The sequence below is a fragment of the Leptopilina heterotoma genome, unplaced genomic scaffold, assembly GCF_015476425.1.
Source record: "Leptopilina heterotoma isolate Lh14 unplaced genomic scaffold, ASM1547642v1 Lhet_123, whole genome shotgun sequence".
Classification (NCBI taxonomy): Eukaryota; Metazoa; Arthropoda; class Insecta; order Hymenoptera; family Figitidae; genus Leptopilina; species Leptopilina heterotoma.
The window spans coordinates 5532516-5779515 of record NW_025110842.1 but is presented as its reverse complement, the minus strand read 5'-3'; the positions used below and the strand labels follow the sequence as shown (position 1 = coordinate 5779515).

Below are 247000 nucleotides of genomic sequence, written 5' to 3'. Positions count from 1 at the left end.
AATTGTGTCTTTCAACCACTATATTAGATTCGCTATTTTGAATTTTAAAAAACTAATATTAAATTCAAAATCGTAATCAGTGACTCTAAAAAAACCCCGAGTAACAAGTTTCAGAACAATCCATTAACTTTTTAGAAAATCGTCCGCCATATTGCATCCGCCATTTTGAATTTCGAAAAACTAAGGCTAAATTCGTAATCAGCGATCCCAAAAACCCCCGAGTAACAGTTTTAAGGCGAATCTAATAACTTTTTGAAAAATCGTCCGCCATATTGGATCCGCCATTTTGAATTTCGGAAAACTGACCTCATATTCGTTATCAGCGACCCCAAAAACCCCCGAGTAACAGTTTTAAGGTGAATCTAATAAGTTTTTGAAAAATCGTCCGCCATATTGCATCCGCCATTTTGAATTTTGAAAAACTGACCTCATATTCGTGATCAGCGACCCCAAAAACCCCCGAGTAACAGTTTTTAGGTGAATCCAATGACTTAAAAAATCGTCCACCATATTGGATCCGCCATTTTGAATTTTGAAAAACTGATATCGGCTTCGATTTCAGTGATCCTTATTACCCCCAAGTAAACGCTTTTTTGAATTTTGGAAAAATAATAAAGAACTCAGATTCTGTGACTACAAAAACCCCTGTATAACAAGTTTTAGACGAATCCAGTAACTTTTGAAAAAATCGTCCGCCATATTTGATCCGTCATTTTGAATTTTGAAAAACTGACGTAGAATTCGAATTACAGATGATTTTTTCAAAAGTTACTGAATTCATCTGAATCTTGTTACTCGGGGGTTTTCGGGGTCGTAGATTACGAATCTGAGCTCTGTTTTTCGAAATTCAAAATGGCGAATCCAGTATGGCGGATGATTTTTCAAAAAGTTACTGGATTCACCTAAAAACTGCTATTTGGGGGTTTTTGGGGTCGCTGATCACGAATATGAGATCAGTTTTTTAAAATTCAAAATGGCGGATCTAATATGGCGGACGACTTTTCAAAAATTTAGCTAAATTGTTTGGAAATTTGTTACTCGGGGGTTTCTCCATATTGCATCCGCCATTTTGAATTTTGAAAAACTTACATTGAATTCGTAATTAGTGACTCCAGAAACTCCCTAGTGACGATTAAGAATCTCTAGTTAGATTTTTAGAATTCAAAATGGCGGATCCAATATGGCGGGTAAAAATTGCTAATTTAAGTATATTCAGGCTAATTGCATAAAAAATTGTTACTCGGGGGTTTTCGGGGTCGCTGATTATGAATCCAATGTTAGATTTTAAAAATTCAAAATGGCGGATCCAATATGGCGGATGACAATCGACATTTTCGGACTTTTTTTGTCTAATTCTATTAAAAAATTGTTACTTGGGGGTTTTCGGGGTCGCTGATTACGAATTCGATCTTAGATTTCCAAAATAGAAAATGGCGTATCCAATATGGCGACTAAAATCCTAAAAATGAAGTTTCTAACCAAAAAAACTAGGGAAACTTTTATAAAAATTTGCTATTGTTGTTAAGAGTCGCTGAAAAAAAATTTCGGATATTTTTTTAATTCTAAAAATTAAAAGTTTGGTTTTCAATATTTTTGTTTCGTTTGGTCTTAATATAAAAACATTGGTGTTCTTAATTATTAATTTTTATAAATACAAAAAGAAATATTTTTTTAAGTAAAAAATATTATCTAATTTAACTTGAACTATTTTTAAAATTAAATTCACTCTATCAAATTTTCTTAATGTGCTTGTTAACGTGTATATGTATATCGTATGAATATACATATGGCTCAGACTTTTTTTTTCCAAGTGTATATATATATGCAATTTAAAAGATGTTTGCGGCTAATGAAAAAAGGAATTGGTTCTGGGCAAAAAAATGGTCCGTTACCGCGAGAATGCGGGGGAGGGGAGGGAGTGTGTTAATGGTGGGGGAAGCGCGTCTCTGAATATATGCAAAGAATTGGCCGCCATTGATGATGGTGAGACTCATTTTCATAAATTATATTAATTCGCTACGCCAAGAGTAAAATGCCGCGGCCTCTGATTATGTGTGACATGCTCTTAAGTCTCTTACATTGACGTTGATCATTAAAAAAACAGAGGAATCTTTTTTACCAAACACTCTGTATTTCATACTCTCAAAATGTCGATAATATTAAAATCGATATTAATATTGATAACTTCTGTTAATTAATTCAAATCAATAATTAAAAATTGAAACAAAAGGTACATTTTTACAAACAAAAAATGGACATAAAGTTATTTTATTTTTAAAATTTAAATAATTCAGCAGTTAAGATTTTTACTTCTCTAATTATTTTACTTAAAAAAAATTGTTTTAATTTTAGTTTATCAACCTAGAATGAAAATATGATTTTTTACTCTCTAATAAAAAACCTTTCGGTTTTCAAAACTTTTATGTCTTTTCTGGTTTTCAAAGAAAACACTGTTTTCCTTACCTGTTTACTAAAGGTGGTCCAACCCTGACTATGTTCCCCCAATGAATTTTTGTCTTTTCTTGTTTTCAAAGAAACTTTTTTACTAAAGGTGGTCCAACCCTGACTATATTCCCCTATTAATTTTTGTCTTTTCTGATTTTCAACAAAAACACTGTTTTACTTACCTGTCTGCTAAAGGTGGTCCAACCCTGACTATGTTCCCCAATGAATTTTTGTCTTTTCTTGTTTTCAAAGAAACTTTTTTACTAAAGGTGGACCAACCCTGACTATGTTCCCCTATTAATTTTTGTTTTTTCTGGTTTTCAACGAAAACTCTGTTTTTCTTACCTGTTTACTAAAGGTGCTCCAACCCTGACTATGTTCATCTATTAATTTTTGTCTTTTCTTGTTTTCAAAGAAACTTTTTTACTAAAGGTGGTCCAACCCTGACTATGTTCCCCCAATGAATTTTTGTCTTTTCTTGTTTTCAAAGAAACTTTTTACTAAAGGTGGTCCAACCCTGACTATGTTCCCCTATTAATTTTTGTCTTTTCTGGTTTTCAACAAAAACACTGTTTTACTTACCTGTTTGCTAAAGGTGGTCCAACCTTGACTATGTCCCCTAATCTTTAGATTAAATAAGAATTTTCTTCTAAAAATTGACAACTGCTCGCACTCGTCACGAAATATACTATATTAATCTTTTTTTTCGAAAAAGAAACAAAAATTCAAACACATATTAATATGAACATAATTATTTTTTTCCGCTATTAAAAAAAGAGAAAAAAACCAAACACGAACAGAGAAATTTCATTTGGAAATTAAATGAAATTTCAGCATATCAATCTTATCGAATAACAAAGACCTGTCAATAATTAATGATGGAATTGGATTCTGACACATTTCAGAGAAATGGATATTTCTGTGAATATCGTATAACGTAATTTATTGAGGAGCGTGTGTGTATGTGTGTTTGATCAAAATAGAAATAAATTTATAATATACTGTATGAAAAAAAAATTTTAACAATTTATCCGAAAAAAAAATAATTTCAATATTCTCTTTATTTACGGGATGGGGGGAGATTCATAATTTTTATTTTTCATTCTTTTCTTCTGTTCCCTCTTTTTCTTTTTTGCAACCACCTCACATTGCTTTTAAAAAGTCGCGCGAGTTTCTTTAGTTCAAGTATATTTCTTCTTCTCTTGATTTACATTATTTACAAACTGGTTTCTCGCGATGTGAAATAAAAATCTGACCACCACCTTTTCGTAGAGTCTTTTAAGAAAGAAGGAAGGAAAGAAATAAATATGTAAAGAAAGAGAGAAAGAAAGAAGGAAAGGGAGAAAAAAAAGAAGAGAAAGAAAAAGATAGAGAGAGAGAGAGAAAAGGAAATAAAGAAAGAGAGAAAGAAGGAGAGAGAAGAAAAGAAAAGAGAGAATAAGAAAGAAAAATAAAGAGACAAAAAATAAGAGAAGGGGGTTAAAAAGATTCGTCGAAAGACTGAAAAATTGTAGAAAGATCGATACAATGTGTATGGATATAAAAGAGCTAAGTACTTCCCCGCGTCTTTCAATTCGTGCAAAAAATCAAAGGTTCCACCGAAAAGCTTTTTATGTGTAAAAAAAGGAAGAGAGGGGGGATTTATTTATGAAAAAGAAGTGCAATTTAAGAACAAGCAGGGATAAGGGACTTTTTGGATGGAAGACTGCTTTACAAACAGAGCCTACTTACGCATGATAACGTATTCAGCAGTCGTATATATATGTGTCTCCTTCTTTCAAAGCAAAAAGAAAGAAAAAAATAAATTTGACGCATAACAAAAATTCATAATTCAAAAATTCAATTTTTTTTCAAAAATTAAATTCATAACCTATTTTTTTATTAAATACGTAATATTTAGAACGTAAAAAAAGCATCTAGTTCTACTAAAAATATCTTCATTTTTCCATTTTCAATTTGCATTCTTCATTTTAAGACATTTCAAAAAAAAATTTTTACTATCCTACAGTTCTAAATTAATAATTTTGTTTACTGATATCAGATTCATAATCTAAGACCCTAAAAACCCCTAAGTAAGAAAATTTATGTAAATCTGAGTAATTTTAATTTTTTCGACCGCCATATTGGATCCGCCATTTTCTATTTTGTAAATCTAAGATCGGATTCGTAATCAGCGACCCAGAAAACCCCCGAGTAACAATTTTTGATACAATTAGCCAAAAAGGACCAAAAATTTCGATTTCCACCCGCCATATTGGGTCCGCCATTTTGAATTTTTAAAATCTAACCTCAGGTTCATAATCAGCGGCTCTGAAAACCCTTGAAAGACGATTTTTGTAAACTTTCCCCTTCATTTCAAAGTTAAAATCTGTATTTTTAAATTTTCACCACCATATTGGATCCGCCATTTTGAATTTTGGAAATCTAAGCTCAGTTTCATAATCATCGATTCCCAAAACCCCCCGAGTAACAATTGTTGATTCAATAAGACGAAATCGACAGAAAATGTCGATCAGTTCTTCTTACTATTTCTTCCACTATTTACATTTAGTCGCCATATTGAATCCGCCATTTTGATTTTTGTAAACAAAAACCCTATTCATTGGAAAAAAAAATTTTTTTATTTACTCTTCTCGACAGTAAATTCAGTCTTTTTTTCCTATTTGAATTTTTTTCTCTCATCTATAAAGATTTTCTTTTCCGATATACATTACGTTTTGCATGCGCTCAAAGAACGTTGAAAGTGAAAAGAAAGAAGAACAAAATATTCTCATAGAGAGTATAGAATGAGACAGTCTCGACACGATCGCGAGATTATAGCTACACCCACGCTAAGATAATAGATAGTAATTGCAGGGTTGTGTTCCTGGGACGGAATCGGTTCGACAGATCGATCGATTCGGACAAGAAGGAATGAAAAATCTTAAAGGATGAGCTCGAGATTGAGAGAGAGAGAGAGAAAAAAAGAGAAAGAAAGAGAGAGAAATTGAGAGAGAGAGAGAAGGGGGAAAGAGTGAAGAGGGGTCCAAAGGAAGATCGAGATAATGATGCACTCGAGAAGAAATCGTTCTCACATTATTTTCTCGCGATGGGCATCATTATATGCCCCGTGGTGAGTGGATCACCTCTGCGAATTCAAACGGATTTCACGTGGGGCAACATTTTCACATCACACTATTTACCCTTTCTTATTCGTCAAAAATCGATGGGAATGTCTAGAAATTTTTACATTAGGTGTTTTTTTATTACCGACGGTGGGAAAATGTTACAGAAATCTTTTATCGATACTTACCGACGTCTAGAAAAGTATTACAGAAATCTATTATCGACCTTTACCGGCGTTTATCGAACGAGTACATAAATTAATTATCGACGTCTAGCGAATGATTGCAGAAATCTACTATCGACACTTACCGACATCTAGAAAAGTATTACAGAAATCTATTATCAACACTTACCGACATCTAGAAAAGTATTACAGAAATCTATTATCAACACTTACCGACATCTAGAAAAGTATTACAGAAATCTATTACCGACACTTACCGATCTGTAGAAAATTATTACAGAAATCTATTATCGACATTTACCGACGTTTAGCGAATGATTGCAGAAATCTATTATCGACATTTACCGACGTTTAGTGAATGATTGCAGAAATCTATTATCGACACTTGCCGACATCTAGAAAAGTATTTCAGAAATTCATTATCGACATTTACCAAAGTTTAGCGAAATAGTACAGAAATTAATTATCGAACATTATTGATATCTAGCGAACAATTGGAGATATCTATCATCGACACTTACCGACATCTAGAAAAGTATTGCAGAAATCTATTACCGATACTTACCGACGACTAGAAAAGTATTACTGAAATCTATTACCGATACTTACCGGTGTCTAGAAAAGTATTACAGGAATCTATTATCGATACTTACCGGTGTCTAGAAAAGTATTACAGAAATCTATTATTGACACTTACCGACGTCTAGTGAGTTATTACAGAAATCAATTATCGACTCTTACCGACAGTGGGATAAACGGTTTTAAAAATAAAATTACTAACCATTACCGACAGTAGGAAAAGGGTACAACAAAAATTACAGGAATCAGTTAGCGACAGTTATCGACGATAAAATGAAATGATTACTGAAAGTACTAACAGACAATTAGGGACAATAGGAAAAGAAGGAAATAAAATTAAGTTATCGACTGTCGGATAAAACATTATAAGTGTCGATTATTGTCAGTTATCGACAGTAGTATTAGAAAACAACAAAAATCAATTATCGGCGGATAAACGATTACAGAATTCTAATACCGACACTTATCGACAGTAGAAAAAGAGGACAACAAAAATCAGTTATCGACGGATAAATTACAGTTTTTTGTTATCGACAGTTAAAAAGCAACCAAAATCCGTTATCGCCGGATAAAAAATTACAGTTTTTTGCTATCGACAATTATCGACATTTCTAAAAAAATCAACCAAATCCAATTATCGACGGAAAAGCGATCGACAGTTATCGACATGTAGAAAAAAACAACTAAAATCAGTTATAAACAGATAAAAATTACAGTTTTTTGTTACCGACAGTTATCGACATTACAAAAAAGCAATAAAAATCAAATTATCGACGGAAAAACAATGACAGGAAACAATTTCTCGACAATTATCGACACTTGTCAGACTTTATTATAATTTATCATTAATTTTTTTAACTTTCCTTTTCTCTATCTCGTTTTCTTTTTTTTGTTAAATTGAAATTTAACGACTCTCATTAAAAAAGTATAGAACGTAATAATTAATATTGAATAAACTGAAGTAAAATTCGTTTGTTAAAAATTGAGTTGCAATTAATAATGAATGAGTGAAGATGAGCTCGCGATGTATATTTGCTAATGCATTAATTAATTAGCGGTCTAATTAAAGTTAGAAAAGCGCTAATTTTCTATATTGCAATTAACAGTCGACGTTCCTACCAACTTTCTCCTTCGCTATCTTTCTGCGCGATTATTTTTGTTTTCATTATATATATTACATTATACATTCACAGTTTCTCTCTATATACACTTTCTCAAATATATAATAATAAAAAAATTTCTCGTTATTTTTCACCCTATTTTTCTTCTAAAAATATTCCCGCATCGGATTTTTATATTTATTATTTATTCATTTTAATTATAAACGGGATGTGCCCTTTATTCTAACAAAATATTTTTACGCAAATATTTACTTTTACAAAAATCACTTCTTCTTTTTGTCCAGAAGTGTTAAAAAATATTTTGATTTTAGAATACGGGAGCGATATGTGCGATGTGGTTATAAATTTTTTTTGTCTATATCAAGTAGTAAAAAAAGGACACATTTTTATTTTCAGAGATGCAACGCGCAAGTGATGAAACAAAAGGGCTCTTTTGATTTTTGTTCGCTAACGTCGTTTTTTTTAGTGAGTTTTCTCAATAGGGGGAAAAAATCGAAAAAATAAAAATACCCTTTTGAGAATTGCATCGTAAATGTCAGAGCAAAAAAATGGAATTTTGAATGTACGGATTTTAAAAAAAAAGTTTCGAGTGAAAAGTGACATTTTTTCTTTTTTGGTTAAGGGGAAAAATAATTTACTTGCATAATTTTTAATTCATTAAGCACAAGGAATGCAAAGTTTGATAAAAAAAATGTATTTTGTCACATTAATCTCGCTAAGTTGAAAGGGATAAAATGGATATGATAGTTAAAAATTAAAAAATTAATAATAAAAGTATTTAAAAAATGGGACATGAGCGAGGAAGGTTATCAATAATTTTAATTAGAAGCTTTTGCCAGCATCAAAGAGAAGAGCGAAAAGGGACGTTTAATCTATCTCTCTCTTTTTCTCTATTTCTCTCACTCTCTCTTTCCTTTTCTCATCCTCTCACACTCGTTCTCGCGCAACAATTCAAACTCATAACGTTAACAATGTATTCTCCTAACATTCTCTCTCTTTCTCTCTCGCTGTCTCTCTTCTTTATGTACATGAAGAACCTCTCTCGAGTACATGTGTGCGTTTTGCTATAATTACTCGGCCGGTAATACAGGGCGGCCCTTGAGTGGCAGCTCATATTACTCGCCTAACCCGCGTGAAAACTAACCCCTTGGGAGTCAAAGGGAAACGGAGAATAGGATTTGGTTCAAAAACAAAAAAAAAGAAGGGTTCACAAAAAAAGCGCCAAATTGCTTCACGGCAATGGCCTTCTTTGTGTTAATTAACAAAAAAAAAATATTGTCGTTTGCAATATTTAATTGACTATGCTCTAAAGTACTCTGAATACTACTAAAGTTGACCTACTAATTTTGTAGTAATTTTCATTCTTCATAACTATTTTTTCTTCAATTCTAATTTAATCTAATTGTTAAGGGAACATAGTTAAGGTTGAACCACCCCTATTGTAACAGGTAAGAAAAAAAGTTTTGTTAGAAAACCAGAAAAGACAAACTGACAAATTAATTTTCTAGTAATTCACATTCTTTTTAAATGTTTTTTCTTAAATTCTAATTTAATCTAATTGTCAAGGAAACATATGGTTAAGGTTGGACCAACCCTATTGTAACAGGTAAGAAAAAAAGTTTTGTTAGAAAACCAGAAAAGACAAACTGACAAATTAATTTTGCAGTAATTTTCATTCTTTTTAAATGTTTTTTCTTAAATTCTAATTTAATCTAATTGTCAAGGAAGCATATAGTTAAGGTTGGACCACCCCTATTGTAACAGGTAAGAAAAAAAGTTTTGTTAGAAAACCAGAAAAGACAAACTGACAAACTAATTCTAAAGAATTTTTTGTTCATAACATAGTCAGGGTTAAACCATATTTTGAACTATGTTTACAATTATTTAAAAAAAAATTAAATTAGGGAATTTGCAATTGGCTTTATTTTTGGAAAGATTAACGTTTGAAAAATAATATAAATAAATGATAAATAACATTTAAAATATTCAAAAATATAAAAAAATCTTATTCTTTATTCCTTTACTTATTTTACTAATTTTTAACGTTCCATATTGATTAAAAATTATAAAGCGTCATGACGCTAGTGTTTTTATTTAAATAATAGAGGGGTTCCAACCCTGATCACATGTACCCCTACGTCTTTTCTGATTTTCACCAAAAACTCTTTTTACTTACCTGTTATTAGAAAAAACATGTTCTCCAAGTACTTTCTACTTTTTTAAAAATATTGTCTTTTCTGGTTTTCAACAAATACCCTTTTACTTACCTGTTATTAAAAAAAAAGTTCTCCAAGTACTTTCTACTTTTTTAAAAATATTGTCTTTTCTGGTTTTTAACAAAAACACTTTTACTTACATCTTATTAGGAGAAAAATGTACCCGAAGTACTATCTACTTTTTTAAAAATATTGTCTTTTCTGGTTTTCAACAAAATCACTTTTTACTTACCTTTGATGAAAATTTGTTCCCCGCAACTTATCACACTGAAAAAAGTAAACTAAATTAAAAAACAATAATAGAACAAAAATAAAAATAATACAAAGAAGAAGAAAATATAAAAAAACAAAATAGTAAAAAATACAATAAAATAAAAAGTACAAAAAGCAAAAAAATTTAAGAAGCAAAGAATATAAAAAAAAATTTAAAAAGCAAAGATTATAAAAAAGCAAAAATTATTAAAAGCAAAAATTATTAAAAGCAAAAATTATTAAAAGCAAAAAAAATAAATAAAACAAAGCGAAAAACTTTTAAGTAATAAAAAAAAGAATTCGGTACTGTTAATTAATTGAAATTCAAGAAAAAAAAATTAATAAATTTCATTTCACACGTTTATACATACATAGATAGATAATGCGTGTGAATACATAAAATTGATGTTGAATCATTATAGAAAGGTGTGACTTTCCGCGTTTCTGAGAAGTTTTGCAGACTAAACAGGCACCTCGACGTCTTAAACGGGCTGTACCGACACGTCCAGCACGACAACTTCCTGAGATAAGACACAGACGATAGAGGCGTAAACCCCCACCCCTCCTCTTTCTCACTCTATCTCTCTCACTCCGTCTTCTATATCTTGTCTCTTCACAACTGTTTTCTTCACTCGCCTTGCTCTCCCCCTCCCTTTCTACTTCCTTCTTGGGTTCTAACAGATCATCTTTGTCTCCCTTCTCACACCCCTTCCTCTGTCCCTTGTTCCCCCAAGCAAAGAATCCTATCTTATCTACTACAAACAAGAATTACGTTTGCCGCGTAATCTTCACGCGAGTCACACGATTTATTATCTCTCTCTTTCTCTCTTTCCTCGTTTGAACCGTTTGAAACCATCTGGGCATCTAAAGAACTTGTTTCCTTTATTTTTCTTTACCGAGAATAGAGGGTTGTTTTTTAATTCTTTTTCGATACTCTTTGATCATCAGTGTTTAATTGCTTTTTTTTAATTTTATTCGCTTTTGTATTTTTCTTTTATTTTTGGGGGGTTTTTTTTTATATTTTTATTGTTTTCTTTTAATTTTTGTTTTCCATTCCTTTTTTCTGTTTTTCAATTTTTTGCTTTATTTCTGTTTTCTATTTTTGTTTTATTTTTCTATTTTACTACTATTTTATTTTATTTTTATTCTTTTATTTTATTTATACTATTTTATTACTATAGTAACTAATTTACTAGCAAAATTTTTCATTATCGTTACATTATTATTATAAAAAAAGAAACACACAAAAATAAACAACATTTTTCAAAAATTTGGAAATAGCAATTCATTTATTATTTTGGTACAGAATTTATATTTGGGAAAAGAGGGAAAAACAAATATTTTTTAGAGGGGAAATATAGGTATTTTTTGAAGGAAAACTAAATCTTCTTTTTGGGGGTAAGAGAGAAAAAACAAATTTTATTTCTGTTCCTAAGAAGAAAAAACGAAATTATCTTTTTTTGGGGGGGAAGAGACAGAAGACAAATATTTTTAGAGGGGTGAGGAAAAAAACAAATATTTTTAGGGGGAAGGGGGAAAAATAGATAATTTTTTGTGGGGGTAAGGAAAAGTTAAATCTTCTTTTTGGGGCAGAAGGGAAGAGAAAAATTTTCTTTTTAGCGAGAGAAAAAGAATATTTTTTTTAGGGGGAGAAGAGGGAGAGAAATAAAAAATATTTTTAGGGGGGCGAAGAAAAAAAACTATTTTTTAGGTGGAAATCTGAAAAAATAAAAGTTTTCAATCCGGGGAAAATAGGAAAAAAGAACAATTTTGTTGAGTGTTTACGGACAATAAAACAGGTTGACAAATAGAGGCAAAGAGATAGAGAGAGAGAGAGAAAAAAAGAGTGAGAATGTTTTTGTTTGAACGTGTAGCCGCACTATTCTATTGTACATATATACAAAAACGTCCCGTTTGGAGGAGGATTCTATATCGCGATAAACAACCGGAAAACCCTAACCGCTACGATGACACGAGGTGCGTTCGTGCGGCTTACCTCTCTTTCCGCGTCTCTGACCACACACATGTGGACAACTAATTTTGTTGTACCTACCCCCCCCCCCACCCAGTACCCTTGATAACATAAATGACTTTTACCTTTCACTTATTTGCTATTATACACGTGTATGATACATTTGTGTATACAATTTTCGTAAGTTCCAAAAAAAAACTGTAACTTATTGGAATATTTATTTACTTGTAATTAATTTTTGTCTTTTCTTGTTTTCAAAAAATAACTTGTATACTTACCTTTTAGTAGAAAAAAAAGTGTTTTCGAATTCGTAATTTTTCGAAAATATTATGTCTTTTCTGGTTTTCAACAAAAACACTATTTTACTTATATTTTTATTATAAAGATGGTCTAACTTTGACTATATTCCTTATTAATTTTTGTCTTTTCTGGTTTTCAACAAAAACACTGTTTTACTTAACTGTTTATTAAACGTGGTCCAACCCTGACTATGTTTCCCTATTAATTTTTGTCTTTTCTGGTTTTCAAGAAAAACACTGTTTTACTTAACTGTTTCGTAAAGGCGGTCCATTCCTGACTATGTTCCCTTATTAATTTTGGGGAAAAAATATTTTCGAATTTGTCGGTTTTCGAAAATGTTGTCTTTTCTGGTTTTCAACAAAAACACTATTTTACTTATATTTTTACTATAAAGATGGTCCAACTCTGACTATATTCCTTATTAATTTTTGTCTTTTCTGGTTTTCAACAAAAACACTATTTTACTTACCTGTTTGCTAAAGGTGGTCCAACCCTGACTATGTTCCCCAATGAATTTTTGTCTTTTCTTGTTTTCAAAGAAACTTTTTTACTAAAGGTGGTCCAACCCTGTAATGCTCCCCTATTAATTTTTGTCTTTTCTGGTTTTCAATAAAAACACTGTTTTACTTACCTGTTTCGTAAAAGTGGTCCCCATTCCTGACTATGTTCCCTTATTAATTTTGGGGAAAAAACATTTTCGAATTTGTCGGTTTTCGAAAATGTTGTCTTTTCTGGTTTTTAACAAAAACACTTTATACTTACCTATTACTAAAACTACAAACAAATGCTTCCAACTTGAATTGTACTTTTTGGAAAATATTGTCTTTTCTTGTTTTCAACAAAATACCCTTGTATACTAACTTATTATAAGAAGAAAGTGCTTTCGAATTTATAGTATTTCGAAAATGTTATGTCTTTTCAGGTTTTCAATAAAACAACTTTATATACTTACCTTCTGTTGTTTTCTGCAACTTATCAGCCTGAAAAAAGAAACATATGTTAAAAAGAAATAGGTGAAAATGTAGTTTTAATTTAAAGTATTTTCTTTCAAAAATAGTAAAAAAAATTAATGTCTTTTCTAGTTTTCAAAGAATAACTTTGATTTTTTTAGCATAAAATTGCTTTGAATATTATTGACATAGCCAACTCTGAGATTGTCGTTACTATTGTATAGTAATTTTTAGAGGTTATAGTATTTGTAATCTAGGTTTTTATAGTTTAAAGTTTTACGAATTTAGTGAAACATTATTGTCTTTTCTAGTATTCAAAGAATAACTTTTCTATACTTACCTATTATTTAAAAATCTTCCCTTCTTCCTTAATTAAAAGAAATCTTATTTTTCCCCGTTAGATTTTCTTATCCTCGCGAGAATGCATATAAATGCATTATTGAAGAACTTGTCATCCTGAAAGCGCTGGAGATACCTGTTGACAGAGATTTACATGGGAATTATTCTCTATCTCTCTTTTTCACTTTTATATGTATTTGTCCCTTCCTCCCTCCCTGTTTCCCCCCTCTCTCACTCTCTCTTCTTTTCTCTCTCTCACTCTCTCAAATATTTAATATTATCATAAATAAATAATATTAAATTTTTATATTTAATATTACTATAAATAAATAATATTTTTTTTCAGAGAGAGAAAATATATACTTAGAGAAAGAGAGAGAACTGAAATAAAAGAGAGAAAAACCTTATGATGCTCTCCTTTTCCATTTCCCCGTTTATCGTGCGCGTTGTCTCTTAACATCCAAAGTCGCTAATCTCTCTCTCTCTCTCTCTCTCTCTTTCACTCTCTTCCATCAAGATTATTTTTTTCGAGACACGGTCTCTCTGTCCATTAACGCCTCCACCTCCCTGGTTCCAAGTAGTATTATCATTGTAATTTCCTCTCGTTCTCTTTTACTAAGTTAATCCTCTTACAGTGGCCGCCGAAATTCTACTTGACAGGTGTGTGTCAAACCGAAACATTAATGATCTTCAATGTATTCTCATAAACACCGTGGAACTGAAATTAATACCAAAAAGAAAGAAATTAAGATACTTCGTTGCAAGTAAAATTACAAAAAAACCCATGAAATTTATTGGATCCAATTTTGAGGTTATGAATTTCAAGGTTAAATTTTGATCAGATCTGCTATCAAATCGATTTGATAGAAGATCGGATCAAAATTGGGTCAAAAGCAACTCTTAAAAGTAGGGTAACATTTTTTTTTGCAAAACTAACCTCAAAATGGACGAACTAAAAATAAACTGCATTTAAATTGTCAGTTGTCGGGTAAACACTATTTTTGCCAAATGAACGAACTAAAAATAAATTAAAAACCTCGTAACCTCGTATAACATTTGTTTCTGTCTTAACAAACTTTAATGAATCGTTTAATCAGCTTTCGCAAGTACTTCTCTCTCTCTCTAATTTTTTTTGACAAATAGAAGAAAATTATTATTTATAAGAGTTAAATATCATCATAGGGAGTTGTGTGATTCAGACTCACGGTGCACATGGAGAGGAACAGTTCCACATTCCGAGTTCACAACGGGTGGTCCATTTCTTAACTATCGTTCTTCCCCCACCACCTTTTTTCTCCCTCTCTCTTTCTCATTATCTCTCTCTTATTAACTCGTGATAGTTCCGTTGTTGGTTTTTGTGATTGATCACGTGACCTCGTCATCCGGTATAATAAGATTGGTTTTAATCTACTTGTATAGTAGATGGACTGGGATAGATCTGAGGAAAAAAAATTCCAAGCATAACTTTCTCAAGTACTGACATATACAAAACACGATCGAATAAGATATAGGTGAGGTGAAACAATGTTTCTTTTCTTCTTCTCAATTATTTTTTGGCGTGTGAATATTTTTAATTAGGGTATAATGTTATCTGAAAGTTATTTTTAAATATTTTTTTGGTATTTTTAAAAATTATTAATATTTGAAAATAGTAAAATATTAATTTTGTCATTATATTTATTAATACTCTTACTTTCGCAATTATAACTTTTCTGTATGCGAACTTTTTCGGAATATACCGGAATCATAAAAGGTAAATTTTTCGGAACTACCGAAATCATAAAAGATAAATTTTTAGGTTATGATTATTTATTTACTTAAATTTTAAGTCAAATTCTGCTCCAGAGACTTGTGCGCAACCTACGAATGTGCAGAGATACTCTGCGCAGCCTTTGGATGCGTCATGGTCTTGTGCGCAACTTGCGAATGCGCAGTAGTCTTATGCGCACTGTACAGATGCGCAACGGTCTTGTGCGCAATTATCGAATGCGCAGTGGCATTCTGCGCAATGCATATATGCGCAACAGTCTTGTGCGCATCCTACGAATGCGCAGTGACAGTCTGCGCAATCTTTAGCACTTTTTGCAATTTTTGAGGTTATGTTTGCTTAAGAATTAAATTATACTTACTTTTACCGTTCGCCTATGAATTCTAATAAAAATTGTAAGGCTACGTTCACTGTAAAACTTGAAAAAAATTTAGAACGTAAACTATAGAGATAAATGAGGTATGGATAGGAATTTGATTATTATTCAAAAAACGAGGTTAGAATTTCGATAAAATGTATACATGGGGGCATTCAATAACTGTCGAATGTAATATGCTTTCTCTTTCTCTCTCACTCGATATCCCGCTGCCACGAAAACATCGTCCACTTATGGTAAGCTGAAAACTTTAAATTAAGGGTGGGACCCTTAATTTTCTTAAAATATTAAATCATCGTTCTTGTGTCACAGCGGGCTATCCAAATAAGAGAGGAAGCAAGACAGAAGAAAGAGAGAGAGAGAGAAAGAGCGAAGGGTCCACCTTCCTATATTGCGGGGACTCACGAGGAGAATGGTCCCAGGAGAATGGAATTAAAATTCATTGGTCCCAGAAACCCATGTCACTGGTCAAGTGCCATCGTAAATACCTGCAAAAGAGAGAGAGAAAGAGAGAACTTCTTTTTTTGCTCTATACACACAGAGAAACCTTCTCCATAAAAATTATATTCCTGGCCTCGTCGTTAATATCCCTTTTCAAGATTCTCCATTCAGGATAAACGCGAGCGTTTTTTTAACCCCCCCCCCCCCTCCCTTCCCTTTTTCTTTCTTTTTACTTTTATGTATCAAAAATCAGATCGTAGAATTTGATAAATTTCTATTAATTACCGGAATAGATTTCAAATTCCATTGTCTTAAAATTGGGTTTAATCGTAATTTTAGAATAGTATTAGATACCAGTGCGCATTCGTAGGTTGCGTACGAGACATTTGCGCATCTATACATTGCGCAGAGTACTACTGCGCATTCGTAGGTTGCGCACAAGATTGTCGCGCATCGAAAGGTTGCGCAGAGTATCACTGCTCAGTCATAGGCTGCGCACAAGACCGCTGCGCATCCAGAGGTTGCGCAGAATTCTTCTGCGCGTCCGGAGATTGCGCACAAAGTCAATACGCAACTAAAGATTGCGCAAAATACAATTGCGCACCATTGGAATTTAAAAAGAACACAAAATTAAACAGATTACTTGGAAATATCTATTTATTTGTTAGAAAAGTATTTAGGGTACCTACTTTTTAATATTAATTAATAATTCCTTTTCAATAATTAAGAAATGCAAAAGTATTTCTCAATTTTCCTGTTTCTTAAATTCTATAATAAAATGGAGTAAAATTTACCACAGTGTATTAATAGCTAGCGAAAAATTTTTTTATGTCCCAGTTTCCGACTATGTAGAGTCATTATTTCACTAAACGGTGGGAGTAAAAAGTGAGATTGAAATTCAGTGGTTTTTCGTCGTTAAAGGGTAAATTCTTGGTAAAATGAAATAAGAAGAAGAAGAAGAAGATGAAGCACGCTGAACATGAAGAAAAGACGCTTCACGGTGCGTTGATGGCCAAACCTAATGTAATTGAAACATTACGCCATTGTTAAGGCACAATTGAGTGACTTGAACCTTTGCCGTACCGTTCGAGTCCAATTCACTGGTTTGACGAAAAAAAAAAGAAGAACAAGAAACTATTAAGATGCCTTTTACATCTATAAAAAAAAGTTGAAATTTTTTCTTGTCAACCACATTAAAAATATCTTTTCTAAATGAAAATAAATTATTTTAAAATTAAACTACTTTATAAACATAAAAATATAAAATTTGTTTTCTTATTTAAAAAATGGTTTTATTATTTACAAAACTAAAATTCCGTTTATAAATAAAGAATAATTTTCTTATATTTAAAATAAATTTTTACAAAGCAATAAAAATAAATTTTAACTTGAAATTTTAATTATTATAGAAAATTAATTATAAAAATTATTAAGTCATAAAATGTATGTATATACATATACTAAACGATTTTGCCAAGCCCTGCGTGCTTTCTCACGTTTTCTATGAATTATAATAATTATTTTTAGCCATATCGTTTGGAATAGTCATCAAACACACTCGAATAGACACTTCTTTCATTGTACAACTGTTTGTAATTATCGCGCGTCCCACGCAATATTTTATAAGCCAATGGGATGAATATCTCTCTTGTGTTCCCTCTCGGCGTTTATTTTATTTCTGATCGTAATCGATTTTATTATCAAAAAAAATAATAAAAAGGAAAAATTCTATTTGCTATTATAATGTTATTTAATATTCGCTTCTAAAATAATAACACTGGGTTTATTCAATTAAGTAATAATTTTCAATTTTTTTTATGATTTAATCATTATTATTTTTTCCACTAGCGGTTTGCCTTTTTTATTTTTCTTCTGTGTTCTTAAGTTTTTGAAAATTTTCTAATAACAGGTAAGTAAAAGTGTTTTTGTTGAAAACCAGAAAAGACATAATATTTTAAAAAATCAAAAAATTCGAAAGTATTTTTTTTTCAATAATAGGTATGTATACAAGTGTTTTTGTAGAAAACAAGAAAAGACAAAAATTAATAGTGGAACATAGTTAAGGTTGGTCCACCTTTTAAACTATGTTTATAAGTTAAAAAACCCAAATTCAGATAATTGAGTTACATTGTTGAATATCTATATAAAGGAGAAACAGTTTTAATCAACGTCGTAAATTAATTGGTCCAAAATTAAACAAGTTATAAACATTTCAAAAAGTTGTAGTTTAGGTTGGACCTTATAGTCAGGGTTGGACCAGTATGTTTAGAAATCGAAGCAGGAGTCCAACCCTGACTATGTTTTTCTATAATTATAAATAACAGATTTTATTTTTTAAATTTAATTTTATAATTATAAAAATAATTGACTTCTTTTTATAATATTACAATTTTTTGGGTATTTTTGCTCAATTCGCATGCGTAGTAATGTAGTACAGCTTTTAGACATGCGCAGTAGTGGTTTTCGATGTCTACACATGCGCACAAGCGTCAGGTGACTTGCAGACTTGCGCATTAGCGTTAAATGACTTCTAGACATGCGCATTAGCGTTATAAGACTTCTAGACTTGCGCATTAGCGTTATACGACTTCTATACTTGCGCATTAGCGTTATACGACTTCTAGACATGCGCAGTAGTGTAATTCGAACCCTAATCATGCGCAATAGTGTTTTACCGTATCTATACTAGATTTAAAAAATAGGTTAGGGAAACATAGTCAGGGTTGGACCACCTTTTAAACTTGTATAACTTTTTTAAACAAATAAATTTAGGCACTTGAGTTATATTGTTGAAAAGATCTAAAACAAAGGAACACTTTTTTAATATCGTAAACTAATTGGTCTAAAATTAAAAAAATATTATAGACTTTAAAAAATTAAAAGTAAATAGTATATTAAATAATATATTAAATTAATATTAATATATTTAATTCATAGTTAAAGGGGGTCTAACCTTGACTACTTAAAGTGTCCCATACTTTAATCCCACTTTAAGGACACAAGTGGCGATAGTGTTCTTAATTTAAAAATAGCAAAGGTCCAACCCTGACTATGTTGGCCCCCTATTATGTCTTTTCTGGTTTTCAAACAAAAACCCTTTTACTCACCTGTTTTTAGAAGAAAAACGTTCCCGAAGTACTTTTTTAAAAATATTGTCTTTTCTGGTTTTCAACAAAAACACTTTATACTTACCTTTGATGGAAATTTGATCCCTGCCCACTTATCGGACTGAAAAATAAAATTAACTTATTAGAAATCAAAAATTGACAAAGAAAGGCAGAAAAGCAAGAAGGACAGAGCATAAAAATTTTCTTCGTTTTTATATTATATAATAATTTTACAAAAAAAAATTTTAAGAGAAAATTTTTTTCAAAGATAAAGAAAAAATTGAAATTTATGGCTTTCGATTTTGACGCAGTGTGGGAGAATGCTGCACGCAAATGAAGAATTGTCAGCCAAATACTGTTGGGGTACCCCTGGGTTGTAGGAGGGGGGAAAGGGTGGGGGAGGGGAGAGGGTTAGTTGGTTTGGAGAACGGGGCTGATTGTGACAGAGAGAGTGAGGAGGGAGGGAGGTGAGTTGCCAGCATAGAGATGAATGGAGTGTAATGCCGAGTCTATCCTTGATTGTTGCCACCCCCCACCACCCTCTTCATCCTCCTTCTGTACCACCCCCCCCCCTCCTCGATCTCTCGAACCTATCGGAATTTCTAGTACGAATTTCCGCTTGTGCTTGCGATGTCACTTCCGGTTTAAAGACAAGTACCTTCGTCACTTTTGACAATTTCGTCTTCTTTACTATTTTTTTTTGTAAACTTATTGTTTAATTTTTTTTTTTATTTTGAAAATGTAAAAAGGAGAAAATGAAATTTTTTTGAAAACTTTGATTCGTACCTAAAAATCGAAACGAGAAATTTTTTTAATCTAATTTTATTAGATTGTTCACCTGTTATATTGGCTCCACCATTTTGAATTTTGAAAAACTAGCATCGAATTCAAATTCAGTGAGTCTAATAATCCCCTATAGGAAACGCCTTTTTAATATTTAGAAAACAAATGCCGGATTCAAAATCAGCGACCCCAAAAACCCCCGAGTACCAAGTTTTAGACGAATCCAGTGACTTTTCAAAAAAATGGTCCGCCATATTTGATCCGCCATTTTGAATTTTGAAAAACTGATACAGAATTCGATTTATAAATGTTTTTTTCAAAAGATACTGAATTTAGATGAATTTTGTTACTCGGGGGTTTTCGGGGTCGTAGATTACGAATCTGAGCTCAGTTTTTTGACATTAAAAATGGCGGATCCAATATGGCGGACGACTTTTTTAAAAATCGATCCAATTTACCTGAAATTTGTTACTCACGGGTTTTTGGGGTCGCTGATCACGAATATGAGGTCAGTTTTTCAAAATTCTAAATGGCGGATCCAATATGGCGGACGATTTTTCAAAAAGTTATTAGATTCACCTAAAAACTGTTACTCAGGGGTTTTTGGGGTCACTGATCACGAATTTGAGGTCAGTTTTTCAAAATTCAAAATGGCGGATCCAAAATGGCGGACGAATTTTTAAAAATTTACTGAATTCACATGAAAATCGTTACTCGGGGGTTTGTGGGGTCGCTGATCACGAATATGAGGTCAGTTTTTCAAAATTCAAAATGGCGGATCCAATATGGCGGACGAATTTGTAAAAATTTACTGAATTCGTTTGAAAATCGTTACTCGGGGGTTTTTGACGTCACTAAAGACGAATTTAATAATAATTTTTCAAAATTTAATATAGAAATACAGATAGAGCGGATATTACTCCTTTAAAACGAGTATTTTTCTCTTCCTTTATTGACAAGGAGTAAATTATTAATCTCTGGTATTTTAATCTTCTTTTTCTCTTTTTCCATAAACTTCAAGTATGTATATACATATATACAGACATTTTGATATAAAAAAAAGAAAAATTATCGTATTTTGTGTGCATTCTACCTTTTCGTCTTCTAAATAATAAAACCTAAAAGGTAAATATAATTACCTTTGCCAAGCATGTTCGTCTGCGACTTGTATATCACACATACACAAGTAAACAACAATTATATATATAAAACTACTGAAAACGGTTCTTTTCAAAAGAACCCCCCCCCCCAAAGCACCCCTCGAACACTATATATTTATACCAGCCAGATGAATTAATGTTTTAGTAGCTCTTTTCGTAATATTGCTGCCCAATTTAATCTGATGCTAGAGAAAGAAGTCAATGCGCACACATCTCTCTGTACGAGAACATGTATTGTACATGTGAATATTGTTCCCCTTTCTTCCCCTCTCTTTCTCTCTCTCTCTGACTTGTGCTATACTAAAATCAATGTTTTCCACCATATAAAAAGTCACTTTCTTTCCTTTTCAATATATAATAAATATCTCTATATGTATATATACATATATTTGATTGCCAGATTTTTAATTAATTTCAAAATCATTGATCGTATATCAACGAACGAGAAATGGATGCGTTTGTATTTTATATTTGTGTGCGTATGTACATACGCCGCCCTCTCAAGCGAATCAGTATAGAAATTTTCGTAAATGAAGGCAAACGAATTCTATACTAATTAATGTTGGACAAAAAAATAATGCTAATAATAATAATAATAATAATAATAATAATAATAATGATAAAAAGCACAAAGTCATATGTGAAACATATAACGATCTGCTATATGGAAAGCGTATAAACTATGCTTGATATTATATCCTCTCCAAGAGTTTTGCCTTCATTAATTAAATCTTCGCGGCATTAAAAAGAAAAGGAAAAAGAAAATAAAACTCCTATTTATTCATTTGAATGCAGGTATATATAGGTATATATATGTATATATTTCCCTGGTTGTATATTTACAGTGATTGATATTTTTTTTAATTTTACCCAAATTTTTAGTTTTTTCTTTGTTTATATAAAAATAAATATTTAAAAAAAAACTATATTTTCAATTGAAAATTGCATCAGAAAAAATTTAAAATGCCAAAATATTATTTAACACTATTATTTAGTAAAAAAAAATTTTTGAATTATTATGTAATATTATAAACAATTTTATAAGCAAATTATAAATTGACAACAAATGAATTTAAAAATTCCACCAAATTCCTTAAGTTCCTTCTTCCACCAAATTATTTACTATTTTCTTAATGAATTTTTGAGATAAAATATATTTGATTACTTATTATTTAACAATTATAGAAAAAATTTCTATAAACAAATTTCGAATTAGCAACAAATGAAAATTGTTTTTCAAATTTTTAAATTTCTATACGATTAATGAAAACTCAAACTTAAATTCAACTATTAATATTTTTCAATTAAGTTTTAAACAATTGTTGTAAATAAATTACAATATTAACAACAATTTAATATGAGAAAGATCATTTTTCCAACTACTTTTCTTTTTTTTTATAAGAGTATAATAAATCTAGGTGCTTAAATTTATTTCTTAATATTTTTCAACAAAATTAAAAACAATTCTTATAAACAAATTAACAAAATTTTTTTAATAATTTTTATAAACAAATTATCATTTGAAAGACACAAATATTGTCGAAAAGGTCATTGTTTTATATATCTTATATTTGTATTGTTGCAATGAATGTTTAAGATAAAAATTGTATAATATTATTATTTAACAATGTTATATAAACAATTTTATAAACAAATTAAGAATTGACGACAAATGAAGGTGAAAGAAAATAATTCCTTTTTCCACCGAATTTTTTACTGTTTTCTTAATGAATCCTAAAGATAAAAATTATTAATCACAATTATTTAACAATTATATAAACAATTTTTATAAACAAATTCCGAATTTGCAACAAGTGAAAGTGAAAAGATATCATTTTTTCTTCCACTATTCTTTTAATATTGGATTGAGGAATTTTGATGCATTTACGCATTAATATTTTTCAATAAAGTTCTAAACAATTGTTGTAAACAAATTAAATATTATGAACAATGAAATATGATTTTTTCTGTAGAAATAATTAATCTTGAAACTTAAATTTCTACCCATTAATATTTTTCAATAGAATTTTAAACGGAAAAGTAACAATTTTTTCAGCGTTATTTGTTGACAATTTTTAAATTGTTTATAAAATTGTTTATAACATTGTTAAATAATAATATTAAACAAATTTCTATCTTCGAAAATTCGTTGCAAGTATAAGACGAAGAGCTTTATAAAAAAAATGTATAGTGGAAGAAAAAACGATATCTTTTCACCTGCATTTGTTGCTAACTCGGAATTTGTTTATAGAAATTGTTTATAAAATTGTTAAATAAATGTGATCAATAATTTATATCTCAAAAATTCATTAAGTGAACAGCAAAAAAAGTCGATGTAAGAAGGAACAATTTTCTTTCTGCTTCAATTGTTGTAAATTTTTAATTTGTTTATAAAATTGTTTATAAAATTAATAAATAAAAAATTAAAAAAATTTTTTTCATTAACATTCATTTTTCAACTATAAAAATAGAAGTTATATGAAAAAATAGTTTTTCGACCATATTCGTGTCTCTCAAATCATAATTTGTTTATAAAAATTGTTTCAAAATATTGTTATATTGTTTACAAAAATTGTTTATAACTTTGTTGAAAAATATTAAGAATTAAATTTAAGCATCTAGATCTATTTCTCTTATAGAAAAAAAGAATAGTGTAAGAAAAAACGATTTTGTTTATATTTAATTGTTGTTAATATGTAAATTGTTTACAACAATTGTTTAAAACTTCATTGATAAATATTAGTAGGTGAATTTAAGTTTCATTTTTCATTAATTCTATAAAAAAAAATACTGGATGAAAAAATCTTTTTAAATAATAAGAAAAATCTTTTCACCTTCATTTGTTGCTAAATCAGAATTTGTTTATAGAAATTGTTTATTAAATTTTTAAATAATTATGACCAATAATTTTTATTTCAAAGATTCATTAGGAAAACTGTAAAAAATTCAGTGGATAAAGGAACTATTTTCTTTCAAATTCTTTTGTTGCTTATAATTTAAATAAATAAATTCCTAATTTTTTTTCTAAAATTGTTTATAACATTGTTTATAACATTAAATAATAACTTTAAACAATTTTTATCTTTAACATTTATTGCAACTATAAAAATAAGAGCTTTATAATAAAAAAAATGTTTTTCTACAATGTTGGTTGTCTTTCAAATTATAATTTGTTTATAAAAATTGTTTAAAATTATTGTTAAATATTATTCAGTGGTAAAATTTTTTCAAATATGTTGATTTCCTACTGACTTTAGTCACATGTGATGAAAAAATAATTGTGTCCGTAATTTTTTTATTCTGCCTATTTCAATTGAGATATATTATGTCCGCCATATTTGTGCCGCCATTTTGAATTTCAATAAAATAAAAATTTTCAAAAAATTTCTAAACGATAAGTCATACATTTTGATTTTTAAAATTTTTTTTAAAGAGATTTCCAATCAAAAATAAAGTGAAAGAAAACCTCAAAAAATTTTGACTTTATTATTTTTTAATCAATCATAACTTTTTTATCCTGAAGTCAAAATTTTAATTTTTTTGAATAGATATCGTTTTTTTACAGCTAATAATAAATAGTAAATAAAAATTATTTTTCCAAGAAGTGAAAAATAGAATAATTAAATACAAGTATAAAATTAAAAAAAAAATAAAAATAATGTCCGTGAAAATTGGAAATTTCCAAACAGGTATAAATGATTATTATTCTCTCTCTCTCTCTCTCTCTCTCTCTCTCTCTCTCTCTCTCTCTTTCTCTCTTTTTGTTGAGAAAAATTCCGAGTATAAATTTTAGGGGAAAAAAGGCAAAAAAAAAACATTAAAAATGAAAGAAATTTAATCTTGATGGTTTCCCAGGTGATTTGGTTTATATGATATAGCATCTCATTATAATGACTTTGGTTTGTGCTCGCATCCATCCGTCCGTCTGCTGGACCACTCTCGCATCGTCTTCTGAATCTTGATATATATATAGATATATAGGAATGAATAAAAGAGTGGGGATCAGATGAAAGAGTGTAAAATGTCGGACACCTGGGCAGTGGAGTTTAGTTGGGCATTGTAAGGAGACAAATATGAGTTAATACGTCATCCGGGTTTCTATTCAACATTTGCAGCACTGACGTGAATGCGGCGATCACGAATTAGTCAGCGTATAAATGCCTTTTAATTGGTTTCACACTGACATTAATAAAATGATTTTTCCTTTTTTTCTAATTAGAAACCAAAAGAAGTGATTTTTTTTTTTAAAAAAAGAGAAATATCATTTTTGTTTCTTTTTCTATTTAAAAATCAAAAAAAGTTATTTTTTCTATTTAAAGTCAGAAAAAATTTAATTTTTCTTAAAAAAGTAAAAAATGATTGTTTCCTACTTTGAAAAAATTGTTTATTTTTTATTTGGATTTGAAAAAAAAATTTCTAGTAAAAAAATGGCGGAATTTTTTTTATTATATTTCCGGGTAAAATGAGTGATTTTTTTTTTTGAGAATTAGAAAGATTTTTGCTTAATTATCTCACGCGAAAAATATATAAAGATGACGATCGTAAAAAAGTAAAAAAAAATTCACAGATACACAGGCCACGTTTTCTAATTTGCGATCCATTCGTTATTACATTCGCCTACGCATCGATTCTTGTTTCACAAGCTTTTGTGTTTCGATTTCAGTCAAACGATGATAATAACATCTAAGTTACGACCTTCCGAATCATAAAAAAAAATAAAATAATATGGAATATTTAAATTCTTTTTCTAATTACGTTATAATTTATGAATATTATCCTCCTCTGTTGTAAAATATTATATTTTATGTTACGGAAAAAAAATTAATTATCGTATTTTTAAATTATTTTCTCCATAAACTAATAAGTCAAAAAAGTATTTCGTTTTCAATAATTTTTTTGTGGTAAAATCTTTTTTAAAATTACGTTTAGATTTTTAAAAACAAGTTTATAAACGTATAGTTAAAAAGGTGGTCCAACCCTGACTATGTTGCCCTATATATATATTTCGCGCTTGAATTTAGTTTTTTACAACAAGTTATAAACGCGTAGCTCGAAGGAAGGTCCAACCCTGACTGTGTATACAGTCGAACCTGGATAAGCGAGAGTTCAAGGGACCGGCAATTTTCTCTCCGCTTATAGAGGTTTCTAGCTTATAACTCTCAAAAAAAAATTAATTCAGACGTAAATTTTAAAAATAACAAATTTGATGAGAAAAAAACACTTTATTTTTTAATTTTAGTTACTAGTCCCATTGGAAGAAAAGAAATTTTAAAAAATTTGTCTAGAACACAGAGGGAACTGTGTTGCAGAGTACTCAAAGTCAAACAACTTAAAAGAATCTTGATGGCGTTTCGTGCAAACAAAACCGGCGCGCACTAATTGCTTACGTCATTCCGCGAGTCAATGGACTTTCATCACCATATATATGTGTATATTTAAGAATCTGAGTCATTTGAAGTTTTGCCATGGAGCACACGAGGGATCACGACGAAACAAAAGTGTCGAGTGTCTCTAGATTCTATTATACAAATCATGTTCCACAAATATACTTAAAGAGTTCAACAGTATTTCAACATTTTTTCTTCAGTAACTTCATTATGAACTTTAATATTTTTTCAATTATTTCAATCAAAATATTGACGACTGTTGGGATTGTAAACTTTATTTTTTTAGTATTTCGCTTTTGCAAATATCGTATTGTTGTACCTGGGGGTGCCTAGGATTAGCATTATAATACCTGTCTATGTTCCTGTTCCTGACTATGTTCCTTATAAATTTCCGTCTCTTCTGGTTTTCAAAAAAGAACTGTTTTACTTACCTACTTATTAAAGGTGGTCCTACCCTGACTATGTTCCCCTATTAATTTTTGTCTTTTCTGGTTTTCAAAAAAGAACTGTTTTACTTACCTGTTTGTTAAAGGTGGTCCAACCCTGACTATGTTCCCTATTAATTTTTGTCTTTTCCTTTTTTCAAAAAAACCAGTTTTACTTAACTGTTTACTAAATGTGGTCCATCCCTGACTATGTTCCCTATTAATATTTGTCTTTTCTGGTTCTAAAAAAAACACTGTTTGAGTTATATCTCTACTAAAGCTGGTCCAACCCTGACTACGTCCCCATGTCAATTTTTGTCTTTTCTGGTTTTCAAAAACTGTTTTATTTACTCTTTACTAAAGGTGGTCCAACCCTGACTATGTTTCCCTACGAATTTTTGTCTTTTCTTGTTTTCAAAGAAACATTTTTACCCATTTTTACTAAATGTGGTCCAACCCTGACTATGTTCCTTAAAAATTTGTGTCTTTTCTGGTTTTCAAAAAAAACTGTTTTAATTTTTGTCCTTTCTGGTTTTTAAGAAACTTTTTTTTTTATAAACTTGTTTTTAAAAAAACCTGTTTTACTTACCTGTTTACTAAATGTGGTCCAACCCTGACAATGTTCCTCATTAATTTTAGTCTTTTCTGGTTTTCAAATAAACACGTGTATACTTACCTATTATTAAAATAAATACATTCGATTTTGTCGATTTTCGAAAATATTATATGTCTTTTCTGGTTTAAAAAAAATGTTTTACTTACCTACTTATTAAAAGTGGTCCAACCCTAACTATATTCCCCTATTAATTTTTGTCTTTTCTTGTTTTCAAAAAAAACCTGTTTTACTTAACTGTTTACTAAAGGTGGTCCAACCTTAACTATGTTTCCCTATTACATTTTTGTCTTTTCTGGTTTTCTACAAAAACACTGTTTTACTTACCTATTTACTAAAGATGGTCCAACCCTGACTATGTTCCCGATTTATTTTCGAATTTTTTGATTTTTGAAAATATTGTCTTATTTCTGGTTTTCAACAAAAACACTATATTTTACTTACGTTTCTACTACACTTTGTCATTTTTAAGAAGAATAAAAATTCTCAACCGGTTTTTGGTTGAAAAATGTTTCTTAAATAGTTTCTCGAACCAGTACAATACTGCCTTAAGGAGTAGCGGTGGAGAGGGAGGAAGGGAGGGGGGGGGTTTCTTAATTGGTGCAAGTTAGTTTCGCAGAATTGGTCCCTTAATCGCGTTTTTCCTTCTCGTATTCATTTTGTCCTCAGAAGAAAGAAACTTACCTCTAAATCCTCCCCCCACCTTCCAGACAATCGAATTTTGAAAAAATGTTAGAAGAGGGGGTAAATTTTTTAAATAAATTCATTATCATTATTATTATATTTACTACTTTTATTGTTGATACTATTTTTTTGTTTTTGTTTCCAGTATTATTATTATTATTATTACTATTTTCATAATAATTATTTTTACCGCTAAGAAATTTTATTATAACTATTATTATTATACATTATCATTATTATTTATTATTATTATTATTATTTATGATTATTATTTATTATTATTATTTTTTATTATAATTATTACTGTTGTTGTTGTTATTGTTCCTGTTGTTGTTACCAATGTCATAATAAATTTTCTACGTAATGCAAAAAGCAAAATAAAAAAACGAATCTCTTGAAAGAATCGAACCCCGGCCGGAGAGTTAGAGCGACCAGTACTTTACCACGAAGCTACTGCACACATTTAAACTTCTAATCGCTATTTAATCTGCGCGCACGTAAAAACGAGTTATATTATTGTATATTAATTATTATAAACACTTCTATACGGATTACCATACTTTTAAGAAAAAAATATTATTTTTTAAATATTTTTTAAATATTTTTTTAAATATTTTTTTTACATTTATTTTATTTTTTAAGTATACTTTAAACTGAATCGTTCTTAACACAATGGAAATATTATTATTATCATATAATTATTAGATTACTATATTATTATTTTGGCTTTTGTGTGTTATTGAATTGGTGTGACCTAATGGACATGCAGGGTGGACAGACCAGTTTTTGAAACTTAGTGCGCGCTACTGCAGGAGCTAAAGAAGGGCGGGGCTGGACGTCAAGCAAATGAAAAGCATCCCTAATTTGAAACTGAGAGGTGAAAGGTAAACAAGTGCCAAAACCTGGACTCTGAATCCTTTTCTTATATGTATATATATACATATACGATATTCACCTTCTCATCCCAGCCCTCCAATTACGGTCCATTTACCTAGGACGCAGCGGGTGTCCCCCATAGATCTCTTTTCAATATTAGACTCTTTAAAAGCATCCTCTCATATCTTGGCTCAAATTTATTCAAAACAAAAAAAAAAAGAAAGAAGAAGAAGAAGAATCCTCTTAAATCTTTCTCTTCTCTAATTAAACACTTATTCTTTGTCATTTACTGCTGATCTTCAAATAAATTATAATTTCTTTCCCCCATCTGATTTTTTTTTAAATTTTTGTCACTCTTCTTTACGTTTTTCCATTTTTTTGATACTCATTTTTAATTTTTGATAAAACAAATTTAAAAACTAAATTTTAAAAATATTTTTTAAAATTAATAAAAGGGACATTAAAAAAAAAGTTTTCTTTTAAAAATTTTAACTTCCCTCTCTAAGGAGGATCCCTGTTACGTATTGTTTGAACTACCCCCCTCCCCCTGAAAAATATGAACAAAGAAAAAAAAATAAAATACAAAAAGGACAAAAAAATAAAAAACTGAAAATAATAATTATATAATTAATAATAATAAAATAATAATTTACAACAATATAATTCGATACAAAGAAGTTTTTTTTTAAATTTGGATTTGCAAAAAGTAGTGAGTAAATTTACTTAGATGGACCTCTCTCTCTCTGTGTGATTTATTTATTTTTTTCTGATGTTTACAAAGGCGCGCATGTACTTTGATAAAAGCATAAGTATAAATATATATATAGAGTAGATTTACGTACTTGACCAACAAATGCGCACGCAAATCAACTTAGGTGCTTGCATATGCGTTCCAATACGTCTGAGTACTTGGACTGGAGTCGAGTACGCTTCAGTATTTCCGTATGGGCACGTAGAAAAATATTCCACATACTGCCAGGGTAACCGGATAATTGGCTCACTTGATCGTCGAGTTCGTTTTCCCATATGTACATTTATATATATATATGTATATAGACATATATGAGAACCCCAAGATCCGATATATACTTGTTCCCATTTGACTCATTCGGTTTTTCAAAATGCTCCCTTAAATAGATCATTATATATTTTCTCAAAAGTTATAATATGAAATAGAAAAAAAAAAGAATTCTCAAATCCAATTTTCTATTCATATAAATATATTGCTTTATTTGTGTGTATAGTAATGAAAATGATAATAAAAATAGTAATGAAAATAATAATAAACATAAAAAAATAATAATAATAAACGTAACAAAAATAATAATAATACTTAGAATAATAATAATCTTCCTTAATTATAAAAAACCACCGGGTATTCAGCTCCATCATAAAAGCTGTTACTTTACGTCAAAATTTAGGTCAAATTTGACCTATATTATAATCTAAAGGTCAAAAAAGGTTCTATAAGGTCTTAAATTTACTTTTTTATTAGAAGAGATAAACATAGTTCAAAAGGTGGACCAACCCTAACTATGTTCCCCTATTAATTTTTGTCTTTTCTGGTTTTCAAAGAAAAACAATTTTACTTACCTATTTACTACAGGTGGTCCAACCCTGACTATGTTCCTTTATAAATTTTGGTCTTTTCTGGTTTTCAAGAATAACTGTTTTACTTACATGTTTACTAAAGGTGTTCCAACCCTGACTATATGTTCCCAAATTAATTTTTGTCTTCTCTGGTTTTTAAAAAACTGTTTTACTTACCTGTTTCACTTACCTGTTTACTTGACTATGTTTCACTATTAATTTCTATCTTTTCTGGTTTTCAAAGAAAAACAATTTTACTTACCTATTTACTAAAGGTGGTCCAACCCTGACTATGTTCCCATATGAATTTTTGTCTTTTCTGGTTTTCAAAAAACTGTTTTACTTACCTGTTTGTTAAAGGTGGTCCAACCTTGACTATGTTCTACTATTAATTTCTATCTTTTCTGGTTTTCTACACAAACACTGTTTTACTTACTGTTTACTAAAGGTGGTCCAACCCTGACTATGTTCCCCTATGAATTTTTGTCTTTTCTAGTTTTCAAAGAAACTTTTTTTACTAAAGGTGGTCCAACCCTGACTATGTTCCCCTATGAATTTTTGTCTTTTCTGGTTTTCAAAAAAACTGTTTTACTTACTTTGATTACTGAAGGTGCTCCAACCCTGACTATGTTCCCCTATAAAATTTTGTCTTTTCTTGTTTTTATATAAACTGTTTTACTTAACTGATGTTTATTAAAAATGGTCCAACCCTGCCTATGTTCTTCTATTAATTTTTGTCTTTTCTTGTTTTCAAAGAAACTTTTTTTCTAAAGGTGATCCAACCCTGACTATATTCCCCTATGAATTTTTGTCTTTTCTGGTTTTTAAAAAAACTGTTTTACTTACCTGCTTACTAAAGGTGGTCCAAACGAACCAATGTTGTTTAATGTTCCCCTATTAATTTTTGTCATTTCTGGTTTTTAAAAAATACTGATGTACTTACCTCTTAACTAAAGGTAGTCCTACAGTGACTATGTGCTCCTATTAATTTTTGTCTTTTCTGGTTTTCAAAGAGTGACTGTTTTACTTACCTGTTTATTAAAGGTGGTCCAACCCTAACTATATTCCCCTAATAATTTTTGTCTTTTTTGGTTTTCAAAAAAACTGTTTTACTTACCTGCTTACAAAAGGTGGTCTAAACTGATCTTTGTTCCCCTATTAATTTTTGTCTTTTCTGGTTTTCAAAAAAACTGTTTTACTTACCTGTTTATTAAAGGTGGTCCAACCCTGAGTATATTTATTTTTTGTCTTTTCTTGTTTTCTACAAAAACACTTGTATACTTGCCAATTATTAAAAAAAACAATTTCGATTTTGTCGGTTTTCGAAAATATTTTGTCTTTTCAGGTTTTCAAAGAAACATCTTCGTACTTACCTGGTTACTATATAGGTGGTACAACGTACACTAACTATGTTCCCCTAATATTTAGATTAAATTAGAATTAAATACTGCAGTAATATTAAAAATATTCTCGGGCATCAATATTAAAGTTGATGCACGAGCAAGTGTTTACAGCAACAAGTTGATTTTATTTTTTTTTTGTTCGAGAAACTGAAAATCTTGATTAAATTTTTATACTTATATATGTATAGGTGCATGTAGAGTGAAAAGTATTGTTACAATATATATATACCTATAGGGATTTAGATATTCGAGGCGTGAAGATCTTTATCGATGATTTTGGTTCGCGGAATGGGGAGAACGAAAAATTACATATAAATTCTGATGGGGATATCGCTAAACGCTCGAATTCCGTATTCCTAAAACGCTATAGGATAGTCAGATTCTGACAATACTGGCCAAATGACGTCGACCTCTATATATATACATACATATATACATGCACAAAGTGTATAGTATTTATACTTCACTAGAATCTAGGAAATACCCCTCTGACCCTATATACCATATGCAATAGCAATGTATTCAAACTACCATCATTTTTTCTATATATATTCCTGTATTAACGATCCAAAAAATAGAGATTTTTTTCGAAAAAAAATTTTTTTTTCACTTCCCTTGCAGGGGGAATTTTAAATAGAAATTCATTTTTCTTTAAATTATTAATGTTCGTTAACAATATTTAAAAAGTTGAGAATTAGAAACTTTTTTTAATTTTCAGTGGGTACTTTTGATTCTGAAAAAATGTAATGGCACAAAAGGTTAGGTGTCACCAAGCAGGGGTCCAACCTTAACTGTGGTCCAACCCTGACTATGTTTCCCTAAATTAATTACTATTTAACATTATTCTTGTTCAAATAAACTTGAAATAAACACTAAAATTAAAAGGAATAAGATGTCAACTTTGTTTTTAAAAATATTCCAAAAGTTATGGCACTTCTACAATAAAAAATACATTCTATTCAAAAAAGTTCATTAAACACTATTAAAAATTTATTTTCAAAGTAATTATTGAATTAGAAAAGAAAAAAGATGTCAACTTTATTTTAAAAAATAGTTTAAAAGTTATGGTACTTCCACAATGAAAAATAGACAGACAGAAAGAGAGTTTTTCAAAAGATAATTGCATAGTGGATGTGCGCGTTCAAAAAAGGTGCCGCTGGACCAGAAACTGGTATCCCTGTCACTTGTCATTAGAATATCCATAGCAAAAAAAAAAGTCGGACCGAAAAAGAGAGCTTGTCAGGTTTTTCGGATTGTTTTCCACCTAATATAATCAGAAGTCGGTATCTTTAAAGTTTCTTTCTAAACTTTTCTTTCCTAATGAGAGAAACCAGAAGAGGGTGTCTCCGTGAGGTCTAAAAAAGCTATAGACGAGAATATACATTAGTGACTTGTTTTTCCTCCGGAAATTAATTAATTCATTCGTTTGGTTATAATTAATAATGTTGTTTTTGCATAATTTTGACCTTAATTAAAAAAATAAGAATTAAAAATATCAAAATTATTTTAAAAATTCTTAAATTTTACTAAAAATTAGGTACCGAGATTTAAAAAAAACCTAAAATACTTAACTTATTATTTCAAAACTACTCAAAATTTTTAAAAATTGTTAAACTATTAAAAAATACTTCGGCGTAATTAAAAGTAGAATATTTTGAAAAGCTTCAATATTTTATATTATCGTATAAATTTTGCAGTTATAAAAAATAACCAACATGTGAGGCATAATTCAAAAAAATTATTCGCAATATTACGCGGATAGTTTTATTTATTTGATGTATGCGAACAAATGTTTAAAATCGCGAATATTAATTAAATAAATGTTTACAAAAAAAAAAATTAGGGAGGAAGGCGCATATACATTATTGCCTTATTCATTATTTATTATTGTCATTGGTGACCACCCGTTCACAGCTTCAGAAGATTTACTTTTACGTTCAACTATTTTGCTTTCCTGATAAGATCTTAGATTCCGTGAAAGGTGCGGTTTTGCGTCGTGGCTAATAAATTTCCGACTCTCCGGGAATAAAATATTTTTATAGTCGCAACTTGGAAATATGCAAAAGAAGTATATATATCTGCTTATATATATATGTATATATATAAGCCGCACACGTTACTTGAAAAAAAAGAAATAATATTCTGCGTGGGAAATGCGAGTCGATTACTTGTGTCGCGCGCCATTATATTCCCAAAAATGATTAACAATCTGGAATATATATGGAAATTTTTATTTTGTTATGAAGGTGTTTCTCGAGGGTAGAGGTTCTTTGCTTTGCAAAATATTGTAAATATAATGAAAATAATTTTGATAAAAACAAAAGGTAGAGTAACAATCCACTGTATTTTCAAAAATTACGGATGTAACTTTTAGTAGCCGCAACAAATTCAGTAGCATAGGAAAGTTAGGGTTAAAGATTATAGATTGCAAACGTAGATAAATAATTCAATTGCTTGAATTTAGTTTTTTAATTTTATTCATAAACACAGTTCAAAAGGTGGTCCAACCCTGACTATGTTACCCTTTTAATTTTTGTCTTTTCTTGTTTTCAACAAAAACTTTCTATTATTGGAAAAAAATGTTTTCGAATTTGTTGGTTTTAGAAAATGTTATGTCTTTTCTGGTTTTCAACAAAAACACTACTGTTTTACTTACCTGTTTACAAAAGATGGTCCAACCCTGACTTATGCTACTATTTGGGTACTTTTTTTAGATTTCAGCCACTAAAAGCTACTATTTCTGTTTTTTAGAATTTCTACTACTTTAAATTTGCTATTACATACGTACTAGAAATATTCTTTGTAAAATTTAATTATTTTTAAAAACTTTTCGCAATTCAATGATTTTCAATATCTACTATTCCGATAAAATTTTCTAACAGAATTCAATCATTTAAAACATTTTTTATAAAAATCTTCGCTTAAGAATTCAATTTTTTTCTTGAATAATACTTAGGAATTCAATTATTTAAATTAAAATTGGCTTAAAAGTAGTCGAAAGAAGTCAATTATTTAAAAATTTTTCTAAATTCACAGCACGAATTCAATTATTTTTATAAATATTTTAATTCTTTCATGACTCTTGTGGACAAATTTTTTCTTACACGTTTTAACGAATTTTGATAAAATTTTGTAGGTGTATTACGGTCACGAATATCTAAAATCAGACAGAAGGATTTTCAAAAATATCTAAAAACAAATTTTTTTTAGCATTTTTTTAATTTTTAAGAAAAATTTATTTTCGTATATTTTTTTAAATAACTTTTTTCTCAATTAAAAATTTCATTAATTATTGGTAAAATTGTATTCCTGTCATATGAAAACGAATCGATTCATGCATATATAAAGTATATATTTTATTAATATTTATAAAATTAATCAATATTTTTATTTTTTACAAAAAATTGAAATTTTGTATTTTTTGAAACTTTATCTTAACACTTTAAAATAATTATTCTATAATAAAAAATTACACAATTGGTATATATTATATAAGTAAGCTAAATGATTATGAAATGAACAACATATGATTAAAATTAATTATATCGTGTGCAAAGTCTGCTATTAATTTTTGTCCTTTCTTGTTTTCAAAAGAAACTTCTTTACTTACCTATTTACTATACAGATGGTCCAACCCTGACTATGTTCCTATATTAATTTTTGTCTTTTCTGGTTTTCAAAGAATAACTGTTTTACTTACCTGTTTTACTTACTATGTTCCCTATAAATTTTTGTCTTTTCTGGTTTTCAAAAAACTGCTTAACTTACTTCTTTTTTTCTGGTTTTCAAAGAAAAACTATTTTACTTACCTGTTTACTAAAGATGGTCCAACCCTGACTATGTTCCTCTATTAATATTTGTCTTTTCTGGTTTTCAAAAATAACTGTTTTTACTTGCCTGTTTACTAAAGGTGGTCCAACCCTGACTATGTTCCCCTATTAATTTTTGTCTTTTCTGGTTTTCAAAGAATAACTGTTTTACTTACTTCTTTTTTGCTGGTTTTCAAAGAAAAACTATTTTACTTACCTGTTTACTAAAGGTGGTCCAACCCTGTCTATGTTCCTTTATAAATTTTTGTTTTTTCTGGTTTTCGAAGAAAAACTGTTTTACTTACCTGTTTACTAAAGGTGGTCCAACCCTGTCTATGTTCCTTTATAAATTTTTGTTTTTTCTGGTTTTCAAAGAAACACCTGTATACTTACCAATTATTAAAAAGAAAAAAAAATACTTTCGATAGTAGTGCAGAAGGAAATAATTTGGCAATTGTGCAGAAAACCTTTCTTAAGCCAAAATAAAAAATTTCCGGAATCGAAAATATTTTAAGACGCTATAATGTACTTACTCGTATTGTATAACAATGGCGACACAAAGGCGCAATAAAAAAGTACATAATATTCGCGGCTTTTGAACGTAAAGTCCCGCACGCGTGTAATAATAAAGGGACGTCGTTGCTAAAGGAGGAATGTCTCTCTCTCTCTCTATTTCTCCTTTTCTATACCATGCATAGGAGAAGGAGAAATAGAGGGAGAGGGAGAGATATTAATATAGAGAAGGAGAAAGAGAGAGAGAAACATATAATATTTGTCTGATGGAAAATAGCATTTGGTGTTGTGCATCCATCGCAATACGTGACCATTTCGCCAAAAGGGAATGATATGTCTGTCTCTGAGAACAATGCGGAAATATGCGCGACATTGTATAACACATATAATAATATTGCGTGCGGTGATATGATGATGATATATGAAATATTGTTTCTACGCCTATCATTATATGTTCTTTGCTTGTAACAAATTATATTACACCCATCATATCGAGAGACGATAGTAAACATAAATGTTTACTATATTACAGATGTAAAGTGTGCGCGACAAAAGAAAAAATTTCTTTTTCTTTCTTTTCTCTTTTATACATGCGCAAATGGCATACTTTCGGTATTTTTATACTCTTATTTTTCTCTTCTCTTTATATATTTCGAAAATCGTGCTAATAATAATATTTTGCATTTACAGACTGTAAATATTTTTTTCTTTTTCTTTCTTTTTTGAGGTAATTATTGGACTATGAGGTATATGTATATAATTGGACTAAAATATTATTTTTGTTTCAACTATTTTTATTGTTACTACTTTTTTTTGTTTTTATTACTGTTACTATTACTGCTGCTTTTATTATTTTTAGTATTTGACACTAATTTTAATTTTCATTATTATTATTAATTTTATTATTAATTTTATTATTATTTTTACTATTTTTATTGTTACTACTATTTTTTGTGTATTAGTACTACTGCTAATTATTTTTAATTTTAGAATTTGCTAGTAATTTTATTATTATTACAATTATTATTATTTTTACTGTTACCACTGTTTTTAGTTTTTATTTGTTATTATTGTCATTTTTATTATTTTTATTTGCTCCTAATTTTTGTTTTTTTATTATTATTTCTACTATTATTATATGTTTACTATTCATATTGTTACTACTATTTTCATTATTTTTACTGCTTGTAAACATTTTTTTATTATTATATTATTATTACCATTTTTCTAATTATTATTATTATTTTTAATGTCATAATATTATTATCATCATCATATTAATTTTCCTTCGAGTTGCGAAAAGAAAATTTAAAATATAAAACAATCCCCCGGGAAGAATCGAACCCTAACCGGACAGTTAGAGAGACCACTTCGTTACCACTAAGCTACAGCACAAATTTAAATTTATAATCGCTTTTTAATTTCCACGCCTGCAAAAAAAAGTTATTTCGCTTTATTTTTACTACTATAAAAATACCTGAATAATAAATTAATGTAAGGAACAGTAAATAAGCGTGTGATAGCGTAAATAAAAAAGTAAACAGTAACTAATAATTAATAAAACAAAATAAATATAGAATTAAAAATAACGTAAGAAATAAAAAAAATAAAATAAACAAAAAAACAAATATAAGAAATAAAAAAATATAAAAAAATAATAAAAGATAAATATAAGTATAAATAAAAATAACAATACAAAAATAAAAAAAAAATAAATATCAAACAAAAAGAATAATCGATAATAATATGTAAAGGTTGAAAAGAATCCGCAAAATTTACAAGCATGGCGAGAGGAGAGCGATGGAAAAAAAGCGGGAGAAACGAGGGCAGAAATACGTATATATACATATATTGTATAATGAAAAATATTTAATTAACAGAAATTAATTAAATCCGAAACATAATTAATCAGAGATATAGGTTCATTTGAAAAAAAATAAAAAATTTCATTAAAAAAAGTACATGAGTAAAAAAATGGGGGTTTTTCATAATTTTTTAATAATATCGAAAGCTAGAGAGAGAGAGAGAGAGAGAGAGATCGACTCTCGATCATAATGGACGTCACGGGTCATGCGAGGGGTGGTGGGGGGATAGAAGGATGGAAGGGAGGGCGGAGCGTAATAAAAATAAGTAATTACTTCAAGTAACTTCCCACCCTCCTCCTCCCCCCCTTTTCACGACCATAACACACCAGTCGCGCGAGTCGTTCAATTAACGGAATACTGTTGTCTTCTCTCCCCTTCTCTCTCTCACTCTTGTTCCTTCGTTTCCTCTCTTTCCTTCGCTCACTGGTTTTCTCTCTCTCTCCTTCGCTCTTTGATTTTTTCTCTCTCTCCTTCACTCTGTTTTCTCTCTCTTTATTTCGTTCCCTCTTTTTCTCTCTCTCTCTTTCTGTTTCGTTGATTCTCTCTCTCTCTCTCTCTTTCGCTGTGTTCTCTCTCCCTCTCTCTCTTTTCTATCCCCGCTCCCCCCTCCTCAACTATCCCACCTCATGGAACCCGCGAAATGTTTCACTTGTGAGCGTACGAGGAATATTGGTGTAGGAGAGCAAGAGAGAGAGAGAGAGAGAGAACTAGTGGTGGGGGGGTAACGACAGAGCGAGTGAGAGGGGAGGACACGTGGAGAAAGAGAGAGGGAGAGAGACGCCCCTCCTTTACTCACGCCCCTCACGTCCGTCTAGTATCCCGAACCATCTCTCTCTCTCTCGCCCCCCCCCCCCCTCCTCACTCTATTTCCCTTTGCGCGCTTCTCCCCTCCCTCTCTCCATCTCACTCGCTCCCACAGCGCGAGAACTCAACTACAGAGCAAGTAAAACTCTCCCCGCCACTAACGAATTCCCCCCCACCGCTTCCCCACTCGCCGAGAGCGTGAGAGTAGGGGAAGTCTCTCCCAGAGCCACACTCGCTCGTCCGCCGTCGTGCTGAGTAGGTTTCAAATCGTTATATTTGCTATATAAAAGAAGTAAAACGAGAAAAAAAAAATAATTACACAAAAAAACAATTATTTTACTCGTGCTTTCGTGTATACTCGTGTAACCTCTCTTGTTTCCCCAAATATATCAATATTTGCAAAAATATAAAGTGTCTCCCTATTTATATTGTGTCAGTGATTAAAGTGACAAATTCTTTATTTTTCTGCGCGAGTATTTTCAAATTAATGTTTTGATCAGGTCATTGAATTATTTCAAGAAAGAATTTTTAATCGAATAAATCAGCAATATAGACACCAAAGGGACTGTGTTTATTTTTTTTTTATTGTTGTGTGTAACGAGAAAAATTGTGTGATTCATTGGATAGCAAAGAAATAAAAAATTTGCTCTCATAATAATAATCCGTGAAACGTGTGCGGCAATTGAAAATTCAGAGAAAATTTCTCGTAATAAATATTAATTGCCTGGAGAAATATATTTTCGAGTGTTTTTGGTTCTTTTGTGGTGTTTGTTGTTGTTGTTGTTTTTAAACAACACAAGTGAAAAGAAGTGTTTTTGTTTAAATTCCAGATATTTCTATTTTTTTGTGTGTGAAGGGTTTTATTTTCATCAAGCCTACGCATGTTTCCAGGACCGACAAAGGTTTGTTCCAAAAATTTTTCTGTACTTTTCGAAAAAAAGTAATTCTGCAAAAAAATGAATCACAAAAAGAGGATAAAAAAAGAATTAAATTTAGAATTTAAAAGGAATTGTAGTAGAAATTCAGAAAATTAGGAAAGTAAACAAGAGTGAATTAAGGAATTAAAATAGTGGAAAAAAAGTGTAAATTAAAGGAATTAGAATTAAAATAGCGCTAGAGTAATAGAATTAGAGGAAACTAGAAGAAATTTTGGTAATAAACTTTCGAATTAGGATTATAAATTCAAATAGTCGTAAATTTTAGATTACACTCCGAATTTGCATGTAACTTACTGAAAGCAAATTCCTTGAATAGTGAATGCAATAACTTGAGGATAGTAATTTAATGAATCAGGATAGTAAATTTTAAAAATTAGGATATTTAGTAAAAAAAATATGAATACTAAATTCTAAAAAGTAGGATAGTAAGTAAAAACAATAAGGATAGTAGATAAAAAATAAGGATAGTAAATAAAGAGATAAGAATAAAATTTAATTGAAATAGAATTAAAATTAACGTAATCAAAATAGTAAATAATGGAATTAGAATAAATTAAATTATAGATTTAAGATAGTAAACAATGGAATTAAAACAGTGAATAGAGGAATAAGAATAGTAAAAAAAGAGTCAAAATAGTAAAAAAATTAACGAAATTAAAATTTTCATTAAAGGAATTACAATAGTAAATAACGAAATTAAAATATTATTTACAGTAAATCGAATATTAAATAGAGGAATTAGATTGATAAGAATATAGTTAAAATTGTAAATAATTAAATTTGAATAGTAATTAAAGAAATTGGATAGTAATTTATGGAATTAGAATGCTAAATAGTGGAATTAGAGAGGTAAATAAAAGGGTTTAGACAAGAAATAATTGAATTTGAATAGAATTTAAAGGAATTAGAATAGTAACTAAAGAAAGTAGAATTTAAAATTAAAAGGATTAGAATAGTGAATATAGGAATTAGAATAGTAGATAATGGATTTAGGATAGTAAAAAACGGAATTAAAGTAGAATTAGGATAGTAATTTTCGGAATTAGAATAGTAAATAAATAGTTGTGATTGTAAAAAATGGAATTAGAATCGAACTTTAAATAGTCAAGATAGTAAATAATGGAATTTGAAAGTAATTAATGGAATTAGAATTAAAACTAAAGAGATTAGAATAGTGACTACAGGAATTAGAATAGTAAATAATGAAGTTATGATAGTAAAAAACGGAATTAAACAGAATTTTGAAAGTTATTTATGGAATTAGAATTGTAAATTACGGAAATAAGACAGTAAATAAAGGAGTTAAAATAGTAAATATGGGAATTAGATTAGTGAATAGTGAAATTAGAATAATAAATAAATAGTTGAGATAGTAAAAAACGGAATTAGAATCCAAATTAAAATAGTCAAGATAGTAAATAATGGAATTTGAATCTAATTAAAGGAATTAGAATTACACCAAGAATTAAATTATAAATTAAATTAAACGAATTGAAAGAACAATAAAGTAAATAACGAAGTTAAGATAGTAGAAAATGGAATTAGAATAGTAATTTAACGAATTAGAATTATAAATACTAGATTAGAGTAAATAAATGAGTTAAGATAGCGAATTAAATAAATAAATTATGTGGTTTGATTAGTAATTAATCGAATTAGAATAGTAAATATTGGAATAAGGATAGTAAATATTGGATTTAGAGTAGTAAATAATGGAATTAGGATGGTAAAAAGTGGAACCAGAATAGTAAATAATGAAAAACGATAGTAATTAATGGAATTTGAATAATAAATAATGGAATTGGGACAGTAAATAGTGGAACCAGGATAATAAATAAAAAAATAACAATAGTAATTCATGGAATTAGAATAGTAAATAAGGAAATAACGATAGTATATCATGGAATCAGAACAGCATATTTAAACGAATTTTTGAAAATGTAAAGGAATTAGAATTGTATATAATAATAGAACAATTATTATGAAAGAAATTTGAAAAATTAAATACAGGAATTAGGATCGAAAAAGTAGAATAAAGATATAGTAACAGTGGAATTAGAATATAAATAAAGAGAAGAACTCGAGAAAAATACGAATTTCAAGCTATTTTCAGTCCAAATTAAATTATTGGAATTAGGAGGAATTGGAATTGATTAAAATTGAAGAATTAGAACGAATTCGAATTATAAACATTTGGAATCTTGACGATTATTAAATTTTAATCAAACTTAAATCGAATTTAAGTTAAAATAGAACTTAATGTACTTCGAACATAATTTAAATAAAAAACCTATCAACTTAAATCAAACACTTGAATTCTATTTTCATTGAAATCTAATTTAATTTTCTTGAATTTCAATTTTGTTTTTGAAAATAATTTGAAAATTGTTATTATTGTTAAAACTGTTTGGAAACGTTTCAATTATTGTTATACCGAAAAATGTTTTTTTTTATAATACAATTTCATGCTCCGAAAAAGAAATATTTAAATTCCCCAGTTACGATATATTGTTGAATGGCATTTAAAGACTTCTGGCTGTAAACACGATCAGTGCAATATTTTTAATCTCGAAATACAATTCTCGTTAAATTATTCAACTATTATAGATATAAGGAAACGTAAAGAAATCGGATTTAGCAAATTCTATTTAGAATTCGTTGATTTTTATATGTTTTCAATGAAATCTTTAGTTATTGTCATTATTTGTAATTTTTTCCTTTTGTTATTGGTAAAACAATAGTCAACAGGTAAAAATTTATTTTTTTCATAAAACCTAATTAGAAGTTTAAAACTTTGCTATACAGTGAAAAGTATTATTTTGTTTTGATTTTTGTTTCAAATTTTGATTTGGTTCTATTTTAATACCGAAATCAGCTCTAATTTAGCAATTTTCTTTTTGAGTGATAGACTTCAATAATATGTTGTTAAAATCTAGTTACAGATTAAAACTTTTATTGTTAAAACCTAGTTACAGGTTAAAACTTTTCGCATTGTTAGAACCTATTTACAAATTAAAACCATATTTATTGTTATAACTCACAATCAGTTACAAGTTAAGACATTACTTATTACTTATTGTTATAACTTAGTTACAAGTTTTGTCTTTACTTATTATCATAACTTAGATAAAAATTAAACTAAAGCTAAAAATTCCCTTAGTTGCAACTTTCTTCGAAGTTGAAACATATTCATTATTCTCATAAATAGACATTCCTAATTTTAAAATTTTACTAAACTGCGAAAACATTACTGCAGCTAAAAATATATTTGAATTATGATATCAAAGAGGAATTATTAATTTTGATGAAAAAAAAAACTGGACAGAAATCTAGAGATAGGACAGTGTAAGGGAATTTACGCAGGCGCTCGAAAACCACGTGGTTGTCGGCTGATCGTGTCGCTATGTTAAGAGAGTAGAACATGGTGGGGTAAGGGGCACGTTTGAAGATTTTGGAAAATGTTGTTTGGAAGCAAAAACGAAAGAGAGCGAGCGAGAGAGAAAGAGAGAGAGAGAAGAAATACATCGAGTACGAAACAAATAGACTAGACACGTTAGAGTTTTGGCACAATGCCAAAAGGCACTTGCAATATCGAGGAGAGACGAAGCTCAAAAGTAGGATGAACTGTTTACATTTATACAACATCTCTTGAAAATTTTTCCACCAAGCTATATACACGTAAATATTTTTGTCCTGTAATTTTTTTTCTGCATTCTTCCTTCTCCCCTTGATTCCCCACCCTTCCTTTATTCTCTACCCTTACCCCTACCCTCTCATTTTCTTCCCCCTTTAATCAAAAAAATTAGTTTCTAATTCATTCTATTCTAATTCAGATGGTACAGTGAAATTTATTGCTATTCTTCTCACAAATTCCGTATTCTTTGTTGACATCTTTTTAAATGTCCCTTTTTTCCCCATAATGTCGAGAGAAACGGAATTTTTTTTAGGAAAAGTTGGCAGACATGAGAATTTGGCGGGGTCATGTCGTTATTCTTTTCGGAGGTCAAGAATCTTTTTATTAGGCACCATGTGTCTTTTGTTGATTGCTTTTTAGAACTGTTTTTTTATATTAAAATATGTCGCGAATATTTTATGCTGTATTACTAAAAGTCTGCTGTTTGGTTCGCATTTCGAATCTGTAGTTGTTGATAGAATGGTACTGTACCCAATTTTTGACAAAGTAGTTTTGCCTCTAAAGTTGTTTATCGACCAAAAAAGTTTTTATAAGCTTTTCTACTCTTTTCTGCCCCTGCCAAATTACCCCTTTTCAGTCTACTTGATACAATTGATTTGCATCAAAATCGCAAATTTGATCTGCGGTTGTTAACCGACCTTCCTGCATATCCTACTAAAGATCCAACCCTAACTATTTTCCGATATTAAATTTTGTCTTTTCTGGTCTTCAAAAACACTGTTTTACTTATATTTCTACTAAAGGTGGTCCAACCCTGACTATGTTTCCCTACGAATTTTTGTCTTTTCTTGTTTTCAAAGAAACATTTTTACCCATTTTTACTAAGTCCAACCCTGACTATGTTCTTCTATGAATTTTTGTCTTTTCTGGTTTTCAAAAACATTGTTTTAATTATATTTCTGCTAAGGGTGGTCCAACCCTGACTATGTTTCCCTACGAATTTTTGTCTTTTCTTGTTTTCAAAGAAACATTTTTACTCATTTTTACTAAAGGTGGTCCAACCCTAACTATGTTCCTTTATAAATTTTTGTCTTTTCTGGTTTTCAACAAAAACACTGTTTTACTTACCTGTATAGTAAAGGTGGTCCATCGCTGACTATGTTCATCTATTAATTTTTGTCTTTTCTGGTTTTCAAAAAACTGTTTTACTTACCTGTTTGTTAAAGGTGGTCCAACCCTGACTATGTTCTCCTATGAATTTTTGTCTTTTCTTGTTTTTAAAGAAACTGCGTTTTACTTACCGGTTTACAAAAGGTGGTCCATCGCTGACTATGTTCCTCTATTAATTTTTGTCTTTTCTGGTTTTCAAAAAACTGTTTTACTTACCTGTTTGTTAAAGGTGGTCCAACCCTGACTATGTTCCCCTATTAATATTTGTCTTTTCTGGTTTTCAAGAATAACTGTTTTACTTACGTGTTTACTGAAGGTGGTCCAACCCTTACTATGTTTCCCTATGAATTTTTGTCTTTTCTTGTTTTCAAAGAAACTTTTTTACTAAAGGTGGTCCAACCCTGATTATGTTCTTCTATGAATTTTTGTCTTTTGTTGTTTTCAAAAAACTGTTTTACTTACCTGTTTGTTAAAGGTGGTCCAACCTTGACTATGTTCCACTATTAATTTCTATCTTTTCTGGTTTCCTACAAAAACACTGTTTTACTTACTGTTTACTAAAGGTGGTCCAACCCTGACTATGTTCCCCTATGAATTTTTGTCTTTTCTAGTTTTCAAAGAAACTTTTTTTACTAAAGGTGGTCCAACCCTGACTATTTTCACCTATTAATTTTTGTCTTTTCCGGTTTTCAAAGAAACTTCTTTACTTACCTGTTTACTGAAGGTGGTCCAACCCTGGCTATGTTTCCCTATTAATTTTTGTCTTTTCTCGTTTTCAACAAAAACACTTTATACTTACCCTCGATAGATATCGAATTCTGTCAAATTATCCAATTTTTCTACAGTTACCAAAGTGTATTTTGCTGCATTCCTCGGTAATTGAAATTTGCCTCAAATGTTGTTTATTGCTTTAAAAGTGTTTGCAATATTTTTCTATTCGGTTTTACAGTTACTGAAGGACCTCTAACTTTTCTTGTTGCCATTATACCTTTGAATTTAAGATCCACAGTTTGTGGACGACTTTTCTTATGCTGCTAAAGTTGCATTCTCGAAAGATGTGTTAGGCCTACAACGCACCCGCAGAGTCGCATCCAAATTTCCAAGGACTGGTTGTTGTCAAAATACCTTCAAAGTGTTTGAAGTGTGAAAATATTTCGAAATTTAATCCCCCTCTTTTTCTTCCTCTCTCCCTTTCTCTCTCTCTCTTTGATATCATACACATTCATCCAAAGCAGAGATACAAAACTATGGACATTTTATCATCATCTTTTTTTTCCCTTCATCTCTCTTTTATTTTTTGTTTTGTTTCTGTTATATGCGCGACCATATCGCTTGAATCGTCCCGTCCAATTAGTTTAAGCTGCATAACGCGGTGAGTGCAGTTCTGATAAGATCTTTCACGTACATAATTAGGCCCTTATCGAGTCTCGCACACGATTCCTTGAGCGGCATGTGGTAACCGTCGGTACCACACACCGCGCGCGATTCAATCGAAACGATCAAGTTACAGAAAATAAGAGAGGAGAAGAGAGACAGAGAGAGAGATGATGTCCTTGGCCATAAGATATACGTATTGTTCTGAAAAAAATAAGAATAAAAAACGAAAAGATTCACCTTCCCTATATGCTTTCAATTCTATATACCATTTGCGTATATGTATACTTATAAATCTTCTGCACTTCAAATCTTTGAAATCTCTAAGTTTCACCCTTTACTCAATTTATTTTTCTCTTTTTGCTGCTTTTCAAAATATTTACCTTAATGCTCGTCTGCTTTTGAGGTTAAATTATAGATATACTTCGGTAAAAGCCAAAAAAAAAGAAAAAATAATATTTTCGCCTTTAGAAATTACGAATTTTTACCAATGGGAAGGTGAGAAACAAGGGGGTGGAGTAGTATTAGGGGGGAGGGGATGAAAGGCGGAGGTAGAGACCAACTGCGCAGGAAAAAATAGCAAACGGGATTACTGCGCAGCGTATAAGAATTTTTACAATACAGGTGCGCAGTACTTTCTATAACAGTTTTTGCCTGCGCAGTTCATGCTAATCGATCCATTAGAATGTTTTTGACTAAAACACTTTACACTTAAACCATTTGTAACTGAATTACAATACTTGAGGATACGATTTTTAAACTTAAAATTGATTAAGTCTGGTTTTTAACTTAAAAATAGTGTAAAAATCATTTTAATTTCAAGATATAAACGGTTTAATACATTTTTTTTCCATTTTCCATGTATTTTTGCTTATATTTCTGTTTACACACATTTTTTCGAACCAACTCGATGTTTTTGTTTATCAAATGAGATTTTCCTCGTTTGTGTAAACCTAAGGAAAAAAATACTGAAGGTATTATAACTACAGGTTGTATTAACTATTTTTATGTTATCTCTCTAAGGAACTTTATTACTCTACATAGCAATAAACTGTTCTTTTTTACAAGATAGGAGTATTTGTGTATGCATACATATACAGAAAAGAAGTGTGTGCATACATATATAGAAAATAAGTGTATATGTACAGAAAAGAAGAGTATATACATAGAAAAGAAGAGTACATACATAGAAAAGAAATATATACATAAAAGAAGTGTATATGTATAGACGCAAGTGGCTTTGAGTGTAATATTTCATTCTCACGAATATTACGTCATGGGGCAATAATGCGACAGTCAGTTATTATGAAATTATATATATTTTATATATATACATATCTATGCACGCAGCACATGTGTCGAGAGAGAGAGAGAGAGACGACGATGATGACAATGATTATATTCATTTTAATTAAAAATAGCAGGATACTGATAAACATCGTTATAACATTGCGTGCGTGTGCACCTTGGATATATTTTTTGTCGTATTAAATAATAAACACCTGATCTATAATCGTCATTTTTTATCGACAGATTTTTATATACACATAATGTGACACGTGAATAATTTTTGTTTTTTGGAAATTTTATATATTTTCTCTAAGCCAACGCTTATTTTACAAAAGAAAATATTTTACTCTCAACTTTTTGCTTTTCTACGACTAAAAATTGCAAACAAAAAAATTAGAAACGTAATTTTTATACTTAATTTTAGCATTGTGAGTATTATTTTAGCTCCTTTTAAATTTTGAAGTAAAATATTTTTAAATTTAACTCCTTTTAAATTTTGAATTAAAAATTTTTAAATTTAAAAAGATAAAGATTTTTAAAATAAGACTAATTTTAAATGATTTTGCGCTTTTATGTATAAGATATAAATAGTTTCAGAATTTTTTTTTGCACCCCAAACATTAACTTCAAAAGTCTCCTAAAACCCTGACCCCCTAAAATCCTGAAAATACCCCCCCCCCCCCCCTCTAATCAAATCTTAGTGAAATTAAACTGATTTTCATGATATTTTTTACCATTTTAATTCAATTCTAGTGAATCTCATTCTTCACTATAAAAAAAGTTTTGTTTCAAGACTGATTTTTAAAAGAACTAGTCCAAATATCTAAATTTCCATTTAGGAAACAGATTTTAAGACCTAAAATTGCCTTATTTTTATTTTAAGCCCAAAAATGAGTTGAATTTAAGAAAAAAGGGGTTTGAGTTCACTTTAAATAGTAAGGCCTCTTTTTAAGCCTGATTTTGTCTCAAAAAACTTATATTAGTCCAAATGTTTAAATTTTCAATATTAGGAAACTGATTTTAAGACAAAAAAATCTTCTTATTTTCTATTTAAGCCCAAAAATAAGTTGAATTTTTGAATAAAAGTATTTTAATTTAATTTAAAACGGAAGTCTTGTTTTAAGCCTAATTTCGACTAAAACAACTTACATTAGTTCAAATATTGACTAAATTTCTGAATAGGAAATTGATTTTAACACTTAAAATTGTCTTATTTTCATTTTAAGCCCAAAATTGAGTTGAATTTAAAAAAATATATTTTTCAATCAAATTTTAAAAAGTAAGACTTGTTTTAAGCCCAATTTTGACCAAAACAACTTTCATTAGTCCAAATCTTGTCTAAATTTCCAATTAGAAAATTGATTTTAAGATATAAAAATGCCTTATTTTTATTTTGAATCCAAAATTGAGTTACTTTCAAGACTTTGATTTTAAAATGTTGTAAATATTTTGAAGACTTTGTATTTCAATCGAAAAATTTAATTAAATTTTAATTTCAATCGAATTTTAAACTAAAAAATAAGTTAAAAATGACTGAATTTTAATAATTGTGAGTAATCATCCTGCAAAAAATATTTAAATTTCAGGCAGAAGAAAATAAAGTCCGAAGCGGTTTACATTTTAAAATTGTAAAATTATTGAAAAGTAACCTTTTTTTGACGATAAAAAAGATTAAGAAAATTATGACTTAAAAAAATACTTTAAAAGCTCTAAAGGATTTTAGTCAAAAATGGTCCGAAAGAAGTTACAATTTTTTTTTAGTATTGAAATTTAAATTTAACTTGTAAACTAAATTTAAAAGCAACAGCAACAATTTTGTAAACATTTTCCCTTAAATTTCAGTCCTATTTTATACTTAAAAACCATAAGTTATTTCTATAAATATGCGTCGACGCGAAGAAACAAAAAAAATCCGTTTTTTCCCTAAAACTAAAAAAATTGAAAAATATTTGAGAAAAATTTATGATTAAAATTGTGTAGTATCAAATTTTAATATTCAAAGTGAATAGAAAGGAATTTAAGAAGTCAGGATAGAAAATTATGGAATTAGGAGAGTAATAAATTATAATTAAAATATTTAGTGGAATTAGAAATGAAAAAAATGAAAATTGGATATTGAAAATTAGAATTAGGATAGAAAATAAATAGAAATATCGATAGTAAATAATAGAATTAGAATAGTAAATAATATAAATAGGATAATAATTAATGGGTTTAGAATTGTAAATTACAGAATTAGAATTTTAAATTCTGGAATTAGGATAGTAATCAATAGAATTAGGATAGTAATCAATAGAATTAGGATAGTAATCAATAGAATTAAGATTGTAAGTTATAGAATTAGGATAGTAACTAATGGAATTAGGATTGTAAATTATTGAATTAGGATAGTACTTAATCGAATTAGAATTGTAAATTATAGAATTAGGATAGTAATTTATGAAATAAGGATAGAAAGTAAAGAAAATGATAGTTAATAATGGAATTTGGATTGTATTTTCTACTTTTTCAAAAATATTGTCTTTTCTGGTTTTCAAAAAAATCCTTTTATACTTTACCTCTGACTCGATCTTTAGGATACTAAGTAATGGAATTAGGATTGTAAATTAAAAAATTTTGATTTAAATTAATGGAATCAGGATAGTAAATTGTATAATTAGGATAGTATGTAATGGAATTAGGGTAGTAATTCATATAACTAGGATAGTATAATTCATAGAATTAGGATAGCAATTCATAGAATTAGGATAGTAATTCATAGAATTAAGATAGTAAAAAAGTAACAGGGGTCCAACCCTGACTATGTTCCCCAATGTCTTTTCAGGTTTTCAACAAATACCCTTTTACTGACCTCGTATTCGAAGAAAAATGTTCCCCAATGTCTTTTCAGGTTTTCAACAAAAACCCTTTTACTTACCACTTATTATATAGAAGAAAAATTCGCCCCAAAGTATTTTCTACTTTTTCAAAAAATATTGTCTTTTCAGTTTTTCAACAAATCCCCTTATACTTACCTTTCATAGAAGTTTTGATTTCTTTTACGAGTTTTGATGACTTTCGATAGTTTCCCTTCACCTGAAAAAAGTAAAACTTATTAGAAAGTAAAAAGAGACCAAAAAAAAAATTTAAAAACGTCTCGTCTTCTACTAATACAACATAAACAAAAGAGTATACCAGAGAATTCTCCTTCTTTAATTTTCAATCTTTAAAGAACAAGAAAAATCCCCGAATCCGCTTGCACAACAAATCACTTCCGAAAAAGTAATAACTTGAAGCCTTAATTTCAAGCAGGTGGAGGAGTCAATAAAGAGAAAAAGATGAAAGAAAAAGATGATTTTTTTTGCGCAGAAGAAGGAGAGAGAGAGAGAGAGATAGAGAAAGAGAAGGGAGAAGAGAGATACCCCTGAGGGGTGACCCTAAGGGGTGGTTTTTATTGCCGGTTTTTATTAGCCGCGTAGGTATAGTAGAGTAACTTCCTCCCTCTCCACCCCCCTCTCTCTTTCTCTCTCTCCATCCTTTTTCCGTACGAGTTTCCTCTCTTTTACCGCACGTACTCCCTCTGTTCGCTTCTGCGGCAGGACGTCAAGAATGGAGTGGGGGGGATAAAGGGAAGTGTGGGAGGGGGAGAAGGGGGGGAGGGTGGATGGTTAGAGCGGTATAGGAAGGCAGCAGCTAGAGAGAGGAGGGTTGATTAAAACTAACGTTGCGCCAAGAATTACCCCGTGAGATTGAAAATTAAATTAATATACAAAACCCCGCCCCCTCTCCAAAGCCTGGACTAATTAGCTATATAATATTAATTAAAAGTTAAGTGCCGTGCGCCGTTTTCAACTTGGAGACATCGTTAAAACAGTACGCTTATCCAAAGAAGAAAGTCAAGGCAAAACGATCTTATCGAGCGTTACCATTTTTATGATACTTTTTCTTTTTTTTTTTGCTTTATTCCGCACGCTTCTTTTTTTTTCATTATTTCAAGAGAAAACCCTTTTCATTGTGCGGGTAAATTTATCGTTGATCGTAGTGTTCTTGACAGAACTTGTAATACACTTATCGGGTACTCTTGAAAACTGATATACGACTTCCGTAGCAAATAATTATGTCTGCGTATATGGGCCGCGATATAGTCGAAGCGAGGCGCATTTATTCAGTAATTTGTTGGCGATAACGATAGTGCAAACATCGGTTCACGATAACAAGTTTTTCGTTTCTTTTCTTTTTTTTTTTGCCTGTCTGCCTGGTTCTTTGTTATGTTCGTTTTTTATTATTCATCACCTTGTAAATTTATAAGCTTCTTCAAGGACGATAAAAGGCGTTAAGAGTCGAAAAAATTTTTTTTTACCCGTCTGGAGTCAATTTGAGTCAAAAGTCAAAACGTATAGAAGTTATTTCGAATTTTAGACCCTTGAGATCGTTCAGACAACAATAGTTATAGTTTCTCCTTGTAATTAGTGCCAATTTGGATCGATTAGCACGAACTGCGCAGAAAAATCTAGTTGTAGAAAATACTGCGCACCTGTATTGTAAAAATTCCTATACGCTGCGCAGTAACCCCTTGTGCTATTTTTCCCTGCGCAGTTGGTCTCTACCTCTTCTTTTTATCCCCTTTTCCCTAAAAATACCCCACCCCCTTGTTTTTTACTAACCCATTAGCGAAATTTCTAATTTATAACATCAAAACCGTGTTTTTTTCACTATTTCCCTCTTCTCTCGAAGTATATTTATAATTTAACCTCAAAAAAAAAAGAAGACGAGCATTGGTAAATATTTTAAAAGCCAGCAAATTCAATACATTCTATATAGAAGTGGAAGAAAAAGAAAAAGTAAAAAAGAAGTATATATGTACATTTGAAAAAAGGGGTAGTAAATGACGAGTCGAGGGTGTGAGAGAAAGCTCTAAAACGAGGAGTTGAAGAAAGAGGATGAGACTATGGTGTGTGTATAAGGTATAAGGTAGTCCATTAGCGTTAATATTATAAACGCTAGCTGGCCTCTGGCCATCCTCCTATTCACATATATACACACACTTAAATCACAAGCATACATACTAGTTTATACTTCCTCTTTCGCCTAAGTACACGAATATAAACACATCCCTTTCATGTGAATAAGAACTTTTCCTCTATACGTATATATGTATATAGATGCGAAAGTGTATTTGTGTGTGTGTGTGTCTATATGTCTGCGCGTTGCTTTCGTTGCACATACTTCAGTGTCCAGTTACCATATACTATATACGTAATCCTATAGTTGCACTCCAGATGACCCGATTGAGATTTGATATCATTTGCCGTCTGTAAAATTGATACTCAATTTAATGACTTTCAAAAAGCAAAATTTAATTAATTCTTTTTCAATTTTCTCAAAAAGAAATTCACTGTTGTTAACAAAATGTCCTGAAATGAATTTTCGATAATAGGTATAAGGATCTAACTATAGAACCTAATTTTAAAGCTTTGACCTAATTAATATTTAGGTCCGAACCTAATTCACATTTTGATCGAAACCTGGTTGATAATTAGGTCTAAATCTAGTTAAAAAGTAGGTCCGAACCTAGTTCGCAATTAGGTACCAACGAAGATTACAATTACGTCCGAACCTAGTTCAATTTTAGGTGCGCAAATGTAGTTTACTATTAGGTACAAACCTAATTAACAATTGGGTTTAATAACGTAGTTATAGATTAGGTCACAACAATTTTAAAAATAAGGTCCGAACCTAGTTCAAAATTAGGCGCAAATGTAGTTTATTATTAGGTCCCAATTGATAGTTAGGACCTAATTTTGATCGAAACCTGGTTGATAATTAGGTCTAAAACTAGTTAAAAAATAGGTTCGAACCTAGTTCGCAATTAGGAACCAACGTAGATTACAATTAGGTCCGAACCTAGTTAACAATTAGGTCCAATACCTTAGTTATAGATTAGGTCATAAACTTTTTAAAAATTAGGTCCGAGCCTGGTTCAAAATTAGGTGCAAACGTAGTTTACTATTAGGTGCTAACGTATTTTACAATTAGGTCTAAATCTAATTAAAAAATTAGGTTCAATTTCGAAGTTATAGATTATGTCAAATTATTTTTTAAAATTAGGTCCGAACCTAGTTGAATTTTAGGTGCAAACATAGTTTACAGTTAGGTCCTAATTAAAACTAATTAAAATTAATTAAAATTTAATTAAAATTAAATCCTAATTAAAACCTAATTACAAATTAGGTTCAGAAACGTACTTACAGATTAGGTCAAAATATTTTTTAAAATTAGGTCCGAATCTAGTTTAAAATTATATGCAAACGTAGTTTACAATTAGGTCCAAACCTAAGCAATAGTTAGGTTCAATAACGTAGTTCTAGATTAGGTCAAATTTTTTTAAAAATTAGGTACAAACCTAAAAAATAATTAGGCATAAACTAGTTATCAACGACCTATTAATCGATCAGGTCAAAATCGACTTGATATTAGCTCTAAATCTTATTAATTATTAGGTACAAATCTAATACAAAATTAGGTACAATATAACTTCGTTTTCGATTAGGGCAAAATCGAGTTAATCTTTAGGTGCAAACCTAGTTCACAATTATGTCCAAATCTAGTTAATAATTAGGTCCAAAAACTTAGTTTTCGATTAGGTCAAAATCTAATTAACAGTCAGGTACAAAACTAGTTCAAAATTAGGTCCAATAACCTAGTTATCGATTAGATCAAACGATAACTAAATTTAGGTCAAAATTTTGGGTCATTTTAGGCCCTAAATTTAGATAAAAATTGGTATGGGTATATAAAGGTTGAAATATAATTCTCTACAAAATTTAAAAGCAGAAATTACACAAGTATTTTATAAATAAAAATTATGAATTTTTTCAAAGTAATTGACCTTGAAACCCAAATTTTTTTGGTCAAAACGTAACAATAAAATCTTAATTTAGGTCAAAATTAGTATAAAATCAATATATACTCTTCAAAATAAAAGAAGTAAAAATTACGAATTGTATTTCATAAGGAAAAACAAAAAACAAATATTTCTTGAAAATTGATCATTAAATTTTGAATTTAGGTCAAGGTGTGATTCTAAATTATAATTTCAGGTCTAAATGTGTATATCAGTGAAAATATGAGACACTACAATACTAAAAAGTAAACATTACAAAAGTATTAATAAGTACCAAAAATATTTTGGAAATAATTCATCCTGAAACACTAAATTTTAGGTCAAAACGATCTTTTAACTTAAAAAGTTTAAGTCAAATCGCTATTCCAACGTCTAAATTTAGGTCAAAATTAATATAATATCAAAATATACTCTAAAATATTATTAAAAATTAAATTTTTTTAGAAAAAAAAATGAAATTATTTCTGGAAAAAAATATTTCTGGTCCAAAAACTTTGAACTCTAACAATTCTAACCTAAAAGTTTAGGTCTTAATTAGTTTATCAGTTAAAATATGGAATTCTGTAAAAATGAAAAGAAAAATTTACAAAAGTATTTCTTAAATGAAAAATAAATTTAGGAATTATTTCAGGTCAATTTGCTTTAAAAATCTTAATTTTAGGTACAAAGCGAGATTGTAATTTTTACGTTTAGGTTAAAAATAAGTTTATGTACCAAAAGTATTTCTCTTAAAAATTAAGGGTAAAAAATTGTTAAAGTATTTTATATGTAATAAATATTAAGAATTATTTCGGGACAATGAATGAAAAAAATTACCTAAATTTAGGTCAAAGCGCAATCCTAACCTTCAATTTTAGGTCAAAATCTGATTCTCACCTCTAAATGTAGGTTAAAATTAATATATGGACTAAATATACTAGACTATGTAATAAATTAAGGAGCATAAGTATTTCAGGGCAATTCTTGAATTTTAGGTCAAAACGCTATTTTAACCTCTAAATTTAGGTCAAAAAGTCGTTTATAAATAAAAATATACTTTACATATAAAAAGGATAAAAATGGTCAAAAGTATTTTATAAAAAAAGAATTTTTAGCTTTTCGGGGACAATTGATTCAAAAACCTTGAATTTTAGGTCTAATCGCTATTTTAACTTCTTTTAGGTCAAAATTAGTATATAGACTAAATATTCCTTACTATATACGAATTTAAGGAGCTAAAATTGTGAAAGTATATTATAAATAAAAAACATCAAACTTTTAGGGACATTTGACCTTAAAACCATGAATTTTAGGTCGAAACGCTATTCTGTCCTTTAAATTTAGGTCAAAAAATGTTATATAAACAAAAATGTATACTTTATGAATGAAATGTACAAAAGTGTCTAAAAATATTTTATAAATAAACAATTATCATTTTTTAGGTGACAATTGGACCCAAAACATCGAATTTTAGGTCAAATCGATATTCTAACCTCGTAAATTTAGGTAAAAAAAATTGTATACAAACAAAAATGTACTTAACAAATAAAATAGAAAAAAATGTCTAAATGTATTTTATAAATAAAAAATATCAACTACTTTCGGATAATTATGTCCTAAAACCCTCAATTTTAGGTCAAATCACAATTCTAACCTCGAAAAATAAATCTCAGAATTAATACAAGTAGATAAAATAATCGCTATTTTACAGAATTAAAGAGCAATATTATTATCAGAAAATTTTGTTTTATTCTCTCTCTCTGCGAATATTCGATGGTTAGAAATGATAATTCATATTATTATGTAATAAAAACAGAGGAGAGGAAATGATGATTTGAAATAATGATAGTGTGTTGTACATTGTATAGCGCGTAGTTATTTCAGAGAAAGATAATGTTTATATACATTTTTCATTTATATACATACATATAGAAAGAGGGTAATAATGAATGAATGAAGAAGAAGATATTTTATAAGACTTAATAAAACTTTACTCATATATATGTATAATAATACTGTTTCCTTTTCGACAGATTTTTCGATTTTTTCCGATCAAGCTTTTTTTTATTGATATATTAAGAGAACATTCTGCTTTTTAATATACACGTTTCGTTATCATTAACGCAGTTTTTTTAGTTCGGTAATAAAATATATACGTTCGTATATTGTCATCTTGATATATTTTTTTTTGCGTTCAATATAAAATCGCAAGTATTTTTCATTCTTGTTCGTCTTTTTCTTTTTTTTTTGAATTTATGGATGTGAAAAGGGATTATTTCGAATATTTTAACTACGTGTAGATGGTTTATCTCTTGTTTTTTGTTCTATAAGGTTTTTTTCTTTCTGTCGTTTTATTTCCCCTACACCTTCTTCTCTTCATTTCTTTCCCCTCCTCTTTTTATCAAAATCTCTTTTTTTTCTTGTTTGTCTCCCATTTATTGGCTATATTTTGAAATTAAATAAATATTTAAAAATTTATTCTATATTTTGAATTTTTAATTGACCTAAATTTGACCTAAAATACTTTAAACTAAACTTACCCAATAGAATGCTTATTCGACCTTAAAAAATTTGACCTAAACTTACCCCCTTAGAATATTAATTTGACCTTAAAAAGTTTGACCTAAACTTACCCCCTAAGAATATTAATTTGACCTAAAATACTTTGACCTGAACTTACCCTCTTAGAATATTAATTTGACCTAAAATACATTGACCTAAACTTACCCCACTAGAATGCTTATTCGACCTTAAAATTTGACCTAAACTTACCCCTTAAGAATATTATTTTGACCTAAAATACTTTGACCTAAACTTATCCCCTTATAATATTAATTTGACCTAAAATACTTTGACCTGAACTTACCCCTTTAGAATACTTATTTGACCTAAACTATTTGGATTTTGAAAATAAGTTTACCAAAAATATCATGTTTGGAATACTTATTTGACTTTAAATGCTTTGACCTAAACTTATCTCTTTAGAATATTAATTTGTCCTAAACTTACCCCTTTAGAATACTTATTTCACCTAAACATTACAATTTAATATACTTATTTGACGTAAACTTTACAATTTAATATACTTATTTGACCTAACCTATTTTCAAACCTTCAAAAAAAACATTTAACTTAAACTGTCCAGTTTAGAATTAATATTTGACAAAGAATACTTTAATATAAACTTACCTGTTTGGAATACTTATTTGACCAACAATACTTGGACCAAAAATTCTATATTAATTAGCACTGTATATTTATTTGACCTAAAAAAACGGTATATAATATACTAACTTGACCTAATGTATTCCTTAGTAAATATATTTGACTTAATCTATTTAGATTTAGAATACTTATTTGACCTAAACTATTAGGTTTAGAAAATTTATTTAACCTTACTTATCTGTAGTAAAAAATATATATTAGACCTTCATTTTCCAATTTAGAATATTTATTTAAAAGGATTTATCAAGAAGAGGATATTTATTTGACCTAAATTGAGTGGATTTGAATAAATAACTATTTAACATTTAGTTTAGGTATAAGATATATATTTTGCTTAAAATTTTATGTTTCGAAATCTACAGTTCACCTAAATTAATATTAGAATATTAATTTGACATCAATTACGCAATTTATGACATATATTTGACCTAAAGTATCTCGTTTAGAATATACATTTAACCTGAAGTATATAGTTATTTTTAATTATTTGACCTAAACTATTTCGACCTAAACTTAGCCGTTTAGAATACTTTATTTGTCATAATTTATTCTTAACTTATTCGTTTAGAATCCTTATTTGACCTAAAATTCTTTGACCTATTCGTAAAGGTCAGAATACTCATTTGACAAAAATTATCTGGGTGAAATTATAAATATTTGACCTAAGCTTGATCGTTGAAAATCCTCATTTGTCCTTAATTATTTAGTTTAGAATATTTCTTTGACCTAAAATATCGTGTTTAGAATATAAATTTGACCTGAACTATCTAGTTTTTATTATTTATTTGAAATAAAATAGTTTGACCTAAAATTCATTGATCTAAACCTTATGATTTATGTTTACGACCTAAAGTATTCGATTTATATTTTTGACCTAATTAGGTTGACATTATTTGACCTGATCTATATTTTTAGACGCAAAGTTTAGGTCATAGTATTAGTTTCATTATCAATTGGACCCAAAAATTCGTCGATTAAATATTTACGATTTAGAATATTTATTTGACCTAAACTATCTCGATTTTATTACTATTTATTTGACCTAAAATATCACGTTTAGAATATTCTTTTGACCTGAACTATCTAGTTTTTATCATTTATTTGCCATAAAAATACTTTGACCCAAAATTCATTGACCGAAATAATTCAGTTAAAAATCTTCTTTTGACCTAAATTATCTGGTTTTACTTTTTTTTTTACTTGATCTGAACTATATTTTTAATCGCAAAGTTTAGGTCACAAAGTATTACAGTTTTTTTTTTATTTTTAATTTCATCTGTAATACATTGACCTAAACTTTTTGTTTTAAAATATTTCTCAAACAAAAAAAATTCTTCGGTATATTTATTATTTGACCTAAAATTTTCAATTTAGAATACTTATTGAATAATAAAAAAAAAGAAAGAAAGTAATTAAATAATTGTTTACTTTAGAGAGTTAAATTAAAAGTAAATGTAGAATTTAATGGCATATTTATTTCTATAGCTATACTGGAATTTTGTAATATAGAAAAGTTTGTATAACTTGCAGTGATTACAGGAGCAGGCGCGCGCTCAACTCATTGTGATTGAGCTTATAGCAATTAATGTTATTGCTTGGGGTTGCAAAAGCCCCCTCGTTTCCTCAAATTCCCCTCTCCCACCCCGCCCCTCACAATCTCTCTCTCTCACTCTTGTTTTCATTGATTCTACGAGAATTCTGTCTCACTTTCTCGGATAGTACATAGTAGCTTCCCAGACCATCGAAGAAGGATATAGGAACCAGGAGTGTTGAAGATAGGGGCTTGTGTATACACTGGTTCTCTTGTCGTCCTTGTATATTGTGTTCGATAAGAGAGAAGGTGGGATGAAATGATACAAGGGAGAGAGAGATATCTCTCTCTCTCTCTCTTTTTTTCTCTTTCTACAAGGAGAGAGGGAGATATAGAGACAAAAAGAGAGAGAAGAATAGATATTTTAATATATAGTCAAGGTTGGACCCCCTTTGAATTTTGTTTATAATTTTTTTTCTTTTTAATGAATAACGACTTCACAGTAAATCGTGAGGTATTAAAAAGTTTTGCAGATTAAATTAACACCAAAAAAGATTAAAATAATTAATTTTGGTATTATTTTTTGCAATGACTCAGAGTGATCGATTTCTTCATGTTTTATAATAATTAAAGATGACCAACTAATAAAATCATTATTTTATATTATAAGAATATTATACTTCTTCCAAATTATTTTCATTACTTCAATTTAATTATTATTTTCAAAAAAAAATTTTTTTTTTTTCTAATTAATTTCAAAATTCAATTATTTCTAAAAAAAAATTCACGCAATATTGCTTTTAATATTCAATTATAATCTAAAATTTTAACTGAAATTCATTTTTTATGAAATGAATGAAAATCAATTTTTATTAGAAAATTCTACTTGAATTTAATTATTTAAATGCAAAAGTAAATAATTTATTAAATAATTGAATGTTTCTCAAAATTCAATTCTCATAAAGAATTTTATTAAAAAATTTTTAAATAATTGAATTCTTTTGTCGTGGTTTATTAAAACTTGCATGAACATAATTACTTTTTTTTTAAAAAGAAATTCAATTATAATTGTATGAAAAATAATTGAAACGCTGCGATGAGTTTTATTATTAGTAAAAATAATTGAATTCTTAAGAAGAATTTTATTACTCTTGAAAATATGTGAATTTCTGCAATAATTTCTAACTTCTCTTAAATTAAATTTTTTTTTCTAGTGTTTTTAACTAAAATTCTTCAATAAATCCATTATTTTTAATTAATTTTCAAGAATTTTCAAATTCATTAGTTTACAATTCAATTTTACAACATTTCAATTATTCGGAAATTCTGCAATTAAATATATATTGAAAAATAAAAACTTGAAATAATTTTCAATAAAAATTCTATTAAACTTTCAAAAAGAATTAATTCTATATAGAATTGTTTGTCAAAAATATGAAAAATTAGGAAATTTCAATGATTTTAATTTGAAACTTTTTCAAAATTTAATTATTTCTAAAAAAAATCCACGTTTTAAAACAATTTTTATTAGTAAATTCTACGAGAATTCAATTATTTTAAATAGAAAAATAAATTATTTATTAATTTCATGTTTCTTGAAATTAAGTTTTTTCATCAAAAATGTTATCAACAAATTTTTTAAATAATTAAATCCTCTTGACAAATTTTAATAAAAATTTTAAGAATAAGTTCCTTTTTCGGAAATTTGATTAAAATTTTAATTAAAAATAATTTAATTTCACCAAAGAATTTTTTATAAGGGTTTTTGAAAATAATTGAAAAAATTTTGACAAGAATTTTATTAAATGTTTAGAAAATAATTAATTTTTGGAGAAAAATTTTTAAAGATTATTCAAATTTTGACGAAAATTTTTTGTAAATTTTTTAACACAATTAAATTTCTGCGAAGAATTATATTAAATTTTTGAAAATAATTGAATTCTTGAGACGAATTTTATTAAAATGTCTTTTTAAATAATTGAATTCTTTTGTGAAATTTTATTGAAATAGTAGACATTGAAAATAATTTAATTTATTGCCAAAATTTTTGAAATCATTAAAATTTCTACGAAGAATTTTATTAAAATTATTTTGAAAAAAAATTGAATTATTACAAAGAATTTCATTAAAATTTTTTGAATAAATTTCATTAAAACTTTATAGAAAATAATACTTAAATTCTAATAAATAAATTTTAGCAAAGATTTTTGAAAATAATATTGAATTTCTTTGAGGAATTTTAATAAAATTTTTAAGAATAATTACATTTTTCGAGGAATTCGATTAAAATTGCATTAAAAATAATTGAAATTATGCAACGAGTTTTATTATTTATTAAAATAATTGAATGTTTGCGTAGCATTTTATTTAAAATTTTTTTTTCTAATCATGGAATTCTATTGGAAAATTTTATTGACACAGTAGATATATTGAAAATCATTGAATTTTAGAAAAATTTTGAAAATAATTGAAATTTTGACAAGAATTTTAAAAAAATTTTTTAACACAATTGAATTTAGTAACTATGTTACTAAGTTAGTTAGTAAGTTAGTAACTAACTTACTTACTTACTATTCTCCCCGGAGAAGCTAAATTCGTTGATTTTTTTTACAAATCGTTGACTTTGGTGTTTTATTTAAAGTAAAATAAAATTTCATTCACAGGTAAAAATAACACCAAAATAGATTATTTTAATTCTTTCTGGTGTTAATTTAATCATAGAGGGATAAAACTGTTGCAGATTATTTTAATCCATTTTAGCGTTATTTTAACACCTCACGTTTTACTCTCTGTTCTGGACAAATTGATTCGAAAGTATTTTTTTTTTCTAATAAACAGATAATTTAAAGGTTTTTTTTTTTGTTGAAAAAAAGAAAAGACGATATATTCGAAATTATGAAAATCAATGGAGGAACATAGTCAAGGTTGGACCACCTTTTTTGACCTTTGTTTATAACATTTTTTAAATTGGACCTTATTATAGTCAAGGTTGGACCATGTCTGCAAATCGAAGAGTCAAACAAATTCGATCAATAGGAAGGTATAAAACATGAGTAATTTTTAACCATAGTTAAATTTTTCAATTAATAAAGAAAGCAAAAGAGAGGGAGAGAGAGAGAGAACAACACTAAAATTCTATGGAGCTGAAGAAAATTGCTTCGCCAGTAAAGAAGAGAGTAACTTTGTGTACAATATATGTCGACGATGGCGGGAAAGCTGGCAATTGTTCCGTTGAACGTTATACACCAAAGAGCGTATACACTTTCACAGTGTTTTATCTATATATATATATATATATACAAATATGCCTACTCTACGCTCAAGCATGGTTTTCCATAGAGCAAGCAAGAGAGTCAGTGAGTGAGTGAGTGAAGGCAGACCCCGGCTAATTAAAACCGCGAATAGTAATTAATTAAGCGGACGTCAGGGAAAGCCTAGGATTCTATGTACACGAACAGAGGTTCTCAAAATAATTTTCACTTAGATTGCAAAAGAAAAAAAAAAAGAAAATTCTTCTCGTTCCTAACAAGGAGCAAAATTGGAGTATTTTTTTTTTCTTCTTTAATTGAAAACAGTACAACTCCGAATGTCTTTTTTTAACTATATGAAAGTACTACTTTGAATTCTTTTTTAATTATTCTTTTTTAATTTTTTTTTTTAAATTTATTTTTGTTTTAAGTACTACTCCGAATGTTTTCTTTTTAAATTGGGAATCATAAGTAATAAAACAAAAATGAATTTACTAAAAAAACGAAAAAAAAAATTTTGAAAATTTGAAAAAGCCCGCGTTAGGATTAATTGCCAGAGGGCGCCAGTGACTTTCTCGCAAGTGGTAATATTTTTGCGTCGAGCGTCGACTTATGGTAAAAATGAGAAAAGCTACTATATAGATAATAAATAATATGAATAAAAATAATAATAACAATATTAATAATAATTAGTAACAAAATAATAAAATTATTTAGAAACTATTTTCATAAATTATTATTCATAATTCATAATTTATTTATTTTGTCCCAGGCAAGCCACAAGAACAATAATTAAAATACAATGTTCAGCAAAAATAAAAAATTCAAAATATTCATAAATTCTATTTTTTACAGGGATTCAATTATTTATATAATAAATTTAATTAATTAAATAAATTAATAATTAATAAATTAAGTAATTTAATTTATATAATTTGAATTTCTATGCTGAATTTTAATAAAATTTTTTAAAAAATTGAATTTCTTTACTGACTTTTAAAAAAATTTTTCAATAATATTTACATTTTTCGAGGAATTTAATTGAAATTTTATTAAAAATTAAAAATAATTTAAGGTATGCGATGAGCTTTATTATATATATACTGTAAATACATAATAAAACTCATCGCATACTTTAAATTATTTTTAATTTTTAATACAATTTTAATTAAATTCCTCGAAAAATGTAATTATTATTAAAAAATTAAATTAAAATTGAGCAAAGAAATTCAATTATTTTAAAAATTTTATTAAAATTCCTCAAAGAAATTCAATTACTTTCAAAAATCTTTGCTAAAATTTATTTATTAGAATTTAAGTATTATTTTCTATAAAGTTTTAATTAAATTTATTCAAAAAATTAAATTATTTTCAAAAATTTTAATGAAATTCTTTGTAATAATTCAATTTTTTTTTCAAAATAATTTTAATAAAATTCTTCGTTGAAATTTCAATAATTTAAAAAATTTGTCAAAATTCAATTATTTTCAAAGTCTATAATACTATTTTCAATAAAATTTCACGAAAGAATTGAATTATTTAAAAAGAAATTTTTAATAAAATTCGTCTCAAGAACTTAATTATTTTCAAAAATATTATATAATTCTTCGCAAAAATCCAATTATGTTCAAAAATTTACAAAAAATTCTCATCAAAATTTCAATTATCTTTATAAAAAAATAAAATTCCTCTCCGATATTCAATTATATTCAAAAAATTTTAATATAATTTTCATCAAAGTTTTCGTAAAATTAAATTATTCTTAAATTTTTTTTTTAAATTTGTTAAGAGAATTAAATTATTTAAAAATTTTTTTATTAAAATTCTTTATGAAAATTCAATTTTAAAAAAAACATTTAATTATTTAATAAAATATTTATTTTTGTTGGTAAATAATTGAATTCTCGTAGAATTTTCTAAGAAATATTGATTTAAAAATGAATTTAAGTTTAATTTAATTAATTAATTAATTATTTTAATTTTTTAATTTAAGTTTTAGATTATAATTGAATATTGACAGCATTATTGCGTGGATTTTTTTTTAGAAATAATTGAATTTTCAAGAGGTTTCAATTTAAAATCTTTGAAAATTTGAACTTTTCATATTTTTAATTAAAAATTCTGTAGAATTAATTTTTTTTCTCTTTTCGTTTAAAGGAATTTATTTTTATTTATTTAAAGTTTTTAATTTCTAATATATTTAATTGAGGAATGTTAGAATAATCAAAATTTCATAAAAATTAAATTCTAAACAAAAGAATTTGAAAATTGTCAAAGAACTTTTTCAAAAATTATTTTTAAAAAAATTGACCTAAAGAAGAATTTTAGTTAATTCTAGAAATGAATAATCGTAATGATGAATTTACTCTAAATGCGAAAGAATACAAGTTAAAAATTTGAAAATTCCCGCATTATAAACGTTTGCCAGAGGGCGAAATGGTCTTTCTCACAAGTGGTAATATTTTTTGCCTAAAAATTCATTTTTTAACCTCTTTTGTTCTTCTATTCTTTTTCTAAAAATTGACCCCCCATCATTATGTTTATTTAGACACTATATATTTATATTTCACTTGTCAGTCAGTGTTCGCCGCGTCTTTACATTTGAAAATCGATTCTCCGTGTGTCTATATATTTTATGCGCTTCTTCAGCGCGTGTATATCGTTAAGCATTGGCGACTTGCCATGATTAAAGGACTGTTATAACCGAGGAAAATTGGAATTCTCGCAGGGAATACCCCCCATTCTCCCCTCCCCCCCCTTCCCCGAAAAACTTGTCTCTCGATTGCTTACATAAATAAAAATTTTATTCTGAGTTTGTGTCAATAACAATAAACAAGAAAAAAGTCGACAATTGTGCCAATTTGTTATAAATGGTTTATTGTGATTACATCTAAAATATTATACGGTATAAATTCATTGTACTTCGAATTCTTTTGAGTTCATATATTAATAGGAAATATAAAATTTCGTCGCAAAGAAAAATTTTCAATTTTATTTTTTTTTAGGATCATTTTCGCTTATACGACTGTGGGAAAAAGAACCTTAAAAAATTCGGCTCTTTTAGGGTTAATTAACCTTATTTTTTTATTTATAATTATTATTATTAACTTTAAAGTATTAATTTCTTGTTAGGTCGACTTTTGCTTATAAAATTACAGGAAAAGCAACCTTACAGCCTTTAGTTCCGTTAAGGTTCATTTTCGGCTGTAAAGCTATGGGAAAATGATCCTAAAGGTATAAATTTTGCTTTTAGGTTAATTTTAGCTCGTAAGTTTACGTAAAAAGCAACTATCGAATGGAAAAGTGACTTACTTGTATTAAATACGTTGCAAGTGTTCAAGTTTGTTCTTTTTTAATAAAATATGTTTACGTGACGAAATTATGAAGAAGTAACAAAAATCCAAGATTTATCATTTCGTTATTATTTTTTTTTTTTAAATCAAATCGTTATCTTGATTCTGACACAAAGTTTGATATTGATTAAATATATAGTGAATTCACTAATCAGCTAATTGGACGAAGGGACCTCATCTCCACCATCAAACTCATCAACTTTACTAACAAATGAAATTGCTTTGCCAATCAGTTGAGTGATGTTAATAGACCAAGGTCCACGACAAACTTGTGTCACTTAATAAATTTTCTTCTTCTATTTGTATAATATTTTGCATTACACACGCATTTATGAAAATGAAAGATGAGAGTTATTTTCGACAAGTTTTCAAGATGCATTTTCTCTCTCTCTCTCTCTCTCTCTCTCTCTCTCTCTCTCTTCTCTTATTTATCACATGCAAAAATATAACAAAATATTTTTAATGTTGTATCACTTAAAATATTTGGTTTGTTTCTATTCCAAAAATTTCGCATTGACCTGAATTTTGACATTTTTATTTGCATTTTGTCAATGATAAAAAAAATATTTAAAACTTATTATTTTAATATTTAAAATTCTCAAAATTTCTATACTTTTTTACCATTGGCAAACATCTAGTAAATCTTATGGTCAACGACAAAAATTTACGGTTTCTTTTTAGAGAAAAAAAAATCCAGGGATAAAAATTCTGAAAATCCCTGAAAAATTGGAAATGTCAGGGAATTTTATAAACCTTGAAAAAACCTGGAAAAGTCAGGGAATTTTGATCGAAATCCTGGAAAATTGTTATTTTCTAAAGTTTATTCTCGAAATCTAATTTTACATAAATATTTCAAAATTAATTAAATTTTTGACGATTTTTGAAAAAAGTTGCGTTTACAATTTTCATGAGTACGCAGATGAATTTCAAAAGATTTTAATTTGAAATTTTGTAAAATTTCAATTTTGAATGAGAATTTAATTAGAAATCGTCTTAACGTAGATTTTTGATGAGAAATTTTAATTATTCCACTTCTTCTGAAATTATTAAAATTTTTTAATATATATTTTTAATTGAATATTAAAAATAATGGAATTATAGAAGAATTTTAATTAAAAACACTAAAAGAAATTGAATTTTGAAGCAATTACGAATAATTGCAGAAATTCCATTATTTTCAAAAGTAAGTAAAATTCTTCTTTAAAATTCAATTATTTCCTTAAATTTTAATAAAATTAATGGCAAAATTTCAATTATTTTCAAAAACTTTTATCAATTCAAACGATTTTTAATAAATCTACTACTTTGATAAAATAAAATTAATTAAATTCCAAAAGAATTTAATTGTTTCAAAAAAATTTTATTAAAATTTTACGTTAAGGGCATTTGAACCTTGATGACGTTACACTTTGTGCAAAGCATGTGTGACGTCATCAAGGTTCAAATGCCCTTAACATTTCATTATTTTCATAAATAATAAAACTCATCGCAGACTTTCCATTATTTTAAATACAATTTTAATGGAATTCCTCGAAAAATGAAATTATTCTTAAAAATTTTATTAAAATTCCTCAAAGAAATTCAATTATTTTAAAAATCTTTGCTACAATTTATTTATTAGAATTTAAGTATTATTTTCTAAAAAGGTTTAATTAAATTTATTCAAAAAATTAAATTATTTTCAAAAATTTTAATGAAATTCTTTGTAATAATTCAATTTTTTTTCAAACTACTTTTAATAAAATACTTCGTAGAAATTTTAATAATTTCAAAAATTTTGTCAATAAATTAAATTAGTTTCAATGTCTACTATTTCAATAAAATTTCATAAAAGAATTCAATTATTTAAAAAGAATTTTAATAAAATTCGTCTCAAGAATTCAATTATTTTCAAAAATTATTATAATTCTTCGCAGATATTTAATTGTGTTCAACAATTTGCAAAAATTATCGTCAAAATTTTTTCTTTATAAATTTTTCTCCAAAATTTAATTATTTTCTAAAATTTTAATAAAATTCTTATCAAAATTTCAAGTTATTTTTAAAAACTCTTATAAAATTCTTTGGAGAAATTTAATTATTTTTAATTAAAATTTTTATCAAATTTCCGAAAAATGATTTTATTCTGAAAATTTTTATTAAAAGTTGTCAAGAGAATTCAATTATTTAAAAATTTGTTTATAAAAATTCTTTATGAAAATTCAATTTCAAGAAACATTCAATTATTTAATAAAATATTTGCATTTTATTTGTATTTAAATAATTGAATTCTCATGGATTTTTTTTTTAGTAAATATTGATTTAAAAATGAATTTCAGTTAAAATTTTAGATTATTATTGAATATTGAAAGCAATATAGCGTCAATTTTTAGAAATAATTGAATTTTAAAAAGGTTTCAAATTAAAATCTTGGATAATTTGATCTTTTCATACTTTTAACTAATTCTGTAGAATTAATTTTTTTAAAAAAGTTTATTTGAATTTTTCTTTAATTCTTCAATGTTTTTATTTTCTAATATTTATTTAATTGAAGAATGTATCAGAATAATCGAAATTACGTAAAAATTAATATTGAAAATAATTGAATATTTACGAAGAATTTTATCATTTTTCAAAATAATTGAATTCTTGCATGTGAATTTTATCAATTTTGAAAATAATTGAATTCTTGCATGAGAATTTTGTCAATTTTAGAAAATAATTGAATTATTTCGAAGAATTTTATTCAAATTTTTTGAGAATAATTGAATTCCTGCGAATAATTTTACTATAAAAATAATTAAATTCTTGACAAGATTTTTAAGAAAATTTAGCATTAATTTTTTTCAGAAAGTTTAATGGACTTTTTTTAAATTATTTGAAGTTTTTAATTTCTAATTTTTTTCATTGAAGAATGTCAGAATAATCAAATAATTTTAGGTAAAATTGAATTGTAAACAAATGGATTTAAAAATACCCAAAGAAGAACTTTTTCAATTATTAAAAATAATTGATTTGAAGAAGAATTTTAGTTAAAAATTCTGGAAATGAATAATTGAATTGAAATTAAAATATAAATTGACTAGAAGGCTGGTAACCTTGCAGCAACCTTGTGACAAGCTTGCCGCAAGTTTGCTGCAAGATTACGAGCTATATGGAGAGTATATATATGGACAAGAGGCAAAAAAAGTAGTTTAAAAAACAAAACAAGGGGGATTCAATTAAAAAGTATAAAGGTGTTAAAGGTGTCTCGGGAAGGTTATTTGTACTATAAGGCAAATATACTTGTTACAAGTCGTATCTGTGCTGCTACTCATGTCGACGTGAGTATATATATTTAGTTGCAGTGTGAGATAATGTGAGAGCACTTAAGATGGCAAAAAACGAATCGCCGTAAATCTTGTGCGCGAAGGGTGGCGGCGATGGTGGTGATGATGTTGAAAAGGCAATGGGGTGGGGGGTGGGTTGAATGTTCATTGAGAGGGAGAGAAGTTGAGGTCATTTAGGGCACCGAGGCCGATTCTCTTCGGCTGTAAACGACTCGCAAACCCTGCAGCCTCTCGTAAAAACACGAACGGACCTCTCTCTCTCTCTCTCTCTCTCTTTCTCTCTTTCTTTCTTACCTTCTCTGTCTTTCTCTCTCTTTTTCTCTTACTCTCTCTGTCTTTCTCTCTTTTTCTCTCACTGTCTCTGTCTTTCTCTCTCTCTCTCTTTTTCTCTCACTCTGTCTGTCTTTCTTTCTCTATCTCTCTTTTTTCTTACCTTCTCTCTCTCTCTCTCTTTCTCTTAATTCCTCTTTTTATCTTTCTCTCTCTTTTTCTCTCTTTTTCTTAATAAGAAGAATTCACTCTTTAGTTAAAGAAAGAAGAAAAGAGAGAGAGAGAGAGAGAGAGTTCTTCTGCTAATTGACAGCGAACACATTGTCTCTCTTTTTCTATTCTTTGTTTTCATCTCAGTGTCCTTGCTGCAATTTCTTTCTCTTTGTCTTCTCCTTCATTATCCTTTTTCTCTCTTTTGTTTCCCCGTCTCATTTCTATGTATTCGTCTTCATTCTTCTTTTTTCGTCTCTTTTTCTTTTCCTTTTTGTTTTTATTCTCTTCTTTTCTAGTTCCATTATCACTTTCTCTCTCATTTGCTTCTTCATGTAATCTCAAACCTAAATTATTAACCTAAAAATTCTTCTTATTCAAATTTATAACCTCTTATATTAATTGATAATGAAGATAAATAGGTCGAAAAATGGAGCAAATTTGAACTTAACTTTGACGTAACGTAACGGCCCCTAGAGAGGGGGCCGTTAGCTTGAATGACCTTAAGAAACTTTCTGAATCAGCGGGAATAACAATAATAATAATAGTAAAAAAAAGTAATACCTAAATAATTAACAAAACTAAAATAACTTACGAAAAACGAAAAAACAAATTTTAATATTTGAAAAAGCCCGCGCTCTAATTGATTTGCCAGAGGGCGCCATTGACTCTCTCGCAAGCGGTAATGTTTTTTGCATCAAATTATAGTAATAAGAAGAAAATTATTTTTATTATTAGATAATGTTATTATCACTATTATTATTATCATTAAACACGATTATGATATTGAAAAAGTTAAAAAAAATTAACTTAAGAGTAAGACACAATATAGTTAAATAGTTTCAATTTCGAGGAATATAAAGTATATAAGTGTCGCGCTTTTCTGGCAATCGATTCAAAACCATCCCTATATATAGGTACATGCGTATATATATATGGAAAGTGACTATACTCGCCTCTTATAGATATATATAGTGTAAAATTGAAATCAACCTTTTATATTGAGAAAGCTTCACTACTTTTTATACAATATAAAACACTGATAAAAAATAAGACCAATGGCTATATAAATTTTGTTCCAAAACGAAAGCAAGGCGCTCTTTTGGATTATAATATAGAAAAAAAAGTGGTGCGCGTAAAAGAAGATGCCAAAAATTTAATTAGCAAAGCTGCCCGAGAATTAATTGCGAGGGCCATCTTATTGTCTGGCAATAATAAATAATATATATATATATATATATATAAATCAGCTATATGTGTATGTGTATACAACGAGGAATGTAATATTCACAACAGCCTATACCCTACCGTTATACATAGAGATATGAACGTATATCTATATACACATATATATTATATATACACATACATATTATACACACATATGTATATATATATATACACATATACATATACATATTATATATATTATATATATGTATATATGTTAATATATATAAAAGTATGGGTCTATATGTATATAACATATAAATGTATGTATATATAAGAGTGAGTGAGAGAAAGATAGAGAGAGAAAGAGAGAAGTATGTGTGTAAATATATATATATATATATATATATATAAATATAAGTGTGTGTATGTGTGTACATGTTGAGTGTAATGCTAAGGGCGATGTACCGAAGAACGACAGAGAGGCAAGGGTGGATGGGGTGGGGATGGGGGAATTATATATATAGGGGGTGTAGAGGGTGGCTTGATTGGAAGGGGTTGTAGAAAGACCGAAAGGGTGAAGAGGACCAGGGAGAGGGAACGCAATATGACATTATTAATTGCTTCACAATGCCGCCCTCGATCGGTGGTTTTCCTTCGAAGCGGACCAATTGGAGTCCTTCCTCTCTCACTCACTCTCGTGCCGGGTCCAACGGAATTTTCATTAAGTGAATTCTTATAGGCGCGGTTTCAAGATTAACAATATAATATACGCGCGCGGGTATTAGTTGCCCCCTCTCGTCGTATACCTATACTCTAATAAATTCGTGTAAATTAATAAATATAAATTTAAAAAAAGGAAGAATTATTATTTATAATATAGTGTAGTTTAAAATAATATGGTAATAAAATAACAAGTGCAATAAATATTAATTAATTTAATATTAATTTTTTTATATTTAGGTCCCTGAAGTTAGCGTCGATGCTAATTTCAGGACCTTGTATATAATATATGTATAATTTTACCCCCTATACCCCCTTTAACCCCTTATATATATATATATAATTTTACCCCTATGTCCCCCCTTTAACCCTTTACATGTATAATTTTACCCCTTATACCCCCTTTTAACCCCTTATAATTATATATATAATATATAAGGATTGAAAGGGGCTATAAAGGTTAACAAGAGAATATATATACAACCGATCTTTTTTTAAAGATAAATAAATATATATACATATATATAGGCAAAGGCTAATGAAAAGATGAATGTGGGGGTTCCATTAAGCAAAAACACAAGCTACATCCGAGTTGAATGTAATGCTATATGATATAATTATATACTTTCGGATGTAGCTAATGGAAAATGTAACCAAATATTCGCCAGACTTTCTTATAATTCTTCTTTTTTTAAGTTCTAGACCAGAATTTATAACCGAACAACATATAAAGTATGTTGATATTAATATATAATTATAAAAGTTACAATTATTTTTCGAATATTTTGAATAACTTTTATAACTTTTTTATAAACATAATTTTAGACAATTGAATTATATTGTTGTCAAACCTGACTATACAAGTACCATTTTCGAATTGTAACCTATCGTCCTCGAGTTTGGTAGTTTTAGTGTACTTTTCTTGAAAAATAACTTCAGGGTCCAACCCTGACTATGTTCTCCAATATAATGTCTTTTTAGGTTTTCAACAAAAACACTTTTACTTACCTCTTATTATAAAAAAAAGTACCCAAAGTATTTTCTACTTTTTCAAAAATATTATTGTCTTTTCTGGTTTTCAAAAAAATCCGTCTTTACTTACCCTTGGACTTGGTACCTATTTGTAATTGCAATCTATAATTAACCCAACTTTCTTATGCAACTAAAGTTGTTTCAATTTTTGAAAATATTTTTTTGAATTAGGATTTTAAATTATAGAATTATGATAGTAATTAATGGAATTAGGATTGTAAATTATAGAATTTGAATGTTAGTAATTAATGTAATTAGGATGGTAAAAAAATAACGGAGGGTCCAACCCTGACTATGTTTCCCAATGTCTTTTCAGATTTTCAACAAAAACACTTTTACTCACCTCTTGTTATAGAAGAAAAATTTTCTACTTTTTTAAAAATATTGTCTTTTCTGGTTTTCAACAAAAACACTTTTACTTACCACTTATTATATAGAAGAAAAATGTTACCCAAAGTATTTTCTACTTTTTTAAAAATACTGTCTTTTTAGGTTTTCAACAAAAACACTTTTACTTACCTCTTATAAGAAGAAAAATGTTTCCCAAATTATTTTCTACTTAAAAAATATTGTCTTTTCTGGTTTTCAACAAAAACACTTTTACTTACCTCTTATTAACGTAGAAAAAAAATGTTCCCTAAAGTATTTTCTTCTTTTTAAAAAATATTGTCTTTTCTGGTTTTCAAAAAATCCCTTTATACTTATCTTTTGATAGAAATCGAATTCTTGCAAATTATATCCGACTGTAAAAAAATAACTTATTAGAAAGCAAAAATAGACAAAAAATTAAACAAATATTTTAGGACCTGGCAAAGATGGCAATTTAGGACCTAATTAATAAAAGGGCAAATGAGATATTAGGACCTGGGTAGGACCGATTTTCAATTTCTGAAGATAAATCAGGACGATTCATTTATTTATACTATATACGTATATAGAATGCTATAGCTATACATGCTTCTATATAATAGATTCTATAGCGTAATAGTGGTATTTATGGAATGGCTAATCGATCCACTGAGAATAATATGGCTAAACGAATTGCAAACAGCTTCAAATCGAATTATCACTTTATTCAGTGTTTTATTACTTTAACTGAGGACAATAAAGAAAAAGTCGGAAAAATATAAGAAACAGAAAAAGAAGAATGGGGAGAATTAGAAGCAAAATAGAAAGGCGAAAATTGAGAAAAAGAGAGGAAAAACTAGAAGGAGAATAAGAAGAGGAGAAGAAAGAAGAAGGAGAAGGAGAAAAAGAAAAAGAAGATGAAAAAAAAAATAAGAAGCACAATAAGAAACTCGAAGGAGAATAGAAAAAAGAACAAGAAATTAAAAAATTCACCTCATCCGATTGACGGCATCCGACTGACAAAAAGCCTATCCTCTTCTCATCCTGCTACACTCTCGCTTTCGATACACACAATGCAAATCGACCTGTCATTTATTATTGTCGACACTCCTGTTATGGCTCGTTATTAAATCTTATATTAGCGATATCTTAATTGAGGCCACCTATCACCCGCATGTTGCACGAATACCAAAACGGCAACAATTACACATATGATCGTGTATTCAAACTCCTAGATGATATATACGCGTGTATACACGCTGAATGAGTGGACCTATATATATATAGCATGTACGTATATACAGAGGAGTCAGTTGGCCGGTACACCAGCAAAAGCAAGTTTCGTGATTACGCGATACACGCACGCTTGATACGGATCCCATATCAGGCGCCCTCATATTATACTCCTGAGTGTATATCGACTCATTCCAATACAATAACAATAGATTTATCACTTTTTTGCTACCTTGGTCCCTATTTCTTTGGAGAAATTTAAATAAACTATGTATGGCGCGTATGTGACAGAATTTAGTTTTAAAAGCTGTTAACTCCTATGCACCTACTTCTTACCTTCTTCAAACTTGTTTTATTCCTTCCTTGCAGCTTCTTTATATTTTCCCTCTTATACAATTACTTCTCAAATTTTTTTGATTACTAAAATTAACAATAAAAACAATAACAGTAATAATAGTAATAATAGTAACAATAGCACTAACAATAGCAATAACAATAGCAATGATAATACCAATAATAACAATAAACAACAACAATACTCATAATATTAATAACAATAGCAATAACAACAATAGTAATAATAATAATATCATTAAAAATAGTAATTGTAACAACAACAATAGTAACAATAATAATATCATTAGTAACAATTGTAACAATAATAATACTAATAATAGGAAAAAGAACAGTAATAACAATAGTAACAATTATAATAATAATAACAACAATAATAGTAATAATAACCTCAACAATAATAATAGTAACAACAGCAATAATAACAATAATAATACCAATAATAACAATAAATAACAACAATAAATAACAACAACAATACTAATAATATCAATAAAAATAGCAATAAGAACAATAGTAATAATAATATAATTAACAATAGTGGTTGTAACAACAATAATAATAACAATAACAATATCATTAACAATAGCAGTTGTAACAACAACAATAGTAACAATTATAATAATAAAAATAACAACAATAATAGTAATAATAACCTCAACAATAATAATAGTAACAATACTAATAATATCAATAAAAGTAAGAACAATAGTAATAATAATATCATTAATAATAGCGGTTGTAACAACAACAATAATAACAATAACAATATCATTAGTAACAATTGTAACAATAATAATACTAATAATAGGAAAAACAACAATAATAACAGTAGTAACAATTATAACAATAAAAATAACAATAATAATAGTAATAATAACCTCAACAATAACGACAACAATAATATTACTAATAATAGCAATTATAACATTAGCATTGGTAACAATTAGAACAGTAATATTAATAACAATAACAATAAAAATAGCAATAATAAGATAATAATAATAAAATACACAAATAACTTAGGATCATTTTTGTTATTACTATATATTATTATTCTATATTAGTTTATAATGCACAATAATTCCTGACAGCATGCTTAAAATTATAATTATATAAATAAACTTTCTCAATTCCGTTGATGCATAATTAAATTCTTCTCTATTTGATTTTAGTTTTTATATTTTTATTCAAATTTATAATTAAACTTCTTTATACACTGTGGTGGTAATTATTTTTTCCCATTTTTTCATATATTCTCTAGTTCATTTTATAATTATATTTAGTTATTTTAATCATCTTCTTTATACATATATATTTATAAATAGTTATTGTAATTAAATTCTTTAGTTTTATTCGGAATAATATATATTCTCGATTTACTGTAATTTCATTCCTCGCAGTTATATTGTAAATAAATATTCTCTAGTAATTTTAGTTTATATTCTTTTATAATTATTATAGCTATAAATTCTTCCTTATAGTTATTATGAGGATGTTAGCTTCAAATATATATATATATATATATATATATATATATATATATATATATATATATATATATATATATATATATATATATATATATTATCCTCTTGTTTCCTATCAACATCTATTGTTCATCTTTCCTGTTTGCGCCAAATAGTGTATAGAAGTTGCTTAATTGCAAAAAGATTATCAGATTCTTTGAAAATGCTCTCTCTTTGTATATAAATTTATATATATATATATATATATATATATATATATATATAGCTTATTGGTTCGTCTGCTCGCTCTCTTCAGCAGGTAAATGGAAGTATAAATAGATGCGAACGAGATGCATGCGAAAACCGGATCGAGCATATAATATAGGTTTCAAATATATATATATATATATATATTTTTTTTTTTTTCATTTCCCTAACAAAAATTTTTTCTAATATTTAAAAAAACTAACCATTTATTAGTAAAATGCTACTGTCTGACTTTTTGGTCAGACATTGCGGTTTCAACATTAGGTGACGACTTTCTCTCTAAATTTTAATTCGTTAGAAGAAAATCATTTGACAGTAAAACGTGTCATTACTGATTTAAATATTAATACATTTTACTAATCAAATAATTAATAATTACTAACTATGTTAATTAAAACCCTTTTTATACAGATGACCCCATATAAGAGCACAACATTATGGCAGCATTAAATTTTCTATATACTTAGAATTTATTAGTATTTTGAACCAATTTGTGCCAACTTAACGTTAAATTAGCATCAACCTCCCCCCCCCTCTTTAAAAAAAAAAATACAGGGCGGTAAATTTTTTTGTTTGGTCGGTAATTAGTACAAATTAAGTCTTAAACTTAAAACTTTAGTTTCAAGTAATTTTAGTACTTTTTTGGCAACATTTAATTATTTTAGGGAATTTTATTAAAATTCGTTGCAAAATTCAATTATTTTCATGAATTTTAATAAAATTTTTAAGTCTAAAATCCATTCTTTAGGAATTTTTAAAAAATTTATTGCAAAATTCAATTATTTTCATGAATTTTAATAAAATTTAAGTCTAAAATCCATTCTTTAGGAATTTTTAAAAAATTTATTGCAAAATTCAATTATTTTCATGAATTTTAATAAAATTTTTGTCCAAATTCAATTTTCAAGAATTTTTAAAAAATTTATTCAAAAATTCAATTTTTTTCATGAATTTTAATAAAACTTTTTGCAAAATTCAATTATTTTTATGAATTTTAGTAAAACTCTTCGCAAAATTAAATTATTTTCAGAAATTTTAATATAATTTTTGTCTAAATTCAATTTATTCAGGAATTTTATTAAAATTTTTTGCAAAATTCAATTATTTTCATGAATTTTAATAAAAATTTCTGTTTAAATTGAATTTTCAGGAATTTTAATAAAAATTTTAACTAAATTCAATTTTCAGGAATTTAAAAATTTTTTTTTGCAAAATTCAATTATTTTCAGGAATTTTAATAAAAATTTTAACTAAATTCAATGTTTAGGAATTTTTAAAAAATTTATTGAAAAATTCAATTCTTTTCATGAATTTTAATAAAACTCTTAGCAAAATTTAATTTTCTTCTGGAATTTTATTAAAATTCTAATTTATCTATAATTTTAATTAAACTCGTTGTCAAATTCAATTATTATCAGAAATTTTAATAAAATTTTTTGTCTACATTCAATTTTCAGGAATTTTATTAAAATTCGTTGCAAAATTGAATTATTTTCATGAATTTTAATAAAATTTTTGTCTAAATTTCATTTTTAGGAATTTTTAAAAAAAATTTTTGCAAAATTCAATTATATTCAGGAACTTTAATTCAAATTTTTGTCTGAATTCAATTTTCATGATTTTTTTTAAAAATCCATTGAGAAATTCAATTATTTTCATGAATCTCAATAAAACTCTTTGTAAAATTCAATTATTTTCTGGAATTTTATTAATATTTTTGTCCAAGTTCAATTTTCAGGAATTTAATTAAAATTCATTGCAAAATTCAATTATTTTCATGAATTTTAATAAAACTTTTGTATAAATTTAATTTTTAGATAATTTTAAGTATTGCAAAATTCAATTATTTTCAGGAATTTTAATTAAAAATTTTGTCTAAATTCAATTTTCAGGAATTTTTGAAAAATTTATTGAAAAATTCAATTATTTTCATAAATTTTAATGAAACTCTTTGCAAAATTCAATTTTTTTTCTGGAATTTTATTTAAAATTCTAATTCATCTATAATTTTAATAAAACTTTTTTGCAAAATTCAATTATTTTCAGAAATTTTTTTAAAACTTTTGCCAAATTTAATTATTTTAAGGAATTTAATGAAAATTCATTGAAAATTTTTATTATTTTTCAAATATTTTACTAAATTTAAATTATTTTTTAAAAAGATTTTACCAAATTTCAATTTTTAAAAAAAAAATTTTAATTGTTATGTAATTTTAAAACTATATTGCGTCTTTTAAAAATTATTTAGAAATATTTTTAAAATGTAAATTTTATGAATTTATTTATTAAAATTTTTTTAATATATTCTACCTTAATATCTTTAAAAAGAAAAATGAACGGTTTCAATTATTATAAAAAATTGAATTTTTGTATTTAAATAATTTCGAATTCTTGAAGAACTTGAGGAAAAATATTAAAAAGTAATATTGATAATTGATTTTGAAATGAAGTTTAGTTAAAAATTGTAGAAAATAATTGAATTTTTCTAAGGGTTATAGTTTTTAATTTTTAGAAATTATTAAATTTCAGAATTTGAAATTTTTTAAATTTTATTTCCTGGTGAAACAAGAAATAAGAAGTATTTAAATATTTTATTTAGCAAAATTATACAAGTTTTGATTAATTGATTTTAGAAATCAGTGAAAATAGAAAAATTAAAAATTGAACATTGAAAATAAAATATTTGTGATAACACTAAATTAAATAAACGACTTTTTCGACTTTTTTTCTATTTTTAATCGACTAAAGCAACTTTTTTTATTCGTTAAAGTCGATCCGAGACCTATTTTAGACTTTCTTTTTCACACGTGAATCTATACAGACAGCTATTAATTAAGTTAAATTAACAAGAAAACATCAGTAATTTGCGCTTATTGAGCAAATTGTATATAAGAAGATAGAAAAAAATAAGTAAGATCACTGTTAAAAAGAGGTGAAAAAAAAGTATATAGAGATGTTTAAGAGAAAGAATAAGGCAATGGAGAATTTGGAGTGAGTGGAGAAAGAGGAGGAAAGCGGTGAAATGGACGAGTCTTGTTGGGTGGATGGGTGTAAAAGAGAGAAGGAGGTTGAAAGGGTCGAGCAAGAGGGTAAATCTTAAATAAAGTGATATGGAGTGCTTTCGGTATAAAAGCTCCCGTTTCGACGGATGGAGCCCCGCAACTATAGCAGGCGTTTATATTCTTAAAAACATCAAAATGAACTCTTGTGAATTTGTAAATTCCTTTTTTTTTGTATTCGTTTACCCCTTCTTTGTACATTATGTTCTAATTTGTTTCTTAGGGAGCTTCTTTGCAGCTTGTTTCTAACTTTTTTCTTGTAACTTTATTTGTTTCATTTATATCAGAATTTTTATACCTTTTTTAAAACTTGTTTATACCTTTTCTCTATACTATGTTTGTACCTTCTTTAAACCTTTTTTGAACTAGTTTCGAACCTACTTTGCACTACTTTCGAATCTTCTTTGAACTACTTTTGAATCTCCTTTTAACCTTTTTTGATAGTATCATGATAGTATCATGATGGTAGCATAATAGCATAATGATAGTATCATGATGGTAGCATGATGGTAGCATGATGGTAGCATGATAGCATCATTGTAGTATCATGATGGTAGCATGATAGCATCTACATAGTATCATGATGGTATCATGATAGCAGCATGTTACTATCATGATACTATCATGCTGCTATCATAATATCATCATGGTACTATCATGCTGCTATCATGCTACCTTTATGGTACTATCATGCTGCTATCATGCTACCATAATGGTACTATCATGCTGCTATCATAATACCATCATGATACTATCATGCTGCTATCATGCTACCATAATGGTACTATCATGCTGCTATCATGCTACCTATCATGCTATCATGATGGTATCATGATAGCAGCATGATAGTATCATCCTACCATCATGATCGTATCATAATCAAGAAGAATTTGCACAAATAAACAAGCAGCAATCAAGTATCTTCTACATTCAATATTCCTCTCCAATATATAAATACCCATCCGTAGAGACTTACAAGCAACCCACCGCATCTTCTCCACGAGACTGACAGTTACTTACACACACACCACATATACGTCTCCCAATGTCAAACGATAATCTCTAATCATTCCTTAGAAGATTGACATACAACAGTAGTATTCCTGCTCCCTTATTATATTGAGATCATTCATTCTCGAAAGCAGACTGTCCTGATTGTCATGATATATCAAAAGTTGCGTACAAAATTAATGACTCCATTTAATCCACATGCGACTGCCTATACTTTCAATGGCGTAATTTTCCCTGTGCAAGACTCTCTCTGTTCGCCGTTCAGATTTGCAATCTCATTTTGTAATTCAAGATGGATGTTATATTGAAAAGAGAAGGACGTGCAGATTACATGGGACACAAGAGGCGTGGTGCGTGGTTGTCATGGCGACTCTTGTGTATATTTTTTTTTACTTCTTCAAGACTTACTTATAAACTTTTTTTACTTCCTCTGTATCTGTAACTTTCGTTTCTGTATTCTGTATACATTATTTCTGTATTGTTGTATTCTTTGTAGTGCTGCAAATACATATTTGTATATTTAACAGCAAATATACGTATTTGTATTTTCTGCGCAAAAGTTACATTTGTCAAAAGATGCATTTTTTTGGTTACTAAACAAAAATATATTTTTTTCTTTTTGCAAAAATGTATTTGTGACTTTTTGCAAAGATGTATTTGTGTCTTCTTGCAAAGATGTATTTTTGTCTTCTTGCAAAGATGTATTTGTACTTTGCAAAGATGTATTTGCAGCATATATGAATGTGTATTTGCTGCAAGTATGTATATTTATATTTGCAGCAATGTGTAAACTGTTTTTCTCTCTCTCTCTCTCTCTCACACACTGCAACAAGTATAATACACACGATCGTAAATGTCGTTTGCTCGAAACGTCGGTTTCTTAAATGACAACGTGGAATTTATGTCCTTGTTGCTTTTATCTCTGGTCGCCATTATTATCACCAGTACTTCTGGCATTGAAACGAAGCAGCGATTGGGTAACCCTCGGGGTCACTCGTTAACAAGTCAGACACACCAAGTAGGCGCGCACCAACCTTTTTTTTCAACAACTTTTTTTTCTACCCTTCTGGTAATTGATATTATCCTCTCAGCCCCCGCCCCCTTAAAAAAAGAATTCTCACAATTTCAATGTTTCTTCAACTTTTACATCATAATTCATATTCAATTTGAAGTAAAAATTGATCCAAAATCAAAATTCAGGCAAATTTTTTTATTTGATCCAAATTCAAAATTCTCAAATAGTTTTGAACTACTGGGTCTTTAAACTACTAGTTATTTGAATTACTAGTGCTTTTCACTTCTAGTTAATTGAATTAATGCTTCTTTGAACTACTAGTTATTTGAATTACTAGTTCCTAGAACTATTGGTTCATTGAACTACTACTTTTTGAACTAATAGGTATTTGAACTATTAGGTATTTAAACTACTAGGAATATAAACTACTAGGTATTTAAACCACTAATGCTTTTCACTACTAGTTCCTTGAACTACTAGTGCTTTGAACTAGTAGTTTCTTTGAAAAGTGAATTATCCTTGAACTACCAGTACTTTGAACTTCTAGTGTTTTCACTTAAAATTTACCAAAAATCAAAATTGATGCAAATTTGGACAGATGATCAAAATTTAAAATTGTTATAATTAGTTTTGAAATATTAATACTCATTTTGACTGCTAGTATTTTTGAACTACTAGTGCTTTGAACTGAGAGTTTTTCTGTAAATCTAGTATTTTTCCCAAAACTCTTCCAAAATAAAAATTTAAATAAATGTATTCAGTTTATTCCAAATTCAAGATTGTTGTACATAGTTTTGAACTGCTAGTACTTTGAAATATTAGTATTGTAGACTACTAGTATTATCAATTATTAGTATTTTTAGCTAAAATTGATCCAAAATCTAAAATCATGCAACTTCGAAGTTAATCCAAATTCAAAATTGTTCTTAATAGTTTTGAAATACTAGTGCTTTAAACTACTAGTTTCTTAAACAACTAGTATTTTATATAAAATTGTTCCAAAATCAATATTCATGCAAATTAGGAATTGATTTATAATTAAGTTTCTTATAATTACTTTTGAACTATTAATACTACTTTCTACTACTAGTATTTTTGAACTACTAGTGCTTTGAAGTGTATTTCTTTTTAATTCTAGTATTTTTATCCGAAATTGTTCCAAAATCAAAATGTACATAAAATCAATGATTTAATCCAAATTCAAAATTGTTATAAATTGTTTTGAACTGGTAGTGCTTCGAAATACTAGTATTACGAACTACTAAAATTTAACAATTCTAGTGTTTTTAACTGAAATTGATCAAAAATTATAAATCATGCAAATTCGGAGTTGATCCAAATTTAAAATTGTTCTAATTAGTTTTAAGTTATTAATATTACTTTGCATTACTAGTAATTTTGAACTATCATGCTTTAAACTACTAGTGTTTTGAACTACTAGTATTTTAACTTCAAATTGATCCAAAATCTAAATTCAGGAAAATACGAAGTTTATGTAAATCCAAAACTTTTTAAAACATAGTTTTGAACTGATTTTACTTTGAACTACTAGTATTTTTTACCTACTTTTACTTTGTCCTACTAGTGTAGTTGAATTCTCGTATTTTTACCTAAAATTGATCCAAAATCATAAATCCTGCAAATTCGGAGTTAATAAAATTTAAAAATTGTTCTGATAAAGATTTGAACAATTAATACTACATTGGACTACTAGTATTTGGCACTACTAAGGCTTTTAATTAAGAGTTTTTTAAATTCTCGTGTTTTAATGTGAACTTGATCCAAAGTCAAGATTTACGTAAATTAATTGATATAATCTAAATTTAAAATTATTATAAATAGTTTTGAACTACTGGTATTTTGAAAAACTAGTGCTTTGAACTACTAGTATTTTTAGCTAAAATTGATCGAAAATTAAAATTCATGCGAATTTGGAGATGACAAAAATGAAAAATTTTTCTAATTTGTTTTGGAACAATTTCTACTTTGGACTACTAGTAATTTTGAACTATTAGTTATTTTTAACTACTAGTGTTATACACTTCAAGTATTTTTAACTAAAATTGATCTGAAATCATAAGATATGGAAATTAATTGAGTTAATACAAATTCTACTAGTACTAGTACTAGAACTACTAGTACTTTGAAATACTAGTATTTTAGAACTACTAGTGTTTTACACTTCTAGTGTTTTTACCTAGAATTGATCCAAAATAAAAATTCTTTTGCAAATTCATTGAGCTTATCCAAATCAATATTTAATATTGTTATTAAAAGTTTTAAACTACTAATATATTTAAACTACTAGTATTTCTAAATTACTAGTATTTTAAATTCATAATGTTTTGAATTTCTAGTGCTTTTACCTAAAATTTATTCAAATTTAAAATGCACGAAAATACGAAGTTGATAAAATTTCAAAATTGTTCTTAACAATTTTGAACTACTAGTATTTTGAAAAATTAGTTCTTTGATCTACTAGTGTTTTTAGCTAAAAATGAGTGCAACTAAGTGCAACTAACTGTTATTGCGAATAGCATAGTAATCAAAAATGAAAGTTTACTTTCACGTTTGTTTAGTGAAATGAATTTAAAAAGAATTTTAATGTCTGACCAAATCATGTTTTTACTACTAATACTAGATTTTCTATTTTTTTTTTTTTAGTAATAATTCTAAATAATAAATTTGTATTTCTTTTTGTTTCAGGTGAGTGTCAATACTATTGAACATGTTTCCTATCGAGTTTTTTTCGTAAGTTATCATGTAATATATTATATATTATAATTAAATATATATTATAAGGAAAATATAATCATCAACACTGAAAAAACTTAGACTCAAATTGAGTGTAGAGCTCTCTCATTTTGAGGTGCAACAAAAATGAGACTGGGTTTTTGTATGAAAGGAATAATTTAAAAAGAAATTCAAAATTGTTTTTAACAATTTTGAACTAATTTCTACTTTAACTAGTAGTATTTTGAACTACTAGTGCCTTAAACTACTAGTGTCTCTAGCTAAAAGTAATCAAATCATAAATCATGCAAATTCGAATTTGATCCAAATTTAAATTTGTTCTAAATAGTTTTGAACTATTAATACTACTTTGGAGTACTAGTATTTTAAACTACTAGTACTTTGAACTAAGATTTTTTTGTAATTCTTGTGTTTTTACCTAAAATTGATCCAAAATAAAAATTCATATGCAAATTCATTAAATTGATCCAAATTCAATATAGATAGTTTTAAAATACTAGTATTTTCGAACTACTAGTAATTCTAAACTACTCGTATTTTAAAATCATAATGCCTTAAATTTCTAGTATTTTTACCTAAAATTAATCCAAAATCAAAACTCGTAAAAATTTATTGAGTTGATGAAAATTTATAGGTGTTCTAAAAATATTATGAACTACCTGTATTTTTTAACAACTAGTAATTTAAACTACTAGTGTTTTTACTTAAAATTAATCAAAAATAAAAGTTCATGCAAATTCGAAGTTGATAAAAATTCAAAATTTTTCTTATAAATTTCGAACAAATTTTACTTTAGACTACTAGTATTTATGAACAACTAGTGTTTTACACTTCTAGTGTTTTTACCTTAATTTGATCCAAAATCAAAATTCACATAAAAATTCATTGTGTTGATCCAAATTTAAAATTGTTCTAATTAGTTTTGTATTATTTATACTATTTTGGACTACTAGTATATTTGAACTACTAGTGTTTTGTAATTCTAGTGATTTTATCCAAAAATTGATCCAAATTAAAAATCCATGTAGATTGAGATTAGTTTCGTAATCAAATTGATCTAAATATATAGTTTTAACTATTACTTCTATTTACTACTAGTATTTTCGAACTACTAGTGCTTTGAACTAAAAGTTCTTTGTAATTCTAGTGTGTTCATCCAAATTTGATCCAGAATTGAAATTTATGGATTTATTGAAATTCTAAAATAGTTTTGAACTATGTCTACCTTAACTACTAGTATTTTAAACTACTAGTGCTGTAAAACAATTGTATTTTTAACTCATAGTCTTTTTTAACTGAAACTGATCCAAAATTGAAAATTGAAGTAAATACGAAGTTGATCCAAGTTCAAAATTGTTCTAAACAGTTTGGAATTAATTCTACTTTAAAGAACTAATATTTTTAAACTACTAGTGTCTTATATTTCTACTAGTATTTTTACTTAAAATTGTTCCAAAATCAAAAATCATGCAAATTCGAAGATAATCCCAATTTTAAATTTTTATAACTAGTTTTAAACTATTAATTACTACTTTTTACAACTAGTATTTTTGAACTACTAGTGCTTTGAACGAAGATTTTTTTGTAATTCTAGTAATTTTACCCAATATATTTGTCCAAAATGAAAATTTATGTAAATTCATTCAGTTAATAAAAATTCAAGATTCTTCTGAATAGTTTTAAACTACTAGTACTTTGCAATACTAGTATTTTGGTCTACTAGTATTTTACAATGTACTAGTGTTTTTACCTAAAATTGATCAAAAATCATAAATCATGCAAATTCGAAGTTGATTAAAATTCAAAATTGTTCGAATTAGTTTTAAACTATTAATACTACTTTGGACTGCTAGTATTTTAAAATTTAAACTACTAGTGCTTTAAACTATGAGCTTTTGTAATTCTATTTTTCTTACCCAAACTTGATCCAAAATCAATATTTATGTAAATTCATTGACTTAGTCAAAATTCAAAATTGTTATAAATAGTTTTCAACTACTAGTATTTTGAAAAACTAGTTCTTTGAACTATTAGTGATTTTAGCTAAACTTGATCCAAAATTCGAATGCAAATTTGATTGAATTGATTTAAATTTCAAAAATTGTTCTAATTGATTTTGAACAAATTCTATTTTGTAGGTACTAGTAGGATTTTTGAACCACTAGTATTTGTAACTACCAGTGCGTTGAACGTCTAGTACTTTGAACCTCTAGTATTTTCACTAAAGTATTTTTACTAGTAGTATTAGTAGCCATATAAAAATTGCGGTTTAAAAATAAAGAAGATTAAAAATCTATATTTATCAAACATACTTTGAATAAAATTTTTTCCAAAAATTATACACCTACTGCAATATGGGTACAATTCCGATTGTTTATTTTCCCGAAAATAATAACTTTAAATTCACTATATATAAAATATAATAATAATAATAATAATAATACATCGATTCTATAAAACATACGTATATGCCTTGTTTATTGAGAATATATAAATGTTAATAATCAAAATCATTTTCATTATAATGAGAAAATTGATGCATGTTTAATCATCGCAACATTATTAGAATGACCCAATACTTGTTTATATGTATCTATATATTCATAAAGTAAATTATTAAACCCCTTGCTCATTTTACGATATGGTTATTAATTTTCACAAAACAAAACCGCCATTTGTCATATATATGTGCGCTTATATACTGTAAATGTTGTTGTAAATTTTCTTTAATATTTCGCATTCGCTAAATAGATATGGTATAGAGGTAATAATTAAATTTATATAGAATTATAAAATTACAAGACAATATAAATTCGGTATAGTATATATATATAACTATTGTATTAAATATTATTTAGCATGAATTTTTTTTTTTTTTTTTTTTTTTTTTTTTTTTTTTTTTTTTAGTATATATATATAAAACTATTGTATTTATTATTTAGCATGAAAATTTTGCGCTCACAACTATATAGGATGCACGCAGAATGTGCGTAAGGAACGCAATTTCGTTAAGACCGGAAGTGGCCGCGGTAAATCAGTGCACTTAATGAATTCACCCCGCAAAACAGCCCGAAAAGCAATGTCGGAAAATTAAGGGTGAGAGGGGGGGAGAGGGAAGACACGCGGTGTATTCGCTATGGTTATCTTTACGAGTTAAAGAGATAGCTTCCCCTTTAGATATGATGAAGGGGTGCGGGCTCTGAATCAACAAGATTCACGAGGGAACCATAGAGGAAGTGGATTCTAAATCTTCTCTGCGATATGGAAAATGATAAACACTTTCCAGTGGGTTTTCCTCATCCACTTCTCTCTATACATATATATATATATATAGAAACAAAATAAATGTATTGAAATCGAAAGAAATTGAAAAAAAATTTCATTTTATTTTTCCCTCATTTCCAAACGGAACTTTGACTACACAGGCACACAAAAAAAAAAAGTGTCGTGGCCGAGACACTACAGTAGTATATTCCCATGTATTTTTGGCCGCTGAATCCGAATCTGAAGTTCGAATGCTCAAATTGGTTCTTTTTTTGAGTTATACTCAAAAAACGACTCAAAACACGAATTTGAACCAAAAAAATTAAAAATTTTTTTTGTGACATGACAATAGCATATTTCCATGTATTTTTTCCCCCTGAATCCGGATTCGAAGTCAGAATTGACAGATGTGCTCAAAATTATGAGCTAAACTCAAAAAACGACTCAAAAAACCGAATTAAAATGACGAAAATGAAAATTTTTTTCTGTGACATTGCAAAAGTATATTCCTATGTATTTTTGCATGCTGAATCCGAATTCGAAGTCAAAATTGACAGATTTGCTCAAAATTTTGAGATAAACTCAAAAAACCACTCAAAAAAAGACTCAAAAAACCGAATTAAGATGAAAAAAATTTTTTATGACACTACACTACTATATTCCCATGTACTTTTTCCCGCTGAATTCGAATTCGCAGTCAGAATTGACAGATTTGCTCAAAATTTTGAGATAAGCTCAAAGAACTGAAAAAAAATGTGATTTAAAATAAAGAAATGGAAATTTTTTGCTATGACACTACATTACAGTATTTTCATATCGGATCTCGAATTTAAAGTCAGAATTGACAGATTTCTGACTGATTTGCTCAAAATTTTGAGATATACTCAAAAAACTGATAAAAATGTAATTTAATATGAATAAAGGAAATTTTTTGCTATGACACTACACTAGTGTATTCCCATGTATTTTTTCACTGTGATTCCAAAGTCAGAATTTTCAAAGTGGCTCAAAATTTTGGATTTCATTAAAAGTGCTCAAAAACATGCATGCTTGTACCTGTAACCAGGGTTTGAGTTCTAAAAAATTTTATGTCATTCTGTTAATTCTAACTTCGAATTTGTATTCAGCGTATATAAAATTCATGAGAATACACTACCGAATCCCAAAAAAATGAACTCTTTTGCATTAAATTAAATTTTGAGCATTTTTGGATTTAACTTAAAATTTTGAGCCAATTTAATAATTTTAACTTTGAATTTAGAAGCAGATGTAAAAACATGAGAATATACTAATGTAGTGTACTAGCAAGAAAAGTAGAGTTTCTTGACTTTAATTTTTGTAACTTAACAGATTTTCTTGTGTGTCTCAAAATTTTGAGCCATTAGAATAATTCTGACTTCAAATGCGAGATCCGAGTGTAAAAATATATGAAAATACTGTAAAGTAGTGTCATAGCAAAAAATTGCCATTTCTTTATTTTAAATCGCTTTTTTTATCAGTTCTTTGAGCTTATCTCAAAATTTTGAACAAATCTGTCAATTCTGACTGCGAATACGGATTCAGCGGGAAAAAGTACATGGGAATATTACTATATTACACTACTGTGTAGTGTCATAAAAAATTTTTTCATCTTAATTCGGATTTTTGAGTCTTTTTCTGAGTGGTTTTTTGAGTTTAGCTCATAATTTTGAGCACATCTGTCAATTCTGACTTCGAATCCGGATTCAGCGGGAAAAAATACATGGAAATATGCTATTGTCATGTCACAAAAAAAATTTTTAATTTTTTTGGTTCAAATTCGTGTTTTGAGTCGTTTTTTGAGTATAACTCAAAAAAAAGAACCAATTTGAGCATTCGGACTTCAGATTCGGATTCAGCGGACAAAAATACATGGGAATATACTACTGTAGTGTCTCGGCCACGACACTTTTTTTTTTGTGTGCCTGTGCCTATAAAATTCTATTTAAAATAATTGATTTCTTTCGAACAATTTTCTTAAAATATTTGAAAATAATTAAATTCGAGTAAAAAATTCTAATATTTTTTATAAATAATTGAATTCCTCTAAAGAATTTAAAAAAAGAAATTTTTAAATAATTGATTTTTTCGAGGAATTGAAATTTCAAGAAATTCGATTAAAATATTGTATTAAAAATAATTGAAATCCTGCGATGAATTTCATTATTTATGACAATAATTGAATAGTTACAATGAATTTTTTATTAAAATTTTTAAAAATAATTAAATTGCTAAGAAGAATTTTACTATTCGTGAAAATAATTTAATTAGTCCAAAAAAATTTTTTTTTTAAATGTTTAAAAAGAATTGAATTTTTGTGAAAAATTTTGTTATTTTTGAAAATAATTGAAAATTATTTCAATTTATATTTCAATTCACTATACTAAAAATAATTACATACACAACAAAATGTTCGAAATAAATTTATTTTTTAATATCTTTAATTTCAAAAATTATTCCAAACATCAATATTTTTTACATAAATATTTAATTATTATCAGGTATTTAACGACAGGAATTAAGATTTTAAAAAATTTCAAATTTCTCATCTCTGTATTTTTTAGTTCAAATGAAAAAAAATTCAAATTACTTGAAATTGAATAATTTATAAAAATTGCTACTGTTAATTATCTAAAGTTATTCTCAAGATTTCAATTCAATTATTTTCTGCGGAATTTTTAATTAAAATTCTTCTCTAATTTAATTATTTTTTAAAAATTTTTTAGAAAGTACTTTGCTAATTCAATTTTTTATTTAAAAAATTATAAAAAATTACAAAAAAAAAATGTTTAACTATTCTAAAATCCACTTGATTACAATTCAATTTCATGAAATATCCATAAATTGAAAATTCTTGAATTTAACATATTGAAAATAAAGATTTTTTTTTAAAATTCATATATCATTTTTGTTATAATACATTCAAATTTTTACTAATTCAAATTTAGAGAATAAGTTTGGTGATAATATTATTAGAAAAAATTATTTAAAATTTAATTTTTTCCATTTTATAAGATAAAATTTTCAATAAATTTTTATATCTATCTTTATATTACTTTTAATAATTTTATTAATTAAATTTAAATAAAATATAAAAACATGAAAGAAAAATAAAAAATACATTTTAATTTTTTTAATATTTATTTTATTTTATTATTTTTCATAATTTTGAATCTGAAATGATTTAATTTTTACATAAAATTTAAAAAAAAATTTTGTAAATAATTTAATTGTTTTAAAAAATGTTATAAAATATTTGTGAAAAATAATTAAATTTTTTTGAGGAATTCAATAAAAATTTGTGTTAAGAATAATTGAATTCTTATAAAGAATTATATGAAATATATTCAAAATCATTGAATTCTTTCGAGAAATTTTATTAAAACTGTATTGAAAATAATTGGATTCCTGCGAAGAATTTTATCATAAGTATTAAAATAATTGAATTCTAACAAATTTTTTCGCCGATTTGAAAATAATTCAATTCTTATAGACAATTAAAAATAATTGCATTCTTTTGATCAATTTAATTAAAAATAATTTAATTGTTTTGTGAAGAATTTTATAGAAATGGTTGTGAATATAATTAAATTCTTTTGAGGAATTCAATTAAAATTTGTCTTAAAAATAATTATCCTCAAATTTATTAAATTTTTTAATTAAATTTTTATAAAGAAATTATAAACATTTTTTAAAATAATTCAATTCTTATTCGTTCAGACATTTATTGAAAGTAATTAAAAATTTGTTAAAATAATTGAATTTTTATTTAGACTTTTATTAAAATTAATTAAAAATTTTTTAAAAAATGAATTCTTATTTATAATTTTATCAAAATTATTTGAAAACTTTTAAATAATTGAATTCTTATTTATAACTTTATCAAAATTAATTAAAAATTTAAAAATAATTGAATTCTTTCGAGAAATTTTATTAAAATTGTATTGAAAATAATTGAATTGTTCGGAATAAACTTTTAGAAATTTTGTAAAAACAATTAAATTCTTTTAAGAAATGTAATTAAAAATTTGTTTTAAAAATTAATTTTATTATAAAGAATTTTACTAAAATTTATTAAAAATAATTGAATTCTTTCGACGAATTTTATTATAATAAAAATAATTGAATTCCTACAAATTTTTTTGACAAAATTTAATTAAAATCGAATACAAAATAATTTAATTTTTACATAGAATTTTACTGAAATTTATTAATAATAATTAAATTCTTTCGAAAGATTTTATTGAAAATAATTGAATTGTTTTGAAGAATATTATTAAAATTTTTGTGAAAATTATAAATTCTTTTGATGAATTCAATTATTAAAATTTATATTGCAAATAAATTGAATTCTTATAAAGAATTTAAAAAAAATTTTTTTTTGTTAAATAAATAAATTAATTATTTTGAGAAATTGAACACGAATTTACATACAAAATTTTTGTCTTTATCAAAAATTAAAAAATTAATTTCAATGAAAGTATACAAAAAAAAAAATTTGTGAGAGGAAAATCTCTTCGCGAAATCTGAAAAATATTTATATGTAAAAATAGCTGGTAGGGAAGATTGCGTGATTTCTTGAACGAGAAAAGGGTTATAATGAGAAGATAGATTCATGGGATATGAAACCAGGTTTCGTCTCCCAAGGACACCAGACTGATCCAAATTGAAATGTAATGTACATTGTAGAAACACCCCTCTCACTCTCTGCAACATCGCAGCAGCAGAAAATGGCTCGAGGGTCGAGGTTCACGAGAGATTGGGGGTTGGTTGGAGTCTCGGAGAGTTTCGTGTGGTAGGGGTAAGTGTAGGTAATTTACTGCTTGGGGCTTAATGGAGGCTGTTTACTGCTAATTAAAACCAAACTCCATTTATACAAGATATCTCGCTTCGAAACCGAACAAACTCATCGCTTTACTCGGTCAATCGATTATTATTATTCTCCACAAATCAAAAATGGGCCAAAAAAGAAAGAGGAGACAGAAGAAACAAAAAAGGGGAAGGAAAATTAAAAATTACCGAAATGGAAAATAAAGGATTTTTTCCGTTTTTGATTACGATTTTTTCCATCATTTTCACAAGTGGAATGTTACCAAGCTTGGAAAGTAAAATTGCCTCAAGCTTGGTGTAAGTTTAGGGTAAAATATTTTCAAGTCAGCAGTTCAAATTTAACGCTGGTTTTCAGTATTTCCAAGCTTGACGCTGGTTTACTGTATTTCTAAGCTTGGAACACGAGCTTGACGCTAACTTATTGTATTTCCAAGCTTGTAACGCAAGCAAGACGCTGGCTTCCTGAATTTCCAAGCTTCCAACGAAAGATTGATTCTAGCTTACAAAAAATTAAAGTTTGGTATTTCCAAGCTTAGAGCACAAACTCGACGAAGGCATACTTCGGTACCTCCAAGCTTGAAGTGTAAGCCTGAATATAACTTACTGTATTTCCAAGCTTAAAGTGCAAACTTGATGCTGGCTTGTATTATTTCCAAGCTTGGAGCACAAACTTGACACTAACTTATTGTATTTCCAAGCATGCAGCGTAAGATTGACTCTCACTTACTGTATTTCCAAGCTTAAAGTGCAAACAAGATGTTGGTTTAATGTAAAATTACCGTTCAGTATTTCCAAGCTTGTTATGCAAGCTTGACGATAACTTAGTATATTTCCAAGCTTGCAGTTCAAGCCTAAATCTATCTTCCTGTATTTCCAAGCTTCGAGCGCAAGCTTAACACTAACTTACTCTATTTCCAAGATTGTAGCTTAAGCTTGACGCTAACTTACTGTATTTTCAAGCTTGCAGTTCAAGCCTCAATCTATCTTCCTGTATTTCCAAGCTTCGAGCGCAAGCTTAACACTAACTTACTCTATTTCCAAGATTGTAGCTTAAGCTTGACGCTAACTTACTGTATTTTCAAGCTTGCAGTTCAAGCCTCAATCTATCTTCCTGTATTTCCAAGCTTCTAGCGCAAGCTTAACACTAACTTACTCTATTTCCAAGATTGTAGCTTAAGCTTGACGCTAACTTAGTATCTTTCCAAGCTTCGAGCGCAAGCTTAACACTAACTTACTCTATTTCCAAGATTGTAGCTTAAGCTTGACGCTAACTTACTGTATTTTCAAGCTTCCATAACAAGCTAGACTCTAGCTTATAAAAAATTACCGTTCTTATAAAAAAATGTACCGCAAGCTTGGAAATACTAGTATACAGCTAGCTTATTATATTTCCAAACAATGCAAGCTTGACATTTACTTCCTGAATTTCCAAGTTGGCAGAATAAGATGGGCGTAATTTACTGTATTTCCGACCTTGAATTACAAGCTTGACGCTGGTTTACATTATTTTCAAGCTTGAAGCTCAAACTTTACACTACTTTGCAGTATTTCCAGGCTTGGAGCACAAACTTGACACTAACTTATTATATTTACAAGCATGCAGCGTAAGATTGACTCTCACTTACTGTATTTCCAAGCTTAAAGTGCAAACAAGTTGTTGGTTTAATGTAAAATTACCGTTCAGTATTTCCAAGCTTGTTATGCAAGCTTGACGATAACTTATTATATTTCCAAGCTTGCAGTTCAAGCCTAAATCTATCTTCCTGTATTTCCAAGCTTCGAGCGCAAGCTTAACACTAACTTACTCTATTTCCAAGATTGTAGCTTAAGCTTGACGCTAACTTAGTATCTTTCCAAGCTTGCAGTTCAAGCCTAAATCTATCTTCCAAGCTTCGAGCGCAAGCTTAACACTAACTTAATCTATTTCCAAGATTGTAGCTTAAGCTTGACGCTAACTTACTGTATTTTCAAGCTTCCATAATAAGCTAGACTCTAGCTTTTAAAAATTACCGTTCTTATAAAAAAAAGTACCACAAGCTTGGAAATACTAGTATACAGCTAGCTTATTATATTTCCAAACAATGCAAGCTTGACATTTACTTCCTGAATTTTCAAGTTAGCAGAATAAGATAAGCGTAATTTACTGTATTTCCGACCTTGAATTACAAGCTTGACGCTGGCTTACATTATTTCCAAGCTTGTTATAGCTTAATTCTATCTTACTGTATTTCCAAGCTTGGAGCGAAAGCTTAACTGTAACTTATGAAAAATTACTGTTCGCAATTTCCAGGCTTGGAATGCATGCTTGACACTAACTTTCTGTGCTTCCAAGCTTGCAGAGTGAGATTGACGTAATTTACTGTATTTCCAAGCTTAAATTGCAAGCTTGACTCTAGCTATATTTCAAAGTTTTAATAACAAGCTTGACTTTGACATATTGTATTTCCAAGCTTCAAGTGCTAACTAGACGTTGGCTTACTGTAAAATTATTTTTCGGTATTTCCAATCTTCCTATGCAAGCTTGACACTGACTCACTGTATTTCCAAGCTTGGAGAGTAAAATTGACGTAATTTAGTGTATTTCCAGGCTTGCAATGCAAGCTTGTCACTAACTTTCTGTATTTCCAAGCTTGCAGAGTAAAATTGACGTAATTTACTGTATATCCAAGCTTGAAGAGTAAGATTGACGTAATTTACTGTATATCCAAGCTTACAATACAAGCTTGACGCTCGTTTACTGTATTTACAAGCTTGGAGCACAAACTTAGCGCTAGTTTCCTGTATTTCCAAGCTTGGATCTCAAACTTAATGCTGGCTTACTGTAAAATAACCGTAAATTGTTCCCAAGCTTGCAATGTAAGCTGGACGCTTACTCTGCAAAATTACCAAGCTTGGAAAGCAAAATTGCCGCTAGTTTGCCCTGCAGTATTACCAACTTTATAAGGTGAAATTCTCGCTAGCTTGCAGCAAGCTTGTCATGCAGTATAACTACAAGCTTGGAACTGTGCAGCATTGCCAAGCTTGAAGCTGCAAAGCTTCAAGCTTGACAATGTTGCACGGTTTCACATTGAGCTTATTTAACTTAAAAAATAGAAAGAAGGGGAACACTATTTCTTTTTCTCTAGAAATTTGTTTTTCTTCTTAACATATATAGTAAGAATAAATGTATCAAAAGAAATTATTACGTACACAATAAAAATATTGAATTGAATTTTAAAAACTAACTTTTAAAAGTCTTAACACACAGACACGCACACATAACACATACACACACAACTTGGAAATATAAGTTGTTGAAGAGGGGGTCAGGGGTCGAATGCTTCGTCAAGTTGCAAGAACTCGTCGATCCAGTTCAGACCACACTTGAAATCACGGCACCAGCGTTTTCACCTCGAAACCCTTGAACTCGACCTAAAGAGAACTCTCCAAGATCACGATTCGTATAACAACAAAAAGAGAAAATTCAATTTTTTTTACCTTCCCCCTCCCCCCTCTAGGCCATTCTCTTCTTTTTCTCATCACATTCCGCACCCCCTCAATTCAGAGATTCTTTTCGCTTATTTCATTTTCTAATTAAATTTTTACTTATACAATATTTATAACAAAACATTTCTTGCTATTAGAAATTGTTGAAGAAATTTTATTAATTGTTGTCATTTTTGTTACTATTGTTATTTTTACTATTCTTACTATTATTATTACTTATTACTATTTACTATTTACTATCATTGCTATTTTTTTTTTTTTTTTTTTTTTTTTTTTTTTTTTTTTTTTAATAGTGAAAGTAATATTAATAATAATGATTCGTTAATTCAGAATTAATTACGCGACAATTTATTTTCGCACTATTTACTATTATTCTTTTTACTATTCTTACTATTATTATTACTATTTACTATCATTGCTATTTTTTTCATTAGTGAAAGTAATATTAATGATAATAATTCGTTAATTTAGAATTAATTACGCGACAATTTATTTTCGCACTATTTACTATTATTCTTTTTACTATTCTTACTATTATTATTACTATTTACTATCATTGCTATTTTTTTTTTTTTTTTTTTTTTTTTTTTTAATAGTGAAAGTAATATTAATAATAATAATTCGTTAATTTAGAATTAATTACGCGACAATTTATTTTCGAACTATTTACTATTATTCTTTTTACTATTCTTACTATTATTATTACCTATTACTATTTACTGTAATTGTTATTACTTTTGTTTTGTTTTTTTAAATATTGAAAGTAATATTAATGATTGTAATAATTCGTTAATTTAGAATTAATTACGCAAAAATTTTCGAATTAAATTAATTAAGTGCTATTTACTATTATTATTTTCACTATTCTTACTATTATTACTTATTACTATTTACTATCATTGCTATTTTTTTCATTAGTGAAAGTAATATTAATGATAATAATTTGTTAATTTAGAATTAATTACGCGACAGTTTGTTTTCGAATTAAATTAATTAAATACTATTTACTATTATTCTTTTTACTATTCTTACTATTATTATTACTTATTACTATTTACTATCATTGCTATTTTTTTTTTTTTTTTTAATAGTGAAAGTAAAATAAATGATAATAATTCGTTAATTTAGAATTAATTTCGTGACAATTTATTTTCAAATTAAATTAATTAAATACTATTTACTATTATTACTATTATTTTTTTTAAATACTTAGTAGAATAGAAATAGAATAGAAAAAATAATAGAAATATAAAAATAGTAGAAATAATGATAATGATAATGATTCGTTGCTTTAGAATTAATGTCGTGACAATTTAATAAATTTTAAATTAATATAATTAAATACTTTTTTCTATGAGTACAATAATTAAAAAAAAAATTTTTTTAATACTAGAAGTAATAATAACGATAATAATTCGTTAATTTAGAATTAATTTCGCGACAATTTAATTTCAAATTGATATAGCAATTAATTACTACGTATATACGAATTAATTAATATTTGATTAATGAAAAACGTACAAAATTGAAAATGATGACAAATTCTTGTATATATATATATATAATTTATAATGACGCTCTGTATTTTCATTTCGTTAAAGTATCAAAGAGTCCTTTAGCTGGCGTTTCAAATATCTCCCTCCCTCCCACTTCCCCCCACTCGCCGTCCCTTTTTAGTGCCCCGCTCCCTCATATGTTTTCTCTGTTTCACTTCTTCTCAAGAAGAAGAAGAAGAAGGAGAAGAAGAAGAAGAAGAAGAAGAAGAAGAAGTTAAAGGGTTCTTGAGATCCACCATATAAACCGGTCGGTCTGGTCTTTCCTTTTTCCCCTCCACGTCGACCACCTGCTCTCTCGACGATGAGAGAAAAGAAGTGAAAGAGAGAGACAGAGGCCCTTTGGCCCACAAGAGACGGGACTTCGCCATTAAATTTATACGGATCGTGTTTATATCCCAAATTCGCGCCTACATATTTACCTAAAAGAAAAAAAAGAAACGAAAAAGGGAAATAAAAAAGTAGAATTGAAATCTTTAAGTGAACTTGTTTTTTAATTCGAAAATTGCGAGAAATCAAGAAAAATATTGTTTACAGATGATTAAAAAATATTTGTTATAAAAATATTTTTAATTCTTTTAAAATCACTATATAACCGAAAAGTGATAAAGAGTAGTTCATTCATTTTTTTGTTTTGTATAAACTATCGACAAACATTTAAAAAAAAAAAAAAAACTATCAACAATATTAAAAAAAAAAAAAAAAAAAAAAAAAAAAACTATCAATAATTAAATAAGTTAATAAAATTAATAAACTATAGCTAACTTCTTACTTTTTTTTAATAATGAAATTAACAATTTTAAAAATAATAGTACGTAAAAAATTTCTATTTAAATTTCTCCTTTTTGGAAAAATAAAATATTAATTTGAATATAGTTTTAATACTATTATTATAACTATACATTAATCAATATATTTCGACACATATAGAATTGAGGGAAAATTCAGGAATTTTTATTAAAAATACTGCAAAAGATTAAATTTTTCAAATTCAAAATTAAATAATGAATTTAGAGAAGAAGTTTGAAAAACAACAAAAATCAAAATTTCAATTATTTTTAGATATAATTAAATTCTTCTCCGAAATTCAATTATTTTCAAAAAAAAAATGTATTCTCAATTCAATGATTTTCAATAATTTTCAAAAAATTATCCAAAAGAATTCAATTATTTGAAAAAAAAAATTTCATAAAATTCTATACAAACTTTTAATTATTTTCAAAAAATAATAAAAATTTCACAGCAATTACATTATTTACAAATTTCTTTTATAAATTTCTTCGCAATCATTCAATTATTTTCGTAAATAATAAAATTATTTTCAGGAATTCAATTATTTTCATAAATAATAGAATTATTTTTAGGAATTCAATTATTTTCTTAAATAATAAATTTTTTTTAGTAATTCAATTATTTTCATGAATAATAAAACTCATCGTGGAATTTCAATTATTTACAATACAATTTTAAACGACATCCTGGAAAATTGTGATTATTCTTAAAAATTTTATTAAAATTCGTCAATAAAATTCAATTATTTTTAAAAATTTGAATTAAATTTATTTGAAAAATTTCAATTATTTTCAAAAATCTTTCTTAATTCAATGATTTTCAATATTTACTATTTTAATGAAACTTTCCAAAAGAATTCAATTGTTTAAAAAAAATTCTGATAATATTCTTCGTAAAAATTCAATTATTTTGAAAAGTAATGAAATTTTTTGCTGAAATTCAATTGTGTTCAAAAATTGAAGAAAATACTCTCGTCAAAAATTTCAATTATCTTTGTAAATAATAAAATTATTCTTTAAAATATTCAATTATTTTCAAAAATTTGAATAAATTTTTTTGCAAAATTTCAATTATTTTCAAAATTAATAAAATTCTTCTGAGTAATTGAATTATTTAAAAAAAAAACAAAATACTCTCGTCAAAAATTCAATTATCTTTGTAAATATTAAAATTCTTCTTTAGAATTCAATTATTTTCAAAAATTTGAGTAAAATTTTTTGCAAAATTTCAATTATTATCAAAAATTTTTCTCAATTTAATTATTTTCACAAATAATAAAACTCATCGTCGAATTTCAATTATTATTAATAAAATTTTAAACGAAATAATTGAATATTGTAATTGCTCTTAAAAATTTTATTAAAATTCGTCAAAAGAATTCAATTATTTTCAAGAATTTTAATTAAATTCGTGGGAAAATTTTAATTATTTTTATAATTTTTTTTCCATTCAATGATTTTCAATATTTACTATTTTAATAAAAACTTTTCAAATGAATTCAATTATTTAGAAAAATTTGATAATATATTCATCGTAAAAATTCAATTATTTTTTAAAAATAAGAAAAATTTCACAGGAATTCAATTATTTTAAAATTTGTTCAATAAAATTCTTCATAAGAATTCAATTTTAAGAAATATTTAATAAAATTATTTATTTTTACATTCAAATAATTGAATTCTCGCGTAGAATTTTCAAATAAAAATTGAATAATAAAAATGAATTTTAGTTTAAATTTTAGATAACAATTGAATATTGAAAGCATCATAGGGTGATTTTTTGAAATAATTGAATTTCAAAAAAGTATCAAATTAAAATTTTTGAATAATTTGAATTTTTCATACTATTTACTGACAATTCTTATCTGTAGAATTAATTTTTTTGAAAAAATAAAAATAAAAAAAAAATAAATAAAAAAAATAAAAATAAAAAAAAATAAATAAATAAATAAATAAAAAATAATAATAAATAATAATAATAAATAATAATAATAATAAAAAAAATATATTTAATTTTTTGAAATTATTTAAAGTTTTTATTTTTCAAATATATATTTAATTGAAGATTTCCCGAATAATAGAAATTCCACGTAAAATTGAATTGTAAATTAAAATTGTAATTGTAAAAATTTTCTTTGACAATTATCAAAATGAACTTTTTTTAAAAATTATTAAAATAGTTGATTTAGAGGTAAGAATTTTAATTAAAAATTATAAATTTCAAAAAGGTTTGAATTTTAAAAATTTTTGATAATCTTCCTAATTCCTATGGAAAAATAACAATAATTAAATATTTATTTAAAAAACTAAGTTACTGATGTTTTCGAATAATTTTACAATTCTATAATTTTAAAAGCATTTCTTAAAAAAAGAAAAAAGTAAATTAATAAGTGGCATAATAAATAAAAATATTGAAAAATAAATAAATTTTTAAAAATTGACAATTTACAAAAAAAAAAAAAAGAAAAGAATTAAGAAACAACAAGGGCGACAATATTAAAGTCAATAATTCAAAAGGAGACAAAGAAGAAAGGGCGGGAAAAAAGTAAAAGGGGGACACAATTGCAGAGCAATATTTGTGTATAAAATTTGGGTAGTAAATTTTTGCTGACTAATGAAATTTGTCTTAAAGCTATACAGTGATTGTCTTGGTTGACGCTTATGGGCTACGAAAAGCTGTTGCACACAATAAAGAGAGCGCGCGCGCGCGCTCTTAAAAGGTGTTGTTGGAGCTCTGCCTCTTCATGTAAGACACTCCTCGACCAGCACACCTCGTTTAATTAAAGTCATAAATCAATGTCAATTAGTCCCCCCTCATATACACACACTAAAAGCGACCAAGCATGATAATTAATTTAAATTACCCAAAAAGAAAAAAATCATAATTTATATTAATATAAACGGAATTAATAACGGAAATTATTAAAACTGGAATTAAGAAAATAATAAAGTAAATGAAACTGGAAGAAATTAAACGAAACTAAAGAAAAACAAAACAAAATGAATTTAAGTGAAATTAAACTGAACTATGAACGAAACTAAACGAGACTAAACGAGACTAAACGAAACTAGACGAAATTAAACGAAACGATTCAATTATTTTCAAAAAATATTCGAAATTCAATTATTTTCAATATCTAGTATTTTCATAAAATTTCGCAAAAGAATTCAATTATTTAAAAAAAATTGACATAATTCATCACAAATTCAATTATTAAAAAAAAATTGACATAATTCATCCAAAATTCAATTATTTTCATAAATAATAAAACTCATCGAAGAATTTCAATTATTCTTAAATACTATTTTAAATTAATTAATCGAAAAATTCAATTATTTTTACAAATGAAGTTTTCCCAAGGAATTCAATTATTAAAAAAAAAAAAATGTTCATAATATTTATTATATTTCGAAAAAATTAATTAGTTAACACAATGTTTATAAAACTCTTGTAAAGAATTCAATTATTTTCAAAAATAAGAACAAAATTTTTCACAGAAATTTAATTCTTTTTAAATATTTTAAAAAAGATTTTTCGCAATAATTCAATTATTTTCATGAATAATAAAATAATCTTTAGAAATTCAATTAATTTTTGAAAATTTTTAATAAAATTCTTAGTAACTATTCAATTATTTTCGCATAAATAATAAAATTATCATTGCAGCATTTCAATTATTTTTAATATAATTTTACAAGAATTGCTTTAAAAAAATGTAATTATTCTTAAAAATTGAATTTCAATTCCTCGAAAAAATGAATTATTTAAAAACATTATCTTTTTTAATTCTTTTGATAAATTTTATGGAAAAATATTGGAATTTTTCACATGAATTCAATTATTTTCAATTATTTTAATTCAATTATTTTGTCATGAATAATACAAAATTTGTCTGGAATTCAATTATTTAAATTAGAATTTGCATAAAATTAGTCAAAAGAAATCAATTATTTAAAAAATTTTACCTAATAAAATTCTTCGCAATAATAATTGAACTATTTTCATAAATAATAAAATTCTTCTCAGGAATTCAATTATTTTTAAAAATTTTAATAAAATTCTTAGCAACTATATTCAATTATTTTCATAAATAATAACATTCTTCTAAGGAATTTAATTATTTTTTTGAAAATTTTAATAGAATTCTTTTGCTATTATTCAATTAGTTTTGCATAAATAATAAAATTCTTCGCAGGAATTCAATTATGGATATTTAATGAAATTGAATTGTAATCCAGTGGATTTTAGAATAGTTAAACATTTTTTTTGTCATTTTTTATAAATTTCTATAATTTTTTAAATAAATAATTGAATTTGCAAAGTACTTTCTAAAAAATTATTAAAAATAATTAAATTAGAGAAGAATCTTAATTAAAAATTCCGCAGAGAATAATTGAATTGAAATCTTGAGAATAACTTTAGATAAGTAACAGTAGCAATTTTTATAAATTATTCAATTTCAAGTAATTTGAATTTTTTTCATTTGAACCAAAAAATACAGCTATATGAGAAATTTGAAATTTTTTAAAATCTTAATTCCTGTCGTTAAATACCTGATAATAATTAAATATTTATGTAAAAAATATTGATGTTTGGAATAATTTTTGAAATTAAAGATATTAAAAAATAAATTTATTTCGAACATTTTGTTGTGTATGTAATTATTTTTAGTATAGTGAATTGAAATATAAATTGAAATAATTTTCAATTATTTTCAAAAATAACAAAATTTTTCACAAAAATTCAATTCTTTTTAAACATTTAAAAAAAATTTTTTGGAGTAATTAAATTATTTTCATGAATAGTAAAATTCTTCTTAGCAATTTAATTATTTTTAAAAATTTTAATAAAATTCATTGTAACTATTCAATTATTTTCATAAATAATGAAATTCATCGCAGGATTTCAATTATTTTTAATACAATTTTAATTGAATTTCTTGAAAAATGTAATTATTCTTAAAAATTTAATTTCAATTCCTCGAATAAATCAATTATTTAAAAATTTATTTTTTTAAATTCTTTATAGGAATTCAATTATTTATAAAAAATATTAGAATTTTTCCCAGGAACTTAATTATTTTCAAATATTTTAATAAAATTGTTAGAAAGAAATCAATTATTTTAAATTTTTTTGAATTAATTTAATTATTTTTATAGATTTTAATTAAATTCTTCCCAAGAATTCAATATTATTTACATAAATAATTCTTCGAAAAAATTTAATTATTAAAGATAAATAACAAAATTATTCCCGAAAATTCAATTATTTTGAAGCCTTTTAATAAATTTTTTAGCAAAAATTAAATTATTTTCATAAATAACAATATTCAACACAAGAATTCAATTATTTTTAAAAGTAATAAATTTATTCTTGGAAATTCAATTATTTAAAAAAATTCTAATAAAATTGTTCACAAGAATTCAATTATTTTTATAAATAATTAAATACTTTTCAGTAATTCAATTATTATCAAAAAAAAAAAAATGTAATAAAATACCACACAGAAATCAATTATTTAAATTTTTTTTATAAAATTCAATGAAATTATTTTTATAAATATTTAAATTCTTTCATGAATAACAAGATTTTTTGCAGGAATTCAATTTATTCTCGAATTTATTAGCAGGATAAGAAGCAAGTAAATATTTTCGTGTGTGAAGTCTGAATACCTTTAGTTTTAAAAATACTATTATTTAAAACACTATTAGTTTTAATTACTTTTATTTAAAACAGTATTAGTTTTAATTATACTATTAGTTCTAAAAATACTATTATAGTTATAATTACTATTAGTTTTAATTACTAGTAGTTTTAATTATTAGTAGTTTTAATTTCTAGTAGTTTTAATTACTAAGAATTTTAATTTCTAGTTGTTTTAATTACTATTACTTTTAATTACTAGTATTTCAATCACTAGTATTTTTAATTACTAGTATTTTTAGTTACTAGTAGTTTTAATTACTAGTATTTCAATCACTAGTAGTTTTAATTACTAGTAGTTTTAATTACTAGTATTTCAATCACTAGTAGTAGAAAATTTGAACTTTTCATACTTTTAACTAACAATTATGTAAAATTAATTTTTTTAAAAAAGTTTAATTGAATTATTCTTTAATTCTTTAAGTTTTTATTTTCTAATATATATTTAATTGAAGAATGTCAGAATAATCGAAATTACGTAAAAATTAATATTGAAAATAATTGAATATATTTACGAAGAATTTATCATTTTTGAAAATAATTGAATTCTTGCTGAGAATTTTTTCAATTCTGAAAATAATTGAATTCTTGCGAAGAATTTTGTCAATTTAAAAAAATAATTGAATTATTTCGAAGAATTTTATTCAAATTTTTTGAGAATAATACTGTTATTTAAAACACTATTAGTTTTAATTACTATTATTTAAAACAGTATTAGTTTCAATTAGACTATTTACTCTTAGTTCTAAAAATACTATTATAGTTATAATTACTATTAGTTTTAATTTCTAGTAGTTGTAATTACTAAGAATTTTAATTTCTAGTAGTTGTAATTACTAAGAATTTTAATTACTAGTAGTTTTAATTTCTAGTAGTTTTAATTACTATTACTTTTAATTACTAGTATTTCAATCACTAGTATTTTTAATTACTAGTATTTCAATCACTAGTAGTTTTAATTACTAGTAGTTTTAATTACTAGTAGTTTTAATTACTAGTAGTTTTAATTACTAGTATTTCAATCACTAGTAGTTTTAATTACTAGTAGTTTTAATTACTAGTATTTCAATCACTAGTTGTTTTAATTACTAGTAGTTTTAATTACTAGTAGTTTTAATTACTAGTAGTTTTAATTACTATTTTTTTTAATTACTAGTATTTCAATCACTAGTAGTTTTAATCACTAGTAGTTTTAATTACTAGTAGTTTTAAAATTTCGAGGTTTAAATAGCTCGATGTTAAAAGTATTAGCTATTAGTTCAAAAATACTATTTGTTAAAACACCAGTCGTTCAAAAATGTACAAAATTCGAAATACAATCCCCTAAAAGTACTATTACTTGAAAAATACTATTAGTCAAAAACACTAGTAGTTAAAAATACTCCAAAATCATGACACCATCACTTCAAAAACACCATAATATTACAGCTGAAAAACTACATCATTAACATTACAACTTCATCATCATCATCATAATCATCAACAATACCCATTAATTGAATATATCAATAATACTCACACTTACACAATACTTTGTTCACACTTTGTTTGTGAAACGCTTTAATTTCAATTAAGCGTGAAAAATATAGATTGATAATCATATTTGAAAATGAACTATTGATCATTTTTTCAGGTAGTATAGTAGTAGTAGTAGAAGTAGTAAAAAAAAGTGGTTTCTTATACATCTGATCAATGCTTCTAAACGAGGCTTTGTCCTCTCGTGACAAGTAAAAAAAAGGGTCTTTTTTATATAGTATACTCGCCATTGAAGAAAATCTATTGTTTGTTTATATTCCCTCTGGGATTTATACCGTCTTTTAGTGAATTTTAAAGATCCATTCACACCTAAAGTGTATTTCACATTATTATGGTCGCTTCTAGGGAGAGAGAGAGAGAGAGAGAGAGAGAGAGAGAGAAATATCTTCAAGTGCGCATGAAATCATAAATGTCTCATCATCATCATAATCATTTTTTGCGCTGGGGAAAAAAATGTGTTTTTTTTATTATTGTTTTGCCGTGTGGCGAATCACGGGAGGACAACAGTTTTTTTTACAAAAGGGAAGTATAGGTAATATATAATATAATTATATAGGTATATTATTATCGTTGTTGGAGATTTTCTTAAAGGGGTTTGTTTCCTGAACCGATAATCTCCGGGGGATGTTTTTCTTTTCTCAAACCCCACTTTTCTCTCTTTTCTCTCTCTCTCTCTCTCTCTCTGAGATATCCCACTTACTCTGGTGTAGTGCCACCGCACCCCCCTTGGAACTCAACCCATTCGCTTGCGACCCGGTTTTATCGGGTATCGCCGCGGGTTATCACCGTGTCTGCCACCACACTAAGAGAGAAAGAGAGAGAGAGAGAAAGGAGAGTGAAAGGGGATGAGAGAGAAAAAGAAAGAAAGAGATTCTGAAAATGTGTAAGTGTGCTGCCACCTGTTGGCAGGACAACGTCTTAACCCTCGTTTTCTCCCACTCATCATCACCGAATTATTCTCTCTTTAATTTTTCTTAATTCTTTTTTCGTTTCTTTATAGTATTTATAGTTTTTATTTATAAATAAAAGTTCTTTTTGTTGTTATAATTGAATTGTCATAATTTAATTGTTTCATTATTTAAGAGGCCTTGTACGGTTAACGTAAACGGTTTACGGTTGTAAACCGTACAAGGTCTCTTAAATAATTAAACAATTAAATTATGACGGTTCAATAATTATAACAACAATATTAACATATGGCCTAAAATTTACGAACATCTTATTTAATAATAATTGAGAAACGGGAAACAATGAGAGAAATTTTACATTTACATATGAATTTATGTTTAAAAAAAAAAAAAAAACCGTACAAGGCCTCTTAAATAATTAAACAATTAAATTATGACGGTTCAATTATAACAACAATATTAACATATGGCCTAAAATTTACGAACATCTTATTTAATAATAATTGAGAAACGGGAAACAATGAGAGAAATTTTACATTTACATATATATGAATTTATGTTTAAAAAAAAAAAAAAAAAAAAAAAAAAAAAAAAAAACCGTACAAGGCCTCTTAAATAATTAAACAAAAGTTCTTTTTATTTATTTTCTTTTTTAAATATAGTTTCATAAAGTTTTTTACTTTATATTTTTATAAAAATTTTTACTTTATAGTTTTATAAACTTTTTACTTTATAGTCAGAGTTGCGACAAAAACCTGGAAATGTCAGGGAATTTTATAAACCTTGAAAAAAACCTGGAAAAGTCAGGGAATTTTGATCGAAATCCTGGAAAATTGTTATTTTCTAAAGTTTATTATTGAAATCTAATTTTACATAAATATTACAAAATTAATTAAATTTTTGACGATTTTTGAAAAAAGTTGCGTTTACAATTTTCATGAGTACGCAGATGGATTTCAAAAGATTTTAATTTGAAATTTTGTAAAATTTCAAATTTGAATGAGAATTTAATTAGAAATCGTCTTAACGTAAATTTTTGATGAGAAATTTTAATTATTCCACTTCTTCTAAAAGTAGTTAAATTTTTTAATATATATTTTTAATTGATTATTAAAAATAATGGAATTATATAGAAGAATTTTAATTAAAAACACTAAAAGAAATTGAATTTTGAAGCAATTACGAATAATTGCAGAAATTCCATTATTTTCAAAAGTTTGTAAAATTCTTCTGAGAAATTCAATTATTTCCTTAAATTTTAATAAAATTCTTGGCAAAATTTTAATTATTTTCAAAAACTTTTATCAATTTAAACGATTTTTAATAAATGTACTACTTTAATGAAATTAAATTGATTAAATTCGAAAAGAATTTAATTATTTAAAAAAAATTTTTAATAAAATTTTACATTAACATTTCATTATTTTTATAAATAATAAAACCCATCGCAGACTTTCAATTATTTTTAATACATAATTTTAATGGAATTCCTCGAAAAATGAAATTATTCTTAAAAATTTTATTAAAATTCCTCAAAGAAATTTAATTATTTCAAAAACCTTTGTTACAATTTATTTATTAGAATTTAAGTATTATTTTCTATAAAGTTTTAATTAAATTTATTCAAAAAATTCAATTATTTTCAAAAAATTTCAATGAAATTCTTTGTAATAATTGAATTTTTTTTCAAAATAATTTTGATAAAATTCTTTATAGGAATTTTAATAATTTCAAAAATTTGTCAAAATTAAATTATTTTCAATGTCTATACTATTTCAATAAAATTTCATAAAAGAATTCAATTATTTAAAAAAAACATTTTCATAAAATTCGTCTCAAGAATTCAATTATTTTCAAAAATTAATATAATTCTTCGCTGAAATTTAATTGTGTTCAACAATTTACAGAAATTCTCGTCAAAATTTCAATAATCTTTATAAATTTTTCTTTAAAATTTAATTATTTTCTAAAATTTTAATAAAATTCTTGGCAAAATTTCAAATTATTTTCAAAAACTTTCCTCAATTCAATGATTTTCAATATTTACTATTTTAATAAAACTTTCCAAAAGAATTCAATCATTTAAAACAAATTTTGATAAAATTCTTCTCAAAAATTTAATTATTTTGAAATATAATAAAAATTTCACAGGATTTAAATTATTTATAAATTTTTTTTATAAATTTCTTCGGAATAATTCAAATATTGTCTTAAATAATAACATTTTTTTGAGGAATTCAATTATTTTCATAAATAATAAAACTCATTGTAGAATTTCAATTATTATTTTTAATACAATTTTAAACGAAATCCTCGAAAATTGTAATTATTCTTAAACATTTTATTAAAATTCGTCAAAAGAATTTAATTTTTTTTAAATTTGTTAATAAAATTCTTTATAAGAATTAATTTTTAAGAATTTAGTATTAATTTTTCTTAAAAAGTTTAATGGAATTTTTTTTAATTATTTGAAGTTTTTAATTTCTAATTTTTTTTCATTGAAGAATGTCAGAATAATCGAATATTTTTTGGGTAAAATTGAATTGTAAACAAATGGATTTAAAAATTCCCAAAGAAGAACTTTTTCAAAAATTATTAAAAATAATTGATTTAAAGAAGAATTTTAGTATTGATTTAGTATTTCGTATTGATATAAATAATTAAAAAGAAGATTAATAATATTTATGTGAATAATCGTAAGACTGTTAATTAGCAGCGAAAACAAAATTTATAAGCAATTTACCAAGGATTTAAATCAAGTACGTGTTTACAATTTTTCAAAGAATAGAATACAGATCCATTATACATATATATATGTATATAGTGTCGTTAAAGGCAAACAACTGCGAGTCGATGGAAAACGATGTCGTTACCCTAGTAGAAATTTGTCGTGGCATGACTAGATTTATTCAAGTTACTGTACAGTTTTAGTCATGGAAGTTTAATCTAGCTTAACTGGCGAATTACTAGACAGCTACTGCATAACACTGTTAAAGAAAATATAAAGTTGAACTTGATTATTACTGCATAGAAGTCCTGTACAGTTATTTTCATGGCACTGTCGAGGCGTTCCGAGAAATGATGTTCCAAAGTTTGTCGTGGCGTTAGCGCTACCGCCAGTTTCAGTAACTAAACAGTTGTGTATTGACATTTTCGAAATATTTTCTATAAAATAAATCTTTTGGTTTTACACTTTATAGTTTTTATAATTTTAATTTTGTTCTTTTATTTTACTGTTGACAACTAAATAACAAATTTTTTAAATTATTTAATATTAAAATTTTGATTTAATAATAAAAATTTCTTTTCAATCAAAATTTATTTTTAATGAAAATTCCTTTAGAAAAAAAAAATTTTTTTAAAATTCGCTTCAATTAATTGAGTTAATTAAAATAACTAATTTTTTAAATTCAGAAGACAATTTCTTTTCAAGATTATATACTCTTATTATATGTATAAATATTAATTTAACAAACCTGTTACATACAAAAAGTTAGAATTGGTCCAATAAAGTGAGGTTATGTTTTACATTGATGAATTGACGTTGACATATGTATAGCTCTCCGATCTGAATAACAGAACTGTCTATAATTAATGACAGTAGACAGTAACAATTTATTACTAATTCCTTACGGAAAAAATAGACATAATTCTAGTTACACCCGCGAATTATTTCTTTCAGTGTATACTCTGATGTATTTATGGAAAATGTCTACACAACACTGTTCAGTTGCTGGACTGACGGTAGCGCTAACGCCACGACAAACTTTGAAACATAATTTCACGGAACGCCTAGACAGTACCATGAGAATAACTGGACAGACAGAACTTCTATACAGTAATAATCAATAAGTTCAACTTTAGAGTGTTATGCAGTAGCTGTCCAGTAATTCGCCAGTTGAGCTAGAAAAGATGAAAAAGGGAACTGCTTTACCTGCCGGTAGAGTATGGTTCTTATTTTTCCGGAATCGTCCATCGACTAGAACGGCCGTGATGCGTAAAGCGTGCGTTTAGGTATTTCGTCCCAGTGTGACCCGAGTTCGCTCCCCGAAACCGCTAGATATTTTTCGTTTGAACTGAATTAATTCTTCATATTAGGGTTTACTTATAAGTTTGTAGTGTGATAAAATAATAATATTTATTTCAGTGTTGTGCTTAATTAAAGGAAAAAGTGAATGTTGTTTAATGTAAAAAAATGACATGTGTTCAAGAATCAGTAATTTTTATATTTTTTTTTAATTATGTAGTTATTTAAAAATAATTTTACAGATAATTTATTATAAATCATTTATTATACGGAACAATAGATACACCAACAGTAAAAATATAGTTTCGTAAAATTTTAATTTATTTAATTTGTTGACAAAAAAATTTAACGTTATATTTTCAAATTTGTACGTGTTTAATACGTAACGTCAATATAAAGAAAGTTTTGACATTTCCAAGTGAATTATTTTGTATAGTTTTTCTACAGGACTGATGATCAGAAACTGTAAAATTTGACTGGACAATAACTTGAAGAAATTAGCGTGACATCACTTTATAGTTTTTAGCCAGTTTAACTGTAAAGTGCCTCGAAATTTTCCAGTGGAACTGTCCAGTGCCCTTAAAGATACTATGACAAATTTCTACTAGGGTAAAACATCCAAAGTGGCCCATCATATACTTTATATACAGTTTCCAAAGTTGTATTTCTCAAACAAGATCTTCACACGTGTGTAAAAAATCATTAATTCACCTGTGGAAGCTTAAATATTTATTTTTTTTCCCTATTTTTATCAGAGACATAATTTTAATATTGCCAACTTGCTATTCAATAGTGGGGGGAACCCGCTAAAAAAACAATTTTATTATTAATTTTTCTCATTATTACTATGAATTTTTGACGCAAATACATTACCACTAGCGAGAAAGTCTATAATTTGACCTGAAATATTACCACTTGTGAGAAAGTTTATAATTTGAGGGAAAAACATTACCACTAGTGAGAAAGTCTATTATTTTACCTAAAGTATCACTACTAGTGAGAAAGTTTATAATTTGAGACGAAAATATTACCACTTGTGAGAAAGTTTATAATTTGAGGCAAAAACATTACCACTAGTGAGAAAGTCTATTTAAAAACTTACCACTAGCGAGAAAGTTTATAATTTGACCTAAAATATTACCACTTGCGAGAAAGTCTATAATTTGACCTAAAATATTACCACTTGTGAGAAAGTTTATAATTTGAGGCAAAAACATTACCACTAGTGAGAAAGTCTATTTAAAAAATTATCACTAGCGAGAAAGTTTATAATTTGACGAAAAAATATTACCACTTGCGAGAAAGACAATGGCGCTCTCCTCTTTCTATTATCTATCCTTCTTTCTATCCTTTTTTACTTTCTTTATTTTCTTTTCTTATTTTCTTTCTTCATTTTTTTTACCTTATATTTTTATTTAATCTTTTTTATGTTTTTTTTTTTGTTTTTTTCTTCTTTTTTATGTTTATAGTCTTTTATTAATATTTTCTTTCACTTATTATTTATTCCTTTTATTTCTCCACTTCCTTCTCTCTCTCTCTCTCTCTCTCTCTCTCTCTCTCTCTCTCTCTCTCTCTCTCTCTCTCTCTCTCTCTCTCTCTCTCTCTCTCTCTCTCTCTCTCTCTCTCTCTCTCTCTCTCTCTCTCTCTCTCTCTCTCTCTCTCTCTCTCTCTCTCTCTCTCTCTCTCTCTCTCTCTCTCCTCTCTCTCTCTCTCTCTCTCTCTCTCTCTCCTCTCCTCTCTCTCTCTCCTCTCTCTCTCTCTCTCTCTCTCTCTCTCTCTCCTCTCTCTCTCTCCTCTCTCTCTCTCTCTCTCTCTCTCTCTCTCTCTCTCTCTCTCTCTCTCTCTCTCTCTCTCTCTCTCTCTCTCTCTCCTCTCTCTCTCTCTCTCTCTCTCTCTCTCTCTCTCTCTCTCTCTCTCTCTCTCTCTCTCTCTCTCTCTCTCTCTCTCTCTCTCTCTCTCTCTCTCTCTCTCTCTCTCTCTCTCTCTCTCTCTCTCTCTCTCTATCCTCTCTCTCTCTCTCTCTCTCTCTCATACTTAAAAATCAAATTTCTCGTTAGGAATTTATTTACGAAATAAAGTGGCACTTAAATTATTTTTATTTTCTGTTTTCAACACAACTACATATAACTATATAAAAACTAAAAACGAACAGTTGTGTCTATGTTAATGGACGCCCATTAATTTTCCATTTTCCTTTTCTCTTGATTGATTTCTGTACATGTATATATAAATAAGTCCCCCTCCCTTTCTATGAATATTAATTAGAAGGCAATTAACAGACTTAAGGAATATTATCTCATCAAACAGATGTCTGAGACCATAAGGCACATTTCACACACACACACACACACACACAGAGGTAGTAAATGGGGCAAAATAAATTATATTATATATATTTGTTGCCTACTATATATAGAGTAGTATATATTCTAGACAAAGATACGAATCTGCCTTTCCACATATGAATGTCCAATTCCTGCAATTTGAGTCTAATTTAATTTTTACCCCAACTCGCAATCATACATGCATGACCGAACCAGATTATCCCGCACTCTATTAATTCTCCCTTGAACTAATTTAAATCCTTAATTGAACGCGTAATCACCAAGTTGGTTCTGTTAATATATACACACAAATATATATATATGTATACATATATAAATACATAAAATCGAGCGAGAATGATAATTTCATTTGAAAATTAATTATTCACTCAAATTATCCAATTTGTCCATTTTCATTTTTTTAATAATAATAACAATAATAATAATAATCACAACAACAATAATGATAATACTAACAATGGTAATAATAGTAATAATAATAAAGATAATAATAGAAATAATTATAATAATAATAATAATTATAATAATAATAATAATAATAATAATAAAAAATAATGATAATAATAATGATACTAATAATGATAACAGAAATAAGAGTGATAATAATAATAATAGTAATAAAAAATAATAATTATCATAATAATAATAATAATAATAATAATAATAATAATAATAATAATAAAAAAGGCAATAATAATATTCTGCCCTGTCGTCATATATCTGCTTTTCCATAAAATTCAAGCAGATGCGTTTGTCATTAAATTACAATAAATGAATAATTAACTGTCAATGACTCAAAATTGCGAAATAATGCAGTACAATAATAATTAATCTGGTAATTTTCATTAAAATTTAAAAATAAATTAATAATTTAACCTTTTAATTGAAAAAAAAGTATTTAAAAAAAAATTTTTTTTAACAAAACGGTTTTTTTTAATAATATTTAAAAATATTTAAAGAAGAGAAATTAAAAATTTTTAAATTTTAAGAAAAAACGCTTTTAATTTAAAACATTTTCTCGTAAAAAACTTGCCGTGGCTTTAAATAATAAAAAAATCGTTGTTTTTTTTTAAGGAAATTTTTCAGAGAACATTTTAATTGTCTACAAATTTTAATACTGTATTGAACCATCTTTACAAAAAGGCAACTTTTTTTATTATTAGGAAAAAAATAAGTAACAATAAATTAAAATAATTGACTAAAAACGAAAAAAAATTACTTTCTCACAAGTGGTAATGTTTTTGCGGTCAAATTCAAAATTAACCCCTCCTCTTTCCCCACCACCAGGAATTAAATTCTTATTATTACAATTTATTCTTATTATTATAATTTGACGAAAAAATATTACCACTTGCGAGAAAGTCAATGGCGCCCTCTGGGAAACAATTTAACGCGGGCTTTTTCAAATTTTAAAAGTATTTTTTCGTTTTTTGACAATTAATTTAATTTTGTATGTATTTTAACTTTATTGTTACTTATTTATGAATTAAATATTCATTTTTTTGGTTTGAGTCAATTACAAAAAAAAAATAAATAAATAATATTTTTTTTCATTATTTACTTTAAATACCGGAATATTTATTATTAATGACAATTACTGTAATTTGCCGCAAATACATTAACGAAAAAGTCTATAATTTGACCTAAAATTTTACCACTTGCGAGAAAGTGCTTAATGAAAGGTAAAAACTTTATCACTAGTGAGAAAGTCTATTTAAATAATTACCACTAGCGAGAATGTCTATGATTTGACATGAAAATTTTACCACTTGCGAGAAAGTCAATGGCGCCCTCTGGGAAACAATTTAACGCGGGCTTTTTCAAATTTTAAAAGTATTTTTTCGTTTTTTGACAATTAATTTAATTTTGTATGTATTTTAACTTTATTGTTACTTATTTATGAATTAAATATTCATTTTTTTGGTTTGAGTCAATTACAAAAAAAAAATAAATAAATAATATTTTTTTTCATTATTTACTTTAAATACCGGAATATTTATTATTAATGACAATTACTGTAATTTGCCGCAAATACATTAACGAAAAAGTCTATAATTTGACCTAAAATTTTACCACTTGCGAGAAAGTGCTTAATGAAAGGTAAAAACTTTATCACTAGTGAGAAAGTCTATTTAAATAATTACCACTAGCGAGAATGTCTATGATTTGACATGAAAATTTTACCACTTGCGAGAAAGTCAATGGCGCCCTCTGGGAAACAATTTAACGCGGGCTTTTTCAAATTTTAAAAGTATTTTTTCGTTTTTTGACAATTAATTTAATTTTGTATGTATTTTAACTTTATTGTTACTTATTTATGAATTAAATATTCATTTTTTTGGTTTGAGTCAATTACAAAAAAAAAAATAAATAATATTTTTTTTCCATTATTTACTTTAAATACTGGAATATTTATTATTAATGACAATTACTGTAATTTGACGCAAATACATTCACGAAAAAGTCTATAATTTGACAGAAAATATTACCACTTGCGAGAAAATTTACAATTTGAGGCAAAAAGTCTATTTAAATAATTACCACTAGCGAGAAAGTCTGTAATTTGACGGAAAAATATTACCACTTGCGAGAAAGTTTATAATTTGAGGGAAAAACATTACCACTAATGAGAAAGTCTATTTAAAAAATTACCACTAGCGAGAAAGTCTATAATTTGACGGAAAAATATTACCACTTGCGAGAAAGTCAATGGCGCCCCCTGGCAATCAATTTTACGCGGGTTTTTTTTTAAAACTTAAAAGTATTTTCCTTATTTTTCGTCAATTAGTTCAATTTCTTTAGATTTCTATATTATTATTGTCACCTATTTATAAAATTGATATTCATTTTTACTTTTGTTTATGTCAATTACATGGTAATTAATACACTGAACAAAAATTTATTTGATTCAAACATCCGATTATTTGACTATATTATCAATTGAATATTTAATTGAATCGAATAATATTTATTGGAGTCAATTAAATGGTTCAGTTCATATTTGCTGCAAATACTGAAATTATTGGTCCAAATACCATTCAATTGACTCCAATAAATATTATTTGATTCAAGTAAATATTTAATTGATAATAGTGAATTAAACGGTTATTTGAATCAAATAAATTTTTATTCAGTGTATTATCAATAACAATTACTATTACAATTACTATTACTATTATAATTACTATTACTGTAATTTGACACAAATACATTACCACTAGTGATAAAGTCTATAATTTTACCTAAAATTTTACCACTTGCGAGAAAGTTCTTAATTAAAGGTAAAAACTTTACCACTAGTGAGAAAGTCTATTTAAATAATTACCACTAGCGAGAAAGTTTATAATTTGACCCGAAAATATTACCACTTGCGAGAAAGTCAATGGTGCCCTCTTGCAACCAATTTAACGCGGGCATTTTCAAATTTCATAAATAAATTTTACTTCTTTCTAGTCAATTTAATTTCTTTCGTCAATTTTTATTTTAGTTTTCTATTTATATTTGCAAAAAAGAAAATTAAAAATTTCAATCCCACTATTTTTCAAAAATTAACAAATATTTTTCCCCCAAAAATTTACACAAATACGACAACAAAAATATCTCGATTTAAAGAAGATTTTATTCATCTCATTGTTCCCTTGAGGTTTAAACATGTCCAAGAAGATAAAAAAAGGAGGTAAAAAATATATTTTCGCTTGTATTAATAAAAATACCATACCTGCGAGCACGTAAACACATTCGAGTGATGTATACAGTAGGTGTGTGTAGGTGCATTGACAGTGGGTTCCCTTCCATTGTATGTATATACATACATACATATATATATATATATATATATATGTATAATACTTTTTATATATATGTATATGAAAATAAAGTAAAAGAGAGAAATGGAGAGGACCTCATTGTATATATGAGGCGAGGGGGAATTGGTTTTGTTGGTTTTTCACTTGGAGCCCGCAAGAGAAAAAGAAGGGACTCAAAGGGCCCTCTCTTCAGCAGGTCATTCAAAAGCAGCTGAGTGGAAGTCCTGTTTCTTGTATTTATCCCCCCCCCTCTCTTACTCTTCATCACCACACATATACACCTTTTATTATATACGAATTTTTTTTTTATTTTCTAATTTCAAACCGAAATATTCTCTCTCTTGAAAAAACAATAATAATACAACTATTTTCACGTGGGTTGTTTTTTGTAAGAAAAATAAATTGCAGTTTAAAAATAGTCACTGATTTTGGTATTAAGGTAACTCTAGAGTCCTTAGAGTACTCTCATACAGTAGACTCTCGATAAATTGAACTTTGAACGGACTGCAAAAGTAATTTAAATTACCAAGATTTTTATTTATATGCCATAATAATATTTTGACAATATTAAATGAAATTATTTTCAAAAAATATTCCAATTTCAATTATTTTCAATATCTAGTATTTTCAATAAAATTTCTCAAAAAGATTTCAATTATTTGAAAAAAATGGTTAAAATTTTTCCAAAATTTAATTATTTTCATAAATAATAAAATTTCCACAAGAATTTAATTAATTTGGAATAACATTTTCACAAGAATTTCGAAAAAATCAATTATTTAACAAAATTTTTATAAAATTTTTCACAATAATTTAATTACTATCACTAATAATAACATTTTTCATGGAAATTCAAATTTTTAAAAAAATTTTTTGATTAAATTCTAAGCAAGAATTCAATTATTTTCATAAATAATAAAACTCATTGAATAATTTCAATTATTTTTTAAACAATTTTAAATTAATTATTTAAAAAAAAATTCCATTAAATTCACAAATAGAGTTATAAATAGAGTTATAATTATATTATATATAATACCGTTTAGGAATTGCAGTCGTTCAAAATATAGGTGTCCACCTTGGGGCACCTTATCCTACGAGAAGGATTGAAAAGTTAATATAGTTCTTGAAAATCGGCTATTTTTTTATTACTCTGTTTGTTGTCTTTTGTAAAAGTAAATTTTTTTGTCTTATTACATTTTGAGGTTAATTATCATTGAGATGTTAAATTTCACATTTGTTTGAGAATTGGAGGGAAGAAAAGTTGGTCAATAATACCCTTTTACTTGTTTGTCGAGAGAGCGATATGGGAAAGTTTGCGTTTACAGAAAACTTGTAAGTAGAGAGAAAGGGAGAGAGAGAAAAAGAGAGAAAAAGCTAAAAAGAGAGAAGGAGAGAGAGAATATTAGTTTTGAAAAAGAAGCCACAAAGTACCGCACTGATAGTGACCCAAGTGCCTAATGTATGTATATCTAAGTAGTGATGAATATCTACTTCTTTAGCTAAATATAGTAGCAATTACTATATTTATACACTATCTGGAACTAGTAGTAGTGGTAGTAGTACTATTAGTAGTACTAATAGTACTACTACTAGCAGTACTTATAGTATTTAATAGTAGTACTACTAGTAGTAGCTCTAGTAATATTAGTAGTAGCACTAGTAGTATTAGTAGTAATATTAGTAGTATTACTAGTATTATTACTAGTAGTATTACTAGTAGTATTACTAGTAGTATTAGTAATAGTAGTAATACTAGTATTATTACTAGTAGTATTAGTAATAGTAGTAATACTAGTATTATTACTAGTAGTATTAGTAATAGTAGTAATACTAGTAGTATTATTAGTATTATTAGTAATACTACTAATGCTAGTAGTATTACTAGTAGTAATATGAGTAACACTAGTAGTAATACTAGTAATAGTAATACTAGTAATAGTAGTATTAGTAGTATTAGTAATATTAGTAATATTAGTATTAGTAGTAGTATTAGTAATAGTAGTATTAGTAGTAAAAGTAGTAGTATTAGTAGTAATAGTAGTAGTATTAGTAGTAATACTAGTAGTATTAGTAGTAATACTAGTAGTATTAGTAGTATTAGTAGTAATAGTAGTAGTATTAGTAGTAATACTACTAGTATTAGTAGTAATACTACTAGTATTAGTAGTAATACTAGTAGTATTAGTAGTAATACTAGTAGTATTATTAGTATTATTAGTAATAGTAGTAATACCAGTAGTAATACTAATAGTAATACTAGTAAGACTAGTATTACTAGTAGTATTAGTAGTAATACTAGAATTAGTAGTAGTAATACTAGTATAATACTAGTATTATTAGTAGTAATACTGGTAGTATATGTAGTAATACTAGTAGTATTATTAGTAATACTAGTAGTATTATTAGTAATACTACTACTACTACTACTACTACTACTAGTAGTAGTAGTACTGTATACATATTGCACTTATTTATATATATTAAACTAATTATAAAAGTAGTGATGTATAAATGAATGTACCTAAGTAGTGATGTATATATCTAAGACACTTAACCCCCATTGCACTGTATAATGCGTGATTATCAATTACGACATCATATCTTGAACACGTATAGATTAATCGACATGATGCCGTGCCAATATTTCTATTGCACGTCCACTAAACAGCATTCCACTAAACTGCCGGAACTTTATAATTATATTATTAAATTTGAACATGGATATTATTTTCACCCGTATGGGAGAATAATATAATATATACGAGAGAGAGAGATAGAGAGAGAAGTAAATGAGAGATGCACTCGAGAAGGGATAGTTGTGGATAAAGGTTTACATGTTGCTGCTAAAATATTTACAAGATTCGGTGGGGGGAAATTGAGAAAGATTTTAAATACTTTATATATCAGGTGAAGTATGTACATATACTATAAATGCTATAAAAGTTGAAGGCAGAGTTTAATATTTAAAGATGGGACTAATGCTCTATGTTCTATTAATGATGATGCTTCTAATGCTAATGCTATCAAATTCCATTGTTATCTAATGCTAATGCTACCAAATGCCATTCTTATCTAATGCTAATGCTATATCTAATAGTAAGGCTTGGACCTTAGTTAAGGTGCCCTGTTATTTTTCAGAAATTAAAGGTGGTCCAACCCTGACTAGTTTTTCTTTTGTTTACGAAATTATTGTAAATAATAAATAATGACTAATAAAGTAATTTTAATTCCATGTTATGAAGCTACTAAAGAAGTAAAATATTCAAACATATTTAAAAAAAAAAAATAAGAAAATTAAGATTGGTGCTATAAAGGAGACAAAATACAAGGCAAACTATTTGAATGCATCCAAAGATATAAATTTTATCTCTTATATTCTATATGTATACTTGTATATAACTCCTCAGAAATCCCATATAAGAATGCAAAGTGAATGATTTTGGCAATCCCGAACAAAGTCGTTTATCAACATTAGTCCCTTCATTCGGAATAAGGCAATTTTCCGCGCGATTTCCTTATCAATTCACAGTGATCGAATGTATTAAAGTATAAAATGACCTGCGTGTAATATAAATTTGTAAATTTTATACAATTTATCGCAAAATTATCATTAAAATTATCTTTCAAATTTGTCATTGCAATAATAATTGTATTCCTAATTAATGTTAATTATTTTTACAATTATTAATTAATAGTATAGTTATAATTGTAAATATAGTATTATAAATATTATAATTAGCATCATAAATATAATTATTATTTTAATTAATATCATAAATGAGGCTCCGGATCTTAAAAGGGCACTTTCAGCATTTAAAATCAATGCTGAAAGTGTCCTTTTAATCCTCTTTTACCCTTTTGTTCCGGAGCCTCAAATATTATTTATGTATTAATTAATTAATTATAATATTAATGTATTAATTATAATATTAATATTAATTAATTATTTCTATTGTTATAATTATAATTAAGATTCCAATTATGCGGTTCGAATTTACTTTTCTAATAAAGAAATTTTTTAAAAGAAGAAAAAAAGTAATTTAAAACAATATTCAGTTACGTTTTACTTTTAATTGAAGGAAAAGAAATTTCGTTTTTTTTATAGTATAATTATTGTCGCACGCGATATGATAATAATTTCGAGAAATATTCTGTGTACAAGCAGAGCCCCTCCATATATATATAGTATATATAGATGAATTGCTGTTCAATCTGTCTGCCAGCGTAACAATTTAATGACTCGCTACATAATGCGGGTATAATAAGTTCCACCTCCTATAGCAATCAATATCTGATCGGTATGCAATCAATTTTCATCTTGTGCGCCCAACACACATATACACTTATAATATAGCTTTGATGGTAACTCTCTTAATAACTTGAAATGATTTGACGACCCTTTTCAGTATATATATATATATATATATAGTTGTATATTTTTTACTCAATAGAAATTAAAACATCATCCCTTGACTAATTATTCCGATTCTACATTTCTTTTTCATTAATTTGCCAATTTTCCTTTTTTTAATATTTTATTGTAATTTTAAAATTTTAATAGTAAAATTAATATAATATAAATTATAATTATTATAATTATAATACAAACAAATAATAATATAAAATTTTTTTTTTGCAATTAGAATACGTTAACACGTGCATGGTAACTCAACCGGTTAAACTAATGTATACCTCCAACATTATTTTAGAGAGAAAGAGAGAACTTTAAAAATATACAATATATCTGCGTATAAATTGAAATAGCTAAAGATTGATACACTTTAATTGATTAACAAACACGTTGAACCGGTTAAAATCTGGAGCATTAGTTTCCGCAATGAAAATTTCAGACGGCAAAACATTTTATCATGTTAATGATATGGAGAAAATATTTTGTTACATATCCATAATTATTATTCACGCAGATATCTTTAGAAAAATTACTCAGCTTTACTTTCGAATAATAATTTGATTTTCATTTTCACACTTTATAAACTATAATTATATATTAATATTTAGCATAATAGTAATTTGACCGGAAAATATTACCACTTGCGAGAAAGTCAATGGCGCCCTCTGGCAACTAAATTTAAGGCGGGATTTTTTAAATATTAGAAGTAATTTTTTTTTATTTTAACAAATTCATTTAATTTCGTTGGTATTTTAACATTATTTTTACCTATTTATTAAATAAATATTACCACTAGCGAGAAAGTCTATAAATTGCCCTAAAATATTACCACTTGTGAGAAAGTTTATAATTTGAGGCAAAAACATTTCCACTAGTGAGAAAGTCTATTTAAAAAATTATCACCAGCGAGAAAGTCTATAATTGGACCTAAAATTTTACAACTAGCGAGAAAATATATAATTTGACAATAAAATATTACCACTTGCGAGAAAGTTTATAATTGGAGGGAAAAACAATACCACTAGTGATAAAGTCTATTTAAAAAATTATCACTAGCAAGAAAGTTTATAATTTGACCTAAAATATTACCACTTGCGAGAAAGTCTATAATTTGAGGCAAAAACAATACCACTAGTGATAAAGTCTATTTAAAAAATTACCACTAGTGAGAAAGTCTATAATTTGACGCAAAAATATTACCACTTGCGAGAAAGTCAATGACGCCCTCTGGCAATTAATTCAAGGGCGGGCTTTTTTAAATCTTAGAATTTATTTTTTATTTATTTATGATTATATTTCTTTAATGATCATATTATACCAATATTAATAATAATACTAATAATACTAATAATACTAATAATACTAATAATACTAATAATACTAATAATACTAATAATACTAATAATAATAATAATAAAAAAAAGTAAAAATAATAATATATATTTATAAATATATTTATATATATTTATATAATATATATATTTATATGTAGAGATATAAATAAATAGATTTATAAATACGATTTCTCGACGCTCAGCGACTAAAGTATGGTTAAGGAATTTTTGTGACAAGGAGATTAATGTCCTCGAAGGATATCCGGTAGAAACTCATTGATTTCTCTCGTTGTGCTGACCGATCCTCGAGTTTATACACAACGACCTCCTCTCGACATATATAAACACATGCATTTTACGCGCGTATCCTCTTTCACCGTACCAGAATGCAGTCATGTGCCTTACGGGACTTCAGTCTTTTACTCCAAATTCAACAACTACCTTTACCTAATATAAATAAATATAAATAAACAATTATAAAATTACATAAATGATACAAAATACTATTTTTTTAAAAAAATTATTTTGTTCAAATAAACTTGTCCTCTATTAATTATAAGCAAAAATTGTGCCAAAATTGTTTGTTTATATAGTTTAAATTGTTATTTTTTTATTTGGAAATAAATATTTTTTTTAAGTCAATTAAATGTTAATTACTTTAAATACTACAATTATTATCACTTTCTCGCAAGTGGTAATATTTTAGGTCAAATTATACACTTTACCACTAGCAAAAAAGTCTATAATTTGACCTAAAATATTATTACTTGCGAGAAAGTTTATAATTTGAGGCAAAAACATTACCACTAGTGAGAAAGTCTATTTAAAAAATTACCACTTGCGAGAAAGTCTAAAATTTTACCGAAAAAGTTACCATTTGCGAGAAAGTCAATGGCGCCCTCTGATAATTGTTTTTGACGCGGGTTTCTTGAATTTCTTTAAATTTTGTTCTTTCGTTTTTAGTAAATTAATTTTGTTTTTATAAATAATGTAACAATAATAATAGAAAACGAACGAAATTAAATTAGTTTATTAAAGACGAAAGAATAGGTTTTAGTTTTTAAAAAATCCCGCGTTAAAATTGACTGCCAGAGGGCACTATTGACTTTCTCGCAAGTGGTAATATTTTTTCGTCAAATTTTAGACTTTCTCGCTAGTGGTAGTTTTTTTAATAAACTTTCTCGCAAGTGCTAATGTTTCTACCTCAAATTATAAACATTCTCGCAAGTGGTAATATTTTAGCTCAAATTATAGACTTTCTCGCAAGTGGTAATAATTTTTCGTCAAATTATAAATTACACTCGTTGGATTATTTTTTATTTATTTAATATAACGTTTTTATAACATTATAATTATTTGTTAAATAAAAAAAATTAACTAATACTTAATACAATTAAATAAATACTTAAAAATCCAAAATTATGAAGCAATTAATTTCAAATATTTATATAGACCGGAAAATATTATAAAATTTAATAAACTCTATTTCCAAAATAATTCTTTTTTTATAACTTTACGACTCGATGACGCAGTGTTCATTCATCGACCATATTATATATACATATACACACATCTAGAGATAATATTTAAGAGAATAAAAATCTTTTTTTTACACTCAAAAAACTTTGGAGCATCTTGTTCAACGTGAGTCTCTCATGATTTTATGATTTTATCGCCTCTCTTTTGTTTGCATAACTCTCCCCAAAAGACCTGTTTTCTATTTATCCAAGCGCAGAGAATGAGAGGAAAGAATTTTCAACTTTAAATTGGTATATATATATACACATATACATACATATATATATGCAGAAAACTAATCTCAAGATTCGATATTTCTTTGAGAGGGCATTATCATCACACACAGTGCAAATATCTTTCAAGATAGAGAATGAAGCTGTAAAAAATATTTTAGAGCTATCGTAAAACTGTCAATTTATGTAGTGTCTTCGATGAATGGCGCAAAATTCACCATAAAATTTGCTGTTTAACTGTCCAATCGTCGATCGTAAATTTTTCCATGATTATCAATATAACTATTTATTTTTCCAAGTGTACGTGTATATGTGAGTGTTTTTTTTTATTTTGTTTTTGAATCAGTTGTTTATTATTTCTTAGAATATATTTATATAATTAAAGGGGGTCCAACCCATACTATGTTCGCCCCTAGTTACAGTAATTTTAATTATGATTATTTTAATTATAATTATGGTAATTATAATTGTAACTTAAAGGGGGTCCAACCTTGACTGTGTTCCCCTAGTTACAGTAATTACAATTATTATTATAATTATAATTATAGTAAATAATTAAATATAATTGTAACTTAAAGGGGGTCCAACCTTGGCAACCCAAAGGGTCCAACCTTGACTGTGTTCCCCTAGTTACAGTAATTATAATTATAGTAATTATAATAATGATAATTATAATTGTAGTAATTACCATTATAATAAATATAGTAATTATAACTTTAGTTATTATGATATAAATTATATTATAATTATAATACCTAAAATTATAATTGTAAAATTATTAAATGTAATAAAAATTAATAAATTAACAATATTTATAAAATTAAAGGTATAAATTAAAATAATTAAAATAATAATTTACTAAAATTATTGCTATCTAGTAGGTAGTTATAATATAATTTAATAATTTATTAAAATATAAAACAAACCCACCTATAGATATTAAATTTAATGTAATTATGTACTTATGTTCCTATAAATTAAGAACATTGAAAATACTGTACTCTCAAGAATAGTCTCACTAATAGAAATATTATTTCAGTTTCAGGTGAGTTGGCATAAAATTTTTTTGAACAAGGCCGCTTATTAATGCGTGAGTATAATAAATTTTCCATGTCTAATAAAATTGTTAATCGCTCTTTTTGAAAAACGACGACTCAATCGTCGTCATGCACATGAATGTATAGACACAACGTCAGTAAATCTATAGTCGAATATTTAAAAATTTGCATTCTGCTTTATTGGCGAATGTTTAATATTCATTTAATTATGTATTAATTATTATTATGTTAAATATTTTATTGATTATGCTAAATTTTAGTATAAGGTTAAATATCATAGTCAAATGACACTATTTGGTTAAATATTGACGTGAAATATTATTTTTAGGTTAAATATTATAGTTAAATATAATTATTAGGTTAAATATTATCTCGATATTATCGTCAAATATTATAATTAGGTTCAATATTATAGTCAAATAATATTTGTCAATAATATTTAAGGTAATAATAATATTTAACATATTGTTTAACATCATATAAGACAATAATATGTCGCATACTATTTAACAGAACAATATTTAACCTAATAATATTATTTAACCTAACAATATTTGACGATAGTATTTAAATAAATAATAATACCTGTATATGACTATAATATTTAACTTAATAATAATATATGACTATAATATTTAACCTAAAAAAATATTCGACCATGATATTCAATTGAACCTAATAATAATATTTGGCGACAATATTTAACTTAATAATAATTTATATGACTATAATAATTTATTTAACCTTCTATAATAGTATTTAAAGACAATATTGAACTTAATAACAATATTTGACTATAATATTTGACCTCATGATAATATTTGACAATAATATTTAGCCTAATAATATTATTTTTATGTTAAATATTGTTATTACGCTAAATATTACTGTCGAATATTATTATTCTGCTAAAAATTATGATAAACATTATTTACGTTCAAATTTTCTGTTAAATATCATTATCAAATATTATGTTAAATATTATATTAAATATTATATTAAATATTATATTAAATATTAGGTCACATATTTGGTTAAATATTAGGTTAAATATTGTTTTGAGAATCAGGTTAAATATTAGGTTAAATATTGTATTGAGAATCAGGTTAAATATTAGGTTAAATATTTGGATAAATGTTATATTAAATATTAGGTTAAACATTGTTAAGTATTATACTTGAATATAAATATTAATTTAAGAATTAGTAAATATTAGTTTAGGTTAAATATTAGTTTAATATTAAGTTAAATATTAGGATAAATGTTATATTGAATATTAGGTTAAATTCTGTTAAGTATTATACTGAATATTAGGTTAAACATGGTTGAATATTGTATTGAATATCAGGTTCAATATTTGTTTAAATATTAGGTTCAATATTAGGTTCAATATTAGGTTAAATATTAGGTTAAATATTAGGTTAAATATTATGTTACATATTGTATTGAATATCAGATTAAATATTTGTTTATATATTAGTTTAATATTAGGTTAAATATAAGGACAAATATTATATTGAATATTAGGTTAAAGATTGAAAACAATCTCCCAAGAAATTTAGAGAGTAAGAAGAAAAAGATAGAATTTTCCATTTACGAAAGTACTGATACCATACAAAAACTAAACATGATGTACAACTATAAGATTTTATTGGTATTCCAATATATAATATATAAGCATTTATATATATTTATATGAATAGAATTTTTGCCGAGTTGTCTCCTTTTTTTCTTCTTTGCCCTCGCACCGCTTAAATAACAGTTCAATTCAGGGTTGAATTGCAGCTGTCGTTTGAAGCGTTCTACTAATACGCTATTATTTCTCGTTTCGCAAAGCCCCAAATACAACTATATATCTATATATACGTACGTATGTTGCATATGCAACTCTTGTCCCGCAACGGAATATAAACGCGCACGCGTCTTTAATGTGTACTTAACCAATATTCAACATATGGATGACCCAGTGGCGTAGGCTAATCCCTAATCAAAATTAATCCCTTCAATTTTTTTTTCTTGTAATTTGATTGTTATTTGTTGAATAATATAATTGAGAGTTTCTCGTGATCATTATATTTAACCTAAAATTTAACTTATTATTTAACCTAATATTTAACCCAAAATTAAACCTAATATTTAACCTAATATTAAACTAATATTTAACCAAATATTAGTCCTGATATCCAATACAATATGTAACATAATATTTAACAATATTTAAGATAGTATTCAGTATAACATTTAACAATATTTAACCTTATATTAATTATATTATATTATAATATAAATTAAATTAAATTAAATTAAATTAAATTAAATTATATTAATATTAAACTAATATTTAACCAAATATTATTCCTGATTTTGCAATACAATATTTAACATAATATTTAACCTTATTTTTAACCAAATATGTGATCTAATATTCAATATAATATTTAACAATATTTAAGATAATATTTAGTATAGCATTTAACAATATTTAACCTTATATTTATTATAATTTTTAACCTAATATTTATCCAAATATTTAACATGATATTCAATACAATATTTAACAATATTTAAGATAACATTCAGTATAACATTTAACAATATTTAACCTTATATTTATTATAATATTTAACATGATATTCAATATAATATTTAACAATATTTAACCTAATATTCAGTATAATATTTAACATAGTATTTGACAAAGATATTTAACAGAAAATTCGACAATAATATTTAAGGTAATAATATGTGAAAAAATTGAACGTAAATAATGTTTATCATAATTTTTATCAAAATAATAATATTCGACAGTAATATTTAACGTAATAACAATATTAACCATAAAAATAATACTATTACGTTAAATTTTGTTGTCAAATATTATTATTGGGTCAAATATTGTTATTAGGTTCAATATTGTCTTCAAATATAATTATTAGGTTAATATTTAACTATTATAGTCATATTTATTATTATTAAGTTAAATATTATCGTCAAATATTCTTATGTTAAATAGTATGCGAAATATTATTGTCCAATAATATGTTAAATATTATTATTACCTTAAATATTATATTGACAAATATTATTGGACTATAATATTTTGAACCTAATTATAATATTTGACGATAATATCCAGATAATATTTAACCTAATAATATTTGTCGATAATATTGAACCTAAAAATAATATTTGACGTCAATATTTAACAAAATAGTGAAATTTGACTATAATATTTAACCTTTTACTAAAATTTAGCATAATCATTATAATATTTAACATAATAATTAACACATAATTAAATAAAAAATAAAAAATAATATTTATTATAAAAGTAAAACTTTTTGGAAAAATTTCTCCTAATAGATTCAATTTATTGTGAAGTATCTCCGCATTTCTTTTTTTTTTAGGGGGGGAAATAAAGAAAAATGCATAAAACTATAATAAATAAACTATTAAATGTAGAGAACAATAAAATTTCGAGCCAATAATAACAAAAGGAATATTACCGAGCAAAAATAGAGGAAAAGGGTGAAGGTGGGTGAGGGGGAAGGGAGTGGGGGTGGGGGGGGGGGTAAATACAGAGAAACTTGGTTATTCACTTTCACCAATTTTTCCTCCTGATGAAATCGTCAAATGTAGCATATAATACAACTGACCTCAACTGAGTTTGTTATCTCATAAAACTTGAAGAATTTCACAAGAAGTGATTTCTTCATTTATTTTATACGAGAGTCAGAAAATTTCGAGAAAAGAAGTGAAAGACAGTGAGAGGAGAGAAGAGAGAGAGAAAGAGAAAGAGAGAAATAGTAGTTGAGGGTCGGTAATAAAAATCCTTTTTCCACGAAACTAATCTCCTTAACCAATGTTTTTATAAAAATCTATATATATATAGCTCATTTTATAATTTAAAGCAAAAGAGAAGAGAGAGAGAAAGAGATAGAGGATATAAAAGGATTTGCAAAAACCTATTTAAAAACATAGTAAAATATTGTAAAATTTACCATAAATTCAATTTGAGAACGTGACTTGTCACTTGAAAGTAAGATATAATATTTTCAATAAAGGGAATTATCTACCTGCGGCAAAAACATTTGTAACCATTATTTTTCGAAAATTTAACCCTCTTAAGTTTAGGGACAAAAGAATTCGTTAAAAGGTTTATCCTTCTTCTTCTTCTTCTTAGTCTTGTCTATGGCAATTATTTTTGCAAGACAGCGAGAATTTTTTTATATTTATTTTCTTTTTAATTAAGAATCAATTGTAGAATTAATTTTCAGAATTATGTAAAGAAACGTATTAGTTAGGGTGGACCCCCCCCCTTTTATTATTATTATTATTTTTATTATTATTATCATTTTTAACATTTTTCTATCACTTTTAGTGTTATTATTTTAATTTTATTATAATTACTATAATTTGATGCGAAAACATTACCACTTGTGAGAAAATCAGTGGCGCCCTCCAGCAATTAATTCTAACGCGGGCTTTTTCAAAAATTCAAAAATTTATTTTTCGTTATTAGTAAATTCATTTAATTTTCATAAATACTATGACAATAATAACAGTTTACTTAAAACTATAAATTAAATTTTCCATAACTATAAAACATGAAGAAATCGATGACTCCGAGTCGAAGACTCGGAATTATCGATATCTTCATGTTTTATAATAATTAAATATGATTCAAGCATTTTTAACTAATATTCTTCATTAAATCGATTATTTTTAATAATTTTCGGAAAAGTTCTTTGACAATTTTCAAATCCATTTGTTTACAATATTCAATTTTACGAAATTTCAATTATTCGTAATTTCTTCAATTACATAAATATTAGAAACTAAAAACTTTAAAAAAAATATTTAAAAAATTCAATTAAACTTTTTCCAAAAAATTAGTTTCAAAACTCAATTATTTTTAAAAATTCACCCTATATTGCTTTTAATATTGAATTATTATCTAAAATTTTAACTGAAATTAATTTTTAAATCAATTTTTATTAGAAAATTCTACTACAATTCAATTATTAAACTACAAATAAAATGCAAATAAATAATTTATTAAATAATTGAATGTTTCTTAAAATTCAATTCATATAAAGAATCGTTATCAACAAATTTTCAAATAATTGAATTCCATCAACGATTTTTAATAAAATTTTTAAGAATAATTTTATTTTTCAAGAAATTCAATTAAAATTATATTAAAAATAATTGAAATTTTGCAATGATTTTCTATATTTATGAAAATAATTTAATTCTTGTGAAGAATTTTATTAAAATTTTCAAAAGTATTTAAATTCTTGTAAAAAAAAATTAACGGCAATTCGACTATTTTTAAAAATTTTAATAAAATTCTTGTCAAAAATTAAAAATAACAAAATTCTTAGCAGATCTTCAATTACTTTTAGAAATTTTAATAAAATTTTTCGCTAGAATTAAAATATTTTCTTGAAATAATTAAAAATCTTTGCAGAAATTCAATTATTTTTCAAAACTTTTAATAAAATTTTTCGCAAGAATTCAATTATTTTCAAAAAAATATCAAAATTTTAGCAGAAATTCAAATATATTTAAAAGTTTTGATAAATCTTTTTTTTGGAAGAAATTCAATTATTTTTAAAACAATTTTAAAACAATTTTAAAACAAATGTCTTGATAAAATTCAATTATTTTTAAAATTTGAATGAAATTCTTCGAAACAATTCAATTATCAAAAAATAATTTACGGAAATAATTGAATCCCCTTAAAAATGTTATTATTTATGAAAATAATTGAATGATTGAGAAGAAATTTATAAAAAAAAAATTTATAAATAATTGAATTCCTGTGGAATTTTTATTACTTTATGAAAATAATTGAAATTTTGCAAAGAATTTCATTAAAATTTTTTGAAAATAATTGAATTTTGGAGAAGAATTTAATTATTTCTAAAGACAATTAAATTTTTGATGAAAATTTTAAAAAATTTTTGAACATAATTGAATTTCTGCGAAAAATATTTTTAATTACTTTTAAAAATAATTGAATTGTTTTTTTTAAATTTTATGGAAATTTATAAAAATAATTGAATTCTTGTGAAGAATATTTTTTAAAAATATTATTCAAAAGAATTTAGTAAATCTGAAGAATTTTGCTATTTATGGAAATAATTGAATTCTTGAGAAGATTTTTTCTTCAGTTTTGAGAAATAATTGAATTCTTTCGACGAATTTTTATAAAATTTTTAAGAATAATTACATTTTTCGAGGTATTTGATTAAAATTTTATTAAAAAATAATTGAAATTCTTTGATGATTTTTATTATTTACGAAAATAATTGAATTCATAAAAAAGAATTTTATGATTTACGAAAATAATTGAATCCTCGTAAAAATTTTATTATTTTATTTCATTCGAGGAATGAAAATAATTGAATGATTGTGAAGAAATTTATTAAAAAAATTTATAAATAATTGAATTCCCGTGGAATTTTTATTATTTTATGAAAATAATTGAAATTTTGACAAGAATTTTATTAAAATATTTGAAAATAATTGAATTTTTGGAGAAGAATTTAATTGTTTCTAAAGATAATTGAATTTTTGATGAGGATTTTAAAAAAATTTTGAACATAATTGAATTTCTGCGAAGAATTTTATTACTTTTGATAATAATTATTGAAATGTAAAAAATTTTATTCAAATTTTTGAAAATAATTGAATTGTTTTTTTTAAATTTTATGGAAATTTATAAAAATAATTGAATTCTTGTGAAGAATATTTTTTAAAAATAATATTCAAAAGAATTTAGTATATCTGGAGAATTTTGTTGTTTATGGAAATAATTGAATTCTTGAGAAGATTTTTTTTTCAGTTTTTAGAAATAATTTAATTCTTTCGACGAATTTTAATAAATTTTTTAAGAATAATTACATTTTTCGAGGAATTTGATTAAAATTTGATTAAAATTTGATTAAAATCTGATTAAAAATAATTGAATCTCTGTAATCTCTGTAACTTGTATTTTATTAAATTGAATTAAAACCTAATTTACAATTTATTATTATTTATTTTAGAAAAAATTGAATTTATATTGAATTTAAATTTTAAAAACCGTTTTTTAAATTAATTTTTAAATAAAATGGCCTAAATGTATATAATTATATATATATGTAGGGGTGATTTTATAAATTAGTATGTAAATTTCTCCAGCCACGTGAGGGGAAGAATATAAAAATAAAAAGAAAGAAAAAAGAAGAAAAAAATAACAGGAAATGTGTAACGCGCGCTCTCCGAGTGAAGTTGTAAAGTTTTGAATAAGTACGAATTTCCCGGGGATTATATGGGAGGAGGAAATGTCATAGTTAAATGGTGATGCAGTGCGGGACGGTGCTCTGCTCGCGGTGCAAAAAAAAAGCTAATAGAAACGCTCTCTCGTGCAACAAGTGCACCGAGAGTCGATTTAACCCCGAGATTCCTTTGACCTCGAACCACCGAGAATTACGCTTACGCTTCGGTTAATCCACCCGAATACTGCTAGTTAACTGAAAAGAAATATCCATTATCCACCCCCTTCTTTTTTCTCTCTCTCTCACTCTCTCTCCATCTCTCTCTTATAAATGCTTTTTCTCTTCTTTTCTCCCTATTGTTCTTTCTGTTATTGTCATTTCCAATCGCGACAGATTTATCATGTATCTATGCACGGAAAATTTAGTTTTTATAGATTGATTAATAAAAAATATAATAATCTCTCCGAAATTTAATTATTTTCAAAAATTTTAGTAAATAAAATAATTGTTGGTAAAATTTTAATTATTTTCAAAAAATTTCTTCTTTTCAATGATTTTCAATATTTACCATTTTAATAAAATTTTCCAAAAGAATTCAATTATTTAAAAAAAAAAATTTTTTTTAATTCTACGCAAACGTTTTATAATTGTTATCATCAAATAATAAAAATTTCACAGGAATTCAATTATTTACAAATTTTTTTTATAAAATTCTTCTCATCAATTCAATTATTTTCATAAATAATAAAATTTTTACAGGGATTCAATTATTTTCGTAAATAATTAAATTCTTTTCAGGAATTCAATTATTTTCATAAACAATAAAATATTTACAGCGATTCAATTATTTTTTTAAATAATAAAATTTTTATGAGGATTCAATTATTTTTCTAAATAATAAAATTCTTTTTAGGAATTCAATTATTTCCATAAATAATAAAACATTGCTCATTGCTGAATTTCAATTACTTTTAATAAAATTTGAATCGAATTCCTAGTAGAAAAATTATTCTAAATTATTTTTAAAAATTTTATTAAACTGCGTCAAGGTAATTCAATTATTATTTAAAATTATTTTTTTCTCTATTAAAATAATTGAATTCTCATAGAATTTTTTATTAAAAATATGATTTAAAAATGAATTTCAGTTGAAATTTTATATTATTTTTAATACAATTTTAAACAAATTCCTCGAAAAATGTAATTATTCTTAAAAATGTTATTAGAATTCGTCGAAAGAATTCAATTATTTCCATAAATAATAGCAAAATTATTCAGTTTTACTAAATTCTTTTGAATATTATTTTTAAAAAATATTCTTCACAAGAATTCAATTATTTTTAAAAAACCATAAAATTCTAAAAAACAATTCAAATTTTTTTCAAAAGTAATAAAATTCTTCGCAAAAATTCAATTATGTTCAAAATTTTTTTTAAAAATTCTCATCAAAATTTCAATTATCTTTAGAAATAATTAAATTCTTCTCTAAAATTCAATTATTTTCAAAAATTTTAATAAAATTCTTGGCAAATTTTAAAAATAATTTAATTTTATCGAGACATTTGTTTTAAAAATTGTTTTAAAAATAATTGAATTTCTTCCAAAAAAAAAAGTTTTATCAAAATTTTTAAAAATAGTTGAATTGCTGTTAATTTTTTACAAGAATTTAATTATTTTTGAAATTTTTAATAAAATTCTTCACAAGAATTCAATTATTTTCATAAATATAGAAAATCATTGCAAAATTTCAATTATTTTTAATATAATTTTAATTGAATTTCTTGAAAAATAAAATTATTCATAACAATTTTATTAAAAATCGTTGATAGAATTCAATTATTTGAAAATTTGTTAATAACGATTCTTGATATGAATTTAATTTTAAGAAACATTCAATTATTTAATAAATTATTTATTTTCATTTTATTTGTAGTTTAATAATTGAATTCAAGTTGAATTTTCTAATAAAAATTGATTTTCATTTCATAAAAATGAATTTCAGTTAAAATTTTAGATAATAATTGAATATTAAAAGCAATATAGCGTAAACTTTTATAAACAATTGAATTTTGAAATTAATTTTTTTGAAATGGTTTAATTGCATTTTTTTAATATTATTTGAAATTTTTATTTTCTAATATATATTTAATTGAAGAATTTACGAATAATTGGAATTTTGTAAAATGGAATATTGTAATGAAATTAATTTGAAAATTGTCAAAGAACTTTTAAACTTTATATTTGAATAAGGCTGCGTTAGAATTCATTGACAGAGGGCGCCACTGACTTTCTCGCAAGTGGTAACATTTTAGCTCAAATTACATACTTTCTCGCTAGTGGTAATTTTTTAAATAGACCTTCTCACTAGTGCTAATATTTTTTCCTCAAATTATAAACTTTCTCGCAAGTGGTAATTTTTTAAATAGACCTTCTCACTAGTAATAATGGTTTTTCCTCAAATTATAAACTTTCTCGCAAGTGGTAATATTTTATTGTCAAATTATAAACTTTCTCGCAAGTGGTAACGTTTTTTTCGTCAAATTACACTAAATATTAAGAAAAAAAAATAATTTTCTACTATAATTTCTTCATAGTACCTTCAAAAATATTAATTTAAATTATTTTTAAATTCTAGAAAGAAAAGGAGTAAAAAATATATATTAATCGAGAGAAAAGGGGTAATAAAAAAAATTGTTGTATTATAATACACCAATTTTTTTTTCATTACCTCTTTTTCTCCCGATTAATGAACTTTTGAAATGTAGTTTGGTTGTAGCTTTCTATAGCCGATTAATTTGCGATGTGTAACGACAAAGGACCTTATTTCGAGATCCTTAAGAACTTAGAATGCAATTCAGGTTGTACCCACACCCCTTATTCCTCCCTTTTCTCTTTCTCATTCAAGGAATTATTCCCCCCCCCTGCTCGGCTTCTCGTTTCTCTCTCTCTTTCTCCCTCTTGTCATCGCTCTAATGAGAGCAGACGCGGCCTTTTCACCAAGTGCAATCCACCGTAACGTGCTTCTTATTCCATCGCGGTTCCAACATTTGTCGGTTCTCAGCTTACTACGTATTTACCCGACACATTTTCAACGTTCTCACTACTACCCCCCCCCTCCCCCCTTCATCTCTATTGCATTCGATATATAATATATATATATATATATACCAACAAGAGGAATATTAACTTAAATTTAAATGCTGTATGAAAAGAAATATTTTTTCAAATCGAGGAAAAAAATTTTATTTTCCTGACAATTTATATAATTTTTTCAATATAAATCTGTTTACTTTTGCTTCCTTATGGAAATTTTTTTTTATTCACTCGACCTCTAAATTTTGTGATTTAAATTAGGGTAGAGGGCTCCAAATGTGTCCGCCCTTAGGAAATTTTTGTGAATTTTGTAAAATTTCAATTTTGAATGAGAATTTAATTAGAAAACGTCTTAAAGAACGTGGATTTTTGAGAAATTTTAATTATTCCAATTCTTTTGAAATTAGTTAAATTTTTTAATATATGTTTTTAATTGATTATCAAAAATAATGGAATTATAGAAGAATTTTAATTAAAAACAGTAGAAGAAATTGAATTTTAAAGCAATTACGAATAAATGCAGAAATTCAATTATTTTCAAAAGTTAGTAAAATTCTTCTTTAAAATTCAGTTATTTCCTTAAATTTTAATAAAATTCCTGGCAAAATTTCAATTATTTTCAAAAACTTTTATCAATTCAAACGATTTTTAATAAATCTACTACTTTAATAAAATTAAATTAATTAAATTCCAAAAGAATTTAATTATTTAAAAAAAATTTTAATAAAATTTTACGTTAACATTTTATTATTTTCATAAGTAATAAAACTCATCGCAGACTTCCAATTATTTTTAATACATAATTATAATAGAATTCCTCGAGAAATGAAATTATTCTTAAAAATCTTATTAAAATTCCTCAAAGAAATTTAATTATTTCAAAAACCTTTGTTACAATTTATTTATTAGAATTTAAGTTTATTATTTTCTATAAAGTTTTAATTAAATTTATTCAAAACATTTTATTATTTTCAAAAATTTTAATGAAATTCCTTGTAATAATTAAATTTTGTTTCAAAATAATTTTAATAAAATTCTTCGTAGAAATTTTAATAATTTCAAAAATTTGTCAAAATTAAATTATTTTCAATGTCAACTATTTCAATAAAATTTCATAAAAGAATTCAATTATTTAAAAAGACATTTTAATAAAATTCGTCTCAAGAATTCAATTATTTTCAAAAATTATTATAATTCTTCGCAGAATAATTTAATTGTGTTCAACAATTTACAAAAATTCACGTCAAAATTTCCATAATCTTTATAAATTTTTTCTCCAAAATTTAATTATTTTCTAAAATTTTAATAAAATTCTTGGCAAAATTTCAAATTATTTGCAAAAAAAACTCTTATAAAATTCTTTGGAGAAATGAAATTATTTTTAATTAAAATTTTAATCAAATTTCCGAAAAATGATCTTATTCTTAAAATTTTTATTTAAATTTGTCAAAAGAATTCAATTATTTAGAAATTTGTTTATAAAATTCTTTATGAAAATTCAATTTCAAGAAACAATCAATTATTTAATAAAATATTTATTTGCATTTTATTTGTATTTAAATAATTGAATTCTCATGGATTTTTTTGTAGTAAATATTGATTTAAAAATAAATTTCAGTTAAAATTTTAGATTATTATTGAATATTGAAAGCAATATAGCGTAAATTTTTAGAAATAATTGAATTTTGAAAAGGTTTCAAATTAAAATCTTTGAAAACTTGAACTTTTCATACTTTTAACTAACAATTCTGTAGAATTAATTTTTGTAAAAAAGTTTAATTGGATTTTTCTTTAATTCTTCAAGTTTTTATTTCCTAATATATATTTAATTGAAGAATGTCAGAATAATCGAAACTACGTAAAAATTAATATTGAAAATAATTGAATATTTACGAAGAATTTTATCATTTTTCAAAATAATTGAATTCTTGCTGAGAATTTTAATCAATTTTGAAAATAATTGAATTCTTGCGAATAATTTTGTCAATTTTAGAAAATAATTGAATTATTACGAAGAATGTTATTCAAATTTTTTGAGAATAATTGAATTCCTGCGAATAACTTTATTATCTATAAAAATAATTAATTTCTTGACAAGATTTTTAAGGAAATTTAGTATTAATTTTTCTCAAAAAGTTTAATGGAATTTTTTTTTAATTATTTGAAGTTTTTAATTTCTAATTTTTTTTCATTGAAGAATGTCAGAATAATCGAATAATTTTAAGTAAAATAATTGAATTGTAAACAAATGGATTTAAAAATTCCCAAAGAAGAACTTTTTCAAAAATTATTAAAAATAATTGATTTAAAGAAGAATTTTAGTTAAAAATTCTAGAAATGAATAATTGAATTGAAATGAAAATAATTTTGAAGAAATTACAGTAGTAATAAAATTTCAGCTGTTTTTCCAAAGTCGCCTAAGTTTTATTTTCCATAGTAAAATAAAAAAAAAATTTTTGCTAAAATGTTAGCTAAGGAGATATAGTTTCAGGGCATATATTATTAATTAAATAATACCGTTTAGGAATTACAGTCGTTCAAAAGATGGCTGGCCACCTTGGGGCACCTTACCCTATATTTATTGTTTTGGGTCGAAATAATTTTTTTGCCCGCACCTTTACCAAAAGGAAAAATAAATCTTAGAATAGAGAGAGAGAGAGAGAGAAAGTGTCAAAAATGCAGAAGAAGAAAAAATGACGCCGACCATTATTCGTTTTTTTGAAAAAATAAAGAAAAAGGCGCGCAAATGTAATCTGCAATAAATCTCGACATGTCATGCCAAAAAATGTATATCTACAGATATATAAGAGTCAACGAAATGTCGTGTGGAATATGTTTTTCGGTAGAATTATACGTTGCAATAACCGCGAATAAAAATTTCCATAAACCCATAAAGAGAAGGAGGTGTTTTATTTCTTTCTTTTTTTCTTCTTCTTTTATATATCTAAGGTTATGAAAAATTGAATCGCAATCGTATATGTTTTAGGAAAAATTGTCGATGACGTTTATGGCGAATTGCTAAATTTTTTTTACTCTATATAGATTCTTCTCTCTTTCCCAAACCCCCAATATCTTTATCCGCCGATTTAAGATTCATCTTTCCGATTATTTTTTTTTTCGAATATCTTCCATTAGATTTTTATATGGATTTATTCCTATTTCTAATAAATCGATTTTATTTCTTCTTTTGAAAGAATTTAAAATATTTTCGGAGCGATGGCGATAATAAATTTTAACCCCCTCCCTCCTCCCTGGATCGTAAGAAATTTCATATATATTAGAGTCATTTTTTAAATTTTTCTATTGGTAAGAAATAGGTGGACCTAGGGTACCCCTTAAAGCCTTTTGTAATTTATGGACAATCCCTATAAGTGCGGGGGTAAAGTGTGTCATTTTTTTATATCCGGAAGTTGAAAAAAAATATGATTCAATATAAAGGCATCATTATTATATAACCTTAAGAGTTATAATGGACTATATGTAATGGAATATAGAAAATAAAAAATTAGCAACGGAAATGATTGTTCCACGTCTGTGAAACCACAAGAGAGGTTCACTGCTTCTTTTTGCATAGGTTTCTATATATATATATTCATAACGAGGAAAGAGGAAAGGACGAGCATCGTTATCTCGAAAAACTCGAAAAAGTCCTCGAAAAACTCAGTGTGTTAATCTGACCGGAAACATACTTGGTTCTACTATATGGACTTTCGTTGGAATTCCTTCCCCCTATATAATTATCCTCACACAATTATTTTTACAAATATCAGACAAAATATTAATTATTTTTTGTATCCTTTTCTATATTTTAAAAAAATAGGTGATTATTAAGTGTAGGGAAACATAGTCAGGGTAGAACCCCCGCTATGATTATAATTTTATTATACATATCCTTTATATTACAATAATTTGGCCAAAAAGATTACCACTTGCGAGAAAGTCAATAGCGCCCTCTGGCAACTATTATTATTTATTTTTTCCAACCGTTCACGAATGATTCTATCTCAGGCCGTCATTTTACATGAATTTTTAAAGGATACGCTTAAAAATTCCAAATTTTTAAAATGCGCATTCGGGCCCCCCTCCAAAAAGTCGATAAAAGATTTTTACTTTATTTTTTCCAACCGTTCACGAATGATTTCATCTCAGGGCGTTAATTTACATCAATTTTCAAAGGATTCGTTCAAAACGTTCAAATTTAAAAAATGCGCCTACGGGCCCCGCACCAAAAAGTCGATAAATGTTGATAAAAGATTTCTGCATTATTTTTTCCAACCGTTCACAAATGATTCTATCTGAGGCCGTCATTTTACATGAATTTTTAAAGGATACGCTTAAAAATTCCAAATTTTAAAAATGCGCATTCGGGCCCCCCTCCAAAAAGTCGATAAAAGATTTTTGCTTTATTTTTTCCAACCGTTCACGAATGATTTCATCTCAGGGCGTTAATTTACATCAATTTTCAAAGGATTCGTTCAAAACGTTCAAATTTAAAAAATGCGCCTACGGGCCCCGCACCAAAAAGTCGATAAATGTTGATAAAAGATTTCTGCATTATTTTTTCCAACCGTTCACAAATGATTCTATCTGAGGCCGTCATTTTACATGAATTTTTAAAGGATACGCTTAAAAATTCCAAATTTTAAAAATGCGCATTCGGGCCCCCCTCCAAAAAGTCGATAAAAGATTTCTGCATTATTTTTTCTAACCGTTCACAAATGATTGTATTTTAGACCGTTATTTTACATCAATTTTCAAAGAATACGTTCAAAACGTCCAAATTTAAAAAATGTGCCTTCGGGCCCCGCTCCAAAAAGTCGATAAAAGATTTCTGCATTATTTTTTCCAACCAAATTTTTGCAATTATTATTATATTTTTATTAATTATATGATATAATTTTGTCGCACTTAATCAGTTTTTAAGGAGGAATTCCAAAATAATATTATTAGATCTAATATAGTTGATGCGGCTTCTGTGAGAGATAAGGGAGACCCTTTTATAAAAATGAAATATCGACAATGAATGTTTCGCACTTTTTTTGGGACAAGTTCTCTTATTCTATTATAATATATATTTCTTTTTTTTTTTTGGAGGGAGAGGTTAGGGTGACCCCAATAGCAGGAGAGAACTCGTCACATCCCATAAAACCGCTTGCTTTTCATTCGATGACAAATCCGAACAATTAACAGTTCCCGTATGTACAATATGTGCGTTTTTATTCAATGAAAGATGAGGAATCTCAAGTTTTCCCTTATGCGAACTACGTAAATACATACAGACACTGGCACAATTATATATTTTTTTTATCTGTATCTGTTTCCAGTATATGTGAATATGTTTTGGGTACATGTGCATGTGTTTTGTTTATATGTGAATTTGTTTTGCGTACATGTGACTGTATTTTGGGTACATGTGCATTTCTTCTGAGTACATGTGCAAGTATAAATATTCATTTTCCGACATATTTTAAGAAACAAATGGTTTCACTCTTTTTTTTAATTCGACTATTATATAAATAAATGTATTTGTATGTATGTATGCAAAATAAGAAAAAAAAGAGAAATTTGCATTTATAAGAGTCAAGTGCAATATTATAATGATTGAAAAAGAAATCTTTGCAATCGCGTCCAGGAGAGTGAGAGACAAAGTATATAACGTGCGCATACAATTATAAATAATTGTGTACATCCAACATTGAAAAGACGCCTTTGGTTACAAGTAATTAATCCCGAGTGTGTGCATTATTCAATCGAAAGTTGCATCACCACGACCATGTCCATTAATTAATTGCCATTGTGACTAAGTTACAGCGAGTGATGAAGAGAAAGGTGGGTGGGAGATGGAAAGGGAGGGGGAAGTAGAGTAAAAAGAGAGGGGGTGTCTCTCTCTCTCTAACCTCTTCCCGTTATACATATGTACATACTACATAGCTAAATTTTTAATTTGTTTACTAGAACCACAACCCCCCTCTACTCTTTTAATCTCCACCCAATGCAAAAGCTTCATTCTATTCTATTTTATATTTATATAGTGTTGGTCTCTCTATTTATCTCTCTCCTCTTCCCCCCTCTCTCTAAATATTCCCCTCTATCCCTCTTTCCATCCAAGCACATATAAATATACACTTACACATTTACACATATACTCAAAATACATGCACATGTACCCAAAACATTCACATATACAAAAAATACATGCACATGTACGTAAGAAACATTCACATGTACATAAAATACATGCACATGTACATAAAACAGATTCACATATACACAAAATACATGCACATGTACCCAAAACATTCACATATACAAAAAATACATGCACATGTACGTAAGAAACATTCACATGTACATAAAATACATGCACATGTACCCAAAACATATTCACATGTACAAAAAATACATGCACATGTACATAAAACAGATTCACATATACACAAAATACATGCACATGTACCCAAAACATTCACATATACAAAAAATACATGCACATGTACGTAAGAAACATTCACATGTACATAAAATACATGCACATGTACCCAAAACATATTCACATGTACAAAAAATACATGCACATGTACATAAAACAGATTCACATATACACAAAATACATGCACATGTACCCAAAACATTCACATACACAAAAAATACTTGCACATGTACGTAAAACACATTCACATGTACATAAAATACATGCACATGCACCCAAAACTTTCACATATACAAAAAATACTTGCACATGTACGTAAAACACATTCACATGTACATAAAATACATGCACATATATTCAAAACACATTCACATATACAAAAAATACATGCACATGTACATAAAACAGATTCACATGTACACAAAATACATGCACATATACTTAAAAACAAATTAACATATAATCAAAACACATGTATACAAATATACACATATTTAAAGAGAGGGGGGAGAGAGTGAGACAGAGGGAAGAATAGTGAGAGAGATCGCTATCTGTCTATATATCTCTCTTGTTCATTAGAATATTAATGCGAATTGATGCACACGTGTCATTACCGTAATGAGTCGTTGGACCTGCCCGCGAACGTATAGATACTAAAATTGTATATATGTGTATATATGTACATTAAGAGCAATCACGAAATGGCTCATTGTCTCTCTCACTCTATCTCTCCTTCACTCGGCGAAATTTTAAGTACCCGCCTCGAAAAACACTATACTGCTAATGTTAATTTTACTCCTTCTTGAAAAAAGCAGGAAAGAAAGAAAAAAAACGGAGGGACGAGAAGTTAATTACTTAAACACTGTTTTAATTAAGGAAAAAATGGTCGAGAAACATGTGTTTTTCTTTAAAACAAGCAGAAAAGAAAGAATATATTATCAACTCCCTTAATATTCACTTCGCCCGGGTATGTATATTGAAATAATTAATCCCAGATTCTTAATTAGGGTAAAATTTCAATTTCTGATTTTTTTAATTTAATTTTTGTTAATCTAGTTCTTAAAGGTCTATACATTTTTAATTTTTTATATTTTTATATATTTACATTTGATTTTTTATTTGTTTTATAATCAATCCTGTTTTAATTAAATATTGTTTCAGTCTAATTTTCTTTTAATTCCATTTTTTAAAATTTCTGCCATCCTTTTTTTTATTTATTTTTATATTTTTTATTTGCTTTTAATCTAATTTCTTTAGTCTAATTTTCTTTTAATTTAATTTCAAGACTGTAATCTAATTTTCTTCACTCTTCTTTAATTGCAAGTAGTTTTGTATTTTTAATTTAGTTGTTTCAATTTAATTTCAGTTTGAATCTAATTTTAGTTCTTTTTTTTTTGTTTTCTTTTGGAATTTAATTTAATTTTATAATAAATTATTCAATACTGAATATTTCATTGATTTTGCGCAAATTGAAACAATATAAAATACATCAGGAATAATACTACTTTAATGTGCTTAATGTAATGCAACTGCTCCCAATTACCTACTTTAAATTGCATAATTAACTATTACAATTGAAATCTATTGTTCAATTGATGCAATTTAGTCGTAAATGGTTTGGCTGTCGTAGATCATCCGTTACTATATAATTAGCTTGTTACAAAATTATTTACCACAATAATAATTCATTATAGAAATGAGTGTAATAATTATTTTTATGAACACGAGTATTCGATTACATTATTTCTCGTACTAGCTTTGGTATATTGTACTGTTTACTACACTGTCTCAGACTTTTTAATTTAAATTAGTTTCCATATTATTGTAATTAAATCATAGAAATTCAAATGGGGTACCTAATCACCCCAATTTTCCCCTCTAGGGTTAAATCTGTTTCAGGGTTTAAAATAATATCCTTAAAATTAAAATTCGATAAATGTTAGTCTAACCTAAGCGGATTTTGTCAAATGTGAACTGAAAGTAAAACTAAATTTTTAGTGTCGAAATAAAGAAAAAAATATCTTAAGTCTGATAATAAATTAAGAATTAAAATTAAGGAGAGTAAAAATGTAATAAAGACGTATATTTGCGCGCGGAGATACAATGAGTGTTTATATTTATATATATTAGGCACGAGGGGAATCTCATTTTGAAACGTTATTAAACAAAGTTGCCAAGGCGCAATAATCGGCGCTCGCAGACTCGGGCACGTAAAACGCATGTCATTGTGCGTAACGACCGATTACGCATAGTAGTTGTAGTGAGCGTCATCGTCAGCAAAGAGAATGGTGACGTGGCAATGTTACGCCTAACCGCGGCGGCGGATCGTTATTAAATTATACGTGAGCCCATAACCGAATAATCATTACGTCCTGCTAACGAGGCGCAAGCGTTTAAACGGACCCGTGTGTCCATACCCTCTGCACACACGTGTGCATGTAAACAAACATGTGTTTACAAGCACATGTAAATATATATACAAAACTTAATTATAAAAAAGGTGTTTGATAAAAAATCACCGCTCACTGAAACACCGCTTACAATTTTTAAGGGGAACAATAGCGAAAAATAGTTAAATAGTTTAAGAAAGTTAAATAGTAACCTTAGTAGCTTAATTGATGATATTTTTAGTCCCCAATGTCCAAGTATACAAAGGTACCATTTTGGTAATGAATTTATTATTAAATGTCTTTTTCAAGTTCTCAAAATAATTTTTCCCTGATAGTAGTATTTTTGGCCCCCAATGTTCAGCTTTCTTTTGAAAATAAAATCCGTTTGGATTTTGAAAATTGTTACGTCCAGTTTAAACAAGCCTTTTTTTGGTCAAGTTTCTCTTCAACTTTGAAAAATTTTTCTCTTCTGTTAAAAAAGTTGAATAGTAACCTTAGTAGCTTAATTGTCGACAAAAATGACAAAAAATGAATTATTTTTGCAAAAGAAAAATAAGGACAGAAGAATTGTTGGGGTCTGCTGAAATGACCTTCGATTGTGTCATTGAGTGAATAAAAAGTCTTCGGCAGAGCGAAGGTTAAATTGAAAGAAAAAGTGTCTCGATCGATTATTAAGAAAACAGTTCACCTGCGAGACGATAAATAAATAAAAATTATGACCTATTGACGGAAATTTGATTTTGGAAGTTGTGCAAAAAAGAAAAATATTAGAAAAAGAAAGGGAAAAGAAAATTTGAAATTTTTGAAAATGAAAGAAAAGAAACACGCGTTCGTCGAAGGAATATGGGAAATATCAGAACGCGAGAATGAAATTGGATTTGATCTGAGTGTCGCGTGAAGGTCGAAATAAATCTGAAAAATATGTGTTTGACAGATATTGGCCAGGCTGGTCTCTTTGGAACCCCCCACCTCTCCCTCTTTTTTTCTCTCTCACTCACTACTCTTTCTTTCTGTCTTCTTTTCTCTCTTTCTTACTATTCCCCTCTCTCTTCTTTTCTCTCTCACCTCCCTCTCTCTCTCTCTCTTTCCTAGTTTCTAGAATCATTCCTTCCTTTTCCACTAAAATCAGAATCCCCCCTCTCTTTTTCCCTATATATATTCGCTTCTTCTTTTCTTCACTCACACGAACGTTGATTTTCACTCGATCCTCTCTCTCTGTTTAAAATTACCATACCGCGAGGCAACAGCTGTTTCCAGGACCCCTTCAGCATCTGATAAACTGATAGTAGTGACACACACAGTAGGGCCACCCCCTTTTGTTCCTTGCACAAACATACATACCCATACATACTGTGGGCGAAAACGCGCCACTGGGATATTGCGAATTCTATGGTTTTCGTATTACGTCTCCCCTTCCCTTCCTCCCCTCTCTCCCTCTTCACTTGCCAACCAGGAGCCACCCACGGTTCAGCGACTTCAATTTCGTACACGCGGATACGTTTCCCGTATATATATAGTGAATGTTTGTGGGGAAAGTAGTGTTTTCTGGACTCATAAATTTGGATTTCTTCAAAGGGATGAGGGGAGAGAGAGAAGGGAAGTGGGGGACGAAATATTCAAAAAAAATGTGGGGCAAAATATACATACACACAACCTATGTGAAAATATTTTTAAAAATATCGAATTTTCTTTAACGTATGGAAGGAAATTTATAATTTATTTTAATCTCACTAACACCTTTTACTATAGGGAAAGAATTGTTTCATTTAAGCTACCTAACCCTGGTAATATAACTATTCCTTTATTACTAAAGGTACAAGTTATACATTACTGGTGGAATTTTTACTAGAGTTTCAAGCTACCTGTCCCTGGTGGAATTATCACTAGGGGTTATGGTTTAAGCTACCCATCCCTGGCGGAACTATTACTTGGGGTACCTATTCCTGGTGAAATGATAACTAAAAGTGGAACTCCTCGTGGTACTATTACTAGAGTAAGCTACCTGTCCCTGGTGAAGATACTTCTAGAGCTTTTTAGTACTTCCGCTAGAGGAATTATTATTACTGTACTAACCTACCCATCCCTGGTGGAAATATTACTAGAGGAACAAGCTGCCTACCCCTGGGGGGTCATAATTACAGTTTTCAACTACCAATCCCTGGTGGAACTATTTACTAATCTTTCAAGCTACCTGTCCCTGGCAGTACTATTACTAGAGTTTCAAACTACCTGTCCCTGGTTCCACCAGGGAATTATCCCTAGAATTATTGGTTCAAACTATCCATCCCTGGTAGAACTATTGCTGAAGACAAAAGTTGCTTATCCCTAGGGGAATTATTACTACAGTTTTAAGCTACCTATCCCTGGTGCAACTATTACTAGAAGAAGAAGAAGTTGCCTATCCCTGAGGCAGTTAATACTAGACTTTCAACTACCTGTCCCTGGTGAAATTATAACTAATAGTGGAACCCCTAGTGGAATTATTACTAGAGTTTCGAGCTACTAACTCCTTGTAAAATAATTACTAGATAAACAAATTAACGATCCAGTCCCTTAAATTACGATTACAACAGTTCTAGCTATACAACCCTGGTGGACAGTTTTCTTTAATATATAAGAAGGGGAATTTAGAATTCTTTTTAATCTCAATGCTAGCTTATACTACGAAATGTTCAGCTTTCTTCAGAAAATAAAATCCGTTCGTATTTTGAAAATTGTTACGTCCAGTTTAAACAAGCCTTTTTGTGGTCTAAGTTTCCCTTCAGATTTGAAGAAATTTTTCTTACCGTCTTAGGAAAATCTTTTGAACCGAAAATCAATTTTGCTTTTTGGGAAAATTTCCCCTCTGCTTCAAGTGAACAATTTACAACTAAAATCTATTATTTTAAACTTATGTCGACTTATACGAACTGTTTAGGATATTAAATTGGCCTTATAGGAAACTGTTCTTTCCACTTTCACAGACCGTCTGCAACTGAAATCCGTCCGATTTGAAGAAATTGTTAAGTTTACCAAACAATAGCGAGAGTGACAGTCGGTGACACTTAATAAAAAGCAGGAGGGGAAGATTCTTTTAATTTAAAACTAAAAAAAGTTCCCAACAATAAAATTTCCAGCAGCCAATAAGCAAAATCATAAGTTCTTTAATTTTGAGTAATAAATAATAAAGTATATGAGACGACGACACGCGGGCTAGAAAGAAGAATACAAGAGAATGTGGAAAGGGAAATAGAGAGGGAGAGAGAGAAAGAGGAGGGTGGGGGGCACTTTACTGCGCAAATTAAGGCAAAGTGGCAGTCAGTAATTTTATGTGCCTATCTTCCAGCTACTGATATTGAATTTCCTTAGTCGCTTAATCCAAATTCCCCCCCTAACAAAGAGTGAGGGGTGGTTGAATATCGCATAGGATGAAGGAGAGACACTAAGACGCCCACTACTATTGAAGGCCACGACGATCTCGCGAAATTGGAATCATTATTTTATGACCGTTCGCGAAATTGAAAGGGACTCGTTTAATTTTCGAAAATTCCTCCCTCTCATTCCCTCTCTCTCTCTCTCTCTCTCTTGTGGAATCGCGCAGCATTCGCGAGACGATATATAGAGAACGCGAGTACAGCGCGGCTTTTAATACGCTCGTAAAACACGTGTCGCTTTTATTTATTTATGTTCCATTTGCAATATTCGCGAAATTTACGATTTCGGTTACCCTTCTGAAATATAGATATATACAGTCTGGTGGTCGTGAAGGGACTAGAATTTGTCTTAGGAAATTTTCAATTCATTTCATTTTATTTAGAGAAAAAAAATTTGCTCCACTTTAGCGAAATTAATTTTCGTTGGTAAATTGTTAAGAATGTCGGTAAGTGTAGGTAAGTGGTTCCTACAATCGAAGTAGGTAACTGTCGATAAATAGTCACTATAATTGTTTTTTAAAGCGTCGGTAACGGTCGATACACAATCCCTGTAATTCTTTGTCCAACCGTTGGTACCTGTCGGTAAGTAATTCCTACAAGTTGGTAACGGTCGATAAACGGTCTCTGCAATTTATTGACCAACCGTCGGTAACTGTGGGTAAGTGAACTTACAATCGCAGTTGGTAACAGACAACAAATAGTTCCTACAATTTTTTTCAAAGTGTCGGTAACTGTTGGTAAAAGATCCCTATAATAGTTTTTGCAGCGTCGATAACTGTCGATAAACGATTCCAGTAATTGTCCACTTGTTTGCACCTGTCGGTAATTAATTCCTACAATCTAAGTCGGTAACTGTCGATAAATATTTTTTATCACTGTTTCTCAAATCGTCGGTAACTACCGATAAACGGTTCCTGCAATCGTTTTTCCAACCGTCGGTAACTGCTGATAAGTTCTTTCTACAATAGTAGGAAGAATCTTCGATAAATCGTTCTCACAATTGTTTTCAAAGCGTCGGTAACTGTCGATAAATAATCCCTATAATTGTTCGACTAACCGTCGGTAACTGATTCCGACAAACGAAATTGGTAACACTCGCTAAAAGGTTCCTAGAGTCCTTTATTGCATGGTCGGTAACTGTCGGTAATAGGTCCCTGCAATCATTTCTCTAGCTGTCGGTAAACGATTCCTACCCTAATCGAACCCTTTTTATTCTCTTTTGCACCAGATATATATTTAAACGTCTTTTTCAAGTTTTTATACATTTTTTTCTAGAGTATAAAACAAAAAATTTTCTAGACAAACGACTTTTAAAATTTCACACTTATGCCCTGTTATTATTAAAAATCCCCAGGCCATTGCGGAAACCAACATCAAATAGTGTCAAAAGCAAGCAATTTTGGAGAATTACAACCCAAAATCCTGAAGGACAGTGAGAATGGAACAAAATTCTTATTAGGAGAGGTCTAGGAAGTTTCTAGAATGGTTTTGAAGGGTAAGGAGAGTAGTTCGGAGAGGGAACTAAAGAGCCTCAGGACAGTTCGTTAATTTCGTCGTTCTAGTGTGTCCGCAGTGCAGAGTATATGTATATACACACACAGTGCAAGAATTTCGAGCGTCGCGTCTATCGGTCAAGGTAAATGCGGACGCGCATTAGGCGGCAGACTGCTAAGAGGAATCGAGGAGTAAAGGGAAGGTGCCCTCTAATTGGTCGAAATTAGCAAGTTTAGTCATTAAGGGAGTTTCCCAGGACGATGTGGTGCAGGGTCCACTTGACTCCACTTCCTAGGGAAGAGGAACACACACACACACTCTAACAATGTGTTGAGTCTCTTGTCTGTGGTACCAATACCAATGCAGAAAGCGCAACGTTCGTTTATATATGTAGAGAGAGAGACCTGTTTCAAGACTTGCAATCTCGTGAGTCGGTAATGTAGAAACGCCTTCATGCACGGCGCCCCCAAGACCGCAAATAACTGTTTCCGCTCGCATCCTGCGGTTTACACCTTACTATTGCCAAGATATCAACACCTCCGTAACTCGTATAGTTAATCTTTCCGAAAATCATAAGGAAATAAGATAACAAGAAATGTATAGCGGTTTGTAAATTCAAATAACACCTCGCGACTATAATCATCCAATTGAAGTATTATCCCCGATCCATCTCCGGGAAGGTGGTTTAACAATTGAAATTTAACCAGCAAAAACAAGGGGACTCCAAGATCTGAAGAAACTTTAGTTGAAAATTGAACATTGGCTAAATTTACTTAGTGATGGTAATTTAAATAAAAATAATTAGTAATCTATGTCTAAAGTAATTAAAAAAGATCGAGGGTATAGGAATTGCTTTTTATTTCTAGTTCATTCGACTGTTGGTGGCTTATTGTTAGCTTACGGCACGCGATTGTTAAAGACCGATCGGTATGTGTGTAGTGGGTTAAAAAATTTATTGTATATCGATGCAGTAGATTCGTGGCGTGGTTCTAGAAAAAAAACGAAGAAGTTGGGGGAGTTTGTTTAGCGCTCCTGGTTTCCGCATTCATATCGCACGCGAGAATCGCTAAATCGATTTTTTCATCAACTTTTTTTTTGACAACCCTATTACTTAAACTGACCCTTTCTCTACAGTTACAATTTGTATCGCGTTTTCTTCAAATACTTTTTTGCTCCCTCTACTTTCTCCACGAGTACCATTAGGGGGGAAAAGTAAATATTTATTTGTAAATTGTAAATAATTTTTGTTCCTGGTAGACGTAGGGGTTTTTCAAGCTACCTAGGTATTTTATTTATTTCTCTATTACTGGAGGTGTAACTTACCTATTGCTGGTGGGATTTTTAGTGGAGTTTCAAGCTACCTGTCCCTGGTGGAATTGTCACTGGGGGTACTGGGATAGGCTACCCATCCCTGGCGGAATTATTACTAGGGGTATGAGTTACCCATCCCTGGTGAAATTATAGCAAAAGCTGGAAACACTGGTGAAACTATTACTAGAGAATTAAGCAACCCGTCCCTGGTGGAACTATCACTAGGGGTAATGGTTTAGGCTACCCATCCCTGGCGGAACTACTACTAGGGGTTACCTATCCCCAAAATACAATTTTGGCAGTGAATTTATATTTAAATGTCTTTTTCAAGTTCTCAAGATAATTTTTTCCTTGGTAGCAGGATCCTGAAAAGAAATTTTAATTAATATATCATTGTAAGAACTATTCTACCAGTTGAAAATACTAAATGCTTAGTAACCCTCTTCCAAATTGTTATAAATATTAGTGAACATGAATAATATTTAGAGCTGGAAAATCTTAACCACGAGGGTTTTTTAAAAATTAAGTTCCCCTAAGATAATGTTTGAGATCGTTAGGTCAAAATTGAAAATACTAATTTTCGACCCCCTGAAGAATACTTTTACAGCCACACGGTTCTCTCGCACTGGGTAAAATTGTTGTGCTGCAATTTTCTTTCGACGCGCGTCTCTCTTTCTCTTTTTCTCCCTTGGGAGGTAAGCGCGGCCGCATGATTGGTCGTAAACACCAAAAATATGCACCGATTGGTCGGGATGGTTGGACTTTATGGGTGAGTCTCGGTATGCCGGCCTGGTTTTATGGTTAATTTTTGCAATTTTGTAATTGCACCGCACACGCTTTTTCTCCACTGAATGATCCCACGCCTGTTCTCCTTCGCCCTTCACTGATCTATATCTGTGTATATACACTTTTAAACAATAAATTCACCTGTGTGAGCACTCCTGACGTTCACGATTTTTAACCAGACGACAATTGCTTAAAAAGCCAATTTTTACTCTAAAATAATCAAAAGGTTATAAGAGGAAATTTTTGTTGTTATAAAAAAATTATTTCCCAACAAATTATAATGCGAGGTGTCTATTTTTAATTCAAAATCCGCACTTACTTGAAAGGTATTGTTCATAATGGGTGTAATTTAACTACTGTATATATATAGTTGAACATGTCACTGCTACTAAAATTCCAGCTTTCAGTTGGCTTTAGGTAGCATTGCAATTTAATTACACAACCCTTGACCTCAACCGACAACACCAGTTGTAGATTAACTCTGACAGAAATTCTTGCCGATATCCAAAGTTCTCTCTCTTTCTCTCTTTCCTCCCTCTAGCGGCATAATTCCACCTTGATTTTACACGCCTATGCTTTTATAAGCTTTTACATTTGCGAGTTCATAACCATTACGTATATATTCTCATGAGCGAGAAATGTTTAAAAGTGAAAAATACCTGATTATATCACGATTCATTTTCTTTATCACTATTAGTCCCGGGAGAGGATAATATTCCATAATTAAATGTCAGAATTCAATTTCTAATTCTCGGTATTATCCATTCAATATATATTACCTAATATTTATCTTGACTAATCGTTATTTTAAAGAGGGGATATGATCGTAAATTTAGAAGGCAGAAAAATTACCGACCTCAATTAAAGCAGTTGGAAATTGTATTACGTTGACGACCCAGCCCTGTTTTGGTCTACTTGGTAACTACTCAACTGCCCTAATGGTCAAATTTACATTTTTGTATTCATTTACATTTTTTTAACTCTTCTAGATGAAATTTTGTTGTATACTTTGACCTGCAGGATTGGGTAGTTGATAATGACAGTCGAAAATTTTCTCTTTCAGGGTTGGGCAGTTGCCATAAGTGACATTAATTCACGCCCTATTTTTTATTCGAAGCTATGCTTACTGTCGATAAGTGTTTTCTATCATTGTTTCTCTATTCATCGGTAATTGTCGGTAAATGGTCCCTGTAATTGTTTGTCCAACCGTCGGTAACTGATTCCTACAATTAAAATTGGTATCAGTCGATAAATAGTCCGTACAACCATTTTTATTGTCGGTAACTGTCGGTAAAAGTTCCCTGTAATCGTTTCTTTAACTATCGGTTACTGTCGGTAAGTAATTTCTACAATCCAAATTAGTAACAAATTAAATAATCCTATAATTGTTTTTCGAAGCGTCGGTAACTGTCGATAAATAATCCCTGTAATTGTTTGACCAACCGTCGGTAATGATCGGTAAGTAATTCCTACAATCGTAGTTGGTAACTGACGATAACTAAATTTCTATAATTGTTCTTCAAAGCGTCGGTAACTGTCGATAAAGGGTCCCTGTAATTTAATTTCAAATCGTCGGTAACTGTCGATAAATGGTCCCTGTAATTATTTCTTGCATTATCGGTAATTGTCGATAACTGGTCTCTGTAATTGTCTTTCAAATCAACGGTTACTGTCGATAAATTGGCATATAATTGTTTTTTTACAGAGACGGTAACTGTCGATAAATGATTCCTGTAATTTTTGCAGCGTCGGTAACTGTCGATAAAAGGTCCCTGTAATTGTTTGTGCAACCGTCGGTATTTGCTAGTAATTGATTTCTGTAATCGAAGACGAAATCGTCGATAATTAGTTTTTATAACAGTTTTTGGAAGCGTTGGTTATTGTCGACAAATGATCCTTGTAATTTGTCCAACCGTCGGTAACTGTCGGTAACTGATGCCTACAATCGAAGTTGGTTTTCAGTCGAAAATATTTGAGTAACAAGTCTAGCAGAGTTGGGAAACCACAAGTTAAAACCGTATATCATAGCTTTTAGTAGAAAATCTTTCAGTTAATTGTCTAGCAGGGTTGGGAAACATCAGTTTGAAGGTAGAATCAAATGATATTTATAAATATGATTTCTGATATTGATAAGTATAAAAAATTTTATTAAGTCAATTTAAAAAAGAAGAAGAGCTTTTATACAAATTTTTAACAACCAAAATGAATTGGAATTTAATCGAGATTAAGAAACATAATGTCTCGTTCGTTTAACACGATTTATGGAGCAATTGTGGAAGGGCTTTTACACAAGAATGCAAATTTGGATGATCAGCTTTAAACGGTAGAGTCATAAAAAACAGAAAACAGCTGTTTCTTCCAGTGCTCCGCCTCCCCCTTTATTTTTCGCCACTAAAAGTCAGTAGATAGGAGAAATTGTTAGAGAGTGGGGGGAGGAGGAGGAGTGTAAAGTAGTACCTGCAACAAAATGCTCGGTATGTACTTGAGTAAAGAGTATAACCTGAACGATCAAGAGTCAAATTCGCATCCCTCTCTCTCTCTCTTGCTCTCTCTCTTCCAGTATAATATTCCAAAAGAGAATGGTTCCGACATTCCAGGCGCAACTGGCCAGCAACAATAAAATAAACCATTGTAATAACGCCTCTCTACCTCTCGCCGGACACTAGCCCTCCGCGGGAAGATTTGCTTTTCGTAATAAACGCTCAGACAAATAAGTATAAACACTGCTGTACAATCTCACCCCATAAATACAAAAAAAAAAAAAATTTCTACTTCTTTCTAAAAAGAATTAAAATTCTTTTGTCTTATTCCTTCACTGTTGTGGTCTCTAAAAAGAAAAAATTAAAACCAATAATTATCCAAGGGATTTTATTTACGATTTTTAGGGGGTTTTACAAGAGAAAAAAATGACCCACCAATTGAAACAAATTAATTTTCGAAATAATTTGAGGTTTTGTGTTTGCGCGTTCATTATTTGATTGTTGTGCGAAATAATCTTGGGGAAAAAGAGAGGTGGGGGGACACGAAGCGAGAAAATACGATGTTTGATGATGGCTACGGGATGCAACAGTGAGATAAAAAAAAGAGTAAGAAAAAACTTCAAAATTTTTTTTTTTTGCTAGAAACGACGTGCGCCCCCTTTGGGTAATGATAACTTTGCTTCGAAAGATAATGACGCGTTTCTAAAGAAACAGTATATATGTGTACGAAACCCAAAGTTTCTTTTGTGTTATATGTGAAGAAGAAAGACAAAAACACAAGTCTGGAATAATCTAATTATTGGTGAAAACGATTATAGTAATTATTCCAAAAGAGAGAGGGAGAAAGAGAGGAACCCTGTTTGTTGCGGCAGAGCACCTATTAGCGGTATATGCGAATATAGGGATCCCTCAAATGAAAAGGCGTACACTCCTACGGAAAGGAGTGGATTGAACGAGAGGTGAGGAGAAGAAGGAGGGGGGAAGGGAAGCCTTCGCGGAATCACAACGAAATCGAACTTCAAAGGATATCATCATTCCTCCAGGAATCGAAAAAAATTTCACGAGAAATCTCCTTTAGAACAATCTTTTATATTGGCTATTTGGGAATTATTAATTTTTTTCTGATAATAAAGGGATGGATATAGTTATATAATAGATTTGTATATTATTATCGTTTTACAATTTTGTATGGTGTGTTATTATTTTTTGTTTTGTCTTTCTAGGGTAGAAAAGTGTTTAATTAAATTTTTAGATTAGTTTTGATGATTTTTTTTAAGTTGAAGGAGGAATTATTACTAGAGGTAGAGGTTGACTGTCCTGGAGGAATTTTTAGTAGAATTTCAAGCTACCTGTCTCTGGTGGACCTACCTGACCCTGGTGTAACTGTTACTAAAGTTTTAAGCTACCTGTCCCTGGCAATACTATTACTAAAGTTTCAATCTACCTGCCCCCCTGGTGGAACTATTACAACTGTTTTAAGCTACCCACCCCTGGTAGAACTACTACTAGAGGTGCAAGTTACCCATCCCTGGGGGTCAGTACTAGAATTTAAAGATACTAATTCCTGTTAGAATTATTACCAGGTTATCAAACCCTGGGGCTAATCCCTTAAATAACTATTACAAAAATTTTAGCTACACTACCCTGGTGGACGAATTTGTTATCTAAGAAGATAGGCCCCCAATATATCTGAGTACATAAAAGTACCATTTTGGAAGCGGATTTATATTTAAATGTCTTTTTCAAGTTCTCAAGATAAATTTTCCCTAATAGCCGCAGCCGACCTGGTGGAAATATTACTAGAGGTGCAAGTCACCTATCCCTAGATGAATTTTGGAAGCGGATTTATATTTAAATGTCTTTTTCAAGTTCTCAAGATAATTTTTCCCTTGATAGCAGTAGCCGATCTGAAAAAAAGAATAAAATTTTAATTCACCTATCAATGAAAGAAGGGGACAAATAAGAAAAATACAATACACTGAAGAATTGTTACCAGAAAATCGTCATTAATCCCATTGGATTACTAGAACCATTCTGTTGTCGAATACATCACGGGGATGGGTCGTTAAAGAAAACAGTTGAGACGAATGAAATAGGGTCAGGTTACAAAGGTTGATATAAATACCTCGTTTTTTCGACAAGAATGTTGCGGTTTGAAATTGCCGTGTATCATTGTGTTAAAAAGTTGAAAGTGTAAAATTGTTATTTGCGTATGGCTGACGAAGCGCGGCTTATATGTATACATGTATACGAATACGCGTGCGACTCGTATATATATGTATATAGTATAAGCGCGAGAGAGACTCGACCCTTGACGGCCCCCATAAATATCCCGACTCTGGCAGCTTGTTACTCCGCACCATACGAACTTCAAACCGACCACAACACTCAATATCCCCTGACTACTCATCGCGCGATCCTCCGCCACTCGATTACCATTCGTTGTCGAAAACTCCCCCTATTTCATCCACTTGTCACTTTCCTACGAGCATCTTCTCTACTCATATCTTATTGCAAACGTGCCTTTAAATAAAGAAAAAAAAAGATTCATAATTAGTAGGGCAGTAACCCACTTGGGAGAGGAAAAGTGTTTTCTAACCTGAATAAATTACTTTCACGTACTTTATTTAAAAGTTAAAAAAAATGTTTTTAAATATAACTTTTTAAAACATTTTTCGTTAGTAAAATATAGTATAGTTTACAAAATATTATTGTAAATTCTGTAAACAACACCCACGGTAGTAAGTGTCGGTAAGTGATTCTTACTGCCATAGTTGGTAACTGACGATAAACAGTTCCTAGTATTGTTTCTTAGAATGTCGGTAACTGTCGATAAAAGGTCCCTGTAATTGTTATACGCATCGTCGGACAACTTGTTTCTACAATCGAAGCTGGTAGTAGTCGGTAAACGGTCCCTACAATTTTTATCCGAATTATCGGTAACTGTCGGTAAAAGGTCCCTGTAATCGTTTCTCTAAATGTCGATAAGTGATTACTACAACCAAAGTTGGTAACTGACAATCAAACAGTTCCTAGTACTATTTTTCAAAATGTCGATAACTGTCGATAAAAGGTCCCTGTAATTGTTATTCACATCGTCGGTAATTGTCGATAAATGGCCTCTGTACCTTTTTTTCGCAGTGTCTGTAATTACCGATAAAAGGTCGCTGCAATCGTTCCTCTAACTCTTGGTAACTGTCTGTAATCAATTTCTACAATCGCAGTCGGTAATTGTCGACAAAAGTCCCTGTAATTGTTTGTCCAACCGTCGGTAACTGATTTTTGCAATAGATAAATGGTCTCAACAATCATTTTTTATTGTCGGTAACTGTCGGTAAAAGATTCCTGTAATATTTTCTCTTACTGTCGGTAACTTTCGGCAAGCGATTTTTGTCCAACCGTCGGTAACTGTCTGTAAGTGTTTTCTATAATCGAAGTTAGTAGTAGTGGATAAATGGTCCCTGCAATTATTTTTCAAAATCGTCGGTAGCTGTCGGTAAAAGGTCCCTGTAATAGTTGCAGTTACTATCTTTAAACGATTTCTACAATCGAAGTTAGCAATAGACTATAAATAGTTCATATAACTGTTTTCAAAGTGTCGGTAACTGTGGATAAAAGGTCCCTGTAATTAATTCTCGCAACGTCGGTAATTGGCAATAAATGGTCCCTGTAATTGTCTTTCAAATCGTCGGTAACTGTCGATAAGGGATACTACAATTATTTTTCATAGAGTCGGTAACTGTAGATAAAGGGTCCCTGTAATTATTTTAGTGTCGGTAACTGTAGGTAAAGGGTCCCTGTAATTATTTTTAGTGTCGGTTACTGTCGATAAAAGGTCCCTGTAATTAATTCTCGCAACGTCGGTAATTGGCAATAAATAGTCCCTGTAATTGTCTTTCAAATCGTCGGTAACTGTCGATAAGGGATACTACAATTATTTTTCATAGAGTCGGTAACTGTAGATAAAGGGTCCCTGTAATTATTTTAGTGTCGGTAACTGTAGGTAAAGGGTCCCTGTAATTATTTTTAGTGTCGGTTACTGTCGATAAAAGGTCCCTGTAATTAATTCTCGCAACGTCGGTAATTGGCAATAAATGGTCCCTGTAATTGTCTTTCAAATCGTCGGTAACTGTCGATAAGGGATACTACAATTATTTTTCATAGAGTCGGTAACTGTAGATAAAGGGTCCCTGTAATTATTTTTAGTGTCGGTAACTGTCGATAAAAGGTCCCTGTAATTAATTTTCGCAACGTCGGTAATTGGCAATAAATGGTTCCTGTAATTGTCTTTCAAATCGTCGGTAACTGTCGATAACAGGTCCCTGTAAATGTTTTATCAACCGTCGGTAACTGTCGGTAAGTGATTATAAAATTGTTCGAAGTAAAAAAAATATGTTTGGAGTAGAAAAAAATGTTGGTAGTAGAAAAAATACGTTCAATGTAGAAAAAAATACGTTCGATGCAGGCAAAAAGGTTTTGAAGTAAACAAAAAATATTTCAAATTGAGTAGAAATGAATAGAACAAAAAAAAAATTTATATAGTAAGAAAATGGTTGTGACGGTTTAAAAAAAATTGATTCCCATAAATATACGGAGGGGTTAGAAATATAAATGCAGAGTGTTAAAAAAAAATTCTTAATGGAGGTGAAATTGTGTCATGGTTGATAGCGATTGTCGTAAATATATTGGTGTGAAGTGAGTTATAGTTTCACGAGGCATATACACCAAGGGCGAAACTTAAACTTCCACATCGATATATGTATGTGTAGTAGAGCTTTGCAGGTGTGTTGGAAGACATACCACCACAATTTGCGAGGGCACCCGCAAATCGGAACATCGGAATACACTCAGAGCCTTAATACGTATTTAATTAAGTACGTCGGGATACGATGAGTTGTACCTATGGAGGAAGGCACAAACAAAGAGAGTGAGAGAGAGAGATGGCAGAGAATATATTACAAATTTTTAAAATCTTCCACTAAAATCGGATCCCTAGGTAATGTACCAATAGTATAATTATTATTTTATTTTTTTTTAAAACTTATGGGGTCCGAATTTTTAAAATTTGACTTTTGATTCAATTTTGACATTGACTTTAACTTTCATTTTCACTTTGACTTTGTCTTTGATTTCGTTTTCACTCTAACTTTGTCTTTGACTTTAACTTTTATTTTCACTTATAATTTCTCTCTGACTTGGACATTCATTTTCACTCTGACTTTATCTTCGACTCTAATTTTGAATTTCACCTTGAAAGTCAAAGTGAAAGTCACTTTTATGTTAAATTTGACCTTGAAAGTCACTCTAATTTTATATTTGACCTTGAAAGTCAAAGTTAAAGTCACTTTAATGTTAAATTTGACCATGAAAGTCTCTCTAAAGTCTTTGACCTCTAAAATCAAAGTGAAAATCATTTTAATGTTAAATTTGACCTTGAAAGTCAAAGTGAAAGTCACTTTGGTGTTAAATTTGACCTTGAAAACTAAAGTGAAAGTCACTCTTATTTTGAATTTGACCTTGAAAGTCAAAGTGAACATACGAGTTAAAATACAAAATCAAAGTCAAAATAAAAATAAAAGTCAAATTTAAAAAAAAATTCATTTCGTTCTTTAAAAAAAATTTCACCTTCGGATTAAAACATTCATGGCACGCGATACTACTTGTGGAGAAATGCGTACATTCATTGGGTCTGATAGAGGACACGATAAGAAGATGATAACGTGAGAATAAACTGGTAATTACTAGAATGATAATAATGACAAGAAACAGTGAAATCTATGTATATATGTATATGCAGAGACACCAAAACTAAGGACGAAGCGATCTGGAACGATAGCGATAATTAATGATCACAATCGTATATATATATATATATATATACGAAAATGAGGACCGTCGACGATTATACGATAACGAGCGGTCCAGCGATCTTATTAGCGATAAGTTTTGTGATAACGAGAATACGCTTTGATATTGACGATAATGATTATACCCCAAGATCGTAAGTGTGTTTAACGAACGACTTATATATATATGTATATACACAATTTATTGATTTTACACTTGCGTACAAACAAAATATTATTTATCATCATAAATATAAGTTCTCTTGACATCTTCCTGTAGGAGTATATTTATAATTGAATCTTAATAATACTTTTCCTATAAGTATAACGTTCGTCAAATTTTAATATCTTTCTTTAAATTAACCTATATGTATTATTTTAATTGTTATTAATTATTTTAAAGTTTATTAAATATTTTATAATGTTTATCAAATATTTTATAATGTTTATCAAATATTTTATAATGCTTATCAAATATTTTATAAACGCTTATAAATTATTTTAGAGTTTAGGGGTAATTCATAAATTACGTGACATCTTTTGTGAAATTTTTACCCCCCCCCCCCTCCTAAATGTTTTACACGTAATTTATGGACGATACAATTATCAATTATTTTATAAAATGTTTATCGACTATTTTAGTGCTTATCAATTATTTTAACGTTTAGCTATTATTTTAATGAATATCGCAATATTTTCCTTTTTTTCATTAAACGGTTTTATACTAAATAATTTAACATTTTGAATGACACGTTACATTCGATCCCTGGGAGATTATTACTAAAATTTCAAGCTACTAATTTCTGATAGAATTATTACTGGATTACAAAAACTAACGAACCAATCCTTTAAATAACTGTAACTCAAAATTTAGCTACCCGCAACCCTGAACGTATTTTTTCTTAAGGGGACAAAATTAACGGACAACCTTAAACTAATAGGTATATTTAGGCGGTTTAGAGGTATTATTTAGTCCCACAATATCATGGTACATAAAAGTAGGATTTTGTCAGGGAATTTATAATTAAATGTCTTTTTCAAGTTCTCAAAAATCATTTTTCCTTGAATGCAGCAGCCGACCTGAAAAAAGAAAGAAATTTAAATTAATATATCAAATAATAAGAGTTAAATTAAAACACACTTACAAGAAATAAATGTTTTATAAGTGAAAAAATACCTTTTAAGTAGAAAATACTAGGGGACATATAGTCAGGACATAGTCATGTATTTTCATAGTAACCTTATAGTCAAGGTTGGACCCCTGCTATTTTTTTTACATAAAAACGCACTGACATCACATAAAATTCATAAAATTATTATTGGTGAGAAAAGTAGTTATTAAATATATCTGTTAGTGGTAGGAGGAGGGGGGGAGAATCTATTAAAAATTAATAAATTGTACTTATTAATAATAAATGTCTATGATAAATAATTTATTTTACTATAAACTGTCAGGAATATGTAATTTTGTATAAAAGACTGGTTTTCTATTTACTTTTTAAATAAATACTCAATCACTGATATTTAGTTTCATAGAAATTTGTAATAGAAAAAATATTCTACTATATATATATACAATAAAAAGCGATGAAAAAAAACTATCTCCAATAGACCAATAATATAGACACCGCAGAGTTTCATCGTATTTTATAGGATTTTCGGCCGACTGAAACCAATAATTAATTAAAAACTATACCTATATCTATATGTAATTTAGAATTTAATTGACTTCTGATAAAAATGGTATAATTAATTAACTTCCGACTGAGAGAGGGATTATTAATGACTTTCTGATGATTTCGTCATTGATAATCTTATACATTATAAGGGACTTTATCTTCGGGACTATGTGTGTATACATGTATTTTCTATGTGTATATGTGCGTATAGTTTATATGTGCACATGTGCGTGTATTTTATAAGTGTAAATGTGAATATATTTTATATGTGCATATAAGTATATTTTATATGTGTACATGCGCGTGTATTTTCTATTGTATGTATATGTGAATTTATTTTATATGTGTATAGGTGCATATATTTTATATGCATATATGTGTATATGTGCACATGTGAATATATTTTATATGTGTATATACGTATATTTTATTGTAAATTTTATATGTGTACATGCGCAAGAATTTCACATGTGTATATGTGAATTTATTTTATATGTGCATATATTTTAAATGTGTCTATTATATATTATATATGTGAATATATTTTTTATGCGTATATGTGCACATGTGAATAGATTTTGTATGTGTATATGAGTATATGTGCACATGTGAATATATTTGATGTGTGTATATATATGCATATAATTTATGTGTGCATATGTGCATATATTTTATATGAGTATATTACATGTATATTATATTATTATATATTATATATAATTTTATATGTGTAAATGTGCATGTATTTTATATGTGTATAGATACGTATATTTTATATATGTATATGTGCGTGTACTTTATATATGTATGTGCGCATATGATTTATATACGTGTATATATGAATATATCTTATATGTGTATATGTGAATGTATTTCATATGTGTACATAAGCGTGTATTTTATCTGTGTATATGCGGATATAGTTTATATGTGTACATGTGAACATATTTTATATGAGCATATGTGTATATATTTTATATGTGTATATATTTTATATGTGTATATGTGCATATGTAATATATTTTAAATGTGTACATGTGCGTATATTTTATATGTGTACATGGGGGTATATCTTATATGTGTACATGTGCAGATATTTTATATGTGAATATGTGCTTATACTTTATATGTACATGTGCAGATGTTTTATATGTGTATATGTGCATGCATTATAAATACGTCCATATAGTTGAACATATGCTTGTCTATTTAAAATATGGTAAACAGTTCCAGGTATAAAAAGGCAATCTTGTCACTCAATTATAGTGAGAAAATTGAAAATAATTAAAAACCAAATGTGAAAAAAGGATTAGGTTGACAAAAATTCAGAGAGAAAGTTTTTTTTTTCTTCTTCTTCTTTCTCTCTACTCAATTTTTATTCTCCTGCTTCTTTTACTTATAATTCAGTTAATTTAAACGTAAATTAGCTTCGTAGGAGCACATTTGCTTAATGTAGAAACGCGTAGTAATGATTTCACAAATTTCAATTAAAGTTTAATTAATGAACTGACATTCGAGCAGGCACGCTAGACCAAGAGAGAGAGAGAGAGAGAGGCCCCTTCAATATTAGACTCGAGTGGATTAATATCTTTAAGCGTATCAGCAATCAGACTATACACCACGTACCACTAAACGAGTCTCACGAACCTGTTAAAGCTCAAAACTTTCCAACCCAGTTTCACCAAGTTGAGTTTAAATAATTTTAATTCTAAACATTTTCATTACATAACTCTCTGTCTTTCCCTCTCTCTTTCTCTCTTTTTCGCTCATTTCTCTCTCTCTCTCTCCCATTTTCTCCGTCTCCCTAGCAAAAAAGTTTAATTGACAAAATAAAAAAGTCAATTTGACTTTCGATAATATAAAAGTCAGGATTGAATTCATAATACGAGGAAATTATTAAACTTTTAAACTTCATTTATTTTTTTGTATGCCTTATTCTGCATTTCGTACTGTGTATATGTATATGTGAAGTAAATTTCTATATATTTTCCTCCATATTGAAACAAAGGGGAAAAAATCGTTTTCAAGATAATATTTTGTATTTTTTTTTTTAATCAAGAATTTAGAAATTTAAATTAACATATTGTTTTCTTTTAATTCTATCTTCTCTTATTACAATATAAACGGAGAATTAATTCTTTAATTCGAAGAGAAGCGTGTCACGGATATTTCCTTATTCGCGAGTTAATTAACGATAAACAATTAACGGTGAAATTAGCAAATAACGCCTCGAGGTTTAATTGAAAGCGGCAGGTGGGTACATTTCTTGTACAATCGATACTTCCACCACTACTACTGCTACTCCTACTACTACTACTACTACTACTACTACTGCTAGTACAATCACCAATTTAAAGAATTAAGACACTTTTATCCCTTACAAGATATAAGAATTACAATTTCGTTATCAAAAATAATTAATTTGAATTAGTGACTTAATTTTTTCTGTTAAATTAGTAAATTTTACCTGATAAATAGTAATTTTTACAAATAAATAGTAATTTCTACTAATAAATAGTAATTTCTAATAACAAATTGTAATTTCTGCTAATAAATAGTAATTTCTACTAATAAATAGTAATTTCTAATAAAAAATTGTAATTTCTGCTAATAAATAGTAATTTCTACTAATAAATAGTAATTTCTAATAAAAAATTGTAATTTCTGCTAATAAATAGTAATTTCTACTAATAAATAGTAATTTCGACTAATAAATAGTAATTTCTAATAAAAAATTGTAATTTCTGCTAATAAATAGTAATTTCTACTAATAAATAGTAATTTCTAATAAAAAATTGTAATTTCTGCTAATAAATAGTAATTTCTACTAATAAATAGTAATTTCTAATAAAAAATTGTAATTTCTGCTAATAAATAGTAATTTCGACTAATAAATAGTAATTTCTACTAAATTTATTAGTAAAATTTACTAATTCAATAGCAAAAAGTCATTCACTCATTTAAATTAGTAATCATTTTGTATAATGCTCTTTAAATTTAAATTAGAAAAAATGTTTACTAATTTGAGTTTTTGTGACTGACTTTTTAGTTTTGAATTAGTAAATTTTACAAATAAGTTAATAGAAATTACTATTTATTAGTAAATTTACTAATTCAAAAACAAAATTATTGAATTAGTAAAATTTACTAATAAATTAGTGGAAATTGGTAGTTCTTAGTAAAATTTAGTAAATTCAAAAGCAAATTTTTTGAATTAATAAATTTTACTAATAAATTAGAGAAAATTAATAAATTAAATAATAAATTAAATTAATAAATTAATAAATTAGTGGAAATTACTAATAAATTAGTAAAAATTGATGGAAATTACTATTTATTAGTCAAATTTACTAATTCAGAAGCAAAATTTTTGAATTAGTAAAATTTACTAATAAATTTGTGGAAAATACTATTTATTAATAAACTTTACTACCACAAAAAAAAATATTTGAATTAGTAAAATTTACTAACAAATTAGTGGAAATTACAAATAAATTAGTGAAAATTACTAACAAATTAGTGGAATTTACAAATAAATTAGTGAAAATTACTATTTAGTGCACATTAGAGGAAATTAATATTTACTAGTTATAAATTAGTTAAAATTACTGTTTATTAGAAGTAAATTAATGGAAATTACTATTATTTATCAGTAAAGAGTTGGTTGAAATTTGACTAATACATTTTTGAAAATTACAATTAATTAGTAATAAATTAGTAGAAACTGCTATTTATTAGTAATAAATTATTATTTCTTTTAAATTAATAAAACTAATAATAAATTTGTGAAAATTACTATTTATTAGTAAATAGTTAATGAAAATGTTACTAATAAATTAGTGAAAATTTCAATTAATTAGTAAAGATTAGTGTAAATTACTAGTTGCTAGTAACAAATTAGTGAAAATTACTATTTATTAGTATCAAATTAGTAGAAATTAATAATTATTAGTAAATTTTACTAATAAATTAGTGGAAATTAGTATTTATTAGTAAAATTTAATAAATTAAAAATCAAATTTTTTGTATTAGTGAAAATTACTAATAAATTAGTAAAAATTACTAAAAACTTAGTGGAAAAAACTAATAAATTAGTGAAAATGACTAGTTAATAGTAACAAATTAGTAGAAATTAATAATTATTAGTAAAATTTCTGCATTCAAAAGCAAAATTATTGAATTACTAAAATTAATTAATAAATTAGTGGAAATTAGTATTTATTAGTAAAATTTAATAAACCTAAAATTAAAAATTTCTATTTAGTGAAGTTTACTAATAAGTTAGTGGAAATTACTATTTATTTGTAAAATTTTATAATTCAAATGCAAAATTTGTGAGTAAGTAAATTTTTTCTAGTAAATTAGTAGAAATTACTATTTTTTTCTTAGTAATAAATTACTGGAAATTACTAATAAATTAGTAAAAAATTACTATTTATTAGTAATAAATTAGTGAAATCTACTATTTTGTTGTAATAAGTTAGTGGTAATTACTATCTATCTATTTGTAAAATTTTCTAATTCAAAATCAAAATTTTTGAAGTAGTAAATTTTAATAATAAATTAGTGAAAATTAGTATTAGTAAATTTTACTAATTTAAATAGCAAAATTTTTGAATCTGTAAACTTTGCAAAATAAATTGGTAAAATTTACTCAAAATTGATGGAAATTACTATTTATTAGTAATAAATTAGTTAAAATTACTGTTTATTAGTAATAAATCAGTTAAACTCACTGTTTATCAGTAACATTTACTATTTCAAAAGCAAAATTATTTAATTAGTAAAATTTACTAAGAATTTAGTGAAAATCAGTATTTAAATTGTAAAATTTAGGTACTAATTCAATAGCAATATTTTTGATTTTGTAAATTTTACTAATAGATTAGTTGAAGTTACTAATAATTTACCTATAGTTGAAAATACGCATTATGTATTAGTAAAAAATAAGTAGAAATTACTATTTATTTGTAAAATTTTCTAATTCCAAAGAAAACTTTTTGAGTTTGTAAATTTGACTAATAAATTAGTGGAAATTACTATTTATTAGTAAAATTGATTAATTCAGAAGCAAAAAGTCAGTGATTATTTCAAATTAGTAAACAATTTTCCAAACTCAAATTTAGAGTGTAATTCAAATGTAGAGAGTTTATTTTAAAAAAAAAATTTTTTTTCTTTTTCCGTTAAGAGTTAATTTTAAAAAAAAATCTTTAAACTCTCCATAGTTGTGAAACACGTGTTTTCAAATTGAGGATGAGAGAACTACTTAAAAAATTTTTTTTTTTCTTGACACTTGAGAATTATAATTTTTACCTGCTCCCTTTTTGGGGGTGGAGTAAAATATACAACTTGTCTCTCTCACTTTCTTTCATTCATCCTTAGAAATTTTGACTCCCTTTGGATTTTATGGTTTTAAACTGTTGAAGTAGGGTCACAAACCCATATAATACAAAATCCATGAAAATTTTTCTCTCGTTTCCCCTCAAAAACCCCAGGCATGGACAACAAAACTTGAGATTTTCAATTGAAATTTGACAACAAAAAGTTTTATAACTCTTAAAAATGAGGGGTAGGGGGGGGACACATCATTACAATAGATAAAAATATTTTCTTCACACAAATAATTCCAGAGTATATTTTATAACGGCAATTAGCATTATTTCAGCATGGGGAAAATTTCTTATATTACAGATGTTCGGTTTTTGTCAGTTAAAGTATAATTTGCATATTTTCTTCCTAATGGATTTATAATTTTATTTTCAAAATAGAATTTTCTTTTCTCTCTGGGTTCTGAATTTGAATTTTGGAAAATTGAGTCACTTATGAAAAAAACAGTTTTGTAGGAAGAGTTTAAAACCTACAAAATTTGTGAATATTCCTACTGCTTACTAAGTAAGGGTTTTTACTGTTTTTCTTTAACATTTTTTTTTCTTTACTAGAAAATAATGAAAAATGAAATTATTCTTAAAAATTTTATTAAAATTCCTCAAAGAAATTCAATTATTTTCAAAAACCTTTGCTACAATTTATTTATTAGAATTTAAGTATTATTTTCTATAAAGTTTTAATTAAATTTATTTAAAAAATTAAATTATTTTCAAAAAATTTTAAGGAAATTCATTGTAAGAATTCAATTTTTTTGTCAAAATAATTTTAATAAAATTCTTCGTAGAAATTTTAATAATTTCAAAACTTTTTTAAAATTAAATTATTTTCAATGTCTATACTATTTCAATAAAATTTCATAAAATAATTCAATTATTTAAAAAGACATTTTAATAAAATTCATCTCAAGAATTCAATTATTTTCAAAAATTAATATAATCGCTGAAATTCGCTGAAAAATTGTGTTCAACAATTTACAAAAATTCTCGTCAAAATTTCAATAATCTTTATAAATTTTTATTTAAAATTTAATTATTTTCTAAAATATTAATAAAATTCTTGCCAAAATTTCAATTATTTTCAAAAAAACTCTTATAAAAATTCTTTGGAGAAATTAAATTATTTTTAATTGAAATTTTAATCAAATCTCCGAAAAATGATCTTATTCTTAAAATTTTTATTTAAATTTGTCAAGAGAATTCAATTATTTAAAAATTTGTTTATAAAAATTCTTTATGAAAATTCAATTTCAAGAAACATTCAATTATTTAATAAAATATTTATTTACATTTTATTTATTTTTCAATAATTGAATTCTCATGGATTTTTTTTTAGTAAATATTGATTTAAAAATGAATTTCAGTTAAAATTTTAGATTATTATTGAATATTGAAAGCAATATTAGCGTAAATTTTTAGAAATAATTTATTTTTGAATAGGTTTTGAAATTAAAATCTTGGAAAATTTGAACTTTTCATACTTTTAACTAATTCTGTAGAGTTAATTTTTTTAAAAAAGTTTAATTGAATTTTTCTTCAATTCTTCAAGTTTTTATTTTCTAATATATATTTAATTGAAAAATGTATCAGAATAATCGAAATTACGTAAAAATTAATATTGAAAATAATTGAATATTTACGAAGAATTTTATCATTTTTGAAAATAATTGATTTCTTGCTGAGAATATTATCAATTTTGAAAATAATTAAATTCTTGCGAACAAATTTTGTCAATTTTAAAAATAATTGAATTATTTCGAAGAATGTTATTCAAATTTTTTGAGAATAATTAAATTCCTGCAAATAATTTTACTATAAAAATAATTAAATTCTTGACAAGATTTTTAAGAAAATTTAGTATTAATTTTTCTCAAAAAGTTTAATGGACTTTTTTTTTAATTATTTGAAGTTTTTAATTTCTAATTTTTTTCATTGAAGAATGTCAGAATAATCAAATAATTTTAGGTAAAATTGAATTGTAAACAAATGGATTTAAAAATTCCCAAAGAAGAACTTTTTCAAAAATTATTAAAAATAATTGATTTGAAGAAGAATTTTAGTTAAAAATTCTAGAAATGAATAATTGAATTGAAATGAAAATAATTTTGAAGAAATTACGGTAATAATATATTTATAGTATAAAATAATGATAGTATCAAGTTCTAATTATTATATGTTATTGAATTTAAATTTTTTGAAAATCTTAATTTCTGTAAAAAAATAATGATTAAGTTATTTAAAAATGAAGTTATTGATGTTTTCCAATAATTTTGTCTGGAAATCAGGGAGTTTGGTAAAATTAAAAATAAAATTAAAAATTAAACTAAAATTAAAAATAAAATTTGGTAAAATATAAATGTAGTTTTAAAAACCTGGAAAAATTAATAATGTAATATATTAAAAAAAAATTTGCAAAAAAAATATAAAAATACAGAAAGTGAGAAAAATGAAGAAATAGAGACAGAAGGAGAGAGAAAATAGAGAAATAGAAACAGAAAGAGAGAGAGGAATAGAGAAAGAAAGAGAGAAAGACAGAAATAAGAGAGAGAGAGAGAGGAAGTTGTAGAGAATAATCTAGCCTCGAAGGGGGGGGGTGAAAAGGGGGTAAAAGTAAAGGAAGGAGTGATGATGGTGGTCGAAGAGTGGTGGCGGAGGGTAGTTGAAGCGGTAGCGAGTTAATGAGATTACTTTCCAGAGGGCCCAGGGAAATGAGGAAATCTGATTGGACGCCGGAAAAGATCATAAAGGCAAGTAATTAGAACAAGCTTTGTTCGCTCCGCTACACAATGGCACTGGTCGTTTCCGCCAAAGCTTTTGTATATATACACAACTCAAATCGATCACTCTAATCGACCTATAACCAAAAAAAAAGAAATTTAAAAAACCCTCCTTCTAAAACAAATTTTTTCTTAATAGATCTCTCTTTCTTCTTATAGAGTAGATAAAATAATAGACCCTCATTATACTATTATTCGAATTCAGTTCTTTGGAAGCTGACGTCTAAAGTTACTATAATGTGACTGTCCATGACAAAACACGGCTTAGGTCCAAAAAATCAATTTGAGTTTTTTATGGTAATCGACAGATTTTATGTTGCTTTTTCAAATGCAAAAGTCAAAAGTTAAAAATATCAATTACTTTCGACAATATATCGTTTTAAAGATGGGCAACTTTTTGATTCGTTTTTAGTCTCAATTTTGATATCATTAGAAAAATAGTGTCTTTATTTGTAGAAATTATATATTGTTAATTTTTTACTGCTTAGGCTTAACGTTAAAGTTTAACGTTTAGACTCAACGGTAACTGTTAACGTTTTGGCTTAACGTTTAAACTTAACGTTTACTATTAATATTTAGGCATAACATTCACTGAAAACATTTAAGCTTAACATTTACTGTTAGCATTTAAGCTTAACATTTACTGTATTAACATTTAAACTTAATGTTTACTGTTAACGTTCAGGATAAAAGTTTACTGTAAATGTTAAGTTTTTATGTTAACTGCTAACGTTCAGGTTTAATGTTTACTGTTAACGTTAAGGTTTAACGTTAATGGTTAACGTTCAGGATTAATGTTTACTGTTAGCGTTCAAGTTTAATGTTTACTGTTAACGTTCAGGTTTAATGTTTACTGTTAACGTTAACTGTTAACGATAAGGTTTAATGTATACCGATAACTATAATGTTTAACGTTAACTGTTAACGTTAAGGTTTACGTTAACTGTTAACGTTCAGGTTTAACGTTAACTGTTAACGTTAAGGTTTAACGTTAACTGTTACCGTTCAAGTTAAATGTTTACTGTTAATGTTTACTGTTAACGTTTAGGTTTAATGTTTACTGTTAACGTTAACTGTTAACGTTCAGCTTTAATATTTACTGTTAACGATCAGGTTTAACGTTTACTGTAAATGTTAAGTTTTTATGTTAACTGTTAACGTTCAGGTTTAATGTTTACTGTTAACGATAGGGTTTAATGTTTACTGTTAACGTTAAGGTTTAACGTTAACTGTTAACGTTCAAGTTAAATGTTTACTGTTAATTTTGACTGTTAACGTTAAGGTTTAATGTTTACTGTTAACGTTCAGGTTTTTATGTTTACTCTTAACGTTAACTGTTAACGTTCAGCTTTAATATTTACTGTTAACGTTCAGGTTTAATGTTTACTGTTAACGTTTAGGTTTATCATTAAAGCTTAACGTTCAGGTTTAATGTTTACTGTTAACGTTAAGGTTTAACGTTAACTGTTAACGTTCAGGCTTAACGTTAACTGTTAACGTTTAGGTTTATCATTAAGGCTTAACATTTACTGTTAACTTTAAAGCTTAAAGTTTAAGGTTAACGTTTACTGTTAAATTTGAGGCTTAACGTTTAAAGTTGACATTCACTTTTAACAATTAGTATCAACTTTTCCTATAACAATTAAAAAGTCTCTTCTTCCTAATAAATCCCAAAAGACTCGACTTCCCCCCCCCCCCCCCCTTTCACTATGTCCAAAAAAACAGTAGATAAATCTAAATAAAATATTCCCCTCCTTTTTTTACCCCCAAGAAGTCAATTTACAACCTCTGCAAATTTCTTGTCTGTGGTGAACGAAGAGACTTTTATTTGTGGAAAATTCTGGAAGGACATGACAAGAAGTGAAAAAGGAGTAAAAAAAAAGAAGGGTAAGATGTGGGGGGTGGTGCGGGCGAAATGGTTGGTTTGAAGACAGTGCTTGTAGAATAATTCGCTAAGGAATAGGTGGAAGGGGGTGAGGGGGGGTAGAGAAGAAGAGTTTTTTTACGATCAAACCGAGGCAATTCGCGAAAGAGTTCGTCAGCCAAAGAAATATTTAAATTCAATCCGGATGCGAGGGCAGTAAAGCAGGACGAATCGTTGGGAGACGAAAGAAGGCAGTGAATATATATATATATAGAGAGAGAGAGAAAGAGAGGCAACAGTTCCAACACGACAAAACTGGAAATAAAGGGAGAGGGGGAATGAAAGACAAGACAAGCGAAAACCGAAAGAGTGAAAGAAATAGAAAACGTAAGAGAAAGAGAGAAGGAAAGAGTTTTTTGTCTTTCTCTCCCCCCCCCTCATCCCTCTCTACAGTCTCTTTAGAGGGTGGAAGTAGAGGAGGGGGGAGTGAAGGGAAACTTAACTGGGACTTTCTGTCCCGAACCCTCCTTCCGGTTCTACAGTCGAACAAAACGGATACGGGGGAGTATATATGTGTATATATAGTGTTCAAAAACCCGGAGAGAGAAAGAGAGAGAGAAACGAGGGAGGCTCACCCATAGTAAAACCAGCGTTTTATGAGTATTGCATTCTGCTACTTTACTTCTGGCTAGCCCTTCTTCTTCTTCTTCGTTATCCGCTTTAATTAAGCATTCTATCGTTTTAATTATATTCCGAGACGCGTACCGCCTCCCTCCATCCTAAAGATAAGACGCATTTTGTCAAAAAAAAACGGAACTTTTTCCCTCTGATTCTAAAAATAGAAATAATTCCAAAAATTAAAAAAATAAAAGTCTTTTGAACTGCTAAAAATCGTACTTCAAGATTACACCTCATAAATATTTCGTTATAGATTAAAAAATCAATTTTTTATACAGTAAAAAACTCCAAAAACACATTTACTCGTTCTTTACCCCCACTATTCTCAAAATTCCGACATGCTAGACAATTTTCGAACTTTGCATCGTGTTCGGAGGGCAAAAATACATTGAAAACCACTCCCATATCAAAAGTAGCTACAAACATAATTTTTTTGAAATATTTACCCCCACTTTTTTCAAAATTCTTCAATTTTTTGGAGCACATTGCAAATTTTTTTGGAAAAATTTACACCAGAAAGGATTAAAACTCGAAAGATGGAAAAATATCCGAGTCCGTTGAACACGATCCTGTGTCTCAAAAGAACTTAGCACTTCAGGATTTTGAGAAAAGAGCCAAAAATCCAAAATTAGGGACTTTATTCGATCTTTTCTCAAAATTCTAACGTGATAGGCAATTTTGGCACCTGGGATCTTGTTCAAAGGACATGAATACATTGGAAACAACTCCCATGTTGAAAATAAGGGAAAAATTTAATTTTTTTGGTCTTTACCCCCACTTTTTTCAAAAATCTGACATGATTAAATCTCTAAAAAGTATTTTTCTTTTCGTTAATTTTGATATGGGAGTGATTTCCAATGTATTTTTGTGCGCTGAAGTCGATCCCGTTTTCCAAAATTGCCTATCATTTCAAAATTTTGAGAAAAGACCCAAAAAACGTGGATTTGGACCCAAAATTTGGGTCTTTACTGAAATTTTTCTCAAAATCCTGACGTGATAAACAATTTTGGCACCCGGGATCGTGTTTAGAGGACAAACATACTTTGGAAACTACTCCCATGTCAAAAATAAGGGAACAAATTTATTTTTTGGATCTTTACCCCACTTTTTTCAAAATTCTGCCGTGTTAAATAATTTTGAAACACGGAATCGTGTTCAGAGGATAAAAATGCATTGAAAACCACTCCCATATTAAATATAATTTTAAAAAAATCTTTTCTTACATAGTTACTCCCACTTTTTTCAAAATTCTTTATTTTTTCGGAGCGCGTTAAATTTTTTTTTTTTTAAATAGATGCCGCAAAGGGTTATAACTACCTACAATTATTGAAAAATAGACGGTTTTTAAGCTTAAAACCAGATATTTAGTTGACCCTTTGGTGCCCCCCCGGGAAACCTAGATAGTTGATTTTGTTGAAACTTTATTCCACGAGGATTTTCGGGTTCGCTGATTACGAATCTAGAGTCAGATTTACAAAATTCAAAATGGCGGATCCAATATGGAGGACGAGAAAATTAAAAATTCATCGAATTCGCTTGAAAATTGTTACTCGGGGGTTTTAAGGGTCGCTGATTACGAATCCGGCGTTAGTTTTTCAAAATGGCGGATTCAATATGGCGGCTATTTTTTTCAAAATTGCTCAAATTTGCATAAAATCTCGTTACTCAGGGGTTTTCGGTATCGCTGATTACGAATCTGAAGTCAGATTTTCAAAATTCAAAATATCGGCCTCGAAAATTTTTTAAAAAAATGTCCGTCATTTTGAATTTAGAAATTTTTTAAAATTTATATTTCGATTTGTAATCAGTGACCTCGAAAATAATTCTACACGTTCTTCATGTAAAGAATTTTAGTCAAAAGTGGTCACAAATTTAGAAAGGGGGGGGGGGGTTAAAATCCCCAAAAATGGTTACTTATTTTAAGAATAACCAATAATTAATTAATTTAACACTTTTAAAATGAATAAAGTAAATAAATAATGGATTTTTTTGTTGGGGGAAGGAAAGTGGTGGGGGAATGGGGGAGGGGAATGGGGGAGGGGGTAAAATACCCAAAAAAGGTTACGTATTTCAATAATAATCCCTAATTAATTAATTTAAAACTTTCAAAATAAATAAAAGCAAATAAATAATGAATTTTTTGTTGTTGAAGGCAGGACAGGGGGAGGGTTAAAATTTTCCAAAAAGGGTTACGTATTTTAAAAATAACCCCTCATTAATAAATTTTTATTAATTAATTAATTTATAAAGCAAATAAATAATGAATTTTTTATTTTGTTGTGGGAAGGAAGGCTTCAGGTAGGAGGGGGGATTAAAACTTTTTAAAAAAGGGTTGAAATTTCCCAAAAAAGGTTACGTATTTTAAAAATAACCCCTATTTGATGAATTTTAATTAATTAATGAATGAATATAGAAAATAAATCATGAATTTTTTTTGTTGGATGAAAGGACGTGGTAGGAGGTTAATATTTCCTAAAAAGGGTTATCTGTTTTAAGAATAGGAGGGGTTAAATTTTCCCAAAAAGGGTTAGAAAATACGCAACATTCTTAAAATTAAGATTGACCCCTAATTACTTAATTTAATACTTTTAAAATGAAAGAAAGCAAGTAAATAATGAATTTTTTTTTGTTAGAGAGGGAAGGGGGGGGTTAAATTTCCCAAAAAGGGTTATTTATTTTAAGAATAGGTGGGGTTTTAATTTCATAAAAAGAGAGGGGTTAAGAATTCAGAATAGGAGGGGTTAAAATTTCCCAAAAAAGGGTTACAAAATTCGTAAAATTCTTATAAAATTAAGATTGACCCCTAATTGAGATAATTTAACACTTTTAAAAATGATTGTAAAAACAAATGAATAATAAATTTTCTTTTTCTTCTGATTCCAGTTACAGTGGAGGTGCTGCACGAGCAGGAGGTGTCGGAATCAGACGTTCGGGCAGTAGAGTCCTGAACTTTTGTTTTATTTGAATTATCTGAGAGGTGGGCTCTTGAGGCCCACCCTTGAATCATTCAAGCTGGCGAGCGCATTGGCCGCTGGTATGAACCCGTACACCCACCATCCATCACTTGCTGGGAGTCCTCATCATTCGCAAGGTGGACCCCATCATGGCTATTCAACGGGGGGAGGAGGAGGCGGTGGTGGTGGTGGTGGCGGTGGCGGAGGTAATGGCACTACCACTACACCGGACCCAAGTCCACATTCACCTCCATATGGAGCGCAATCCGATTCAAACACGCCTTATTCACAATTACAAAGTGGACAGGGCCTAAATAGTAATGGACATCATCATGGCCCTGGAAATATGCTGGGTGATCAGCCGCATCATCAGAGTCACTCACATCCTCACCTGTCGGGACATCTGCCCTATCCTCCAGTTAATCACAACAACAATTGTACTTTAAAGGTATTTATATATATATATATTTTTTTTTTCTTTCTTTCTCATTTGGAAAATATTTTTGAAAATAAAAGAAATAACCCTCGTGTGATTATTCACCTGTTATTTTATATCTCTACTGGGTATAGCAGCTGTTGGATAATTTGGAAAAATTATTATATATAGAAATCATGAAGGGGAGATAGATTTATGGGTTTTTTAATTTTCAATTTTAAAAAGTCTTTAGTGTTTGTGGCGCTCTGATTGTTCAGACCTGTCGTATGGACCGATTTTAAAATGAGATTCTTTTCCGTAGTATTTCATCATATTTAATTAAATTTTGACTATAGTATTCTACTTTTAGGGTATAGACATAAATCACTTTTAAGTTCTAATTTATAGAAAACTGGGGTCAAGTTAACTCAATATATTTAACTTCATTAAAGTTACTGTTTAACATTTGTTACTGCAATGAACTTAATTGAATTTATTTAGGTTACAACTAAACTTACTTGAATTTACTTAAGTTACAACTCAACATACTTTAACTTACTTCTTAATTACCTTCATTTAACTAGCAAATTTACACAAATTTAATTAAGTTAATACTTAACTTACTCTAAGTTACTACTTAAGTTAAGTCACTACTAACATTACTACTTAAGTTAAGTCACTACATAAATTGAGTCACTGCTAAAGTTACCACTTAAGTTAAGTAACTACCTAAATTACTACATGAGTTAAGTCACTACTAAAGTTACTACTTAAGTTAAGTCACTACTTAAATTACTGCATAAGTTAAGTCACTATTAAAGTTACTACTTAAGTTAAGTCACTACTTAAGTAAATTCACTACTAAAGTTACTAAAGTTAAGTCACTATTAATGTTAATACTTAAGTTACAACTTGAGTTAATACTTAAGTTAATACTTGAGTTATAACTTAAGTTAATACTTAAGTTACAACTTAAGTTAATACTTAATTTAATACTTAAGTTATGTCACTACTAAAATTACTACTTAAATAAGGTCACTACTAAAGTTACAACTTAAGTTACTACTTAAGTCACTACTAAAGCTACAACTTAAGTTATATCACTACTAAAGTTACTACTTAAGTTAAGCTTATAGTTATAAGTTAAGCTTATAAACTATAACTATAACTATTTAACTTATACTAAGTTACTACTTAACTTACACTAACTTAAGGTACTACTTACGTTAAGTCACTACTAAAGTTACTACTAAAATTAAGTCACTAGTTAAGTTAAGTTACAACTCAAGTCACTACTTAGGTTGAGTCACTACTTAAGTCATTACTTAAGTTAAGTTACAACTTAAGTCACTACTTAAGTTAAGTTACTACTTAAGTTACTGCTATTGCTACTTTAACAGTCGAGTTACTACTTAACAGTTATGTTACTCCTTAAAACTAAAATTGCTACTTAACAATAAAATTATAAATTAACACTCGAGTTACTATTTAATTTATCCAAAGTTACTACTTAACATTTGAGTCATTACTTAACACTTAGAAGTAGTAATTGAAGTAAAGTTAATAGTAACTTAAGTAGAAACTAAGGTAAAATTAGTAGTAACTCAAGTAGTAATTCAAGTAAAAGTAGTAGTAACTAAAGTAATGTTAGTAGTAACTTGAGTTAAGCAGTAACTAAAGTAAAATTAGTAAAAACTAAAGTAGTACCTGAAGTGAAATAAGTAGGTATATCAACTAAAGAAAGACTAGTAGTAACAGAAGTATAATTAGTAGTAATTTAAATAAAATTAGTAGTAAGTCAAGTAGAAATTCAAGTAATTATAGTAGTAACTTAAGTAGTATCTAAAGTAAAATTAATAGAAACTTATGTAAAATATAAAGTGAAGTAAAATTAGTTGTAACTCAAGTAGTATTTGAAGTAAAAGTAGTAGTAACTAAAATAATATTAGTAGTAACTTGAGGTAAGCAGTAACTAAAGTAAAGTTAGTAGGAACTTAAGTTGTAACTGAAGTTAGATAATTATCGAATTTACATTGTAGTTTACTGACGTTACTACTTAATTTACTCTAAGTTACTACTTAACTTACACTAACTTACTACTTAACTTATACTAAGTTACTACTAAACAAATGTTACTACTAAACTTACACTAAGTTACTACTTAATTTATACTAAGTTACTACTTAACTTATACAAAGATACTACTTAACTTACACTAAGTTACTACTTAACCCATACTAAGTTACTACTTAATTTATACTAAGTTACTACTCAACATACACTAAGTTACTACTTAACTTAAAGTTACTTAAGCAAACTGACAACTTGAATGTTAAGTAGTAACTTTAGTGAGTTAAGTAGTAACCCAAATATTAAGTATCACCTTTAATATTAGAAATACTTAATATTTCATGTAATACTTAAAAATTGAGTTGATACATAACATTTGAGTTACCACTTAAAATTTAAGCAGTTTTGTTTTGAGTTAGTACATAACATTTAGGTTACTACTTAAAATTTAAGTTAGCAACTAAGCAACTTAAATTTTAAGAATGAACTCAAATGTTTAAGTTTAATTATTAAGTTACTACAGCAACATAAATTTTAAGTAGCAACTCAAATTTTAAAGACCAACTTAACTTAATGTCTAAGTAAAAAAACTCGCATTTTCAGAAAATTTAAATGAAATTTTGACCAATTATGGCCTAATATATATTTAGACGATTCTTATAATAATTTTACAGCTGGACTGAGCAATATATATATATTGTTCTGCGACCACAAAATATATATAAATATATGTATATGTATATACATATAGGAAACATACGCGAACGTATAAAATAGACAGTATATAATTTTAAAACTATTTGTTCGCCACAATACTAGAATAATATTCCATGAACTATTCAACTTCGCGGCGGCAATATACTTCCGGTTTGAAACTTTCTCTCACGGTCATTCTCGCGGGACGAGTTATAGAAAGTAGTAAAGCACATCACACGATTTATCTACTCCAATCTAAGTGAAAAAGAATATTTATATATATTATATTAAACAGAATATATTAGGAAAATTTTCTCTTTAATTTCAAATGGAAAATTTACAGATATTATCAAAAACTATTATTCATTTGTTTTATATTTGTTTTATACGTTTTATATGTTTTATATGTTTTATATATTAATATATGGTAATAATATAACAATATATTATATTATTATTTTATTATTATATATTACTATGAATTTTTTCACGCATAGTGCTGATTTTATAATATAATTTTTATTTTTAAAATTCGTGCTAAATTCATTTTTAGAAACAGCAGCGCCTCCAGAATTGTACTACACATAATGAATATATTTCAATGTCAGGGTTGGACCACCTTTTTTGAACTTTTTTTAAAAAATAAATTTATGAAATTGAACCCTGACTATACATTCCCCTAACAATAAAAATTAAAAAAGTTAAATTGATTTACTAAAATCAAAGAAATATTTTTGAAAATTTGAAAAAGGCCGCGCTTGAATTAATTGACAGAGGGCGCCATTGACTTTCTCGCAAGTGGTAATGTTTTCGCGTCAAATTATAGTAATAATAATAAAAAATAAAAGATTAGTAGTAAAAGCGTTAGAAATAGTAAAAATGATAATAACAATAATAATAATACTAAAAATAATAATAATAAAAATATATAATAATACTAAAAAAATAATAATATTATTATTAATAATAATAATAGTAATAATGATTTTTCGAATTTGTAAGAACATTCAGAGAAAATAATAATATTAATATCCAACAATTTATTTTGCAATTATTTGTAAATTAATGATTCGTTTGATTATTATTTATTTTCACTGTAATTATAATTACGATTATATACATATAGTGTGAAATTGAATTTTACTTTTCACACGCGCACACGAACTTATATGTATATGTATAGAACTTAATGACATTTTGTAGCTACATAGCGGTGAGGCGCGCGGGATATTTAACGAAAACATTGTATTATATATATATATATACGTGTTTTCCCTGTGTGTATCCATTTGGAAATGTAATTTACATGAATGCAAATCGCAAGCAAAAGAGTTACGATCATTCGAACTGTTTAAACGGCATATGTCATGGCGTATATAGCTAATGCTAATGAGCTATAGTATATATATATATATGTACAAAATGTTTACGTAACCTTTATGGTGGTCCCGTGACATCAAATTTATTCTTTGCAACTAATACTTTTCTTTCTTTTTTCACATGTGAATTTCTATACTTGAGAAATAATGAAATAATAGTAATTACTCTGACTATATAGTTTTCAATTTACTGCTTAAATGTATAAGAGTTGTTGTGGGTCATGGAGGCGCTGTTGTTGCTAAAAACTACAAATTTGGGGCGAATTTTGAAAAATAGAATTAAAATTACGTTTTAAAAGAAACCGAAGTTAATACTTAAGATGCAACTAATTTTACTACTTAAGTTACTATTAAAGTAGCTACTTCCGTTACTACTAAAGTTACACTTAAGTACCTACTGAAGTTACGCTTAAGTACCTACTAAAGTTACGCTTAAGTACCTACTAAAGTTACGCTTAAGTACCTACTAAAGTTACAACTTAAGTTACTACTAATTATACTTCAGTTACAACTTAGATTACTACTAATTTTACTTCAGTTACTATTACTTGAATTATTAATTTTACCGTAGTTATACTAATAATTTTTCTTTCATTACTACTCGAGGGTTACTACTAATTTTACTTACTACTTGAGCTACTACTAATTTCACCTATATAATTTTAGCTACTTCCCTTAAATTACTACTTAACATAAGTTACTGGTTCTAAAGTTACTACTTTACTTAATTTATTATTTAAATTACTATTGAAACCAAGTTACTACTTAATATACGTTACTACTAAATTTAAGTTACTATGAACTTGACTTTAGTTACTACTTAAGTTACTATTAATTTTATCTGTTACTACTAATTTTACTTTAATTGTTACTTAAGTTTCTACTAAGTTTACCTCTGTTACTACTAAACTTACTTCGATTAAAAACTTGAGTTACTACTATTTTTACTGAAGGTACTACTATTTTTACAACCTGGAAATATTAGACGACCTGGGAAAAAAAAGAAATTTTAATAGAAAATTTACTATTTAACATTTGGGTTACTATATAACGTAGGAAATTTACAATTAAACATTTAATTTACTAGTTAACATTAGATAAACTAGATAAAAATTAAATTTTTCATTAATTCACTGCTATTGTTACTTTAAATTTATGTTGCTACTTAAACAGTCGATTTACTGCTTAACATTTAAATTGCTGGTTAACAGCCGAGTTACTACTTGACACTAAAGTTGCTAGTTAACAGTAGATTTATTACTTAACACTAATGTTACTACATAAAAGTCGAGTTACTATTTAACATTAAAGTTGCTGTTTAGCAATAAAATTATCAATGAACACTTAAGTTACTACTTAAGATGTAAGTCGCCACTTAACACTTTAATTAGTATTTAATTTACCCAAAGTCACTACTTAACATTCGAGATACTACTTAACACTTGGAATTAGAAATTGAAGTAAAATAATAGTAACATAAGTAGTAACTAAAGTATAATTAGTAGAGACTTATGTAAAGTTTATAATGAAGTAAAATTAGTAGTAGTAGTAATTGAAGTAAAAGTAGTAGTATTTGAAGTAATGTTAATAGTAACTTGAGGTAAGCAGGAACTATTAAAGTAAAATTAGTAGGAACTTAAGTAGTATATCTTAACTATACTTAACTACTTATTAAAGTGCAATAAGTATCAATTAAAGTAAAACTAGTAGTAACAGAGGAAAAACTGTCAGTAACTGAAGTAAAATTAGTATAGGAAATGCAGTAGTAACTTAGGTGAAACTAGTAGTAAATATTATTTAAATAAGAAGCAACTTAAACAATAGGGAGTAACTTAACGTAAATAGTAACTTAAGTTAATTAGTAACTTAAGCTGAATAATAATTTAAGTTAAATAGTAGCTTAAAAAAATAGTATAGTGACTCAAGTATAGTAATGAAAGTAAACTTGGTAGTAATTTAAGTAAAGTAGTAGTTTACATCTAATTTACTTAAATTTCTACATAGTTCTTTAAAAGTTTCTACATCACTTATGTTACTTCTTAAATATTTTAAATTATTACACAACGTATACTTATTTTACTCAACGTATACTTAAAGTAAAAACTAATTTTCTTAACTCACTACTTAATTTAATCAAAAGTTGTACTTAACTTAGATTAACAACTATTGTTTTTAACTTTAATTTTCTAAAGTTGCTATCTAATTTACAAAGATAACTACCCAATTTACTGAGCGAACTACTTAATTTTCTAATTTACTAGTTAACAGTAGAGTTACTACTTAAAACTAACGTTACTACATAGCAGTTGAGTTACTACTTAACACATAAGTTACTACATAGCAGGGGAGTACTACTTGGCATTAAATTTACTACTTAACAGTGGAGTTACTACATGACTCTAAAGATACTACTTGAAAGTCAAGTTACTACTTAACACTAAAGTTACTACTAAAAACTTAAATTACTACTTAATAGTCGAGTTACCACTTAACACTAAATTTACTACTCAACACTAAAGTTACTACTTAACACTGAAGTTACTACTCAACACTAAAGTTACTACTTAACAGTCGAGTTACTACTTAACACTAAAGTTACTACTTAACAGTCGAGTTACTATTTAAAACTAAAGTTACTACTTAACAGACGAATTACTACTTAAGACTAAAGTTACTACTTAGCAGTCAAGTTACTACTTAACACTAAAGTTACTACTTAGCAGTCGAGTTACTACTTAACACTAAAGTTACTACTTAACAGTCGAGTTAATACTTAACAGACGAGTTACTACTTATCACTAAAGTTACTACTTAACAGTCGAGTTACTACTGAATACTAAAATTACTACTTAAAACTTAAGTTATTATTTAAATGTCGAGTTACTACTTAACACTAGAGTTACTACTTAACAGTCGAGTTATAACTTAAGTTAAGACTTAAGTTGCTACTTAACAATAAAATTATTAATTAAAACTACTTACCGCATTTGAGTTACTACTTAACACTGGGAAGGAACTCGTATGTATTAAATTAGAGCATGTGCATCACTTCTTCGAAATTGAAACCTCAACATTCGCCAAGCATGGGGAACACGAATCTCAAGGAGCTTGGAAAATCGGCGAAGAATCAGAAATTTAAAAGCAAGGTTAAAAGTTCTTTTGGGGGTTTTTTGTCATCAGAGGGTTTAAGAAGAAGTGGAAAAAAGGGGAAGCGAAAGGGACCGGTTGTAGTAAGCCCAAGGAATATTCAAGAGTGAGGGAGGTAAATGCTCTCTCTGTCTCTCTCTCTCTAGGGATATATAGATAGAGATAAAGCGAGAGAGAAAGAGAGAGATATTTAAAAAAAGCGAGAAAGAAAAAGATTCAGAGAGAGAGAGAGAGAGAGAGAGAGAGATCTATGTTTCTCCTTCTCTCTCTTTCTCTGAATTAACCAACTGTATAGGTGACCCTCACTTAGCTGAACCATTGACAAACGTAACAATATGGGCATTTACCGTGGAGAAATATAATTGAATAGGGGCGGAGAGGCAGAGAAGGGGGACACAAGAGAGACACTCACACATTTATAAAGAATTCTCCCCCCTCACCCCTCCACCCCCTCCTCAATTCCCTTCAACGTTAGGGCCTTTCTAGACTTGCCTTTTTTACCCCCACTACTCAACTCTACTCGCCTGAGAGAGGCCCCGAAGCAAAGCACAGTCAGCAAAACCAGGCACGCCGCCAGTTCAATCCTGACTCTTGTCGGGATAACTTCGCTTCTTTTCTCCTCTTCTCGGAAATGTAACACGTTTTTCCCCCTTACCTTCAGTTTATTCCTTTGGTTTTGTTCATTAATTTAAAAACAAACCAATCAAGTGTAAAATTTGTGTTTCAAACCAAAAAAAAAAGGAACAAGTTTTCTAAATCGAAGTGAATAGGAAATTGAAAGCAAAAGTCGATTAATGTTTGGTTATTTATTTTTTTTTTTCGAGTGAGAGAGACGAATCGAGAGTGAAGTTCTAAAGTGAAGTGTGGTTTTCTGCTCTCTGTGAAAAGTGAGAGAGTGAGAGAGAGAGAGAGACGGTATAGAGCGTGTTTCGGCTCGAGTGCACCGACCTTGAGATCTTAAGACGGGAATAATAACGGGTCTGAGATCTCGGGATCAACAAGTGGACTAAGCGAGTGGAATACCAAGGTCCTCAGTTTGTGCCTCGCTTCTTTTTTTTCTCTCCTCTTCCATTTTTCTTCTATGATATACAAATTTATTTTTTGTTGCTATTTTTCCGCGATTGAGTGTTTACTGAATTTAGTGTGTTTACCTATTCAACTGAAAACGAAGTGAATTTTCGTTGAAACTACTCAATTTTTTCCCTATTCACTCAAAGTTGTGAATTTTTTCACTATTCACTCAAAATTGTGATTATTTTTATCTATTCACTCAAAAGTGTGATTTTTTTTCCCTATTCACTCAAAATTGTGATTATTTTTTCCCTATTCACTCAGAATTGTGATTATTTTTGCCTATGCCCTCAAAATTGTAATTATTTTTACCTATTCTTTGAAAAACGAAGTGATTTTTTCGTTACATATTCCCTCAAAACGAAATAGTTGGACCTACTCTCTAAAAACAACGTGGTTTTTACCTATTCTTTTAAAAACGACGTGTTTTACCTATTCTCTCTAAAAAAAACGACGTAAATTTTGTGTTACCTACTGTCTCAAAGTGACGTGAATTTTTACCTATTCTGTAAAAACAACGTGATTTTACCTATTCTGAAAAAAACGTGTTTTTACCTATTCTGTTAAAACGAAGTGGTTTTCTTTACCTATTCTTTGAAAACGACGTGATTTTTCGCCTATTCTTGCAAAACGACCTAATTTTAACCTATTCACTCAAAAAGACGTCATTTTTTGCCTATTCTTCAGAAAACTACGAAGTTTTTCTCCTATTCCCAAAAAAACGAAGTGAATTTTTCTCCTATTCCCAAAAAACGAAGTGAATTTTCCCACCTATTCTCTAAAAACGAAGTGAATTTTATTCACCTATCGTTCTGCGAAAAGTGCAAGAGATTTTGGAAAAAAATAGTGAAAAAAAAATGAAACAAGAATAGAATAACAAGAGCGAGAAAGGAAACGAAAAAAAAAATGAAGAAATAGGAAAAAAAGGAGATCCGCGTGGGTTGTTTAAAGTGTCCGCGACAGTGAACCTAACCTTAACCGGTGTCTTTGTCAAGAACGAGTGATACGACTAAAACTCTCCTTTTTCTTATATATATAAGAGAGCGAGATTTTAGTCGCAATTTTTACTATAAAATAAAAATAAAAAGTTTTTTTTTTGAATAAAGGAGAGAAAAATAATATTATTTTCAAAAGGAAAAAAATTGTGTTTGTGTGTGAGTGTGTGTTGGCGTAAGCTGCTGGGACAAGGAAAATGGAGCTTCACACTCATCACTACAGCACTATCACGTCGCGTATGCATCAAATGAAGTGCTTCCCCGGCGACAGGATTGTAAGGATCCCATTAGTGCCACGATTAAACTTAGATTACCTAATGGTTTCAATTAAGTGCATCTCTCTCTCTATCTTTTAACCATGCTGAGCCTTTTCTTAAATTTTTTTCTTTTTGCTTTTTTTATTTATATATTCCCGGTTAAAGTAACTCTATACACGGGATGTTCTTTAATCAGGTTTTCATTTTAAACAGAGAAAATTGTGCTTGAAAAAGTGATGATTCTTTTTTGCTGTTACTTAAATAGTAACTTGAGTTAAAATAGTAACTTTACTTAAAAAGTAACTTAAGTAACATTTTAATTTACGTACTGACTGAAGAAAAATAAGTAACTTAAGTTAAATAGTAACTTGAATAAAAATAGTAGTAACAAAGATAACATTAATAGTAACTCAAGTAGTATAACTGAAGTAAAATTAGTAGTAACTAAAGAAGTAACATGAGTAAAATCAGTAGAAACTAAAATAGTATCTGAAGTTAAGCACCAACTTTCTATAAACAGGAATTAAAATAAATTTAGTAGGAAATTAGGTAGTAACAGATGTAAAATTATTAACAACTGAAGTAAAATTAGTAGAAAATGCAGTAGTAACTGAGGTGAAACTAAGTAAATTATGTTAACTAGTAACAAAAGTAAAATTAGTAGGAAATTAAGCAGGAATTGTAGTAAAATTAGTAGTAACTTAAGCTAGGTAGTAACAGAGGTAAAATTATTAGTAACAACTGAAATAAAATCAGTAGGAAATGCAGTAGTAACTTAGGTAAAACTAGTAGTGAATAATTGATTTTTATTAATTTTTTAATTATTTTTACTAGTAGTAAAATATACGTAGTAACTAGTAGTAACTTAAACTAAGTAGTAACAGAGGTAAAATTGGTAGTAACTAAAGTGAAGTTTGTAGGAAATTCAGTAGTAACTAAGGTGAAACTAGTAGTAACTTAAGTTAATCAGTAACTCAAGTAAAATTAGTAGGAAATTAAGTAGTAAGTAAAAGAAAATTAGTAATAATGGAAGTGAAATTAGGAGTAATTTAAGTTAAACAGTGGCTAGAGTAAAATTAGTAGGAAATTAAGTAGTGTAACTAAATTAAAATAAGTAGTAACTAATGCTAAGTAGTGACAGAGGTCAAATAAGTAAGATCTGAAGTAAAATTAGTAGGAAATTCAGTAGTAACTAAGGTGAATCTAGTAGTAACAAAAGTGAAAGAAGTAGTAACTGAAGTAAAATTAGTGGTAACTTAAATGTCAATTAAAATAAAATTAATGGTAACTTAAATGTCGATTAAAATAAAATTAATGGTAACTTAAATGATAATTAAAATAAAATTATTAGTAACTTATATTCAGCAGTATCTAAAGTAAAATTTGTTAGAAATTAAGTAAAAGCTAATGTAAAATTAATAGTCACTTAAGTAAAATTAGTGGAGACTTAAATAACAATTAAAGTAAAATTAGTAGTAACTTAAGTTAAGCAGTAACTAAAATAAAATTGGTAGGAAATTAAGAAGTAATTGAAGTGAAATAAGTAGTAACTTAAGTCGTATCAAAATTAAAATTAGTAGGAAATTAAGAAGCAATTAAAGTGAAATAAGTATGTAGTAACTTAAGTAGTAAAAAAGTTAAAATTAGTAGTAAAGAAGTAATCGAAGCAAAATTAGTAGTAACTCACGATGAAATAAAAGTAAAATTAGTAGTAACTACGGTAAAATTAATACTATTTTAAGTAGTAACTGAAGTCAAGTTCTTAGTAACTTAAATTAAGTAGTAACGTATAGTTAGTAGTAACTTTGTTGGAATAATAACTTAAGTAATAACTTAAATAAGTTGGAACTTTGGAACAATTTACAGTAACTTAAGTTAAATAGTAACTTGAATAAAACTAGTAGTGACAGACGAACAATTTATGCGAACGTAAATAGTTAAATAATTACTGAAATAAATTTAGTAGTAACTTAAGTTAAATATTAACTAAAGTAAAATTAGTAGGATATTAAGAAGTAACGGAAGTGAAATGAGTAGTAACTTAAGTAAAATTATTAGCAATTTAATATAAGTAGTAACAAAGGTAAAATTAGTAGTAAATCAAGTACTAATTGAAGTAAAATTAGTAGTAAATCTAGCAGTAGTTGAAGTAAAATTAGTAGTAACTTAAGTAGTTGAGTTACTACTCAACACTCAAATTACTACTTAACAATCGAGTTATTTCTTGACATTAAAGTTACTACTTAATAAACAAGTTACTTCTTGACACTAAAGTTACTACTTAATAATCAAGTTACTTCTTGACACTAAAGTTACTATACTTAACAATCGAGTTACTTTTAAACACTAAAGTTGCTACTTAACAAGAAAATTATCAATTAACACTTAGGTTACTATTAACACTTAGGTTATTATTAACACTTAGGTTACTATTAACACTTGTGTTACTATTTAAGTTTTACATTTCCACTTAACACTCGAGTTACTATTTAATTTACCTAAACTCACTGCTTAACATTTGTGTTACTACTTAACACTTGGATGTAGTAATTGAATAAAAATTAATAGTAACTTAAGTAGTAACTAAAGTTAAATTAGTAGAAACTTATGTAAAATGTAAACTGAAGTTAAATTAGTTGCAACTTAAGTAGTAATTAAAGTAAAAGTAGTAGTAAGTAATGTTAGTAGGAACTTTAGGTAAGCAGTAACGAAAGGAAAATTAGTAGGAACTTAAGTAGTAACTGAAATGAAATAAGTGTCAACTAAAGTCAAATTAGTCGTAACAGAGGTAAAATTAGTAGTAACTGATGTAAAATTAGTAGGAAATTCAGTGGATTTAGTAGTAACTAGAGTAATAATTAAAGTAGAATTAGTAATAATTGATCTAGAAATTGAAGAATAATCAGGAGTAACTTAAGTTAAATAGTAACTAAAGTAAAAATAGTAGTAACAGAGGTTAAATTAGTAGTAAAGCAAGTAGTAACTGATGAAAAATTAGTAGTAATTTAGTAAAAATAGTAGTAACAGAGGTTAAATTAGTAATAAAGCAAGAAGTAACTGAAGAAAAATTAGTAGTAATTTATGTAAAGTATTAACTGAAGTAAAATTAGTAGTAACTCAAGTAGTAAATAAAGTAAAATTACTAGTAAATTAAGTAGTAGGTTACTATCTAATTTACTTAAATTTCTACTTAGTTTTAAAAAAGTTTCTAGTTTTAACATAACCTATATGTTACTACCTAAATATTTAAAAATAACTACTCAACGTTTACTTAAGTAAGTAACTAATTTTCTTAAGTCACTACTTAATTTAATCAAAGTTGTACTGAATTTAGATTAATAACTATTATTTTTAACTTTCTATTTTGTTAAAATTTCTCTCTATTTTTTTAAGTTACTATACCTAATTTACTAAAGTTACTACTTACTTTTTTAAAGTTACTTTCTAATTTGCTAAGGTTACTACCCAATTTTATGAAGTTACTCTCTAATTTGCTAAGGTTACTACCCAATTTTCTAAAGTTACTCTCGAATTTACTAAAGTTACTACTTACTTTTTTAAAGTTACTTTCTAATTTGCTAAGGTTACTACCCAATTTTCTAAAGTTACTCTCGAATTTTCTAAGGTTACTACCCAATTTTCTAAAGTTACTCTCTGATTTACTAAGGTTACTATCAAATTTAATTATAAAGTTTGTTAATTATGAACATTCTAGTAACAAAACCATTTTGAGGTAATATGTTGTACTGCCTACACGGGTTAATTATTAATTTTTAATTATTAATATAATTGATAGTAAATTTAAAAAAAAATTAATTGTAAAAATAAAGTAAATAAATAGTAAAATAATAATAAAAATAATATTACAATATTATGAAATTAGCATATAAGAAATAAGTAGAAATAAACATTCTCCCAAGTGAATAATTCAATCACTTTGCAAAAAGTTTTCAACTCGCATATTAACGCGAGACGAATTTTTCAGTGACAATCAATTAGTATTTTCATTGCTTCAAACTGACATTAGTATTCTTTCATGCTGACAAGTTCCCAGCACCAGGATTTTACTATAAGTGTACGGTAAAACAATATAATATGTACCATACGTTCTTAAAGCATAACCATTCATCAAGTGTAGCAGACAAATTGCATTATTATTTGCGCAAATCAATTTTCCTTTAAAAATTAATACTCTATAATTTTAATTGTTTTTGCATGAAAGAAAAGTCGTTTTTTAAAAGAAGAAAAATCTAAAATTAAATTATTTTTGGTTAAATTCCTAAATTTTTAAGAACAATTGCATAAAAGATGCAATAAATTTTTAAAAATAAAAAATAAATAAAAATAAGCAAATTAGCCCCTTACCCTATTAATATTAATATATAATAGAATTAATAGTTATATTCGAAGCAAACGAATTATAGGCTATGTTAGTGTTAAATTTATTTTCATTGATTCATTCATTCAAAATTATGAACATAACCTAAAATTTGGGGCTTCTTAGGTACCTTTCCTAAAAGTGCGTCACATATAGTAAATCAAGTAGTAATTGAAGTAAAATTAGTAGTAACTTATAGTAACTTATAATTAATATATAAGAAATAAGTAGAAAAAAAATAATATATGTATACGTTTATAAAATTCTGAAAAATGTGAAAAAAGTTACGCACACATGATCCGGGTCGCAGAGTCCCGGTCCCGTTTTACGGACACACCTTAATCTGCTACAAGTAAATGACTGTGCCTTAAGTATTACTTTAATAGAGAGTGCCTTCTTATAGCTTGAGAAAAATTATAAGCTTCCAACTCACTGAATTTCTTAACTATGAGAAAGAAGCGAAATAGTAGTCTTCGTAAAGTTCGTTCTTTCTACGAAAAAAAATTCTATTAAAATATTTCTATTTTAAAAAAAATTTCTTTGTTGCACTTTAAATAGTTTTTGACACTATAATTTCTGCCCCTTAAATTTTTCTTCTTTTTTTGCTAACTCGATTTTTAATTAACTTTAAATTCTTTTTAATTCTAAATTTTTACTTTACTAACTTCCGTCCCTTAAATTTTTCTTTCTTTTTTCTAACTCAATTTTAATTTACGTGATTTAATATACATCCTTTAATTCTAAACTTAAATTTAAGAATTGACTTTGAAGGAAGGAAAAGAAAAATTTAGTGTTAATATTTTAGATAAAAATTGAATTTTAAAAATTTTAAATTAAAGTTAATTTTTAAGTTTGAAAATACATGAAAAAAAAAGATTAAATTCCCTTTTTTTTTGTTTGATTGCAGCAAGAAGCAGGACACGAGGGATCAGTGGGGATTCAACCATGTGCGGGATGCGGTTGCCGAATTGTCGATAGGCACGTTTATTACGCACTGGATCGCTATTGGCATAATAATTGTCTAAAATGTACAGCGTGCGGATCATTATTAGCCGACATTGGACCTAGCTGTTACGCTAAAAATCAAATGATCCTCTGCAAAAGCGACTACAGAAGGTAATTATTCAAATTTTCAATTTTTTAATCTTTTAGTTTTAAAACATAAAATTAAAATATTGGTCAAAATTTACAAAAATTTGTACTCAGAGTTTCTTAGTGTCGTTGCTTACGAATCGGGGGTTAAATTTTCAAACTAAAAAATATCGGATTCAATAAGGTTGGAAAAGAAATCAAAAATAAATTTTTTATCAAGAAAAAGTGAAGGAAAATTTTCAAAAATTGTTACTTGGGATTTTTTGGTTGCCCTGAATCTCTCTCTTTCTCCTGTTGACATATTTTACCCATTATTATCACAATTATGAGAAAAAGAACAAAAATACAAAATTGCAATTTGCAAAATACCAAATTACCAAAAAAGTACATTTTACTTAAGTTACACATTTTGAAAAGCCGCACGTCGATCTATTCCGAGAGGGCGGTCTAACTAAGTTCAGCGTCTGTTTCTCATTAAATTGCGCTCTGACCTCGAATCCTCTAAATTTGGAACGGTCTCCGTCCGATTAGGTACCTACCTACTTTACACAGCGGTTCGACACACAAGAAGACTTTGACCTCGGAAATTAGACATTCGAAATTATTAGTCGTTTCCAAGAAGAAAAAAAAGCGTTCCTTTTTATTCCCTTTTTATATATTTGATTTATTTCGTGTAATTTTTTTTCATCATTTATGGAAAAATACTTTTTAAAGAATGAATTTTTTTGTTTTTAATTGTATGCGGAAATCAAACTATTTTAGAGTAAATTGTTTTAGTCACTTATCGTTTTTTTTCTTGGTTTTCGATTTTTCTGTATTCGTATTTTTTTCGTGAAAAATTTTGCAGAAAAAAATGAAGTGGTTTCTTTTTTGTCCGAGGGAGTAAAGTGGTCTTTTTCCTACCTAGGGAGCAAGTGAATTTCTTTTGAGGAAATGAAGTTGATTTTTTCATCTAGGGAGCAAAGGAGTCTATTCTCAGCTTAGGGAGTAAAATTTATCGACATAAATGTCACCCACTCTAAAAAGTCGACAATTTTTGTCGACTTTTTAAAGTAGGGCCCGAAAGCGCATTTTTTAAATTTGAAATTTTTAAGCGTATCCTTTGAAAATTGATGTAAACTAACGGCCTGAGATAGGATCAATTGTGAACGGTTGGAAAAAATAATGCAGAAGTCTTTTATTGACATTTATCGATTTTTTGGAGCGGGGCCCGAAGGCGAATTTTTTAAATTTGGAATTTTTAAGCGTATCCTCTGCAAATTCATGTCAAATAACAGCCTGAAATAGAATCATTTGTGAACGGTTGGAAAAAATAATGCAGAAATGTTTTATCGACATTTATCGCATTTTTAGAGCGGGGCCCGAAGGCGCATTTTTAAAATTTGGAATTTTTAAACGAATCCTTTGGAAATTCTTGTAAAATAACCGCCAGATATAGAATCATTTGTGAACGGTTGGAAAAAGTAATGCAGAAATCTTTTATCGACATTTATCGACTTTTTGGAGCGTGGCCCGAAGGCGAATTTTTTAAATTTAGAATTTTTAAGCGTATCCTTTGAAAATTGATGTAAAATAACAGCCTGAGATAGAATCATTTGTGAACGGTTGGAAAAACTAATACAGAAATCTTTTATCGGCATTTATCAACTTACCGACGTGCGCAAGCATCTGTAATTTTAATTACTCAAAACAAATCGAATTTGCTTGAAACTAGTCACTCGGGGGTTTTTGTGGTCGCTGATTACGAATCCAGTGTTATTTTTTCAAAATTCAAAATGGCGGATCCAATATGGCGGATGTAAAAATTGAAAATTGATCGGATTCACTTCAAAGTTGTTACTCGGAGGTTTTTGGGGTCGCTGATTACGAATCCAGTGTTATTTTTTCAAAATTCAAAATGGCGGACGAGAAAATTAAAAAATTGATTAGATTTGCTTCAGATTTGTTATTTGGGGGTTAGTGGTTAATAGTCGCTAAACTTTATTAAAAATTAATATTTTAAATTTACCATAAGAACCAAAAAACTACACAATTTAATTTTTTCCCAATTTTGCAACTACTTGTTAGGGGGGCGGAAAAAGAAAAGAGAGAGAGAGAGAGTTTTCTTTTCGAAACTAAAATTGTGCAATTTTAATGGTGTGGGTTGAATGTATGTCGGGAGGGATGTTCGTTTCTTTTGGATTCAAGGAATGTTTCAATCAGTTTGATTGAAGGGCTGAGCCACGGCAAGAGGGTAAACTCGATTTACAGTCGTGTAGGGAGAGAGAGAGAGAGAGAGTAAGAGACGGTTTTTGAGGGGAAGAAGGAGAGAGTGGAAGTATATAGAAGATGTGGATGACTGTGGTGGACCGGGAGGTTTTGTGGTGTGTGTGTCTAGAGAGAGAGAGAGAGAGAGAGAGAGAGAGAAAGAGTGAGACAGGGTTGGGAAGCGGGGGTGCCACAATCACCGGGATGCGTCCAATCACTCTCCCACCTCTCGTCAAGCAGCTTACGTTTCGACTGCACGAGAGATATTCCGTCAGCGGGAAAAGGTTTTTGAGGCGCGAGAGAAGAGAAAGCAAGGCGCGCAAGCCAATCATCGCGTCGCATTCCGTTGGAACACGTCGAGATACGGGACAACGACAACCGAGTCTCTCTCGCGCGCTCCTGCTTTGCCCTAGATGTGCAATCAGACCACCGCATCTCTCTCACTCACTCTCCCCCCCCCCCTCCTTCATCCCTCTTCCTACTTCTGGACGAATACCAAATTCTAGCAATTTGGTAGGTAGGTACTTTGTTGAATCAACATGATTGGGCTTGACGAAATCCACTAGTGTGCGTCTACATAGACTCTCTTCCCATCACTCACTATTTTCTCGTTTAACATTTCTTTATCTCTCTCTCTTTCTTTCTTATTGTTGTCACTATTATTATTTTTATTAATATTATTAGTGATCTAAACAGTAAAAAATAAATTTTAGCTTTGACCCGTTTTTGACTGAAACCGTTAACAAGAAGAATGTTTAGAAATGTCCCTGAAGTTAGCGTCGATGCTTAGCGTCAAAAACTGTACTTTAGGGTTAGCAAAGGTAAAAGTATCACTACTTTTGGAGTTAAGAAAATTATTACCAAACTTTTTCAACCTGAAACCTTCGATTCTTTTCGATTTCGAAAAAAATGGTTTTCGACGCTTAGCGTCGACGCTAAATTCGAAAATCTGTTTAGAACCGATTTGAACTGTAATATTTTTAAGATCTAAGCGATATTAGACTTTGTTTTTTTTAACTGAACATCGTTTATTGATGTTGTAATGGAAATATCATCTTTATTATTATTTAAAATCTCGTGAATACATTTAAAAAAAAAGAAAAAAAATCGCTTTTCAGCAAAGAGGAGGAAATTATTATTAAAATTGCTTTTACCTAGGTTTATCACAATTTAATTAATTATTAACGGTACCCCATAAATGAATAGGTATCATTGCATCGAGAGTTTACTTAAGTGAATGCAATATTTATATCTATAGAATGCTTTTATAAAGTTCTGCACAAACCGAAAGGCTAGGATGAAAAACCGGTTTTAGGAATACGACGACTGGTGTGTGTTTGTGTGTGTGTATGAGGAACATGTCAATTGCGCCAGAGATTGTTTATATATTGTTGACTGTATTTTCAATAAGGAACCAAGTAATTAATAATTATTTCGAAAAAATAAACAAAACAGTGTAGTGAAAAGTAAACAAACAAAATAGTCAAAATTAAATAAAGAAAACAGTAAAAAGTAAACAAACAAACAATTAAAAAATAAATAATCGAAATAGTAAAAAGTAAACAAACAAAATGGAGAAAAGTAAACAAAGAAAATAGTAGAAGATAAACAAAACAAAATAGTGAAAAGTAAACAATCGAAATAGTAAAAAGTAAACAAACGAATTAGAGAAAAGTAAAAAAAGAAAATAGTAGAAGATAAACAAAACAAAATAGTAAAAAGTAAACAATCGAATTAGTAAAAAGTAAACAAACGAATTAGAGAAAAGTAAAAAAAGAAAATAGTAGAAGATAAACAAAACAAAATAGTAAAAAGTAAACAATCGAATTAGTAAAAAGTAAACAAACGAATTAGAGAAAAGTAAAAAAAGAAAATAGTAGAAGATAAACAAAACAAAATAGTAAAAAGTAAACAATCGAATTAGTAAAAAGTAAACAAACGAATTAGAGAAAAGTAAACAAAGAAAATAGTAGAAGATAAAAAAAACAAAATAGTAAAAAGTAAACAAACAAAAGAGTAAATATACAAAAAGAATAAGAAAATGTAAACAAACAAAACATTAAAAAAATTAAATAAACAAACAAAATTGTCAGAAATATAGAAATGAAAAGGTAAAAAATAAACAAACAAAAAAGTAAATAAACAAAAGAGAAAAAAATAAACAAACAGAAGAGTAAATAAACGAACTAAAAAGTAAAAAATAAACAAATATAAAAAGAGGTAATAACAACAATAAACAAGGTAGAAAAAAAATTTAAAAAAACCATAACTCTACCTTCAGTTGCGTCTATTGGATAATTTTTCTATTTATAAAGATTTGTCTCAATTATTAATTATTATTAATTAAATCAGAAACCACACAATGTTTGAAATGAAACCAAATGAAAAAAACGATATTACTCCCAATGAGAATTGAATTTATGACTCTATTGGCTAGATGAATTATTTTTTTCCTGCGTACAAAATCCATTAATCAATGCTTCACAGGCGGCTAATGAATTCCAGAATTCTAGACAAGAAATAAATTAGAAATCAGTTTAGAAACTGAAATGGAGTTAATGATCTCTTCTTACGGTAGTCTTCTAAGTGTCTATTTCAAATTTTTTTTTTCCTAATCACTAAATTGGTGTGTATTTGAATTTAATTAATGTTTCAAAAATAATTCCCAATCATGGTGTATATATGCGTATTTAAATTTATTTCCCAAATTCCAGACGAATTTACAATTTTTCCTCAAATTATTTTCATAAATAATAAAACTCATTGAAGAATTTCAATTATTTTTAATACTATTTTAAATTAATTAATCGAAAAATTCAATAATTTTCACAAATAAAAAGTTTTCCACAAGAATTCAATTATTGAAAATAAAATTTATTATATATCGAAGAAATTAATTATTTAAAATAATGTTTATAAAATTCTTATGAAGAATTCAATTACTTTCAAAAATTACAAAATTTTTCACCGAAATTCAATACTTTTTAAATATTTTCATAATTTTTTTCGCAATAATTCAATTATTTTCATAAATAATAAAATTATTCTCAGGATTTAAATTATTTTCGAAAAATTAATGAAAATTCTTAGCAACTATTCAATTATTTTCATAAATATTAAAATTCATCTCATCAGGATTCCAATTATTTTTAATCCAATTTTAAAGGAATTGCTCGAAAAATGTTATTTTCAAAAATAACAAAATTTTTCACAGAAATTCAATTCTTTTTAAACAATTTTAATAAAATTTTTCGCAATAATTCAATTATTTTTATACAAAATAAAATTCCTCCCAGGAATTCAATTATTTTCAAAAAAATTTAATAAAATTATTAATTTAAATTAGAATTTACAAAAAATTAGTCGTAAGAAATTAATTATTTAAACATTTTCATAAAATTCTTTGCAAGAATTAAATTATTTTTATAAATATTGAAAGTCTTTGATGAATAATAAAATTCCTTTCAGGAATTGAATTTATTAGCAGGATAAGAAAGAAAGAAATATTTTTTATGAAAATTAGGAAAAAGTCAGGAAAATAAAAAATATTGAATGGAATTTTTTTTCGGTTTTGTGAAGTGTCTAGAACGAGTTTTTTTTTGGTCGTCAAGTTTATTTTTTCGATAGCTACTTTTTGCTGCTTTTTTAAAATTAATTATCGAGTGCAAAGTCTTCTCTTTTTAGTCTAGGGAATAAAGAAGCCTTTTTTGAACCTAGGGAGAAAAGAAGTCTGTTTAGTACCTAGGGAGCAAAGAAGGCTCTTTTCAACCTAGAGAGTAAAGAAGCCTTTTTTGAAACTAGGGATCAAAATAGACTCTTTTCAGCCTAGGGAGTAAAAAGACGAACTTTAAATCCAGGGAGCAAAGAAGTATTTTCCCCCCTAGAGATTAAATTTTTCTATTTTGAACCCAGAGAGAAAAATGATTGAAAAATCGAAAACAGAATACAGTCGAACCTGGATAAGTGGAACCTCAAGGGACCAAAGTTCTTGTTCCACTTATAGAGGTATTCCACTTATCCAGGTCATTTAAGGTCAAATTACTTGTGCAGGGACTGCAAAGAAAGTTCTACTTAAAGAGGATTCCCACTTATCAAGGGACCACTTATCCAGGTTCGACTGTATTAAATCATTAGAAAAACAATTTTTTTTATACAAATTTATTTTTTCACTTTCCCTTTTTTTTGGGGCGGGAGATTGTCTTTGATAAATACACCAACTCCAATAAAGTTTTGGTTGCGGTGTGCCATCGTGAGCATTTTTCAATTAGCGAAAACAAAGGACGACAGTGCAATAATTGCAACAAAGCTAAAACAAAAGGAGTACAAAAAAAAAAAAATTCTCCCCCTCTTTGCCCCCCTGTAGAGTAATTGGCCAGGCTGGTTTGTTGTTGTTTAGAGGGGAAGGTGGCGGGGGGGTTTTTTTTTCTTCTTTTTTTTTTTTATTCTGGGATTACCCGGGGATCCGATTCACCTGGACTGTACTTTTACGCGCATCGAGACTTGCGTCAAAAGTATTTCCGAGGCGCCAGGACAAATTTGCTTCAACGATAGACAGTCACATCTATAATTCACCAACTCGAAAAAGAGCTCTTTCTATATGCGACAGCTCGTTTCTTTTTTCTTTTATTTTCTTTTTTTTTGTTTCCTCGTTCTTCTATCGTGAGTGTGAATCTAATATGAATTTTTACTATTCTAACGCTTTTTTCTCCTATTTTTTCAATTCGGATCAATTTTGTAATCATTTTTCTTTCTTCGAACCTTAATTTTAATCCTTTTTCTTCGAAATTATATTTACAAATATAATTTACATAAACTATTAAATAAAAAAAAAATTATTAACATTTATAATATTTATAATATTAATGTCAAATTAATAAAAAAAAATATATTTTAAATTGAACCTCAAGTTTTGAGTGAAAAAGGATGGCGAACAAAAAATATTTTACGATTAAACGATTTAGTATTAATTATTTTATAAATTAAAAAATAGCGTAGAGGAAAATTTTGAATTGAATTAGAAGCTAATTTTTCTTTTTTCTTTCCTTTTTTTTTGCCAGCGATACACGTATATGAATTTGTTTTGGTTTAAGTTGGAGGTTAGTAATTAACTTCTCGCGAGATTAGTGCGAGATATTTACCGAGATATCGAACGACTTAACGGCAACAACACGCGAGAGACTTCAAAAAGCAGTAATAAACTGCCTCTAATGAACCCCTTATCGCCATCGTCCGCCACCCTCGCTCTTCCCCATTTTCACTCAAGACCTTCGACCCTTTAAAATGTCCCCCTCCCCTCATCCCTCCATCTCCCTGTGACACGTAACCAACAACCTTGACGTACGTGACAGTCTTAGAGGGGTTTTGCCGCCACTCGACATTTTCAAATTGACCGAACTATATAATACATATATTCCCGGACTTTTTGGAGTCGACGATAAGAAATTATATTGTGATATCGATCCTATAACTAATTACCATGTACGATGTAATCTATTTTGTCCTCTGTTATACATAATATATAGGAGTTATGCATTAATGACTTTGAAAATAATTTTATTCATCATTTTTCTTTATCAGTTTTTAATTTTCTATTGATAAGCTATCCAACCCTGCAATGGTTTTGAACTGGTTATTTTATACACTATCATTGCTATACCCAATCCTGCTGGTATGGAACTGCTATCCACCCCTGCTATTTTGGAACTACCCAACCCTGCTAGTATGGAACTGCTAATTTTATAGACTATCCTAGCTACCCAACCATGCTTGATTCGAACTACCGTTTTAGAGTTACATTATGCTCCTAGCTACCCAACCCTGCTAGGTTTAAACTGCTAATTTTATAGACTATTATAGCTGCCCTACCCTGCTTGTTTGAAACAGCTAATTTTATAGACTATCCTAGCTACCCAACCCTGCTTGTTTGGAACTACTGTTTTATAGTTAGAGTATGCTCCTAGCTACCCAACCCTGCTGTATGGAAATGCTAATTTTATAGGCTAGTTTAGCTATCCAACCCTGCTTGTTTGGAACTACCCAACCCTGATAGGTTTAGAACTGGTAATACTATAGACTATCATCGCTACCCAACCCTGCTTGTTTGGAACTACCCAACCCTGATAGGTTTAGAACTGCTAATTTTATAGACTATCATAGCTACCCAACTCTGTTTGTTTGGAAGTACCCCTCTATAGTTATACAGTATGCTCCTAGCTACCAACCCTGCTAGTTTAGAACTGATAATTTTATAGAATATTATAGCTGCCCAACCCTGCATGTTTGGAATTGATAATTTTATAGTCTATTATAGCTACCCAACCATGCTTGTTTGGAACTATCGTTTCATAGTTACATTATACTCGTAGCTATCCACCCCTGCTGTTTTGTAACTACCCAACCCTGCTGGTACGGAACTGATTATTTTATAGACTATCCTAGCTACTCAACCCTGCTCTTTGGGAACTACCGTTTTATAGTTACATTATGCTCCTAGCTACCCAACCCTGCTAGGTTTAAACTGCTAATTTTATAGACTATTATAGCTGCCCAACCCTGCTTGTTTGGAACTACTGTTTAAAAGTTACAGTTTGCTCATATAGCTATCCACCCCTGCTATTTTGGAACTACCCAATCCTGCTTGTTTCACTGATACTATAAAAATGAAAATAGAAATAGAATTAAAAAAATTTTGCAAATAGACATACAATAAAGAATTTGCAAATTATAAAAGAAACGAGTAAAATTCTTTTTAAAAAAATAGAAAATAGGAAAAGAAACATTGTGACCTGAGTAGTAAACAAAAAAAAAAGAAGGAAACGAATTTTTCGATATTGTAAATTAAAAGAAAGTCGCGTGAAAGCATTGGATAAACGAAGTCATAATTCACTCTCGTGGGAGCGCAGATTTGTCAGGCTACAATTTTATTTGGCTGTGGATTAAGTTCTCTCTCGCGCGCTCTCGTATTACGTTTCGAATTTATCGACGCTTATTTGTGGCACGCGCTTTTAAACTGAATCAGAAGGTCGGTCAACCTGCTCTGTTTACTTTTCACAGTGAAATTTGATAACTCTCCCACCCCGTTCCACTTAATATTTCTTTTTTTCTATTTTTCAATTTTATCTCCCATTTTTCCATAACAATGTAAATGAATTCTTTACGATGTCTTCATCAAGTTTTTTTTTTACTTTTAAGGCTGACAAAAACAGCAAAATTTTACAATTTTGTTGGTTTTTTTAGAACAAAAAATGAAATTTGTAAAAATTTTGAAAATTCAAAATAGAGGGGCCCTAAGGCGCATTTTTTAAATTTGGAATTTTTAAGTGTATCCTTTGAAAATTGATGTAAACTAACGGCCTGAGATAGGATCAATTGTGAACGGTTGGAAAAAATAATGCAGAAATCTTTTATCGACTTTTTAGAGTGAGGCCCGAAAGCGAATTTTTTTAATTTGTAATTTTTAAGCGTATCCTTTAAAAATTGATGTAAAATAACGGTTTCAAATAGAATCATTTGTGAATGGTTGGAAAAAGTAATGCAGAAATCATTTATCGACTTTTTTGCAGCGGGGCCCGAAGTCGAATTTTTAAAATTTGTAATTTTTAAGCGTATCCTTTTAAAATTGATGTAAACTAACGGCCTAAGATAGAATCAATTGTGAACGGTTGGAAAAAATAATGCAAAAATCTTTTATCAACATTTATCGACTTTTTAGAGCGGGGCCCGAAGGCGAATTTTTTAAATTTGGAATTTTTAAACTGCTCCATTGAAAATTGATGTAAAATAACGTTCTGAGAAAGAATCATTTGTGAACGGTTACGAAAAATGACAAATATTTTACGAAAATTTTCTTTGAATTTCTTCCACATAGATTTCTTAATAAAAAAAAAAAATTCTTTAAAATTTCCCAAAAGAAAATAAAAGAATTTTCTTCCTAGAGAATAAATTAAAGAGCACTTCAGTATAATCATTGAATTTGATGAATAATACGTGTGTGTAAGTAAAAAAAAGAATACGACGAAGGACTCTTTACATGGTTTTTGCATAGGCTTTTTTCCAACTGAAAGCACAAAAATTCTTTCTCCCTTTTTCCCGCTTCCCCCCCACTTTCTTTTTTTAAACCAACTTTTCTCTCAGCCACATTTTATCTTCCTCACTCTACGAGAACCGTTTGTCGGTCGGCAGCCTTCCATGAATTTTAATCCGAAACTCACTCGTTGAAAAAAAAAACCGCGTCAGTAAGAGAGACGGAATGGCGCGTAAGTGAGGTGTACAAGAGAGATGAGAGGGAGTGGGGGGAAAGAGGTAATATTTTTTCAAGCGAGCCGCTTCTCGCTCGTGTACGTCGGGAAATAAAGAAAACAAACTTTGTCATCGTTTCGTCCAACGAGATCTCCCCATATTTCCCTCGTACAAATTTCACACGTGGATTTTTTTTCTTTTTTTCCATATACATATATATATTCAACCCGCCTATCAGTGATTTAAGCTCTTCTAGTCAGTTATTCATCATTTTTCTCTTCTTTTTTTTTCGCAAAAACCTTTTCCGCCTTCCTTCTAATATTGATTTTCATATCGTTTTAAAAAATTGAAAATAAACGGATTATTATTTGAGAAAGGGGGAATTTTTTTTTTTTGTTAAGTTTATTTTCCTGTTTTTAATAAACAGAATGTGAAAATTGAAAATTGACTTTAACGGAATAAAAAGGAAGGAATTTACATTTATGAGTGTTTATATTTTTTTATCTCTCCTTCGCTATCTATCTCTTTGGCGAAGTGATTTTTTTTCTTCTTTTTGGTTCGTATTTTTATTGAATAAAATTGTGATTCTCTGGTTAAGATTATAATTGCTCTGCTATATATTTTTGTTGGAAATATCTTTTAGCTAAAGTTTTGTTAAAATTGAATTCCCTTCTCTGGCACTTTTTATTTGCTTCAAACACATATTCTCTCTCTCACTCTTTGCCTTTGAAAAATTTCGCTGTGGGTAATTTGCTTGTGAAAATACGTTTCCAGTTTGCAAATTCACAAAAAAATAGTGGATAAATTGATCAATTTGTTTTCTTTAAAAGCAAAATGTTGGTTTCCTGTTTTTGAGGTTAGTTTCATTATAATAAAAAGGGAGGATGCAAAATTTAACTATTTTCTCAAAATTTTTATTTTTATTTCTTTATTGTAGAATTTACTTGTTTTTTTATTTTTATGTAAATTTCAAATTTTTTTCGCCCCCATATTATCTCTACTATTTTGAATTTTGATAATTTAACATTTGATTCGTAATCAGCGACCCCAAAAATCCCCGAGTAATAAATTTCAAGCGAAATCAATCAATTTTCAATTTTTACAGCCGCCATATTAAATCCGCCATTTTTAATTTTGAAAAACTAACACCTGATTCGTAAGCAGCGACCCCAAAAACCCCCGAGTAATAAATTTCAAGCGAAATCAATCAATTTTCAATTTTGACAGCCGCCATATTGAATCCGCCATTTTGAATTTTGAAAAACTAACACTGAATTCGTAATCATCGACCTCAAAAACCCCTGAGTAACAATTTTTAAGGAAATTTAATCAATTTTTAATTTTCTCGTCCGCCATATTGACTCCGCCATTTTGAATTTTGAAAAAATAATTCTGGATTTGTAGTCAGCGACCCAAAAAACTTCCAAGTAACAATTACTGTGAATTTTCCTTAATACTTTTTGGCCAAAAACTACATTTTTTAATTTTTAGCCGCCATATTGGTTTCGCCATTTTAAATTTTGAAAATTTAACGTCTGACTCATGATCAGCGACCTTGAAAACAGATGACTAAAGATTTTTGGTATTTTTCCATCATATTGTGTTGTCGATAACTTTAGTTTCTTATTTTTTTAATCGCCATATTGGTTCCACCATTTTAAACTTTGTAAATCTAATACCAAATTCGTATTCTGCGACCTCGAAAACGCAGGTTAGAATTTCAAAATACAAAATGGTGGATCCAATATGGCGACTAAAAATTAGAAAATATCATTTTCAGCAACAAAAAATGGGGAAAATTTATAAAAACTGTTACTCTTGTTTTTGGGAGGTCGCTGACTACGAATTCAGAGTTACTTTTTTATAATTCAAAATGGCGGATCCAAAATGGCGACTAAATACTAAAAGCAAGTTTTCTGCAACAAAATATGAGAAAAAAGTATCAAAAATCGTTACTTAAAGGTTTTTGGGCTCGCTTAGTACGAATTCGAAGTTAGTTTTTCAAAATTCAAAATGGTGGATCCAATATGGCGGATGCCAAAATTAAAAATTAAGCGGAATTGCTTTAAAGTTGTTACTCGGGGGTTTTTGGGGTCGCTGATTGTGAATACGGCGTTAGTTTTTTAAAATTCAAAATGGCTGGTCCAATATGGCGGATGATAAAATTAAATATTTATAGAATTGCCTTTAAAATAATTACTCGGGGGTTTTCGGGGTCGCTGATTAAGAATTCAGCCTTAGTTTTTTAAAATACAAAATGGCGGATACAATATGGCGGACAATTTTATTTCAAATCGAACTAATTGACCTAGAAATCATTACTCAGGGGTTTTTGATGACGCTGAATACGAATTTAATGGTTGTATGGAAATATTTAAAGAAACACAACCAGAATAAGGAAACTTTTTCTTTTCTCATTAATAAAATTAAATTTTAGTTATTAATTGCCTAATAAAACTAAACTACATTATGTCCTATAAACAACATCGATAATTCCCTCCAGATTTTTTTTTCAATTTCCGCCTCCATAATTCTCTCAAATCTTCTTTTCCTTTCATTTACTTTCGTGTGTGGGACAAGTGATAATTTTTTGTTCTTTTTTTTAAAGAATATTCCTCCCGAGTTTAAAAATGTGTGATAAGGTTGAAAATTCACATTGAAAACGACGACGTGCCATTTGGGATGAGGGTTTTACGGGGGATGAAGGTAAGAATGGGAGGGGAATGAAGGGACACGACTATAATAATAATCCTATTTCGCGGCTGCAAGCGGCATAGCAACTAACCTCGCAATACGAATAGCGAGACTACGACTACGACGACGGCGTCGACTAGAAGGGAAAACGGAGACCGACACGAAAAGTGGAAGGGGTGAAGGGGGGAAAAGTAGGAGGGTTTGGGGGAAGGAAAGGGGTCAGGGGTCGTTCCGTTGGGGGCTTGTGCCGTGTACTCAACCTAATAACCGCGATCAGCCGTCGCTTATGTGTACCTAATATATTAAATTATGTCGGCGTGCCTCGAATGACAAAACGTTCTCCGCGATTCAAGTCAGGTAGTTTCGATCTTTAATCGATCCTTGTCGTTCACTGTCATTTTTAAATCAAGATTTTTCATTTAATAAAAAAAAATCTACTTTTTTTTGTTAGAAAATAGTTTTATTTCATTAGAAAATATTTTTTTTTTATTCTAGAACAGAAAAAGTGTTTAAAACACCTCGCAAAGTACGTGTTTCCTTTCTAATTGCGAATTCGTAGAGAGAATTACATACTGGAAAAAGGGAACGACGAGAAGAAATCTTTGATCGTTTGAGATTAATTAAGCACGACTGCAGTGCGAAAGGTCGAACCTCAGGGTATCTAAATATCCTGAACGTGCAAACTGAAAGATCACGACACTTGATTTCAGGTGTAACTGGTACTTTTTTTCTACCACTTGATTTTTTTAAATAAATTTTTTGCTGAAGAAAAAATTCTTGAAATAAAATGGACTAATACTCTTATATTCAAATTTTATTTCGTAAAATTATATTTTTTGCTATGGAAAATATAAAAGCAAAAATTGTTATTAGAAAACAAAGAGTATAGTTTCCTCTTTGTCCTAAAGTAGTTCCGTCTCTCTTTTTTACTCTCTCTCTCAAGTTTCAAGTAACACGTGAGGCCATCCTTGTCGATCCCTCGCGGGCAGACTTTGGGTCTCGCGCACGATTATATTTATCGACGCTGGCGTAATTGGACAAACAATCGTTATTCCCTCAATTGCAAGGCTCTCGTGCTCTGAGCCTCTTTCAACTCTATATTGCCATGCTGTCAGTTTGAAACTTGGAAGGCTCGCGCGTACCTCACTGCCTTTGTTCTCTTCTGTTCATGGTCGTGCTAAATTAGTCACTTTTTGGATCTCTCTCGCACTCTCCTTCTCTCTCTCTCTCTCTCTCATCATTAATATTTGCTCTAGTATGGGTCTCAACCACAATGGCGCCCTGTACTACGATTTTAATCTGATTCTTTCTCTTTTTAGAGAAAAAGTAATATTTTTTATACCGATCTTGTTATTGCAGTGCATCAGGAGAGGGCACGAAGGCGCATTATTTAAATTTGAAATTTTTAAACGAATTCTTTGAAAATTGATGTAAAATAGCGGCCTGAGATAGAATCATTTGTGAACGGTTGAGAAAAACAATGCAGAAATCTTTTATCGACATTTATCGACTTTTTTGGAGCGGGGCCCGAAGCCGCATTTTTTAAATTTGGAATTTTAAAACGAATACTTTAGAAATTGATGTAAAATAACGGCCTGAGATAGAATCAATTGTGAACGGTTGAGAAAAACAATGCAGAAATCTTTTATCGACATATATCGACTTTTTTGGAGCGGGGCCCGAAGGCGCATTTTTTAAATTTGGAATTTTTAAACGAATCCTTTGGAAATTAATGTAAAATTACGGCCTGAGATAGAGTCAATTGTAAACGGTTGAAAAAAATAATACAGAAATCTTTTATCGACATTTATCGACTTTTTTGGAGCAAGGCCCGAAGCCGCATTTTTTAAATTTGGAATTTTAAAACGAATACTTTAGAAATTGATGTAAAATTACGGCCTGAGATAGAATCAATTGTGAACGGTTGAGAAAAACAATGCAGAAATCTTTTATCGACTTTTTTGGAGCGGGCCCGAAGCCGCATTTTTTAAATTTGGAATTTTTTAACCAATACTTTAGAAAATGATGTAAAATTACGGTCTGAGATAGAATAAATTGTGAACGATTGAAAAAATAATACAGAAATCTTTTATCGACATTTATCGACTTTTTTGGAGTGGGGCCCCAAGGCGCATTTCATAAATTTTAAATTTTAAAACCGATACTTTAGAAAATGATGTAAAATTACGGCCTGAGATAGAATCAATTGTGAACGGTTGAAAAAAATAATACAAAAATCTTTTTATCGACATTTATCGACTTCCTTGAAGCGGGGCCCGAAGGCGCATTTTTTAAATTTGGAATTTTTAAACGAATCCTTTGGAAATTGATGTAAATTAACGTCCTGAGAAAGATTCATTTGTGAACGGTTGGAGAAAATAATGCAAAAGTCTTTTACCGGCATTTATCGACGAACCGACGAGTGCAGTCTTCGGTAATTTTAATTACCCAAAACAAATCGAATTGGTTTGTAACCAGTCACTCGGGGGTTTTTGGGATCGCTGATTACGAATCCAGTGTTATTTTTTCAAAATTCAAAATGGCGAATCCAATATGGCGGCTGTAAAAAATTGAAAATTGATCGGATTCGCTTGAAACTTGTTACTCAGGGGTTATCGAGGTCGTTGATTACGAATCCGGTGTTAGTTTTTCAAAATTCAAAATGGCGGATGTAAAAATTAAAAATTGTCAGAATTGTCTTAAAAATAAGTACTCGGGGTTTTTTGAAATCACAATTCTAATTTTGATTTTTAAAATATTTTAAATGTCGGCTATTGAAGAATAAAAATTTTAAATTAAAATTCTCTATAATGTAAAATACGTAAAGAAGAGTTAATAAATAATATTAAGAGGTAAAAACATATTATCAAGAGCATTACATTAAAATCCCTTTTAAACAAAAGACAATAAATTCCTTTACAAAGCGGAATTACCGACAGAGAAGTACGCCTTTGCTTTTGGAATATTATAAGGGACTTGGGGGGGATCGATAAAGTCGTTTCGCTTTGTTACGCAACCTCTCTCACCCCACCATCACTTCTTTCCCAACCCCTTTTAACACAAAATCTGTCTCATTAACAATCTAATTAATAATCCAATTACGCGGCAAGATTCCCCTCCCCCTTACCCTTTACCCATCTCCCTCCAAACGTCTGTCTCTCTTTTACGATATAAGCATGGAGGCATATTTTCACGGTAACTGGAAAACAATTCTCCTTGCTGGAATGAGAGAGAAAGAGGGGAGTGGGGGGAAAGAGCACCCCTTTGAAATCGATTTACCCACTATTCTCTCTCTCTCTCTCTCTCTCTCTCTCTCTCTCTCTCTCTCTCTCTCTCTCTCTCTCTCTCTCTCTCTCTCTGCCTCTTTCTCTCTCTGTTGTATAGAAAAAGGAAGTTAAAAAGGAGATAGAAGGTTATAGTAGGTGCGTTGAACGAGAGAAGAGTTTGTGGTGCCCTCACCTCTAACCTTCACCCCCTTCTTTTCTCCCCCCTCTCTCTCTCTCTCTACCCCGCGAGGAATTTAATAAGCAATTACCAGGGATGAAACGAGACACATCTGCGTTTTCCCCCTTGCGAAAATGTTGATACGGGTATAGAAAAGGAGGAGGGGTGAAGGGGGTGGGGGGGGTGAAAGAGAGATGGTAGGTGAAAAGGAGTAAGAGATGTAGCTTGGTACACAATATTTCCAATAAATTATGTTTACCTTCCGTTGATTTTCTTCTCGTCAAAATAAAAAATAAAAAAAAAAAAAATGTGACGCTAGCGGTGATTTGCAAACCCTTACTTTATTTTCATGAAAGAGTGAAATATAAACGTGATTAAAAATAATTTATTCAGTATTTTTTTTTAATTTTTTTTTCTTTGATTTTATTGTTTTATTTAATTGGCAATTTTTTTCAAGTTGAGTTTATTTCTAACTTTCTCCTACAATTTTAATTCGCTATTATTTATTCTTAACAGGAAAATGAAAAAGAGAAAAAAGAATTTTTTAACAAGAAAATAAAAAGGGGAAAAAAAATCCTTTAACAAGAAAATTAAAAAGAAGAAGTTTTTCCCTCTTTTTGATATTCTTGTTAAGAAAAATAGTTAGTTTTAATTAGTATATTTACTAAATTGACTGACGCTCAAACACTAAAAATTATTCACCGAACCAATTTTTTTTCCAAAAAAAATACAATTTTTTGGTTGTATATTATACCCTCAAAGCAACAAACACTCGTTTAGCAAATTATTTTTTTAACCCAATGTATGATTCACGGTGTGTGCATATTTTTTTTAATGCCCAATATAGCGAGAGAAGATCGATTTTGTGTTTCTCCGAAAAAGATAATTATCTGAAAGAAAGGAGAGGAAAAAAAAGAAAAAAAAAACAAAAACACGTAATCAGCTTAGATAGGCGAAAAGACTTTTTTAAATGCCTCTTAAGATGCAGATTGGTCCTTAAAAACTTCAATTACCCCAAAAGCTGATTGGATGATTACGGAATGGAGCCAAGGAGAGTTGATTAAAAAAATAAAATTATTTTTACTATTATCACCGTTATCACTATTTCCTATTTTAATTAAATCGAGAAATTCATTATGTATTAAAAAAAAAATTATTAATCGAATACTTTATATCGCAGCAGGAATTTTTAATTAGTTTATTATTAAATTTAGTAATTCAGATAATTTTTGACCACTGTAATATTATCATTGTAACGAATTAAAATTTAATTATAATTTAAAGTTAATTATAATTATTATTTTATTTGGAAAAATGAAAATTAATAAAAAATTGAATCAAAAGATTCATTATTAAAATTATTAATCGAGTAACTTTTCACAGAAGAAGTTTTCAATCCGTTCATTATTATCTATAAAAATTAAATATAATTTTAATTACGGTTTTAATAATAAAAAATCGGTTTTAACTTTTATCAAACAACAAATATTCAATTATTCTAATAGTAATGAAGAAAAATTTAAATATTGTAATGAATAAAAATTTAAATATTATAATTAATTAAAATTTTAATATTGTAATTAATAAAAATTTTAATATTGTAATTAATTAAAATTTAAATATTATAATTAATTATGAATTATAATTTACTATAATTAATAATTTTAATTAAATTTTCAAGTAAATTTTAATATTATCTTGTAATAATTGTAACAATTTAAATTTTCTCCTTTTTCTTGTAAGGAAAGAGAGATAGACGGGGGGGGGGGCAAGGAATTATTTGTCGCTTTCTCTCTTTCATGTTAAATTTCGTAAAATAAATGCCGGGGATTATTAAAATGTTCCGGTCACGTTTCAAAAAAAAAGTAACTCGTCATCTTGTCAAGAACTTGAGACACAAAATTAATGACTACGCATATATACGAAAAAAATACCTTCGTAACAAAGTCACATTCCTTTAAATATTTAAATCGTATTTTATTCAAATGAAATTTACCATATTAAAAAATTTCTTCCCCCTTTTTATTATTCTTAATATTTATATAGTAGAATTTAAACCCTATTTTTAGGTTATGTTGCGAATTATAAAAATTTCTAACGTATTTTCTTTTCTTTCTGTTACAGGTGAGTTCCTTGTTGATGAAACAATTTATTTCCTAAAGTTTAATTATTGTAGACAACAAAAAACTGTAAGTAACTTGTAATTTTTTCCATTTTTTTTTTATTTTCTTTTTAATGTAAAATCGTCATCTTTTAGCGACTTTTTAGAGCGGGGCCCGAATGCGCATTTTTTAAATTTGGAATTTTTAAACGAATCCTTTGGAAATTGATGTAAAATGACGGCCTGAGAAAGAATCATTTGTGAACGGTTGGAAAAAATAATGCAGAAATCTTTTATCGACATTTATCGACATTCATCGACTTTTTTGCAGGAGGGCCCCAAAGCGAATTTTTTAAATTTGTAATTTTTAAACGAATCCTTTGAAAATTGATGTAAAATAACGGTCTGAGGTAGAATCATTTGTGAATGGTTGGAAAAAGTAATGCAGAAATCTTTTATCGACTTTTTTGCAGGGCAGCCCCAAAGCGAATTTTTTAAATTTGTAATTTTTAAACGAATCCTTTGGAAATTGATGTAAAATAACGGCCTGAGAAAGAATCATTTGTGAACGGTTGGAAAAAATAATGCAGAAATCTTTTATCGACATTTATCGACATTCATCGATTTTTTTGCAGGGGGGCCCCAAAGCAAATTTTTTAAATTTGTAATTTTTAAACGAATCTTTTGAAAATTGATGTAAAATAACGGTCTGAGGTAGAATCATTTGTGAATGGTTGGAAAAAGTAATGTAGAAATCTTTTATCGATTTTTTAGTAGCGGGGCCCAAAGGCGAATTTTTAAAATTTAGAATTTTAAAACGAATACTTTAGAAATTGATGTAAAATTACGTCCTGAGAAAGAATAATTTGTGAACGGTTGGAAAAAATAATGCAGAAATCTTTTATCGACATTCATCGACTTTTTTGCAGGGGGGCCCCAAAGCGAATTTTTTAAATTTGTAATTTTTAAACGAATCCTTTGAAAATTGATGTAAAATAACGTCCTGAGAAAGAATCATTTGTGAACGGTTGGAAAAAATAATTTAAAAATCTTTTATCGACTTTTTGAAGCGGGGCCCGAAGGCGCATTTTTTAAATTTGGAATTTTGTAACGAATCCTTTGGAAATTGATGTAAAATTACGCCCTGAGATGAAATCATTTGTGAACGGTTGACTATGTTCCCCTACTGTAGATAATAAATTTTAATAGATTCGACATTAAAAGTTACTGTGATTTAAAATTAAAAAAAAGAATAATAATAAAAATATTATTAAGATTCGGTGAAAAGGGAGAGAGAGAGAGAGTGTGTGATGGTAATAGAGGGTTGCAGACCAATCCACGTGCCAGAAGGGCATTGCGTCCGACAGATAGCGAGTGAAAAATGTGATGTTCGAAACAGGTATAGGGTTGAAAATTGGAATGGAAAATTCAGAAATATGTATCGTGGGTTCCACATCCTCGATGCAATGTTCACTATACATGTACATGTATATATACATATATATATTTCATATTTATAAGTATATATATAGACTCACACATGTAAATATAAAATATATGTTACCATACATACATGGACACCAAATGTATTCGCTGCACATTATTTAAATGTGGGCTCCAAGCCTCGACTCTGTGCAGATTCCACCACCTTTTTCTCTCTCCCTCTCTCTCCCTGCACCCTTTGGCAAATGCAAATCACAGTATGACGCGAGCGGCCCGCTGGAATTCGTTAAAAATTCCTCGTTCTTCGTCCTTGGACGCTTCTTCCATTCTTTTCGATTTTTTTCCCCAAACTTTTTTCTCCTTTTCGTCATTTCGTTACTTTTTCACTTCTTTATTTCTCTCATTCTCTCTCTCCCTTTCTCCCTATATATGTGATTCCTTTTTTTCTCCTATGATTTTTCGTTTTCTTAAAATTATCCTTGTTAATTATAATTACGAATGATAATTTTAAGGAAGATACATTTAAATATTTTCTTTTCTTTAAAATAATTTATTAATTAAGGAATAAGATAAACTCTTTCAAACAAAATGAAGAAGGTTTAGATTTTTAAAAACTAAAGAAAAATGTGTCGCACTTCATTATAAAACATTTTTTTCTACACTCGTTCTACTTCGCTTTCTTCTTTTAAAGAGGCAGTTTTTTCTGAAATCGATTTCGTGGTCCAAAAGAAAACGATCGAGTCAAACTGACTGTATGTGTGTGAACACAGAGATCTTTTTTTTGGACCACAAGATAATTATCCTTAATTCGAGTATATCTTTTTTGGAAAAAAAATGCTTCTCAATGAACTATATACCCCGAAAAAATTTTTAGGACCTGGTGAGAAAGGAGGAAAAAAAGAGAAAAAAAGGAGAGAGGGGGGTGTGTAAGGACAGTTCCAAAGAGATGCTTCAGGGGAAGAAATGTCGTTCAATCTACATAATCATTAACAGAAAGGAAATTTATTTAACCCTCAGGCAAAGTACTTGTTATTTTCCCTCCAGCTAATTTGAATACATTCGCCTCGTGGATGGTAAATTAAAATCCAATTTCACTGTAATTTCGTGCTATTAAATGCGATCGAGGTCTCTTGGTTCCTTTCTCTTACAATATTATATATATACACTTTTTCACTTATTTTATCGCACTTTTTTCTTAAATATACACGTACATACCTATATTTATATATAGCATATACATAGTATGTACTCTCTCTCTCTCTCTCTCTCTCTCTCTCTCTCTCTCTCTCTCTCTCTCTTCTTTTCTCTCCCCCCTCTCTCTCCATATACATAGATTTGTTTTTTAATATTTTATATATTTGTAAACCGTATTTATATATATAATCGAAAAAAAAACTTCAGTAAACGTTCCTTATACTCTTTTTCTTTCCTCCTCTCCAAAAGATGAATGAAATTTATTTTTCGATAAAAACGAAACTTTCACCTACTATCTGCTTTTTAAATTAATCTTTTTATTATTCGTATCTTTTGCAATCTGTAATTTATTTGGTATTTATAATTAAATTAGTTTTACCTTTAATAAAATTTAATATTTAAGAATTGCTTTATAGTATCAATTTAATCCTGCATTCTCCCCAAATAATAAGAAGTTACAAAAAGAAATTAATTTACTAAAAACAAAGCAATTGATTTGAAAATTTGAAAAATCCCAGATTAGACCTGATTGCCAGAGGGCGCCACTGACTTTCTCGCAAGTGGTGATATTTTAGATCCTGATCCAACTTTCACTAAGTTTTCCCTAATAATATTATAATACAAAAATAATAATAACGGGGTCATTCTTAGACTAAGGTTCAACCCTGACTACGTCGATATTTACCGACTTTTTAGAGCGAGGCCCGAATGCGCATTTTTTAAATTTGTAATTTTTTAACGAATCCTCTGAAAATTGATGTAAAATAACGACCTGAGAAAGAATCAATTGTGAACGGTTGAGAAAAACAATGCAGAAATCTTTTATCAACTTTTTTGCAGGGCAGCCCCAAAGCGAATTTTTTAAATTTGTAATTTTTAAACGAATCCTTTGGAAATTGATGTAAATTAACGGTCTGCGAAAGAATCATTTGTGAACGGTTGAAAAAAGTAATGCAAAAATCTTTTATCGACTTTTTTGAAGTGGGGCCCGAAGGCGCATTTTTTAAATTTTGAATTTTAAAACGAATACTTTAGAAATTGATGTAAAATTACGGCCTGAGATAGAATCAATTGTGAACGGTTAAAAAAAACAATGCAGAAATCATTTATCGACTTTTTTGCAGGGGGGCCCCAAAGCGAATTTTGAAATTTTGAAATTTTGAAACGAATCCTTTGAAAATTGATGTAAAATAACAGCCTGAGATAGAATCATTTGTGAATGGTTGGAAAAAGTAATGTAGAAATCTTTTATCGACTTTTTTGCAGCATGGCCCCAATGTGCATTTTTTAAATTTGTAATTTTTAAACGAATCCTTTGAAAATTGATGTAAACTAACGGCCTGAGAAAGAATCATTTGTGAACGGTTAGAAAAAATAATGCAGAATTGTTTTATCGACTTTTTGGAACAAATATTGGGAAACATAGTCAAGGTTGGACCCTTGTTTCAATTACCTAGTTTTTTTTTAAATTTTAAACAAAATTCGAAAGGTGGTCCAACGTTGACTATGTTCTGTCCTTCTTTCTTCTAGCCCTTAGAAGAGAAACGGGAAATTCTTTTTCATTTCGCTCGCCCATTTCTCTATATACACTCATTGCAAATAAATATAAACTTTCGAATTTCTGGACTAACGTAAATTTGCAAAAGCTCGCTGTCCGGGGAAAAAGTCTCTCTCTTAAGCTTCGCACAGAAATATATATACATAGAGAGACACAGTAGCGAGAAAATAAATGGCAGGTTACTCTCTCAAACTGGGTAGGGATATAAAGGAAGAAGGTAGCAGGTTTTGAAACTAAAACTTAGCAAAAGTTGTGGATTCTGTAAATATGTAAATAAGAACGGTTATAGAAGGACCAGTGGATGTTATTATATTATAAAATATATCCGAGAGTATATAAGTGCTTCTTGTCGAGAGAATAAATGAGAGAGAGAAGGGGGGGGGGCTTCTTCTCTCTTTCTTTTTATCTTTTTTCCTCTTTCTTTCTCTTTCTTTCCCTCTTTCTTTCTCTTTTCAGAGAGAAGAAGGAAGAAAGAAAGAGAAGGAGAGAGAAAATAAGGGTGAGAGGGGGTGGAGAGAGAAAATAAGAAAAAGAGAGAAAGAGAGACAGAAAGAGTGAGAAAAAGAAAGAGATAGAGAGAGAAAGAGAGTGAGAGAGAAGGAAGAGGAGTGAGAAAAAAAAAAGAGAGAGAGAGAACCAGGGCAATCGTTCGTTATTTAAGTAGCGGAATTTAAAATGTACACCGGGTATATTTAAACGCTCTTATTATCATATAAATACAAGTTGGACGTTCAATTTACGCGCCTAAGAGAGCCCTCTGTGTGTACACCAACCACCCCACCCCCCACCTTCCCCCACTAAAACCCGGCAGAGTTACAAAAGTTATTATTGTTATTACGGTATCGTTTAGAAACTTTTGTTGCCGGTGCTCTCGCGCTCTCAATGGATACGCGAACCTATCCTCTAACCTAACCTGAGCTTTATACGAAGAGAGTTGCTGCCCCGCAGCACTCCCCAAACAATATATTACTTTCATGCTCAGATATTATTTTTTTTACAAACTCACTTAATCCACCCCCTACATTCTTTACCCATTTTTTCTGTTTTTTTTTCAAAAATCTCTTCTTTAAATTGTCGTTTATACACGACTTTGATTTCTTTGCCTATTTTTTTAATTCGTTTTTTATTGATAAATAATTATTTTATATATTATAATAAATAGAGAATATAATACTAAAATATACTATGTAGTGTGGGGTATATGATATTTTTTTATTTTTATTTCAATATAGTCAATATATTTCTACGTATTTTCTTGTCATTCGTATAATTCGGCGGTAAAGCATTACCACTTGCGAGAAAGTCAATGGCGCCCTCTGGCACTCAACTCTAAGGCGGGCTTTTCAAATCTTAAAATTTACTTTTTCCCTTTTAGTAAATTATTTTAACTTTCGTTATTATTATTATTATTATTATTATTATTATTATTAGGAGACTAGTCAGGGTTGGACCATAGTCTAATAAGGACCCCCGCTATTATTATTATTTATTTTTTCCAACCGTTCACAAATGATTTTATCTCAGGGCGTAATTTTACATCAATTTCCAAAGGATTCGTTTAAAAATTCCAAATTTAAAAAATGCGAATTGGGGCCTCGCTGCAAAAAAGTCAATAAAAGATTTCTGCATTATTTTTTCCAACCGTTCACAAATGATTCTTTCTCAGGACGTTATTTTACATCAATTTTCAAAGAATTCGTTCAAAAATTCCAAATTTCAAAAATGCGCATTGGGGCCTCGCTGCAAAAAAGTCAATAAAAGATTTCAGCATTATCTTTTCCAACCGTTCACAAATGATTCTTTCTCAGGACGTTAATTTATATCAATTTCAAAAGGATTCGTTTAAAAATTCCAAATTTAAAAAATGCGCATTCGGGCGCAAAAAAAAGTCAATTTTTTTTATTGTCAACTTAAAGGTTTACAGTAAATGGACAGTTGACAATAAAGAGACAGTTGACGCTAAAAATAGAGTTGACACTAAGGAGACAGTTGACGCTAAGACTCTATTTTTAGTGTCAATTGTCCATTTAGTGACTATTGTCTCCTTAGTGTCAACTGTCCTTTTAGTGTCAACTCAAAGGATAACACTAAGGACAGCTGACACTAAAAATATGATTGACACTAAACAGACAGCTGACACTATCTAAAGTCCATTTAAATTAAATTTCTATGTCGAGCCGATTTATAAACGAAGAAAAAAACGAGTTAGCGAGCAAGTTGTCTGTATGTATATGTATATGAAAAAGATGATAAGGGGTTAGGGTGGGGGGGGGTATAATTTTAATGACGACGTGTCCGCGAGTTGACTATTAAGAATACGCGTCGCTAAAAACTTTTAACGAGACGCTATACGCCTTCACGTAGAGTCATATTGAGAGAACCCCACGAAAGGTGATGTAGAAGTACGGGAGAGGGAAAGAGAGAGAGAGGGGGGTGGTAGTTGATCATGTTGGTGGTCGTGAGAGAGGCGAGTGCCCCGGGAGAGCATTATGTATTTTATAATGATCTCACAACAAAATTGCAATTTGCAGCGAGCGATGTCGCCCTCGTTTTCTGTACTCTGAAATCTCTCTCTTTTCTTCACTCTTTTTCTCTCTTTGCTTTCCCCTATGTATCACTATCCCCTCTTTATCCGTCCGATTCAAAATTTTTCTCTCTCACTCCCCCCCCCTCTCTCTCTCTCTCTCGCTTTCTTCCCCTACGTATCACTATCCCTTCTTCATCTTCTTAAAAAATTTTAATTTAATTTTTTATTTTAAAAATTTCTCTTTTTTTAAAAACTTTTTTTTTAATTAAATTTTTTAAAAAAGATTTTAAAATGAGAGAAATTAAAAAATTTCTTCCTTCTTTAAGAAGATGAAAAAGATTTTTGAAAGAAAAAAATGTCAAAGAGAGTGAGTGGAATTTTTAAATACCGGAAAAATTAAATTCTGTTAAGAGGTAAATAATTAAAAAGCAATTTCTTAGAAAAAAATCCTAAATAGAAGACAAAATCTAATTTTTCTCTTTTTTTTGGCAATCTAAGTGCGAAAATCACTTGAAATAAGAGCTCTTTTGTTCTTAAGCCAATTCTGTAAATCGATAAAGCGTCGAACAAACACCTTCGAAAACTGGGTCAAAGGTCAAGTGAAGTGAATTTAGTTTTTGAAATAAGAAGAGAAAACTTTTCCCGAAACTCGGGGAATGGAAAATTTACTTTATAAATTCGGTTCAAGTTCGATTTTATTTGTGGGAGAAATTTTTCACTGCTACAAACAGAAAAAAAAGAAGAAAAAAGCAAAAAAAAAAAAAAAAGATCTCACCTCGAGACACTCGAATTTTGTAGAGAACACTATTTTTTTTATTTTACTATTTAATAATTATTATTGTTAAAAATATTATTAATATTATTAGGGAAACATAGTGAAAATAGGATCTCAGCTATTATTATATTATATATGTACATGTACATAAACGCTAATTAAACACGACATTTTATTAACCGGCGTATAGAGTACATTTATATTCTCCTGAATTTATAACGGATTAAATTTGCCCCGAATGTTTTTGATGCCAAAGGCGTTTGTTCGAATATTGCGTACATGAAATTGGCAAGAAGAAAAAGTAAAGAACGTAAGAAAAAAAAAGATGATAACCATTACAGGATCTTAATACATCGATTAAATTAACGGACAAACTAATCGATCAAAATTTGATTCGCTTAATTATAACGGACCTGGTTTTCTTGATTCGTTTACGGGGTAGAAAAAAATTATTAACTGTCTCTTTTGATAATATAAACATGAACGTAAATTAAAAATAATATCCTCGATTTCGTATTTTTACAAAACAAAAAAAATAATAAATTGAATTAGTTAATTATTTATTTAGATTAATTTTTTTTTAGTTATTTATTCAAGTTGATTTCTTTGTATACAAAGAAATTAATGATTTTATTCGATTTTGATTGTTTATTTAAACTAATTATTTATTTGAATTATTTACTGGAATTTTATTTTGTTATTATTATTTTTATATTATTATTATCATTATCGTTAATTTTATTATAATAATCAAGTAATCGGTTATTTGAATCAAATAAATTTTTTTTTCAGTGTATTAGTTTATTATTTATTTTTTTCCAACCGTTCACAAATAATTTCATCTCATGGTGTAATTTTACATAAATTTCCAAAGGATTCGTTTAAAAATTCCAAATTTAAAAAATGCGCATTCGGGCCCCGCTCCAAAAAGTCGATAAATGTCGATAAAAGATTTCTGCATTCTTTTTTCCAACCGTTCACAAATGATTCTATCTCAGACCGTAAATTTACATCAATTTCTAAAGTATTCGTTTAAAAATTCCAAATTTAAAAAATGCGCCTTCGGGCCCCGCTGCAAAAAAGTCGATAAATGATTTCTGCATTACTTTTTCCAACCATTCACAAATGATTCTATCTCAGGCTGTTATTTTACATCAATTTCCAAAGGATTCGTTTAAAAATTTCAAATTTAAAAAATGCGCCTTCGGGCGCCGCTCCAAAAAGTCGATTTTTTACAATTATAATTATTTTATTATCATTGTGTTTAAAATGAAAAAAAATAGCGCGCGTCACATAAAGGCAAACACGAAAGAGCAGGAAGTATTTAAATATTACGAAATCACGTTTTTCAGAATGTGAAAATTCTATGAGAACCACTGGCTTAACAAGAACGTGTATAATTACTTATAGGCAATAACTAAATTAAAAAATAGTTAACAAGAGAGAGAGAGAGAGAGGGAGTGAAAAAGTTCAATATATATAAATATATGAGACTTGAAAGAGAGAGGTGGAGAAAGAACTAAGAGAGAGCGAGAGAGAGAGAGAGAGAGAGAGAGAGAGAGAGAGAGAGAGAGAGAGAGAGAGAGAGAGAGAGAGAGAGAGAGAGAGAGAGAATACCTTGAAAGCACGAGGAAGCGATTCTATGTTGAAAACTAATCAAGATATATTAATTGCAGTATACTTCACTTACGTATATTGCTTTCTGGAGGTCCTGGTGTGTGCCAGGAGAGTATTATTGCAAATCACTTTACGAGATTGTGCAAGTCTCGAAGGGCACTAACTTCTTTTTCCCGTAAACTCCCCAAGTTTTTATTCCTCGTGTCATTATAGCTCGACATTTAATTAACGCTTCTATTTTTTTTTCTTTCCCCTTCTCTCAGAATGAAAAAAAAAAACGGAAAAAAAATAATAATTGTTACTCGGACTAGACAAAGTGTAATTAAATTTATGTCCTTCCTTTATTTTTCAATTTTATTTATTATTAGCTCCTCTTTCAGAAGAGAAGGAAAATTGAAAAACTAAGCACAGGAAAAAATTTTATTAAAAGAAATCGCAAAAAAAATTGCAAAAAGCATTTGCAATTAGGAAAAAAATTATTTATTAAAATAAAAATAATTATAATAATATAATAATAATATCAGGGGTGTCCTACCTAGACTAAAGTCCAATCTTGACTACATTCCCCTGATAAAAATATTAATAATAGTAATTAAGAAAATTGAAATAAGTTAACCTTTTAGTTGACAATAAAAGGACAGTTGGTTCTTCTTTGACTAAGGCCCAACTCTGACTACACCGACATTTATCGACTTTTTAGAGCGGGACCCGAATGCGCATTTTTTAAATTTGGAATTTTTAAACGAATCCTTTGGAAATTGATCTAAAATTACGACCTGAGATAGAATCAATTGTGAATGGTTGGAAAAAACAATGCAGAAATCTTTTATCGACATTTATCGACTTTTTTGAAGCGGGGCCCGAAGGCGCAATTTTTAAATTTGGAATTTTCAAACGAATCCTTTGGAAATTGATGTACAAGAACGGCCTGAGATAGAATCATTTGTGAACGGTTGGAAAAAATAACTATAGTTTTATTTTTTTTTAATTATAAACAAAATTCGAAAGGTGGTCCAATCTTGACTATGTTCTGTCCTTCTTTTTTCTACTTATTAGAAGAGAACATTAGAAAGAGTAAAAATTGAATGAGACTCTATTAGTTCAGAAGTCGTTTTATAAATTCTCTCTCTCTCTCTCTCTCTCTCTCTTCCTTTCTGTCTTTGTTTTTCTTATTATTGATAAGAGAAACAGAGACAGAAAAAAAAGAGAGGGAAGAAGAAAGTGAAGGAAAGAAAGAGAGCAGAGAGTGTAGGAAAGAAAAGGAGAGCGAAAGCCTTCCTCTCTCTTATAGATGATAATAAGAGAGAAAAAGAGAGGGAAGGATTCAACTAGCATTTAATCGAATCCAATTTTGACGACATTTACGAGTTTGAATATAAAAGGCAATTCTATTATCCAATTGGTCGGCTCAATGGCCCCTAAGAAAAGAATCGCGTGATGGACGGACGTAAATTTACTTCTTCTTCTTCTTCTTCTTTCTTAGTCTTCTACTTCTCTTTTTTTCTGTCCCGCTAAAAAAGAAAAACTTCCACCGAACGGTTGATGTTTTCCTTTTTTTTTCTTATTTTTATCGCTGTCCTGTTCTCTCGCAATATAAAGGTCTTCCGTCAACGAAACTCGGTCGTCGTAGGTTGGATGAGGTGGGAGGGTGGGGAGGGGGTTATTCACAGTAAAACAAGGGATGGTGGTGGTTGGTTAAAAGGAGGAGACGAAAGGTAAAGTCAATAAGGCCCTACGTAGACGTAATCCTTGTCACGCGAGGACAAATTAAAACTTAGTCGCTTTGCAATCTCATCAAAGGCGACCTCCGCACATGTACAGACTCATAGGAGACACATGTACACATATACGTACTTATATATATGTATATGTGTATACATATTCATACCCATACACTTTTAGATTCACATATATATATATATATATATACCCTTTCACATATACACTCCCATTCACATATACATACACATTTACACATATACATGGATATATTTTCACATATACACTTTCACATATACATTCACATATACATACACATATAGATGCCCTTTCACATATAGATACACATTCACATATACATACACATATACATACACATATAGATGCCCTTTCACATATAGGTACACATATACATACACATGCAAATATAGAATATAGATACACATATACATGCACATGTAGAATATATAGATTCACATATACATACAAATGCACATATAGAATATATAGATACACATATACATTCACATATAGATTCACATTCACATATACGTTCCCATACACATATAGTTACACACTTACACATATACATGAACATATACATGCACATATAGATACCACATGTACACATACAAACTTAGTTTCAATATACAAGGAGAGAAACTGTACTATATAGTATACACCGAAAAGCTCACCCCTTGCGCAATTTTCCTTGAGCGCTCTTGGGGATATATTTGTCGCGTGTGTTAAAACCTAAAGTGAATTGTTTCTCGGACTTTGCGGTAAATTGCCATATTAGAAAATACCAATATAAACGTGAAAAACGAATTTTTTTTTGCTCGTGACCATATATAGAGTCGGTGCAGAGGGGAAGGGGTAGAAGAGATTTTTCAAATTGTATTTTTTAAATTAAAGAAAATTTTAATTTTTAGTAAAATCTGCCTTTTTTTAAAAATTGAAGTCATTCAGCTATTATTTGGACGTTCTTGTTAAAAAAATTATTTTATAAATAATAAACTTTAGGTTTTATATTACCTTTAAATTTAAGTCAATGTAAGTTAAATATGTAAATTTACTTTCTTAAATTTAGGACAATTTTACTAAAATGGAAAAATTTATACTTGAATTTAAGTCAATTTTCATTAACTGTGTAAATTTGCACTCAAATTAAGGTCAATTTTAGCTAAACGTGTATAAATTTACCCTCAAATTTAGGTCAATTTTAGACAAACGTATAAATTTACACTCAAATTTAGGTCAATTTTACAAAACTGCAAAAATTTAAACGAAAAATTTAGGTTAATTTTACCAAAATGTCCAAATTTAAGTCAATTTCGGCTATATGTGTAAATTTTCACACGAATTTAGGTCAATTGTACAAAAATTACCAAATTTACTCTCAAGTTTAGGTCAATTTTAGTCAAGTGTGTGAATTTACACTCAAATCTAGGTCAATTTTACAAAACTACAAACATTTACACTAAAATTTAGGTCAATTTTAGCTAAATGTGTAAATTTACCCTCAAATTTACATCAATTTTACAAAAAATTACAAAAATTTAGTCTCAAATTTAGGTCAATTTTATCTAAATTTGTAAATTTATGTCTATTTTTCAAAAATGTCCAAATTTAAGTAAACTTTTAATTTAGGTCAATCTCAACTAAAAGTGATCGTAAATTGAGTTTAATTTGAAAATTGTAATTTTTTTATTAATTTGAACGTTTCAGGTCAATATTTTTTTTATTGTAGTTAGAGTAAATTTTAAATAAATTTTAAAAGGATTTTTTAAAAATTTAATTCAAATTTAAAGTAAATTTTTGGTCAATTTTCCCTCTAAGGGTAGTTAAAAAAAATTTGTTTGCTAAAAAAAAGGTCAATATAAGCCTACCTTTTATTAGGTCAATATGAGCTTTAATTTTTTATCATTAATAGCTTAAAATTTAGGTCAATATTCCCAACTATTGTCCACAATAGAAAATTTTAGGCAAAATCAACGCTAAAATTTAGGTCAACATTAAAATTAATTTCTAGGTTCACTTCAATGTAAAATTAATGTATTGACCTTAATTTTACATTTTTACACCCCCCCCTCCCTATTGCAAATAGAGAAAATTATAAATAATGTCAAATAAATAAAATCTAATAAAATTTAGGTCAATTTGAGCGTAATTTTCTTTTCTACTTCTATTTCTATTGTAGATCGGAAAAATTTTAAGGTAAACTCAAATATAAAAAAGTAGGTAAATTTGAGCCTAACTTTCAGTTCAATTTATGTTTAACTTTTAGGTCAAATTAAATGTAATTTTTAGTTAAACATGGAGTGTTTTATTTAGGTCAAAATTCCTACTAGTGTACAAAGAGAAAATGGTAAATAATAAAAAATGTTAAACTGTAGGTCAATTTGAACGTATAATTCAGGTCAGTTTGTGCTCTTCAAATTTAGGTCAATCTTAACGTAAATTTTAGGTCAAAATTTCCTCTAATGAACGCAAAGAAATATCTAAAATTTTCTTATTTTTATCATTTTAAGATTAAATGCTAAATTGTAGGTCAATTTCGAGCGTAAAATCAAGGTCAATTTGGGTGTGAAATTTAGGTCAATATTCATGTAAAATTTAGGTCAAAGTTTCCTCTATTGTACACAGAGAAATTTTTAACATTTTTTTATTTTTATCATTTTAAGATAAAATGCTAAATTGTAGGTCAATTTCGAGAGTAAAATTCAGGTCAATTTGAGCTTGAAATGTAGGTCAATATTAACGTAAAATTTAGGTCAATTTTCCATCTAAAGTGTAGGTCAATAATATACAGAAAAAAATACAGTAAATAGGCAGAAAATGCTTTTTTCCCCAGCAGGAATTTAAATTCATTATTTTTTTTTGTATATTAACAAAATACATTCTTGTATTATATTTGTCTTTGAGAGGTAAACAAATTGTAACTTTGGGAGCTTTATGGAAAATTATTAACGAACACAGGTGCTTATAGGGAATAATGAGACTTACAGTGTAAACCTTGGAGGCTCGTAAACCACTTGTATTTGCTTTAACAGCACTCTCGACCACCCAGTAAGTCCAGACTGCACTTACGGGTCCAAACTCTCTCTCTCTCTCTCTCACTCTCTTACTCTACACTCACACAAACACACACTTATATATTCCAATATGTGTGCGTAATTCTCCCCTGGGGGTCGTCTAGCAGTCTGTATACTTTAGTCTTTCTACCTATATATCTAGCTACAATAATTACCCGATTTTACGGAAAACGCCATGGTAAAAAGGTCCAATTTAACTTAATTAATCCATTTAAATTAGCTGTGTTTTCTTTCTCTCTCTCTCTCTCACTCTCTAGATGCGGAAAATAGGTCTCAAGTTGTCCTACCGAATACGCTAGCAATTCGTTTTTACTAAATGAAAACAAAAATAAAGAATAAAGAGAAAATGGAATGGAAAATTAGAGGAAAAAATCAAAATGACCGAGAAGAGGGGAAGGGAAGAAGGGGGAGGGGAGGGGGTAACTTTTTTCGAAATATTGTTTTTTTTAACCTCTTGTTATTATTGAACTAAGACAATTATTTTTGTACCCTAACTTCAATTTAAGGTCTGTTGTAGTCCAAAATCAAAATTTTTGTACTTAAAACTCAAAATTTTGGTGCTAAAAGTCAAAAATTCTATTTTGAAAATCAAAATATTTGTCGTTTCGAAACTATATCGACATGGTAGTCGTTTTCTACTGAAATAAGGTCAAGGAATTCAAATCTGACATCAAAAAACAAAAATATTAATAATAGTAATACTAACATTAGATTATTGTTATGTTTTTAAATTTGTTAGTTTTCAAACATTGTGGTTTTAAGTTCTAAACGATTTAAGAACTTATTTTCTTCTGTGAGAATATAAGTAAATGATTATAAGTAAATGTAAATAAAAAAAAGAACAATAGATATAAGAACGATGGAGAGGGGGAAGAGGGGACATCAATGTGTCAAAAAACTGTTTTTTTTGCTTTTTCTTATTATTGGACTAAGAAAAAGATTTTTAAACCTAAACATCAATTTCAGGTCTATTTTAGTCAAAACTCAAAATTTTGGTGCTAAAAATCAAAATATTTGTGGTTTTAAAACTATATCGACATGGTAGTCTTTTTCTACTAAAATAAGGTCAAGAATATCAAATCAGATATCAAAAAACAAGAATAATAATAATATTAATACAAACATTAGATTAATGTAACGTTTTTAAAGTTGTTATTTTTAGAGTCATTTTGGTTTCAAGTTTTAAACGATTTCAGATCCTATTTCTTTCTGTGAGAATATAAATAAATGAATATAAGTAAATGTAAATAAACAAAAAATAAATAAATAAAAAAAATAATTATAAGAACGATGGAGAGGGGGGAGGGGACATCAATGTTTCGAAATACGTTTTTTTTTGCTTCTTATTATTACTGGACTAAGAAAAAGTTTTTTTGAACCTAAACATCAATATCAGGTCTGTTTTAGTCAAAACTCAAAATTTTGGTGTTAAAAATCAAAAATTCTATTTTCAAAATCAAAATATTTGTCAATTTGAAACTACATCGACATGGTAGTCCTTTTCTACTGAAATAAGGTTGAGGAATTCAAATCTAACAACAAAAAACAAAAATATTAATAATAATAATAATAATACTAAAATTAGATTTAAGTAATATTTTTAAAGTTGTGACTACCAGTTATTTTAATTTTAAATTCTAAACGATATCAGACCTTATTTTTTCCTGTGAGAAAATATACACAAATGAATGTAAATAAATGTAAATAAACAAAAAATATAATATAATATAAAAAATAAGGGAATTTAATTTTTCGTATAAATTTTATAATCAATTTGATTGATTTTTTTTTTGGTCAATTTTTTCTTTTTGTCTTGTGTTGCTTCGTACGGGCCACAAACATATAACTTTGGCAGTAATGCTAATGAATCGTATATTGGATAATAATTGATGATACGATGAATAATTCACGACACGCCCTTTAGTATCTTTAGATAAATCGTTTCGATTATTTTTCATCGTGTGTGTAAAGAAACGCATGTGATGACTATGATAATGATAGTTTACACCGTTAACAAGTGATTTGAAAACATGAAAAGAAAAAAAAATCGTCACCGTTGACAGATGAGACATTTTTTTTTCTTGTCCTATCCCACGCGTTGTTCTTTTTCTTTTTATATTTAAATATACATACAATACAATTATATTTACATATTGTTATTTTTGAATAATTTTGCACCTTGTTTCGTATATGCGACTTTGATTTCTATTATTATTATTATTATTATTATTATTATTATTATTATTATTATTATTAAATATTATTATTACTATTAAATATTATTATTAATATTTTTATTATTATTTTTATTCATTTACAAAAATTTTTTCTTTAATTTTCAAACTGAGTGGGATGGAGTAAAGTATTTTCTTTTTATCTTATACTGAATCAAAAACAATATTTTTTATTATTATTATTTTCATTTTTGAATAGGCATAAATTTTGTGAAGCTTTTAAGAGAGAATCTCACTCTCTCCCTCTCTCTCTATATATATATAGCCTTTATTTAATTTCAATTCATTTCGAATCAATTTAACAATGGCGAAATTCATTAGATCGATTGTTTCGAGAGGTGACCTCGCGGGTCACTCGAATCCATCACGAGGCAAGTCTTGATTGGTCTGATCTTCGACTCATTTTAATGTAATTAACGTTTTGATTGCATGCTTTGTTTCTCCATTCATCCTTCTCTGATGAGTTCTTCTCCTTCCCTCTCACTCACTCTCTCTCTCTCTCCCTCTCTCTCTTACTCTCTTGCACTTCTGAATCGTATTTCTCTCACCCCATCATCATCAAATTCAAACCCCCGAGAATGAGGGTAGAGAGAGTGGGGGGGACATTGATCTATATATTTTGCTGGACGATGTATTTCATTAAGGCTCACCTACTATATTTCGAATTAATGTAAAAAATCTATTTTTATTTCTATTTATTCGTTTTTGGTTCAAAATTAGGTTTATTTATGTTTTTATAATTATTTATGATTATTTATTATTAATGACGTTAATAATTTTTATTTTTTATGTCAGATTTGATATTCTTGACCTTATTTTAGTAAAAAACGACTACCATGTCGATATAGTTTCGAAACGACAAATATTTTGATTTTGAAAATAGAATTTTTTATTTTTAGCACAAAAATTTTGAGATTTTTACTATAACAGATCTAAAGTTTATGTTACGGTTCAAAAAAAAATTTCTCAGTACAATAATAATAAGAGACAAAAAAAATCGTATTTCGACACATTGGTGTCCCCTCTTCCCCCTCTCCAACGTTCTTATACTTATTGTTTCTTTTATTTTTGTTTATTTACATTTACTTATATTCATTTCTTTATATTTTCACAGAAAAAAATAAGGTCTGAAATCGTTTAGAACTTAAGACCAAAATGATTGAAAAGTAACAACTTTAAAAACATTAAAATAATCTAATGTTATTATTAATATTATTAATATTCTTGTTTTTTGATATCTGATTTGATATTCTTGACCTTATTTTAGTAGAAAACGACTACCATGTCGATGTAGTTTCAAAATGACAAATATTTTGATTTTGAAAATAAAAATTTTGATTTTGAGCACCAAAATTTTGATTTTTGACTATTACAGAGCTCGAGTTGAAGTTAAGGTGAAAAAAAATTGACTGAGTCCAATAACAATAAAAGGCAAAAAAATAGTATTTTGACACATTGATGTCCCATCACCCTTCTTCCCCCTCTCCACCGTTCTTAAATTTATTTTCTTTTATTTCTTTATTTTTTGTTTATTTGCATTTACTTATTTTCTCACAGAAAAAATAAGGTCTTAAATCGTTGAAAACTGAAAACCAAAATATTTAAAAATTAAAAAACTTTAAAAACATTAAAATAATCTAATTTTAGTATTATTGTTGTTATTATGATTATCATTATTGATTTTCTTGTTTTTTTGATGTTAGATTTGAAATCCTCGACCTTATTTCAGTAGAAAACGACTACCATATCGATATAGTTTCAAAACGATAAATATTTTGATTTTTAAAATAGAATTTTTGATTTTTATGACCAAAATTTTGAATTTTCATTACCAAAATATATATAATATGTATGTATTTGAATATTTTGTATAATTTATGTTGAATATTATATTTATTAAATTCGAATACTGTAAGTATATATTGATGTGAAAGTTTAAAAAGTATAAAATAGCGGATGATAATGCTGTTACCACTAAAGCCGCTCTAATGCTCGATTGGTCGTTAACAACCGCGCGACCTACCTCCTATTATTTCCTATCGTTGTTCTGTCGGAGATGGCCTTTAACAGATAACATGGTCATTTATTATAGCTCCGGCACAAGTACCTTCGGATCTTATCTATTTTACCACCCAAAGAAGGGGTAAGGAGTGCTGAGGAAGCAGGGGGTTAGCAAACTATTGAGATTTTTTATTCTGGACAAGAACTAAAATTGTTAAAAATTCTAAATAAAGAAATTATTTTCATATTTTCAAAATCTATTTCACTTATTTCGATTTTATATATTCTACTTTTAATATCATTCTTTGAAAAATTAATACTCTTTATGAATATTGGTACTTCCCCCCCCCCTCCCCCTCTCTTTTTTATCTTCACGAAAATAACAGAAAAATACAAAAAAATTACTAAAAGTACAAAAAAATAGGAAAAATACAAAAAGACCAAAAAATGCAACAAGAAAAACAAAAAATATACAAAAAAATACAAAAAGATAAAAAAATACAACAAGAAAAACAAAAAAATACAAAAAAATTAATAAAAGTACAAAAAAATAGTAAAAATGCAAAAAAAAACAAAAAGAACAAAAAATACAACAAGAAAAACAAAAACTAATAGAAAAAATAGAAAAAACACAAAAATTCATTGTCTAGGTTTGTGGAAAATTTAAATTTTTTTTATTTTTTTTTTGCCGTTGTATTTCACTCGAAAATTGGATACGGATCATAAAGAATGCTAAGAGGTCCGTGCACGAAATACGAAATCGCGCTGAGAGAGAAACTCTAAAAACTTGTTAAATTGGTTTCAATATTATTATTATTATTATTATTATTATTATTATTATTATTATTATTATTATTATTATTATTATTATTATTATTATTATTATTATTATTATTATTATTATTATTATTGGTTTCGATTATTATTTTTAAAATTTGAAAGACTAATTTTTTCCCACAAAATTTTTCTCATATCCTTTGGGGTTTTTATTTATTTTTTTTTTGTGAATTTTTATAATTAAAATCTCTAAAAATGTTGACCTAATTTCAAGTTTTTGATAATCATTCAATTTTTTAAGATTTCACCTACTTTTCGACCTAAATTTAAACAAATATTTTTTTTGTACCTAAATCCAAGTTTTTAATTAAAAATATTAATTAATAATAACTTAACTTTTAAGATTTGACCTACGTTTAGACCTAAATTTGACCAAAATTCTCCATTTTTATCTCAATCCAAGTTTTTAATAATCATTCAACTCTTAAGATTTGACCTGCTTTTTGACCTAAACTTAATTTAAATTTTTTCATTTTGACCTGAATCCGAGTTTTTAATAATCTCTTTTAGGCTTTAACATACATTTAGACCTAAATTAGACCTAAATTTTCAATTTTGACCAAAGTCTAAGTTTTTAATAATCATATTCGACTTTTAAGATTTGACGTACGTTTAGACCTAAATTTTCCATTTTTATCTAAATCCAAGTTGTTAATAATCATTCAAGTTTTAAGATTTGACCTGATTTTAGACCTAAATAATTATTCAACTTTTTAAGATTCGACCTACGTTTAGACCTCAATTTTCCATTTTGATCTAAATTTTATATTTTGACCTAAATTAAAGTTTTCAATAATTATTCAACTCTTAATATTTGACCTACGTTGAGACCTAAATTTGACCTAAACACTCCATTTTGACCTAAATCCAAGTATCTAATAATCTCTAAACTTTTAAGATTTGACCATCGTTTAGACCTAAATTTGACCTCAATTCAAAATTTTAATAATTATTCAACTTTTAAGATTCGATCTACGTTTAGATCTCAATTTTCCATTTTGACCTAAATATTATATTTTGACCTAAATTCAAGTTTTTAATAATTATTCAACTCTTAAGATTTGACCTACGTTGAGACCTAAATTTGACCTAAGCACTTCATTTTGACCTAAATCCAAGTATTTAATAATATCTTAACTTTTAAGATTTGACCTTAGTTTAGACCTAATTTCGACCTAAACATTCCATTTTGACCTAAATTCAAAATTTTAATAATAATTTAACTTTTAAGATTTGACCTCCTTTTAGACCTAAATTTGACCTAAATTCAATTTCCGTCTACCTAGATTGAAAATAGGAACTAAAGGGCAAATGTACCTATAATTTTTCCCCTCCTAACAAGGCACTATTATAAAATTTTTATATTATACAGAAAAAATTATATCCTCGGTTATAAAATTTGGGTGCATATTAAAAATCCCCAATATATAGAGCCATACGATAATAAAATGAAATTAAATTAAAAAATTGATTAGACTCAGGTAATGAGGCGAATGGAATTTCTCGACTTTAGAAAAGAAAATAATTTTCGAACCCAATAATATAAAAATTGCTTGATGAAAATTTTTTTTTTCGCCAACTTCTCTCTTCCTTCCACTTTGTGTGTGCCTATCAATCCCCGCTGGACCTTAATGAAGCTAATCGTTATAAAAAGCCGCGTTTCCAATAACCATTTAATTCAGTCAATCAAAATTCCTATTAGCTCTTGCGAGTGCAATTTGGTATAGGATATACGGAACATCGAGCTCATATTAGAGAACTTCCCTGAGAGAAATATATATATATATATATATATTGATGCATTCGAGAAATGGCTATAAACATCGCGTGTATTTTAATAAAAAAAAAAGTTAATCCTCATGAAATTTTAGTCAGGAATTTGTTCTTTATAATATTTTTTTGTTAAAGTTTTAAATTTTTCCTACTTTTAAAGGTTATGTTTGGAGAAATTTTTAAAAATTTTAATTTTGTATTCACTTTTCAATTTTTCACATTTTGAATTCAAAATTTTAAGGTTATGTTCCCTTCTTGTCTTACTTGACTTTTTATTTACAAAATTTTGTGTCTTAAATAAAGCAAAAACTACTACAAAATAATATGCTTAATTGACATAAAGAAACCTTAAGATTTTATATCTTAGATAAAGCGAAAACTACTATAAACATAACCTAAAATTTTTAGAAGCTAAGATTCCTTTACTATATACTTAATATTAACATTTTTTTTTTACTAAAAAGTGTGCGAAATATAAAATTTTAACCTCATGTTCTTAAATTTTAAATTTAAATTCCTTACATAATACCTTAAAATTCTTAAATTTAACCTTAAAATTTTTAAATTTATTATTAAAATTTAAAAATTTTAAGGTTATATTCCCTTTAAGGTTATATTCTCTTACTTTTATTTTTTAAAGAATTTTACAACTTAAATAAAGTAAAAACTACCATAAACATAATCTAAAATTTTAAGGAGCTAAGGTTCCTTCTACCATATACTTAATATTAAAATGTTTTCCTTACTAAAAACTATGCGAAATTTTATGAAAATTTTAACCATAAATTTCTTAAATTTAACATTATTTTTTTTAATAAAAACTATGCGAATATTTGTAAAAGTTAATTAAAATTTTAAGTCATTGGCATATATTAAGAAGTGAATATAAATTAACCTCTTAATATTTGTCATTTGACCTACGATTTTAAGGTTATGTTATAGTCAGGGTTAGACCATCTATTAAACTTTTACAATGACTTCCGTTTTGTATGTCGAGCGGGAGACACGTTTTTCTGAGTTTTGTTCGTTTAATTGTTGATTACTTAGTATTAACTTTATTGTATTGAATTGTGCTTATATAAATACATCCTTAGGATCGTACTAAGGAAATAATATGTGTTCATAAAGAGGAATAAAATCCTTAATAGTTAACACACGAAGACTAATCCTCCAAATACTTCTTGGATCAAACATAACCTCATCTCGCCACGTGGATTGCTGAAAATCGAGACACCTGGCTGGACAAATTAACAGGTCTCCGTTCCACCAAGAAGAATATCACCATCAACTGATATTAGGATTAACCCTAAACTACAACAGAACTACATAAGAAATTTTGTTTCCTTTTTTTTTAAAAAAGAAAAGAATTAAAAACGCACAAACCTCGCGCCACTACTATCATTGGCGTCAACAACAGAAGGACGCACACACGCCTCCTCAACCAACCAACACTAGTCATAACGGATCTAATGGAAATCACTGGCCGATGTATGGGTCGCAGCTAACGGCTCTGTAATAGTCGTCAATCGAGTATTCGCTTACTACAAGCCTGACTAACTTTGGACTGAAATAAAACTAACTACTAGGACAATTCTAATATAAAAACTCCGGATTAATACGTTCAATTATTAATCAATTAATAGTACTGGCTATTTGTATATACAAGAGGCCATTTAAACAAAAGAAGAAGAAGAAGAAACTTTTACAATTTTTTTTTTAAATTTGTATATTTATAAACTTTGTGTAAAATTTATAATTGAAGGGGGTCCAACCTTGAGTAAATGGGGTCCAACCCTGACTATAGGCGCAATTTTTCAATAGCTGGGGTCACTTTATAATTAATATTAAAATTTTTCTTTTTTTTTGACTAAAAACGATGCTTGGTCTTAATAACAAAGATATTTTTTTTAAAAATTAAAATTATTAATATAATTGAAATTTTAAACTACGATTTCTACCACTAACATACGCTACAAATGCTAAAAATGCAATTTCAATTGACAATTTAATTAAAATTCGTCTCGAATATTTGTTAATAATTAGTGTTGTTATTATTGTTTCCAATATGTGTGAGTGGACACCCGTTGATTCACGTTAAAATGGCAGTTAATGTTTGCGAAGGTAGGGAACCTTTATACCTTTGGCTCGTAAACCTCGATGTTTATGCACCAATTAGCTATATGTACGAATATCCATGTGAACCGTCTTATATTACAAATACAAATATAAGCCGCAAATACAAAGAGAGAAAGAGAGAAAGAGGAAGGGAGAAATTCGCTTTCTATATTTATGCCACTATGTCGGTTCTCCTTGAGATAACGCATGTTCCAAAGTTCACGTAAGGCGACAATTCTGTCATTCATTCGGCAATTAAGGAATTACGTGAAAAAGAGAGAAATCCGACTAACGAGTCGATAGTAGTGTAGTCCTTCTCTCATATAGGTACTATACCAACCGGATGCATTTCTGTCATTCTCATTTCCGCTTTAAGACCAGCTGACGCTCAATTACGATAAACCCCACCCTCCCCCACTTGCCCCCTTACACTCTCACTATTTTTTTACCCTTTAGTCTAAAAATTCGTTAATTTAATTTAGAAAAAAGAATTATTACCTTAGGTTCTTTTCACTCTCTTCCCCCACCCCTTTTATTTGAAAAATTCATTAATTCCAATTAGAAAAACGAATTTTCGTTAATTTTCGTTATTTCAAATTAGAAAAACGAAAAGTAATGAAAATTCATTTTTCTAAATTAAGTTAACGAAAATTAACAAAAAATAACGAAAATTCGATTTTTTTAATTGAATTAACGAAAAATAACAAATATTCTATTTTCTAAATTGAATTAAAAAAAAATTAACAAAAATTAACGAACATTCGTTTTTCTAAATTGAATTAACAAAAATTAACCAAATTAACGAAAATTCGTTTTTCTAAATTCAATTAACAAAAATTAACGAACATTCGTTTTTCTAAATTGAATTAACGAAAATTAACCAAATTAACGAAAATTCGATTTTTTTAATTGAATTAACAAAAATGAACGAACATTCGTTTTTCTAAATTGAATTAACGAAAATTAAGGAAAATTCGTTTTTCTAAATTGAATTAACGAAAATTAAGGAAAATTCGTTTTTCTAAATTGAATTAACGAAAATTCATTTTTCTAAATTAAATTAAAGAAAATTAACCAGAATTAACAAAAATTCTTTTTTCTAAATTAAATTAACGAAAAATGACAAACATTCTTTTTTCCAAATTGAAATAACAAAAATTAACGAAAATTAATGAAAAATAATAAAAATTCATTTTTATAAATTAAATTAACGAAAATTCACAAAAATTAAAAACAATTCGTTTTTCTAAATTTAATTAACGAAAATTAACAAAAATTAACGAATATTCTTTTTTCCAAATTGAAATAACAAAAATTAACGAAAATTAATGAAAATTCATTTTTTTAAATTAAATTAACGAAAATTCACAAAAATTCGTTTTTCTAAATTGAATTAACGAAAAATAACGAACATTCTTTTTTCCAAAATGAAATTTGAAATTTTGTTAATTTCGTTATTTCAATTTAAAAAAAAAATGTTCGTCATTTTTCGTTAATTCAATTTAGAAAAACAAATTTTCAATAATTTTCGTTAATTTTTGTTATTTTAATTTAGAAAAACGAATTCTCGTTAATTTTCGTTAATTCAATTTAGAAAGAAGAATTTTCATTAATTTTTGTTAATTTTCGTTAATTCAATATAGAAAAACGAATTTTCATTAGGTACTTTTCGTTAATTCAATTTAGAAAAAAGAATTTTCGTTAATTATTGTTAATTTTCGTTACTTTTCATTATTTTAATTTAGAGAAAACGAGTTACGTTAATTTTGGTTAATTTTCGTTAATTTTCGTCTATTCAATTTAGAAAAATGAATTTTCATTACTTTTCGTTAATTTAATTTAGAAAAGCGAATTTTCATTTCTTTTTGTTAATTTTCGTTAATTTTCTTATTTCAATTTCGAAAAAAGAATTTTTGTTAATTTTCGATAATTCAATTTAGAAAAAACGAATTTTCATTACTTTTTGTTAATTTTCGTTAATTCAATTTAGAAAAAACGAATTTTCATTACTTTTTGTTAATTTTCGTTAATTCAATTTAGAAAAAAGAATTTTCGTTAATTTTTGTTAATTTTCATTAATTTAATTTAGAAAAAAGTATTTTCGTTAATTCAATATAGAAAAACGAATATTCATTAGGTACTTTTCGTTAATTTAATTTAGAAAAAAGAATTTTCGTTAATTATTGTTAATTTTCGTTATTTCAATTTAGTAAACGAGTTACGTTAATTTTGGTTAATTTTGGTTAATTTTCGTTTATTCAATTTAGAAAAATGAATTTTCATTACTTTTCGTTAATTTAATTTAGAAAAGCGAATTTTCATTACTTTTTGTTAATTTTCGTTAATTTTCTTATTTCAATTTCGAAAAAAGAATTTTTGTTAATTTTCGATAATTCAATTTAGAAAAAACGAATTTTCATTACTTTTTGTTAATTTTCGTTAATTCAATTTAGAAAAAAGAATTTTCGTTAATTTTTGTTAATTTTCATTAATTCAATTTAGAAAAAAGTATTTTCGTTAATTCAATATAGAAAAACGAATATTCATTAGGTACTTTTCGTTAATTTAATTTAGAAAAAAGAATTTTCGTTAATTATTGTTAATTTTCGTTATTTCAATTTAGTAAACGAGTTACGTTAATTTTGGTTAATTTTGGTTAATTTTCGTTTATTCAATTTAGAAAAATGAATTTTCATTACTTTTCGTTAATTTAATTTAGAAAAGCGAATTTTCATTACTTTTTGTTAATTTTCGTTAATTTTCTTATTTCAATTTCGAAAAAAGAATTTTTGTTAATTTTCGATAATTCAATATAGAAAACGAATTTTTATTAGGTACTTTTCGTTAATTCAATTTAGAGAAAAGAATTTTCGTTAATTTTTGTTAATTTTCATTAATTCAATTTAGAAAAAAGAATTTTCGTTAATTTTTGTTAATTTTCGTTAATTCAATTTAGAAAAACGAATTTTCTTTAATTTTCTTGAATTCAATTTAGAAAAAAGAATTTTCGTTAATTATTGTTAATTTTCGTTATTTCAATTTAGAAAACGAGTTACGTTAATTTTTGTATAATTTTCGTTAATTTTTGTTTATTCAATTTAGAAAAATGAATTTTCATTACTTTTCGTTAATTCAATTTAGAAAAACAAATTTTCATTACTTTTTGTTAATTTTCGTTAATTTTCTTATTTCAATTTCAAAAAAGAATTTTTGTTAATTTTTGTTAATTCAATTTAGACAAAAGAATTTTCGTTAATTTTTGTTAATTTTCGTTCATTCAATTTAGAAAAAAGAATTTTCGTTAATTTTCGTTAATTCAATTTAGAGAAACGAATTTTCATTACTTTTCGTTAATTATTATTATTATTTAGTTATAAAATCAAATATTAAAACTCCAAAGATAAGAAAGTATTGTTTACGTGAGCGTTTAATGTCTCTCTTTCTTTCTTTCCTTCCTTTTTTCGAAAAAAATGTAATCCAATTAACGATCTTAGAAAAAGCAATTATGCATTGAACTTTCCATGAACTTCCCATTTACGTTTCTCCACTATAGTAATTTATGAGTAGGTGCTTCAAGTTTAATGAAGATAACTAATTAATACTTTAACTTATCCCCCCTCTTGCCCTCGCTCTTTATATTCGATTAATGAAGTAAACTCGGAACAACAAAAATTGATATCAAGAGTAAATTCTTCATTTGAAAATTATTTCTCCAGAAAATTATTATTCTCTCAAAGAAATAAATTTGATAATTCAAAATCAGAAACATTTTTTGTATTATTTATTTAATATTTTTAAAATTATTTTATTTATTTTTTAAATGTGGCGTTCCCCTTAGCCTCGCCCTTAGCTATTAATTTAATTTTAGAATATTGTAATATTATAGAAAAATATTTTTATAACAATAAACACAGGTCCTAGAACTTCGATATTTTGAAAAAAGTGGGGGGTAAAGATTAAAAATTTTTTCTTTTTGCTATTTTTGATATCGTAGTCCTCGTTTCCATTGTATTTTTATCCTCTGAATACGATGAAGGGTCTGAAAATTCACTAGAATGTTAAAATTTTGAAAAAAGTGGGGGTAAAAACCCAAAAAAAACTTTTTTATTTTTACTTTCGATATCGTAGTGGTTTTCATCGTAGTTTTATTCTCTGAAAACGATCCAGGTTCGCAAAATTCCCTAACGCATCAAAATTTTGAAAAAAGTGGGGGTAAATTTCCAAAATGTGGGGGTAAAGACCCTGAAAAACAAATTTTTACCTATTTTTGACATGGGAGTCGTTTTCAATGTATTTTTGTCTTCTGAACACGATATTGGGGCCTAAAATTGATTAGCACGTCAGAATTTTGAAAAAAGTGGGGGTAAAGACCCCGAAAAACAATTTTTTCACCTATTTTTGATATGGGAGTCGCTTTCAACATATTTTTGCCTTCTGAACACGATCCCGTGGCTCAAAATTGATTATCACATAAAAATTTTGAAAAAGTGGGGGTAAAGACCACGAAAAATAATTTTTTCCCCTATTTTAGACATGGTAGTCATTTCCAATATATTTTTCCCCTCTAAACACGATTCCAAGTTCCAAAATTGCCCAGCAAGTCAGGTCTTTGAGAAAAGTGATGGTAAACAAGGTTTTTTCGAGTCTTTACCCCGAAAAAGGACTTTTTTCCAATGTAATTAAAAGAAAACAAAAATAGAATTCAATAATAAGATTTTTTTATGTTAAAAACCCGAAGAAAGAGACAAAAAACATGGAAAGGAAATAAATAAATAAAAATAAACAAAAAAATTTGTATAGAAACTTATAGACTCAACTGTACATGAACCACAAGTTTATAGAGGAATCGATGTGGGTGTTGCATGCGAGAGTGGAACTCGAAAGGTTGCCACGACGGATCGGATTGGATTCGAGGTTTCTCGTTATTAATTTAATTACCGCTTGACAGTTCTATAATTAAATTGCTAATTTATCTGTCCGGGATCTGGCCGAGCGAACAGCGTTGGGCAGGTCGATGATTGCTCGCCGAATGACGTTTCAATTCCTTTCCTATGTGTTTTTGTTTTTACCCCCCCCCCTCTCTCTCTCTTTCACTGTTTAATAACTTTCACACTTATTAAAATTTTCTCCGTATAATTTTCTCTCTTTCAATAATTAACCTTAAAATCAAATTAAAAAGAAAAAGAAAATCCTTAAAGGATTTTGTTTTTAACCCCCCCCCCCCTCTTCCTCCTTTCTTTTTTCTCATTCTCTGTCTCTTTTAGCAACTTTTCTAGATTAACATTTTCTCCCTTCTAATTATTATAATAATTATATTAATCTTAAAATAAAAATTTAAAAAAACAAATTCTTAAAAATTTTGTTTTTACCCTTCCTCCTTCTTTCTTTTTTTGTTCCTCCTTCACTTTTCTTTTTCTTTTTACAACTTTCCTATATACATTAAAATTTTCTCTCTCTAAATACTAATCTTAATATCAAATTTAAAAAAAAAATCGTTAAAAATTTTGTTTTTACTCCCCCCCCCCTCCTTTTCTTTCTTCTTCCTCTGTCATTTTTCCTCTTACTTTAAATAATTTTCCTATATGTATTTAAATTCTCTCCATAATTTTCTTCATTTTAATCTTAAATTCAAATTTTTTTTAAAATAATTATAAAAATTAAATTTTTTTAAAAATAATTTCTAAAATATTTTGTCTTTACCCCCCCCACTTCTCCCACTCTTTCTTTTAATTTTAATAACTTTTATTTCTACTGAAGTTTTCTTTACATAATTTTATCCAATTTATTCTTAAAATTGAATTTATTTTTTCTTTTAAAAAATTACTTATTTAAAAAATAAAAAAAAATTTTTTAAAGAATGTTATTTTTTTCGAAAAATAATTGCTGACTTTTGAGAAATATATATACGAAACTGATGTATCATCATCACTCACATTTAAATCGAGACGTGAATTGTTCATTCGTCTCGGCATTTATAGCTTTTGATGGTGTAAGGATTTATTCGTCCCATAAGATTTGTTATGTCTGCTATAAAATTCCCAGTAACTTTTTATTTATTCTTTTCCTCTGTTTTTTTTTTTTTTGCTTCTTTTCTCTCATTCTGTGTGTTTGTGTGAGTGTCTTCGAAAAATCATTAATTAACTCTATAAAAGAAGATTCAAATGTAATTTGATTTCATTTAATTGAATTATTATTTTTTTCCATATTAATTTTCTATTAAATGAAATTTGATTCCATTTAATAGAATTAACTTTCAATAAAATAAAATTTGATTCTATTTAATCGAATTAATTTTCTATAAAATGAAATTTTTATTTTATTTGATTGAATCAATTTTCCATAAAATAAAATTCGATTCTATTTAATCGAATTAATTTTCCATAAAATGAAATTCGATTCTAGTTAATCGAATTAATTTTCTATAAAATAAAATTTGAATTTTATTATCTAAATCGAATTAATTTTCCGTAAATGAAATTTTTTAATTTTAATCAATCGAATTGATTTAATTTTACTTTAATCTAATAATTTTTCTATTAATTTTGTTTCAGTTATTAATAAATTTAATAAATAAATTAATTCATTAAATTAGTATAAAATGTAATTTAGTTTTATTAATTTTCTATTATATCGATGTTAACTAAATTAATATGCAATATTCTAGGAATTAAATTATCAATATTTTTAATTAAACTTCATTAATTATTGACTATTATATTTTTAATTAAAAACTCATTAATTAATTTACTAGCGTTATATATCAAATTACTAAATTTATTAACAAAACATATATCAATAATTCAAGTGAAATTATTTTTCTCTGTTTTCGCAAAATTAATTAATGTTAATAATTAATATTAATAAATATCAAATTTAAGGATAATTAGTATTTTAATTAATATTAATTAATTAATACTGTAATAATTAAAAAAAAGAAATATATATATATATATATTAAAAATTAAAATTAAAAAACAGAAATTAAAAAGTAATTAAATTAAAAAAATAATTTAAAAAATAATTTAAGAATTAATTAAGAAAATAATTAATGGGTACTAATTGAAATATTTAATTAAGTATTTTAATTAATATTAATTAATACTAATTAAAATACTAATTAGACTTAAATTTGCAATTAATAATTTAACGAGTGTAGTTGTATCAACTTTTTTTTAAATAAGACAATTTTTTTTTAAATTTCTTTTCTTTTTTTTTTACTTTTTTTGAAAGATAAAATCCGCAGATGGGAATTATCAAAATGAAATGGCACATTTACAACACATTTTAATTATATAATATGGTTGTGTGCTCGTTTAGACACTCAAAAAAAAGAGGAAAAGATATTTGATTAAGAAAACCAAAAAAAAGAGGAACAAAACAGGAATTGAAAAGGATAAAGATTTCTCAAAAGCCATCATTCCAATGAGTGCTTATAAAGCAGAGCTCATTTACTTAGAAAGTGTGTTTGCCTGACGTGAAATTTAATTGGAAACGCGTCATATTTATCGCCACTTAAAGCCAACCGAATGAGGAGAGGCAGAGAATGTCATCTTATGTTTGCCAATTCTTCGATTGCTTGCCTTTATTATAATGAAATGATGGTATCAGGATACATCAAGAAATCGTTCTTCTTAATGGCATTTTAGAAAATTAAAATTTTCGAAATTAATTTAATAACAGAATAAATTTAATTTATATTATCAATTTGAAGAAAAATTTTTCGGTTGATTTTAGATTATTTTATTATTACTTTATTTATTTATATTTTTTTAAATTTTTAAATTTTAAAATGTTGGTTCAATTTTTAATGTTTAAATAATTTTTAAATGTTGATTCAATTATTCATTTTTAATGTTTAAAAAATTTTAAAATGTTGGTTCAATTTTTGTAAGAAGTGAATTATTAAATAATAATTTCAAAATACAATAGAAGAAAAAATATTTTTTCAAAAATGTTTATTTTTTAAGTCAATTCGGAAGGAATAAAAATATTAATGTCTATTTTTGTCTCTTTTTATGTTGCAGGTTATTTGGTCCTACGGTACCTTGTGCAGGTTGTGGTCAAGTAATACCATCAACGGATTACGTTCACAAAACAATAGGGGCTTCATTTCATTTAAAATGTTTTCAATGTAGCAAATGTTGTACCCCACTTCAGGTTGGAGATAGGTAAGCATTAATGTCGTATAAAAATAATTACTACTGAATAATTCTTTAAAAAAAAAACTGCTTTTGGTTTTAAACTCTACTTTTGCTTTAAATCTACTGTTAGCTTAGCTCTAATTTTATTTTTATCTTAATCCTACTTTTCCTTTTAACCCTACTATCACTTTTTCTACATTTACTTTAACCCTGTTATTACATTTTTTTACTGTTACTTTAACCCCATCTTTACTTTTACCCTACTGTTACTTTTAACCTAAATTGTTACTATTACTCTAGTGTTACTTTAATCCTACTGTTACTTGAATCCTATTTTTTACTTTAACCCTTCTTTTACCCTAACCCTACTATTACTTTTTCCACATTTAATTTAACCCTACTTCTACTTTTTTCTACTATTACTTTAACCCTTCTGTTACTTTAACCTTACTGACACTTTAACCCTACTACAACATTAAACCTACTTTTACTTTGATCCTACTTTTACTATAAACCTACTTGTACTTTAAGCCTACTGTTACTTTACTTCTACTGATTATTTAACCCTACTTTTACTTAAACCCTACTTTTCCTTTAATCCTACCAGCTGTTACTTGAACCCCACTTGAACCCTGATTTTAATTTAACTCTATATTTATTTTATTTATCTAGTGATCTTTAGTAAATATTTAGTAAATTGAATTTTTTTCCATTCGATTTGACCAATTTTCAATTCTATTACTTTACAAAAATTGAATTAAAATTTATAAAAAAAACCCTAATTTTTAAAGAATTTAAAAATAAATGCGTATTTGAAATTTTCAAACTTAAATAATTTTTTAAATAAATATTTTATTATTCATTTTTTAACAGCAATTGATATTTAAAAAATTTTTAATTTAAAACCTTCTGGATTTCAATCGGGGTTTAATTATCTTTTCGGAATGTCATCTTTTTTTCAAAAATCTCTAGTGAAATTCTTCAACAAATTTAATTACTTTCCATACGATTTCACAAAGTTTCAATATTATATATCTCTAAAAACTTAAATTCCAAATTTCTCAAAATCTATTTATAATTCTTTTTCGAATTTAAAATAAATGCGTTTTCAAAACTTATAAATAATTGTTTTAATAAATATTAAATTACTAATTTTTGCACAGCAATTTCAAAATAATTACGAAAAAACAAACTTTTAAAAATTTTAATTTTAATCCTTGTAGGGTTTAATTATCTTTTTGAAAATTGCAAAAGTTTTCAATTTCATTTCTAAGTTAATTACATTATAAAAATTTTTAGAAAGTTGTTCTGGAATTTAAGTATTTAAAATTTATTTATACAGAACTTAGAAGGAATTAAATGTATAGTCTTGAAAAATTCATTGCGATTATGAAAAGTTTTCCCAGTGGAAATGAAATAAAAAGGAATTCAAATTTCTTAAGTTTACAAAAAATATTTTTCGAGTAATAAAAACAAAAACTATTGTATAGTAATTTTTAAAATTTTTGTATTTTTTTTTAGTATACTTTTGATAAAATCCCCTGCGACATTTCCCTATAATTTCCCTGACTTATGCCAAACTACTTTTAATTTATTGCTACTTTTACTTTTCGTTATAAAACATCTCTTTCTTATTTTCACTTTTCGTGTCTTTTTTTTTGTAATTCGATCGTAATTTTTATTAACTTTAACTCGCACTGTCAGCGAGGATGCTTCTCTTCATACCTGAAAACAAAAAGCAAATTTCAAATTAGATTCGATAAAAACTGTATTACTTCATTTTTTTAAAAATTGTTCAAAAAGAGTATGATTTTAAATTTTCAGGTATTGTTTCACTTCGGGAAAACTAGTTTCTTCCCTAATTTCCCTGACTTATGCCAACCTTGCTACTTTTACTTATTTTCTTTTTGTCATAACCACTTTTTCTTATTTTCACTTTTCTTGTTCTTTTTTTTGTAAATTCGATCGTAATTTTTATTAACTTAACTCGTACTGTTGGGGAGGATGCTGCTCCTCTTTATACCTGAAAACAAAAAGCAAATTTCAAATTAGATTTCTATTTTAAAAAATCCCTAACTTCCTTGACTTATGAAAATCCTGTTACTTTCACTTTTCGTTATAACTTCTTCTTTTTCTTTTCACTTTTCATGTCTGTTTTTTAATTCGATCGTAATTTTTATTAACTTAACTCCCATTGCTGGTGAGGATGCTCCTTTTCATACCTGTAACAGAAAGCAAATTTCATATTAGATTCGAAAAAAAACTGTCTATTTTCTAAACCATAACTTCCTCCACTAGGAGGAAAAGATGATTAGACCATAAAAACTGTATTATTTTTATTTAAAAAAAAAATTGTTTCTAAAGAGTGTGATTTTTTTTATTGCAGGTATTATTTCATTTCGGGAACACTAGTGTGCGAGCCGGACTATCAAAAAATAGCGAAATCATCGTCAATGCCAGTGACAGCGGCGGCTGCCGGCAATGGGGGTGTTCCAGTGCGAAAAGGCAAAGTGGGAAGGCCTCGAAGGAGTCGCGAATGAGGGGGCAACCCGGTCGGTCGCCCGAAAAAGGTACAACCGACTCCACAGCCGACGCCCGTTGTCACAGCCATGCAACCGCAAATTGATCTCGTGGACGTTGGTGTTGGAGCGGATCCCTATTCGCCGCCACCGCCGGGTCATCAACACTTTCATCCCCATCATCAACAACAACAACAACAGCAGCAGCAGCAGCAGCAACATCATCATCATCATCAACATCATCAACAACATCATCCTCATCATCCCCATCATCAAATGGGCCTCATTACTTCCGGTATCCCTGGTCACTCACATCAACATCCCTCAGCCTATCAGGATTGGTCATGGCCGCCCGATTCTTGCGATTAAAACCCCTCCCCCCCACTCCCCCTAACCCCCCTTTTTTCCAAAAAACGAAAAAACAATTCAACGTCTGTGATTTTGAAACAAATTTTTTTCTTTTTCAAACACTTTTACGAACCTTTCTCATCATTATTGAGAATGTAAAAAAAAAAGAATTGGTGACAAAAGAAAAGTTTCGTGCTGGTTCGCGCAAAATTACAAAAAAAAAAAAATGTACCTGTAGGCAAATCAAGAGTGAAAATAAAAAAAAAAAACATTGTGAAGGAAGAAACTTGTGCCCAAAAAAATGATTTTCAAGGGGATGAAAATTAGTGTTTTTTTTTAATTTACAAAAAAGACTCAAATTTTTGAAAAAAAGAGAGATATAGTTAAGAGAAAATTCTCCGAGAAATCGAATTGCTTACACACGACATTTCTTGCCATTGAAAAAAAAAAAGATGCTCCTGCGAATTATTATCGACCCCTTTTTGAGATAATATGATGACACTCCCTGTGTGACATTCGATATTGTACGTCCACGGGGAAATTAGACACTCTCGTTATGATGATTGTAATTTTTTTTTTTTGGGATTTCTTATAAGAAAAAAAATCTTTCCGACATTAGTAGCATTTCTTCACGCGGCGAATCGAAACGAAAAATGTTTGCTCAAAAGAAAAGAATAAAGCTCATCTTGTAAATTTTTAAGGTTAAAAAAAATTTTTTTTTTTTTGGTGAATTTTTGTGGGGGGAAAAAGTGAAGGAAGAAAGGGAAAGAGAGAAAGGGAATTCAAAATGGAAAGAGAGAAAGAAAATTAAAAACGAAAGCAGGGGAAGGAAATTAAGAATAAAGAGGAAAAAGAAAATAAAATCGAGTGAAAAAAGAAAAGGAAAAAAGAAAATTAAAAAGAAAAAGGAAAGGTAAAAAAGAAAAAAGTGAAGAAACGGAAGGAAAGAAGAAAGAGAGAAGGAAAAGAAAAGTAAGATCGAAAATTAAAAAAAAGGAATAAAGAACGTGATTTAAAATGAAATTCTAAAAAGGGAACTTGTTTTTTAAAAAAAAGAAGAGGAGGAAAGGGAGAGAAAGAGAGAGAGAGAGAAAACAAAACGACGGTAATCCAAAATCGAGTCTTAGAAAATTATTTTTCTTTCAAAATTATCGGGCCTTTTGCACTCGTCGAGCGGACCGGGACTAAGTTCGTTAAGCGTCCCTTGTTTCCGCATCATGCTACCATTAACGTCCCCCCCCCTTTTCTCTCTCCCCCCTCTCACTCTCTTTCTCTCTTTCTATATTGATTCCCATTCCACTCGCAAGTTCCCAAACGAAGAAATTGTCATTTCTTAATTTCGTAACATTAACAAAAAAAAAATAATTTCATTTTAAATCCAATTTCTCTTTCATTGTTCCGTAAAATTAAAAACTTTTATTTTTAAAATTGGTTTTTTTTGTAATTTTTTTTCACAAAATTTTAACCACATGTAAAAGGATTTTGGTAAATTTCACGGTTTTCGATAATTCCCTGGAATAATTCCTGTAATACTTGGTAAATTTTCCCAGGAATTTTTATTATTTGGAAATTTCCAATGAAAATTATGAAAATTCCTGGAAAAATTCTGGAATATTTTCAAGAAAATTATGCTGAATTCTTTGCTTCTGGAATTTTAGAAAAATTTCAGACGTGATTTCGGTAAATTTTCCAGTAAACTGTTTTAATAACTCGGAAAAAAATGTGTAAATTTTCCAAAAATACGATTTTTCGGATATTTTTAAGAAAGGAAATTCTTTTGGTTTTTTTAAGGAAATTCTTTTTTTAAAAGAAAATTTTTGGAAAAGTTTTCCAAAAGATTTTTCCGTGAATTTTCTACGTAACTTCGTAACAATTCCCAAAGAAAAAATTCAAAAGATTTTCTGAAAATTTTATTTTCTTAATTAATTTTCCGGAAAAATTGTGAATTTTTTCCAAAAGTTACTCCAGGGAAATTTTACGTAAATTTTCTATACGAAACTTTGAAATAATTTCGAAAAAATTCCATAGAATTGCAGAAAATTTTAATTTTTCGATATTTTCCATCAAATGGTCGGGAAAAATTCTCTATTTTTCAAGAAAATTTTCCGAAGTCACTTCTCTGGAATCCTTTTTGGAAAAGTTGTTTCCGAAAATTAAAAACAAAACTTGCAGAATAATTATGTAAATTTGCCGAAAATCTTGGTTTCCGAATATTTTCCAAAAGAATTTTAGGAAAACTTTCATATTTATTCCGGAAAATTGGAAGAAAGTCAAAGAGGAAAAATTTTCAAAATATTGTTTTCACGAAAATTTTCAAAGTTATTCCTGAAAAACTCGGTAAATTTTCCGGAAATCTTGATTTCCATCCGGGAAATTACATATTTTCCTATAAAACTTGCGGAAAATTTGCAGATTTTTTCAGGAAAATTTTCAGATATTACAAAATTGAAGTTTTCCGGAAATTTTATGTAAAATTTTTTTAGGAAAATTTTCGTAAAGTACATAATATAGATAAAATTTTTAAAACTAGTTTTCCTAAATTTTCCCCAAAGCTTTCGGATTTAATCGGGAAAATTCAAAGAAATTACTTTGGCAAAACTTCCAAAAGTGTTTTTCTATAGAAATTTTCCAGAATAATTCCGAAAAACTTCCGAAAATTTTCCTAAAATCTTTGTGTCTAGATAGTTTCTGGAAAATTTTCACAACTCACTTCCGGAAAACTCCCAGGAGTATTTTTCAGAAGTTTTTCCTCAAAACTTCCGAATTGTTTCTGGAAAAATTTTCCAAATATCATTTCGGAAACAATTCTAGGAGTAATTTCCAGAAAATTTCCAGAAGTTTTCCGGAAGTAACTTCAAGAATTCTTCCACATGTGGTTTTCTAATTTGTTTTTCCAAAATTTTCTTTTCCAAAAAAATTCTTTTTTTTCAAATTTCTTTCTCCAGCATTGAAAATTATTCTCTTTTCTCAATTCGAAATTTTCCGGAAAGTATATAAAAAAAAATTCTCGTAAAGAAAAAGCGACGACAAAGAGGGACAGATTCTATAAACAGGGTTTCAAAAAAAAGCATCTACAATAAATGTAATATAAATGTATAATCTTAAAAAAAACGTCACGATATATCTAACAAACTCGAGGCAATTACCGTATTTTTTTCACTATTTTAATTTCAATTTTTAATTCACCACAAGAATTTTTCCCTTTATTTGCATAAAAATTATTTTTAATTCAAAAAAGAATTATTTAATGAAATTTCAAGCAGTAAATATTAATTTAAAAATTTTCAGTAGTAAACTTTAATTAGTAAAATTTTTATTAATAAAGTTTTATTAATTAAATTTTAATTAGTAAAATTTCAGTAAGAAAATTTTAATTAGTAAAATTTTGTTAATAAAATGTTAATTAGTAAAGTTTTATTAACAAATGTTAATAAGTAAAGTTTTTTTCATAAAATTTTAATTAGTAAAGTTTTGATAACAAAATTGTAATTAGTAAATTTTAAATAATAAAGTTTATTTAACGAAGTTTTTTTTTAATTATCTCACGGTAAGTGCCATGAGTACTTCGAAGCTCAATTAAAAAAAATTGAATGTAAACTGTATTATACCGATGTTCCGTTCTATAGTGAATTTCCATTCCAAGTATTCTACGTGTAATTTCTGTGGCGTTGACCTAAAAATTTGTATCGCATTTCAAATCAATTTTTTTTTTTATCGTAAAATCTAAATATTATTTCCAAACATAAAGCGTAAAAACTAGAAAAATATTTTTCAATTATTAAGCAAAAAAAAAAATAATTGTTAATAATTAGATTTTTCAAAAATAGAGAAAATTAAAAAAAAAAACGCTGCGCGGCCAGCGCACGAGGAGTGGGGGTAGCCAATAGCGCGCGACCCCCCCACTCCTCTCAAACGGCCCGCGCAACGTGACGCAGTCAATAAAAAGTCATTTTAAAAGACGAAGAAGTTTAAATAATTTAAAATAAATAATTAAAATTAAAATAAATAAAATTAATAATTAATTATTATTTTAACAAAATAATTCTTTTAGAAAAAATAAAAAATATTTAAACAAATTTAAAAAGAATTCTAATTTTCTAACAGAATTTACTTCTGAAGAACCATTTTTTTAAAAACAAATTTTCACCTCAACGCCTCATTTGACAAGAACAAAAAAAGTCAGGAAACAAAGCCAAAAGCAAAAATCCAGAAAAAAAACTGACAGTGCCATTCTCTTAAAAATTGAATCGAAAAAAAATGGATTTTAGCCAAGAAAGCAAATTTTTTGCCCAA

General features: G+C 27.8%; 1 protein-coding gene across 1 annotated transcript; it reads left to right on the top strand.

Moving 5' to 3' along the window:
* The first annotated feature begins 39284 nt into the window (after positions 1-39284).
* LOC122512707 (thyroid receptor-interacting protein 6-like) lies at positions 39285-242380 on the top strand. The gene is made up of 6 exons (XM_043628723.1): positions 39285-39969; positions 124722-124727; positions 174517-175035; positions 189903-190111; positions 239724-239867; positions 242227-242380. Exons 3-6 carry the CDS (start codon positions 174670-174672, stop codon positions 242378-242380), a joined length of 873 nt encoding a protein of 290 aa, XP_043484658.1. The 5' UTR covers positions 39285-39969; positions 124722-124727; positions 174517-174669.
* The last annotated feature ends 4620 nt before the right edge of the window (positions 242381-247000 follow it).

Coding starts and splice junctions, on each gene's coding strand:
- LOC122512707 (XM_043628723.1), top strand. CDS start 174,670: ATGAACCCGTACACCCACCATCCATCACTTGCTGGGAGTCCTCATCAT. Junction 175,036..189,902: donor ACAACAATTGTACTTTAAAG/GTATTTATATAT, acceptor GTTTGATTGCAG/CAAGAAGCAGGACACGAGGG. Junction 239,868..242,226: donor CCACTTCAGGTTGGAGATAG/GTAAGCATTAAT, acceptor TTTTTATTGCAG/GTATTATTTCATTTCGGGAA.